The sequence below is a fragment of the Scyliorhinus canicula genome, chromosome 1, assembly GCF_902713615.1.
Source record: "Scyliorhinus canicula chromosome 1, sScyCan1.1, whole genome shotgun sequence".
NCBI lineage: Eukaryota > Metazoa > Chordata > Chondrichthyes > Carcharhiniformes > Scyliorhinidae > Scyliorhinus > Scyliorhinus canicula.
The window spans coordinates 258,332,456-258,620,813 of NC_052146.1; the positions used below are offsets into that span (position 1 = coordinate 258,332,456).

Sequence of the window (288,358 nt, forward strand, 5' to 3'; positions counted from 1 at the left end):
CCAGAAAGTGGGCAAAAGAAGATCCCATTAGGAGGGCAATGAAAGACCATAGAAGAAGGGCAATGAAATACCCCTCAAGAAGGAAAACGAGTGAATTGCAGAATGGACCAAGTCAAAACTTTGCCAGAGACAGGCCTGATCAACAGTGAAGCCTCACATGTTTTGCTGAAGTTAAGACAAGTAGAAATGAAGGTTCCATTTGTGAAATGTATAAGTCCCGCAAGAACAAAATGGATTCTTCTCAGAAGAAATGCAGGAATTAAAAACTTCAAAAAAAGACGGGGAAGTATTTAACGTAAAGAAGAATCAGGTAACAAATAATAGGTCGCTAAAGGAATTAATACTCTCGAGAAGACATTAAAACAACAAAATGAAATGACTGACAGAAAACTTTTTAAAAGTTGCAAAAAATGTACATAATGAAGTAAAAAAGGAGAAATTCATTAGACAATGTAGACAAAGCTGCACTCAATGAAAAAACAACTAGAAAACAAGAACAAGTCCAGTAAAAAATTGAATCAGGAGAATAAGAGCTTGAAGAAGAGACGCTTGGCAATGGGAAATTAACTGAAGAGGTAAAAACATTGAAATTGACAGCAGAATCAGCAGAAAGACACTGAGATTACGTGCCAGAACTAGATTGCTGAAATGTTCACGCCAATGAAAAAGCACAAGAACCAATATGAGAAAATAGTCGATGAAAAAGATGCTGAATTGAAATGTGGGAAAGAGAAGAAACTTTATCACATGCTCTTGAACAGAGTACCAATAAAAAACAATAAGCATACATAACATGACATGGTGTCATAATATGAAAATTTGATAGTGGATCAAGGTACATCTCCAGATTATTGGGCAGGATTCACAGTTCCCGACGCCGATATCGTAGTCGCCGATTGGGCGGAGCTGGGAGCAGCACTGGTTTGACGCCTGTTTCCTATCTTGCACTCGCACTGAAATGCAGCATGACGCCGCGTGCCGCTCAACGTTGTAACGGTGCTGGTGCATCAGCTGAAGGCCCTCCCCGATACTCCACCCCCGATGGGCTGAGTTCCCGACCACGCTGGGGATGTGTGGTTTCAGTGGGCGGGAATCCGGCGTGGAGGCTGCGGACTCTGTCCAGCGCCGCCACAGTTGGCCAGGATCTGTACTGTTGGCTGCGGGGCTTCCGCAAGGGCTTGGGAGACTGGTGGGGGGGGTGACCAAGGGGTGGCCAGGGGGCACTGTTTGACAGGTTGGGTTCGTGCAAGGCCGGTGTCATGTTTTACGGCCTGACCGCTGCAGGTCGTCACCATGCGCATGCGCAACCACGCACCCGGCCATTCTCCAGCCGTTTATATCATGGGAGCCAGGAGTTTTACCCGGCATGGCACTGGTCGTAGGATCGGTGAGGGTTCGGTGCCAATTTTGGCATCGTAAAATGCCACAGTTCCCACGCTGACGTTGGCACTTAGCCTCAAAAACAGTGAATCCAGCCCATTGTCTCTAAGTCCAGACACCTGTCAGACATCGAGGGGTGGATAGTTCGTAAACATGTGGATCATTTGAGATGCAGAGAGATGCTCAAGCAGTCAGTGTTGCCACCAAGAAATGTTTTTGAACCAAAATACCTGATCGACCTGTTATTGACACAACTGATGTCTCCGTGGAAGTAGGTAGTAATGAACTGCCGGTGCCAGAAGAGGTACTCATATTCTCCCCATGGCTGCGTGGGTCCCACCCCCACAACCCAAAGATGTGCAGGGTAGGTGAATTGGCCATGCTAAATTGGCCCTTAATTGGAAAAAAACAGAATTGGGTACTCTAAATTTATTTAAATAAAGGAACACACAAAACCCTCCAGTACTCAATTTATAATTGTCCAGCTCACGTATAAAATGTCATAGAGTCATAGAATTTACAGTGCAGAAGGAGGCCATTCGGCCCATCGAGTCTGCACCAGCTCTTGGAAAGAGCACCCTACCCAAGCCCACACCTCCACCCTACCTCCATAACCCAGTAACCCCACCCAACACTAAGGGCAATTTTGGACACTAAGGGCAATTTAGCATGGCCAATCCACCTAACCTGCACATCTTTGGACTGTGGGAGGAAACCGGAGCACCCGGAGGAAACCCACGCAGACACGGGGAGAACGTGCAGACTCTGCACTGACAGTGACCCAAGCTGGGAATTGAACCTGGGACCCTGGAGCAATTGTGCTAACCACAGTGCTACCGTGCTGCCCAGTTAGAAATTAGGACTGAGTACTTAGTTACTGAAGATTGTATAAAGGAGTTAATGGAAAAGGGATGTGGTGATTTGTGTTGATTGATCCTTTAAGGGGAACACAGCAGAGTAACTGTCACCTGGATTGGCAGACCACTTGGACTGAGAATGGGAAATCACCCAGGGGGTGAAGTCCCCTCTTCAGCAGGAGACATGTTGGGAGTTGGCTGCAGCCGTGTGGCTGCTGGCTGACAAAGAAATCTTCTTATTGATAAATACTCTCGTGTTTTGAATGGAGTCGCTGAAAGTGCATCATTACAATTGCTCATCCTTCATTCACCATAAAAAGGTCATGGTGAGCTTCGTTCTTGAAATGCTATAAGCTGAGTGGTAAAAGTGCTCCCACAATGCTTTTGTTAGGTAGAGAGTTTCATTATTTTGACCTAATCATGATGAGGGAATGTCAATACAAATCCAAATAACATGGTGCATAACTTAGAGGTTGTGGTGTTCCCATCTATCCACTGCCCTTGTCCTTTTAGGTGGAGTCATGAATTTGGGGCCTGCTGCTGAAGAAACTTTGGCAGTCACAGTATGCCGGTATTGGAGGGGGTGAATATTTAAGCCAATGGATGAGGTGTCAATCAAGCCAATTGCTTTGTCTTGGATAGTGTTGAGCTTTTTGAATATTTTTGGAGCTGCACCTATCCAGCTAGATGGACAGTGTTCTATCACGATTAAAACCTGTGCCTTGTAGGTTGTAGACAGACTTGGATAAGTATGGAGGATAGGCACTTAATTCAAAATACCCAACCTCTGACCTATTCTGTGAGTCATGGCATTTTTGTGGTTGATCCAGCTCAATCTCTGATCAATGACGATATTAATGGTGGCTGTCTTGTTGTAATGACAATAAATGGAAAAGGAAGTTTGTTAGGCTCTCTCTTGTTGGAAATAGCTGAAGATAAATAGGCCTACAATGCTGCCCCAAGGGCCTCCAGCTATTACGTTCTGAAGTTGAGATGATTGGCACTCAATCTTCCTTTGTGTCAAGCACAACTCTAGCCACTGGAGAATTTTCCCCGATTCCCATTAACTATAGTTAATTGTGTTTGTTGCACTGATCTCAGTAAAGGAGGAATCTCGGCTGAGCACAGGGATTTCTGGAACATCACTCAAGTAACTGCGAGAGTTCCATTCAACAGGTGTCCATGCCCTTTTCTCCATGGCATTAAATATGGCATGTGTCCCTTGCAGCATAGTGACAGGCCAATCAATTTCCACATGATACCCAGGCAAAGCACTGTCGGTGCTGGGAACATGAAATAAAAACAGAAATTGCTGGAAATACTCAGCAGGTCTGGCAGCGTCTTGTGGAGAGAAACAGATTTAATGTTCCAGGTTGATGAACTTTCATGAGAACTGGAGACACATTTAAAGAAAGTGCCGACAGTGAAAGGAAGGCGGAGGGAAATAAAACCAGAGAGAAGGCCTGTGATCGAGAGTACGGCATGAGTGATTAAATGTCTAAAAGGTTGAATGTACAAGGCAAAAGAAGGTGGTAGGTGGATGAGAAATGTTATATGCTCAGTGCTGTATTGGCTCTTCCGGATGTGGTCTTCACTACACAATTGGATTGGGTGACAGTCTGTGGCACACATCTGTTCATTTTGCAAGCATGTCCATGAGCTTTTGGTCACCTATCATTTTAGCTCTCTGTTGTACTCCCACTTTACAACCTTCAGAACTCAAAATTTAATTCAGTCATTTGAGTACATGACCTCTTCTGTTCCTGCTCGTTCTGCTTTGGTTGCATTGGCATTACAGACTAACATCTGTATTCCAGCAACATGTATATGGTTAACCCCAGACTCTTTTTTTGGGAGGTGGTTTGCTTTTAGATGGCAGACTTCAGTAATTAGATCGAATTTACAGCAAACAAACTGACCAGCCGGCCCAGCTGTATATGCAGGAGTTTCTGCTGCACGGTTGCCTCGTTGCACTTTACTTCAGCTCACCCGATCAAGCCTTCTATTCCCTTCTCCTCCTGTGCTCACCTAATTTCCCCTTAAATCTATCTGTGCTATATGCCTCAACCACACCATGTGGTAACAAATTCCACATTATCATCATTCTCTAAGGAAATAAGTTTCTTCTGAATTCCTTATTGGATTTATGAGCGATCTTCTTATAATTATGGCCTCTAGTTGCTTGCCGGCTCTCCCAAAAGTAGAAACATTTTATTTACATCAAACACCTTCTTGATTTTAATTATGTCTATTAGGTCACCTCTCAGTCTTCCCTTTTCTTTCCTGAATATCTAATTAGGAAAACATGAGAGAAAGTGAACTAACAAAAGGCCTCGTTTTTTGAGGAATGAAGGACTGGCCTTTTGTGCTCTGCACTTGATTCCAAACACTGATACACAGCTCGAGTCCAGACTTTGTGTCTTCCTGATCACATAAAAGCATTTAAATCTCCTGTAGACATATTGGGCAGAATTTAATGAGTGTGATAAGGCCTTGCCAACAGTTCGATAACAGATGTAAGCCCACTGTTGCTCTCTCTGCCCAACACAATTACAGGGTAACCAGGCACTTACCTGGTCAGCATCGAACCTCCAGTCAGATTAAGTCCCAAGTAGGGTGGTAATCCTGCTGCCACTGGCAACTCTCCAGTGCTGGCAGCGCCACTGGAAGCAGTGGTCACTGATAGTATTACACAGAAACCTCCAAGAGGGATCGGCCATGCACCCCGAGATAGGGGAGAGTGTGGGCAGCCTGGAGGTCGGTGGGAAAGGAGTCACCAGAAAAGGGTTGCTTTCAGTAGGGCCCCCTTTCTGCTGCTGTGGCTTCGATCAGGCACACAGTGCCTGTCAATGAGGGTCATCCCCATTACAACTCCCCCACCCTCCAGTAGGCCGCTGGTAATCCCCAAAACGTTTACTGGGCAGCCTCCTTATATGGTGAATCCACTGTCTGCCATTGGTTGAATACCAGCAGAGATAGGTTGAGGATCTTAAGTGGCCCTTAAGTATCCACTTAAGGGCCACAAGTATCCACTTAAGGGCCACTTAAGGACCTCAGCCTATCTGCACCAATCAAACTGGTGGAAATGTGGAGAGTGGCCTCCATTTGCAGAAGTCAGTTGAAGCCCTTGGGTCACAATTTGCACATGGAGGCCACTCTCCGCTCTTCCTTCCTTGGGTTTGATCGGTAGTACACAGGAAGGCAGCAGGGTCTCCACACCACACCAGCCCACGTGATCAAATGGCTCCTGCTGCCTCCAAGCTCGCCTGGTTTTAGGATGGGGGATTAAATTCCGCCCATTTATTTCTTTGCTTGTCCCATTCTCACCCCCTTCTGCCTTGTCCCATCACCCCTTTTGTCTCTCCAATCTTCTACCAAGCGAGACATGTCATATTCAATGAAATTGGATGCCATGGAGAAAAGGGCATTGTAACCTGGTGAATGGAGTTCTCAGAGTTCCTGGAGTGATGTTGTAGAAGTCTCCAATATCTGTTGGGAAGGAAAAGGAGTTGTAGAGATTGAGGGTCATTGTCAACTTCTGGAGGTAGACTGCAGTCTCAGGCTTTCAAAGAGCTTTTTTACAGAGGTGGCCAAATGTTGCTTTGAAGCCCACTGTGCACATGTGCAGGATAGGTAAGAGCTTGTTTATTAACAGTGATAGTGGTGTGTGCTATTAATGCATCATTATTATGGTGTAGCTTTCCAACAAATTCCGATCACTAATCTTTCTCAGACCAAGATCTATAGATTTCAGTGCAAGTGGCCCACACAGCGCTGAACAAGAAGAAGACTTTAAAAAAACAGGTTTATTTGAGAATCTTTTTCCCCCCAAAATTTAAACTTTCACAAAGCAACCAGTTAATTTCAGATTATCACTACTGGCAGACCAGTGTAATAGTTATTGCGATTATATCTTCCTATTAAATCTCACCGGCATATCCACACTGTCTGCTGTGCAAGTCGGTATTGTTGTGCCCTTATTTTTATGTTCAAATTCCAGAAAGAAGGTATCTGTGAAATACCTCCTGTCAATAATTGTCCTGAAAAAGTTGGCATGAATACAAAGCATGAAATTCTATGCAAAAGGTGATTTCTTCAATAATTTACTGGCAGGAATTTCATCACTAGGTATCATGAAAAACAAAAGACCCCTGCAGTAATACTTACTGGGCTAAGCATGTTTACTGAACTTCACGGAGTTACTGTCTCTTTGATATCTCGTTATTTCTATGATGTGGAGATGCCAGCATTGGACTGGGGTGAGCACCGTAAGAAGTCATACAACACCAGGTTAAAGGCCAACAGGTTTGTTCAAAATCACTAGCTTTCGGAGCACAGCTCCTTCCTCAGGTGAATTCACCGGCCGAGTTCCCGATGGCGTGGGTCTCTCGGTGTTACGTGTCGGGAACTTGGCGTAGCGGCTGTGGACTCAGTCTATCGCTGCCACAGTCGAGAGAGGACCAATCGCGGGCAGGGAGGACTTTGGTAGGGGCTGGGAGCACTGATTAGGGGTGGCCTGGGGCTCAGGAGCTGGCCAAAAGGGGGGCAAACATGTCGTGTGGCCGCCGCCAATGGAGGTAAGGAATTCTGTAAATAAAATCCAAAGCTATCGACAGTTATGTAACCTGGAACCAGAATGGAGTGGTCTTACCCTGGGAGGCACTGAAGGCAGTGATCAGGGGGAGATAATTGCTTATACGGCCCTTAGGGATAAGGAGTAAAGGGTGGCTAGGCAGTGACTGATCGACTCCATACTGGAGGTGGATAGGCGGTACACCACAACCTCAACCGTGGAACTGCTAGCGGGGAGGATAAAGCCGCAGATGGAATTTGATCTGCAATCTATTAAATGAAAAATGAAAATGAAAATTGCTTATTGTCACGAGTAGGCTTCAATGAAGTTACTGTGAAAAGCTCCTAGTCGCCACATTCCGGCACCTGTCTGGGGAGGCTGGTACAGGAATTGAACTGTGCTGCTGGCCTGCTTGGTCTGCTTTAAAAGCCAGCTATTTAGCCCAGTGAGCTAAACCAGCCCCTGGAAAGCAGTCCACCACCTCCACCAGTCATGGTGGGGGCTGCCTTTTATGAACATGGAGGCAAGGCCAGCTGGATGGTGGCACAAAAACTAAGGAAGCAGACTGCCGCGAAAGAAATAGTACAGGTCAGGGACAGAGATGGTAAACTGGCTGCGACCTCGAATGAGGTTAACGAGGCCTTTGCAAACTTTTTCCGGGTCCTGTACACCTCTGAGCCCCTGGTGGTGGACAGTTCCTCGATGGACTGGATATACCAGTGGTGTCAGAAGACAAGAAACAGGGGCTGGAAGTACGGCTGGAGCTCGATGAAATCATGGAATGCATTAATTCCATGCAGTCAGGGAAGGCGCTGCCACCAGATGGGTTCCCGATGGACATTTACAAAAAATTTGCAACAACACTGACCTCACACTTGCAGGAGATGTTCAACAATTCACTGTCGAAGGGTGCCCTGCCACCCACGCTGGCACAAAGCTCAATCTCACATGATCCCCCTCTAAAAAAGGCCAAGACCCAATGGAGTGTGGGGCATACAGGCCCATTTCTCTTTTAAATACTGATGTTAAAGTCCTGGCGAAAGCACTGGCAGGGCGTCTGGAGAGTTGCCTGACAGAAGTGATCACGGAAGATCAGACCGGGTTTATCAAGGGCAGACAAGTAAGCGAGAACATCAGATGCCTGCTAAATGTAATAATGACCCCACCCGAGGAGGGGACATCAGAAGTGATCGTCTCCCTGGATGCTGAGAAAACCTTTGATCAAGCAGAACGGAGGTACCTCTGGAGGTGCTTGAATGGTTTGTGTTTGGATCAGGGTTCACCACGCGGGTGAAACGTCTGTGCGGCATTCCCATGGCAAGCATGCAGATGAATGCCACCAGCTCCGAGTACTTTCGGCTCCATAGATGAACGAGGCAGGGGTGCCCGTTATCCCTGCGCCTGTTCACACTGGCAATTGATCCACTGGTCATTGCTGTTCGATCAGCGTAGTGGTGGACGGGCATTCTAAGAGAGGGCAGGGAGCACAAAGTTTCACTCTGTGTGGATGACCTGCCCCGCTGCATGTCAAACCCCGTGGCCAGCATGGGAAACTCCTTAGAGGACCTGCAGGTGGCAGTGTGACAGTAACTATGTGCCAGTGTGCATTGTGAAGGGTCAAGGCCTGAGGGGGGCCATGCCCATGAAAGGAAAGTGGACGGGGGGTTTGAAAGGTGAGGATGTGCAGGGCAGGTAAGTAGGGACCTCTGAGAGTTTGGGGGATGATGTGGGTGTCCGAGTAGGGAGGGGGTACTGTAAGGGGGCTTGGCGGGGGCCTGAAGAGGGGGTCCTTCATGGAACCCCTAGCAGGTTGTAGGGTAGTGCTCATATATGTTGGGGGTGACATTTCCCATGGGTGGGGGATCACAAGCTCACTTAGAGATTGGGGCACCCTTTTAAAATGGTGGTCCGATCTCTGAGCTTAGCCTCCCAGTGCTGCAAAAAATTCTAATTGTGGGCTAAACCAGGGAGAAACTCCCCAGGGCCCAATAAAGTGTCTAAGTGTCATTGAATAGCAGTGGGGAACTCACCGGCAGAGCTGATGGGAAACTCCCTGAAAAACCCACCACAAATGAACATGGAAATATTTCCAGAGAATCGTGGTGTCCATAGGGTGGGATTTTCCACCTTCTCCCCCAAATGCATGTGGTGTAGCGTGTGGCTCGCCGTTGGCTGGCAGCGGGATTATCCGATCCCACTGCTGTCAACGGGGTTTCCTATTGTTCGCTCCCTCTGCCGCTGGGGAGCCAATGGCAGAACCGGATGATCCTGCAAGCAGGATTGACTGGAAAATCTTGCCCATTGTTTTTGTAATAGAAAATTTAGGAAACACTCAGCTGGTCAGGCAGTATCTGTTGGGGGGTGGGGGGGGGGGAAACAGAGTTAACAGCCAGGATATTCCGACCTCCCCGCGGTGGGTTTTCCAGCGGTGGAGGTGGGTCGCCATTGACCACCAGCAGCATCTTCCGGTGCAACCAAAGTCAATGGCCATTTGCATTGCTCACTAGCCACGCTGCTGGGGATCTCACCTTGACGGTGGGGGGGGGGGGGGGGGGGGGGGGGGCAAGGTCACGTTCGGTGTGTCTGGAAGACTCTGCCAACAGGAAGGGCTGTAAAATGTTTCTGTTCAATATTCAGTCAGCAATGCTAAAGATGATGGAGTCATTGGACAGGATTTTCCGTGTAACCCGCCCTGTGTTTTGTAGCGGCGGAGGCGGATCGCCATTTGGCCTCAGCAGGATCCTCTAGTCCCACCAATGTCAGCATGCTTTCCAGTTGAACGTACCCCTCGCATTGGAAAATTCACGGAAGGGTGCGCCATCGGCAAGATCAGAAAATGCCGCCGGTGTGAACAGCCAGAAAATTACAACCATGGAATTTTTACAGCACAAAAGTTGATTCAATTGTTACTTAGTGGCCTTTACTCATAAATGACAGTTTATGGAGGTCAAATGAGAAAAACACTGGGCTCAGCTGTGGCAAATTGTTGACATTGCTAGGCTAACATCTGAAGAAGTGCAGATTGGGCAAGATATCAGTGATCCACTCGTGCTCAATGAACTTCAACAAGAGTCAGTATCTTCAGGAAAGGAAGAAAGAAAGAAAGAAAGAAAGAAAGAAAGAAAGAAAGAAAGAAAGAAAGAAAGAAAGAAAGAAAATCAGAGAGAGAAAGAGTTTGCAAGGCACCCCAACACTTCCCTAAGATCTCTGTCCTCAAATCCAATCTATACTTTCAGCGAATGGGAATAAAAATGAAATGTAAACAGGCTGCCAATTTACTACTACCCATTTTGCATTGTTGCACAATGTCGGGATCTTCTCCAATGTGTTTGTAAATAAGTGTATGATAGGGTTTCATTTATTCAATTTCATTTAAGAAAATGTCAGATGTTACACTACACATTGAAATAGCAGGCAGAATGTTGAAGTGCAGGTTTGCCCCTGTATTTTGCTCATACACTGAATCCTCAATCTTATTCATGTACTTGAGGGCAATAATAAATGAAAATCGCTTATTGTCACGAGTAGGCTTCAATGAAGTTACTGCGAAAAGCCCCTAGTCGCCACATTCCGGCGCCTGTCCGGGGAGGCTGGTACGGGCTGGTACGGTAATAGAGACCAGTCACTCCCTCATTGAGTTTGAACATATCATCAGACATGCCTGGATTGGATCTTCCCTCTCACAGATAGCATGGGAGAGTTAACAGAAAAGAAAGAAGAGAAAAATAAATTATTCCCAAGGAAGGAAAACTCCCCAAACCAATTTAAAATTTATTTTAAAAAGCTTTTGTTTACAATGATGTGATGTTTTAGTACAGCTTAGAAAAGAGGAGCCAAATGTAGCATTTAGAATGGATACACTCGAGCACTTGGCAAAGTACTGAATTAAATTGACATATTTATGTGAACAAAGAGTTTGCTTTTGCAAAGATGGAAATGTAGGTCATGAGTCCATTATTGATACGTACTTTATGTGTAAAGCTATTAAGTAAAACATCACTCAACAAGTTTTATCTAATTGAACAATAGACAATGCTTTTGTCAGGTAACTAACCACTGAAACAGGATACAAAATCAATTGATATGAAGTAGACTGCTGTTATAAATCTAGGTCATAGATCCCAACTTAGGTTCAGTGGCGTCAATCGCTGTCATAAACAGTCTGAGCATCTTACTCGTAGGGGAGTTCACTTACACAGCACAATTCTGTAACCAAGGGTGTAACTTTAATACTCCCTTGTGACTTGAACCAAATATTTATGCCTTTACATTTCTTCTATTACTTGGAAGATGGACCAAGCAAATTCCCAAAGGGAAGAGGCTTGATATGAACTGTTTATTTGCTTTATTGCAAATAGTAATAATCAGACCAATTGTTATAATCCGGTTCATTGGGCGTGATTTTGCGGGTCCGTTAGCCAGGGGTGCAAATTATCGCGAGAGGTCAAAAACAGGATTTACGCCAATGGGATTCCGATTGCGATCTTCCCGTACCCTCCTCAACTACACGATTAGGTTCACGCCCAGGAATGATTTGAATGAATTTTAATGCAGTTTAATTTAATTAGCGAGTTTAAAGTCGAATATTCAGTCCTCATTGAATCTTCCCACCCACCAGCGTGATGTGACATGGGCACAATTACTACTCAAATGGGCACCAAGCGCCATGACCTTGGAGAGGGAGGAAGGAGGTGAGCTGCCCTCTCCACATTATACCAGGGTGTACAAGGGTACAGTATCCACTGGACAGCTCCAGAATGGACTTGGTTCAAGGGCGTTGGGGTGAATGGTGTGATTTGGGGTGAAGGGGGGTTGGGGGTGAAGGGGGGGTTGGAAGTGAGGGGGCTTGGGGCTGCTGTGTGTTGTCCTGAAGCCTGCAGGTTGTGTATTTCTTCATTTTTTTCCCTTTTAAAAACAAATTTCCAATTAAGGGGCAATTTAGCGTGGCCAATCCATGCACTCTGCACTTCTTTGGGCTGTGGGGGTGAGACCCATGCAGACACGGTTAGAATGTGCAAACTCCACATGAACAGTGAACCAAGACTGGGATCGAACACAGGTCCCTGGTGCCGTGAGGCAGCAGCGTTAACCACTACGCCACCAGCCACCCTTGGCTGTGTATTTTTAAAACATTTTCGAGCGCTGTGTCAGTCTGCAGGCTGTGTTGTCAGGAAATGAAAATGAGAGCTGAGTTACTCAGCTGTTTGTGATATGGGGGCTTGGGACATCTGTGGGAGTGGGACTCATGAAGTGGGGGAAGGATGTGATGAGACTGCAGGAACCCTGCCAAAGGGGCTAGTTAGGTGACGAACCTGGGAGGATGGAGGGAGGGGGTTGGGGAGAGTGGTGGGGGGGGAAATGTTGGCAAGTATTTAACATTCATGGAGCGGTTGTTGAGCAGTTTTAAGTATAAAGGCCTAACATCAATGAGATCTCAGGATGGTGCAGCTTCAGTTAGAACGGTGCCTTGTAGTCTTGTCAATCCCTGATTGGTAGAGTAATTGTGCCCTCTAACATTAGTGAGACTCATGCTCGTCAAACTAATTGGCCATCATGAATTAACCCTTAACAATGTTAGCCGCCCACATTCTCAAAGTGAAGATTGCCCACTGAGGAACCTGGCCAACAAATTGGCAGGAGTTTGAGGCCAAGGCCACAGCTCGCTTGAGATACTGGACAGGACTGCTCCGAGTGCTGTCTTATAGGGGCCGAGTTCTGGTCATAAACCAGCTGATTGCATCCATTTTGTGGTACCGGCTGGTCACTTTGACTCCTACCTCTGACTTTATCACAAAATTCCAGAGAATGCTCATACACTTCTTCTGGGTCGCTGCTGAGATCTGAGTCTCCCACTTAGGGGGGGCGCTCAGGCACTGCTGTGACTTAGCACCCCAGTGGCGATCATCCACCTCTGCCTTGAGCCCCGCCCTGGATGGTGTCCCCGCCCTGGATGGTGTCCCCGCCCTGGATGGTGTCCCCGCCCTGGATGGTGTCCCCGCCCTGGATGGTGTCCCCGCCCTGGATGGTGTGCCCGCTCTGGATGGTGTCCCCGCCCTGGATGGTGTCCCCGCCCTGGATGGTGTGCCCGCTCTGGATGGTGTCCCCGCCCTGGATGGTGTCCCCGCCCTGGATGGTGTGCCCGCCCTGGATGGTGTGCCCTGGTGCTGTATTTCTTGTGCTGGTTGCACGGCCTGAAATATGACATGCAGCTCCTTCTATCAGGCTGAGCAGCTATCCTAAGGGAGCCGCTGCTCAGGAACCAGCACTTTTGTGTGGCTGGCAGAGAGACCAGGATCGGCGACATGCTAGGTGGCAGAGGAGTGGGCTGGGTGGCAGAGGAGTGGGCTGGGTGGCAGAGGAGTGGGCTGGATGACACCCCGTGAATTGGCACATCGTGTGACGGTGGGCGTCCAGCTCTTGGTCGATGCCATCCATGACCTCACAGCGGTCGTGCTTGGACCCGATGGCACTCGCAGTCTTGAGGACATGCAGGCGTGCGGTGGACTCCCATCTGAGCAGACCCGTGGTCGGTCAGAATTTCACATTGACCCCAAGCACCGAACCCTCCTTTGGGAGCCGGAGCCCCACCACCCTAGCAGCCTTGCGGAAATGCCCTCGATGCCCTTTCGCACTGCATGGAGCTTTTTCCTATAGAGCTGCTGCTACACCCCTTTCACCTCCTTGCCCTCGCCTGGCACCCGGACCCGTGTCTAGTTGCCCAGTAGTGGAGGTCCCTACTGGGGATTCCTCTATGGAGGAGTCCTACCAGTTAATCTTGGGGACCTTGGTGTTGCACGCAGAAGTCCCATGCAACCGTCATCTGCACCTTTTCATGGACTCCAAGATGCCTGCCTTTTTTGCAGCCTTGTGGAGTCCGTGGACCATGTCTACATCAAATGTTTTAGGCTGCACCTCCTTTTTATTTTCTTAACAGGCGTTTTATTACAATTCTGTTTGCACTTCAATCCCATGCTCCAGATCTATGGGTACTTGGTGCGGAAAGGGGCAGGGAAGGAGGAGGACCTCCTCATGAACCTGCTCCTGGTACTGGTGCAACTTTCCATCAACAGATCCAGACAGTGGGTGACCGAGGGGTCATCTAGCCTAACTGTCTTATCCTCTTCCATGGCCTCATTCGTGGTGGGGTGTCCCTGGAGAGGGAGCATGCACTGTCCACTGGCACCATTGAGGCCTTCCATACGCAGTGGGCACCGCAATGTCTGGGTTCCTTTATGGACCCTTTTAATCACCTTTTGGTTTAAGTTTTCTAAGTTTACTTTGTCCTTTGTTTTTATTTCTGGCAGTTCCCCTTTAAGGAGCGGCTCCTTTTAATGTGTCCCTTATTTGTTTAGTTTAGTTTAATTAGTCAGCACTTTAAAAGAGTTCAAAGTCAAGGATATGGGTGAAACTCATGTTTGATGGATAAAAGGTTGGGTACAGGGGATTGAGAGGGAATGTGCCAGCATTATAACTAGATCCCAGCCCCTGCAATAGAGGATTCATTACCCCTCAAGGTAGTGGTTCAGGATGGCGGTTCACCTCCACTTTCTCAAAGGCTATTAGGGATGGGCAACCAATGTTGGCCCAGCCAGAGACGCTCACAGCCCAAGAAATAACTTTTTATAAACTATTTACACAGCTGTTTTATTTACATAAAGCTATACTTTTTGCATTAGCCTGGAAAGAATGAATAATTACACTTTGTGAAAGAGAAAAATCTGTTTTCTGTTGCAGTCCCAGCAATCTTGTGATTGTTTACCTGAACATGGGTCAATTTAAGCTGTATAGAATGTCATATAGTTATGTGCTTCACTGACAGGGTGGCCAGTGACCAATGAAAATACAAAAATATCTAACATTAAAGCACGTGTGGATAGCACCATCAGTGAGATGGTCACACCGTAGGTGAGGATTGAACAGGCAGGAAAGGAATAAGTAACCACTCGGCAGAGTAGAGGAAAGCATGTAGTGAAGGAGTCTCCTGTGACCCTGTGACCATCCGCCTTTCTAACAGTTATACCGTTTTGGATACTGTTGGAGAACATGACTGCAGGGAAGTTCAGTGGCAGCCAACTTCATGGCACCATGAGTGGGTCTGCTGCACAAGAGGGGAGGAGGAAGAGCATCAGGGCTATAGTGGTAGGTGTTTCAATTGTAAGGGAAATAGACAGGCGTTTCTGTGCCCTCAAGAGACTCTAGGATGGTATGTTGCCTTCCTGGTGCCAGGGTCAGGGCTGTCACTGAACGACTGCAGGGCATACTGCAGGAGAAGGGCAAACAGACAGATTAGTACCAACGATATAGGCAGAAAAAGGGAAGAGGTCCTGAAAGAAGAATTTAGGGTGCTCAGAAGAAGATTTAAAAACAGGACCCAGAAGATAGTCATCTCAGGATTATTTCTGATGCCACATGCCAGTGAGTATAGGAATAAGACGTTAATCCAGATGAATGCATGGCTGGACAAATGACGCAGGAGGGAAGGCTTTAGATTTCTCGGATATTGGGACCATTTTTGGGGATGGTGGGACCTGTACAAGGTGAACAGTTTGCACCTGAACTGAAATGGGACCAGTATCTTTGCAGGGAGGTTTGCAAGTGCTGTTGGGGAGGGTTTAACCTAACTTGGCAGGACCTGGGATCCTGAGAGAAGGTTCCGCAGGGATAAATACACAGCCAACATTAGAGGAAACATCAAGTGAGTCAGGAAGGCATAGAATGTCAAGATTAGTAAAGTCCCAGAGAGATGACAAGATTGGTTAATTTTAATACAAGAAGTCTGACGAACAAGGGCACAAATTGAGGGCACAATTTGAGGGCACAAATTAAAACATGGGAATATGATGTTATTTCTGTCACTGAGACATGGTTGAGGGGCAGGATTGGCAGCTCAATATTCCAGGATTAAGGATCTTCAGGCATGATGAGATGGAGATAAAAGAAGAGGGGGTGTTGCAATTTTGATCAGTGAATCAACCACAGCAGTATGGAGTGATGATATCTTAGAAGGCTCTTAAACTGAAGCCATATGAGTAGAACTTAAAAACCAAAAAGGAGCAATCACATTATTAAGAGTGTTCTGTAGGCCCCTAACTGTGGGAGAGAAATAGAAGAGCAGATATGTAGGCAGATTTCAGAGAAGTGTAAAAGTAATACGGTAGTCATAGTGGGGGATTTCAAATTCCCCATTATTAACTGTGATAACTATTGTGTAAAAGGTTTAGAGGGACACACACACACTCATCTCTCTCACACATGCACACTCATCTCTCTCACACATTCACTCATCCCTCTCACAGACACTCACCTCTCTCTCACACACTCGTCTCTCTCACACACGCACACTCATCTGCACACTCATCTCTCCCTCACACACACTCACTCATTTCTTTGTCATGTACACACTCATCTCTTTCACACACATAGTCATCTCCCACTCATGCACACTCTCTCATGCACACTCACTCATCTCTCTCCACACAGACACACTCATCTCTCTCTCACATAGACACACTCATCTCTCTCCACACAGACACACTCATCTCTCTCTCACACAGACACACTCATCTCTCTCTCACACAGACACACTCATCTCTCTCTCACATAGACACACTCATCTCTCTCTCATACAGACGCACTCATCCCTCTTCACACAGACACACTCATCTCTCTCTCACACAGACACACTCATCTCTCTCTCTCACACAGACACTCATCTCTCTCTCACACAGACACACTCATCTCTCTCTCACACAGACACACTCATCTCTCTCTCACATAGACACACTCATCCCTCTCCACACAGACACACTCATCTCTCTCACACACTGACACACTCATCCCTCTCTCATACAGATACACTCATCTCTCTCTCACACAGACACACTCATCTCTCTCTCACACAGACACACTCATCTCTCTCTCACACAGACACACTCATCTCTCTCCACACAGACACACTCATCTCTCTCTCACACAGACACACTCATCTCTCTCTCACACAGACACACTCATCTCTCTCTCACACAGACACACTCTTCTCTCTCCACATAGACACACTCATCTCTCTCTCACACAGACACACTCATCTCTCTCCACACAGACACACTCATCCCTCTCTCACACAGACACACTCATCTCTCTCCACACAGACACACTCATCCCTCTCTCACACAGACACACTCATCTCTCTCCACACAGACACACTCATCCCTCTCTCACACAGACACACTCATCTCTCTCACACAGACACACTCATCTCTCTCTCACACAGACACTCATCCCTCTCCACACAGACACACTCATCCCTCTCTCACACAGACACACTCATCTCTCTCACACAGACACACTCATCCCTCTCCACACAGACACACTCATCCCTCTCTCCACAGACACACTCATCTCTCTCCTCACAGACACACTCATCTCTCTCTCACACAGACACACTCATCTCTCTCTCACACAGACACACTCATCCCTCTCCACACAGACACACTCATCTCTCTCTCACGCACTCAACTCTCTGTCACGCACTCATCTCTCTGTCACGAACTCATCTCTTTCACACACAGATATTCATCCCTCACATGCACACTCATCCTAACTCAAACACTCATCTTCACCTGACAACACTCATCTCACAGAAACTCATTCTTCTCACACACTCATTTCTCTCACACACACTCACCTCCCTCCAAGGCTTGAATGCCCCCCATCCCTTGCAGACCCTGCTAATACCCTCCGGAGGTTCCACTCTCCCCACCTGCAGGCCACACTCTCACCTTCTCGAAGGTCCCACACTGCACCCTTAACATGTCCTCTTCTCCTCTCCTCGCAAGCCTCATTCTCACCCATCACAAGCCCTTTTCTTCCTCCTTGCAGGCCTAGCTGTCCAGCTGTAGCAGGCCCTGATCTTTACCCTTAGCAGGCCCTGTGCTCTGCCCCTAGCTAGCCCTGCTCTCCACCGCTAGCAGGCCCTGCTCTCTGACCCTAGCATGTCCTGCTCTCTACCCCTAGCAGGCTCTGCTCTCAGCCCTTGCAGGCCCTGCTCTCCACCCATTGCAGGCCCTGCTCTCCCCCTTCACATGAAGCCCCACTCTCGCCCCCTTGCAGGCCCTGCTCTCTGGCACTCGCAGGCCCCACTCTCACCCTCTTGCAGACCTACTCACCACCCTTCACAGAAGCTCCTCTCCACCCCTCACAGGCCCCGCTCTACCTCCTTGCTGGACGTGGTCTCACCCCCTCACAGGCCCCATTCTCACCCCCTCACAAGCCCTGCTCTTCCTCCCTCTCAGGCCCCGCTCGACACCTTTTCAGGCCCTGCTCTCCCCTCTCGCAAGCCTCACTCTCCCTTCCTACAGGCCCCACTCTTCGCCTTGCAAGGCCCGCTCTTACCTCTCATAGGCCCTGCTCACTACGCCTCACAGGCCCCACTCTCACCTTTGCCCCACTGTCCTCGATCACTGTGATTGAGTTTACTGTTGTCTCCAGCTTGTCCAATCAGAGGTTGGATTCTGAAAAGCCAGCCTCCTGCTTGGACTAGCTGGAAACAGCACAAAACTCAATTGTATCAATTTATCTAGCCTGGTGCGGAATCCCTGGGAGACTCCCAAGGAAGCCTGGAGTTCAATGGAACTCTCCTTGGGAATGCCTGACCTATGTCATTAACTATTGGCCCTAAATGTGGCAGCAGTAATTTCATATCTGCCGCACGGTAGCATAGTGGTTAGCACAGTTGCTTCACAGCTCCAGGGTCCCAGGTTCGATTCCCGGCTTGGATCACTGTCTGTGCGGCGTCTGGACGTTCTCCCCGTGTTTGCGTGGGTTTCCTCCGGGTGCTCCGGTTTCCTCCCACAGTCCAAAGATGTGCAGGTTAGGTGGAATGGCCATGCTAATTTGCCCTTAATGTCCAAAAAGGTTAGCTGGGGTTACTGGGTTACGGGGATAGGTTGGAAAGTCTGGGCTTAAGTGCGATGCTCTTTCCAAGGGCCGGTGCAGACTTGATGGGCCGAATGGCCTCCTTCTGCACTGTAAATTCTATGATTCTATGAAACCTTGCCATTCAATATATTTCAATGGTGAGGGAAGCAGCAAAACGACATTTTTGAAAAGCTAACACCTCAATGGCAGAATTCAGACAGCAACTTTTTGAATATTGGAATTTAACTACACATCAAAGCCCCTTGCCTAATATTGATGTTTCACTCAGGCATAAATAATGCTAGGTTTCATTGGACTCACCATTATTTTGTTAGCAAATTGTGCCCCATCAACTTTAATGCTCAAAGCTGTCACTTAAATCAAAAACAGCAGGCAAAATGGAAATGCGGATAATATGGCAACTTATTTTTACCTGGGTGGGGTTCTTCAAAGACAGCATTCAGACCCTCAAGCACCCATCTTATAGACAAAGTTAGTGAATCGAGAATTGCCGCAAAATTACAGAGGGAATCAAAAGCGAGAGCTAATTACACAAATTGACAAAGATTGCTATGTGGTCAGTGAACTGCAATGTGCTGCAAAATGTGATATTCCTTAACTCCTGAGGAATCAGGAGCTCATGCCGTTGCAATTTGATGGGGTGTATGTGCCACTGCTCTCCAATTGCACTGTGCAAAATTGTCCCTGTAGCGTTTGCTTCCCATGATGCACGAGTCTTCCCTTACGTGAGAGCAAATGCAATAACTCTACGTCAGGTCGTGCTATCGGCACAATCACCTTCAAGGTGTGATTTTCTTTGATGCAGTATGTATTTGTCAGAACTCATACTGAGAAACATATGGGACCAGCATGATCTGTAAATGGAAAACAAAGATAAGAAATTAAACGGTGCTAGCTGAAGTGCTGATATGTGAAGACAGAGTGGAACAGCTCTTCATACAGAATGATATTTGACACTTAAAAGTGATTTATATCTGGAATTAAATGAATGGTTTTGGTTTAAATTGAGGTAGACCTCCAGTAGGTTGGAGGTGTTTCTCACGATTTGCATTTGTTTTCTGTGAAGATATTTTTTCTACTGAATATAGACTCATGAATATTTTCCTGTTTCTTTTGTACAATGGCTTACTCCAGCTGATATTAGAATTTGTGAAATATGTTTCTGGCTGTCAATACATTACAAGCAAAGTTTCTTAAATCCTGACAATATGCACAAGCAAATGGATAAGCTAATAAATTAATTGGAAGAATAAATAAACTTTGAATCAACTATTTCAAGATCCATAAACTTACACATGTTTGCATTGCAAATGTTTACAATGTACAAACCTAACATCTGCATTCATTGCTAACAAAACTAAGGGAGTTCAAAATAGCAGTAAGTCAAAATGGAGCTGGACAAATAAACATGAAAATTCGACTTATTTAAAATTAGATAGCAAGAGTTAAAAGAAACAAACAACCTCAGAAATTAGATAACATCGACAAACTGCCTCAGCTTCATTCTCACTGCAGTATTCTAACTTTCCAGTTACAGTATTAACTAGTCTGTAAATCATTGTCAAAATATTGAAGAGCAGAATGCTATTCATTTTAAATAAAATATGTTTTTTTCCAATTTATTGGCTTTCATTTATTCTCATTCAGCTCTGTCTTACTTCCAGTACAGAATTATTCATTATGTCTTCAAATCTAACCATTTTGGACAGTCCCGTTTAACTTACGGGTAAAAATGCGATCAGATTTCATCAAAAGTAAGGGTCATGCAATAGTGAAGAAGGCATGCACAGCATCCTAAATTGGTCTGGATCCAGATTGGTAGGACCAAGGCATGACGATGCCTTATTGCGTTTGAAAATTTGAAAAATATGTGGTACCTTGTTTTTTTTAGTATTTATCCATGGTAGAACAGAGAGCAGCTTGCATGGTTTTGGTTTAGATTAAGGTTGACCTCCAAAACGATGGAAGCATCTCTCACAATTTGTCAATTTTGTGTAAATAAATCTTTTCTACTGAGTATAGACTCATTGTATCCTGTGTTTCTTTTATATAAAGGCTGTTATTAGAATTCCAGAAAGACGTTTCTGGTTGTCAGAACGTTTTGATGGTCATCGTTTAACTCAGGTCAAGAGTAGTGTGAAGAACTAAGACCTCACGCTGTATATTTTTATAAAATACATATTGACATAGCTCATTGCTATTTTTAAAATATTTGAACTGTACAAAGGTCTTTAAATGGCTGAAACTGTGTCTGTCTGTGACTCCAGAACAAAGTAAGTCGTCTCGCAGTTTTTGGAAAACTCAGTCTTCAATGTCTCTGAGGAGCCAAAATCGATCCATCCTGTGGACTCTACAGCTTAACTGCAAAGAGAGCTATACAAAGATAAGCTGCATCTAATTGCCCAGGCTGGCTACATGGAGAAGTGTCATCTGTTAAGACAAAGGCTCCGTAACCTTCCTTTCAATTCCTAATGGCTGAGACATTTAACAGTCCTCAGAACCTCGATGATGGATATTCACCCTTTGGCAAAGGTCAGGTGGAGAAATAAGAGGTCATGTGACATAGGCCTTTGGCTTGTGAGACAAGTAATATTGCCTTGTTCAATGGCATAGGTCAATCTGCTGTCACAGAAAAGGAGCTCTAGCCCAGGTTGGACACCTGGCCCCATCTACACTGTTCCTGCTGGAACTTTTGTATCATCACCTACAAGACAGATTGATCTCTCCATGCTTATCTCACCGTCTGAAGTCAACACCACCAGAAAAGTGAATTATACAGCATTGGTTTTCAACCCACTGATCTCCATGAAGGAAAACCTTATTGAACTTTGATTCTGGACTCTGGAATTCATATGAACCAATGTTTATTTTATCTGTGGCCTCTGTATTATAAATCCTTCTTTTATTATCCCTTTCTTCCAAGCGTGGAGGACGCGTTGTGGCCCTCCTTTTGCATTTGAATATGTGCAATGAACTAACCCTTTTCAGTTCATCCTAAGGTGTTGGGAAATATGCCACCGCTTATCAAGAGAGAAACAAATCAAACACCTTTCAGTTTACAGATGGATGAGCAAGGAGAAATTAGTGCTGTTTAAATTAACCCCCCACCTGTCCATTACAGTCTCAGACATGATGATCAGTAAGTCTATACCATTAACACTGAAAGATAGAATCAAAGAACAAAAGGCAAGTGATAGAGAAGACAAGCATAGTTGCTGCAAATTCAGAATGGTCGGACCTTTGCATGATGATAGCTTATTGCATTTGAAAATTTAAGATATGTATATATTTGAAAAAAATGTATATGAAAAAATACACCATTTTATTTTAGAGTCAATTATCCACGAAGACACTGAAGTTGGAGCACGGGGAACTATCAACAGTTTCCAGAAGGCATGGTTCCCTAGTGCAGATTAATTTATAGTGATCTCCTTACCCACTTTGGATCCAGCAGTAGAAGCTATGCAAAGGGTCAGGTGAAAAATTGTATGCATCAGCTGTCAATCAAGTGCTACCTAGCTACTGAGTGGCTGTGCCTGAGTGAGTGACTGCAACTGAAGAAGGAAGAGGTTTAGAAGTTTGGCTGGATTGGCACTAAGCCATCATGTTCTTCCTTGCTCAAGTCATCTGTGGCCTCCGCCACCAAGACTTTGCAAACTGCTTCCCGATGGTGGCTCAACTGACATGTGTTAACAGCGTCTGTGGTTGTGGGCAGCCTTCTTCTTTGAAAACAGAAAACACAAGTGCTTTCAACATTTGAATGTAATGTGATACAAGGCCAGTGCCTGACCCACTGTGTAAATAGAAGACTACACAGCAGGAGTAATTTTGTCAGTCCATGTTTGTGGCAGGTGAGGCTTCCCACCAGCAACACGCATTCATAAAATAATCCCCACCATCTGCAAGTCATTTGAGGTGGTATTGTGCCTTTAGCATGCAACATGCATGGGGTATCTGTGACATCTGGGGGTTATTTGGAACGATTCCATTTCCAGTATAGAACCCAAGAGCAGGGAAGGGGTTCCTATGTTGTTGCTGTGAGTTTCTGACCCATATTTGTCACAAACAGAACCCTGCAAAATTATTATTTCTCTGGACCAACCAGATCGGAAGCATTAGACTTGGAAGATTGATTACAAGATGCGAGGGACCATGTGATGCATTTGACCCTTTGCTATTCATTCTGAACCCCATTGGATATTATGAACATTTATTTAGTTCGTGTGATCAAGTAATAGGCAACCCTATCTTGGAACTCGTGCTCATGCCAAAGAATTCCTTATTTGCTCCCAAAACTTATAGATAAGGTAAAATGCATTCGCACTATCAACAAACTCTTTTCACACATATTGGGCACGATTTACCAGCCACGTCCCACCGGAATCAGAGTGCAATGTAGACAGTAGATGCCTGGTGTGGCCTCCTCCGGGCTTTTCGACAGCCGTTGCACCTGGTGAGAGCTAACGAGAACTGACCAGGTGTCACAATCTGGGTCCCACCTACAATAGACCTAACCGGCTACTGGAATCTACCGGCCTCTCCAGAGAGATCCCAGCCAGGCGCCGATTAGTACTGATCTACACAAATGTGGACCAGGCAATATGGCACATGGGGGAGCCCTGGATAGTCAGGGACAAGGTAGGCTGGCACCCTAGCTCTCCCCAGTACTCAGGCACCTTGGTACTGCCAGCCTGGCACCTTGGTACTGCTACCGTCACATTGCCAAGGTGCTAGGGTGGCACTGCCAAGATGACAAGAGTACTGCTAGGGTGCCAGGATGGCAGCACCAGGGTGCCTGGGTGCAAGGGTGGCATTGTCAAGAGTCAGGGCTTGAGGGGGGCCATACCATAGAACATAGAACAGTACAGCACAGAACAGGCCCTTCGGCCCTCGATGTTGTGCCGAGCAATGATCACCCTACTTAAACCCACGTAACCCGTATCCCAACAATCCCCCCATTAACCTTACACTACGGGCAATTTAGAATGGCCAATCCACCTAACCCGCACATCTTTGGACTGTGGGAGGAAACCGGAGCACCCGGAGGAAACCCACGCACACACAGGGAGGACGTGCAGACTCCACACATACAGTGACCCAGCCGGGAATCGAACCTGGGACCCTGGAGCTGTGAAGCATTGATGCTAACCACCATGCTACCGTGAGGCCCCAGGCAAATACCATGAAAGGAAAGGAGGGGGAGGGTGGGAATAAAGGGGAAGAGATGAACGGCAGCTATGAAGGGGCCTCCGGAAGGTTGGAGGGGTAAAAGGTGGGGGTCCTTAAGGCGGGACCCAAAAGAAGACATAGAAAGGCCTGAAAAGGGGGACCCGCAGCAACCCCATAGCGAGGTGTCCTCACTTGGGGTGTGCCCATGTGTGTGGGGGGCTGACATTGCCCATGGGTGGGGTTGTGGGGGACTCTCAAGCTCACTTAAGATCGGGACACCCTTTCAAATTGGTGGCTCAATCTCTAAGAGACCAGTCTGGCCAGCGGGTTCAGCTTCCCAGTGATGGAAAATCTTCTAAGTGAGGGTTATCTTGGTGAGAAACTCCTCAGGGCCCGATAAAGTGACTGTGTGGTTAGATAGCGGTGGGAAACCCACCAACGAAGCCGGAGAGAAACTCTCAGCAAACCCGCCGGAAATGACACTTGGAAACATTTCCATTAGATCGCGCCCATTGAATTTAAGTCACGGAGAATGAGTGTTTTCAGCTTCAGATAATAAAATCTTCTGTCAAACTATTTCTAAAAGAATATGAAAAGTCTCTTGATCAAAGAAGGTAGTTGTTCCCCTGGCGCGGTTCTTTTTCCGTAGCATTACTCAGCCACAAAGAACAGCAAAGTCAGAAAAGATGTATTGCCCTCCTCATATCTCACCTATTTTCAGTCATAGTGTTCACAATGTGCAGGGAGCTCATCATTTTTAAAATGCAAAGACTTCATTGAATCTGATAAGATCGCATCACATTCCAAGGCAAGATGCTTCCTGTGCTTGTAGAAAACTCCCTGTTGTTTTGCCATGAATCAGATAATCAGCCCCAAAATCCACTCTTACACTCAGTATACCACAACACAGCATTATCTTCATATTCCACAACATTTATGCTGGCACCTTTGCTGGCTGGAAACATGCAAATTTGGAAATCACACCTCAGTAACTAAAATTTCTAATGTCCAGACTAAGCTTTTCAACAAAATGTAAAAATTAGGGCCAGGATTCTCCGCTATCCGGCGGGGCGGGCCGTAAAGGTACGGAAGAGTGATGTGAAACATTCCGACGTCAGGTCGCCCGGAAGGTGCGGAATCCTCTGCACCTTCAGGAACTAGGCCAGCGCCGGCGAGGTTGGCGCCACGCCAGCCGGTGCCGAAGGTCCTCTGCCGGCCGGCGCGAGTTGGCGCATGCGCGGGAGTACCAGTGTGTTCTGGCGTGATCCCAGCACATGCGCAGGGGGGTTCTTCTCCGCACCAGCCATGGCGGACCGTTACAGCGGCCAGTGCAGAGGGAAAGAGGGCATAAGCCCGCCCGCAGATCGGTGGGCCAGGCCACCGTGGGACCCCCCCCGGGCCAGATCTGCCCGCGCCCCCCCGAGGACTCTGTAGGCTGCCCGCAGAGCCAGGTCCCCCCCGGTAAGGACGTTGTTTGATTTGCGCCGGCGGGACTGGCCGAAAACGAGCGGCCACTCGGCCCATTGCAGAGCAGAGAATTACTGGGAGGGGCCACTGCCAACGGCCCCTGACCGGCGTGACGTGATTCCCGCCCCCGCCGAAAAACTGGCGCAGGAGAATCCAGCAGCCGGCGTCGGGGCGGGATTCACGACGCCACCCGGCGATTCTCTGGCCCAGCTGGGGGGGGGGGGGTCGGAGAAACCCGCCCTAGATGTCCAACCATAGAGGTTCTTGCAGCATTTTAGCATCACCAGGAATGCAGTGGAATGAAATACCTGCTACTCCTCTGCCACACCACTTTTTAAAAAAATCTTTATTGTCACAAGTAGACATACATTAACACTGCAATGAAGTTACTGTGAAAAGCTGCTAGTCACCACATTCCAGCGCCTGTTCATACACAGAGGGAGAATTCACAATGTCCAATTCACCTAACCGCACACTCGGGACTTGTGTGAAGAAACCGGAGCACCCGGAGGAAACCCACGCAGACACAGGGAGAACATGCAGACTCCGCACAGATAGTGACCCAAGCCAGGAATCGAACCCAGGTCCCTGGCGCTGTGAAGCACCAGTGCTAACCACTGTGCTGCCGTGCCGCCTGCTCCTGGGGATGGGCTTTATTAAACTCAAGGTGGTTCCTAATGCTAATAGTGCCACAATACATGTCACTAACCAGGCACTATGCAGGAGATATATATTTTTTTTTAATTTGTTCATAGAACATGGGCTTCAGTGACTCGGCCAGCATTCATTGCCCGTCCCTATTTGCCCTCAAGAAGGCAATGGTGATCTGAATTATTGAACCACTGTAGTCCTTGCGAGTAGCTACACAAACCTTGCTATTCGGGAGCGAGTTCCACGATCTTGACTCAGAGACAATGAAGGAATGGTGATATAGTTCCAAGTTAGGTTGATCTCAGGCCTGGAGGGGAATTTACAGGTGGCGGTGTTCTCATCCATCTGCTGATTTTGCCCTTCCAGTTTGCAGAGGTCAAGCATTTGGAAGGTGCTGTCAAAAGAGCCTTGATGAGTTGGTGTAGTGCAGCTTGCAGATAGTACCCTTTGCTGCCACTGTTGTCAATGGTTGAGGGAATGGATGCTGTAGGTGGTGGATAGAGTGCCAATGAAGTGGGAGCTATGTCTTGGATGGTGCCAAGCATCTTGAGGGTTATTAGATCTGCACTTATCCAGGCAAGCAGAGTGTACTCAAAACACACTCCTGATTTGTTCTTTATAGATGGTGGACAGGCTTTGGGAAGTAAGGAGGTGAGTTGCATGCCACAGAATTCCCAGCCTCGAACCTGCTCTTGCAGCCACAGAATTACATTCTCTTCCATCGGGCAGGAGATACAAAAGTCTGAGAAAACGCACTAACAGAAAACAGCTTCTTCCCCGCTGTTACAGTACCAGACCCCTGAATGACCCTCTTACAGACTGAACTGATCTCTCCACGCACCTTCTCTACTGAGTAACACTACACTCCGTATGCTTCACCTAATGTCTATGTCTATGTATTTACATTGTGTATATATTTCGTGAATCCGCTGATCTGTCTGGACTGTACGTGGACCACTTTTCACTGTACCTCGGTACACGTGACAATAAACCCATATCCAAATATGGCTGGCCCAGTTTAGTTCCTGGTTAATGATATACCCAAGGATGCTGATAGTGAGGAATTCAGTGATGGTATAAATAAATAGGCCAGCAGAGGTATGTGGGCATTGCTTAGCAACAGGAGGGTCTTAGAAGGTTAAAAAAAAATTAAGTTTTAGTTTTAGCTGGATATGTTGCAGTTGGGCATCGGGGAATGAGAAGGAAGTATTCATTGGACAGCAGGACATTGGGATGTTCCGAGGAACAAAGGGACCTTGATGTTTTTGTCCATAGATCACTGATGGCAGAAGGACAAGTTAATAAGGTGGTGAAAAAGGCATATGGAACATTTACCTTTATGAATTGAGGCATAGATTACAAAAGCGGGGAGGTCAAGTTGGAGTTCTATAGAACTTTGGTGAGGCCACATTGGAGTACTGTGTGCAATTCTGGTCGCCACATTATAGGAAGGATGTGATTGCACTGGAGGGATACCAGAATGTTGCCTAGGATGGAACATTAAAGTTACAAAGAGAGGTTGAATACGTTTGGGTTGCTTTTGTTGGAGCAGAGAGAACTGAGGTGGGATCTGATCGAGGTGTACATGATTATGAGTGGCATGGACAGGGTGGATGGGGCATGGCTGCTCCCCTTAGTTGAAGACTCAGTCATGAGGGAACACAAGTTCAAGGTGAGGGGCAGAGGCGTAGGAGGTTTAGGGGGGATATGACGAAACACTTTTTACCTAGGGGGTGGTGATGCTCTCGAATGCATTGTCTTGGAGGGTGGTAGAGGTGGGTTGCCTCAAGTTCTTTTTATGTTTAATAAATGTCTTAAGACGACTAAAGTTAAGAGAACAGAGACCAATGTATTGTTCAGAAGAATTCAAGGAAGAGTAAACAAAGTATTCTGAGTTGAAGAGAAAATGGGCGGGATTCTCTCAGCCCGCGCCGGGTCGGAGAATCGGCGGGCACGAATCGCATGACACCGCCCCGACGCCGGTCCGCCGATTCTCCGGTGAGCGGAGAATCAGCGCCATTGGTACCGACACAGTCGGCGCGGCGGCGGAGCGGCCCCAGTGGCGATTCTCTGCCCGGGATGGGCTGAGTGGCCGCCCCAAAAAGCCGAGTCCTGCCGGCGCCGTTCACATCTGGTCTTACCCGGCAGGGACTCCGGCATCCATTCTGGGGGAAGTGGCCTAGCCTGCGATCAGGCCCCACCGATCGGCAAGCCGGCCTCTCGTGGTTGGGGCCTCTTTTGCTCTGCGCCAGATGCTATAGCCCTATGCCATGTTGCGTTGAGGCTGGCACGAAGAAGGAGGCTATCGTGCCAGTCACTGTGCGCATGTGCTCATTCAGGCTGGTTGCAGCGCGCATGCGCAGACTCATGGCCCCCATTTGACATCGGTATCGGCAGCTGGAGCGGCGTGGGTCGCTCCAGTGCCGTGCTGGCCTCCTGTAGGGCAGAGGATCACTACACATAGCGGTCCGATGACGCCGTCGTTAAACTCTCCAGTTTTTACGGTGGTATTAACACTCTGCCTTCAGATGGGAGAATCCCACCCAATAACAGTAACCAAAGTTGGGCAGTAGACTTCAGAGTTGACTCAAACACCTGATGCCATTTTAATATGAGTTTGGGAATCAAGAGTTTAAGCAATTGTGAATAATTTGCACAGCAGTCAAGACAAAGAAATCCTAAAGTGTGTGGTGTAAAATCCTGGACTGGATTTGTTGTTAAAAGTGGAGTGGAACCTTTGTTTGAAAGTGTCAGTTGTAAAACGTGGACTGGATTTTGGGATACAAACTGCTGATGGAAGACATTATTATGAACAAAGATTTTAAAGCATGTTTTTTGGGAGTGGGGAATTTGGAAACTCTCACATGGCAATCATCTTGGGGAGATTCTGAGGTGAAAACCATAGACACTAACTTGGGTTCAAAGTAGAGTGTGTTCATTTGACTGCAGCCAGTCTGTGTGCTTAAAAGGGACTTTGTGTTAATGGGACCATTATAGCATAAGATGTACATTGTAATCCATGTTAGCCTCAAAATCTGTACGGATTTTTAAAATTGAGGGGGGAAATAAAGAAGTATTATGTCATAATCCAACTTTTTATGTTTAATAAATGTTTTTCTTCTTGTTGTAGTAATCCTGTGACTCTGTTCCTCCACATTTTATTTAAAACGTTCAAATTATGGTCTTTTGAGCCAGGGTTCTATTCAGGGAATTTCCCATTGAGTTGTAACATCAACTGGGATCGTAACTACTCCAGCAACCACAACCATCTCCCTTTCTCCAAGATATGACTCCAAAAAGCAGAGAGTTTTCCTCCTGATTCCCATTGACTCCGCTATTGCTAGGTTTCCTTGATGCCACCCCCTTCCCCCACCCACTCAATCAAATGCTGCCTTGATGTCAAGGGCACTCACTCTCACCTCAGCTCCGGAGTTCAGCTATTTGTCCATGTGGTCAGGACTGAGTGATGCTGGCAGACTCAAACTAAGCATCAGTGAGCAGGTTAGTGCTGAGCAAGTCCCGTCGATTACATTTTCCATCACTTTGCTGATGTTTGAGAGTAGACTGAATGGGTGGTAAATGGTTGGGTTGGATTTGTCCTGCTTTTTGCGGAAAGAATATTCCAGGGCAGTTTTCCGCATTGCCGAGTAGATTCCAGTGTTGCAGCTGTACTGGAACAGCTGGAGTAACAGCGCAGCTATTTCGGGGACACAAGTCTTCAGTGCCAATGTTGGAATGTTGTCAAGACCCATAGCGTTTGCAGTATCCAGTGCCTTCAGCTATTTCTTGATATCATGTGGAGTGAATTGTATTGGCTGAAGACTGACATATGTGATGTTGGACACCTTAAGAGGAGACCGAGATTAATCAGCCACTCATCACTTCTGGCTGAAGCTGGTTGCAAATACTTCAGCCTTCGATTGCACTGAAATGTTGGACTCCCTGATCAGTGGGGATGAGGATATCTATGGCGGCTCCTCCTTTTGTTAATTGTTTAATTGCACACCATCATTGACAACTGGACATGGCAGGACTGCATTGCTTCCATCTGACATATTGGATCGTCTAGCTTTGTCTATTGCATTGATTTCGCTGTTTCGTTTGCGAGTAGCCCTGTATTATTGTTCCAATGGGTTGACGCCTCATTTTTAGATTTGTCTGGTGTTGCTCCTGGAATCTATTTTTTTCCAACAAAGGGGTAATTTAGCCTAGCCAATCCATCTACCCTGCATATTTTTGGGTTATGGGGGTGCGACTCATGCAAACACAGGGAGAATGTACAAATTTCACACAGACAGTAACCCGGGGCTGGGATCGAAACCAGGTCCTCAGCGCTGTGAGGTAGCAGTGCTAACTATTGTTCCACTGTGCCGCCAAGGGCATCATCAATTGTACCCATGTGGCCATCAAGGGATCCAGTGACTGACCAGTCAGACTAATCAAGAAGAAAGACTTCCATCCCCTCAACATTCAGTTGGTCTGCAACCACAAAAAGAACTTTGTCAACATGTGTGTTCACTTTCTTGGCAGCTGTGCTGACCCCTTCATCCTCCAGCATTTCACTCCCCAAAGTCCATGGATAGATCCTGGGGGACAAGGGATATCCCTTGAAGAGTTGGAAGCTCACCTTTCTATGAGAGTCACGACAGAGGCACAGAGGCGCTGCAATCAATGGCATCTGCTCACAAGGACAACTATTGAGAAGGCCAAAGGACGTCCGAAGATGCAGTTCCAGTGCCTGTTCGGTCAGAAGGCACCCTGAAAAATACTTGCAAGAATCCTACTCATTGTGAAGGCTGCACCTCCAGAAATTGGTCCTCTAGAGAGATGTGAATCTTTAGGATTGTGAGGCCTTGAAAGGGGACAGCTCATCTGAGAAAAAGGAAGTGCAGGAGGTGGGACAGGAGGACGAGGAAGAATTTGGGTGTGGGATGAGGAAAATATCAGGGATTATTTCATTCAGAAATGTTTCTGCCATGCCTCTCTGACCCAGGATACAGGGCATGATATGGAATTTGCTCCGAGGTGCCTGTGTAAACACATCCATTGAATATGTAGCCTGGAACATCTAAACTCTCACTACCAACGATGGAAGCACATTTTGGCAGAGGCTTCACCATCCTCATTGGTGAACCATTGTTCTGCTTCACCATTACATACCTCATTTTGTTCCCACCATCAATAAAATACATTTTCCATGCGTGCCTTCAGGTTTTAATCCTTCACGGTACTCAGAAAGGATAACAGTGAACAGTAAAAGCAAGTTAACACCCCAGTGGCCAACGTAGTGCTCCCTTTGGGGCCTCAAAGGAGGTGGAGGCAGCCGAATCTCATCTTGGTTTGAAGCTATTTTGCTGGTGGCAGCCACCGTCATCATGGAGATAACCCTTTGTGTGCATCTCCAAAGGTTGCTGTCCCTGAATCACTCTGTTACTTGGCCTTGCAGCACAGAGGCTCCCACTGTCAGAGGAGTGAAGGAGGCCAAGGATGATGGCCCATGAGAGGTGGCACCTTCATCCTCCACATTGGCATCCTCAACCCTTGCCTGGCACTCCGAATGGCAGGAAGAGATCAATAGCTAGCTCAAAACTGGGATCTCCTTCAGCCATTATCCCCAATGACTGGCCCATGCTAGATAGTGTGGCATAACATCCTGTGGACGTCAGCCTGAGTTTCTTGCAATCACTCCATGGGGGCTGGACGGGACTCTCCACGAGGCTGAGCACTCTCTCAGGTGCACATTCCGACTCCTCCATTCTCTGCCCATGATTCCACACTGCCTCAGAGAAGCCTCACATGTGGGAACACATCTGCTGCTGATGGTCTCGGTAGAACCTTAGGGCGAAATTCTCCGCCCCCCACGACGGGTGGGAGAATAGCGGGAGGGCCTTCCCGACATTTTTGCCGCCCTCCCGCTATTCTCCCACCCCCCCGCCGAAGTCCCGACCCGAATCACTGCCGCCGTTTTTTTACGGCCGGCAGCGATTCTCAGCTGTTAGATGGGCCGAAGTCCCAGCCCTTTCCGCCGTTTTCACGAACGGCAAACACACCTGGTCTTGCCGTTCGTAAAAACGGCGTCACAAACTCGCTTTTTATAACCATGGCACCGATTGGCACGGCAGTACCACGGCCGTGCCAAGGGTGCCATGGGCCCGCGATCGGTGGGCACCGATCGCGGGCAGCGGGCCCGATGCCCGCGCACTACTTGTCCTTCCGCCGCCCCGCAGTATCCATTCGCGGGGCGGCAGAGGGGCAACCCGGCCCACGCATGCGCGGGTTTCGCGCAAAAACGCGATGACGTCATCCGCGCATGCGCGGGTTGGCGTCTTCCAAACTGCGCATGCGCGGCTGACGTTATATGACGCGTCAGCCGGCGCTAACTCCGGTAAGTGGGCTTAACGATTTTCGTTAAGCCCGTCTTGCCGGAGCCTACGGCGTCGGGCTGCTAGCCCCGACCGGGGACCAGAATCGGTCCCCCATCGGGAAGGGGCGCGCTGCCGTAAAACCCGCCCGGGTTTTACGGCAGCTTTACGATTTCTCCCGTTTTGGGAGAATCTCGCCCTTAGTTCCTGTAACTCCAGTTGCCCTGCATCTGTGCCCAACTGAGCAGGATTATGTCTGAGGGGAACTGGCACAGCTGCCTCTGACTCTGGCATCTGGCATTTAGGGGCCTCACGGTAGCATGGTGGTTAGCATCAATGCTTCACAGCTCCAGGGTCCCAGGTTCGATTCCCGGCTGGGTCACTGTCTGTGTGGAGTCTGCACGTCCTCCCCGTGTGTGCGTGGGTTTCCTCCGGGTGCTCCGGTTTCCTCCCACAGTCCAAAGATGTGCGGGTTAGGTGGATTGGCCATGCTAAATTGCCCGTAGTGTAAGGTTAATGGGGGGATTGTTGGGTTACGGGTATGTGGGTTTAAGTGGGGTGATCATTGCTCGGCACAACATCGAGGGCCGAAGGGCCTGTTCTGTGCTGTACTGTTCTATGTTCTATCACCTCCTGCACACCAGTGCTGGACTGCTTACTGGTGCTACATTGTCCAAATGCACATAGGACCCATGGAGGTGGAAGTATCTATGCTGGTGGACTGTAAGATTATAAAGTGTGACAGTATTTTGCATTTCTTTGGTGGCCATTAATGGACAGCAAGAAAGCTTTGTGTGTTGCATCTAGGTGTGAGACACAGGAAGGAACCACGACAGCTAATCTTGGAAAACAGAAGCCTCTGCAGTGCTGCAACCTCACAATAGAACTCAATGTTCAGTATGCTGCTGGACAGGGCGGAATGAAATGCACCCTTTAAAAAAACCACCATGAGTGCCCATTTTACCAATGGCAGCTCTTCCAATTCATTAGAAGCTGTGTGTATCAGGGCTGTCAGCAGGTCCTCAGCAACATTTTGGCTTTGCCAGGCAATGGGGAACATTTTCTCCTGAGAGGATATCAGGCAGACTGACTGCTACGATGCAGCAGATAGATCCATAGATCCAGCAATGCAGCTGGTCCATTTTGAGACCCAAACTGTTTAGTAGAGGGCCAGTAGGTTGCAAAGAGCAAATTTAGTGCCCATCAATTCTTGTCGCCAGGAGGTAAGCCCACCGTGGCAGGGGATCTTCAATCTCAGAAGGAGGTGGGACACCAGACCAGCAGTTGCCCAGGCTTCATGGAGCCAAGGGAAACATGGCATCCAACACAGCCAAATTTAGGGAGGCCTGGACCAAGTTGCTGCTGTTTATACAATTATGTCTGCAGGAGTCTGGCAGTCTGTAGGTGAGACCCACAGCCGAATGTGAAGAAAGACTTTGGCATAGAAGAAGGAAGAGATATGATGGGAGGAGGCAGTAGGAAGGGGCGATGAAAGGGTAGGGTGCCTTGGGAGGGAGAGAATGCTAGAAGCTGAGCTATTGAGGAAGGGATGGGATAGGAACTGTTAACAACCACAACTTCCAACCCAAATATAGTGTGCAGCTTTGGTGGCTGCTTGTACTGCCATAGAAAGGCACCAATCTTGCACAAGGGTAAACATGTTGTGTATTCATTTATGAAGTCTCGGCACAGAGGAACAGATATACATGAACAGAAAGCTTGAAGAAACCAGCATCAGAGCTGACTGCGGGATCCTCTGCTTAATCGTAAACATGAAATTAACACCGGATTGCATGACAGACTTCCTTTTGAGTGATGTCAGGCTGCAATCTGTTAAAGACATCTGACAATGCCAATCACCACTTCTCACTTGAAAGAAAATAAGAAAAAGACACAGGAACAAAAAGGGTTAAAAGGAGTGGAACAGCAGGTCAGAATAAAGAAACAACACAGCTAACAGACACGGACATGGTAACTACCATTTGCAAAGCCATGAGAGGTTGAAATGAAAAAATGAAATGAAAATCGCTTATTGTCACGAGTAGACTTCAATGAAGTTACTGTGAAAAGCCCCTAGTCGCCACATTCCGGCGCCTGTCCGGGGAGGCTGTTACGGGAATCGAACCGTGCTGCTGGCCTGTTTGGTCTGCTTTCAAAGCTAGCGATTTAGCCCAGTGTGCTAAACAGTCCCTGTTATTTGGCTTATAAAATAACATTGTAAATACATTTTCATTAAATATGAGTAAAAATACCAAGGCTATTCAGAATAAATTAATCACCCTGCTGTTATCTACTAAAAAGACATACGTATCTCGATTGTTATTTAAAAATGCACCCTCTCATTCATACTGAGCAATACCTTGGGATATCTACTCTGTTGATATCAAAAGCATGATTCAAAAATATGATCCAAAGAGTATCTCAGGCCAGTAAGTGCCATCCATACATAAATTACTTTTTTGATGATTTGATATTGTAGCTGGCAATGATAGGGTAGCTTTGATGAAATCACCTCGATGACTGAATGGAAGCTATTGTTCAACTCAACTTGGCTGCCTCCTATTGTGAGCGAGAAAAATAGAGAGACGTGTTTGCAAAAACATAACCTCCAACTCACCGTAATGCCACTAAAGAAGTACGAGCACAATATACATTTCAAATGGAATTATTGTCCAACATGCATAGATCCACTGGCTGACTTTATCCCTACTAAGTGCGGTGCCCAGCCACTGGGATAATGTAGTGGGAATTCATAGGTGCACTCCCCAAGATTTTCCGCCCATAATGGAGAGAAATTCAAAGAAACCGTGTCCATTATTTCCCAGTGTACACTCCTGAGAGTACAATTTCATAAACACTCTGATGCCATGTTGAAATTCAATTACTGTACTTTGATTCATTTTTATGACTTCTTTAAGGCTTGGGGCAAAGCCTTGTGAAAATCTATTTGAATCATTAAAGGCACAGCATGAAGTGTTATATAATAATGCAGGAGGGTCATAAAACCGTTTTCCTTCAAGTTTCAGGGACATAAAGCATGATCTGATGCAGAAGCTGGACCTGACTGCTATTATGATGCAAGCAGCTGAACAGCTTGATTCATACCTTTGATGAAGTTATTGCTTCCTGCACTGTTAACTCTCACTCAATAAATAATTCCCTCATAAAAAATGTTAAATAATTTTTTTAAATTATAATTAAGATCAGGGTTTTTCAAAGTGCCAGTCGCAACCCACGATCGGTTGCGCCATTCCCGCGGTGGTCCCAATCGCGGGAGCAGCGCCCAACAGCAGCTACCGGCTTTTACCTTGAGAATGGCAGCTGCTACCCCCTTTTAAGTGAAAATAAATTAGATGGTGTGGCGTCTTCCCGCCAGAAGCGGCAGCGGAGAACAGGCAGCGGAGAACAGGTCACGTGCCCTGCACGCACACGTCAAGCATCCTCACGGTACGTGCTTTTGGTGCCAAATCACAGAGTACTGTTGCTTCCATTTTCCTGCTGCTGGCAAGCAAGGCAACTAAACTGTGAAGGTGAATGGTTTTCTTAAGAGATGGCCAGAGACTCAAATAGGCAGTTTACATAACAGACAGGATACTAACAAAGTAGTATAAAGATAATTTGTCTAGATGTTGTTGTGTCAATTGTGCCAATGCAAATAAGTATACAAAGCCCATGTGTGTTATTTGCAGGGAAGTACTGACAAATGGATGGAGGAGTTTCAGATTTTGAAAGAGAAGTGATGGGTGAAAAATTCCTTTGGAAGTTGAGACCTCAGAGTCAGTTATTAACTTATAGCTGTGTTCAAATTAAGCTGACCTTTAATACACATTAAAAACACGGCAAAAGCCCATGAGGCTGTCAGCATTCCAGTGTAGCATCTCCAGGAGTATCCCAGTGCTGAGTAAAACACACATTTTGTTGCTATTGCCCTTCATGATGACCTACATGTGCAAGATTGGATTTTCTGTTTTCATAAAGGTGAAGTCGGCACAAAGGAATTGGCTGGAGTCTTCAACTGATATCTGCATTGTCCTCTCCTCCTTTGACCCTGATTCAAGTGAGATTGTGAGGATCTGAAGGCTCCTCTTTCACATTAAAGGTAAACAAACATGGCTTGTGTCACGAAGATCGGCCGGCATGGGTCGCAAAGAACTGCCAGAAAGGGTCGCCAAGATCGGCAGGCGTGGATGGCGAAGGACTGTCAGCGTGAGTCATGAAGATCAGCCGGTTGGCAAAACTGGTTCCCGGGAAAAAAGTTTGAAAAACACTGATTAAGATAATGGGTGAGATCTCACGCTAACGGGATCTTCTGGTCCCGCCGAATGTGGACCCCCGCTGCGGGTTTCACAGCGACATAGGGTGGATTTAATGGGAAATCCCATTGATAGCCGTCGGACCAGACGACCCCCCACCTCCGGCCAATGATGGGCCACCTTCCACCACCGAGAAACACGAGATGGGGGGAACATGACTGAAATGTTAGGCATTTTGTGAGTAACCCCTGGAACATACTCATCATTCCAGCCTTTTTGAGTTCATATGCACTTCAGCCCAATGCTACTCAGTCATATATTTTTCTGGTTAACCAAAAAGCACAGGTCATGTCAGCTCTACCATGAAGCTGTGGTTTATGTGAGCTGGTTTCTTCCTGGCAACAACTGCTCCTGGAGCTATTTACAAGCATTGGTTGTTCCAGCACTTAAAATCACCTCATGCCCTGTTAGTTCACCATTATTCAACACTCCTTAATGCTTGGCGGGGGGGGGGGGGGGGGGGATGCTTCCTGCTTTAAAAAGGTGTACTCTGTAGTAAAAAGTAAACTATTCCTTTTAAAAGGTCCTGAAAGATTTCAAAGTCTTGAGACAAATACGTAATGCCAGCAAAAGCCAAATCTGTCACTCATTTAATTTCAGTACTGTAAAATGTCAGATAAAATTTCTAAATAAATCTCAGACCTAACTGTTTACACAAACAATAAATATATATAAAACAATGCGCATGTGTTCTTTTTAAACAAAGGGAAAATCAATTATTAATATTCCAATTATTTTACTCTCATCTATTCCTTTTTTTCACTCCCTGGACCATTTGACTTTGTTTGCATCTGCCTCTGGTGTTTTTGTCCTTCACAAACATTCTGGTACATTTCTGTGCAACCTTCAGGGCAGTGTCAAAGGAATATTGAAAGCCTTGTCTTTTGGGTCAGATGTTTAACCAAGGTTATCATCTGTGCTTTCAGGTAAACGTAAATGATCCCACAACACTTTTGAAGAAGAACAGGGAAGATCTCCTGGTGACCTGGCTGATATTCAGCTTCAATTAACAGCAGGGAAATAGATTAGTAATTCAGCTGATTGCTGTTTGACAAAGCTTGCTGCGTGCAAACTGGTGGTCAGGGTGTGTGCATTTCAGAAGTGCCTCATTGGCCGTGAAGAACTTTGGACATCTTTTTTTTAATAAATTTAGCATACGCAATTAATTTTTTCCAATTAAGGGGCAATTTAGCATGGCCAATCCACCTATCCTGCACATCGTTTTGGGTTGTGGGGGCGAAACCCACACAAACAAGGGGAGAATGTGCAAACTCCACAGGGACAGTGACCCAGAGTCGGGATCGAACCTGGACCTCGGTGTCGTGAGGCAGCAGGGCTAGCCCACTGCGCCACCGTGCTGCCCAAACTTCGGACATCTTGTGATTGAAAAGGAAGTTATGTAATTTTTCGATCATAGAGCATTTCTTCACCATTTCTTTAAAGCGCCTCTTCCCACTGCCTCAGCCTCCACTTCTGCCCTCTGACCACCTACATTATTGATCCTCCATCCTTGATCCAAGCTGCCTTCACATTCCTTTGCCCAACCCTACAAACTAGCTCAAAATATTGGTCTTTTGCTTCACATCTCCAAATCAATAAATTCCACTCAACAATTCAAAGCACAGAAAAAAGCATTGAACATTGTACGTCTTTCACTTATTTAACTGCTTTATTGAAATTGTTATTGTTGCATTCTTGTTGTTATTTAGATACAATTTTTTGGATTGCAATACTTCTATATCCAAATCAATGTTTACACCTGCTTTACTTCAGTTGTTATTTTTTTGAACAACCAAAATGGTCAGTATGAGAATTCTTTTTGACATTCCCAGGTGCTTCCAAATTTCAGGGGCGGCAGAGCAGCACAGTGGTTAGCACTGTTGCTTCACAGCGCCAGGGACCTGAGTTTGATTCCCAGCTTGGGTAACTGTGCGGAGTCTGCATGTCCTCCCTGTGTTTGGGTGGGTTTCCTCCGGGTGCTCCGGTTTCTTCCAAAGATGTGCAGGTTAGGTGGATTGGCCATGCTAAATTGCCCTTAGTGTCCAAAAAGGTTAGGTGGGGTTACTGGGTTACAAGGATAGGGTGGAGGTGTGGGCTTAAGTAGGGTGCTCTTTCCAAGGGCCGGTGCAGACACGCTGGGCCGAATGGCCTCTTTCTGCACTGTAAATTCTATAATTCTATGATTCATCATACTGCTGCTTCACAGCGCCAGGGAGCCGGGTTCGATTTCTGGCTTGGGTCACTGTCTGTGCAGAGTCTGCACTTTCTCCTCATATCTGCATAAGTTTCCTCCAGGTGCTCCAGTTTCCTCTCACAAGTCCAGGACAGCCATGCTTGTCAGCTGAGTTTAACATTCTGAATTCTCCCTCAGTGTACCCGAACAGGCGCCGTAGTGTGGGGATTTTCACCTATACTTCATTGCGGTGTTAATATAAGCCTGCTTGTGATACTAATAAAGATTATTATTATATGCCCACAACCATTCTTCTGGTAAGCTCCGTGTTTACGAATCCAATTGGTTCTTCCTGGACATACCTTCAATTTCACTTGATCCCAAAAGAACTGGTACATGGATAGGTCATCTTTTGGAGACAGGCCTGGCGGAAACTTGTGTTAGTGCGATGGCTCTTGTACACGTGCATTAAACTTTAACACCATTGAATCTTTTCCACGTCATCACCCGTGACAACTGACAAATCCACTGGTTGGTTGCCCTTAGTTTGAATACAACACTGCGCCGTGCTTTTGTCACTCCCTCACCCTTTACCCTTCTTTCCATCCCAATCCACTGAACAGGTTCCAAGGGCCACTTATACTCAAAATATCTTTCTCTATTCCTTCAATCTATAGATGGATAACTGGACAAATGCAAAATTCAACTCTTCCTTTTTGAAAATTGAATCAACATCAAATAGTCTCCTCTCTCTTTCCACTCCTCTCTCTTTCTCTCTCCCTGGTTCTCCCCCTGACCCTCGCTGTACTGTCTCTCTTGCTCTCCTCTTCAACTGAACACACTTTCAAAAGTGTAGAATTACCATGGTCATTTCTTTTTTCATTCGCTCCCTTGAACAAAACAACCATTTGATTTAAAAAAGATCAGTATGAACATCTCAATATCTTGACATTTGTCTTTTAATAATTGTTTGAAGGAATACTCCTGACTAGAAAATCAATCCACCAGTGCAGCTGATTCAACAGTGCTTACGCAAACTGGAAAATCAGAGACATTGGACTGGATTTAATGTTTCTGATGTGGGTCGCACCCATCAATTGAAGAACCGGTGGGGAACCTGCATTGATTCCATGGGGCAATTCCAACAAATTAAGTGTCTCTCTGCACTTAAATGGTCAGCATCTTTTTTTACCATGTGTTTAGGGACCCAGGAGTGAAAATCTGCAGGCCAATCAAAGTCCATCAGCTCTCCATTGCTGGCAATGTGGCTCCTATTTTTGCAAAAAGCAATTTGTATACGTCCAGGGAGCCAATGGCTAGATTGTCTAATCATAGAGTGATACCTTAACAATAAAATAATACCAGGTCTGTGTTACAGCAATGTGTTCTGCATCGATGGTGCTGAGGTGGAGATGGTTGACAGCTCCAAATTCCTAGGCGTGCACATCACCAAAAATCTATCCTGGTCCACCAACATCGATGCCACGGCCAAGAAAGCACAACAGCACCTATACTTCCTCAGGAAACTAAGGAAATTCGGCATGCCACATTGACACTTAACAATTTTTAGAGATGCACCATAGAAAGCATCCTATCTGACTGCATCACAGCTTGGTATAGCAACTGCTCGGCCCAAGACTGTAAGAAACTACAGAGAGTTGTGAACACAGCCCAGTTCATCACGCAAACCTGCCTCCCATCCATTGACTCTGTCTACACTTCCCTCTGCCTTGGGAAAGCAGGCAACATAATCAAAGACCCCTCCCACTTGGGTTATTCTCTCTTCCACCTTCTTCCATCGGGCAGGAGATACCAAAGTCTGAGAACGCATACAAACAGATTCAAAAACAGCTTCTTCCCCACTGTTACCAGACTCCTGTATGGCTCTCTTAGAGGTGAACTGATCTCTTCACACATCTTATCTACTGAGTAGTATTACACTCTGTATGCTCACCCAATGCCTGTGCCTATGTATTTATCTTGTGTATTTATGTATGTCCTGTTTTTTCATTTATGGAACAATCTGTCTGGACTGTGTGCAGAACAATACGTTTCACTGTACAAAGTGACAATAAATCAAATTCAATAAATCTAATTCAATTCAATTCAATACATAGTATGATACCCTTCAAACGGGAATAGTGCCTGGGTCAATGCCGGGTGATCCGTCCGGTTTTGTTCCTTTTTTTTGCTTTCTGCATAGCGGTTGAATACAACTGCATAGCTTGCTGGGCCATTTCAGAGTCAACCACATTTCAGTGGGTTGGGAGTCACATGTAGGACAGACCAGGTCAGGTCAGTAGGCTTCCTTCCCTAAAGGGCATCAGTGAATGGGTGGTGTATGGGTGGGTTTTTGCAATGGTCATGGTCATCATTAGGTTTTTTTATTCCGGCGGCTAGTTTCTCCGGTCCCCCAGCGGCACACGCTTCATGTGTGTTTCTCAGTGGTGCGTCATTTGTTGGCAGCGGGATTTTATCTTCCCGCCGCTGTCAATGAGATTTCCCATTGAAGCCACCCGACGCTGCCAGGAAACCCAGAGACAGAGGTGCACAGCCAATGGGAAAAGTAAATCGTAACAGATGGAGAATTCCAGCCCAGACGTTTTATTGAGCTTTAATTCCTCCATCTGCTGTGGTGGAACTCAAACCCATGTCCCAAGAGCATTGCCCTGGGTCTCTAGTCCAGCGGCAATACCACTGCATCACCGCATTGTAATGAATGTCATTCCAAGAATTGGAAGCCTTGCTTCAAATGAAAGCTGACTACTAAATACAAGCCCTAAAACCCACATTAACAGCGGTAAAATTGACTGGAAAAAATGCCATAACCACATACCATAAGACATACCAGAGGAAATCTTGAAAGGTCCTCGATGTTTCTAACTGTGCAAGCACACGTTACTTCGAGCAGGCATAATAAGTGATTTCTAGATTAATAAATCTGCTATTTTACTTAAAAGAAACACAAGTTTATGAAAAAGAATTTCCAATAATTATACAGTATCTCAAGTAGATACCATGCAAACTCTCAGGTACATTTTAATTGATGTAGCTCTACTTATCATAAAAAAGAAAGAAAAATATTAAAACTGCAGAAATTAAAACATAATAAATGATCTGTTGGCAAAATGTCACATGAAATGAGGCCAGGATAATATTTGTTACAGGCGCATCTTCGAACTCTGGACAGCTGAATTCTCAATCCAAGCAATATTAGAACATGAGAAATAGGAGAAGGAATTAACTGCATGGTCCCTCGGGCCCGCTCCTCCATTCAATATGCTTATGACTGATCGTCTGCTTCAGCTCCATTTTCCCCTGATCCCCTGAGAGACCAAAATCTGTCTACTCAGCCTTAAATATGTTCAATGATGGAGAATCCACACCCCACTGGGATGGAGATGCCAAAGACTCACAGTGAAGACATTTCTCCTCATCTCAGTCCTAAGTGGTTGACCCCCTTGCTGTGTATAGTCCCATATTGTACTATTTCATTAGGCATGGGAAATATTATGTGATGGGTGTGCCTCCTGGCGAGTGTGTCTCCCCTACCCTTCAGCATGATGGCTATAAGAATACTCACTGTGTTCACCAAAGAGGAACATTCCTTGCAGGAATACCATTGAGAAAAATACTCCCATATAACTGATGGGGGTAAAACATCTGAAAGGCACATTGTGTGTCTGAAGCCTAGCTGTGGGCAATGACATCAGCGCCAATCAACACAGGAAACTCCACTTCTAAATGTTGACAATTAATGATAACGACTTCATCCCTAAATATACAATATGGCTCCATGTTTTTAATCATTCGTTCATGGCATGTGGGCTGGGCCAGCATTTATTTCCCATCCCCATATCTGCACCAATGTCAATAAATTCAATGCGTCAGACTATAATTTTATATCGTGTGACCTGCATTAAAATGTATAATGTTGAGGTGTAAAAATCTATAAAATAACCAAAGGACTTATTTTTCTTTTTAATAAGAAAATTTGGTAACAAGGTACCACAGGGTTGAGTTACAACAGCAGCATATTGTGTGGAGTTGGGAGCAAATATGGCCTGGATTACCAGCTCAATGGTGAAGAGGTGGCATTTGCCACTCACTGGACAAAGAAAAAGGAAATTTAGTGGTGCGTGATGCAGAGAGAACTCCCTCTTCCTGCTGCAGTAGGGTTTTGGGGTAAACAGTAAATTCTTCTAGTGTGGAGGGTTGTCAGCAAAGCCAGGCCCCCTCGTGACGTTATGAGTTGCAGACAGGCCACTTGAGGTAGGTGAGTGCTTTTTTATGATTTTGTGAGACCTCCAAGAAATCACCCACCCTTTTTAATTTTTATATCCCGCTTTGTTCAATATTCTATGTTTAATATGTAATTGATTGTTCAGTCTGTCCCTTAAAAAATTAATTTACAACTAAACACCCACATATATGGTTGTATCTATAGAGACCATGGACCAATCCGTGACAAAACACCTATATGATGACAGTGGACCAGTCTGATCCAGATCTGAAGATACTGGGCGAGATTCTGCAGCCTCCCAGCCTCAAATTTCTTGGTGGTGGGAGGCGGTGAGACGTTCGCTGGCAGAGGGATCCTCTGCCTCCGCCGCTGTCATTGGTAATTCCCATTGAAACCACCCCACACTACCGGGAAACCCACGGGAGGGGGTGCACTGCGGCGGGACCAGATAACCCTGCCAGTGTGAACGGCTGGAGAATTCCGGCCACCGTGCTCCGGAGTAGCCATCTTACCTCTCCGTTATGTAACTTCAATCTATATGTATCCTGGTCTTTCTTTTGTTTCAGGAAAATACAACACATTGGGCGGAATCTTACCAAAAAAGGGCCAAATGTCAGTCCCGGCGGAAAAAACGGAATGAGGCATCACATCTGTCAACCACACCTTCCACCAGTGCAGGTACTCAAACCTCGTTGGGGTTGGTTTAGCTCACCAGGCTAAATCGTTGGCTTTTAAAGCAGACCAAGCAGGCCAGCAGCACGGTTCAATTCCCGTACCAGCCTCCCCGGACAGGCGCCGGAATGTGGCGACTAGGGGCTTTTCACAGCAACTTCATTGAAGCCTACTCGTGACAATAAGCGATTTTCATTTCATTTCATTTCTAGTAGGCAGGTTTCTGGGTCACTCGCTGGTGAGCACCTCACAGTTGCGGATCCACAGCAGGTGGAGGTAGGGATGTCCCAGGGATCTGTCACATGGAGGGATGCTGGAGCCCCGCACACAAGCAGCAGCAGTCTCCTTTGTGAGACAGAGTCAATGGCGGCACACAGAGTCCGGCAGCTCCTCGAAGGACAAGTGCCGACAAGTACCTTATGCGGCACCGCCTTCACACCACCTCCTCGGCCTGGTGGACAGCTTGGCACTTGAGCCATACCAGCTGGCCCCTGCTGTTTTGGGCAGGCTCCTGTCATGCAGGGCCTTCTCTGAGCTGGCCCTGGCACTCGTACAACCTTGTATCGCGATGGCAACAGCAGCCAGGTAGATAGCTCCGAATTCCATTTCTCTGCACGGGGAGGGGGAGAGACAGAGACTGTCACCAAGGTGAGTATTCCCTTGAACATTCCAAACCACCAGACTACATGGTCACTCTGAGTTGTACTGCTGCGCCAGCCTCAACATATCGCTAGCACCCCCAACCTCTTCCCTTCATCCACAGTGCATTCCTGTCCCCATCAGTGACTGACACCTAGCCCTTGATGTGGGAAACCTTTCTCATTACCTGGAGTACCGACGGCTGCCACACCAGGTGTTAGCGATGGACTTTGTGGTCCCTGTCCTGTTTCTCCCTGTGGGATCTACTGTGGGTGTCCTCATTGGGTGAGTCTTGTGCCTTTCTGCCAGAACAGTGGCCGCTGGCTGTGTGATGGAGACATTCATACTGGGCAGACACGCAGCTCTGAGCTAAGAGATTGGTGTGTGGGCAGCTCTACAGATGGGGGTTACTGAGGGATGTGTGCATTTTCTGGGAGCTTACCTACTGTAAAATGTGGAGCCAAGGTTTTACACACAGGTTGTGACAGGAAAACTAGTCAGGTTTCCTAGCCGGGTCCGGGATGGATAGGATCATACCGTTTGATAACATTGGGGTGCGCCAGACCGGCAGGGCCTGAAGACATAAAGTGATCCTTAGGAATGGGTTAGCTGATAGTTTCACTTGTGAGGCAGTGACTCTGAGTGCGGCAGTGTACCACGGAGGGTTCCAGTAGCAGCGGTGTATTTTGTTTGTTTGTGATCAGCTCTGCTAATCCTCTGCTTCCTCTGATGTGGAGCTAATGAGTAGTGCCAGCACATGGTGGCCCAGCGATTGATTATGGCCACACCCATCCCATTGATTTTTCCACTGAGATATGAGGGTGTCCAAATGGTCAGCCTGGAGGGCAACCTCAGAGCATTTCCAAGTTAGTGTCAGAAGTCAACAGTCTCAACTTCAGGAGCCTGTAAGTTACATCCGTAGTGTGGGTTTAAATGCTTTTAAGGGCAGCACGGTGGCGCAGAGGGTTAGCCCTGTTGCCTCACGGCGCCGTGGTCCCAGGTTCGATCCCACCTCTGGGTCACTGTCCGTGTGGAGTTTGCACATTCTCCCCGTGTTTGTGTAGGTTTCGCCCCCACAACCCAAAAGATGTGCAGGGTAGGTGGATTGGCCACGCTAAATTGCCCCTTAATTGGAAAAACTGAATTGGGTACTCTAAATTTATATTTAAAAAATATTAAGTGCTTTTAGAGCAGCAATGGGAGATTCAGCAAGGGCACTTGAAGGGAAGGGAAGGGAAGGGGGGGTGGGGGGGGGGAGGTGACACCCTGCGTCCTCACCCCTGACACCAAGTCACAGAGCTTCCATGCCACCGCCCCCACCCCCCACCCCCAGCAAGCCAGAATAATGAGAAAACTTTTCTTACCGCCTTGCTCCCTCTCAAAGGCCATGACTAAGCCCCATTTTTAAAGACTCACATCAAATCATGCCCGCGGACTCCTGGCTGTGAAGGCTGGAGCAAGCAGGGGGTAAGGAGCCCATTAAGTAGATTAAAATTAATTAAAATCGTCTTTTTGCGTGTGCTCACCAGTAACGGGGCTGGTAACATTCTGTGACCAATGGCAGGGGAGCAGAGAATGGCAACAGATTTGAGGCCAAACCCGTTTTTCGGGCGACACTCCATTCTCTGTCCAATCGGGATTCCCAACTTAGCGGCAGGAAAGAGAGATTCCTGGCCTTTATGTTACTGTTATTGGAGGTGAAGGCAAAGTCATTGAATATTTTGAAGGCAGATGTAGACAAATATTTGTTAGGCAAAGGAGTCAAACATTCACGGGGGTATAAAGGAATGTGGCTTTCAGGGCGCAAACAGATCATCCATTATTTTATTGGCTCAAGAGGCCATTTCTGTTCCTATTTTGTATGTTCATATCTATTGAATAATTGCAAGGGGGTTTTGGAGGGGTGGGGGAGAGGGTGATTAGTCAGGGGACCGAAGTGTGGTAGGGTACAGGGCTTGATCTGAGTGTTTAAAATTACTGAAGTTAAAAGTGTTTTTATTTCTTCAAACTCGTTCAGGGTAATTATTGGTATAACACCAGCAGAACCATCCAAAGTTAGCCATTTAAATTGCTTTGTCAGACGGTTCCCAATGCAACTTAATTGTCCGGGGGAAGTTCGCGCTTCTGAACAATTGCCACGGAAACACTTATCTGGGAACCGCCCAGAGGGATTCTGCGGTACATCTTGGGGCATCCCCCAAATCCGACGTTCAGGAGCCAGGCCCATTGTTTTCACAGATATAAGATGGCAGCACAGGAGATTGTGCAGAAGAAGAGAAGTCAGAACTATTTGGATGAAGACATGAACATTCTCCCAGTTGATGTGGAAGCAAGGCACAACCGTATCCTAAGAAGTGAAAAAGTGAATCTGCCAAGGGAGTGCCAGCTGTTGCTGGGAAGGAAGTAGCAAATACAGCACAACCATGACCAGCATCATGCCACACACCGTGGGTCAATACAGGGAAAAATGTCAGGATTTGATGAGCGCTGCCAGGATGTATATAGATATATAAATTAATTTCTGAAACATTAAATCCTACCATTTTAGCTGAAAGTACTGAAAAATTCCAAGATGTGTTGTTTCTGTTTACTAATTTTATGAGTTGTTGTAAAATACAGTTGCCTTGGAGATGACTCTGACTTGGTTTAGCGTCATCTGTAACTTTTGAGTTTTCAATGCAGAAAGGTAGATGGTGAATTTGTTTACTAATTTTATGAGGTGTCGTAAAATGCAGTTGCCTTGGAGATGGCGCTGACTTTTTCATCAGTGTTACTTTGAATCAGAAGTCCCCTTGGGTGCAGGCTTTTAGCTGTCTCCAGCAGCCATAAAATGCATCACAAGATAGTGGAGAAAAATCTGGACTACGATATCTTTTAGAATGTTAATTTCTTCCTTTAGGGAAAGCTAGCCCTTTCTACCAGGTAATGCTCACCGACTAGATGGCAGTGGGGTGGGCTACTGTACATCAAGGACCCGACTCAAGGCAAGTTTGAGTTGACTACTTGGCACTCCAAATCGACGATAACCAGTGATGTATCAGATGTGGCGATGGTCAAAAGTGATGTCATCAGCTTAGTGCTCATACCATCAGGAGGAGAGTTAAATTATGTGACCAAGAAGAAATTGTGAATATTTTCCTCTGACAGATGCATAGGTGGCATTGGACACATCAGATGACAATGTATGTGAGTTTGTTGCAGCGTCTGAGGGTTAGGGCAGAGAAGTGTATATCACCGCAGTTGCAGTGGAGGAGGGAGAGGAGTGTCAAGAGGGTGAGACGTCTGATTTGAAGAGTAGTTTTGGTGACACTTCAATGATAATGTTAAACCTTTGAGGAGGGGATGGTCAATGAAGCTATGGATGCTGTGGTGGAGGGAGGAGGCCCAGAGACTTTGGGAGTGAGGGAACCTGTGGCTTTGGGAGATGAAACTCCGCTGTCTCCATGAGCACATGGGCAATGTCAAGCTCATGCTGGTGGGGATGACTATGATGTGTTGTGCCTTGAACGCTTATGTTCAGGACAGCTTCAAAGGATTGAGAGTTATCAGGTCACTCCTAACATGCTTCAGCAAACATTGAGTGACCTGATAGATGGTAGCCAGCATCTGCAAAGAAACAGGGAGATTATTCCTTGCAGCAGAATGAGGATCATAACCAGCAGAATGAATTTATTAACCACCATAATGAGGATCATTGCCTGCAGAATGAGATTCATTGCTAGCCGAATGAGGTTCATAGCAAACAGAATGAGGTTATTGCCAGCATAATGAGGTTCTTAACCAGCGGAATGAGCTTCACTATCAGCAGAATGAGGTTTATTCCCAGCAGAATGAGGTTTATTCCCAGCAGAATGAGGTACATTGCCACCACAATAAGGTTCATTGTCAGCAGAATGAGGTTCATTACCAGCAGAATGAGGTACATTGCCGCCACAATAAGGTTCATTGCCAGCAGAAGGAGGTTCATTGACAGCAGAATGAGGTACATTGCCACCACAATAAGGTTCATTGTCAGCAGAATGAGGTTCATTACCAGCAGAATGAGGTACATTGCCACCACAATGAGGTTCAGAACCAGCTTAATGAGGTTCAAAGCCACCATAATGAGGTTTATTGGCTGCAGAATGAGGTTCATTGACCGCAGAATGAGTTTTATAACCAGCATAATGAGGTTCACAGCCAGCAGAATGAGGTTCATTACCAGTAGAATGAGGTTCATTACCAGCAGAATGAGGTTCATTGACAGCAGAATGATGTTCACAGCCAGCAGAATGAGATTCACAGCCAGCAGAATGAGGTACACAGCCATCAGAATGAGGTTCATTACCAGCAGAATGAGGTTCACAGCCAGCAGAATGAGGTTCATAACCAATAGAATGAGGTTCACAGCCAGCAGAATGAGGTACACAGCCAGCAGAATGAGGTTCAGAGCCAGCAGAATGAGGTACACAGCCAGCAGAATGAGGTTTACAGCCAGCAGAATGAGGTACACAGCCAGCAGAATGAAGTTCACAGCCAGCAGAATGAGGTTCATAACCAATAGAATGAGGTTCACAGCCAGCAGAATGAGGTTCATAACCAATAGAATGAGGTTCACAGCCAGCAGAATGAGGTTCACAGCCAGCAGAATGAGGTTCATAACCAGCAGAATGAGGTACACAGCCAGCAGAATGAGGTACACAGCCAGCAGAATGAGGTACACAGCCAGCAGAATGAGGTACACAGCCAGCAGAATGAGGTTCACAGCCAGCAGAATGAGGTACACAGCCAGCAGAATGAGGTACACAGCCAGCAGAATGAGGTTCACAGCCAGCAGAATGAGGTACACAGCCAGCAGAATGAGGTTCACAGCCAGCAGAATGAGGTACACAGCCAGCAGAATGAGGTTCACAGCCAGCAGAATGAGGTACACAGCCAGCAGAATGAGGTTCAGAACCAGCAGAATGAGGTTCATAACCAGCAGAATGAGGTTCACAGCCAGCAGAATGAGGTACACAGCCAGCAGAATTAGGTTCACAGCCAGCAGAATGAGGTACACAGCCAGCAGAATGAGGTACACAGCCAGCAGAATGAGGTTCACAGCCAGCAGAATGAGGTTCACAGCCAGCAGAATGAGGTTCATAACCAATAGAATGAGGTTCACAGCCAGCAGAATGAGGTTCATAACCAATAGAATGAGGTTCACAGCCAGCAGAATGAGGTTCACAGCCAGCAGAATGAGGTTCATAACCAGCAGAATGAGGTACACAGCCAGCAGAATGAGGTACACAGCCAGCAGAATGAGGTACACAGCCAGCAGAATGAGGTACACAGCCAGCAGAATGAGGTTCACAGCCAGCAGAATGAGGTACACAGCCAGCAGAATGAGGTACACAGCCAGCAGAATGAGGTTCACAGCCAGCAGAATGAGGTACACAGCCAGCAGAATGAGGTTCACAGCCAGCAGAATGAGGTACACAGCCAGCAGAATGAGGTTCACAGCCAGCAGAATGAGGTACACAGCCAGCAGAATGAGGTTCAGAACCAGCAGAATGAGGTTCATAACCAGCAGAATGAGGTTCACAGCCAGCAGAATGAGGTACACAGCCAGCAGAATTAGGTTCACAGCCAGCAGAATGAGGTACACAGCCAGCAGAATGAGGTACACAGCCAGCAGAATGAGGTTCACAGCCAGCAGAATGAGGTCCACAGCCAGCAGAATGAGGTTCATAACCAGCAGAATGAGGTACACAGCCAGCAGAATGAGGTTCACAGCCAGCAGAATGAGGTACACAGCCAGCAGAATGAGGTACACAGCCAGCAGAATGAGGTTCATAACCAGCAGAATGAGGTTCACAGCCAGCAGAATGAGGTTCACAGCCAGCAGAATGAGGTACACAGCCAGCAGAATGAGGTACACAGCCAACAGAATGAGGTTCACAGCCAGCAGAATGAGGTTCACAGCCAGCAGAATGAGGTTCACAGCCAGCAGAATGAGGTTCACAGCCAGCAGAATGAGGTACACAGCCAGCAGAATGAGGTACACAGCCAGCAGAATGAGGTTCACAGCCAGCAGAATGAGGTTCACAGCCAGCAGAATGAGGTACACAGCCAGCAGAATGAGGTTCACAGCCAGCAGAATGAGGTTCACAGCCAGCAGAATGAGGTACACAGCCAGCAGAATGAGGTACACAGCCAGCAGAATGAGGTACACAGCCAGCAGAATGAGGTACACAGCCAGCAGAATGAGATGCACAGCCAGCAGAATGAGGATCACAGCAAGCAGAATGAGGTTAATAACCAGCAGAATGAGGTACATTGCCAGCAGAATGAGGTTCATCGCCAACATCTGCTGATTTTTCAGCAGCGGAATGAACTGCTTCGTCATGGCCTGTCTCAAATTGTAGTGTCTGCATCCTCTTGGCAGCGATAACCCAGTGCAGAGACAGGTGCTTCTGGGCATGCCTCTAGCATACAAGAGGTCATGCCTCGGGGTTCGGGAGAAGGTATGAGGGTCTTTGTTCCTCTATCTCATTATCCTCCCTCTCTTTTTATAATTAGCATTATTTTTGGTCTTTTCATTGCTTTGTGTTATATTTCTTATTTATTTTTATATTGACCACTATATGTAACTGCACGCTGTTCTGTTAATATAATAATAATCATTTATTATCACAAGTATGGAGTTACTGTGAAAAGCCCCTCGTCGCCACATTCTAGCGCCGGTTCGGGTAAGGTGGTACAGGAATTGAACCCGTGCTGCTGGCCTTGTTCTGCATCACAAACCAGCTGTCCAGCCCACTGAGCTAAACCAGCCATGATGTTTGACTCATTATTTTTTATTTGTGTTATTTATTGGCCATGGCTGGAGCGTGGGCCTCCTCACATCCTGCAAGAGGCATGTTTGCATCTGGCTACACACTGCACTCCTCCAGCTCCTCCATTTCTGGTGCCAAATCATCCTCAAGGTGAAGGTTAGTCCTTCCAGAAGGCAAAGTTCTGCAATGCAATTTTCGAACACTAACAGGTGAGCACTGTAAAATGACTTGTCCAGGCAATGGAAACATGAGAAGAATTTACTGAATGTTAAGCATGTGCACTCACCCTGATTGTCTTTATTTTGATCTCAGCCACATTTCACCCCCACGGCCCCTCATCGTGTTACATAATGCATGATTCACATTGCCATCTTTCACTTTCTATGGGGCTGGGTTACATCCTGTTAATCTATTTGCACACTGGACGCATATGTCTGTGATTTCCTGATGAAAGCAAATTACTGCGGATGCTGGAATCTGAAACAAAAGGGAAAATGCTGGAAAATCTCAGCAAGTCTGGCAGCAGTAAGGAGAGAAAAGAGCTAACGTTTCGAGTCCGATGACTCTTTGTCGACTCTTTGATTTCCTGATGAACTCTGTTCCTTCACCTTCACAGGCACCTTCAGTCATTTTGTAGTTGACATGGTGTGTTTCACTGACTGCATTGGTCTTCAACGTCGCATATATTGCAAACACAATTTTGTAAGGTACCTTCCTGTTTGTTCATGCTTATTCCTTTATTTCCCTTTCCTTTTATTTTTGTTGTTACATTTTTTATCCAAGGATATTTAATGGCCCTGTGACTTTAAGGCAAAGAAGCCTGTACCTTTAGTTCAAACAGAAGGATCCAGAAGGCTGTGCTATTTTAGGCTGGTGATTGAAGACTGGCTGACATTAGTGATGACTCGATTTGATTTATTTAACTGGTGGCCAATGGATTGGCCCAAAGGGCTGTGCTCTGCCCGGTAACAGGTGGTGATTGGATCTCATCCCAGTGGAATGTTTTTAGAGCCATGAGGTTCCAGTTTGGTTTCACTTTTGATTCTGCAGCCTGGATGGAGTAATCAAACAAATTCCAACAAGTTCTATCTAATCCTCTCCATAAGGCCACTACAGAGGGCTAACACTCTCTCCAGCAAGACTGGGTGTCATTCTCTTCAGTATGCAAAGGCTTGAAGTCGAACCATGAGTTGAAACCAAGGTTTGATGTGAAATAAAGTGTCTGTACAGAAAGATAGAGGCCTGAATGTGAACCTTGTGAACCTTGAGCTGAAGGCCCAGTTTTATACTAAATAAAAAATCTCTCCAGAAAGCCTACTACCTGTAATTGCTGTATTGAATGAATGGCTCAGCAAGGAAGAACATTACCAGCTGTAAACCAGATACTTTGATCGACCAGCATGCTGTGAGGAAAGCGTGCTAAAGAACGCTTATCTTTATAAGCAAAGACGCTTATCTTTTGAGCTTCATCCTGATGAATTTTGCCCCTCCCCCCTCTTTGTTTGTCTCTCTTGTGCATGTGGGCAGAGGGTGGGACAGTTAAATTGGGGGGGGGGGGGAGGGAAAGTAGGTTAGCATGTCATTATCCAGTTATGCTCACTACATATTCATCATCATTCTTGTTAGAAATAAACAGCAATTGTCTTTCTACTTACAAACGTGGGGCTGGAATTGAACGTGCACTTACCCAGAGTAACATAACAATTACCAGCCTCATTTGACTTTTGTTCAGTTATCTGTAACATACACAGTAATACCTGCTCTTATATACCGTTTTATTCTACAGCCATTTAATCAGGCTGGGCACAATAGTTTTCGAATCCAAGCCTTTCTGAGTTGCCACCAGTACAGACGTGGTGAACTTATCTGTGGACTCAGGCCAGTGGTCTTATAGTCCTTACGGGTCTTAATTTTACGGAGAGGCCTACTCTGCTCCAAGGGCTATTTCCAGGTGATCCCGTTGAGGGCTGGACATTTTGATTTGATGGTATGATATTCTGATTCCAAATGGGTGTGGCCGGGAAGGGGCTGTGGCAGCTCCATGGCCCACATTTGGATGCTGGGTCTGTGGTAATTGTTGTTGGTATGGACAGTTTGCTGGTAGCCATTGCATCCAACAGTACACGATGCATGTGGGAATATTGTTTTTCTCCATACAACTTCAATTGATTTAGGTGATACCATCCTGCTTCTATGTGGCCAATAGTACCTTTTGCATGGAGAGGCTAGCTTTTTCTGCTATGGGATAAGGGCCCGTTTACCTGGGTGACAGGAATCTCCCCAGCTGATAGACACTATTCATAACCTTATTGCTGAACTTATATTCTGTAAGTTTTACCTTCCCGTCGAAATATGCCTTACTCCTTTGTTGCTTCATTCCTGTCTTAACAGTGGCAGCCTTCTGGGCAGCGTGTGCATTCTCTCACAACTGCTGAACAGCTTTCTCATGGGATGCAGCCACCACCTCAGGTTCAGACAGGCCCAGTCCCAACAGGGCTTCAATTCCCCTCAAGGGACGTCCTGTCATGAGAATATGCGGGATGAATCCTGTGAGGTAGCAACAGTGTTTCGTCCTGAGGGCAAAAGGTCACATCTGGTTCCAGGTGGAGTTATTCTACTAGACTGTTTTTCCGATCACGTTTAGAGTTTGGTTCATTCTCTCTACCGTACCGCTGGAATGGGGGTGATAAACTGTGTGGAATTTTTCAGTAATTCCCAATAAGGCCATTGTTTGTTGCATTATCTGGGCTACAAAGTGATCTGATTCAATACTCCTTGGGAGTCTCCAGCAGGTAAACAGGTGTTGCAGTAGAATTTTGACCGGGAATCAACCTATTTACTAAAGGTGTGAATTACGATCAAAATATATTTTTTCCACCCCCCCCCCCCCCATTACAAGTGGCGGAGGGCTGATGTAATCAATTTGAAGGTTGATCCAAGGTCCCTCTACAGGCTTGTGTGTCTGAGCTCCCTCTTATTGATTTATCAATCAGGATTATTCTGTGCAAAGACGAGGCAAGTGTCCACACCAGGTTTCACACTGTTCGCTACATTCGGCCACCAACGCGTATTCTTGATTCATTCTGTGCTGTTACCTGTTACTCCTGCAAGTCGATTTATTTACGGGTAATTTTAGAATGCTTTATAAAAGCGGAACTTGTTATAAAATGCTGCAGATCTCCTTATCACATATATCAAATTTATTTCTGAAAAAGCTTTAACATTGCATTAAAGACACTCTTAAAATTTGAATACAGCATGCTGCATCAACAAAGCCCTTTTAAAATGTATTGTTAGTCTCCGAGCTGTATAAAAATGTTGCATACTTTCTGCCTCTCCCCGCTAGTCTTAGATTATCAATAAATAAGTCTAAAGGAATCCCAGTAAATACCCTTGTATTTTCTAGGCATCCAGCTGAAGTCTGCGCTGCTGTATTCTTTTAAATAGCTGTGATTAAAAAGGTCGGAGACAATCGGGCAATTTAAAACTGATTGGAAGTTCAAAACTTGCGCACATCTGTGCATGTCCGTGTGTCTGGACTTTAGTGTATGCCACTGGAGCTAGGATTTTCAAATCGGAAGATCGGGGCCACTGTTTATTCAACATTCTGAGTTTAATATGTAATTAATATGTAATTTGTTGCAAATATAGTTTCTGTTAGCTTAAAAGTCAAATGACAACGAAACACCTCCTGAGAGACAGTAGACCATGCTACTCAGGAGCAGGAAGTACTGTGCCAGTACTTATTTTACCACTCACTCCTTTTATGCTACCTAAGCCGTTCTTTCTCCCATTCTTTCTCCCATTCTTTCTTTACTTATAGGCAAATACAACACATCATCAGCCTCCGCCCTCCTCTCCCCCCGCCACCATCAATCACCAGGCCAGGCAGTGGCAACAACTTTAAATATTTTATGACATCTTTTAAAACTGTTCAATACTTTTAAATACTGGGACAGAATGAGAAGTTGAAAGTACTGGAGAGGGAGATGTGGTGAAATGCATCACTGTAGATACACAAGGGGTTAATGTAAGTACACGTAGACTGATTAGACATTAGAGGGAGCACCAGACACATGACACACAGACACTCAACCAATAGGTCAGTAAGATAGGACACGACCAATGGGCATTCACGATGCACACAGAGGTGACACTACCACAGGGGGGCATTACACCAACCCATATGTAAAGGACACAGCACACATGATCTTCTTTCCAATGGAGACACTCAGTGTGTACATAGGGTTGATTCAACACATCACACCCACCACCTGGATTGTAGCAGACTGGTTCGTCAGTCTGAGTGGCTATAGCAGGATTAACGGGAGAGTCGAATCCAAGTAGGAGAATTGTTAACAGTTTAAATAAACGTGTTGAAGTTCTCCACGTCTGAACCCTCCTTTGTCAGAGTGAACATCAAGGAAGCAGCTTATGCTACGCCAAGAGCATAACAAGACATGGTACCAGTTGAGTGACTGTTTCAATCCATATAGTTACAACTCAGCAAGCAGTGACAACCAGCAACAACAGCCAGGCAAGATGATGTTTGGGATTCCGGTTCCACAGCAGCTCAGGTACCAAGGCAAACTCAGTGAAAACTGGCGTTGGTTCAGGCAGAGATTTGAGATCTACCTAGTAGCCTAGATGGCGTGGCAGATGCAGAGAAAATAAAGCTTCTGCTCACCATCGCGGGTCCAGAAGCAGCTGAAATCTTCCAGACCTTCAAATACTCAAAGGGGCAAAACAAGAGCGATTTCCAGGCAGTCCTGGAAAAATTCCAAGAATTCTGCGAGCAGAATATAAGAAAAAATGGTAAAAGAAGCACCAAAACTCACCGCGAGGTAGGCTTGCAGCAGAAATTTGCAGGTTTGAATTGCAGCCATCTTGGTAAAGGTGCTGCACATGCGCAGTTGAGAAAAAGGCCACAAGTAAAGGAACATCGATCTGAGCATGCCCAATCGCTTCCTACGACCTACGTCACACACTTCATGACGTCAGAGGCCCCGGACCACACCCACTTAAATTGGAAATGTCCCAAAACACGGAAAAAAAATTTAAAGCCGTAAAACCAGATTCTGTCACCTGGAATGACAGCACAATGCCTGAAATTCGACCAGCAGCTGAAAGTAACCGCCGCAGAACCCTGCAACAAGCAGTTAGCACTGCTCAAAGAGATGGTACAGTCATTGAATACTACGACTCCGACCTTGATTTCTTCTTTGGACATCACGAGCCCAATGCCAGCTCCGACACAAAAAGTGATGATATGGTCCGAGAAGACTACGACTCAGACGAAGGTTTCATCATTCGAGATGGCGATCCCAGTACCAAATCTGAACTGCAACGAGATGTATTCTACAGTGAAGAATCCAACACAGACGCGGATGTGTTCTTCGGATTTGAGGATCTTCAGCCCAGCACATATGACATCCCGACTCATGAGTGCAGGATTATGCTGCGGCCTAACACCAAGAGACAGAGAGTGGTACAAGGCCACAGAGAGCGGCCTGCTGCCACACAGAGAGTGGTCCATGCACCACAAAGGGTCCCAGCCTCTACGCATAAAGTGATGAAAGACTCAACAGCGAGACAACTGCATGTCTCCACACAAGAAGTGACTCGAGTGACACAAGCCTCCACAGCGAGCTCGTGGACAGCCTCCACGATAGAAGCAACGCAAGACTCCAAAGCACAGGCCTTGCATGAACAAGACCATGAGGGTCTAGCAACCTCCTTTGGGCAACCAGCAGCAGATGATGCAAGTCTGCCATGCTTGAGTGAACAACAGAAAGACTATGACAGTCTGCCATGCTCAAGTGAACAACAGAAAGACTATGACAGTCTACCAAGCTCCAGTGAACAGCAAGAAGACTCTGACAGTCTATCACGCTCCAGTGAACAACAAAGCAACTATGACAGTCCACCCACATTGTTTGAGCCACCAGAAGAAGTCTCTGACAGTCTATCCAGCTCAAGTGAACAACAAGAAGCTACTGAGGCTCTACCCACTGTATGTGAGACAAGTGACGATAGCATCCCACTTCCCATACAAGATGTACAATGTGACAGATCTCAGCTAGTGTGTACAGAGGCACTCGACAATCACATTGAGACCACTGGTGACTCCGGTCACACCACGTTACTTCAAACCTCATTCGCTCGAGCCACTCCACAAGCAAATGCATTCCTGAATGTTTCGACTCCTGACATGGAGCATCAAGAAACCTCAGAAGATGCAAGTGAACCTGAAATGACTCCGGACGGGGAGCAACGACAAACCAAAACTGACTCAGGTGACACAGACCAGACTCCAGATGGGGAGCATCGACAAACCAACACTGATTCAGGTGAAACAGACCAGACTCCAGACGGGGAGAATCGACAAGCCAAAGCTGATTCAAGTAAGCCGGACATGACTCCAGACGGGGAGCGCCGCAAACTCAGTGACGGCACGCTCAAGAAAACAGCAGATGCCACAAAGCACGCTGACACAAAAAACTGTGTGAAGGACTCGTATTATCCACAGAGTGTAGTCCTTAAGCGCAGCAAACACGGCAACAAAACCAACCGACACAACAACACAACCTATGAAAACGATATCAAAGACAACGACACGACGCGTACCAAAGACAACATCGTCGGCAGCAAGCACGACAAAGACTATACCAATGGAACTACGAATGGTACGACATGGTACAACTCTGCCCATGAGGGACACTGTTACTGCTCAGCTCAGTACAATGACATACCATGGCAGGACGATGCATCTTCCCAATTCACGTGTGGTGCACTACCAACAGGCAACATGGCTTTCAGGATAGATGCCAACATCGCTATCACAAGCATCGGAAGAAAAAAAGACTCCAAATCAGACAACAAAGTGATTTGACCACTTCTTGGTTCCTTATGCACAGGGACACTGATGGCGTTCACAAGGACATGCCACCATCAAAATCACCAACTCACCAACCCAACAAGAAAGATATTCGACCATGATAATTGATGAGTTTTGGACTCATTGTTTAATGACTGTTATCATAACTTGTACATAGCATCGCTTATCTACCTGTTTTTTGTTCAATTTTCTTTAACAGTGTACAGAAAATATGTAACACGTATAAAGAGGGGATGTGGTGATATGCATCACTGTGGATACACAAGGGGTTAATGTAAGTGCACGTAGACTAGCTAGACACTAGAGGGAGCACCAGGGACATGACACACAGACACTCAACCAATAGGTCAGTAAGATAGGACACGACCAATGGGCATTCACGATACACACAGAGGTGACACTACCACAGGGGGGCATTACACCAACCCATATATAAAGGACACAGCACACATGATCTTCCTCTTTCCAGTGGAGACACTCAGTGAATACACAGGGTTGATTGTAACACATCATACCCACCACCTGGATTGTAGCAGACTGGTTCGTCAGTCTGAGTAGCTGTAGCAGGATTAACGGGAGAGTCGAATCCAAGTAGGAGAATTGTTAACAGTTTAAATAAATGTGTTAAAGCTATCTCCACTTCTGAACCTTCCTTTGTCAGAGTGCACATCAAGGAAGCAGCTTGTGCTACGCCATGAGCATAACAAGACAGGAGATACAGGGGGACAAAGAGGGAGACACAGAGATTGAGAGAAGGCTATATTTCCTTGTTGCCGCAAATGGAAAAAGTATGGCAGTCCTCACACTCTGGATTATCATTAAACACGATGCGAGGTTTACTAAGGCTGCTCATACAATCAAGATGCTGATCTGCTCCAAGCCCACATCACATGACACAGAACCAGCAAGAATGTATTCCCAAATAAATAACACTCCACCCTCTTTCCTTCGTTAGTGCTACAACAACAATTAACACTTATACAACAGATCCCCAGATATTTTACTTTAATACGTACATCCAGTTCATGTGTGGACATCTATTCATTTATGGTAGAATTTGGCATTCTTGAACTTGGCTACTTGCGACCTCAGAAGTGTCCTCATTCCTTTCTGCAGATAATACGTCTTGAGCAGTTATTTCAGTATCTGTCAAATATGCATTGAAAAGTCCTCACAAAAAGAATCTGAATTAGTCATTGTTTCTGGTCTCCATTCCAAAGTATGACTCTCCAGATCTTCTCAAGGTAGAACCTCTTGACAAGTTGCTGCAAACTCACTTTGTGCAGCAAGTAACTGATCAATATGACATTTCCAAACTCTTTCATCATATGTCTGTGCATGTATGATATTGAACCTGTCTTTGCTAGGATCATAGCTGGTACCCATTTCTCGATGGTGGTGTAACTCATAGCTAACAGTCTCTCTCCCTGATTGAATACTCTTTCAGAGATTTTTTCCCTCCGAGCAATTTCTGGTTGGCGTTGTCATTTGACAATCTCTGAAGTATCAGGTGGAGGTAACAAATCAAACTATATTCTAAATTTCTACTTGAATAACAGCATTGCTGGTGAATTTTGTGTGGTAGTGTGTACAGAGTTCCAGGAAGATATTAGAAATTTGTTTACTCTTCTTGATTTTATTCACTGGTCCTTTGATGCTTCTGATATAATGCTTTAATGATTGCACAAACTTTCAGCCAATCCATTCGTTGTTGGATGATATCGAACTGACTTGATTGGGTGTATAATCTTCATGTAGTCCTCAAACTCTTTCAAAGTAAACTGTGTACCATTATCACTGACAATCTGCTCCACTGTTATGAATCTTGTGAATATTTCATTTAGTTTCTCAATGGTCTGCTCAGTCATCGTCGACTTCGTTATCGCGACTTCTGGCCATTTAGAGTGCACATCCACAAGAACATGGGCGCCATTCAACAGATGGAGGTTAATCTGCTGTAGGGTGTGTTTAGCAGCGTGTTTCTCAGTAGTTACAGCGCCGAGAAACATCCCACTATCGAACTGCCGTTTCTTTAGGCCGAAGGGAGTTTCTCTCCGTTGAGGCTGCTCTTAGAATGATTTCCTGCTGCAAAGGAAAGGGAGGAAAGGCTGCTCGTGGATTTTGCCTTCCCTCATGGCTGACCTTGGAGAGGTCCCCAGAACCTCCCCTCACCTCCCCTCTACTTGGCAAGGCCCCTGAAGGCCCAACGCCTGCCAGTGCACCCTGGCACTGCCCACCTGGCACCCTCACAGTACTCCAAGTACCCTGGGAGTATCTGGGTGGCACTGCCATGATGCAAGGCTAGCAATGCCAAAGTGTCCAGGTGCCAGGGGAAGTGCCAGGGTTCCACTCTACCCTATCCCCTAACCTCGGGGTCTTCAATGACCTTGGAGACCCTCTCAGGCACCGTTACACCTGGTCCATGTTTGTGTGGACCAGTACTCAACGATGCCCTGGCACAATCTCCCAGGCAGTCAGTGAGTAGTGGGTACCGGATGAATTCGGTGTCCGGGTATTTAAATGAGCCGACTAAATATCAAGATCACTGGCAATCAGCCCATCCCCCGGCGTGATGCCCGATCTGGGGCTTGCACGCGATTCAGTTGCTGCACTCGGCTCTGCGCCGGGCGCAATGGGGTCACTGAATCGTACCCCATTTATGCCTCCAATGGACCAGCATAATCGATGTGCATTCGCTGCCATCGTTTAATCGGTCATTCTCATTGATGTAATGGTGGAGTATTCCTTAGTTTTGGACAAGATTAGCATTGCCCAGCTCTCTCTTCAATTTGAAACCTGGCCACCAAAAATAACTGCTTGCCAATTTCTTCATCCTCACCACACCAGGATGTCCCTCATGCAGTTGGTCAAGGACGCTACTATTTAAGCATGAAGAATAATTTCACGGACTGCCCACAATAGATTGCTCATTCTGTACTGTCAACTCCAGTCTTCATGTGATGCAGGACATGAGGTCTGGATTTTTCATATGAATGTCTGCCAGTGTTCCTTTTTGGATCATGTGCATCACCTTTCCCATCACTGCATCAGTTTTTGTATACCTTTGAACCTGAACCTGAACATACTTTTGAGTGATTTTGAGCTTCATCCACTAATTTGCAGACACAATTAGATTGTTTACTTGTATTGTTCCTCTTGCACCTTCTTGGTGTAGAAGTAGTTTCCTGAGCCCAACACACTTTGGCAATGTGGTCCTTCTTATCACAGTTCCTGGATGTATGCAGCACTCCCCCACTGAGTATCCAACCCGTGTTCAAAGGTGACACAGTCGCACTTTTGCAGTCTGTTCCTTGAGGAATCTATTTTGTGGATCTTCGCTCCAGCCCCTTTCTGCTTCTCTCGTACCAAGCTCCATAGATACAGCAACTTCCACAACAGCTTTCAGAGTTAAATCATTTACAATAAGCAGCTTCCTCTGAATTCTGGGAATTCTGGGCCACATTATGGCAGCACATAAGCCACTAAGCAGCAATGTAGCATGGATGAAGCTAACTGAGCTAGTTCATGTTCATCCTCCAGTGTGAAGGTGCCCATGTTCATCATCATTGGGGCAGCAGGGTAGCATGGTGGTTAGCATAAATGCTTCACAGCTCCAGGGTCCCAGATTCGATTCCCGGCTGGGTCACTGTCTGTGCGGAGTCTGCACGTCCTCCCCGTGTGTGCGTGGGTTTCCTCCGGGTGCTCCGGTTTCCTCCCACAGTCCAAAAATGTGCAGGTTAGGTGGATTGGCCATGCTAAATTGCCCGTAGTGTCCTAAAAAAGTAAGGTTAAGGGGGGGTTGTTGAGTTACGGGTATAGGGTGGATACGTGGGTTTGAGTAGGGTGATTATTGCTCGGCACAACATTGAGGGCTGAAGGGCCTGTTCTGTGCTGTACTGTTCTATGTTTTATGTTCTATCTATGGTGTCTGGCAGGGTTCTGGTGGCCACATAGGTTACTGCCAAGACTGATTTGCAGCCTGCTGAAAATAGGACAGGATATCGCAGGGTGATTTGATTTAACATAAGAACATAAGAACATAAGAACTAGGAGCAGGAGTAGGCCATCTGGCCCCTCGAGCCTGCTCCGCCATTCAATTAGATCATGGCTGATCTTTTGTGGACTCAGCTCCACTTTCCGGCCCGAACACCATAACCCTTAATCCCTTTATTCTTCAAAAAACTATCTATCTTTATCTTAAAAACATTTAATGAAGGAGCCTCAACTGCTTCACTGGGCAAGGAATTCCATAGATTCACAACCCTTTGGGTGAAGAAGTTCCTCCTAAACTCAGTCCTAAATCTACTTCCCCTTATTTTGAGGCTATGCCCCCTAGTTCTGCTGTCACCCGCCAGTGGAAACAACCTGCCCGCATCTATCCTATCTATTCCCTTCATAATTTTAAATGTTTCTATAAGATCCCCCCTCATCCATCTAAATTCCAACGAGTACAGTCCCAGTCTACTCAACCTCTCCTCATAATCCAACCCCTTCAGCTCTGGGATTAACCTAGTGAATCTCCTCTGCACACCCTCCAGCACCAGTACGTCCTTTCTCAAGTAAGGAGACCAAAACTGAACACAATACTCCAGGTGTGGCCGCACTAACACCTTATACAATTGCAACATAACCTCCCTAGTCTTAAACTCCATCCCTCTAGCAATGAAGGACAAAATTCCATTTGCCTTCTTAATCACCTGTTGCACTTGTAAACCAACCTTCTGTGACTCATGCACTAGCACACCCAAGTCTCTCTGAACAGCGGCATGCTTTAATATTTTATCGTTTAAATAATAATCCCGTTTGCTGTTATTCCTACCAAAATGGATAACCTCACATTTGTCAACATTGTATTCCATCTGCCAGACCCGAGCCCATTCACTTAACCTATCCAAATCCCTCTGCAGACTTCCAGTATCCTCTGCACTTTTCGCTTTACCACTCATCTTAGTGTCATCTGCAAACTTGGACACATTGCCCTTGGTCCCCAACTCCAAATCATCAATGTAAATTGTGAACAATTGTGGGCCCAACACGGATCCCTGAGGGACACCACTAGCTACTGATTGCCAACCAGAGAAACACCCATTTATCCCAACTCTTTGCTTTCTAGGGGAGTTGGTGGCCAGGCATTTCCCCTGCTTGCAATTCCCTCTGCTTCTGATAAGCATTTACTTTCGAATGAGGCTGGGCCATTTTCTATTTGGTTCTGTAAGGTGCAGCAATCATGGGTGAGTTTCTCCCAGAAACATGGGGCGTAGGAGCAGGAATAGGCCATTCAGCCTTTCCAGCCTGCTCTGTCATTTGATAAGTCTATGGTGGACCTAATTGTGAACTCTCCTCCACTTTTCTGTCTGTCTCCGTATAACCATCAACTTCTTTGTCTGTCAAAAATATTATCTAACTCGGCCTTAAATAAATTCAATGGTCCAACCTCTACTGCTTTCTGGGGACAGGAACTCCACAGACTAACAACACTCTGAGAAAAAGGGATTTCTCCACATCACCATCTTAAAATGGAGATCCCTTAGTTTTAAACTGTGTTTCCTAGCTCTAGTCTCCCCTACAAGAGGGAACATCACCTGGTTATCCATTCTGTAAGTCCCCTCAACATTATTCTTTAAAACTCCAATGGGTATAGGCCTAACCTATTCAACCTTACTTCACTATACCACCCTTTCATCCCAGGAATGAGTCCAGTAAACTCTGAATTTCTTTAAAAGTAATTATATCTATTTTTAAATAAGGAGACCAAAGCTGTACACAATACTCCAGAGGTGGGGGGGATTTTACGCATGTTTTTTGGGGGTGGGAGGCAGTCCACCATTGGCTGGTGGCAGGATCTTCTGGAGGTCCCGCTGGTGAGAAGGGCCAGAAAACTAGCCCTGTGGCCTCAATAAAGCCCTGTACAGCTATGGGGCGCGTTTCAGCAGACAAAAGCTAAAGACCGTTTTTGGGCACATTTGGCGGGTGCTTCTTGGCAGCTGCAGTGCAGAGAATCACCCCGCTATTCACCGGCCATTTTCTTTGGCCTCGGGAATTCCTCTCTGCCATTGTTACACTTTAGTTGATATCCTGCTGGCGAGCTGACCTAGCCATCAGAAGAGGCTCCTCGGAGATTAGGCTGCCATTTTGAATGGCAACCCTGATTACATCCCCCCCACACTTTACTGAACCATTTTTCACCATCCCTCCCAACCTTATTGAGGACCCTGGGAACCCTCTCTCCCCCCCCCCCCCCCCCACCCTTCCTCCAATGAGAAAGGCACCCCCCCAGGCCCCAAACCCCAGCAGTGTCAATGTGGCACACAGGGACTGGCAGTGCCACCCAAAGCAGGAGGTGGAAGGGTGGCACTGCCAGGGTGCAAGACTGGCAGTGCCAAGTTGCCCAGCTGCCAGGTGTAGCCATGCTGGCCACGCAAAATGGACACTGAGCCAAACTAAAATGGAAGGCAGCAGGGAAAGCCTGTTTAGTAAGAACAGACAGCCTGCTCTCAACTAATTAGCATTTTGCAAACAGCAAACCAGTTTCTGGCCAGGTGCAGATCTCCAGCCAAAGGTGTTAATGGCAAAGCGCTTAACATCCTGATGAGGCAGCCCAGATCCAGACACAAACAATGGCAACATTTCCATCTCAATGTAGCAGTTAATTGGTGGAGTAGACAGGATGGCACCAGAGTAACAAATATCGAAACCACCCCCCCCCAACATCGAGGAAAGCCCCGCATTGGAGGATTTCGAAGGTAGCCGTTTGGAAAACGTTCCAATCGGTACCGAAAGGTAGAGCCCGCCTAGAAGGGGGCAAGGACTTTAGAGAGGGGTATAAAAGCAAATCCCCCACAGAGCCCCGGTCTGTTAAACCCGTGCTCCGGCTCTGACTGACATCTTGCATCCTGACTCCAGCCGTTGAGCACCAGCCGCCGAAACCGTAAGTTCAACGCTCGCTACGCGATCCAAGCCCACTAGACTCCCAAGTACCAGAACGCTTGCTGAAGGCTGCAGTGCCAGACCAGGACGAAGGCCTCGTTCTCTGACCTTGCCTGTTCCTGTTAGATAAGTATTCTGTTCGCTTAAGTTTAGTTATAGCTTAGTCTCTTAGTGTGTGCATGAGTATTTATTATAACTGTATAATAAATATTGATCGTTTGAACTTTACTAATCGGTGTATCGTCTTTATTACTTTGAACTTGACCTTGGAATACTTGTGACGTTGCCTATACGGCAACTGGCGACTCCAGAGCTAAATAATTACATAGAACAGAGCCTAGTAGTGTTAAGCACACGTCGAACTCGGAGGCGTGTTAATACACTCCAATAAACGCGTTTTACGCCCATAGTAAAACGTGCAACATTTAGTGGCGACATCCGCCGGGACCCTGTTGTAAGTGGAAACACCACAGTGTCCAGGACCCTGAAATTTGAATTAGAACTGCAGAGAAAGAAAGAGATCACAAGTATTCAAGGTGTTCAAAATAATAAGCGTAATTCGGGAAGTGTGTTTAGTGCATGCGTACTAACAGGGCTGTAAGGTAAAACTGAAAGCTTTTTGTTGCGACAAACTTTCGGTAGTTTTGTGATCGGAAAATAGCGTAAGCCGTACCCTTTTTTCGAAACACCACCCCAGCAACCCCCTGTTCCAAATTATACAAAGAGAGTCAGAGGAAATGGCCATGCAGGCAATGGAACGTCTGATGGATCCAGCAAAGTTTGTGGTCGCAGCGACCAGCAGCAGTAGCAGAGTAGGCCAGTGTCCCACGTGGGAGCTGGAACTCCGCAAATATCTGCAGGGAAAGGGATGGCCCCTTTGGAAAGAGTTTTGTGCAAATGAGGAGACAGGTCCCGGGAGTATAGGTCATACTTGGTGGGAGAACCTCTCTCAAATACACAAAAAGAGTTTAGGTAAAGCACGCAAGCCGATGGCGATCGTGTCCTGCTTGGCACAGTTGCGAGGCGCAGAGGAGGTCATCAGGACGCTCCGGGCAGATTTAGAGGAAAGGAACCGAATGAGTAAGGTCGATGTCAGGGACATCGAGAAAGAAAACCTGGAATTAAAAGGGAAGTTGGCAGAGAAGGATAGAGAGGTGGATGATGCCAAGAGGGCTCACCAGTCTTGTCTAGCTCATCTGAACAGTTCCCAGACCCAGTATGAGAAAGCCTATCAGGACGTGCAACGTGCCGTTCTGATAAGACAGGAATCGGAAAAGCAGGTGGAGGCATTGCAGAGGCAATGTTCCGATCTCAAAGCAGCTTTGAGAGCACTCCATGCTGCAACGACCGAACAAAGACAAAGCACAGTTGACCACGCGAAATGCAGGAAACAGATTGCGGAACTGCAATCTCTGCTTTCGGTGCAGAATGGCTTCCAAAGCACCTTTGGAGCACAGTTAGATGGAGAAAACGCCCCAGATTGGCAGGAATTAAGCGAGACAGCGCAGCGTTATGTTCAGGGAACATGTGCGCCCGCAGCTCAGCAGAAACGACAGGCACCCCAACCCCCCACAGCTCAGATCATAACCGCACCCATGAATCCCGTAACCACACAGAGGAAAGCCGAATCAGAAGGCGCCCCAGACATAACTTACACCACCCCTTTAACAGTAACCCAGCTAAGGGACGCTTGTGAAAAGATCACTCCGTTCCTCCCCACCGCAGACCCCCACCAGTTTTTCGCTAAAGTAAAACAGCAGGCTACCATGTACGGCCTGGATGAGAGAGAGCAGGTTAAGCTCACCGTGCTGAGCTTAGACCAGAGTGTAGTAGCAGCCCTCCCCGACCCACAGAACGTGGCAGGAGGCAGCCTAGAGGAGATGCACACTGCCATTTTAGATGCCATCGGGTACAATAGAGGTGACCCCGTAGAAGGATTGAATAAGTGCAGGCAGAAGAGATCCGAACACCCCACAGCATTCGCAGGAAGGCTGTGGATTCATTTCAGCGCAGTTTTCGGACAGTTAGATAGAGCGCATTTAACCCGTGAAAACATGGTTAAGTGGACGCGCACAATTATCTCACACGCAACAGAAGCAGGACAGAGCGCTTGCAATAGCTACGACCCCTCAGAAGAGGCCCATAACGAAAAATGGGTCCTGAAAAGATTGTCCCGCGCTTGGGAGCAATCGCTTCAGGCAAAAGGAAAAGTTAGATCCCCAGAAGAGGCTCAGGCTGCTGCAGATATCCAAGCAGTCAGAGAGCACCAGAAGCCCGCATGGGTAAATGAAGGCAAGAACAGCCCTCAACAGAAAGGACAGGAATGCTATAACTGTGGACAGTTAGGGCATTGGGCAAAAGAGTGTAATGCACCCCAGCGATCTCAGAGAGGCCAGCAGACAGGCACTCTGAACCGCAACAAAGCAAAACCCATCCACAATGTAGTAGTACAGTCAGGACCCACCAATGTGGACGAGACGAACTGACGGTGTTCGGGCTCCCCCACTTGGGTCTGTGACACACTATGGGACTCATCAGGGAGGCCCGTAGTCACGGCGAAAGTCAAAGGGAAGCCCATAGAGTTACTGTGGGACACAGGAGGATCCCGCACCACCATTAACTCCACAACCACGGCACACTCAGACACGTGGCCGACCACCTCCACCATCACACTTAGCGGGTTCACCGGACACTCGCAGCAGGGACATATCACAGCACCCGTAGCAATTCAGCTAGGGAACATTAGCACAAGGCACCCCGTAGTTCTAGTAAATCTTCCCCGGACAGCAGAGCACATCCTGGGGATAGATTTTATGAACGCTCATAGCTTGTCGTTCGACCCAGTGAACCAGTGTGTCTGGCGAATGGCTAGATCAGACAGAGCCCCAGCCACCCTCACAGTAGGAGACTACGCTAATCGGATTAGCGCAGTGGGAGAGTACTCATTCGACCTGACTACACTCCACACCGACCGACAAATTAAGGCCCTACTAAACAAACACAGGACAGCATTTGCAAGTCACCGTCATGACTGTGGCAGAATGACTGGACAAGTTCATGTTACCGGACAGGACCCCCGACCGCAAAAGCAATATAGATTTCCCCTCGAGGCAGAGGTGGAAATAGAAAAGGTTATAGGTAGCTTGTTGGACCAAGGTGTACTGAGAACGGTAGCCTCCACCAACAATGCCCCTATTTGGCCAGTGAGGAAGCCCGATGGATCATGGCGCCTGACCATCGATTATCGGGAACTCAACAAAGTAACCCCCGCAGTAGCCCCAACGGTAGCTACTAGTCCCGAGACCATGCTCAAGCAGGGTCTCAACGCCAAGTACTTCACGGTATTGGACATCAGTAATGGATTCTGGTCAATACCATTGGCAAAAGCGTGCCAATACAAATTCGCATTCACTTTTAAAACTCAGCAGTACACGTGGACATGCCTCCCACAAGGATTCCACAATTCACCCTCCATTTTCCACCGACAGCTGGCAAGTGGATTAGAAAAATTTTCCCGACCCGAATGTCTGGTACAGTATGTAGACGCCCTACTACTGCAGACAGACACAAAGGCAGAGCACATTTCGCTTCTGGCCGAACTCCTGGAACTCTTAACTGAAATTGGCTGTAAAGTTAACCCGAAAAAGGCCCAAATATTGGAAAGCAAAGTGATGTATTTGGGAACAGTCATCACGCACGGCAAACGCGAGATCGAATTCAAAAGAATTGATTCGATTGTCAAATTGCCCCTTCCCCAGAATGTTTCAGCCCTCCGGTCGTTTTTAGGACTGGTTGGCTATTGTCGGAACCACATAGACGGATTCGCGACAAAAGCCGCCCCACTTTCAGACCTCCTTAAGAAAGGAGCCCCCTGGGAATGGCTTCCGCAGCATACAGGCGCTGTGGAAGAGTTGAAACGAGCCCTTAGTGCAGCACCCGCGCTGCTAGTCCCCGACCAACTTTCCCCGTACGCAATCGAGGTAGCTAGCACAGATCTAACCCTCTCGGCCGTGTTGCTTCAGGAACGGCACGAGCAGCTAAGACCAGTGGCTTATGCCTCCCGACTGTTAGACCCGGTAGAACAAGGATTTTCAGCCTGTGAGAGGCACCTCCTTGCTGTCTTCTGGGCAGTGCAGTATTTCTCATACATCACCGGACTCAACCCCATCACCATTCTAACCGAACATACACCCACACAGCTACTACTAGACGGTCGACTGAAGGACGGTTCAGTTAGCCAGATTAGGGCAGCTAGGTGGACCCTACCTTTACAAGGACGGGACATTACAGTAAAACGGACACGCACACACACATACTTAGCAGACAACCTCCAATACCCCGGACAGCCCCATGACTGTGAAATTGTAGCTCCCCTGCATAACACAGGACCCTTTTTAGCAAAAACACCCCCCAGGAAGATAGGGAACCCGAAACAAAGCCCCCAGCCCACAGACACGTGTGGACCCTTGAGGATTTATGTAGACGGTTCCTCCACAGTTTTAAATGGTGAGCGTATCACAGGATGCGGCATCTATGTAGAGGACGCGCAGGGGCGCGCTCTCGAAGAGATAGCTCTTAAGTTACCAGGTCACTTAGGCGCGCAGGCAGCAGAGCTAGCAGCCATAGCGTATATAGTGGACCACCCCGATTCTTTCCCCAGCCCAGCAGACATATATTCAGACAGCTTATATGTCTGCAATAGCCTAACAGATTTTCTGCCCCTGTGGAGGACACGAGGTTTTGTCTCCGCAGACGGAAAACCCCTTCCATCAGCCCCTTTACTCCAGCATATCCTAGAGAAAGCGAAGGACAGGACCTTCGGCATAATAAAAGTAAGAAGCCACCATAGGTCATCACCCCCTGGGAATGTAAAGGCCGACGCATTGGCTAAGGCAGGTTCCAGGAGAGGACACTTATGGACCCCCCCAGCTAGCGCACCAGCTAGCGCCCCTGTGAGCGCAGTCCAAGTCTCACAGACTGATATTAAAGATCTCGTGGCAGCACAGAAACAGGACGGAGACCTCAGGGAGGTTTTCAAGGGAAACTTTGTGCCTGCGTACGAGCACTTTAAACACACACTGACCACACATGAGGGTGTGATCATTAAGGACCAACTTTATGTGGTCCCACAGCAGGACAGGAATCAGATGATTGCCTTGTTCCATGACGGACACGGGCATCAGGGAATTGATGCAACAACGAGGCACCTCAGGCAACTCTGTTGGTGGCCTAATCTCAGGACTGATGTCACACATTACATAGAGAATTGCCTGATTTGTGCTCAGAATAACCCGGAGCGGTATTCTAAGAAAGCACAACTTCGGCATACTCGCCCAGTTAACGGCCCTTGGACAAACCTCCAGATCGACTTTATAGGTCCATTGCCCCCTTGTAGGAATGGCTATAAATACGTTCTGGTGGTGATAGATACCTTTACCAAATGGGTAGAGGCATTTCCCTCACGAACAAACACAGCTAAGACAGCTGCAAAGATCCTGACTCACCACATCTTCACGAGATGGGGTTTACCCCGAAGTATCGATTCGGACCAGGGATCTCACTTTACAGGACGGGTCATGAGGAACGTCCTGACAATATTCGGAATCAAACAGAACTTCCATATTGCGTATCATCCACAGTCCAGCGGGATTGTGGAGCGCATGAATCGGACCCTAAAAACTACCCTTAGGAAAATGGTTCAAGAGAATAATTCCACATGGGATTCAGTGCTCCCCTTTGCACTTATGTTCATAAGGAACACTGTCTCCACATCTACAGGATACACCCCACACACACTCATGACCGGACGCCCTATGAAAGGTACAGAATTCCTTTTAGGACTGGACATGACAAGCCCCGAAGTGACGGCCCTCACACATGAAAAGGCAGTTAAAGATCTAGTTGAGACTGTGAGGTCTGCACAGCTCGCAGCCGCAGTCCAGCTAGGGAAACGCCGACAGCAACGTACTGCCTGTTTCAATAAGACCGTCCACACCACAGAATTCCAGGTGGGCCAACAGGTAATGTTATCTGTTTATAACCCCAGCAGTTTTTTGGCTCCAAAATATTCCGGTCCCTACTCAATTTCGGACAAAATTAGCCCCTCCGTTTACAGGATAAAGTATCCTAATGGGAAGACCGCGTGGTTCCATATAAACCAGTTAAAGGCATATGGAACACAGGCCAACCATGCTCACCATGTCCTGCTAGATGCAGCAGAACACTTCACCCCGCCCACCAGAGACACTTTTCCACCATCCCCCTCACAGACCAGTTCATCCACGGACTCGCCCACGACTCCGCCCACAGACCACTACAGACCACGCCCCGACACGCCCACAAGCTGCCACAGCAGAGACAGCAGGACTGACACTGACTCTGAAGACAGCGACAGCACACAGCCATACAGCCCACACTGCACCAACTACGACCCCGACTCCAGTGACCCCATGGAAGTCACCTACCTCAAATATCCAGAACCACCACCCGACCCCGACTACCCCGACAACACACTCGACACTACACAATGGCACAGGGACAATTCCTACAGACTTGTCCGCAATGACGAGAGTGACCCCCGGTCACACAATTCCAAAGTTGCATGCCTGATCCACACAAGGATGTGGGATCCGGGAGAGCAGGACGACACGGTGTCTGACTCCCGACACGGCAACCCCTTTGTGACCCTGTTCACAGAGGCAGAATCAAAGTGAGGTGTCCAGATGATGTAAGATAGGAATCGTTTGAGGGAAACGATGTCCTTTCTGATGGAACCTGCACGTATGTTTGTCTTCGTTTTATGTTTGTTTGTCTCAGGATTGTACATTGTTCAGTTGGAGGATGGACATCTTCTTTTCAGCTGAAAAGATTGTGACCACCTCACATACACGTTAGTTTGTCCGCAGATACTTTTGAGAACTTCGGTTCCAAAAACTCGGTTTGATTGGAGATCTTTTCCAAAGTTGTAAGGCCACACGCCAAATAGCTTGTCCGCAGATATCTCTGAGAACTTCAGTGATGTCCTCAGTTGGAGCATCTTGGCTCCCTTGGTTTTTTAGGTGCCCCTCTATTCGGCGAAATAGAGGCTGCAAGTCATGGTCAACACATTCGTACCCGTTTCTTTCCAGGTTACTCAGGCAGTGGACAAACGGCACTGAGGACCCGCCCTGTCTGAGAACCAACCCTTGGTCAGCCAAGCTCGGGTATGGCACAGCACGCCCTACCCGGGGATCCCATCCAACTCGTACCCGTCGCGGCCCATACGCAACTCATTCGGATGTTTATTTCCAAGTTTGTTTTCATTTTACGTTAGGTAGCCCTTCGGCCGCCATCCCACATGCTATTTACATCCGGAAACATTCGGATGGGAAATCAGCAAAGCCTGCGAGACGGCTCGCAGAAGGAAGGATTGTTAGGTGTATGCTGGTCTTTAAATTCGCTTTTTGAAAAAAAAAAAATGAGGGGAGTCACAGGGTGTGACTTAGCCAGTCATTTTAAAGGGTCAATTGGGTTTTGAAAGACAGATGCACTAACAAGTAAAGGTCTTAAACTTTGTATTGACAGATACTGTGCTTGATCCCAAAGGTTTCAAAGGACGAGACAGAGGTCGAAGCCAGGATTGTCAATACCGGAGGAAGAAGGAAGAGAAAGAAGAAGAACAACAAAAAATGATGGAAGCCCACTTATTACTGTTTAATGTCATATGTATATGTGTGGAAACAAGACACGTTTCCCCCACAACCCCCACCGTAAATGCTTCAATTACAGCAAACCCCCAGTGCTCAGCTCTGATCAGCGAGGTTCAGACCTGGTGTACTAAATTCATGACGTGGTACTCCATGTCCTACATAATCGAATCACTGTTGGTGATCGCGATCCTCATCATCCTAGTGCAGACCCTCAGGTTGAGGAAATGGAAGAGGAGAGCCTCTCGTTCCAGCACCTCACCCATCTATAGAGTTCAATCCCCCATCTTCGGATTCCACCAAACCCCTCAACCCCTCACTGATTACAACACTCTGTAAATAAAATTCAGCCATGTATTATATTGTTCCATACTCGACTGCCGAGTTGGGAAGTGTGATGTTGTGGTGTGAATGGTTAAGATTTTAGAGTGATTAAATGTTTAAGTTAAGGTTAAGGTTAATAGTGATAGGTAGAGGTTCCCAGTTGTAGTAATGCATGTCCCTTTGACATAGGGCTAAGTAGAAATGTTAGTTAAATTTTTTTTTCTCTTCTTCCCATAGTTTAGAACAGAGTAGAACAGGAACTGGCAAGAGGTCAGAACACAAGGAAGGCAAAGTACATAGGTGATCCTTCACAATAGTATGATTGTGAGGATCACAAGGAGGGAATGTAGCCATGCTGGCCACGCAAAATGGACACTGAGCCAAACTAAAATGGAAGGCAGCAGGGAAAGCCTGTTTAGTAAGAACAGACAGCCTGCTCTCAACTAATTAGCATTTTGCAAACAGCAAACCAGTTTCTGGCCAGGTGCAGATCTCCAGCCAAAGGTGTTAATGGCAAAGCGCTTAACATCCTGATGAGGCAGCCCAGATCCAGACACAAACAATGGCAACATTTCCATCTCAATGTAGCAGTTAATTGGTGGAGTAGACAGGATGGCACCAGAGTAACAAATATCGAAACCACCCCCCCCAACATCGAGGAAAGCCCCGCATTGGAGGATTTCGAAGGTAGCCGTTTGGAAAACGTTCCAATCGGTACCGAAAGGTAGAGCCCGCCTAGAAGGGGGCAAGGACTTTAGAGAGGGGTATAAAAGCAAATCCCCCACAGAGCCCCGGTCTGTTAAACCCGTGCTCCGGCTCTGACTGACATCTTGCATCCTGACTCCAGCCGTTGAGCACCAGCCGCCGAAACCGTAAGTTCAACGCTCGCTACGCGATCCAAGCCCACTAGACTCCCAAGTACCAGAACGCTTGCTGAAGGCTGCAGTGCCAGACCAGGACGAAGGCCTCGTTCTCTGACCTTGCCTGTTCCTGTTAGATAAGTATTCTGTTCGCTTAAGTTTAGTTATAGCTTAGTCTCTTAGTGTGTGCATGAGTATTTATTATAACTGTATAATAAATATTGATCGTTTGAACTTTACTAATCGGTGTATCGTCTTTATTACTTTGAACTTGACCTTGGAATACTTGTGACGTTGCCTATACGGCAACTGGCGACTCCAGAGCTAAATAATTACATAGAACAGAGCCTAGCAGTGTTAAGCACACGTCGAACTCGGAGGCGTGTTAATACACTCCAATAAACGCGTTTTACGCCCATAGTAAAACGTGCAACACAGGGAAAGTGCCAGGGTACCAACCTGCCACCCTGGCCCCAACCACCTTGGGCCTCTATTGCCTTACAAGACCCCCCCCCCCCGTTACGCTTAGTCCAAGATTGTGGAAACCAGTACTAAACGGCGCCCTGGTGATGTCTTGCAGGCACAGCCGTTGACTTTGGGTGGCAAGTGCATGCGGCATTGGAGTATTTAAATGAATGTATTGGTGCATTTAAATATGCAGATCTGGTCCAGCAAGAGCGAAATCCATATTGCGCCGAGCAGAGTGATTTGGGTGACTCGCAATAAGCCTGGCGCTCATTGCACAGCCTGACTTGGGGGTCTTGCGCGATTTACCCATTGTGCCCAGATCTGCACTGGGCACAATGTGGTTGCGAATCGCACCCATGGTAAAACCTCCCTACTTTTATATTACATTCCTCTTGCAACAAATGCTAATTTTTCACTAGCATTCCTAATTGTTTGCCTTATCTGAAAACTAACTAACTTTATATGATTCACACACCAGCACACCTTGATTTCTCCACACCATCAAGTTCTGCAATCTTTCGCTATTTAAACAATGTACTGTTTTCCCATTCTTCCTGCTAAAGTGAACATTCTCACAGGGTAGCACAGTGGGTAGCACTGTTGTCCCACAGCGCCAGGGACCCGGGTTCGATTCCCGGCTTTGGACACTCTCGGTCCAGAGTCTGCACGTTCTCCTGGTGTCTGCGTGGGTTTCCTCCGGGTGCTCCGGTTTCCTCCCACAAGTCCCTAAAGACGTGCTGTTGGGAGAATTGGACATTCTGAATTCTCCTTCAGTGTACCTGAACAGGCGTCGGAGTGTGGCGACTAGAGGATTATCACAGTAACTTCATTGCAGTGTTAATGTAAGCCTACTTGTGAACTATTAAAGATTATATTATACATTTACGCCAATTTTGTGCCCACCTGCTTAACCTGTCTATATCCATTTGCAGACTTGCTATCTCTTCTTCAGAACTTACATTCCAATCTTTCCTAATAGCAAAATATTTAGCTATCATACATTTGGTCCCTTCATTCAAGTCATTGATACAGATTGTAAATAATTGAGGCCCTGCACTGATCCCTGTGGCACTAGTTACAGCTTGTCAATCTGAATAAGACCAATTTATCCCTATTCTCTGCTTCCAGTTAGTAACCAACACTTTATCCATGATAATATGGGCGGCACAGTGGTTAGCACTGCTGCCTCACAGCTCCAGGGTCCCGTGTTCAATTCCAACCTCGGGTGATAGTCTGTGTGGAGTTTGCACTTGCTCCCCATGTCTGCGTGGGTTTCCTCCTTGTGCTCCGGTTTCCTCCCACAGTCCAAAGATGTGCAAGTTGGGTGGATTGGCTAAATTTCCCCTTCGTGTCCAAAAGGCAAGGTGAGGTTACTGGGTTACGGGGATAGGGTGGAGGCACGGGCTTAAGTCGGGTACTCTTTCCAAGAGCTGGTGTAGACTCGATGGGCCGAATGGCCTCCTTCTGCTCCGTAAATTCTATGATTTTAATATGTTGTCCCCTAGACTATGTGCTTTAATCCTGAGAGGAACCTTTCATGCAGTACCTTATCAAATGCCTTTTGAAAATCCAAGTAAACCACATCCCCGTATCCACCTTGAATGTTACTTCACCAGAAATCCTGATCAGATTAGTTGAACATGATTTTCTTTTCACAAAGCCACCAACCGTGCTTTTCTAAGCATCCTGCTGTAACCTTCTCAATAAAGGATTCTGGCATTTTTCCTGTGACTGATGTTAGACTAAATGGCCCTCAGCTTCCTGATTTCTGAAACTCCCATTTCTTGAATAAAGGTGTTACATTACCTTGTTTCCAATTTGCTGGAACCTTTCCAGAATCTAAGGAATTTTGGAAGATTATAACCAATGCATCTGCTATCAGTGCCACCACTTTTTTAAGAACCTAGGATGCAGGCCATCTGGTCCTGGGATCTTGGCAACCTGTAGGTCTTATTGTTTTCCGAGCACTCTTGCGCTGGTGGTGGTAATTATATTACGTTCATCCCTCCCTATCATCTCTTGATTTTCAAGATTCTTTTAAAATAAATTTAGAGTACCCAATTCACTTTTTCCAATTAAGGGGCAATTTAGTGTGGCCAATCCACCCAGCTTGCACATCTTTGGGTTGTGGGGGCAAAACCCGCGCAAACACGGGGAGAATGTGCAAACTCCACACAGACAGTGACCCTGAGCCGGGATTGAACCTGGGACCTCAGCGCTGTAAGGCCGCAGGGCTAACCCACTGCTCCACCGTGCTGCCCGATTTTCAAGAATCTTTGACAAGTTTTCTCAGTCCTCTACCATGAAGACGGACACAAAATAACTGTTCAGCATCTCCACCATTTCTTTGTTTTCCCTGATCAATTCCCTAGACTTACAAAACTAGTTTTAGTTACTCCTTTTCCTATTCAAATATTTGTAGAAACATTTGCTCTCTGTTTTTCTCTTCCTAACTAACTTTTTCACATAGTCTGAGGTCTGGCTCTTTATCTTCTTAGCCATTCTTTGTTGGTTCCTAAAATCTGTCCAATCCGCTGGCCGGGTACTAACCTCTGCAGATTTGTACAGTGTTCATTTAAGGTAATACTGTCCTTAACTTATTTAGCCACAGATGATGCTTCTCAAGGAGCCTTTATTTCTTACTGGGATAAATTTTATCTGAGCATTTTTACATATCTCCTCAAAGGTTTGCCACTGCAAATCTACAGTGCTACCTTTTAACCTAGTTTTCCAGTTTAATTTAGCCAGCTCAGCCTTTATACCCTCATGGTTATGTTTACTTCTGTTTATTTAATTTGGTGTGGAGGTCTACGGTTTGTTGTTGAAATTTCTCCCGAGCTGTCTAACTACAAACAGCATATCAGCGGTTCCTTGAAATGTTCTGAAACTGAGCTGATTCTGGCAGCAGATCATGGCCGAGATGTTGCACTAAACAGTCCAGAAGCATTCTGCCAAAGACTTTGCCAGTGATGGAGCGAAGTGAGACCCCTCTATGATTGGTGAATTCCTTTCTGCTTATACAGGTGGACAAATTAAGGCATCTTTGCATTCTTGCAAGATGATTCCTTGCTCCTACATAGACTGAAAGAGTTTATTGAGCATGTTGACCAGACATTGACCTCCACCCTTGTAGATTTCAGCTGGGATAGCATAAATTCCTGCAGTTTCCTTTAAACAGGTGTCTGATTTTGTTTGTCATTTCTAACAGCATAGGAGGACCATCAAGAGATGACAATCTGTGGCAGCCTGTTGATTTCTTCTTCATTGATGGATGGATGCCAATTGGTGGGCGGCAAGGTAACACAGTGTTTAGCATCCGTCGCTTCACACCGTCAGGGACCTGGGTTCTCCCGGCTTAGGTCACTGTCTGTGTGGAGTCCTCACGTTGTCAGTGTGGGTCTCCTGCAGGTTTCCTCCCCCAAGTCCCGAAATACGTGCTTGTTAGGTGAATTGGGCATTCAGAATTCTCCCTCAATGTGTACAAACAGGCGCCATAGTGTGGCGACTAGGGGTTTTCGCAGTAATTTCATTGCAGTGTTAATGTATAACACTAATAAAGATTCTTATTATTCTTATTATTAAGGTTGTGGTTAAAGTGTTCTGTCCATCTTTCTAAAATTTGGATTTTTTTCTGTGAGCATTGTTGACCCGTTGGCACCGAGGATTGATGAACTATTAGAATGGGTCCCATTGACAGATTTCAGAGCATTGTGGAATCTCTCTGCAGTCTTTGTGGTCTGCATATGCCAGTTCTACAGATGACCCTTTATTCAGGCACCCAGCCAATAAACAATGCAGTTAGTTCTGGTGGGATGCTGAAATCATTTTAAAGAGCAGGCTACACAAAGATTGGTGTGCTGCAAAAGACACAGGTTAATCCTGCATCACAATCCTGCACCTTTGTTCTGTGGTTGCCAAATTTAGCCCCTGCTTGCTTCAATGAGGCTTTTTCAGTCTTAACAGTTGATCTTTTTGGGTAATGCTCACAGATGTCACAGATTTCCCATATAGGGTGGCACACCGAATCGGCCATCCCATGACAGCTTGTCCCTGTTCAAAAGCCTCCTAGATTCCCGGCTTGGTTCACTGTCTGTGCGGAGTCTGCACATTCTCCCCGTGCCTGCGCAGGTTTCCTCCGGGTGCTCCGGTTTCCTCCCACAGTCCAAAGATGTGCGGGTTAGGTGGATTTGCCACGCTAAATTGCCCTTAGGTGAGGTGGGGTCACTGGGTTATGGGGATAGGGTGGGGGCGTGGGCTTTAGTGGGGTGCTCGTTCCACGAGCCGGTGCAGACTTGATGGGCCGAATGGCCTCCATCTGCACTGTAAATTCTATGAAATCTATGAAACTCTGTGCGCATCCAATGTAACAATGTAATGATCAGCAAGTGCCGTTCCTTCACTGCTGACCACAAAATCTGAGCCATCCTGTTTTAATTAATGACAAAGTATCTGATCCCTGAGAGAAAATACGGAAACAGATTTGTCACTAAAACATTTGTAACATATGATCATAATAATCATTGTTATGACAACAAGTTGTTCCCTGTTTTCAATTTGATTCTAATACATACGACCCAAACGATTTACATTCAAGTATGGAATTTTATTTCAACCACATGTGTTTTGTCAGAAAGATTTGCCAAAATTGCTAAATTATTTACAAACTATAAGAAACTTGATACTTATTCTATGCAGTTAATATGCACAATGGTTTTCTGGTATCACTTACTAATGCCATTTTTGTAAACATATAAAAAGACAAAAATAGGATGTGTTTATTTATGAACCCAATAAACTGCATTTACCCACTAAACTTCATTTAAAAGGGACACTGTGTAAGTTAAAATGCAAGTGGGTTTCATTCTAGGTCATTACGCAAAATATTTTTTTGAAAAATGGAAGTCTTTTTATTGGAATTTTCAATTTTTATAAAGTCACCTCAAAACAAACAAAAGAAGAGAAAAGGAAGTCATAGGTATCAATGTATAACAGATACAGTGTAAAACAGTAGTCATCTCAAGAATGGGAACAAATAAGACTGGATAAATCAGGGACAAAATCCCCAACATATTCCCTTCATGGATTTAGGATCCATCTACACCAAAACAGGGTACAAACTACATCACAGATCGACATCATGCCCATAACTTCAAAACAAAATGACAGAGGAAGAAAACAATATCCCAAGAACCCCAGAGCTGAGGAGTAAATCGACCAACACTCAGAGCATAAATTACACTCTTCCCCAGGCCCTGGTCAGAACAGATAGCTGTAATATAACTACTGAATGACATGGAGAGGACCAGGCCTCACCAAGCATCAACTTTAGCCAAACAAATCCCAGTTCTCAACAGCATAACACACTACCTACCTGGGCCTAAAAAACGAAAGGCACTAAATTAAAAGCAAAAGAGATTAGTTCTCACTGGGGGGAACCTTGCTCGTACATAGCAAGGACAAAACTAATACCACCAACCCAAACCATCAACCCTTCTCCATCTCTGCTCGTATCTCCCCACCCCCCAGGATACATTAGGATAAAGGCACTTTGTATAAATCACAAATTCAACATTCTGCTCAACATGATATAAACATTAAATCAGGATAACCAGCAGTGCAGGACATCACATCTGAATTATTCACTTTCCTGCAAGCAAGTAAATTTACAACACTAACAGACAACAACATAATCATCAAGGAGCGAAGTCCTGGAAACAACTGAGGAGCAAGGCAGTTGGCAGAATGGAAACTTCTCCACTGGCGCATGAAGAAAGCAGAAATTAAGGATCAAAGATGGATGCCAACGATCGAAACATGAGACTTTACTGCATCCAACATGTCGCCTCAACCAAACCTAGGTGATCAGGAACCCAGGCTCCAGCAGAGGAGGAAGACCCAGCAGGTTCAGCCATCCTTAACCCCTCTCAACCAACATCGGGAACAAGACAACATAGGGCCAGGGTTCGGAGGGCCAACCCAACCTCAGGCCCCAGAGACAGGATTAAATGTGCTCCCTCAATCCACCAAGGGCAGTGCTTTCTCTGTCACCAGAACTTCCTCTTACGCCTCCAATGTCTCCATAAAAATGCCTCACAACTCTATAAATTGGGCTTTGCCGACATGGCATCGCTGAGCCAAGACATTCGGATGGAGCACTATATCACTGGCAGCCACCATCTGTCAGAACTCACTTCACCGTCAGAAGCAGCTGCACCACAAATGAGAAGGCCCCATCCCAACTCCTTCCGGCCGCCACGAATCAACGAGGATATCAGCATTTTGTCTCAAATCAATCGTGCTGAAATATTGATCAATAAATCTCGAGACATAGTAAAATCTATGTACTCCAAGAAAAGACATAAAAGAAATGTGTAAATGGATAAAAAAAAGGAATTAAAAGATGAGCAGAGCCGAAGCTCGTGAAATCATAGTCACTCCTGCACTCACATCACATTATACTCCCGCAAAACATTAATTAATGATCTACTGTTTGGGAATGATTTAAGAACATAGAATATACAGTACAGAAGAAGACCATTCGGCAGCACGGTAGCATTGTGGATAGCACAATCGCTTCACAGCTCCAGGGTCCCAGGTTCGATTCTGGCTTGGGTCACTGTCTGTGCGGAGTCTGCACATCCTCCCCGTGTGTGCGTGGGTTTCCTCCTGGTGCTCCAGTTTCCTCCCACAGTCAGAAAGATGTGCAGGTTAGGTGGATTGGCCATGATAAATTGCCCTTAGTGTCCAAAATTGCTCTTACTGTTGGGTGGGGTTACTGGGTTATGGGGATAGGGTGGAGGTGTTGACCTTGGGTAGGGTGCTCTTTCCAAGAGCCGGTGCAGACTCGATGGGCCGAATGGCCTCCTTCTGCACTGTAAATTATATATATATGATAGAGTCTGCACCGACCCACTTAAGCCCTCACTTCTACCCCATCCCCGTAACCAATAACCCCTCCTAACCATTTTATTTGGATACTGAGGGCAATTTAACATGTCCAATCCACCTAACCTGCATGTCTTTGGACTGTGGGAGGAAACCGGAGCACCCGGAGGAAACCCACCCAGACTCGGGGAGAATGTGCAGTCTCCGCACAGACAGTGACCCAGCGAGGAATCGAACCTGGGACCCTGGTGCTGTGAAGTCACAGTGCTAACCACTGTGCTACCATGCTGCCCTAAAGGTGGCACAGTGGCCTTTAAGGTGGGCTTTTGCACTGAAAAAATGGTACATTACCTACATATTTGTTGGAAAGGTATTCCTTATTTTTAAAACAAATTTCCCCAGAAAAATTAATTTGTATGATTGCATATTTTAATATAAAAAAGTCAAAGCTTCAAAGAAAGCGGGCACGAATTCTCCCAAAAGGGAAAAAAGGGCAGGATTCTCTGGCCGCATCCGCCTGAATCCCGCCCGAGGTCAATGAACTTCTCCATTGTCCGCGTCTCGCCCGTGGCGTTCTTGCGCATATCCAGCCCAAACTCCCTCACTAGTGCATTTAGCCGCGTGTTTCCCGGCAGTCACAATGCCGAGAAACACATCGCTATTCAATGTGACTCATGTTGAATAAAAGTCTGAACGGGTAACGCGCGGCTATGGCTGCACACATCCCCGTTCTGTAAAGTGAGGAGCTCCGCTCGCCGGAACTCCCGATTGTAGCGAGAGTTTGGGACACCATTTAAAAATCTCTGCCTCCCCCTCCCCCAAGCTGAACAGAATATGGGTGCATCCAGGCAGCACTGCCAAGTGGCACCAGTAGTGCCAGGGCACTAGATTGTCCAAAAGGCATGTAGCTGGGGGCATCCGAACTCCTTGAAGATCCCCACGAGTGCTGTTCCATCTAGGGACCAGTGCTAAATAGTACTCGTGTGAAGGCTCTTCAGAGAGGGGGTTGAATCCCAAAGCCTCAGGTACCTCAGGAATCTGCACATTAGAGTGAGGCTTACTGCCTTGCTCTAATATGCAGATTTGCTAAAAAGTGATCGCACACATTGTGGGAGGGATTCACATCACAACATCTCGCGAGCTTGCTTTGAATCTTGCGAGGCATTGCGAACTGGGTAGATCCTGGGAGTAGGGTCTCCTGTTTTCAATGACCATGCTGTGCTGCGGCGTGCTGACTTTCCGGCACAGCGTGGCCTTTAGATCGCACCCAGGATTTTCAATTGTATGCTTCTGTTCATATAATTTCCACACTACTTCACTGAACTGACATATAGATAATAGACCCAAATCCTAGCTTGAGACTTGAACCCACAATCTTCTGACTCAGTGCTGAGCACACCATTACTGAGCAAAGCTCGCACTTACTTACGATGAAAAACAATGAATGATCGTGGCTCAACTTTTTACTCATTACAGTTTTGTACCAGTAAAGATTGGTAAGATTGTATATACCTTACAAATTCTTAATTTAAAATTGCAGACTCACTTAATTAATTTAAAATAAACTTCAACAGTCTACTAAGAAATTGATGTGTAATAACAACTGAATAATTTCTCCTCAATCTTGCTCGACTATTGAAGAATTGTGCACTATTTTACAAGATTTCTAATTACCTTTCAGGTTTGAATATCTACTTGTCAAAATCCTTTTACGTTACTGTAATTATAAATATTGTAAAACCGTAACTAATCGGTGTCTTTGAAATAAAAATTATGATTCTCTATTTTACATTCTGTGAAACTCTGATCAAAGTGAAAATTGTAGGATCTGTCAAATTCAACTAATTCTTGAATGCTTCCTCAGCGCCCACCAAAATCTAGCATAGCTCACGATTTGAAACTAACTCGCATGGCACCATCTTAAGTGAGAAACAGTTTGGGGAGCCTAAAAGGTAGCGTAGTTGAAATAACAATGTCAATAGCAATAAACCCTGTACTTCAATATTATTTCTGTTCTGTGGGGCAGCTGGGAAGATAATTACTTAGCTTCCAAAAGATAGCTCACTCCTGTAGCTCAGTGTCCTGCATAGCATCTCACTGAACAGTGTATGAAGTAACACAACAAAGTGCTTAGCATGATGCCCACACCAGCAAATCTATTAAAAATATATTCTGATACTTTAAGACAGTTTACAAAAGTTTGTAGTAATGGTGGCATTAACATATTTCAGTTTGTAATTTAACTTCAACCCCTTAGAGGAAAGAAACAAAAACAGATGGTTCCCTTCAATGTGGTTGCACAGCACACCAGTAAACATTAACAAAACAGAACAGATGCCAGGGGCCACACAGCTATGAGCTGTAAATTCACAGTCCAGTGTAGATCATGTCCAGAGGCACATTATAGTAGGGAGAATAAATGATTCACAATTTCAGATTAACTATCTGAGTGCCAGTTTCTTGTGTGGTTTTCAGCCATAGGCTAATTTATCTTCATTGTGCATTTTATCACAATATTGATCAGCGAGAAAAGGTAAAAGTGGACAATTTGGTTATATCTAATAGTGTAAAGGTTATGTATGATTTTAACAATTTCTCTGCTATAAACTGTCTATTAAGTTGTATACTGACAGATAGACATGTTAAATATCTCAGTATAAACTGTCAAGAAAATTGCTAATACTAAATGTGCCCAACAACCTCAATAGTTACAAGTTACATGTTCTAAATATCCGTTTTCGTGAATTGCAATGAAAAACGTTAAGTAAGTAACATGCTTTCTCCACTATTACACAAAAGCTCATGACCATTGTCACAAAATAGCCAAACCTGCTTTTTTTCCATTGTCATCATTTGAAATCCTAAATTGAAAGATGTTTTTTTCTGTTGCCCACATAATAAGTCAACTTTACTCCGTAGTTGTAACATATAACATCTGTGTCTTATGGAGGACTGGGTGATTTGTATGCTGATCAACAGGACAGGGATTAACACCTGAATTTAGAAAGCTAAATTTTGAAGACAATTGGATCCTTCACGAGTCGTAGAACACTTACAAGCTTTGAACAGGATTAAGTATTTTTAATTTGGAAATATTTGATTTTGAGCCTCTACTACTAAAGTTCACGTTCATTTTTTTCACATTTTCAAACTTCACTCATGCAGAACTATTTCTGAAACATTCCAAAATTGAAGTAGTCCATTGGAAATCAGGAATGCATACTTGTCTCGCTTCTTGATGATCAGAAGTTTAATCGTCCAAAGCAAAATCAGAAACCAAAGAAACTTTGGGGCTGAAGCTTATCCTTCAGTCAAGGCAAGAGGATATCAGGCAGTGTGTAAAATGGGCTGCCAATTCACGAGTGTCCATTTTACACCATTGCCCAAGGCCAATTGCACTGCCTAAATACTCATTTACCGATGCAGTTGCATGTTAAGCATCAGATTAATTTGTGGTAGCCTAATAAAATGGAGGTATGCAACCATGTTCATAATCCATCCACTTGATCCCTATCAGTTTGGTAGTAATGAGTACAGATAGGTGGCCTCAGACTCAGAACTGTAGAAACAGCACAAAAGAATGCCAGAACGGCTGCACAGGGTCTTTGAAAGAGCAGTCATGCTTAGTCCCACATGCCCACTTTTTATCCATACCTGTGTGAGAACCTCATGCTCAAGTACTCGCCAAACTCTTTTTAAAAATTATTTATGGATCAGCATCCAATACCTTTTCAGGTAGAGTGTTCCTGCTCAAAATAAGCCTGAGTGAAAGCGCTTGCCCGCGTCTCTCCTCCAGATCTTTTGCCAATGATTTTAAAATTACTATTCATCAACTCGGCAGAGGGAAGAGTTTTTCTTTATCTACTTTATCAGTGCCTCTCATCATCTTGAAAATCTCGAACAGTTCACCTCTTAACTTTTTCAGTTTCAAGGAAAACAGTCCTAACCTTTCCAACCTTGTGTCATAATGATGCATCCCTGGTAACATGCTGGTAAGACTCCTCCGCACCCTTTATCTCTTTTCTGAAGTTTCCACAATACTTCAGCTGAGGCCAAAGTAGTGAATGATAATGATCTAGTTTGATCTCTTTATTTTTATATTTTATGCCTTTATTTCTAAATCTATGTAACCCATATTCTTTATTAATCAATGGGCAGCACGGTAGCATAGTGGTGAGCACTGTTGCTTCACAGCTCCAGGGTCCCAGGTTCAAATCCCGGCTTGGGTCACTGTCTGGTGCGGAGTGTGCACTTTCTCCCCGTGTGTGCGTGGGTTTCCTCCAGGTGCTCCAGTTTTCTCCCACAGTCCAAAGATGTATAGGTTAGTTGGATTGGCCATGATAAATTGCCGTTAGTGGCTAAAAAGGTTAGGTGGGGTTACAGGGTTACGGGAATAGGGTGGAGGCATGGGCTTAAGGGGGGCTGCTCTTTCCAAGGGCCGGTGCAGACTTGATGGGCTGCATGGCCTCCTTCTGTACTGTAAATGCTATGATCTTGCCGGCTAATCCTGTTACCGTTAAGCATTTGTGTATATAAACAGAAAAATCTATCTGTTTACATACAATTTGCAAAATCAGGTCATTTATTATCTACAATCTTTCCATATTAATGTTCACAAAATGCATTAATTGACACTTCTCCACTTAGATTTCCATCTGCCGTACTTCTTCCCATGTCATCTAAGTCATTTTGAAGTCTATAGCCATTGATATCACTATCCATCACTTTGTCAAGTTGTGTATCATCTGCAAACTTTATAATATTGCTCCCTACATTCAAACTTGGGTCATTACTGTCATGTGAGAGTACCTTTAAGAAATGGATGTTTAAAAATGGGTATGTATATAAATATCTGTAGTGAGAGTACCTTTAAGAAATGTGTGTTTATTACTGCAGTGATATCAGAGAGTGGGTGGAGCTGGGCTGTCTGTCAGCTTTTTACTTTCGTTTTAGGCTGTTTGCTGCAGGGTGTGTTTTAGTTTTGTTTTCAGAGCTGGATAGCTGCAGTCACAGCCAGAAGGTATATGAATATATCTCTGTAATCTAAAGACTGTAAATCGATCCTGGTGATTTAAAACAGTAACAGTAATGACTTTAACCTCTTGTGCTTCTGGTAAAAGGTGTTTCAAGTCTTAAGGATGTCAAAAGGAAAGCTTAAACGTTTACTTAGTGTTGTAGTCTTTGGTGTTGTATTTGAATTAATGGTTGCTAAGATGTTCATTGTATGTTTTAAAAAGTTTAACTTGAGTTCATAGAATAAACATTGTTTTGCTTTAAAAAAATATTTTCCATTTCTGCTCTACCACACCTATAGAGTGGGCCGTGTGCTCCCCATACCACAATCTATTAAAAGTTGTGGGTCAGGTGAACTCCATGTTATACTTTGGGGTTCTCTAAACCCTGGCCCATAGCATTACTAAAAATTGAAAAGAGTAGTCGACCCAAAATTGACCCTTGGAGAACATGGCAGAAAGCATCTTCCCAGTTGGAAAAATATCCACCCACCATCAGCCTTTACTTCCTGTCACAAAGTCAATTTTGTATGCGTATCATCTTCCATAATAAGCTTTCTGTCTGGCACTTTGTCAAATCCTTTCTGAAAATCTGAATATACATCTACTGCAGGACCTTAACCAACTTTCTGTCTTTCCTCAACAAAAAGTTAAATCAAGTTAGTTAGGCTCTCCTTGATCAGCCTATGCTTTTCCAGACAGAAGTTATTTTGTTCTCAATAATAGGTTTTGAAAGATTACGATGAATACTTCTTCCAGCAACATAGGATATGTTCCATCTGGGACAGGGAACATACCAGCTCTAGGTAATGCTGTCTTTTTAACATGTCTTCACTATTTATTCCTATTCGTAAATTTACTCTCCTCTTTCAGTGTAAATCTGTCCAAAACCAAGAACAGACTTATATGCCAAGGATAGAGTGGACCACTGGCATAAGTGTGGGTGGTCACCACCTTTGTCATTCTGGTATGAAATTAGTTTTTTTGTCTGAAAACAAACTTCTAAATAATGTAAAGTAGATCATCAATTGATCATGTCAAAGGAAGTAGTGCATTAATTTGTTGCATAATTCTGAGCATAACACTGAGGAAAGTAATCACATGGTTGCTCAATGGCTTCGTGAATTTAATCAGTGAGCTGCTAGATTCAATCCCCAATCTGTACTGAATTAACTGATCTTAGTTGAAGTTGCAAGGGGAGTATCACGATCAGCTTCAGTGCTTTCGAGGTAGAGAGGCACCATTGGCCAGGAATTCTGTTCCAGATCACGAGCTACTGATGACGGTGTTCCTGGAACTTTTCATGTGTCCATGTCAGGTGAATATAGAATTGGCCTTTTTCGATGTCCATTGACAATTAAACAGCCTATCACCATTCACCAACAAGACACATGAGACAATTAACAATCAGGTAACTGAAACATTAAGCCACCAATGTCATGTAAGAGTTCATAAAATATGTTAAAAATAAATCATCCTCAACTGCCTCTACAGTAGCAAACGCTGTGTTAAGAATTATTCTCAAATTGGCTGGCAGATTTGCACCAACATTAGGTAAGATTAGGATTTTCTAATAATTCCAGGAATCACGGAGTGAAAGGCTAAACTAGTTTATTTTAAACTGAAAATAAAGCTTCTACCACAGCACACAATATGAACGTCCCAGCCCAGAACCGTTGTGAACTGCCGGTCAAGGGCGGCTGAGGAGCATGACAGCCCGCGCATGCGCGGGTTTGACGTATATGCGTGATGACGTCATCCGCGCATGCGCGGGTTGGAGCCGTCCAATCCGCGCATGCGCGGCTGACGTCATCGTGCGCGTCAGCCGCCGTGACCCTTGGCGTGCGGGCTTAGCGACGGTCGCTAAGCCTGTGATGCTGTGCTTCGCGGGGTCGCGCTGCTAGCCCCACCCGGGGGGGAGAATCGGGTCCCGGGAGGGGGCGCGGAGGCTGCCGTGAAACACGGCCAGTTTCACGGCAGCCTTTACGACTCTCCGCATTTGCGGAGAATCGCGCCCAGGATGTTTGCTGATTACTGCACAATGTTCAATAATATTCACACTCCTCAGATACTGAAGCAGTTCATGTCCAAATGCAACAGTAATCACACTTTAGGAAAGGCTATAAATTAACAAATAATAGGAGCATGTAAAAAAAACAATTATGGGTGATTTTAATCTTCATGTTAATTGGATTAATTCAGTTGGAAAGGTTTGCTCTGACAAGTTCACAGAGTGCATTAGGGATAGTTTCTTAGAGCAATATGCCCTGGAGCACACTAGGGAACAGGCTATCTTGGATCTGATAATGGGTAATGAGGCAGGTTTAATAAATGAAATGAAATGAAAATCGCTTATTGTCACGAGTAGGCTTCAATGAAGTTACTGTGAAAAGCCCCTAGTCGCCACATTCCGGCGCCTGTCCGGGAGGCTGGTACGGGAATCGAACCATGCTGCTGGCTTGCTTGGTCTGCTTTAAAAGCCAGCGATTTAGCTCAGTGAGCTAAACCAGCCCCTCAGAGTAAAAGCTCCCATCGGAAGCAGTGATCATAACATGACAGAATTTAAAATTCAGTTCGAGAGTGAGAAATCTGGGTCGGAAATAACTGTGTTTAACTTAAATCAAGGAAATCACAATGAAATGAGGATAGAGTTATTTCAAGTGGACTGGATGTGTAGTTAGCAGGAAAGGCAGAAAACAAGTAGTTGCAGACATTTAAGGAGGCAATTCATGACTCTCAGCAAAAAAAAAAAATCCCAGGAAGGAGTAAAGATTCCAAAAGAGGGATAAATCAACTATGGCTAACCAAGGAAGTTCAGGAGAGTATTAAGTTGAAAGAAAAAGCATATGGAGGCAACAATCAATGATAACCCCAAAGACTGGAATAAATTCAGAATCAAGCAAAGGAAGGCTGAAAGGATAATAAAGAGAAATAAATTGTAATATGAAAGCAAACTACCAAGGAATATAAAAACTCTCAATGAGAGCTTCATTAAATACCTAAGAAGGAAGAGAAAGGTCAAAGAGAACATAGAACATAGAACAGTACAGCACAGAACAGGCCCTTCGGCCCTCGATGTTGTGCCGAGCAATGATCACCCTACTCAAACCCACGTATCCACCCTATACCCGTAACCCAACAACACCCCCCTTAACCTTACTTTTTAGTACACTACGGGCAATTTAGCATGGCCAATCCACCTAACCCGCACATCTTTGGACTGTGGGAGGAAACCGGAGAACCCGGAGGAAACCCACGCACACACGGGGAGGATGTGCAGACTCCGCACAGACAGTGACCCAGCCGGGAATCGAACCTGGGACCCTGGAGATGTGAAGCATTTATGCTAACCACCATGCTACCGTGCTGCCCCTGAGGTTCCTGAGAAAGTGAATCTGGGGAAATAGCAAAGGGGTTGAACAGATATTTTGCATCAGTTTTTATGGTGGAAGATACTTTGAACGTCCCATTAATACAAAATAATACGAGGTAGCAATTAAATACTATCACGAGCACTAGAGAAGATGTATGAGACAAACTAATGGGGCTAATGGCAGATATGCCCCCTGGCCCTGATGGCTTGCAGCCTAGTATCCTAAAAGACGTAGCTACAGAGATAGTGGATGCATTGGTTTTAATTTTCCAAAGATCCTTAGAGTCTGAAGAAGTACCTGAGAATTGGAAATAGAGGAGATATGTGAGAAAATATGAAGTTGTTTATTTTGGAAGGGAGAACAAAAACACGGTGTTATTTAATTGGGGAAAAACTGCAGAAAGCTGCAAAACAAAGGGAATTGGGGAACCTGTACACGAAACACAGAAAGCCAGCACACAGGTACAGCAGGAAATCAGGAAGATTAATGGAATGTTGGCCCTTATTTCAAGTATAAGAGTAGGGAAGTCTTGCTACAACTGGTACTGTTGAGACCGTCGTCTGGAGTACTGTGAGCAATTTTGGCCTGCTTATTTAAGGAAATATATTACTTTGTTGAAGGCGCTTCAGAGAAGGTTCACTAGGATGATCCCTGGTATGGAGGGATTGTCGAATAAGCAAAGGTGAAAGAGGTTGAGACTCTGTTCATTGAAATTTAGAAGAATGAGAGGTGATTTCACTGAAACATATTGAACTCTTAAGGGGATTGACATGGTAAAAGTCCAAAGGATGTTTCCCCTCATGGGAGAGTCTCGGACCAGAAGGCATAGTCTCAGAATAAAGGGGTGCCCACTCAAGACTGAGTTGAGGAGGAATTTCTTCTCTGAGGTTTGTGAGTGTTTAGAACACCTTGCTACTGAGAGCTGTGGGAGCAGAGGTCTTGTGTATATTTAAAGCTGAAATAGATTCTTGATCAGTAAGGGAATCAAGGGTTATGGGGAGAGGGAAGGAAAGTGGATGTGAAGAATTTCGGATCAGCCATAATCCCATTGAATGGTGGAGCAGGCTCGATGGGCCAAATGGCCTACTCCTGTTCTTATTTATTCTGGTCTTTGGAGTATGATGCAGCTCCAACGACACTCAAGTAACTCAACACCATCCAGGACAAAGTAGCCAGCTTGATTGGCACCCCATCCACAAACATTGACTTGCTCCTCCAACGACGTACAGTTGTAGCAGTGTATACCATCTACAAGGTACACGGCAAGAACTCACCAAGCTTCCTTACACAGCACCTTCCAAACCCATGGTCACTACTACCTAGAAGGACAAATGCAGCAGATGCATGGGAGCTCTACCACTTGCAAGTACACCTCCAAGCCACACACCATTCTGACTTGGAAACATATCACCGTTCCTTGACTGTCACGTGCTCAAAATCCTGGAACACCCTCCCTAAAGGCACTGTAGATATGCCTACACCACATTGGCTGCAGCCGTTCAAGGTGGCAGCACACCACCACCTTTTCATGGGCAATTATGTATGGGCAATGTATGACGTACGCATCCGATAAATTTTTAAAAAATGATTACTGTTATCAGCCTTAAAATTTTCAGCAGATTTAAGTATTTCTGAGAAGTTATTTTAACTAATTTAGACATCTAATCAGTTCAACTATTTGGAAATCAGGTACCTGATTCATATCAGCCACAACATTAATCTGAATATGAATGAGCACTGCAATACACATTTCTATTGTTTTGGGGAAGGGGCAGCTGCTCCGTATACTCAAACTGGAAATTAAATAGGAAAGACATCAGACAGAGTGGGAGTGAACAATTGATTTTTCTGGGCACAGATAATCGATGTGTATTTATACAGCATTCTAAAAACAATCTGCTGCTGTTCCTTTAACGTCTACTGGTTAATCTTTATTTGTTACCACTGGGCAGACTTGCATGATGTACATTGTGCACGTTGGTACTTGAAAGTTATGCTGGTGTCATTCATTCAACATACTGTGGGCAGCACGGTACCACAAGTGGCTAGCATGGTGGCTTCACAGCACCAGGGTCCTAGGTTCAATTCCCCACTGGGTATCTGTGTGGAGTCTGCACGTTCTCCACATGTCTGTGTGGGTTTGCTCCGGTTTCCTCCCACAGTCCAAAGACGTGCAGGTTAGGTGGATTGGCCATGATAAATTGCCCCTTAGTGACCAAAAAAGGTTAGGAGGGGCTATTGGGTTACGGGGATAGGGTGGAAGTGAGGGCTTAAGTGGGTCGGTGCAGACTCGATGGGCCGAATGGCCTCCTTCTGCACTGTATGTTCTATGTTCTATAAGACCCTAATTTAAATATTTAGACAAGACTGCTGCTCATTTTGAATGGGGGTGCTGCCATTAGAACCGCCAGTGGTTGGTAGGGGTAAAACATAATCTACCTATTGCCACATTTTTCCTTCTGAACCGATCAGTAGGCAAGCAAAAATCAATCCCCTGCCCCATCCTTTGAATAGTAGCTTTTATGCTTTTAACAAATATCAAAGCCAAATCCAGTATGAAAGAAAGACTCTGGGGGAAAGCCGCATCATCCATTGTCCTGAGGGGGTCCTGGCCAGGTTCCCAACCATGTTTCAGGAAGGGTTAGGCACAATCTGCCTAACTGAGATATTTCCGCTCCGGCCTGTCCCGTATGCATTACAGTCGAAAGTGGATGTAGAGTTGAACTGTCTCGAAGGCCTGAAGATAATACCTCCTGACCAATTCTTCGACTGGGCAGCACCATTCATGCCAGTGATGAAGCCCGTGGCTCCGTCCGCCTCTGTAGGGAGTACAAAGTACAAGATGACAGTCAACTGCGTCTCCCGTCTGGATCATTACCCTGTCCCTCGTATTGAGGACCTGTATGCCAAGCTCGCCGGTGGCCGCACATTTTCCAAATTAGACATGAGCCATGCGCACCTCCAACTTCCTTTGGCCCCAGACTCCATGCAGTTCATGACTATCAACACACACCACTGGCTATATGAGTATACTTGGCTACCTTTCGGGGTGTCTTCCGCTTGTGCTATCTTCCAACGGGTGATTAAAAATATCCTGCATGGACTCCAGAGAGTGGCAGTATACTGGACGATGTCCTGGCCACTGGATCGTCTGACCGGGAGCATTTGGACAACCTGGCCTATGTTCTACGCAGGGAAAAATTAATTTTCAATGCAACCCAGGTCACCTACCTGTTTTATCGTGTGGATCGCCATGGGTTGCACCCCATGAAGGAAAAAGTTCAAGCCATCCGTCAGGCTCTGGTACCAATTGGACTGATGGAACTACGCTCGTTTTAGGCCCAGCAAATTAATATGGCAAGTTTATTTCAAACCTAGCCATGGTCCATAATAATAATCTTTATTAGTGTCACAAGTAGGCTTACATTAACATTGCAATGAAGTTACTGTGAAAATCATCTCGTCACCACACACTCCGGGGCCTGTTCGGGTACACGGAGGGAGATTTCAGAATGTCCAATTCACCTAACAAGCATGTCTTTCAGGACTTGTGGGAGGAAACCGCAGCACCCGGAGGAAACCCACGCAGATACGGGGAGAACGTGCAGACTCCGCACAGTGATCCAAGCCGGGGATCGAACCCGGGTCCCTGGTGCTGTGAAGCAGCAGTGCTAACCATTGTGCTACTGCGCCTCTATTGGCTGGGGACAATTGGTTACCCCACTATCCTTGGGGAATATGAGCTCCCCAATGAAGGGGGATGGGGGACGGGGGGGGCAGGGCAATAATTAGCAGTGCAGCTGTATAGAGCCGGCTAGTGTGATACCAGCCAGAGAGGGAACCAGTAACGAACTGCTGGTACTTTGTACATATTGTTGTAAATAAAGTTACTTTCTGTTTGACTCTACAAACTCAGGCTGGATTCTTCGTGGCCCTCACAAAACCCAGTAATGAGGGAGCGGGCCTTCCCCTTAACAGGGGATTGGGTCACTCGTGACAAAAACCACGACTTGGCCCCTGCTTGGTCAATGCATGCTACTTTAGCGGATTGTGCAATATGTAAAACTTAAATGTATCTCTTAATCTTTTTATAATTGGTAGCATATCCTCAAGCACAAAGTAAGCAAAGCTGTAAATGCTACTATTTATATTGGCAATAATAGAACCCACACCTGTGAGTATTCAAACTCGTTCTAACATCATGGTGTGCAATTTGATGAAAATGACCATAAGATGACATTCTCCTGTTTTGTTAACGTCTTTGATGTGGTGGTTCTATCCAATCAAAGCATTACAGCAAAACAGATGCTGCAACTAGCACATGGCTCTGCGATACCTATTGAGGCACACGTTTTTTCAATTGTTGAACCAACATGTCATCATTGTGTGCTGGATTTTGCAGTAAAAGTAACATTGTGGTCAACAGCACTAGAATTTATGTGCACATCGGACTACAACTTACAGTGACTGCAACTTATGAAATCCAAAAGTTGCTGTCGAAGATGCTCAGCTCTTCCAAAAGCTACACAAAATCGCACCTTGTCATCCGACTCACCTTTGAAATGTTTTGTACGGCTTGAAGACTTTCCTCAGAGATTTGGACTAAATTTGGTGAAATAAGGTTAGGCCATGTCCATTCCGTCCCAAGCACTTTTTTAATGGTTCGATAAGTCTTAATTATTGGCAAACAATATCGCTGGCACTGAAAATTAACTTTTACAAATGGGCATGTAACTTCCTCTACTTTAAGTTATGGGAATTATTTTTTACTTTGTCTTTTTTACATGTCTCTTAACCTAACCTTTATTTTGCTTTCTGTACCTGTTTGTACATTAAGTTCACTATACTAACTTGAGCTTCCCACTTCAGAATCTGCTGCATGCTAATGATTCCACAATCTGATTGGTTAAGGAAATAGAGCGTTACGCATACAGCATAGTTACCTGCACTTTTTGAATGATTGGAAGATACAACTTGCCTTGCGAAGGCCCAATGATAATCTGGGCAAGTGCAAGTCTAACACATGGCTGGTAGCACTCGCTAGCCACTTATGGCAAAACTGGGGCCAATGTGTAGAGAGAATCATTATTGTGTATTAGCATACAGCAATGTCACATTACTTAATAGTCAATAGTCACCACTCAAGCCCTATTTGCAACAATTAACAGGAGCCCCTGTAGCCACCTAGGATGGACACTGGGCTACAAAAATGGAGAACTGCTAAGGCTGCAGGGAGAAAACAGTCTTAGCAAGGACAAGCAGTTTGCAGAAGGCTAATTAGCATTCTGCACGTACAGAAACCAGTTTATGGCCAGGTGCAGGATCTCAGCTAAAGGTGTAAATGGCAACAACGATTTGCATAGTAATGAGGTGATCCAGATCTAGGCCCACACAATAGAAACATTTGGGTTTGAATGGATACTTTGAGTGGACGCCCAGATGAAACGGCACCATAAGTATCCATCACAAAGCACCATAGAGACCGCCCCACCCATCGAGAAGCGACCCTCAGATTGGGGGGTTTGGAAAATATCGATTGGGAGAAGACCCAATCGATATACAGCAGGTAGAGACCGCCCCGAAGAGGCACGGTCTTTGGGGGGGACCTATAAAAGTAGACCCCGCACATGGTCCGTTCTGTTGTTTGGCTCCGGCTCTCTGCTGTCTTCATCGCTTTGCTGATACATCGCATCCTGACTCCAGTTCCATCACCAGCCGTTGAGCCACCAGCCATCGAACTGTAAGTTTCACCACGACGCTCGCTACGTGAACCAGACTTGCTAGACCCTGACGACCTCTAACTTTCTGAGAGTTGCAGACCAAGAACGGGACGAAGGCCTCGCTCCCTGACCTTGCTTGTTCCTGTTTTAGATAAGTATTTTAGTCGTTTAGTTTAGAAGTAACTTAGTCTTTAGCGTATGCATGTGTATTTATTATATTTGTTATAATAAATATCAATCGTTTGAACTTACTAATCGGTGTACAGTTTTATTATTTTGAACCTGACCTTGATATACTTGTGAGGTGTCTAAATACGGCACCTGGCGACTCCGAGCAGAATTACATACACAGAGCTGTAGTAGTGTTAAGCACACGGCCTTTAAACGGAGGCGTGTTAATACACTCCAAAAAACACGTAATACACTCAAGTAAAACGTGCAACATTTAGTGGCGACATCCTGACGGGACGCGGTTACAAGTGGCACCCCCACTCCGTCGAGGACCCTGAAATTTGAATTAGAAATCTGAGTAAAGGAAAAGAAAAGAAATCACAAGTAATCAAGGTGTTCAAACGAATAAACGTAATTCGGAAGTGTGTTTTGTGCATGCGTACTAACAGGGTTGTAAGGAAAACCTGAAAGCATTTTTGTTGCGACAAACTTTCGGGAGTTTTGTGAACGGAACATAGCGTAAGCCTTACCCGTTTCGTGAAACATAACCTCAACACCCCCTGTTCCAAATTTAAGTGAGTCAGAGAAAATGGCCATGCAGGCAATGGAACGCCTCATGAACCCAGAATGGTTTGTGGTCGCAGCGACCAGCAGTAGCCGAGTAGGTCAGTGTCCCGTGTGGGAGCTGGATCTCCGCAAGTATCTGCAAGGAAAGGGATGGCCCCTTTGGAAAGAGTTCTGTATGAATGAGGAGACAGGTCCCGTAAGTACAGGACATACTTGGTGGGAGAACCTCTCTCAAATTCATAAGAAAAACCTTAGTAAAGCACGCAAGCCGATGGCAATCGTGTCCTGTTTGGCACAATTGCGAGGCACAGAGGAGGTCGTTCAGACGCTCCGGGCAGAATTACAAGAGAGAAATCGGATGAGTAAAGTGGATGTCAGGGACATCGAGAAAGAGAATATGGAACTTAGAGGGAAGCTGGCAGAGAAAGGTAGAGAGGTGGATGATGCCAAGAGGGAACATCAGTCTTGTCTAGCCCATCTCAACAGTTCCCAGACCCAGTACGAAAAGGCCTATCAGGACGTCCAACGTGCCGTCCTGATAAGAGAAGAATCAGAGAAGCAGGTAGAGGCTTTGCAGAGGCAATGCTCTGACCTAAAGGCAGCTTTAAGAGCACTCCATGCTGCCACCACAGAACAAAGACAAAGTACAGTGGATCATGCGAAGTATAGAAAGCAGATTGCGGAACTGCAATCTCTGCTTTCAGTGCAGAATGGGTTTCAAAGTACCTTTGGAACAAAGCTAGATGAGGAGAATGCCCCAGACTGGCAGGAATTAAGCGAGACAGCGCAGCGCTATGTTCAGGGAACATGTGCGCCAGCAGCGCAGCAGAAAAGACAAGCTCCCCAACCCCCCACAGATCAGATAGTTACCGCACCAATGAATCCAGTCACCACCCAAAGGAAAGCGACCACAGAAGGCGCACCCGATATCACCTACACCACCCCCTTAACTGTAACCCAACTCAGGGACGCGTGTGAGAAGATCACTCCGTTTCTCCCCACCGCAGACCCCCACCAATTTTTCACGAAAGTGAAGCAACAGGCAACCATGTACGGCCTGGACGAGAGAGAGCAGGTTAAGCTCACGGTTCTGAGCTTAGACCAATCGGTAGTAGCAGCCCTCCCCGACCCACAGAACGTTGGCGGAGGCACCCTAGAGGAAATGCACACCTCCATTTTAGATGCCATAGGGTATAACCGAGGTGACCCAGTCGAAGGACTTAACAAGTGCCGACAAAAGAAAACCGAGCACCCCACAGCATTTGCAGGAAGGCTGTGGATCCATTTTAACGCAGTTTTCTGCGATTTAAATAGAGCCCATTTGAACCGTGAAAACATGGTTAAATGGACGCGCACCATAATTTCCCATGCCACAGATGCAGGACAGAGTGCTTGCAACAGTTATGACCCCTCAGAAGAGGCCCACAATGAGAAATGGGTCCTGAAAAGATTGTCCCCCGCTTGGGAGCAATCAGTTCAGGGCAGAAGCAAAGTAAAGTCCCCAGAAGAAGCTCAGGCTGCAGCGGACATTCAGGCAGTGAGAGCGCACCAAAACCCCACATGGGTAAATGAAGGAAAGAACAGCCCTCCACAGAAGTCGCAGGAATACTACAACTGTGGCCAGTTAGGACATTGGGCTAAGGAATGCAATGTACCCCAGAGATCACAGAGAGGCCAGCAGACAGGCACTCTGAATAGAAATAAAGCAAAACCGATCCATAGCATAGGGATACAGTCAGGACAGACCAATGTGGACGGGACGGACTGACGGTGTCCGGGCTCCCCCACTTGGGTCTGTGACACTCTTTGGGATCAATCCGGAAGACCGGTAGTCATAGCTAAGGTTCGAGGGAAGCCCATAGAGTTACTTTGGGACACAGGAGGGTCCCGCACCACGATTAATTCCACCACCACGGCACAGGCAGACACGTGGCCGACCACCTCCACCATCACACTTAGCGGTTTCACAGGACACTCGAAGCAGGGACACATTACAGCACCCGTAGCAATCCAGCTAGGGAACATTTCCACCAAACAGCCCGTCGTTCTAGTAAATCTTCCCTGGACAGCAGAACACATACTGGGGATAGATTTTATGAATGCCCATAGCCTGTCGTTCGACCCAGTTAACCAGTGTGTCTGGCGAATGGCGAGATCAGACAGCGCACCCGCTACTCTCACAGTAGGAGAGTACGCTAATCGGATTAGCGCAGTAGGCGACTATTCATTTGACCTGACTACACTAAACACGGACAGACAAGTAAAGGCAGTATTACACAAACACAGGACAGCATTTGCCAGTCACCGGCACGACTGCGGCAGAATGACTGGACAAATACACGTTACCGGACCCGACCCCCGACCACAGAAACAATACAGATTTCCCCTAGAAGCAGAGGGAGAAATAGAGAAGGTAATAGGTAGCTTATTGGAGCAAGGGGTACTTAGAACAGTAGCCTCCACCAATAATGCCCCTATTTGGCCAGTGAGAAAGCCCGACGGATTATGGCGTCTGACCATCGATTATCGGGAGCTCAATAAAGTAACCCCAGCAGTAGCCCCCACGGTAGCAACAAGTCCCGAGACCATGCTCAAACAGGGACTCAACTCCAAATTTTTCACGGTATTGGACATTAGCAACGGCTTCTGGTCAATCCCATTGGCAAAAGCGTGCCAGTACAAATTTGCCTTCACATTCAAAGCACAACAGTATACGTGGACATGCCTTCCACAAGGATTCCAAAATTCCCCCTCCATTTTCCACCGACAGCTGGCGAATGGTTTAGAAAACTTTTCCCGCCCCGAATGTCTGGTACAGTATGTGGACGACCTACTACTGCAGACAGACACAAAGGCAGAGCATATTACGCTTCTGGCCGAGCTCCTGGAACTTTTAACCGAGATTGGATGTAAAGTTAACCCAAGAAAGGCCCAGATTTTGGAAAATAAAGTGATGTATTTGGGTACAGTCATCACACACGGCAAACGCGAGATCGAATTCAAAAGAATTGATTCGATTATCAAATTGCCCCTTCCCCAAAATGTTTCAGCCCTCCGGTAGTTCTTAAGACTGGTTGGTTATTGTCGGAACCACATCGACGGATTCGCGACAAAGGCAGCCCCACTCTCAGACCTCCTTAAGAAAGGAGCCCCCTGGGAATGGCTTCCGCAGCATACAGAGGCTGTGGAGGAGTTAAAGAAAGCCCTTAGCGCAGCACCCGCGCTGCAAGTCCCAGACCAACTTTCCCCCTATGCAATAGAGGTAGCGAGCACAGTTCTGACCCTCTCAGCTGTGTTACTTCAGGAACGGCACGAGCAGCTAAGACCAGTGGCTTATGCCTCCCGACTTTTAGACCCAGTAGAACAAGGATTTTCAGCCTGCGAGAGGCACCTCCTTGCAGTTTTCTGGGCAGTGCAATACTTCTCCTACATCACCGGACTCAACCCCATCACTATTTTGACCGAGCACACCCCCACACAGTTACTCCTAGACGGTCGACTGAAGGACGGTTCAGTTAGCCAGATTAGGGCAGCTAGTTGGACACTACTTTTACAAGAACGCGACATTATGGTGAAACGGACCCGGACACACACATTTTTAGCCGACAACCTCCAATATCCAGGACAGCCCCATGAATGTGAAATTGTAGCACCCCTACACAACACAGGACCCTTCATAGCGAAGACACCCCCCAGGAAGATAGGGAACCCAAGACAAAGCCCCCATCACACAGACACGTGTGGCCCACTACGGATATACGTGGACGGTTCATCCACGGTTTTAGATGGTGAGCGTATCACTGGATGCGGCATCTATGTCGAGGACGCACAGGGTCACGCACTCGAAGAAATAGCTTTAAAATTGCCAGGTCACTTAGGCGCGCAGGCAGCAGAGCTCGCGGCCATAGCTTATATAGTGGACCACCCCGATTCTTTCTCCAGCCCGGCGGACATATATTCGGACAGTCTATATGTCTGCAACAGTCTGACAGATTTTCTACCCCTGTGGAGGACACGAGGTTTTGTCTCCGCAGACGGGAAACCCCTTCCATCAGCCCCTTTACTCTGCCACATCCTAGACAAAGCAAAGGATAGGACTTTTGGCATTATAAAAGTTAGAAGCCACCATAGGTCATCCCCCCCTGGGAATGTAAAAGCCGACGCACTGGCTAAAGCAGGTTCCAGGCGAGGACACTTGTGGACACCCCCAGCTAGCGCACCAGCTAGCGCCCCTGTGAGCGCAGTTCAAGTCTCACAGACTGACATTAAGGATTTAACAGAAGCACAGAAACAGGATGATGATCTCAGGGAGATTTTTAAAGGTAACTTTGTGCCTCAGTATGATAAGTTTAGACACGCTCTGACCACACATGAGGGTGTGATCATCAAGGACCAGCTTTATGTGGTCCCGCAGCAGGACAGAAACCAAATGATTGCCTTGTTCCATGACGGACACGGACATCAAGGAATCGACACGACCACGAGGCACCTCAGGCAGCTCTGTTGGTGGCCTAACCTAAGGACCGATGTAACCCATTACATTGAGAATTGCCTTATTTGCGCTCAGAATAACCCGGAGAGGTATTCCAAAAAGGCACAGCTTCGGCATACTCGACCAGTTAATGGTCCCTGGACAAACCTCCAGATCGACTTTATAGGACCATTGCTCCCTTGTAGGAATGGCTATAAATACGTGCTGGTGGTAATTGATACCTTTACCAAATGGGTAGAGGCATTCCCCTCAAGAACAAATACAGCTAAGACAGCTGCATAGATCCTGACCCACCACATCTTCACGAGATGGGGTTTACCTAGAAGTATAGATTTGGACCAGGGATCTCACTTCACAGGACGTGTCATGAAGAACGTCCTGACCATATTCGGCATCAAACAAAATTTTCATATTGCGTATCACCCACAGTCCAGCGGGATTGTAGAGCGCATGAATCGGACACTAAAATTGACCCTTAGGAAAATGGTTCAAGAGAACAATTCTACATGGGATTCAGTACTCCCATTTGCACTCATGTTTATCCGAAATACGGTTTCCACATCTACAGGTTTCACCCCACACACACTCATGACCGGACGCCCTATGAAAGGTACAGAATTCCTTTTAGGACTGGACATGACTAGCCCCGAAGTGACGGCCCTCACCCATGAGAAAGCTGTTAAAGACCTAGTTGAGACTGTGAGGTCTGCACAGATCGCAGCCGCAGTTCAACTAGGGAAACGGCGCAGACAAAGCACAGCCTGCTTTAATAAGACCGTACACCCCACAGAATTCCAGGTTGGGCAACAGGTAATGCTATCTGTATATAACCCCAGCAGTTTTTTGGCACCAAAATATTCCGGCCCGTATTCAATTTCGGACAAAATTAGCCCCTCAGTTTACAGGATAAAATACCCCAATGGAAAGACCGCGTGGTTCCATATTAACCAGCTAAAGGCATATGGAACACAGTCTAACCATGCACACCATGTCCTGCTAGACGCAGCAGAACACCTCGCCCCGCCCACTAGAGACACGTTTCCACCATCCCCCTCACAGACCAGTTCTTCATCGGACTCGCCCACGACTCCGCCCACTGACCACAACAGACCACGCCCCGAAACGCCCACAAGCTGCCGCAGCAGAGACAGCGATACAGACACTGACCCTGAGGACAGCCACAGCACACAACCCTACAGCCCACACTGCAGCGACTATGACCCCGACTCCAGTGACCCCATGGAAGTCACCTATATCAAATATCCAGACCCACCACCCGACCCCGACTACCCCGACAATGCCCATTCAAGTTTAGACCCAACACTTTGGCACAGGGACAATTCGTACAGACTTGCCCGGAATGACAAAAGTGACCCCCGGTCACACAATTACAAAATTGCATGCCTGATCCACACAAGGGTGTGGGATCCGGGAGAGCAGGACGACACGGTGTCTGAATCCCGATACAGCAACCCCTTTGTGACCCTCTTCACATAGGCAGAGAAAAAGTGAGGTGTCCAGATGATGTAAAATAGGAACCGCTTGAGGGAAGCGATATCCTTTCTGATGGAACCTGCACGTATGTTTTGTTTGTGAGTTTAGGTTTGTTTGTTTTAATGTTATTAGTTCAGTTGGAGGTTGGACACCTTCTTTTCAGCTGAAAAGATTGTGACCACCTCGCACGCACTTTAGCTTGTCTGCCGATACCTTTGCGAACTTCGGTTCCCAACCCAATGGTTTTGATTGGAGATCTTTTCAGCTGTAAGGCTTGTGACCGCCTTACACGCACACTAAGTTTCTCCGCTGAAACCTCTGAGAACTCTAGTTTACTGTTTTCAGATGTTGGAGCATCTTGGCTCCTCCCTTGTTTTTTAGGTGCCCCTCTATTCGGTGAATAGAGGCTGCAAACCCACGGTAAACACATTCTTGCCTGTTTATTCCAGGTTACTCAGGCAGTGGACAAACGGCACTGAGGACCCGCCCTGTCTGAGAACCCACTTTGGTCAGCCAAGCTCGGGTACGGCACAGCACGCCTTACCCGGGGATCCCATTCAAATCTTACCCGTAGCGGCCCATACGCAACCCATGTGTGGAAGCAAGGCACGTTTTCCCCACAACCCCCGCCGTCAATGTTTCCCTCACACCAACTTCCCCGTGCTCAGATCTGATCAGTGAAGTTCAAACCTGGTGCACAAAATTTATGACATGGTACTCCATGTCATACGTGATTGAATCACTGCTAGTGATTGCAATCCTCTGCATAATTGTACAGACCCTCAGGTTGAGGAAGTGGAAAAGGAGAGCCTCCCGTTCCTGCCCCTCAACCGTTTATGGAGTTCGATCCCCTATTTTTCGGTTTCATCAATCCCCCTTGCCCCTTGATGAATAAAGCACTATGTTAATAAAGGATACCCATGTATTATATTGTCCTGAACTCGACTGCCGAGTCAGGAAGTGATATGTAATGTGGTGTGAATGGATAAGGTTTTTAGACTGTAATAAAATGTTTAGGGATAAGGATAATAGTTGTGATAGGTAGAGGTTCCCGGTTTTGGTAATGCATGTCCCCTTTGACATAGCGCCAAGTAGAGATGTCAGATAAAAAATTTTCTTCCCATAGTCAAGGACAGAGTAGACGCCCAGGAACTTGCTGAGGTCAGGGAACCCAAAGAGGGCACCCAGAAGCACTCGAAGCAACGTGCATAGGTGATCCTTCACAATTTTATTGTGAGGATCACAAGGAGGGAATGTAGCCACCTAGGATGGACACTGGGCTACAAAAATGGAGAACTGCTAAGGCTGCAGGGAGAAAACAGTCTTAGCAAGGACAAGCAGTTTGCAGAAGGCTAATTAGCATTCTGCACGTACAGAAACCAGTTTATGGCCAGGTGCAGGATCTCAGCTAAAGGTGTAAATGGCAACAACGATTTGCATAGTAATGAGGTGATCCAGATCTAGGCCCACACAATAGAAACATTTGGGTTTGAATGGATACTTTGAGTGGACGCCCAGATGAAACGGCACCATAAGTATCCATCACAAAGCACCATAGAGACCGCCCCACCCATCAAGAAGCGACCCTCAGATTGGGGGGTTTGGAAAATATCGATTGGGAGAAGACCCAATCGATATACAGCAGGTAGAGACCGCCCCGAAGAGGCACGGACTTTGGGGGGGACCTATAAAAGTAGACCCCGCACATGGTCCGTTCTGTTGTTTGGCTCCGGCTCTCTGCTGTCTTCATCGCTTTGCTGATACATCGCATCCTGACTCCAGTTCCATCACCAGCCGTTGAGCCACCAGCCATCGAACTGTAAGTTTCACCACGACGCTCGCTACGTGAACCAGACTTGCTAGACCCTGACGACCTCTAACTTTCTGAGAGTTGCAGACCAAGAACGGGACGAAGGCCTCGCTCCCTGACCTTGCTTGTTCCTGTTTTAGATAAGTATTTTAGTCGTTTAGTTTAGAAGTAACTTAGTCTTTAGCGTATGCATGTGTATTTATTATATTTGTTATAATAAATATCAATCGTTTGAACTTACTAATCGGTGTACAGTTTTATTACTTTGAACCTGACCTTGATATACTTGTGAGGTGTCTAAATACGGCACCTGGCGACTCCGAGCAGAATTACATACACAGAGCTGTAGTAGTGTTAAGCACACGGCCTTTAAACGGAGGCGTGTTAATACACTCCAATAAACGCGTAATACACTCAAGTAAAACGTCCAACACCCCCCCCCCCTCCCATATCCAACAGCCTCCCGTGAACCAGCGGCCTCCCCAGCAAGTGGTCACGCTGGCGGTGATTTTAGTACTTCTTCTGAAAAACGTGAAGCTGGCAGAAGGGCCTCTGCGGGGATCCGAGGAGGTGAGTAGCCATCTTCGCTCACAGGGCCTGGGAGCATTGGGATTGCTGCCCCAGTGCTCGATGCTCGGGAGGAGGTAGGGAGGCACCCTCGGTTGGAGTGGGCCGCCATAGGGGTGGGATCGACATTGGTGAGGGATAGAGAGTGGTCCGCGGGGGTGCCAACTGCGCATACAATGCCAAAACCTGCATCGTGTGTACCCGTTCCGGAAGCAATCCTTGCCCATGCCCATCAGCCCCATCGACCACCCATACCCTCACTGCCTGCTGAGACCTCTGGCCATGCTGAAGCCTATTGCTGAACTGGCTATCGTGGTTAAATGAACACTTCATATAACCCAAGTGGATTCCTGTGGGTGGGCCGGTCATGTAGCATGTGGGAGTCATTGCCTAACATCCCAGTCAGACCGTGATGCCTGAACACTGTGCCTGAACACTGCAGGAGGCAACACCACACACTCAGCAGTCGAGATCCGAACAGCCAGGGGACTGGCCCTAGCCCCGGAGACATGACCCCGGCCAAGGCTGGGTGAGTGCAACGGGGACGGACCAGGTAATGCTATGTGCAGGTGCCGGGGTACAGGTTCCGGAGTCTGGTAAAGGGGCCCGCTGCAGCCTTCTGTGAGTGGGCAGGGTGTTCCAAGTGTGGAGGAGGAGGAGGAGGGGGGGAGTTCAATGGGGAATGGAAAGCCCCAGGGTGGGAGCCACCGCTGTTTGTCAATCTCCAAATTCCTTACAGATATTGAACGGTATGGACAGTATGTTGGACCCCGCAGAACAGGCTCTAATGGTGCTGTTGGTACGCCAGGTGGCCAGGCACCAGAGACAGCAGCAGCAGCAACAGCAGCATCTACAGAGGGTGGAGGTGGCGGCCCATATGCCGGACCCCGCTCCACAGCCTGAGGCAAGGCCGGCTCAAGGCACCGGCAACTCGGGCAGTCGCCCGGGGCGCCATGTGCTAGGGGGTGCCAGAGACTCGGGTCCCGCGCATGCGCAGTTGGGCCGGTGCCAACCAGCACATGCGCGGTGGCCGCCCTCCCCCGCTGTCCGCCTCCGCCCCCTCGGTCCCCCCCCCCGCGGGTCCGCCCCGCCTCGGGTCCCCCGCCCGCCCCGCCCCCCCTCGGCCCCGCCCCTGTGCCGGCGCTGGGAGCAGATTTCAGATAGAAATGATTGATATGAAATGGAAGGTTGCCGGTTTCTCACTGACAGGCGCTGTACCCAGCATCTCCCTCACTCTGTAATAAAACACAGGGATGTCCGGGCCCCATTGCAACTGGGGATATGTCCGGCTGCTCTCTCAGTTTCTGCTCGTTTCCTTTTCACAGATTCAGGGGGAACAGTGTGTGAGACAGGAACCCGGGCGGAGAAAGCCCGCCTCACAACTCAAAGCCCAACACATGAGTTTGTCTCGTTCAGCTGGAGTAAGGTGTTAGGAAATTGACCAACCGTCTGGGAGGGGAGGTGTGTGGGGATGGAGCAGAAACTGGGATTGAAGTGGGAGCAGACAGGCTGACTGGCTCTGGAAAGGACTGGATTTCGGCGGGAATATGACTAAATGTTAATTGTACCAGCTCAGCATTGAAAAGCTGCGGGTTTCTGACCCAGTTGAATATGAGGCTCCAATCTGTAAACTTGGTGCCGAGTGTTGTATTCACTTCCATTGTGGAGAATTCAACAATGTGGGTTGGAGCAGGCAGGAGGAGGTCCCCCCCCCCCCCCCCCCCCCCCGCGTGGGTCCCCCCCCCCCCCTCTCGGGTCCCCCCTCCCCTCGGGTCCCCCCCCCCCTCCCCTCGGGTTCCCCCCCCCTCCCCCTCGGGTCCCCCCCCCCTCAGGTCCCCCCCCCTCCCCTCGGGTCCCCCCCCCTCCCCTCGGGTCCCCCCCCCCCTCCCATCGGGTCCCCCCCCCTCCCCTCGGGTCCCCCCCCCCCCCCTCGGGTCACCCCCCCTCCCCTCGGGTCCCCCCCCTCCCCTCGGGTCCCCCCCCTCTCCTTGGGTCCCCCCCCTCCCCTCGGGTCCCCCCCGGCCCCCCCCCCCCGGCCCCCCCCGCCCCCCCCCCCGCCCCCGCCCCCCCCCCCACCCCACCCCACCCCCGCCCCCCCCCACCCCGCCCCCCCCCCCCGCCCCGCCCCCCCCCCCCCGCCCCGCCCCCCCCCAAGGGCGCCGAAGTTCAGCTTGCCCGGGGCGCCAGCAACCCTAGGGCCAGCGCTGGCCTGAGGACCCAGTTGCCTATCAGGCCAAGGTGAGACCCAGGGGAGGGGGGGGGGGGGGGGGGGGGGGGGGGGGGGGGGGGGGCACGATGGACCAAAGTGTACAAGTGACGGTGGTCGTTTGAGCAGATGACAGACAGCGCGTGCCGCAGGAGACTCCGCCTCAACAAGGAGATGGTGCAGCATCTATCTCATGTCCTCGCGGACTTGGCATCATGTGGAGCAGGAGGACACCCACGCTCTGTGGCCATCAAGGTCACCACGGCCCTGAACTTTTACGCCTCGTGATCCTTGCAGGGCTGGAGCGGGGACCAGTGTGGAATCTAGCAGGCTACAGCCCACAGGTGCATCCAACAGGTCACGGATGCCCTGTTTGATCGAGTGGTAATCTATATCAACTTTGACATGGACCAAGCCCAACAAGATGCCTGGGCAGCAGGTCTCCACCATTGCCGGGATGCCCCAGGTCAAAAGGCTGGTAGACTGCATGCATGTCGCCTTGCACATACCAGGCTAGCTGCTAGTGCCCTAAATTAGCAGGAAGGGGTTCCACTCCCTGAATACCCAGCTAATGTGTGACCACCCATGCAGATCATGCACTTGTGTGCACGCTTCCCAGGGAGTGTGCACGACAGCTACATCCTGGGGTAGTCAGACATCCCAGGGTGGCCGGCAGGCTCCTGGAGTATAAGGGTCCCACTGAGGACCTGGCTAATGACACCAGTATGGAGGCCAGAGACCAAATGTGGAGACCCGACACAACGAGGCCCTTGTGTCCACCCAGGCTGCCATTGAGCGGTGCATCAGATTGCTCAAAATGTGGTTCTGATGCCTCAACCGCTCTGGTGGTGCCCTGCAGTACATCCCCCAGAGGGTCACTCGCTTTGTGGTGGTCTGCTCTGTCCTCCACAACCTGGCACAGTAGCGAGGCAATGTGCTGGGAGTGGGGATGAGGAACATGTGGCCACCTCCAAGGAAGAGGAGGAGGAGGACAAGGATGATGAAGAGACGCCGGACAAGCAGGGCTGGAGGGCAATCCCGGGCAGGAACCGAGGCAATTCCCGCTCGCTACAACACTTACAAATCTTTCCAAAGAATCGCAACAAAGGATAATCTAGCCATTTGAATGTGACCTTGAAAACATTGTGATTGGTTGCATTCGGATTTGAAGTACCTCTTTCAATTCAGTTTCTCATTAACAAAGGATGATAGTCAGTATATGTTATATTATTCCCCTTTGCTGCTCAACAGGGGAACAAAACATTACGGGCGAGATTCTCCGGACTCACGACGGGTCGGAGAATAGCGGGCGTCGGAAATTTTTACGGCGACGCTGTTCCGACGCCCTCCCGCTATTCTCCGAACCCCGCAAAATGTCGGAGTCGCCATTCCCGACAAACGCCTCCTTCCCGCCCCTGACACGACCAGAATCGCCACTGATAGCCCCCCCCCGCTATTCACCGGCCCGAATGGGCCGAAGTCCCGACGTCATGGCGCCCTATTTGCACGTCGTGAAACACACCTGCTTTTTAAATTCGTCAACCAGTCGGCCTGGCTGACGACAGCTTGGAGGAGGTCAGGGCACCACTCAGCGCACCGCTCAGCGCACCGCTCGAGTCTGGCCACAACGGGGAAGGCATCCCTGAGAACGGGAGGGGGTCCAGAGCGGGGGGAGTGTGGGGCGACGGGGGAGGCAGTGGGGGGCGACGGGGGAGGCAGTGGGGGAGACGGGGGAGGCAGTGGGGGGAGACGGGGGAGGCAGTGGGGGGCGACGGGGGAGGCAGTGGGGGAGACGGGGGAGGCAGTGGGGGGCGACGGAGGGGGGGGGTTAGGTAGAGAGTGAGCCGTCCAACCCCATAACAATATGTCTGCCAGCATGCCATGGTGTGCCGGTGACGAGGACACGGCCGCTGGTTCCCCTGTGGCTTTCGGACACAGGCCACTGACGCACCCATGAGGAGGCCATAGTTTACTGGCCGTTGGATGCAGAAAGTGACCAGGGGTTAGGCTGACCGCGTGTCAGCAGCGCGACCAGGCCACCGGGACACACTGGTATCCCATGGCTGGCGGCTGCCGAGGTGTCGACTAACCTCCGTCTAACATGTCCCGTTTCTCTGTCTCCCACCACCCTTCTGTAGGTTAGCACGATGTATGGGAACAGAACGGCGATGTTCTGCGCAGTGGTTGGGGCCGCTTTACTGGATTTGGAGATGCAGCAGCATCCACACCCACAACCCGCAGTGGCTGCAGGGCCAGCTGCAGCAGCAGAGGGAAGGGCCGAGGAGTTGCCAGTCGTCGAGCAGCATGGGGGGGAGGAGGAGGAGGAAGAGGAAGAGGAGAGAGTGAGGGTGCAGCCACGGCGCCAGAGGCGACGACCAAAGCCGAGGGTGTACCGTGTCCGGGTCTCTTTCCTAACAATGCCGGACATCACCTGCAGGAGAAGACTCCGGCTGAGTAGGCAGACGGTGATACATATCTGCCAACTCCTGCCGCACCTCGCCCCACGTGGAACGGGGGGAGGACACGCGATCCCGGTTGCCATCAAGGTGACGGTCGCTCTGAACTTCTATGCTACCGGCTCCTTCCAGTCTCCGAGCGGGGACGTCTCCGGGTTCTCCCAGTCATCGGTGCACAGGTGCATCCGGGATGTGACCGACGCCCTCTATGCCATCGCGGACCGCTACATCACCTTTCCTGAGGACCAAGCAAGTCAAGACTCACGAGCCCGTGGATTTGCCAGTGTGGCCGGGATACCGAGGGTTCAGGGGTCAATCGACTGTGTTCACGTCCCCATGCGCCCGCCTGCTGTGGACAAGGAAGTGTTCACAAACAGGAGGGGGACATACTCCATTAATGTCCAGGTGGTATGCGACCCCCACATGAGGATCATGAACGTCTGTGCAAGGTTCCCAGGGAGTGTGCATGACTCCTACATACTAGCGCAGTCGTTCATCCCTGCGATGTTTGAGGGACGTCCCCCCCGGCTGAGGGGCTGGTTGCTAGGCGACAGGGGTTATCCGCTGAGGTCTTGGCTGATGACGCCTATACGGAGGCCTCAGACCAATGCGGAAACCCGATACAACGAGGCCCATGCAGCAACCAGGGGTTGGTGGAGCACTGCCTTGGCCTCCTGAAGATGAGATTCAGGTGCCTGGACCGCTCCGGAGGGGCCCTGCAGTACCAGGCCGACAGGGTCGCTCGCATTGTAGTGGTCTGCTGTGCGCTGCACAACATTGCGATGCAGAGGGGAGATGACCTGTTGCAGGAGGAGGAGGGAGAAGCTAGTGGCAATGGTGCCAGCACAGAGGAGGAGGAGGAGGAGGAGGAGGAGGCGAGGGAGGAGGAGGAGGAGGAGGAGGAGGAGGAGGAGGAGGAGGAGGCTGGCGGAGTGGCGGGCGCAGAACGCAGACACGACCCAGGTGCTGGTGATGTCCAGGAGGCGGCACGACAGACCCGGCAAGGACGGCGGGCACGCGACGCCCTGGTGGCAGCACGGTTCACGCATCGCATGTGACGTCCCCGATGAACACCAAACCACCACCTGCATCGCTAGTCATGCAGAGGGTCACCACACAACTGCCACCACCACAACCCCCCCCCCCCCCCCCCCCCTCAGTGTACACTGCTCCACTTCGACATGACGCTTATCACTGGGTGCTGACGGAATGGCACAACATTGATGGCTGTGTCAGCGGGTGTGATCAGTGCCATGTGGAATGATGACAGCCCGCTCTGCGAAGAGCTGTGAGCTCAGAATCGTTAGAGAGAGTCTGACCCATGGCAATAGCTGAACCATCCACCTTGGTGGCCGCTGAGTTCGTCACTGACACTCCATCACGTGCCCGCGTGGGCTAGCTGTGGGAGGGGGTAGGGGCAGGGACTGCACACCCGGCACCGAGGTTTCACCACCCGTCACCCCCAGCGACACTCGGTCACCATCACGATTCCTGTGGCTGTGGAACAATCACACGGTGTTACAAGTAAGGTGGAACAGTGCGTTTAATATTAACAATTATTTACAGGTGCCCTAGCCCCTACAACTAAACTGTGCCCTTCACCCGTGCCAACTTACTCAGTGTCTATCTTAGTTGCCTTACGGGCCCTACCACTACGTCTAAGTGACTCCCCAGATGATACAGCAGGAGTGGAGGAGGATTGCTGCGAATCGCCCCCCTCGACTCGTTTCTCCTTGGCTAAGCGTTTCCTGGGGCGACCAGGCCTTGATGGGCCAGGCTGCTCTGCGGGCGTCTCGGGTGACATTGTGCCACCCTGCTCTGCCTGCTGCCCACCCGATGCACCAGGGATGGGACGGGGGGAGGCCGAGAATTCCGGGACGTCCCGTGATGGAGTTAATGGGACGGGCCCCGAAACCTCCTCCTCCCTCGGGGAGCCCGGTGGCCCCCGGGCCTCACTTTGGGATAGAGGTGCGAGCGGGGAGGTGCCCCGTCACACCACCGACACCTGGCGCTGCCAGTCCTGGAGGCCTGCAACGGTATCCACCAGGATCCGAAGGTTTGCAGAGACAGAGTCCAGGGAGTTAGACATTCCTGCCAGGGACTGTGCGATCTCAACCTGTGTGTGCACGACGCCATCCAGCACATGTGTCAGGCGGTTGATGGTCTCCGCGACCGACTGCTGCGACTGGGCCATGACCTGCTGAGACTCGGCCGTGGCCCGCAGGGCGCCGGCAATGTCGTTTTGGCTCTGGCACATTGCCTGTGAGAGGGCAACCCTGTCCAGGGCCGAGGATGACGTGTGCACATTAACCCCAACGTCTTGCATAACCTGACCCATTGCCTCCACCGCGGATGCCACCCGTGCGGTGTCGGACTGGGTCTCTGCCATGAGCGGCACCACTCCCTGCTCTTGGACGCGGTTCGACTCCTCTAACAGTGTCTGCAGAGCCAGGAAGGCTGCCCTCCTCCCGCCATTGTTTCCCTGGGTTTCCTGAGGCATCGGCTGTGCGGGTGGGTTGGTAAACTCCAGGAACTCAGAAAACGTCTGGGAGCCAGCTGCATCCTGGGCCTGGTCTGGCCTCCGCGAGTCCGGGCCCTCTGTTGCTCCGACCTCCACCTGCTGTACCTGCTCAGCTGTGATGTGCCAACCAGACTGTGCCCCAGGAGACTCATCACTAAATAGGCCCGCCGGGGTGTGTGTCTCTGGGATGATGGATGTGGTGGGAGAAAGCAGTGCCGCAAGCCCGACGCTCTCAATGTTTAGGGCCTCCTCCAGGGTGTGGGGCTGCTCAGCGACAGGAGGGTTGTCCCTGGCCATTTCTGGTGGTGGTGGTGGACTTCGAACCCTCTGTGCGTCCTGGTCCGCAGATTGGGTTGGGGCGGATAGGGCTGCCCGCTGATCGGGCACCCTCTGTTGTGAGGCCCCGGGTGAGGTGGCGGCAGATTCCTGTCTCCGTCTGGAGGCAGACGGCCCTGGTCGTTCGGCATCACGTCCTAGGGAAGAGAATGAGACGGGTTATTTCGATTTGCTCGGCAGGCCGCTGGACGGTCCCAGTGGGCAGGGTTTGTGAAAGGACAGAGGATGGGGGAGGTGTCCCAGTGGGCAGGGTTTGTGAAGGGACAGAGGATGGGGGAGTTGTCCCAGTGGGCAGGGTGTGTGAAGGGACAGAGGATGGGGGAGGGGTGAGGGTTTGTCAGGGAGGGTTGTCTCACTTGCTGCAGTTCCGCCAACCTCGCATTGCGCGATATCGCGGGTGGCAGACCCCCCAACAAGGTCCAGGGCCCTCTGTTCAAAGGTGCTGAGGGGGTGCAGGTTGGGCGAACCCCCTCCAGTCTTGTGCCGCTCACGGTGGTTATGAGCGGCCTTGGCCTGTTGGGGGAGGGAACATAAGTAGATCATTACAAAACGGTAGGTATCAGCAGTCCGTTCAGATACTGGCACAGTTTGGGGGGGGCAATTTGTCATAAGACGATTGCATCTCTCCTCGGGGCCAGAGCGCTGGGTCTGTGACAACTTTGTGAACCACCATCAAAAAACTCTGCCCCAATCTCTCTCCCCCCCCCCCCTCCTGCGCCGGGGGGGGGGGGGGGGGGGGGGGGGTGTGCTTAAGTTAAGGGGGAGGGATGGTTGTGACTAGGGGGCACCCTCATGGCACTTACCCTGGCAGACCTGGTGAGGTCGTGTAGCTTCTTCCTACATTGCTCTGCTGAGCGAGGGGTCTGCCCCACAGCACTGACGGCAGCAGCCACGTCACGCCAGGCCTGGCGTACCGTGCTGGCAGGTTGGCGATGCCCTCTCCGCGGGCGGATGATGCCCCTCCTCTGCTCCACGGCATCGAGCAGCGCCTCGACGTCAGCATCTACAAAGCGAGGAGCAGCTTTCCTCGGCTCCCACATCCTGCCCGACAGATTCTGTGGTCGCCCGCGCCTTTTTACGGCGTCGGGCGGCGTCACGTGGGCGTGATCGTGTCGTCGTCACGTTCCGGCGTCATCACGCACGTAATTGACGCGGCCGCGCTACTAGCCCATTTCCAGGAAGCGAATCCGTCGGGAAATGAAGCCTTCGCGACCGTCGTAAAACGCTCCCGATTTTTATGACGGTTTTACGACTTTCCGCGGGTGCGGAGAATTTCGCCCAACATTTCAGACATGTAAGTAAGCTATAGACTACCCACATCACCCCACCATAGTTTATCAGCAGCGAAAAGCTGATTTTACCTCCTGAGCTTTCAATGTTGTGACTGACCACCTGAAAAGCTGTCATAACAACAAGAACAAAGAAAATTACAGCACAGGAACAGGCCCTTTGGCCCTCCCAGCCTGCGCCGATCCAGATCCTTTATCTAAACCTGTTGCCTATTTTCCAAGGATCTACCTCCCTCTGTTCCCTGCCCGTTCATATATCTGTCCAGATGCATCTTAAATGATGCCATCGTGCCCACCTCTACCACCTCCGCTGGCAAAGCGTTCCAGGCACCCACCACCCTCTGCGTAAAAAACTTTCCACGCATATCTCCCTTAAACTTTCCCGCTCTCACCTTGAAATCATGACCCCATTGTAATTGACACCCCCACTCTTGGAAAAAGCTTGTTGCTATCCACCCTGTCCATACCTCTCATAATTTTGTAGACCTCAATCAGGTCCCCCCTCAATCTCCGTCTTTCCAATGAAAACAATCTTAATCTACTCAACCTTTCTTCATAGCTAGCACCCTCCATACCAGGCAACATCCTGGTGAACCTCCTCTGCACCTTCTCTAAAGCATCCACATCCTTCTGGTAATGAAATGAAATGAAAATCGCTTATTGTCACAAGTAGGCTTCAATGAAGTTACTGTGAAAAGCCCCTAGTCGCCACATTCCGGCGACCAGAACTGCACGCAGTATTCCAAATGTGGCCTAAGCAAAGTCCGATACAACTGTAACATGACCTGCCGACTCTTGTACTCAATACCCCGTCCGATGAAGGAAAGCATGCCATATGCCTTCTTGACCACTCTATCGACCTGCATTGCCACCTTCAGGGTACAATGGACCTGAACTCCCAGATCTCTCTGTACATCAATTTTCCCCAGGACTCTTCCATTGACCATATAGTCCGCTCTTGAATTAGATCTTCATGATTTGCTTATGCTGTCCAATTTAGAATTATAATATATGTCTCAAAGAGTGAGGTTACATTGTGTGTGCAGCTCTTTTGGAATCAGAGTGTTCACGCTTAACTGATGATCCTTGCAGATAATATCCCATTTGTATTGCAGCTGGGCATTAAAATCCTGGGTACCCCCAATCTCAGTGATCAACCAAAAGTAGAGTTAAGATATAATGAAGGCCGACATGCTTCTTCATGTGTGATTGAGTATTCCTTTGACGTTCTGAAAATAAGGCTTTGTTTTGTGCAATGATCAGAAAAGAAACTAAACTGAAGATCAGTGATGCTACCTGGGGGCATTGTGACACAGTGGTAGCGCCCCTACAGCTGGACCAGAAGCTTCTGATTCTAGTCCAATGCCAGGGCTTGTTGGCAAAGGCAGGAGCTTTCATGACGTGCATCAGCGGGCTGATACTCAGCTTGGGAATCTTTCCACTACTTCCACCACTATTCCCCAAAGGATAAAAATCAGTGTGGGCGTGAAGATACACTAAATAAACGTGATATTCCCGATCAAAGATTGCAGCACAGAGGAATATCAACCAGGTGTTCTATACCCAGACCTGAATAATTTTGATATTTATAACCACAATGTTCAACTACAACTCAGCCCGAGTTCACAAAATGAACTGATTAATTCATATTATTCATAAACCCCTCCAACCCACTAAAAAAGTACCCTTTAGCACACGGTGAAGTAAATATTGTAGCTATTAAAAATACATTCAGGGCTAAGTGTTAAAAATGAAAATCAGGAATTTATATTGAATTGCATAGTCATGAGACATGGAAGTTGACATAACAGGAAAATCTTTTTCCAAATCTGACCCTTCTAAAGGCTTAAATAAAATTGCCTATTTTCCATCTAATGATCCAATGTGCTGTGGAAAATTTCCACCACTGCATCCCTAGTTCCACATTAATTTCTTGAGTACATTCAGCTTCACTCCATATGGTCCTAATATTTGAATAATATTCATATATTTAACTTAATTAATACTCAGTTTTTGTGGACATTTACTTTCTCCATGAACGGAATCCATTCTCTATCTAACCAGCTGTTGAGCTGGGTATACGGCCAATATTAGCTACGGTAAAACAGTTGTGAAAATTTCTTTGAATGTTCCACTATTCTGCTTACGTGCTGCATTATCTGGACCAGTTATCTTAGAAGCCTCAGTGATTACTTCAAATGGTATAAAAATGTTTAATGCCTTAGTTGATACATGCAAGTCTCCTGTGAGCTAATGTGAACTATCTCTCCAACAAGCATTGCAGCAAATCAATCACCCACCCCTAAAAGTGTACTGCCAATGACATCCCGAAATGATGTCAGAGGAAATGTGTGCCAGGACACTGCACTTCAGCAGCTGCTGCTTTTGGACATTGAGCTTGTTTATTCACAATTGCTTTGTCAAAACCCTCCCCTTCCCCCGCCTCTTCCCTCCCCCCCTCCCTCCCTCCACTTCCCGCTGTTCCCACTTGCTCTTTTACAAATAGATAGAACCATTGTGATAAAGTGAGAAAATATATTTTATTGCACAAAATTTGTAAAAGTTGAGGTCATTTTATATCATTTTCGGCTGATAAAGTTAAACTTTAACTTAAATGTTAACTGGTTTCAAAGTTTTACATTTATAAAATTATTTTTATTAATTTTTGTTAATAAATGTTTTACATTCAATTTTACAAGCTTCTACAAATGTCTTACTGAAAAATCAACACACATTTGATTGTGAGATAATTATAAATGAATAAGATAATTGAAGCAAAAAAGGCAGAATGATAATTAACACTGGTAACACGGTGATGCACTAGCTAGCACTGCATCCTCCAGAGACCGTTGTTCAATTCGGACCTTGGGTGACTGGGTGGTGTTTGTACATGCACCCCATTTCTGCATGGGTTTCCTAGAACCATATAATCCCTACAGTGCAGAATGAGGCTATTCAGCCCATCAAGTCTGCACCGACCCTCAGAAAGAGTACCCTACCTGGGTGCTCTCCCCCGTCCTATCCCTGGAACTCAATCTATATATCTCTGGACACGAAAGGGCAAATTAACATGGCCAATTCACCTGACCTGTACATCTTTAGACTTTGGACTTTGGGAGGAAACCAGAGCTCCCGGAGGTAACCCACGCACAGATGGTCCATACACACAGTCACCCAAGGCCAGAATTGAACCCGGGTCTGTGCTAACTATTGTGCCACTGTGCCACCGTGCTGCCATCGTTTCCTCCGGGTGCTTCGGTTTCCTCCCACAGTCCAAAGATGCGCAGGTTTAGTGGATCAGCCTTGCTAAATTGCCCCTTAGTGTCCAAAGATTAGGTGGGGTTATGGGGATAGGACGTGGGCCTGGGTAAGGTATTCTTTCGGAGTGTCAGTGGAGAGTTTATGGGTTGAATGGCTTCCTCCCGCACTGCAGTGATTCTATAAATATTATTTTTTTAAATATCAGATGTTACAAGGACAGTGACAGCAATAAGCCCTGGGGCACTTTTAAAATCTTATGACCATAATTTAAATTAAAACATATGAACATTTTTAAGCATGCCATAATAATATAGATTTAAATAGTTTCACAGATTTACAACAAATAAGCAAACCTATATTCACTTATAAATAATCACCTTTAATCATAAAAAAAACTAAAAATTACTTTAAAAGATTCAAAAGTCCAGTTGTAATGCCCGTTTAAAAGAAAGAGCAATAAAACCTGTTAAATTAATGTCCACACACCTTTAAAACACTTGCCAAAAAGTTGCCTGTTGTTTTCTATCTAAATCTATTGTTTAAATGCCTGCCCTCAATGGGCGTTCCCAAGCTGGCCGTGTCATAAGGGGGCGGAGCTGCACACCTCCTGTGCCGCGCTGGAGCCTGCGCAGACCGGGACGCTGGAGGCCCCGGCTGCAGAAGAAAAAGGAAAGTTCCTTGAAACATCAGAGCGCAGGTAAGTGCACACATTTCTCTTTCAAAATCAATGGCTCATGGCTTCTCGGTAGCCGGATGTTATGAGCCAATAAATGCATTTCCACACTAGCCAAGGTCATTGTGCAGCAATTCAGCACAAGTGGGACCTTGCAGGGAATCGCTCGATGCCTGTTCGGTGGCCTTACACATATTTGTAGTGTCTTCAATCGACAACACCGGTCTTCTTACTTTTTTCTCGCGCACCCGTTCACAATTTATTCCGAACACAACTTTATCTCGCAGCATAGACTCGGAGACTGAGGTAAAATTACCAGACTGCGCTCGCAGCTTAAGAGCTGTGATGTCTTAATCTACAGTTTCTTCTCTGGGGCGAAATTCTCCGACCCCCAGCAGGGTCAGAGAATCGCCTGGGGCCGCCGAATATCCCTCCCCCGCCGTGGCAGAGATTCTCCGCCACCCAGGAAGTGACGGCGGCAAGAATCTCGCCACTCCGATCAGAGAGGCCCCTGCGGTGAATATCCGGCCCGGATGGGCCGAAGTCCCGCCGCTGGGAGGCCTCTCCCGCCGCCAAGGTTTTAACCACCTCTGGAACAGCGGGTTCTGCGGCGCGAGCGGGCCCCCGGGGTCCTGGGGGGGATGGGGGGCGATCGAACCCGGGGGGGTGCCCCCACGGTGGCCTGGCCCGCGATCGGGGCCCCCCCCGCTCAGACTCCGGGCCAGTGCCCTGGGTGCACTATTTTCTTCCACGTCCGCCACGGCCTCCGCCATGGCGGAAGCGGAAGAGAACCCCACATCGCGCAAGCACTGACCGGCGAAAGCCTTTCGGCCAGCCCCGCTGCCGGGGCGCTGGTTTTTTGCGCCAGTCTTCTGGTGCAAACCGCTCCAGCGCGGGGCTGGCCCCCAAAGGTGGGGAGAATTCCCCACCTTTGGAGAGGCCCGACTCCTGAGTGGTTGCCGCTACTCCCCTACGCCGGCACCCTCCGTCACGCCGGGTAGGGAAGAATCCCGTCCCTGAATTGCAGCCATTTGTTGACCATTTGTTGATCATAGAATTTTATTCATGATCAGACATCTCAGTAGCACCATGCTGTATTTATTTTTATCCTCATCTGTACTGAATTCAAATGAATTCAATAGCTCCAATGCTTGCGATCCAGCCAAATTTAGTAGGAGAGCTATTTTATGAAGGTCTGATGCATTTTCTAGCGTGGAGGCAGAAATAAAGACTTCAAACTGTCGCTTAAAGAAAGTCCAGTTCTGGCATAGTTTACCGTGGTCAGGCTTCTTGAGACCTTCCATCTTCTGATCAGTCTTTACTGTAGATTGTTTCTGAGTTGTAGCTTCTGGATTGGTTTTTTCAATCTCCAATGCTATTCTAATCGAATCTAATTGCTGTTTCATTCAAGAAATAGACTCCTGGTACCATGAGATGTTTTTTGTGTTGCTTGTTTAAGATGGTTAACGTAGTGTTCCACAAAGATCACAATGTAGCTTTTACTTAAACAAAACTATGATTTTATTTACACTACTAAACTGGGTTTTGATACTTAGTCCTTTAGAATACAGAATTGATCAATAACATCTAACTACACTCATCTGTTGCTAATCCCACTACTGGTATAAACTATAATCTAACCTTCTCACACTAACTGCTCTTCTGACCTTCACTAACTGACTCCTAGGTATACTCCTTCCCTAAGGTCTAGCATCACTGGCTGATTGGGGCTATTCATGTTATTCATGTTACATTAACCCTTGTAATGCTGATAATTATGATAATACCAAAGTTTGGTCAAAGGATCTGAATCTGTTGCACTGGCAGAACCCAAACTGAGCACTGGTAAGTCGGTGAGTAGGTTGTACGCTGACATCTCTCTCCTTGGCCTACTGCAGTATTCTAATGAATCTGAGCACACGTTCAAGGAACAGCGGCTTATCTCTTGATTAAGCACCTAACAGCCTTCTAGACTCAACATTGAGGTTAACAGTTTTTAGGTGTGTCACAATATACACCAGTATATCATGGTGCAGACACACTCACTGATGGACATACAGTGGGACCAATCAACAATGCATAACACCGCAGGCGATCACCAGTTAGAGCACACTCATTATAAAGAAAGAGGGCATCAGTATTCCCGCTCATTCGGGATGCAGCCTTTCAGAAGTACAGAGCTTACAGTTTGCAGCACAGGTCTTCACCATGTGCTGAGTGATTCGACTGGTTAGGATAGGCATAGGTCTTTAGTTAATCTAACATCGTGTTAACCCACAGTAATAGTATGTTCAACAGTTTATAGTTTAATAAAATTGTGTTGTACTATTTTAAGTGTTGGTGGCCTGTATGTTTTCCACGAATCCAGAGCACCCAACACATCAAGGTGGTAATTTTGTTTTCTTTGCATGCCGAGCAATGATCATTGATCATTGATCATTGCTCGGCACAACATCGAGGGCCGAAGGGCCTGTTCTGTGCTGTACTGTTCTATGTTCTATGTGTCAGTCTTAACCTTGTTTTTCTACTTTTTGCTTTCAGATGGCAGTTTTTAATTATTCTGCCATTCACACCTCCTGTGGACTCAGTTTTTGTTTCTCTGCTTATCCCATTGCTACTCTCTTTGGCTCTGCCCCGCAAACTATTTTGTCATTCATTTTTTTTCATTTTTCACTTTTTCACAGACCTTCCCTTTTGTTGTATTCCACCTTCCCTCATTTCACCTACATAAAAGTTATTGGGCAGGATTCTCTGTCTCGCCGCACCCGTTTTCTGGTGTGTCCCGCCCCCATCAGCAGCGGGATGTTCCGTCCCGACAGCCAGCCAATGGGGCTTCTCATTGTGGGCACCCCCATGCCGTCGGGAAATCCGCGGGCGTGAGTGCACTGTCGGCAAAATAGAGGATCCTGACGATTGAGAATCCAGTCTATTACATTTCCAACTTTGTCCAGTTCTGATAAAAGGTCATGACTTGAAACATTAACCCTGCTTCGTTCTCCACCGATTCTGTCAGACCTGCTGAGTATTTGCAGTATTTTCTGTTTTTATAATGGTGAGCAGGTTATTGACGAGCAGGCACTAGTTAATAGCACTGTCGATGAACCCTGATCATTGAGAGGAACAGTAATTGGCTACATTGGATTGGTCTTGCTTTTTGAGGGCAGGATGTACCTGAGCAATTTTTCTCTTTGTGGGGCAGATACCAGAGTGGTGACTGTACTGGAGCAACTTGGCTAGAGGGGGAGCTGGTTCCGGACAACACAAGTCTTCAGTACTACAGGAAGGATGTCGGGGAAGCCCATTGCCTCTGCAGCATCCTGTGCACTCGGCCATTTCTTTCAAAACACATGAAATGATTGTAATTGGCTTCTGTGATGGCGGGGATCTCAGGTGGAGGCCAAGTTGCACTTCTGCCTGAGGACCTTCCACCATTCTCTGTTGCATTCACATGCTGGGCTCTGCCATCATTCAGGATGAGGATGTTGAGAGAACCACCTCTCCTATTCCTTTAAAGAAAAAATACCATTAGCATTCATGACTAGATATTGCAGGTCTGCTGAGCTTTGATCTGGTCTGTATGTTGTGAAAGCATTTAGCTCTGCCTATGGCCCACAGAACCTCATAAATGTTCAGTTTTGAACTGCTAGATCTGTTCTGAATATATCCAATTCAGCACAATTTTAATTACACCACACATGATGGAGGCTGTCTTTACCCGTGCAAGGCCTGTTCCAACCAACATTATCATGGACATATGCATCGGTAAAAGGTAGATTAGTGAGGCTAAGGCCAAGAAGGTTCTCCCCTTAGTGTTGATTCTCTTACCACAGGCGTAGCCTGGCAGCTATGGGCTCAGGAATCACACAGCAGTGGTCCTACCACTGTACTGCCACCTTACGTGAACAGGACGTCCCAGGGTGGATGATCAATGGTTCAGGAGTCTGAAATATTGGCTGAAATGTATGATTTTGTATCACTGCATCAGGCTGTTGTTTGAATAACCTATAGGATAACGTTCCCAATTTTGGCACAATCCCCCAAAGTTAGTGAGGATGACTCTGCAGGGTTAACTTGATGGGCCTTTGGCCTATCTGAATCTAACATCGAGTGATCCGTCCGAATCCAAAGTCGAGTGATCCATCTGGTTTTATTCTTATACTCTCTCATAGCAATTTGGTACCCCTGAGATATCCTAGCTATCCTATTTCAAAGGGCAGGTAAGAGTCAACCACATTGATGTGAATCTTGCAACACATACAGGATAGCAATTATTCCCTGAAGGACATTTGTGAACCAGATGCATTTTTATAAGAATCTGGTAGTTTCATGGTCACTGTTACTGATAGTAGCTTTTTAATTCCAGATTTATTCAATTAACTGAATTTAAAGTTCCCAGCTGCTGTGGCGGGATTTGAATTTATATCTGCAGATCATTAGTCCAGGCCTCTGGATTGCTTGTCCAGTAACATTAACACTCTGCTACTCTAAACGTTTGCTTTTCCAGCATCCCTGTTAGGACATCCTTTAGTTATTCTAGTACTAAATGGCATTTCCACTGTAGCTTTATCATCCAGAACATCTTGACCCCTAGCCTGAATTTATAGAATTTTTACAGTGCAGAAGGAGGCCATTCGGCCCATCGAGTCTGCACCGGCTCCTGGAAAGAGCACCCTACCCAAGGTCAACACCTCCACCTTATCCCCATAACCCAGTAACCCCACCCAACACTAAGGGCAATTTTGGACACGAAGGGCAATTTAGCATGGCCAATCCACCTAACCTGCACATCTTTGGACTGTGGGAGGAAACCGGAGCACCCGGAGGAAACCCACGCACACACGGGGAGGATGTGCAGACTCCGCACAGACAGTGACCCAAGCCGGAATCGAACCTGGGACCCTGGAGCTGTGAAGCCATTGTGCTATCCACAATGCTACCATGCCGCCCTGTTTGCCTTACTATTCAATGATCCACTGTCCTGAAATATGGCACATGATTTTTATTTTATTATATCTCATTCTGAAATGTTCAGCTACAATGAAACTGATATGATTGCTAATACTCAAAGATGTTCATCATCAGAGCTCACTACAATCTATTACAGACTATAAATACCTGCATGTGCTTATCTTAAAGAACGAGTTAACATATTAAACAAATGGCACAATATCTAATGGTACACATGACGGGCTCTAGGAGTAAACATTTGTACATCGTAAGCTGTTAATAAGAATGCATTATATGTTTGACCTGCTATCACTTTCACTGAAAACAGTTCATTTCATAGTATTCACCCACTATTGATTATATTGTGACAATGTATACACAGATTTTATTTGGAGTTCAGATATTAGATTTCTATTTGGATTTGCAAATATATTAGCTTGCCAATAGGTCCTAGGGGTCATTTTCATTGGATACTTTAGACATTAAAGAGTCTGAAAAGTGGCCAAGGTGTGGTCTTCAGTGGAAATGTCAGTTTAGGCAAGACGCTATCTTGGTAAATAAGCTGAAGTGCACTTGGAATGGCATCTTCTGTCCAATGGGTTATAGCTAACATATCGTCCCATCTCGTCTTGAAAAATGAGGGCTGATTGTCCATTCTCCTTTAGGATAATTTAGAACCAGATGCTTTTGGTCATGTCACCTAATGTATCATCTTATTGTCCCGATTTTGAATTTCCAACATCTGGAACCACAGGTTTGTCATGTGCAACAACCTATTCCTGGGTTGAACGCAAGTTTTTCCTTTGCTGATTCTAGCAGAGGGTGCAGAAGCCATGGCCTGAGATCAACCAGAGGGTCATCAAAGTGCTAATTGCCACTTATTGCCTGTTAATACGCATTTGAAAAAAAAACCTGTACAACATTTAGGTGTAGAGTGCTTTGATCTGATAGAGTCATAGAGACATCGAGGTTTACAGCATAGAAAGAGGCCCTTCAGTCCAACTTGTCCATGCACCCAGTTTTGACCATGAGGTTAGTCCCAATTGCCCATATTTGGCCCATATCCCTCTATACCCATCTTACCCATATAACTGTCAAAATGCTTTTTAAAAGACAAATTTGTGCCCACCTCTACTATTGCCTTCGTCAGCTCGTTCCAGAAACTCACCACCCGCTGTGTGAAAAAATTACCCCTCTGGACCTTTTTGCACCTCTCCCCTCTCACCTTAAACCTATGCCCTCTAATTTTAGACTCCCCTACCTTTGGGATAAAGATGTTGACTCTCTGCCTTCTCTATTCCCCTCATTATTTTATAGACCTCTATAAGAATACCCCAAGCCCCTACGCTCCAGGGGAAAATATCCCAGCCTCTCGTTATAACTCAAACCATCAAGTCCCAGCAGCACCCTAGTAAATCTTTTCTGCCCTCTCCTTACACCAATGAGTTGGTCGGAAACAAGCAAATCATTGCTCACATTTATACTTGGGTCTTACAGCCCCTGAAGTTAATGTCCAAGGAAAAGTTAAAGAGATGGGTTAAAAGAGGTTGAACGTTAAGTGATTGTAAAAGCAAAGCACAAAGTAGAAACGCTTAACCGTTGCCTAGTGACACTGATCCAGTGGCACAGACATGGGAAAGGCAGGAGTTGAGAGGGGGAGAGTTCAGTGTGTGTCAGAGAAAAGACAGATGTTGTAAGCTCCCTGAGAAAAAAGCTGCAACTCTAGTGGTACAGTAGTTAACTGAATAATTAGTTATGGCATTCAGTAAAGTGATCAGTTTAGCAGAGGTGCTGCTGAAAGACAGTTGAAGAAACAGTGAGAAACAGAGCAGTTTTGGGATATCTAGCGGAAAAATACAGTTTGGTTCCCTTATCTAAGGGAAAATACATTGGCATTGGAGGCATCCAGAGAAGGTTCACTAGGTTGATGCCACGTTTGGAGGGATTTTTTTTATGAGGAGAGGTTGAGTACATAAGAACATAAGAACTAAGAGCAGGAGTAGGCCATCTGGCCCTTCGAGCCTGCTCCGCCATTCAATGAGATCATGATTGATCTTTTGTGGACTCAGCTCCACGTTCTGGCCCGAACACCATAACCCTTTATCCTTCAAAGAACTATCCATCTTTATCTTGAAGACATTTCATGAAGGAGCCTCAACTTCTTCACTCGGCAGGGAATTCCATTGATTCAAAACCCTTTGGGTGAAGAGGTTCCTCAAAAGCTCAGTCCTAAATCTACTTCCCCTTTTTCTGAGGCTATGCCCCCTAGTTCTGCTTTCACCCGCCAGTGGAAACAACCTCCCCGCATCTATCCTATCTATTCTCTGTATAATTTTATATGTTTCTGTAAGATGCATCCTTCTAAATTCCAATGAGGACAGTCCCAGTCCCAGTCTACTCAACCTCTCCTCGTAATCCAACCCGCTCAACTCTGGGATTAACCTTGTGAATCTCCTCTGCACACCCTCCAGAGCCAGTACGTCCTTTCTCATGTAAGGAGACTAAAACTGAACACAATAATCCAGGTGTGGCCTCTCTAACACCTTATATAGTTGCAGCATAACCTCCCTAGTCTTAAACTCCATCCCTCTAGCAATGAAGGACAAAACTCCATTCTTCTTAATCACCTGTTGCACCTGTGAACCAACTTTTTGCAACTCATGCACTGGCACACCCAGGTCCCTCTGCACAGCAGCATGTTTTAATATTTTATCATTTAAATAATAATCCCTTTTGCTGTTATTCCTACCAAATGGATAACCTCATATTTGTCAGTATTATATTCCATCTGCCAGACCCTAGCCCATTCACTTAAACTATCCAAATCCCTTTGCAGACTTCCAGTATCCTCTGCACTTTATGCTTTACCACTCATCTTAGTGTCGTCTGCAAACTTGAACACATTGCACTTGGTCCCCAACTCCAAATCATCTATATAAATTGTGAACAATTGTGGGCCCAACACTGATCCCTGAGGGATACTTCTAGCTACTGATTGCCAAGCAGAGAAACACCCATTAATCCCCACTCTTTGCTTTCTATTGATGAACCAATCCTCCATCCATTCTACTACTTTACCCTTAACACCATGCATCATTATCTTATGCAGCAACCTTTTGTGTGGTACCTTGTCAAAAGCTTTCTGGAAATCCAGATATAATACATCCATTGGCTTCCCGTTATCTACTGGACTGGTAATGTCCTCAAAGAATTCCAATAAATTAGTTAGGCATGACCTGCCCTTTATGAATCCATGCTGCGTCTGCCAATGGGACAATTTCCATCCAGATGCCTCGCTATTTCTTCCTTGATGATAGATTCCAGCATCTTCCCTACCACTGAAGTTAAGCTAACTGGCCTATAATTACCCGCTTTCTGCCGACCTCCTTTTTTAAACTGGTGTCACGTTTGCTAATTTCCAATCCACTAAGACCAGACTCTAGTGAATTTTGGTAAATTGTCACGAGTGCATTTGCAATTTCCCTAGCCTTCTCTTTTAGTACCCTGGGATGCATTCCATCAGGGCCAGGAGACTTTAGCCCCATTAGCTTGTCCATCACCACTCCTTAGTGATAACAATTGTCTCAAGGTCCTCACCTGTCATAGCCTCATTTCCATCAGTCACTGGCATGTTATTTGTGCCTTCCACTGTGAAGACCAACACAAAAAACTGTTCGGTTCCTCAGCTCACTTCTGCTTCTACATGGCTTATGGGCTTGAATATGAGTTGGGTGTGTGATGAATGTAGGAATTTCAGCTATACTGTATTATAGGTATTTGGTGAAGTAAGAGTTAAAAGCCTGGATTAGAGTGTGTTTGACTGCTGCAGTCATGTTTTTAAATAAATCCTGGTTTGAAAAGCATGCATATTTTAGCAGTTGGGGTACAATTGGGCATCGTACAAATCTTGGGTTAATGCAGTTTTGTTTTGATTAAGGGGATTCCCTGGGGAGTTAATTAGTTTGCAGCTTGGTGAAATTATGTCATTGCTGGGGGGAGCTAAGGCATCAAGATTTTTGAGGAAGTATTTTCACTTCAGTTCTGACTTGGCTGAAGCTGTATGCCCAACAAAACAGTTCTGTTCTCACTGTGAGTTTAAAGAGATTGAAAGTCTTTAAAGCTGTGCAAATTTGTCTGAAGACAAGGGGAAGCTGAAACAAGCCAGTTGCAACAGCTTTTGAAGACAAACAGCCAGAATATCTGTCAGGAGTCAAAGTTTTTCTGTAAAGCAGTGTCAAGAGATCGCTTTCCCAAACAATAACTTTGTAATGCAATCATTCCTCTGTGCCATTGGTATTTAAGGTGGATTGAGAGCTGGGATGATTGTTTTCTTGTTGTTTAAGTGGGAATAAAGACAGCAATTAAGCGTATTGTATTCACTGTATTGAGTAGTATTGTTTAAGGGGTAATTGTAAGCTATTTTCTGGTATGGTGTGAAAGATTTTAATTCTGTATCAGTGTATTAGTGTGTAACAAGTAGGCTTGCATTAACACTGCAATGAAGGTGCCTGTTCGGGTATACTGAGGGAGATGTCAGAATGTCCAACTTACATAACAAGCACGTCTTTTGGTACTTTGTGGGAGGAAACTGGAGCACCCGGAGGAAACCCACACAGACACGGGGTGAACGTGCAGACTTCACACAGACAGCAACCCAAGCCGGGAATTGAACCCGGGCCCCTGGCGCTGTGAAGCAACTGTGATAACCACTGTGCTACCATGCTGCCCATTGTTAGTAATAAAGCTTGTTTTAACATACTATATCCTTATATCTCTGTGCAATAACTCCTGGTTCAAAGCATCCTTTCCTGACAGTCTTACAAAATTAGAATAAAATATTGGGGTTTCTGTCCAGTATCCCAGCCACTGTCGGGGTCTGGTCTGGGATCGTAACAGATGAGAAGCATCAAGTAAATGCTCAGGAGTTCACCGGTAGAAAACCACTGCAGCTGTACCAGTCCCAAGCTAGAAACCTTTGTGTCAAGTTAGTGGTAACTCTTTATTGGCTTATGTGTCTGTAAAGACATGGCTGGGGTAAAGGAATAGTGGGAATTAGAATTGTGTTTGTATTGAGATCTTTCCAAACTTTACCTGTCTGGTATAATATGGTTCATTTTTCTTGTTTTAATAAATATTTTATTCCATGTATTAAACGTTCATCAGCAGACTCCTGTGAATTTGTACAGTAACTTTCCTCCATAGTTTCGAAAAAAAGCTTGTATCAATCAAGCCAGGTTTCACTTGGAGATCTGACTTGTCCAGTATGACAGAACAAAGAACAAAGAAAGGTACAGCACAGGAACAGGCCCTTCAGCCCTCCAAGCCTACACCGACCATGCTGCCCACCTGAACTAAAATCTTCTGGGGTCCGTAGCCCTCTATTACCATCCTATTCATGTATTTGTCAAGATGCCCCTTAAACGTCACTATCATCCCTGCTTCCACCACCTCCTCTAGCAGAGAGTTCCAGGCACCCACTATCCTCTGTGTAAAAACACCTGCCTCGTACATCTCGTCTAAACCTTGCCCCATCCACCTTAAACCTATGCCCCCTAGTAATTGACCCCTCTACCCTGGGAAAAAGTATCTGATTGTCCACTCTGTCTATTCCCCTCATAATTTTGAAGACCTCTATCAGGTCGCCCCTCAACCTCCTTTGTTCCAGTGAGAACAAACCAAGTTTATTCAATCTCTCCTCATAGCTAATGCCCTCCATACCAGGCAACATCCTGGTAAATCTCTTCTGCACCCTCTCTAAAGCCTCCTGATACTGTGGTGACCAGAATTGAACACTGTACTCTGTGGCCTAACTAAGGTTCTATACGTTAATGATTTCTGCTGGATTTAAAGTGCCATCAGTTGGGTGCTGCACTTGAACTTTCTGTCTGAGCTCAGGTTGAGTGATTCATTGTTGAGATGTCATGGATGTTTTGATTATTCAAACTCTCATGAGTTTGATTATTCTCTTGGCTAGATCGCCTGCCGTGAAGTTGCAATCACACCCTAGTCTCTGCAACTATTTATGAATTGGTCAGCGGTCTGTGGTTGTTGCCTAATGGACATGACTTACAGATTGTGTATTCTGAAGTTGAGCTTCACTTGAATTGATCTTCAATTGTTCGCCATATTTTATCTAGATTTTCAGTCATCGTTGGGCAGATCTGATGTGTTCAATATGTGGAGGCCTTCTTTACCTATAGCAATTTTAATAATTTTTATGGCTTTTATGTTCATCTAGTTCGGAAATATTAAGGCCCAGAAAACATAGCTCAATGCATTGTCGGAACAAAGTAAATTCAGTTGGGAGATATGTTGTCTTCCAATCGAGTGTTGGGAATGTTGTGGTTATCTGTTAGCTTTTTTGCAGGATCTTTGTATGCTATTTGGAGTTTTTGACAACTATGCAAGTTTCTGCCAACTCTTTTAGAATTAAGTTAGTACTGAGGTGTAATACTTTAGTGGCTACTGCATCAGCTGGTCATAGATAATTGCCTGAATACAATGGTGACACTGTTGAGCTCTTTTTGATCTTTCCAGGATTTACTTCAGCTCTGCTTATGATGCAGTGATTTAGGTGGGAACACTGCTTCAGGACTTCAAAATTGAAAGCCATTAGTGACAAAAGCTTATTCAAGCTTCTTTTAGCTGTTGAGAGCTCTTACTGGACAGATTCTTCTTCTCATCCCAGCCTACAGTGTTTAACTTCAGCAGGAATGAATTTGCCTGACTGAGAATTCTGCTTAAAGTGAGATGCCCTGGAGTCTGCTGTGTAATTTCTGCTCCTGCTTAAAATTTGCAGCTGGTAAACTTATACGGCATTGCAGACTTTGAACAGGCTTGCTGCCTGGATTGAGGTGCAGTTCCAGATTGGGGTGACATAATGTGTAGAATTTCTATCGCATTGCAGAATCACTTGTACGCGTGGCTGAAATTTTCCAGCCCTTCCTGCCAGCGGGATCGGAAAATCATCAGGTCAAAGGGAGTGCTGAGTCATCAACTTGCTAGGACTCCTCCTTAGCCTGCAGGAGGAATGCGGGGAGGACATGGGGACAGGTAGAGTAGCACCAACTACTGCAAGAGGTGGAGTTCTTCCTCCCTGCGAGTATAGGACAGCCATCCTCCTCCAGACCTCCTCCACTCGGACATCCAGTACTGTGTCTGAGAACCTTTGTGCCCTCTCTCTCGATCCTTGACTATCCTGAAAATATGCCATTATGTGTCAGCACATTCCATACTTTCAGTGGAAGAGGCAAACTGAATCCACTTATACTGTTCCATGGAAGTTGCATTGTCCATAGAATCGTCCATCAAGTATGCACTGAACTGAATTTGATTATTGTCACATGTACCGAGGTACAGTGAAAAGTATTGTTCTGCATACAGTCCAGGCAGATCGTCCCATACATAAAAACCATAGGACATGCATAAATGCAGAATGGATATACATAAAAGGTCAGCACGGTTATAAGAGATGTAGGAAGAGGATCTGTGTGAGATAGCTTGCAGAGATTCGCCATGCTCCAGCACCATCTTGAGATCATCATTATGTAATGAACCTGCATAAGAGCTCTCCACCTAGGTCCACTTCCCCTTCCCACCCAATCCCTGCAACCCCACATAACCTGCACATGTCTGAACACTGAGGGGCAATTCAGCTCCACCTATCCTGCACATCTTTGGGCTGGGGAAACCGGAGCACCCAGAAGAAACCCACACAGACATGAGGAGAACATGGAAACTCCACACAGTCACCCAAAGCTGGAATTGAACCCAGGTCTCTGGCACTGTGAGGTAGTAGTACTAACCACTTTGCCACCGTGCCACCCACACATGTATATAGTGCCTGATCAGTGTTTGAATCTGATCAGTGTGTGAATACTAAACGTACAGCTGTCTTTTTTATAACAACTCCAGGCAAATTCAAATTATGATGATCAATAATTCAGACTGTAATTGCATGCAAAAACTTTCAAACAGTCATTTCTTATAAACACATCATTTAGTATCTGCGTTCATTCTTTTATCAAAATGAAAGAAAAACGTGGGCTACAAGAAATGGATGTGTTTAAAATAAATAATAATGTGATTGGCTGTTCAGCTATCAAATATGGCTCGGAGATAGCATTCTTGCCTCTTGAGTCAAAAGATTGGGGGTTCAAGTCTTAACCAGAGACTTGAGCATAAGATCTCGGCTGCCACATCAGTGCGGTACTGAGAGAGCAACACAGCATCAATGATGCTGCGTTTTGGATGAGATGCAAAGCCAAGACCATGCCTGCACTTTCAGGTGGGTGCAGAAAATGCCAAGGGGTGTTTTGAAAAAACAGCAGGGGCGTTGTCCCCTAATTTCCTGGCCAAATTTATTCCTCGCCCAACGTGACTAAAGCAGATTATCTGGTTATTATCAGAATGCTGTCTGTTGGACCTTGCTGTGTGAAAATTGGTTGCTGTGGTTTCTACAATCATGTACCTCATTGGCTGTAAAGTATATTGGGTTATTTTCAGATTGTGAAAGGCACCATGTAAATGTATTTACAAGTGGACTAAACAACCACTAATATAGTTTGTTGAGTAAGCAAGAACACATAATCCCAGCACTATATTTCTGACTAGTCATCCATCAATGTATTAGTTGGCAATCCTCTGCATGAGGAAAATATATCTAAATTCGATGTCTTAAGCGGATTTTATTATCTGATGACACTTAAAGCTGTCAGGTGCTTACATTATCAATTCTGCTCTAAGTAGAAGTTTCACCGAACAGTCAATTAATGTTAGTTTAATATGGAAGGTTGAGAATGTTATTCAGTTTCGTTTTACATTTCATAATTGCTATTACTTGGATTAAAATGAAAATCTCAGCAGTTAGTGAACAGTGATTGAATACATTTGTTGGTAATATAAAAAAAATACAGGGAAAGCTCCTGAGAGTTAAAAATAATAATTGGCACCCAAAAAATTATTCCAATGCTTTTCCAAAATCAACTGTGATTTATTTTTAAAAAGAGGGCTCTGATGATAAGTAGGTGTAACATTCTCGGATGGTTAATCACAGTAATGTCTCCTAGTTTGTCAGATTTGGTAGTTATATCCTTGCCCCTGGGTCAAAAATTGTGAATTCAAGCTCTGGTTCAAGCATGTAATTCAGGTTGACAGCCCAATACATTACTGAGGGAGAAATGTTCGGCTAAAGTGACATAAAGGGGTGAATTTTAACTTGCAGGAGTATGTGGGTTTGGAAGTGTATGGAGGTTTGAAGTGCGGAAATTGACAGTGCATCAAGGAGCTGGCTCCAACCTACCGGCTTCCAACATTAACTGTCAAACTTTAGGCTGCGTGCAACAACTGCCTTGGGGGCGGCAAGTTGTCAAATTCAACACATTAATCCCTCAATTCGAGCAACGTGGTTCTTGGAATTTAACTGTGGTTGCACAGGTATCCCGGAGTTCTTGGAACTTGCCAGTGAAAGTAAGATGAAAACACAGCGGCAACCTAATGTGGCTGAAGACATGGCAGGGAAATACACCCAGATGTACTGATGTACTTTAATATCATCGCTGATTTCTTACCTGATTATGTCACCTTAGCAACTTTGGAGGTTTGTACATCTGCCTCCACTTTAGAGTTGTGATCTACCAGATCAGCATGGGTGCTCTTTGTGCTGTTTTTACTCTGGACCTCAGATGAAAATCTCTGTGATCAGCAGCACCAGAATCAGCAACAGGAGTATCAGCAGCAGGAGAACTGCAGGCAGGAACTGGAATAGCCTGCTCCTCACAGATGTGTAGGAGAGGGTGGGAGGCGCGGGGGGGGGGGGGGGGGGGGGGGGGGGGGGGGGGGGGGGGGGGGGAGGGGGGGGGGGGGGGGGGGGGTTGAGCAGAACGGTGCTGCTTTGTAGAAGGCTATAACTGCAACATGGGATTTTACAGGCAGATGATAGGCTTCTTCAAGAGTCCAGAAGATCAGCATCTCAGGAAGCTCAAAGTTCTGTATCAGATGGTGGCAGAAATTTGCAGCCTGCTGCAACAAGACTTGCCACCAATGATGCCAGTCAGGGTAAGTGGACATTGAAGTTTACACCTCAGATTAGGTTCCCCCAGGTGCAGGGCATCATTGACTGCATACAAGTGGCGATTTAAGGCACCCCAGATCACCCATGATTGTTTATCAAAAGCAAGGACTTTCAGACCATCAATGTGCAGTTGATGTGTTATGACAAAAAAAAGCTGTAAGATTCCCAGACAGCTACCGTGACGCTTTCATCCTGTGCCAGTCGAGCCCCCATGATCTTTTCATAACTAGAAACAAAATAACCAGCTGGTTGCTCAGAGACAAGGGATACTTACTTTAAAAAGTCATTGAGGACACCCATGTCGGACCAGTCCAGAGGGTGAGGAATGATCATGAAAGCCAAGTGATAGTCAGATGCGTCACCGAGCAAGCCAGCGGTATGCTGAAGATTCTCTTCAGATGCTGGAATCGATCAGCAGGTGCCCTTGAACATGCACCAGCCAGAGTCTCCAAAATAGCTGTGATGTATCATGCCCTGAACAACTTTGTACAGCATCGAGGTTTGGGCCTGAAGGAGGAACAAGGCTCAGAGTAACAAGCTCTTCAGATGACTCCAAGGTGGAGGAGGAGGTGGAATGTAATGCAGTCAAGGCATCAGCTGTGGTGCCCAGTGCTGTCCAGGATCCCTGGAATGCCTTCAGTATTGCAAAGCTCATTTAGGTTTCATCCAGCTGACAACCACAAATGTTAAACCACTTTCCCTCCCCCCTGCAGCTTCTCCAACACAAATTAGTCCTGAAAAAGATCACAGCCCCCAGTACTTGGAGTTAAATTGTGTCATTCATTCATCACAAGTGAAAAGGTCACTTACCAGGCTGCAACCAAAAATGGGCAACATAGGATAATCTGTGGAAATGCATAATATTTAGGCGACTCAAAATTCAAAGAGCAACTAACATTATATAACACCTCCATGTGTATAACCTTGTACAACTATAAATCTTCATTTTTTCTCTTCCCAGAATTTCTGTGAGGTACAATTCCTGTGGCTTCAGTGCCAGTAGAGGCTGGTTGCTTAGAACATCGTTCTGCCTGCAGAGATGCTCTTGGCTGATGTCCTAAGGGTTTTGAAGCCAATGAGAATTCCCCAAAGATTGACCTCCTCTGCGGGAGCAGATGCACAGGCTAAATACTGACAAAGCAATCGCAATGTGGGCTTGATTATGCAAGCTCCTGCCAGGTGTATTTTCAGGGGGTGGGGGGCATGTAAAATAAGTTGTGTGTCTAGCCCACCACCCACCCCGAGTTGACCAGTTGAGCAGGTGCCAAAACCGGGAGCCCGCCCATCATAAATAAATAATTGTAGGCTTGTAGGCTTGATAGCAGGCCTACTCACCTGGATAATACGTTGCCCATGCCATACTGTGGCTGGCGTAGGCAGGTGAGCAGGAATAGGTTGGTTATTCTTTATGGCCGACATGAGAAAAGGATGGGGAAGGAGGGGGGCACCTCATTCAGGGGGTGCGCTCCATGCATTTGGGGCAATCACCCGAAGTTGTCACCTTTATATTCTATGCTGTTTGTCGTCCAAAGTCCAGCTCTCCACTCTCTGGTCCCCGGAATCCCTCCCTGCCCCCTTTCACCACTACCCCTCGCATGGTCCACCCAAACTTCACTCTTAGTAATATGCCGGAGCACATTTAACTGCAGATCAGCGATGAAAAGTTAAGGCTGAGACTTCATGAATCCTATTTACTGTGGCATTTAGCAAGGATTGTTCAGGGCCTGCATGCTCTCATTTGATTGCTACACTTGATGCAGGTGATCACACTTTTCATGGACAAAGACATTAACGCAAAGGCCTGCAACATCATGTCCCTCATGCTTGAGATAGCCTTTTCCAATTCTTAGCAAGAGTATACAGTACAGCTTGAAAAACTGCCAATAAGTCACACATTCTGTGCTGTAGTTCCAGTAATATTCTTTTCCCTGGAGTTCACCAGCTGAGCACAGCCTGGCACAATCAGCAGCTCTGATGCAGTCTCCCCACTGCTGTCCCTGTCTCCACCATCTGCTCTTGAAATATCTGTATTACCAGGTAAAAACCCAATTATCTTCCATACTGGTGCCATGGAAGTATTTGCAGCAGTCTTGTGATGGTGCACGTTCAGAATGAGTAACTTCTTTAAGCTGTAATCCTCATTCTCCCAAGGGACCTTTAAAGGCACGATGGGATATAAAAGGCACAAATTAAATCTGTCAAGATTGGAACATGATCATACTACACTTGTTGCATGGCACAACGGCACAGCGGTTAGCACTGCTGTCTCACAGCGCCAGTGACCCAGGTTCAATTCTGGGTTCAGGTAACTGTCTGTGTTGAGTTTGCACCTCATCCCCGTGTCTGTGTGGGTCTCCTTCGGGTGCTCCAGTTTCCCCCCACAGTCCAAAGATGTGCAGGGTAGGTAGATTGGCCATGCTAAATTGCCCCTTAGTGTCCAAAAGGTTAGGTGAGGTGACTGGGTTACGGGGATAGGGTGGAGGTGTGGGCTAAAGTAGGCTGCTCTTTCCAAGGGCCGGTGCAGACTCAATGGGCCAAATGACCTCCCTCTGCCTTGTACATTCTACGATTCTATGCTGCTGGCATCAATTTGACATGAGTGTGTGTCTAATGCAAGATAGTTCCCTGAGATTTAATTCTGCCACCAGGTAGTGGGCGGCCTCTATCTCTGACAGCAAGATACCCCATAATCTCCTTTCCTGCAGCTATCGGTTGCAAGATGGCTGAAGGATGGCCAGCTCTGGTTCACTGACTTCCCCTTGTGTTCTGTGCTCTCTTTCACAGCAAGGAGGAAAAGAGCAGGCAAACTTATGAAAGTAATGTCATGTGTTGAATGGATGGCTGGAGAGCATTTGCTGAGTGTGACTATACCATGAAGGGAGAGGTGAAAAATTACATGGGGGTGAAGGTGAATATTAATAGCCACTGTCAGGCAGTACACAGGCAATGAAGGGTGGGTGTAGGTTACAATATGAGTTGGTGTGATGAGTGACATGCTGGAGTAGGCTTGACAAGACAGAGGGGGTTGGGTGATACACACTTTGCGCTGCTCAGGTCATTAATCACTTTTGCCATTCAATTTAAAAGTGTTGTGTCATACTCTGGCCTCCACCTCCTGCCACGTCTTCTCCGTTTGACTGGCAGGCCTCTTCCTGTGGGAGCGGAATTGCCTTGCATAGTGCCACGACAACCCTCGGTCTGCCCCACCACCATACTCTTCCTGAAGGCATTTTCTATTCTTTTCTCCACTCATGCCCAGTTTAACTTCAACCAAAAGTAGTGTTTTAAAGTTTCTTAAAGTCAGTATGTTTCTTCACCAGGGCTTTAATTCATGCTCCTTGCATGAATTAAGTAAAGTCCTTGCATTAATATAATCAATCTTCCGTGCCCCAAGGACATCCCAAAATGCTTTACAGCCCCAATAAAGTACTTTCGAACTATGGATGGGATTTCCCAGCCTTGTCATGCCTGACGTGGTGATGCAATGAGGCAGTTGAATCTCGCGAGAGGCCTCTCGTGAGATTCGTGACGCTTGATACATCTCACAAGGATTCAACTGAACCTCGCAAGACGTCACGTTCTGGATTTTGACCTCAGGGTGTGCACGAGTGATTGGGGCTCTGGGCAGGGTGGTACCCTGGCACTGCTGCTGGCACCTGAACACCTTGGCACTGCCAGCTTGGCAGGGTCATTGCTAGAGTGCTAGGCTGGCAAAGCCAGGGTGCCTGGCTGCCAAGTTGCCCGTGCCTGGATTCGAGTCTGGGGTGCCTTACATTTAAGAGGTGGGGTGTGGAGGGCTCGAGCACCTCAGATGAAATATGTTGGGTGAATTGGAGGGTCCACAGGTCGCAGTGGGGTCACTGAGGGGGATGGAAAGATCGGGCATGCCTTTCGAAATGGCCCCCGGAAACCCAAGTAGTCTTCCTGTGTTGGTCAGCTGAGCTTGTCAGTACAGGAAATGACTAAAGCGCAGTCTCAACACGGCGTTTTTCGTCGAGGTTATAAAAAACGGCAAAGTGCAGTTGAATAGTGGGATGTTTCTCGGCGCTATAGATGCCAAGAAACACTCCGCTAAAAGCGCCCAAAAGCAGACTCTGTATTTTTCCCGTTGAATTGTGCCCATAGTCATTGGTGTTTTGTTGGCAAATGCAGCATCAAATTTATACACGGCATGGTCTTACAAAAAGCAAAGAGATAAATGGCCAGCCGATCTCATCCAGTGAAGTTGGAGAAGGATAAGTGATGATCAGTGCATTCAGAGAACTAGCCCACTGCTTTTCTTGTGAATATAGAACATAGAACATACAGTGAAGAAGGAGGCCATTCAGCCCATCGAGTCTGCACCGACCCACTTAAGCCCTCACTTCCTGCATGTCTGTGCCAGGTATGTGCAGCTGATGGTAGCGATGGATGCGGAGAAGGCTTTTGATTGGGTGGAGTGGGATTACCTGTGGGAGGTGCTGGGAAGGATTGGGTTTGGTGAGGGCTTCAGCACCAGTAGTGAGTGTGGGTACAAACCGACTGAGGTTGAGGTATTTTAAACTACACCGAGGGATGAAGCAAGGGTGCCCCCTCTCCCTGTTACTGTTTGCTCTGGCCATACAGCCATTGGCCATGGCGTTAAGAACCTCTAGGAACTAGAAAGGGCTGGTTCAGGGTGGGGTAGAGCACCGGGTTTCCCTTTACTTAGGTGACCTGCTCTTGTATATTTCGGACCTTTTGGAGGGGATGGGGGAAGTTATGCGGAGCCTCGGGGAATTTGGTAATTTTTCGGGGTATAAATTGAACATGGGGGAAAAGCGAGATGTTCGCGATCCAGGCAAGAGGGCAGGAGAAGAGACTGGGAGAGCTGCCATTTAGAATGGTAGGGAAGAGCTTTTGATATCTGGGAATCCAGGTGGCCCGGGAATGGGAGGCACTGCACAAGTTAAACCTATCCCGGCTCGTAGAACAAATAAAAGAGGACTTTAAGAGATGGGACATGCTCCCGCTATCACTGGCGGGGAGGGTACAGACTGTGAAAATGATGGTCCTCCCCAGATTTCTGTTTGCCTTTCAGTGCCTCCCCATCTTCATCCCTAAGGCCTTTTTCAAGCGGGTGAATAAGGTTATTTTCGGCTTTGTGTGAGCGAGCAAAACCCCGCGGGTGAAGAAAGTGTTGCTGGAGCGCAGTCGGGGGGAGGGTGGGTTGGCGCTGCCGAACGTTTGCAATTAGCGGGCGGCTAATATAGCCATGATTAGGAAGTGGGTAGTGGGGGAGGGGTCAGTGTGGGAGCGGATGGAGGCAGCGTAATAGAAAGACACAAATTTGGGAGCACTGATATCGACACTTCTTCCGCTCTCGCCGGCCCGATACTCCACAAGTCCAGTGGTGGTGGCGGCTCTGAGAATCTGAGGGCAATGGAAAAGATGTAAGAGAGTGGAGGGAGCATCGGTTTAGACCCCAATTTATAATAATCATCGGTTTGTACCGGGTAGGTTGGATGGTGGGTTCTGGAGATGGCTAAGAGCAGGAATTAGGAGGGTGGATGATCTATTTATAGACAGGAGCACCCCTAGGTTGAAAGCCGTGGAGGATAAATTTGAATTGCCAGCAGGGAATGGGTTTAGGTATTTGCAGGTGCGAGATGTCTTGAGAAGGCAGGTTCCGGCCTTCCCGCTGCTGCCACCACGGGGGATACAGGACAGACTGGTCTCCAGTACCTCGGTGGGAGAGGGGAAGGTATCAGATATTTACCAGGAACTTTTGGATGCGGAGGAAACTCCGGTGGAGGGACTTAAGGGCAAGTGGGAGGACGAGCTAGGAGGAAAGAGAGGCGGGTCTATGGGCGGATGCCCTAAGCAGGGTTAATACATCCTCATCATGTGCCAGGCTTAGACTGATATAATTCAAGGTAGTCCACTGGGCACACATGACGGTGGCCCGGATGAGCAAGTTTTTTGGGGTACAGGACAGGTGTGTGAGGTGCACAGGAACTGATGTCCACATGTTTTGGGCATGCCCAAAACCTAGAGGATTTTGGCAGGGTTTCATTAAGGTAATATCCACGGTACTCAAAACACGGGTGGTGCCGAGTCCGGAGGTGGCGATCTTTGGAGTGTCAGAAGAGCCGGGAGTTCAGGGGGTGAAAGAGGCCGACGTCTTGGCCTTTGCCTCTCTGGTAGCCCGGAGACGGATCTTATTAATGTGGAGGGACTCAAAGCCCCGAGTGCAGAGACCTGGGTTAGTGACATGGCTGGGTTTCTCAGTCACGAGAAAATAAAGTTCGCCTGAAGAGGGTCAAAGATAGGGTTCACCCGGAGGTGGCAGCCGTTCGTCGACTTTCTCGGGGAAAATTAAAATGTCAGCAGAAGCAGTATTCCAAAGGTGGGGTGGGAGAGGGCCATGTTGTTTTATGGTTGCGGTGTGTGAAGATTGTGATGGGGGTGGGAATGTTTATTGTACTATGTTTATGTCGCTGTTATTGTTATCATAAAAACTTGCAAATACCCTGATAAAAATATATTTTTAAAAAATGTTCTGGCATGGGGCCTGCACCCACAGATATCGAGAGGGGAGGGGTGGCAAAAGATTTTTACCCAAAGGGTGGTTGCAATCTGGAACTCACTGTATGAAAGGGTGGTAGTGGCGGAAACCCTCACAACATTTAAGAACAGTAAGAAGTCTTACAACACCAGGTTAAAGTCCAACAGGTTTGTTTCAAATACTAGCTTTCGGAGCACTGCTCCTTCCTCAGGTAAATCAGGAGCAGTGCTCCGAAAGCTAGTGTTTGAAACAAACCTGTTGGACTTTAACTTGGTGTTGTAAGACGTCTTACTGTGCTTACCCCAGTCCAACGCCGGCATCTCCACATCATGGCTAACATTTAGGAAGTATTTGGATGAGCACTTGAAATGCCATAGCATATAAGGCTACGGGCCATGAGCTTGGAAATGGAATTAGAATAGGTGTTTGATGGCGAGCGTGGACATGATGGGTCAAAGGGCCTCTTTCCATGCTGTAAAAACTCTATGTGGCCAATTTAACGCCCAAGTCCCATTTTGGGCAAGTATCGCAGTGTTCAGCACCAAGAATGATCCCGCTGTCTAACGGGACTCTGCCAGGTTTTTGGCCTCGGCGAGGAACGCCCCGCCATGGTCGGCCTTACCTCACTTCCTGCACAAGAGTATTTAAGGATTTGGGTGCCATTTCTAAATGCTGCCCGATCTTTCGACTCCCTTTGCTCCCCACCATGGCCTCCAGCCCCCCCCCCCCCCCCCCCCCCCCTGCCCCCGCCCCACTGCTCCAACTTACCTCTTAGGGGGTCCTCGAGCTCCCTCTCTCACCCCACCTTTTAAGGACAGGGCATCCCCGGGCCCGATTCCTGGCATGGCCAACCTGGCACCTTGGCACTGCCAGCCTGGCACCATGACAGTGCCCTTCCAGCTCAGCCATTCTATCCAGACACCCTGGCAGTGTCCAATATTATACACAGCATGATCATACAAATGGTCTTACTGCCAATATTCGCAGGTGGCTTCATCAAGGTGCCAGGTTGGCAGTGCCAAGAGGTCTGGGTGCCAGCGGGAGTGCCAGGGTACCACCTGCACAGAGCCCGACCACCCGGGAGTCTCAAATGGCCTGGGAGACCCCCCAGATGCCGTCACTTCTGCTCTATGTTTGTGTGGACCAGTACTAAACAGTCCCAAGGTGAGGTCTCTCAGGCGAGGCTATTAGTTCCCGGGCCTCGGGAAAATATGGCGCAAACATATTTAAATGAGCGAATGGCTCACTTAAGTATGTTAATCTGGATCACGCCAAGTGAGGGCTCGATCCAGATCACAACGTCTCGCAAGATTTCGTTAAATCACAACAGAGATACTTGAAAGCACAAGTTACTTACATCTCTTCCATTGAGAACAGGCACATTCTACATTTTCATAATATGATTACCAATGTTCGTTAGCATCCGCTTACTGATTAGAAAGTTACTCAAATTCTTGCAATAAATTCCTTCAGATTGAATTCTCACACAATACCATTGATCCAACTCACTTTAACCATCAACCATTCAATTTCTTTATATTTCTATCTCCCTTAATATGTTGAAACGTGCCCCAAATGACAGGTCAACTCTTACTGAGGTTGGATTCAAATTACAGACAGCATTGATGGATGCGCATAGGGCCATATCATGTTGTACAAATGCAGTAATTGAATTACATGCAAAGATCAAATTTGCAGACTCTTGACAAGTGGAATTGTCAGCTGCTATTTTTACTTAAAATAACTTTGGATATTTCAAATATCCTTCTGCATGCTATACACCAATTAATTGTGAGTTCATAGAATTTTGATTTGCCTACACATAACACCAAAGTCGATAAACATGCAGCCAACCATTCTGCTGTTTTGAATATGCCAGCAGGATCTGCAAGAAATATTGAATAGTGATAGTAGTGGGGAGACTTCAATTATCCTAATATAGTCTGCGGTAGTAACAGTTTAAAGGGCAAAGAGTGGGGAGAGTTTCTGAAGTATGTTCAGGAGAAGTTTTTTTGATTTGTATGCTTCTAGCCCAATAAGGAAGGAGGCATTGCTGGATCTGCTTCTGGAGAATCAGGTGGGTCAAATTAAGAAAGTGTTACAGGGACACATTGAAGGGATAGGACTAATAATGCCATAAGGTTTAGAATAGCTATAGAAAAGGAGTGTTGGTGGAGCTTCACTCATACAGACAAGTGGAGAGTATTCCATTACACTCCTGACTTGTGCATTGTAGATGGTAGACAGGTTTTGGGGGGGTCAGGTGGTGAGTTACTCGCCTTAGGATTCCTAGCCTTTGAACTGCCCTGGTAGTCACAGTATTAATATGGCTAGACCAGTTCAGTTTTTGATCAATGGCGTGATCGTTAGTTATGACCACCCTGAGCTAGTGCACGGTCAATTTCAGCCCCAGAGACCCAACACAAGTGAATTAACCAATAATTCATATAAAGTTTGCAGAACCTTTGACCCTTTGGCTGCTCAAAACGTTATCGTCACAAGTTGAACATAATAGCTGATTATTTATTACAGGACCAAAGTTGAAATATGCAATAATTATAACAGGATAATGGACAGTTAATCTATTACTCCCTCCCTTTACGGTCCTCCAATACCCAAACACACACAATACAGACACACAGAGAGAGAGGGAGGATTAAGGAAAAAAATAATACGAATTAAAATGAAATTAAAGATGAGTGTCCTTGGTTCTGATGTTGATGTCGTTGCAACAGGCTGCCCTCCCAGGATGCTTAGGGTGAAGCCACCAGTGTATGGTTAGAGGTGATCTTCTGGCAATAGCATTCAGCCAGTATACCCAGCCAATAGGTATTCCTCTGGAGAGGCACTTTAACTTTTACCAGACTGGGCCTTCACTCAAAGGAACAGCCCAGGCCTGTTTAATTCTTATTTGTTTCCAACTCCACCAGAATGACCAACAGCCTTACTAGATAAGAATAGAGTTCCCACACGAGATTTTAAGAAGGTTTTTAAACAACTGACCTTGCCTTCAGCTGATGGCGGAAATGGATTTCCTTGCAGTTCAGTCTGGCTGTAGCGAGAGAGAGAGAGAGAGGTCTTTACTTTGCGTCTTCAGAAAAATATATTTGGTGAGAGAGAGATCACAGCTGTGACCTTCCAGCTTCTGACATCAAAACGAAAGTGAAAGAGAAAACACAGTCACACACAGGTAGGAACGTTCCAGAGAAAACCCCGACAAATTGGCTGGGGCACTTGACCAGGCCTGGCACTTCAAAACAGTCCATTGGCCGACAGCCAAGTCCATCATGATGTGTCAGCACTTATCTCCCTTGAATCCAAAATATAAACAGCACTTGACAACCTGCTTTACCTGAGGTCATAAGTCAGTCCTCAGTTTACCAGCCACTCAAATTAAAGGTGAAGTCGATCTTAAAGGCATAGGCACATTGATTGTCCATGTTCAAAAGTTGAAATAGCCAAATAACAGAAATTAAAAGGGAAAAACAAGGGGCAATCAGGAGGGTCCTTGCAGGTTATATACTCTCTTGTATGATATGGTCATTGTCTGGCACTTGTGTGACACAAATGCAACTTTCATTTGTCCGCCCAAGCCTGGATATTATCCAGGTCTTGCTGCATTTGGACATGGACTGGTTCATTTTCTGAGGAGTCATGAATGGTGCTGAACATTGTGTAGTCATCTGCGAACATCCCCACTTCTGACCTTATGATGGAAGGGAGGTCATTGATGCAGCAACTTAAGATGGTTCAGCCTAGGACACTACCTGAGGAACTCTTGCAGTATGCCTTGGGGCTAAGATAATTGACCACCACAACTATCTTCCTTTGTGCCAGGTATGACTCCAACCAGAAGAGAGTTTTTACCCTGGTTCCCATTAATTCCAGATTAGCTAAGGCTCCTTGATGCCATACTCTGTCAAATGCTGCCTTGATGTCAAAGGCAGTCACTCCGACCTCACCTTTGCATTCAACTCATGTTTGAACCAAGGTTGTAATAAGGTCAGGAGCTGAGTGACCCTGGCAGAACCCAACTGAGCATCCATGAGCAGGTTATTGCTGAGTACGCGCCATTTGATAGCACTGTTGATGACCCCTTCAATCACTTTGCTGATGATTGAGAGTAGACTGATAGGGCGGTAATAGGCTGTGTTGGATTTGTCCTGTTCCTTGCATACAGGGCACACCTGGGAAATTTTCCACATTGCCGGGTGGATACCAGTGTTGTAGCTGTATTGGAGCTGCTTAGCTAAGGGTGCGGCAAGTTCAGCAGCAGAAGTCTTCAATACTATTGCTGGAATATTTTCAGGGCCCACAGCCTTTTCAGTATCCAGTGCCTTCAGCTGTTTCTTGATATCACGTGGAGTGAATCGTATTGGCTGAAGACTGACATCTGTGATGCTGGGGATCTCCGGAGGAGACTGCGGTGGATCATCCACACGGCATTTCTTGCTGAAGATTGTTGAGAATGCTTCAGCATTGTCTTTTGCATGTATGTGCTGGGCTCCTACATCATTGGGAATGGGGATATTTGTGGAGCCTCCTTCCCCAGTGAGTTGTCCAATTATCGACTACCATTCATGCTGGATGTGGCAGAACTGCAGAACTTCGATCTGATACATTCATTGTGGAATTACTTAGCTTTGTCTATTATTTGCTGCTTATGCTGTTTGGCACACAAGTTAACCTATGTTATAGTTTCATCAGGTTGACACCTCATTTTTAAATATGCCTAGTGTTGCTGCTGGCATGCTCTCCTGCACTCTTCATTGAACCAGAGTTGAACCCCTGGCTTGGTGGTAATGGTAAAGTATGGGATATGCTGGGCCATGAGGTTACAGATTGTGGTTGAATACAATTCTGCTGCTGCTGATGGCCCACAGTGCCTCATTGACGCCCAGTCTTGAGTTCCCAGATCTGTTTGAACAGTGGTAGTTCGATACAACACGATGGACGGAATCCTCAATGTGAAGACACAACTTTTTCTCCACAAGGTATTGTGCAGTGGTCACTTCTATCGATACTGTCATGGATAGATGCATCTACAGTGGGAAGGTTGGTGAATGTCATATCCACACGGGATCTACTGGTGGGAATGCTTGTCTTTCCCGTGCTTCTCGTGGAGTCTGAGCCCCCCCACTGAGGGTGGGGGGATCTCGTTAATCATTGTATAAAAGATCGACCAGTAAGGCACCAACCAGAGGAGAACCCGATAGAGATCTACCGGGTAGTTTAAACATCGTTCTTGTAAATAAACGTTGTTTCTTATCGTACTCGGTGTGGACTCCCCATGTTCTTATTGAAGTGATGATGAGTTCAAGTATGTTTTTCCCTCTTGTTGGTTCCCTTACCATCTGCTGCAGTCCCAGTCTAGCAGCTATGTTCTTTAGGACCTGGCCAGCTCAGTCTGTGGTGGCCTGAGAGCCAGCAAGGGCTGAATGGGCTCCTTCTGTGCTACAGCAATTCTCTGATTCACTATGAGCATGCTGCAATACAGAAGATGGTTGAATTGGTCACAGCGAGCACCAATTTACAGAGTGAAAGATATTTGGAATCATTAGGCTTCATATTGCTGCCTGATTCTGATATTTTTATAAGTTATGGCATGGTTATGCTACCCGTGTTTTGCAGCAAGAAGCTAAATGCATCACACCATTGAATATCCAAACCGTCCCCAGTGATATCCACCAGAGCAGATTGCCTGACACTGGTTGAACACTCCACTCGCTTGCAGAAGTCAGATGCAGAGCAGAGCAGAGCAGGCGGCAGGGTCGGCTCAACTCTGGATGGTTTAATAACCACTGTGGCCTCAGCAGCTGCCGCCAACAAAAAGTCTCTTCTTTATTTTAATTATTTTACAACATTGCTATGGAAACCACAAGAGCATTCTGCTCTCCTGACTGCGCACTATCCCAACAGACACCACCGACCCCTTCCATTGCCACTCCCATCCCGAGATTTCCGTTTGGCCCACTAGCAGTGAGGCAAGCTGCTCAATATTCATATTCTACAGGTGATGGCAGCATTGCCCAATTAGTATTAATGAGGCTTGAGGCCCGATTTCGGGGTGGCTCCGGTCTCCTGTCAATGAAATGAAAATCGCTTATTGTCACGGGTAGGCTTCAATGAAGTTACTGTGAAAAGCCCCTTGTCGCCACATTCCGGCGCCTGTCCGGGGAGGCTGGTACGGGAATCGAACCGTGCTGCTGGCCTGCTTGTTCTGCTTTAAAAGCCAGCGATTTAGCCCAGTGAGCTAACCAGCCCAGATTTCAATGTACGTGTCTCAAACTGTTGCCAACAATTTTCTGCCTTTTTTACCTTTACTCATTTTGTAAGTCTCTCATTACTTCTGATATTTATTTATTTTGTATGTTTCCCAATGTTTCTCACAAATATCACATACATGTCTTTACGTGTGCTCAATTTCTACGTCTTATCATTGTTAAAAACCTGTTCATATACAGCAGTTTAATGTGAGTCGGTATGTGTAGGTCCAAAAATGTGTCACCAGGTAATTAACAGAGAAACTGTTGGAGCTATAATAAGGGGAAGTCTGTGGCCTGCAGCGAGGGCCAGGTATGGGGGCAAAGGTATGAGAAACTCTCACCAACAGTAACATTTAGAAGCCTCCTCCAACTCCAGAAAGTTTTCCAAGGTCAGCAACAATGGGGAGGAGTGTATTTGAGCTAATCTACGATGTATGCTGAGCAGATAGAAACTTGTGACTTGTTGGTCTGGAAATTTCTGTGGCCCACACGGCTCGACTAACATGTGTGCAGCAGAATGTGCTACCCCCAGCTAATCTTGGGCAAGATTGGAGACCCTGCCCCAATTTTCAGGACAAGTATATTTGCATATGTGGAATGAGACTCCTGCACATACGAGGGCACACCCTTGGCAGGCACACCTGCATAGAAATCGGTGGTTTGTCCAGATTAATGCATGGCTGGAGAGATGGTGTAAGAGGGAGGGCTGTTTTGGGGGATGGTGGCGTCTATACAAGGTGGACGGTTTGCACCTGAACCGAAATGGGACCAGTGTCCTTGCAGGTGTGTCCTTGTGGAGGGTTTAAACTAACTTGGCAGAGGGCTGGGATCCTGAGAGAAGGTTGAGCAGGGATAGATGCACATTAGAGGAGACATCAAGTGAATCAGGAAGGCATAGAATGTCAAGACCAGTTCAGTAACCAGGGAGTTTGGCAAGATTGAATGGTATTTAGTTTAATGCGAGGAGTCTGACGAACAAGGCAGGTGTATTGAGGGCACAAATTAAAACATTGGCAGGATTGGCAGCTCAATATTCCAGGATACAGATTCTTCAGACAAGATAGGGAAAGAGGTAAAAGAGGAGGGGGTGACATCATTTTGATCAGTGAATCAATTACAGCAGTAAGGAGTGATGATATCTTAGAAGGCTTTTGAACTGAGGCTATATGAGTAGAACTTAAAAACCAAAAAGGAGCAATAACATTGCTGAGAGTGTTCTATTGGTCCCCAAACAGTCCAAGAGAAATAGCAGATATGTAGGCAGATTTCAGAGAAGTGTAAAAGTATAGGGTGGTGATAGTGGGGGATTTCAACTTCTCCAATATTAACTGGGGAAGCCAAAGTGTGAAAGGTTTAGAGGGAGTGGAGTTCTTAAAATACATCCAGGAGAACTTTTTAACCCAGTATAGAAGGACCTAAGCCCTGGACTTAATTTTCGGTAACGAAGCTGGGCAGATGGTTGAAGTATCAGTGGGGGAGCATTTTGCAGACAGTGATAATAACTCCGTTAGATTCAAGATAGTTACGGAAAAGGACAAGGATGGGCCTGAGATCAAATTCTAAACTGGGGGCAGGCCGATTTAATAAGATCAGATATGATTTGGCCAGAGTGGACTGGGATTAGACACTTTTAGGTAAATCTGTGACAGAACAATGGGATGAATTCAAGAAGGAAATAGGGAGAGTTACAGCCCCAACAGTTCCAATCAAGAAAAAGGCCAGGACCAACAAATCCAGTGAACCCTGGATATCGAGGGATATACAGCATTGGATCAGGAGAAAAAGGGAGGCTATGGCAGATATCGAAGGCTCAAAACAGCAGAAGCTCTGGAGGTATATAGAATGCGCAAGAGGGAACTTAAAAAGGAAATTAGGAGAACAAAAAGGGGATATGAAAGGATACTGACAGGTAAAAGAAAGGAAAATCCTAAGTTGTCTTAATAATAATAATAATAATCGCTTATTGTCACAAGTAGGCTTCAATAAAGTTACTGTGAAAAGCCCCTAGTCGCCACATTCCGGTGCCTGTTCAGGGAGGCCGGTATGGGAATTGAACCCGCGCTGCTGGCATTGTTTGGCATTAGAAGTCAGATGTTTAGCCCACTGTGCTAAACCTTACAAGTGCATTAAGGGTAAAAGGATAACTAGAAAAAGAGTAGGACCCATTAAGGACCACAGTGGTAATTTATGTGCGGAGCCGGAGGATGTAGGTATGTGTCTAAATTAGTACTGTGTGTCAGTGTTCACTTGTGAGAGGGACAGTGTGAGCAGAGAAATCAAGGAAAAGGACTGAAATAAAATTAAAGAGATTAACAGAGACAGAGAGGAGGTTCTGAGTGGTCTGGCAGGCTTAATGGTAGTCAAATCTCCAAGGGACAGATGAAATGTATGCCAGGCTGCTGAGTGAGGCAAGGGAGGATACAGCAGGTGTGCTGGCAATAATTTTCAATTCACATCTGGTGACAGGAGAGGTGCCAGAAAATAGCCACTTTGGTACCATTATTCAAGAAGGGAGGAAGGGATAAACCAAGAAACTACAGGCCACTCAGTCTCACCTCTGTGTGGGGAAATTATTGGAAACAATTCTGAGAGTCAGAATTAATCTGCATGTGGAGACAGTAGGCATGGTTTTGTTAAGAGGAGGTCATGTCTGACCAACTTGATTGAGTTTTTGGAAGAGGTGGCCCGGAGTGGAGATGAGGATAATGTATTTGACGTAGTCTACTTGGCTTCAGCAAGGCTTTTGATAAGGTCCTTCATGGGAGACTGATAGTGGAGGTAAGAGCCCATGGGATCCAAAGAAATTTGGCCAATTGAATCCAAAATTGCCTGAGTGGCAGGAAGCAGAGGGTGATTTTCTGATTGGAAATCTGTGTCCCGTGGGGTTCCACAGCGAGCAGTGTGGGGTCCTTGCTGTTTGTGGTTTATATAAATTATTTCGTTATGAATGTCGGAGAGTGATCAAAAAGTTTGCAGATGATATCAAAATTGTTGGGGTGGTAAATAGCGAGGAGGATAGCCTTCGATTATGGGAGGATATAGGCGGGCTGCTCAGATGAGCTGATCAGTGGCAAATGGAATTCAATCCAGATAAGTGTGAGGTGATGCACTTAGGTAGACCAACAAGGCAAGGGAATACATGATAAACGGCAGGACCCTGGGAAGCACCGAGGATCAGAGGGATCTTGGTGTGCATGTACACCAGTCCCTTAAGGTTGCAGAGCAGGTGAATACAGTGGTTAAGAAGACATGTGGTATACTTGCCTTTATTAGCGAAGGCATAGTGTCTAAGAGCAGGGAGGAGGTGGTTCTGGGAGTTTGGAAATTGCTGCCTGAAAGGGTGGTGGAGGCAGAGACCTCGTAACATTTAAGAAGTATTAAGATGTGCACTTGTGATCCCAGGGCGTACAATGCTATGGGTCAAATGCTGAAAAATGGGATTAGAATAGCGGTGGTTGTTTTTGATTGATGCAAATGCGATGGGCCAAAGGCTCTTCCAAGAATCACGCAATCAGGTATTGAAGAGCTTATTCATTTTCCAACTATTGCCGGAAGGTGTGTTCCACAAGTGAGTTTGATGGCCAATGATGGGAGTTCTGAGATGGAGCTGTTGAATGGAGAAGTGCATATGATGTAACCTCCAGGAATACATTCAACCAGAAGCATCCCATGGCAAAATAAGGAATCTGGAAGACACATCCTGGAATAGTTAGGAGCAAGGCAACATTGGCGAGGAGTAGGGTTAAAATCTCCCTCACGGATTTAGAACTGCCAGGAATAACTTTGTTCTGAAAACCTGTGCACAGAATTACTCTTTCTGGTGCAGTACAATCTTATATACTTCGTAAATAATTACATAACCAACCAATGTCGTGAAATAGAAAACTTTTTAAAATGGAAAAAGAAAGTTGCGTTGCAAGGCTTCCTTAAAACACAACACCCTTTAATATTGTCACAAAACATTGTATGCTGCATGCGGTGTATATTACGGGTGATTAACCACAGGACATAAACCAAATGTTGTAGATTTTCAATGGAACCATGTTTGACAATATCTGTAATCGTGTCCTCGAAAGAGCACTTGGACTCATATTCAGCATACCTTTTCCCTTTCCCAAATTACAACTGGAATTCCTACTAGGCAGAAGCCATCCCAATACACACAACACTTATGTCATTTACAAATAGCGTAACGCATGAATGCAAATGCAAACCCTTTTTCTCTGTTGAAGTAATACGTCCCTCAGGATGTTTTATGAAAAGTCCATACATTATTTTGAACTAACATCATCTTGTTCAGTACAAGAGCCTGTAATCAAATCTGCAAAAAATAGATGTATTAAAAAGAAATCTTGCATTTATATGGCATCTTTTAAGACTACCAGACATTTCAAGGTACTTGCAGACAATTCAGTGCTTTTGAAGTATAGTAACTGTTGTCACATAGAAAATGCAGTAGCCAATCTGCATATAGCAAGCTCCCATAAACACTAATGCCAGATTACCTGTTCTTCCATTGTGTTGATTCAAGTAAAAACATTGGCCAGGACATCTGGGGAAACTCCTCTGCTCTTCTTCAAATCAGTACCATGAGATTTTTGTATTTCAAAAGGATAGGAAGAAAGGAAAAGGAAGTGGGCTTGCTCTGTTAATAAAGGATAAAGTCAGTACAGTAATGAGAAGTGATCTTGGCTCAGTGGATAAAGATGTAGAATCAATTTGGATGGAGATAAACAACAAAGGAAAGAAGCCGCTGGTGAGAATCATTTAGAGGTCCACAAACTGGAGCTACTCTTGTGTGTTACTGAAAAAAGAGGCACATGGTCTTGCACTCAGCCTGACACTTCGTAAGAATACCAATAGAAGAAGAAAATAACGTTTTATATTGTATGAGAAGAGATATAATTGGATGGATGACAAGGGAACTCTGATTGGTACAGATGTTGCCATGGAGAATGCACCAATTGATAGTGATTGACAGTCAACACACATTGTTGAAATTTAAACTAGGCAGGTTGACATGATTGGTCAGAGCATTGCCCTGAGAAATGAGCCAACGAATGGCAGTCACGTATTTTGTTGAACTGAAACAGACACAATGGGCGGGATTCTCTGACCCCCCGCCGGGTCGGAGAATCGCTGGGGGCCGGCGTGAATCCCGTCCCCGCCGCCTCCCGAAGTCTCCGGGAACCGGTTAAAAAGTCGGCGAGGCGTCAATTCCGCCGCCCGCCTTGGAGAATGGCGGGGGCCGGCGGGAGGCTATGGAACCCGGTGCTGCCCGTATTCTCCTGGCCGGATGGGCCGAAGTCCCGCCGACGTGATCACGGGTCTGCGTGGCAGAGAGGCGGCTCAGGCTGCCGCAGAGGAGCATGCCGCAGAGGGGCAGGCGGCAGGCGCCCAGGCTGGAGGGCCACCCGCCCAACAGGAGGAGGAGGAGGAGGGGGAGCATGAAGAGTAGGAGGAGCACGAGGGTAGAGGACGTCGTAGCGCCACGGCGACGGAGACGCCCGAGGAGGCCCCGTGTGTACCGGCCCCGTTCGTCGCACCAGGACCTCATGGACCGGGAATACAGGAGGAGACTCCGGATGAGCCGGGAAACCGTGGCACACATCTGCCACCTGCTGGCACACCTGGCACTGCGTGGCACTGGGTGAGGACACCCTCTCCCTGTGTCCGTCAAGGTTACAGTGGCCCTGAACTTTTATGCCACGGAGTGTCCTGGTTAGGGCTGTCCTGGCTCGGCTGCGATGGGGGCCTGTGGCTCCTCCCCTCGTCGCTGGGTGTCACACGCCTGCATCACCGCACCCGCATGAGACGGGGGCGTCGTCTCCGTGTTGCTCCGGGTCTTTCCCTCTCTCGTGGCCGCCCTGCAGGACGATGGAGGATTGAGGCAGGTTGCAATTTTGGTGCAAAAGGTGCTAATTGTGATCATTTACATTACTGTGCCCTGACCCCTACCTCACATCGATGTGCCGCACCCGTGTGAACTTAACTGGTGTCTACCTTCCTTAGCTTACGTGATCTACTGCTCCTCTAGGTGTGACCCCAGACAGCACTTCAAATGTGGAGGCAACTTGCTAAGTATCTCATCCTCTGACCTATGCTGCATTTGGAAGCCGTTCTCTGAAGGGTCTGAACCTAGATGGGCCTAGGTGCCACCCTGTTCTGAATGCTGCTCATCAAATGCACTAGTGTCAGGTGGGTCAGAAGCATGGAGGTGCTCCAGCAGCTACTCAACGGGAGGCATGGTATGAGCTCCATTACTTCCCCCTTCGTTTGGATGCTCAATGGCCCCTGGGCTACTCCATGGGGCGAAGTTGAGGCCAGAGTGAGTTCCGGTGGCTCCACCGTCACTGGCGCTTCCAGTCCTGGAGGCTTGTTCTCATCTCAACCAGGAGTTAATGCCCTCAACCTGGAGCACAGAGAAAGGGACGTCCCTCTGCGCCACGGTCACGTCCCTCTGTGACTGGCGTAGGTCAGTCAACAGCCGGCCAATGGTCTCGACACCCTCAGCCATGACCCTTTGTGACTGGGCCAAGCTCTGGAGTGCCATGTCCATGTGGGCCCAGTACATGTCTGCCTGTGAGTGGGTTCCACAATCCTGAGCCTCGGCCATCAACCACACAGTGTGCCCGAAGTCTTCGACGTCTTGACCCATGTGTGTATATATATATCACATATGAGGTGTATTATGGTAAGGCTCCTGTACTACAGGTACGGGGGTAGATCCCTGCCTGCTGGCTCCGCCCAGTAGGCGGAGTATAAATGTGTGGGCTCTCCGAGCTGCAGCCATTTCGGCAGCAGCTGTGGGAGGCTACACATCTCTGCGTAATAAAGCCTCGATTGCACTCTACTCTCGTCTCATCGTAATTGATAGCGCATCACCATGGCTGTGACTTTTCCACCGTGGACGCCACGCATTCGGTGTTGGCCTGGATGCCATGCATTGTCAGCGCCATTTCCTGCACCTCAAGGACGTTGGACTCCTCCAGCTGCACCTGCTGGCTCTGGAAGGTTGCTGACACCCCTCCTGTACATCCTGGCTCTGTGTTTGCATCTCCACCAGTGATGGGATTGTTCTTTCAAGAAGCGCGATACCAATCTGGACTACAGCTGGTTCCTGGGATTGGACAGCCCTCCAACTGTCCGCTCCCTCGGGAGTTCCTACCGCCACCTGATGTGCTGCAGCATTTGCGACATGCTCACTGGGTGGTGAACCAGGCACCTCTTCACTAATATGAGCCACCGAGGTTATAGTTTCGGGGTTGGTGGAGGGTGCAGGTGATTACAGTGCTGAGAAGTCGATGTCGACCCCGGAATGGTCTGCCGGCTTCGTCCAATGGTAATCCTGCGAGACTGAAGACAAGACACATGGAAGGAGTGGTGTGGGGGAGTGGGGTGACTCACTTGCTATCAGGACATCACTTTGCATTAAGGGCTCACTTGGTTGTCCCATGTTGACCTCCACCTGGGAGATAGCCCACCCTTCCACCTCCCCAGTTAGCTCCATCGCCCTCTGAACAGCGGCGGTGAGAGCCCTGAGTTCTGGCGGGTCCCTTTCAGTCTTCTCCTGCTCCCAGCGATTATGGGCCATCTTTCCCTAGGGAACGGGTAAAATACATGGTGAAACACATGGACGCGAGTTACACAGGGGGGCGTCTGTAGTTGGTGGTCTGTGTGTGCAAAGCACTTACCCAAAGAGGACAATACAGGTTTTGGAGTTTGGTAGACGGTGGGATGTAAGGAGGATGCAAGCAGATGGGTTTTTAAGAGCCTCTAAGGTAATGGTGGGGTGAAGGGGAGGAGTGAGGGATGGGAGTGTTGCAGGGCACAGAGGTGGTGGCTCCACCCGAGCTGACCTAAGGAGGTTGTTCATCTTTGTCCTGCATGCCGGTCCGGTTGGTGAGGCCCACAGCACTTTCCGCCTCTGCCACCTCTGTCCAGGCCCAGTTTACATCCGCGGGTGGTAGTCTCCTGCCCACCCTGGGGAAGAGTAGCCCGTCTCTCCTCCACTTCATCCAGTATTATGTCCAGTTCTGCATCCGCTAATGCTCTTCACAGGGCCATCGTATTGGCTGGAATAAGAGTGTGTGGGGATTGGAGAGCTTATAAGCAGCTCCAGCTTGTCAAGCTCTCCAGTGCCAATGTTGGTACAGAATGGCACTGCATGGTTGGCATAGGCTATTACTGTCAGGTTGGCATAGCCTGCACTTCAAGATTGACACAGGCTGGCATTGCCAGGTTGACGCAGGCTGGCACTGCCAGAGCAGCATTGCACAGGCATGTTCTATCCCCGCCTGGTTAAACCTACCTTGGTGCGTCCGGCGGTGGGGTCCCCACAACTGTTTCTCATCTTCAGAAAGCTGCTGTGAACCTCGCTGAAGTGACGTCACGTCGCAACGTTTGAATATTCAGTGAAGGGCGGGGGGGAGCATCATGTGATGGATAGGCCCGTTAATAATATGCAGATTCAACATCAGTGAAGGGCGGGATAAATCGGGAAATAAGATCGCGCCAGATAGAATCCCATTTCCCAACTCTTGCAAGATTTCTTTCCCCATTTTGCCGTTTACGCTCATGGCGAATGTGGGCACAGAACCTCCTCCATTGTCCTCTCTGCTGACCACATTTGCTGCAACCTTTTGTATGAGAAACCTCTCTCATTCTATCTAAAGTTCATCCACAGATAGCCCAGCTGCTCTTGCCTTTGTTTCATTTACGACCATTTCACACCTTGCTTTCAGTGAGTCTTCTCCTGGTCCCCCTTTCCCCATAGTAACCAGGCCACCCTGTCTGTCCTGGCCCTACTCATAATAAATCGCATGGCTCTCTTCATTATCCCATTTTACCTTAAATTAAAGACACAGTTTAAAACATAGGGTGGGATTCTCCGGCCTCCCTGGTTTCCCGGCAGTGGGTGGCGGCGCACTGTCGGCTAGCAGCGGGATTCTCTGTTCCCGGCGCTGTCCGTGGGAATTTCCATTGTAGTCACCCCATGCCACTGGGAAATCTACAGGTGGTGGTGCGCTGCAGTTTGGATCAGACAATCCCGCCGGCATGGAGCGGAACGTTGGCAAAGTAGTTAGCACAGCTGCTTCACAGTGTCAGAACCCAGGTTCAATTCTGGCCTCAGATGACTGTGTGGAATTTGTAGGTTCTCCTAGTGTCTATGTAGGTTTCCTTCGGGTGCTCTGGTTTTCTCCCACAGTCCAAAGATGTGCAGGTTCAGTATGTTGGTCATGCCCGTAGTTTTCAAAGGTTACATGGGGTTATGGGGCTACAGGGATAGGGTGGGGGATTGGGACTAGTTAGGGTGCCCTTTCAGAGGGTAGGTGTCAACTCAATTGGCCTCCTTTTGCACTGTAGAGTTTCTATGATTCTTTTAACGGCTGGAGAATTCCGGCGATAAGAATCTTAAAAACTTTGCATTCATACAACCTCTCTCTAAAATAAATAATAACTTTTTCACATGACTAAATATAACTTTTCTAACTACCTTTTCAACTAACATACTTCATACAGCACAAGTAACATTCTCCCCTCTTGTGTCATACTTCACCATTAATCAGTCCGTTTGGCAGCATTATAAAGCTCAACTCTTCACACCCAGTCTCATGTGACCATTAGGATTTAAAGTTTAGTTTATAGGATTTCTCAGAATTCCAATTTTCTTCCAAACAGAAATTTATTTTACTTCTGGTGCTTCAATTTCCGTCATCCATCTTCGTAATTCTGCTTTTTCATTCGGAGTAGATTGTACATCTTTCCCGTGTCCTGGGTTAGAAAATAATAGACTGGATTTGGTCTGGTTAACTTTGTCAAGAACGATATCGTCATTTAGCACACTGGGCTAAATAGCTGGCTTGTAATGCAGACTAAGGCAGTAGTTCAATTCAATTCCTGTACCAGCCTCCCCGAACAGGTGCCGGAATGTGGCGACTAGGGGCTTTTCACAGAAACTTCATTGAAGCTAACTTGTGACAATAAGCAATTATTATTATTAGGGTATTGGTCTTGTGCTCAGTCTTTGAACAGCTCTGTTCAGGTTTTAATTCCGCATCTCTATTCTTTTGCAAGGCTGCAGGTTTTTTCAGATCCAAGTCTGTGAAGAAAGTCCCAGTTGGCCAGATCGCTTAATTGTCCTCTCTCTGAAATATAGGGTTATTTTTATTTTTAAGTTCATTACCTTGATTTAAATTTTCAGTATTTTTCTCTGGAAGAAATAGGTTTAGCGTGCATCCATAGTTTCTTTTTTCGAAATCTATTAATTGCCATTTTTGACATTATGTACAATGCGTTCATGTTTATTTATTGTACAGTGTAAAGAAAAAAAGGATTTTTGTCTTACGTCGCATTATTTACAGATTGCTGCTGTCTGGTTCAGCATGTCCTCCACTCCCCCCCCCCCTCAGACCCCGTTTCCCTGACCCCTCCTGGTCCCCCCCAGCCCACCTCTTTTCTATCCCTCCTGGTCAATCAGGGGTGTGCTCCCCCTTCTCCTTGCTCCACCCCTTTCCCACCCCCCCTTTTTCTTCTCCCTTCATCGGCTTCGCCGTGTTCTTTTTGTGGATGGGTTCCCCCCCTCCCCGTGTTGTCCCTCTTCGTCCGTCTCGGACTCTGCCTTCTTTCCTATTCACCCTCCCCCCCTGGGTTATGCGTACGATTGTTCCTCCTTGTGTTTTGCTTTTTTCCTCTCTAATCTTTCCAGTTCCCGCTCTACTGGTTGTTGTTGTCCTCGACAAGGTTTTGGAACAGGCCGACAAATTGCCCCCATGCAGTAAGGAAGCCTTTTTCCAACCCTCGGATAGCGTATTTGATCTTCTCCAGGTGGTGAAAATCCGAAAAGACAGCAAGCCAGTCTGCAGCTGTGGGTGGTGCTGCTGATCGCCAGCCGAGCAGGATTCTCCGGCGTGAGATTTGGGAAGTGAAACCTAGGGCGTCGGCCCTCTTCCCCATGTGTAGCTCTGGCTGCTCTGATATCCTGAAGATTGCCACATTTGGGCATGGCTTCACCCTCACCCCTACAACCTGGGACATTGCCTCAGAGAAGGCTGTCCAGATCCCAGCAAGTTTGGGACAAGCCCAGAACATGTGGGTGTGGTTGGCCGGGCCTCTCTGGCCTTGTTCACATTTGTCCTCCACCTCCGGGAAGAACCTGCTCATTTGGGTTCTGGTTAGGTGCGCTCTGTGCACCACTTTGAACTGCATGAAGCTGAGCCTTGCGCAGGAGGAGGAGTTGGAGTTGGCCCTGCTCAGTGCTTCGCTCCAGAGTCCCCACCCCACTTCTGTCCCCAGTTCGTCCTCCCATTTCTGTCTGGTCTCATCCAGTGGTGTTTGGGCTCTGTCGAGTAGCTGTCCATATATTTTCCCACAGAGTCTCTCTCCTTATTGTCCATGGTCATCAGGTCCTATAATAGTATGGTCTCTGGGGCCCTGGGGTATCCTGCTGTCTCTTTGCAGAGGAAATGTTTTATTTGTAAGTGTCTCATTTCCTGTCCTGTCGGCAATCCCCATTCCTCTGTCAGTTCGTTCAGCGTTGCTAATCTGTGCTCTACGTAGAAGTCCCTTACTGTCAGCGTTCCGCTGTCCTGTCTCCATTTTTTGAACAACGATCCATAGTTTCTTTAAGAATCTTGTCAAGGTCACATCGCTGATCAGTCAATAAATCTTGATACACTTTTTAAATTCCCTTTTAATTCTTATTTTTTGTTTTTGAACACAGCATAAAATTTTGCCAATTCTTTTCTTATAAGAATGAAAAAATGAAATGAAAAATGAAAATCGCTTATTGTCACGAGTAGGCTTTAATGAAGTTACTGTGAAAAGCCCCTAGTCGCCATATTCCGGCACCTGTCCAGGGAGGCTGGTACGGGTATTGACCCGTGCTGCTGGTCTGCTTGGTCTGCTTTAAAAGCCAGCGGTTTAGCCCAGTGAGCTAAACCAGCCCCTAAAACCAGAGAAGTCGCTCCATCATTTTTAAGTTTTAATTTTCATTCAAGAACACATATCCTTCTTCGTTGCTCCATGGCGTCAGCACAAGTTACAGTAGAGTCATTTGGTTTTAGAACTGTGCTTTCCTTTATCAGTTTTGAGTGCTTCTCTTATCTGCTTTGACATTTCTTGCAGAGGGTCTACTTTTTCTTTTTGAGTTCTCTTCCCAAAGCAGGTCCAACTCACAGTGCCAGAGATGAGGCAAGGAGACATGTCCCAAATCCACCTCAGCCAGAACAGGGACTGAACTCCATGCTGTTGACACCAATAGGATCCACACCAGCCATCCAGCCAACTGAGCCAACTGGCCCCCCACTCCTTTCCTCCACCTCCCAGCTGTGCCAAAAGTGAACTTTCCAGATTTCTGAGATATAAGGCTATGTTTCTTCAACCAGAAACCATCTAACCCTCCACATTCTGCCTGGTATTCTATAGAAAAGCCATGTTCCCCTCTTTGCTGACCACACTAGCTGCAGCCTTTAATCTGAGAGATCTCTCTACCTCTTTCTGTCCATGACAGAAAGTCTATTCACTGTCAGCCCATCCTTTGTTTCAGATTACATAGATTACATAGAATTTACAGTGCAGAAGGAGGCCATTCAGCCCATCGAGTCTGCACCAGCTCTTGGAAAGAGCACCCTACCCAAGGTCAACACCTTCACCCTATCCCCATAACTCAGTAACCCCACCCAACACTAAGGGCAAGTTTGGACACTAAGGGAAATTTATCATGGCCAATCCACCTAACCCGCACATCTTTGGACTGTGGGAGGAAACCGGAGCACCCGGAGGAAACCCACGCACACACGGGGAGGATGTGCAGACTCCGCACAGACAGTGACCCAAGGTGGAATCAAACCTGGGACCCTGGAGCTGTGAAGCGATTGTGCTATCCACAATGCTACCGTGCTGCCCCGGTCCCCATCATAACCAAGCCACCTGGACGGTTGCTCAGTAGAACTCATAACAGATTACATGACACACTTTATTACCCTATTTTACCTTAAATTCTACACAGTAAATGTGTTATCCAGCACTATGCCAACCGGAATGTTCTACTGACCGGGATTTCTGATATTCCCCAATGCAATTTATCACTTTACCAATCGGATGCCGTTCAGAAGTTATCTGGAGCGTGACAATTTCCCAGCACTGCCAGGTCACTGCTGTATGTCTGGCTAAGCTTCCAGTAAAGGTGGCAGTAGTGCTTCTTGTTGAATTGTACTTGTGTTGTACATTATCGTGAATCATAACCCCATCCTGCCATTATGGCATCCATTAAACCAGAAAAAAAGCCACGGTGAGAAGCACAACAGAATTGTGTGGACACTAAAATAAAAAATGGACATTTACAAACTTATTGAAAAAGAGAAAGATCAAAACATCTTGATGTAAAAATATAATGTTGGGTCATCGACAGTATCAAAGATCCAAAGGAACAATTCCTTTTTGTTAGTTCTGAAATAAATAACGCTGTTTATAGACACCGTACTCTACATGTGTCTAAATTAGAGCAGCTAGACCGGGGATTATATGAATGATTTTCACTGAAATGTTCGAAGGGTGCCCCCCACCTCTGACCCAATGCTCACTGAATGAGGCAAGAAAGCATTTATTCTGAAATGATATTGACTGAACCATGTGTATTTTCTGATGAAAGGCTATGGTGTTTTAAATGACAGTAGAAAGTTTGATGTATCCAGTGAACAGAAATCGGCTAAAAATACTGTGCATTTATTAAGAAGTTATTTGCTAAACATAATCTATCCCTTGACCAAATTTATAATGCAGGTGAAACTGCCTTATGCTGGCGATGTTGTCCAAGTTCTACCCAAGCAGGTGTGCAAGAATCTGGGCTGGGATTCTCCCCTACCTGGCGGGGCGGGGGGTCCCGGCGTGTTGGAGTGGCATGAACCACTCCGGCGCGAGCCGCCCCAAAGGTGCGGAAGTCTCCGCACCTTTAGGGGCCAAGCACTCACATTGAGGGGCTAGGCCCACGCCAGAGTGGTAACCACTCCACCGGCTGGCGTGAACGGCCTTTGGCGCCATGCCAGCGGGGGCCGAAAGGACGTCACCAGCGGGCGTAAGTCCGTGCATGCGCCGGAGTGTCAGCGACTGCTGACATCATCCCGGCGCATGCGCAGGGGAGGGTGAAGACCATGGCGAAGGCGGAAGAAAAAGAGTGCCCCCACGGCACAGGCCCGCCCACTAAGCGGTGGGCTCTGATCGCGGGCCAGGCCACCGTAGGGGCACCACCTGGGGTCAGATCGCCCCGCGACCCCCCCCCTCCCAGGACCCCCGCGCCCGCCCGCGCCACCAATCCCGCCGGTAAGACAGGTGGTTTAATCCACGCCGGCGGGAGAGGCTTGTCAGTGGCGGGACTTCGGCCCATCGCAGGCCGGAGAATCGCCGTGGGGGGCCCGCTGACCGGAGCGCGCGATTCCCGCCCATGCCAAATCTCGGGTGGCGGAGAATTCGGGACATGGCGGGGGCGGGATTGACGCTGGCCCCGGGCGATTCTGCAACCCGGCAGGGGGGTTGGAAATTTCCGCCCCTGGTTCTGCTCTGTTTTTAAACAGAATAAAGATTGGAAATATAATGGGCGCGATTCTCCGCAAATGCGGAGAGTCGTAAAGGCTGCCGTGAAACTGACCGTGTTTCACGGCAGCCTCCGCGTCCCCTCCCGGGACCCGATTCTCCCCCCCGGGCGGGGCTAGCAGCGCGGCCCCGCGAAGCACGGCATCGCGGGCTTAGCGACCGTCGCTAAGCCCGCGCGCCAAGCGTCACGGTGGCTGACGTGCACGATGACGTCAGCCGCGCATGCGCGGATTGGACGGCTCCAACCCGCGCATGCGCGGATGACGTCATCACGCATATGCGTCAAACTTGCGCATGCGCGGGCCGTCATGCCCCTCAGCCGCCCCACGGACTGATCCTGTGGGGCGGCGGAGGAACAAAGAGTGCGCGGGTATCGGACCCGCTGCCCGCGATCGGTGCCCACCGATCGCAAGCCCATACCATCCTTGGCACGGCCGTGGTGCGGCCGTACCAATTGGTGCCATGGTTGTCCGGAACGGCACTTTGCAGCCGTTTTCACGAACGGTGAGAGCAGGTGTGTTTGCGTTCGTGAAAACGGCCGTAAAGGCCTGGGAACTCGGCCCATCGGCCTGGGGATAATCGCTGTTCGCCGTAAAAAACGGCGAGCAGCGATTCATGTCGTGGGGCGGCTGTGGGGGGGGGGGGGGGGGGAGAATAGCGGGAGGTCGGGAAAAATGTCGGGAAGGCCCTCCCGCTATTCTCCGACCCGTCGTGGGCAGCGGAGAATCGCGCCCAATGTTTCCGTCTGGAAATGCTGCATAAAGTAAATCTTTTGGTGGTTGGAAAATGTAAGCATTCTATGGAATTTAAAGGTGATGCGCATAGTATTCTGGGCTTTATTAATAAGGACGTACAAGAGCAAGGAGGTTATGCTGAACTTACATAAGACACTAGTTAGACCTTGGCTGGAATATTGTGTCCAGCTCTGGGCACCACGCCATAGGGAGGATGTGTGCGCATTGGAGAGAGTGCGGAAGAGGTTTACAAGAATGGTTCCAGTGATGAGAAACTTCAGAGATGCTGATAGATTGGAGAGGTTGGGACTGTTGTCCTTGGAGAGAAGAAGGCGATGAGGAGATTTGATAGAGATTTTCAAAATCATGAGGGGGCTGGGCAAAGTAGATAGGGAGAAACTGTTCCCACTCATAAAAGGATCAAGAACAAGAGGGCAAAGAGTTGAAGTGATTTGCAAAATAAGCAAATGTAATGTAAGAAAAAACTTCTTCACATGAGTAGTTTGGGTCTGGAATTCACTGCCTGGAAGTGTGGTGGAAGCAGGTTCTATCGAGGCATTGAAGAGGAGGTTAGATGATCACTTGAATAGAAACAATGTGCAGGGGTGCGGGGAAAAGGCAGAGGAATAGCACTAATTCACAATCCTCATTTGGAGAGTTGCTGCAGAATCATAACCATTCTGTGATCCCAGGATCCCTGTAGTTTACACTGCGCAGAATAATGCATGGATGAAACATTTCAAGAATGGTTGCACGGGGTGAATTCTCCGCCTCCCCAACCGTGTGTCTCTTGGTGGTGCGCCATTGCTGGCACCAGGTTCTCCATTCCTGCCACTGGCCAATGGGATTTCCCATTGTGGCCATCCCACACCACCGGGAAACCCGCAGGCAGTGTGCGCTGCTGGCTGAACGGAGTATCCCGCCAGCGGAGAATTCACCCCATCATGTTTTTTCACTGGCAGAGAAGGAATAAATAAATCTGAAGGTGGTGAAGCTATTCTATTGTCAGACAATTGTCAAGCCCACCCACATGAATCTAAGTTAGTGAATGATCAAATTTTTAACAATATCCTTCTTCCCGATGTTACCTCACTGATTCAACCTATAGACTAGGGTGTCATCCAGAATATGAAACGTCATAAGACCATAAGACATCGAAGCAAAATTAGGCCACTTGGCCCATCGAGTCTGCTTCGCCATTCAATCATGGCTGATATTTTTTTCATCCCCATTCTCCTACCTTCTCCCAAGACATAGACAAAATATATCAACCCAAATTATTATTTTTAAAAAATTTTCCAATTAAAATTATTTTTTAAATTTTTTTTCCAATTATGGGCAAATTAGCGTGGCCTACCCTGCACATCTTTGGGTTGTGGGGATGAGACCTACGCAGACATGGGGAGAATGTGCAAACTCCACATGGACAGGGACCCGAGGCAGGGATTGAACCCCGGTCCTTGGCGCAATGAGGCAGCAGTGCAAACCACTGTGCCACCATGCTGCCAAATGTCACCCAAATTATTGAAATTGTGAATGATACACCTTCTACATATCCAATCAACAAACTTCGTGAAATTGAGATAGAAGAGTTGATTGAAGCTGACAAGGAAGACAAAATGACACATATGGCTAGTGATGTAGAAATAATGGAGAGTGTTGTGAATCCTCAAAAAACCAAGGACACCGAAAACGATTGTGAAAAAGAAGATTTCAGTGAAGAGGAGAAAATAACTTGGGCTAATTCTGCTCCAGCTTTTAATATATTGATTAAATTTGCTGAAATGCAGATTTGTTACTCCGCTCAAGAATTTCTGTAAATTCACATCTGCATTCTCTACTTTCATGCAGAAAGGGCAGGAGGCAAATAGGCAAGCCGACATCAGGGATTTATTCAAGAAAGCCTCCAGGGCTTGTACTTGGGCTCAATCTCCTGCGCCATCTACATCTACAGGGACAGTTTTAAAAGATGTTGAGGGCCCTGAGGCTCTGTCAGATCCCCAAAGAAGAATTAGAGTATAGAGACTGCTGTACTTTACATTGGTGAGTGCCTGTACATTATTTTTTACTTCATATGTTTTAATGGACTATACTTTAATTCTTTAAAAAATTATGCTGCAAATATTGCATTGTATCTCATCAGTCAATGTAACTCCCCATTAAATGGCATTTTTGATTCACCATCACCACGCACTCCCGGAGCATGATGAATAACGTTATTTTTTCTGTAGATGGTTGAAGCAATCACAGTGCTGTAAGCTTCACATTCGTAGCCCAAGGAAATGCAGAGACTTTGCACAAGTTTGTATCTGCCTTCACGTTACGAGACGCTAAAAGTTTTCCAATTATAGTAGAAATTTAATAGGTAGAACAATCCTCTTAATGGGAAGAAAAATGCTAGCAAAGCCGCATGGGACTAAAGACTGCCATGTGCTCTGGACCTGGTGGCCTACATCCAAGGCTCTTAAATTAAGTGGCTATAGAGATGGCGGATGCATTATCTGTAATCTTCCAAATTTCCTTAAATTGTGGAACTGCGCTGTTCAAGAAAAGAGGGAGACGGAAAGCAGGAAACTGGTCAGATAGTTATCCTAATAGTAGTCAAGGAGGAGTCTGGAAAGGACAGTCAAAAAAGGTTTATTTCCAACCCTTGCTGGACTAAAAGTATAAGCAACTGTCCAAGGCCCAGCTGGAACTATTCTGGAACTCCGGCTCCTACCTGGGCCGGGTTTTATCCTGTGGAATTAGCAAGCCCACTGAGGGGCTCGTACGTCATGGGGCTCGTGGGGAGATTAATTGGGTTGTCCTTGTGGGTCAAATGGGGGTTATAGCACCTAACATCTGTCACTGGGAACATGCAAGAATCCACTATTAAGGAGGTAGTAGCAGGATATTTAGAAAACCATAATGCAATATAGCATGGTCTTGTTAAAGGGAAATAGTGCTTGACAAATTAACTAGAGTTCTTTGATGATATAACAAGCAGGGTAGATAAAGCAGAATCAAGTAGATGTAGAACATAGAACATAGAACAGTACAGCACAGAACAGGCCCTTCGGCCCTCAATGTTGTGCCGAGCCATGATCACCCTACTCAAGCCCACGTATCTACCCTATACCCGTAACCCAACAACCCCCCCTTAACCTTACTTTTATTAGGACACTACGGGCAATTTAGCATGGCCAATCCACCTAACCCGCACATCTTTGGACTGTGGGAGGAAACCGGAGCACCCGGAGGAAACCCACGCACACAGGGGGAGGACGTGCAGACTCCACACAGACAGTGACCCAGCCGGGAATCGAACCTGGGACCCTGGAGCTGTGAAGCATTTATGCTAACCACCATGCTACCCTGCTGCAAAATACATGTGATGTATTTTGATTTCCAAAAGGCATTTAATAAGGTACCACATAAAATGTTACTACACACGAATAAGAGCTCATGGTGCTGAGTGCACTATATTAGCATGGGTTATCAACACTGTCTGGATAATGAATAATTTTCAGGCTGGAAAACATTAGTGGAGTTTCACAGAGATCAGTGCCGGGGCCTCAACTATTTACAATCTATATTAAAGGCTTACATGAAGTGACAGAAAGCACTGTAGCCAAATTTACTAACAATACAAAAATATATGGGAAAGCAAGTTGCGAGGAGGACACAAACAATCAACAATTATAGATAGATTAAGTTGATGAGCAAAAATTTAGCAGATGGAGCATAATTGGGAAATGTGAGATTATTTGCATTTGGTGGTAGAAAACAGAATATTATTCAAATCGAGAGAGACTACAGAATGCTGTAGTTCGGAGGAATCTGGGTGCCCTCGCACATTAACAACTGTACAGCATGTTGGTGCGAGCACACCTAGAGTACTGGTTACAGTTTTGGTCTCCTTATTTCGGAGAGATATACTTGCATTGGAAGCAGTTTAGAGAAGGTTCACTAGGTTGATTCCTGAGATTGTCTTATTGGATTGTCTTATTTGGAAAAGTTGCATTTAGAAGAACGAGAGTTGATTTTACTGAAACATATAAGTTTCAGAGGGGGGCTTTTCAGGGTAGATGCATATGGTCTGGCCATGCAGAGAGAACAATGCAGCAGGCTCAAGAGACTGAACAAATTATCCATGTTTCTATATTCCTAAAAAGCAAAATACTCTGTCTGTATTCCCAATCTCCCGTTAATATTTTCCAGCAACTGCCGTCCCAAACCTCAGAAATTTATCTTCAACTGCGAAACAGATGCTGGCCTTTGGGGTGGTAGAATGATGTACACAGGGCAGGATTGTAACATACTGGCCACCATATGTTTTCCAATAGATGATGTTAGTTGTCAAGCCATTGATTGTGAGATAAAAGTAATTTATCTCAACTCCGTTCTTCTCCCACTAACAAACTATTATGGCAAATAATCAGGTGGAAAAGCACATTAGAGTAGAGCAGGCACAGGAGGAAGAAAAGGAATTTGTGATCCCCTTCCCTACTGACCCAGGTGAATCTGGTCAGTGGCTTTGAAATGGGAGGCAAAAAGGAAAATGGGGAGTGCTCGTCCAAAAAAGGAACATGCTTATTTTTAACATTTAGCAGCATGACCTAAGTGGGTGTACTGTCACATTAATCCTGGCACCGCCGTGCTTCTCATCCATTTTCCAGCCTTGTCTCTTGCTGCAGTTATCAGTATGTACTGCGTGGAACCTTTTCATTCTAATTCCATTTGACTGAGAAAGCTCAACTGCTTTTCATCAAGCCTAATAAAATATTTAGAATGCAATGCTTACCATTAAGACTGATCCTGGATGATATCTCCAATAAAGTAAAAAAAACACTGCTGGCATTTAGTCAGAGGCCCAGACATTCCATTGAATCAGTCACCATAAGAAATGATCTGTGCTCTTTCAGTTAATAATATTGGACATCTGCCTATAAGGCAGCATACTATAAAGCCATATGCATATTCTTCTTTGGCATGTAATCTAAACATGCAAAATAAGGTGTGCAATACAACATTTTGCAGAATGTTTTCATATTTTAGTCAGTCTTCAGGGCTGAGGTTAATTCCTTTCACTTGGCAGAATCGAAGCAGAGTGAAAATTGTAGTTTTGGAATTACCACCTCGCCTCTCATTTGCTACGAAATTCACTTCCATGCTTTAAAAGGCAGCTGAGATGTCCGCCTGAGTCATGGCCCATACAAATTGGGGAGTCAGGGCTGGCCAATATTGGGATGTCCATTGATGAGGATGCGGCCAGTGGTAGGCTGAAAGGAATGAAGGTTACTGTAATAACTTGCCTGCTTACCATTGGATGGGGACTAATGACAATCCCACAACCCTATGGGAGTATGAGCTTCCCCAATAAGGGGGGCGGAGAAATCATTAGCAGACTCCCTGCATAAATAGAGCTGGCCAGTTTGGAACCAGCAGAGAGAGACAGGAGTGGCTGCAAGGAAAGTTGCTGCTGTTGTATATATATGTTATTGTAAATAAATGTTATTTCTTTGTATCCTGAAAACTCGTGCTGGATTCTTCGTGGCCCTCACAAAACTGGCGACGAGGGCTAAAGTGAATAGCTGTCTACACTGCTGAAGCCACCTCCCTTGATTTTTGTTGCATACAGGTTGGAAGTTGTTTTCTATTACACCATGCCTCTGTATGGGCGTTTGGATGTTTTTGATGCTGCGCTGGAAAGCTGGAACCAGTACGCACAATGGATGCGTTACTATTTCCGGGCAAACAATATCACCGAAAATGAGCAGCAGGTGGTCATAATGGTCACCGCCTGCGGTCCACATACGTTTGGGGTGATTAGGAGCCTTACGTACCCAGCTGTGCCAGACACCAAAACGTTTGATGAACTTGTGAACTTAGTGGGGCAACATTTTAACCCAACCCCATCCACGATAGTCCAACGTTACCGGTTTAATACCGCTGAAAGGACCCCAGGAGAATCCCTTGCCAACTTTCTATCCAGGCTGTGCAGAATTGCGGAGTACTGTGAATATGGTGAAACCTTATCAGAGATGTTACGCGACCGTTTGGTTTGAGGTATTAACAGTGCGGCCACCCAGAGAAAGGTGTTAGCTGAGCCAACATTGACTTTTCAGCAGGCCATTCAAATAGTATTGTCCCAAGAGAGCGCAGAATGAGGACTGCAGGTGCTACAGGGAATGGAGGTGCACGCTTTGGGACGCAACCCCTTCCATCCGAAAGCGTTCCCCTGCACCCCTGCGGTACCTTGGGTGAGGCGACGTCCGGATCGACGCCAGTGACCGTCGGACATTCCTCCCCAAAGGGAGCCTTCTCCAGAACCAATGGATGAGGAGTCATGTCCGTGTCAGACTTGTAGGCGCCGACCCCGTCGCGGACGCCGGTCCTGGGGGCGCCAGAGGCGCTGTCGTTCCGACCGAAACTGGGGCCAACCCAGGGGCCGCACCTTTCATTTGGATGAACCTGCGGCGACTACTCCCGAGGACGTGGAGATGGAGGACGACTGCCTGCAGCTGCATTGTGTGGCAGCTCCCCGTGTGGCCCCCATTAAAGTGACAGTACGGGTCAATGGTCACCCGCTTGAGATGGAGTTGGACACTGGCGCAGCGGTCTCCGTGATCACCCAGAGGACATTCGACCGCATCAAGCAGGGTATACAGACCCTTACATTAACCGACACACAGGCCAGGTTGGCCACCTACACGGGGGAACCATTGGACATTGCAGGAACTACGTTGACCCCTGTTGTTTATGGATGCCAGGAGGGGCGTTTCCCACTTATTGTGGTGCGCGGCCATGGGCCCAGCCTGTTGGGTCGGGACAGGTTACGGCATTTGCAGTTGCAGTGGCAGCACATCCTCCAAACAGTTTCTGGAGGGTTGACTGAGGTGCTAGGAGGATACCCAGATGTATTCCAGCCCAGTTTGGGGAAAATAAAAGGGGATGTAGCCCGTATCCAAGTCGAACCAGGAGCCACGCCGCACTATTTCCGGGCGCACCCGGTGCCTTACGCCTTGCTCGAGAAGGTAGAAGGGGAGCTCACTCATTTGGAGACTTTGGGTATCATCAGGACCGTCCGTTTCGCCGACTGGGCAGCACCAATTGTACCTGTAATGAAGCCAGATGCCACAGTTCGCTTGTGCGGCGACTATAAACTTACAGTGAATACGGCTTCCCGACTCGACCGATACCCAATGCCTCACATAGAGGATCTCTACGCGAAGCTTACAGGCGGACTCTCGTTCACAAAATTAGATATGAGTCACGCCTACCTGCAGTTGGAGCCGGACCCTGCCTCCCGGCCATATGTAACGATTAATACGCCTGTATGAATCTACATGTTTGCCCTTTGGAGTATCCTCTGCCTGCGCTATTTTCCAACGCGTTATGGATGTCATTTTGAGAGGTTACCGCGTGTTGCTGTTGACTTGGATGACGTTTTGATCAATGGGACGTCGGAGCAGGAACATCTGGAAAATTTGGAGGCTGTCTTTAGACGCTTTTTGGAAGCTGGAATCCGTTTACGTCGCACAAAGTGCGTTTTTCAGGCGAAGGAAGTAGTCTACCTGGGTTATTGGGTGGACCGCGAAGGTTTGCACCCCGTCGCAGAGAAGGTGCGCGCGATTCAACAGACCCCCGCCCCCGACTGACACTTTGCATCTTCTTTCGTTTCTCGGCCTCGTAATCTATTACGGAAAGTTCCTCCGCAATCTGGCAACTACGCTGGCCCTGTTGCACCTTCTGCTAAAGAACAATCACACCTGGGTTTGGGGTCAGCCGCAAGAAACCGCTTTCCGGCGGGTAAAACAACAATTGTCGTCCTCTGGGTTACTAACCCACTATGATCCTAGAAAGCCTTTGCTCGTCACATGTGATGCATCCCCGTATGGTATTGGGTCTGTCCTGTCCCACAAGATGGAGAACGGGGCCGAGCGGCCGATAGCTTTCGCCTCCCGCACACTGACTGCAGCGGAAAAAATGTACGTGCAGATCGAGCAGGAGGGCCTGGCAGTGACCTTTGCGGTGAAACGTTTCCACCAGCACGTATATGGCCGCCACTTCACTATCGTGACTGATCATAGGCCTCTGCTGGGACTTTTCAGAGAGGATAAACCAATACCACCCATTGCTTCCGCACGGTTCCAGCGCTGGGCTTTGTTGCTCGCTGCATATGAGTATTCTCTGGAACACAAACCAGGAACCCAGATAGGGAATGCCGACGCACTGAGCCGATTGCCTTTATCGACCGGCCCCATGTCGACCCCCACGACCGGTGAGGTGGTTGCAGCCCTAAATTTTATGGACACCTTGCCTGTCACGGCATCACAGATCTGTGAGTGGACCCAGGCGTAGCCAGTCCTGTCAAAGGTTCGGCACATAGTCCTGTATGGAGGGCAGCATAGACAGCTCCCAGGCGAGTTGCGGGCATTTTCCTCCAAGCTGTTCGAATTCAGCGTGGAAGACGGCATCCTTTTGTGGGCGACGCGTGTGATTGTCCCGGGAAAAGGACAGGAGCTGATACTGAGAGACTTGCACAATGAGCATCCAGGTGTGACCAAAATGAAAATGTTGGCCCGGAGTTATGTCTGGTGGCCAGGCCTCGACACCGACATTAAGAAGGTGGCCCAAAACTGCTCCATTTGCCAGGAGCATCAGAAGCTTCCGCCGGCCGCGCCCCTACATCACTGGGAATGGTCAGGGCGGTCTTGGGTGCGCTTGCATGCGGATTTCGCTGGCCCTTTTCAATCGATGCCCAGTCTAAATGGCTAGAGATGCATAAGATGGGAGGCACAACGTCCTGCGCAACAATCGAGAAGATGCGTTTGTCTTTCAGTGCGCATGGCCTCCCCGAGGTGCTGGTCATGGACAACAGCACTCCGTTCACAAGTGAGGAGTTTGCGAGGTTCATGAAGATGAACGGCATACGCCACATCCTCACTGCCCCTTACCACCCGGCTTCAAATGGGTTGGCGGAGCGTGCAGTGCAGACATTCAAACGAGGCCTCAAGAAGCAGTCTTCCGGGTCGATGGACACGAGACTGGCTCGGTATTTGTTTTCGTATAGGACCACCCCATATGCGGTGACTGGGGTAGCTCCCGCAGAACTCCTAATGGGCCGGAGACTTCGCACCCGCCTTAGCATGGTTTTCCCGGACATTGGAGCAAAAGTGCGCTGCACACAAGAACGGCAGGGAGATGGTTTTTCTCGGCATCGGCCAATTCGGCAGTTTACGCCCGGTGACCCAGTGTTCGTTTAGCATTTTGCCCAGTGGGTCCCTGGTGTAATCTTTCGCCAAACGGGCCGTATCTCTTACCAGGTGCAAGCCCAGGGTCATCTCCAGCGCAAACATGTAGACCATGTTCGGTCCAGAAGACTATCACTTCCAAAGATTGCCCGCCCCAGGAGCTCATTCCATTCAGCCACAGAGACCAGACACAATGGAAAGTATTCCTCACAATCTTCCTCTGGTGCCTCACTCAAAGCCTGCGCAGGACGTGACAGAACCTGGAGATAGAGACGCCGAGATGACAGAGGCAGCAGACTCTGACTCCGAGATGGAGACACAAGACACCTCAGAGGGGGAATCCTTGGGCCGACGGGCCGTGGACGTACAACCGTTACGTCGTTCATCACGGAAGCGCCGGTCTCCATCTCGTTACACGCCGTCTGATCCAGCGCCTTGTGCAAATGGGGCCCGGCCTGCGGCAAAATGAGTCCGACGCCCTCCTTCGCCAGGGTCTTCGGTGGATTCCTTGGACTTTGGGGGGGAGGGATGTTATAACCTGCCTGCTTACCATTGGCTGGGGACTAATGACAATCCCACAATCCTGTGGGAGTATGAGCTTCCCCAATGAGGGGGGCGGAGAAATCATTAGCAGACTCCCTGCATAAATAGAGCTGGCCAGTTTGGAACCAGCAGAGAGAGACAGGAGTGAGCTGCAAGAGAAGTTGCTGTTGTTGTATATATATGTCATTGTAAATAAATGTTATTTCTTTTGTATCCTGAAGACTCGTGCTGGATTCTTTGTGGCCCTCCCAAAAGTTACAGTATCATTATACGTAACCCTCCTTCTCATAATCCACCTCCACAGTATTCCACACAAGCTGCAGATAGTGTCCAGCATGCATGTCATACTGTCTCACCATTCCTCGCACCTTGATATTACCCTTGTGCCTTTCTTCTTTCAGAAGTGTAACCTGGGCAGACAATGAATGAACATGCACTGGCCTGAAATCTCCACTTTGCGACGCCGGAAACGCGCCTCACGATCGGCTCGAGAATCGATGGCAATCAAAAAGTCGAGGTTAGTGCCCGGTGTGAATTCCGACACCATGCATCCGGTCTCTCGCTGGCAGCGATATCCGTGTTTGCACCTGTCATTTGTATGGATTTCAATATCATCAGCACTTCGACACAATATGCTCCAACCTTCCACAATACGTCACCGCTCGTAGGTGGATGTCTTGTGGGCGTGAATTAGTATTTACAAGCAGGGCCTGCGGAAGGGGAGCGCGTGGCAAAAAAACACTGAATAACCTTTGAAAATTGTCGGGCTTGCTGGGGTTGGCTTCCCAAGCCGGGGGGCAGTTAGGGGGATCGAATTAATGCCAAATCCATGGACCCGGGGCGTTCCTCTTCCGATCGGGGTGGCCTGGCTCAGACTGTCATTGCTGGAGTCTGTTTTTTAAATGTATCCCTTTGGTGCCACTTACAGGCTCCTGGCTATTCATTCTGCTGAGTGCTGCTTGTGTACTTTAAATGCTCAGGAGGCCTCTGTGAACCCACCGAGACTGCCCCTCATACCCCAGCTGTTTCATCAAGGGGTTGGACGTGGCCAGGCGCACCAGGCTCTGGCACTCCTTAGAAGTGCTATTTATGCAGGGAAAACAGGTGACCAGCAGAACTCACCCCAACGAGAGGAGACCTGCACCGTGGCCTTTGGAATCCTTCCTGGTTCTCTGCTCCTCTCAGGGCAGGGTTCTCACCAGTGACCCCCACCCCTCTGAATCACCAGCTGTCTCCTGTTGAGGCTGACAGTGCAGTTGACGTCTGCCACCACCTCCCAGGTGCTGTTCAAGGGCAGGCTTGAGTCTGCGGCCCACCATGGGGAAGAGGGTTTCCCTCCGCTCCTCACAGGCATGGAGTTGTGGACCCATCTCAGAGCCTCAAACTCGGGGAGGCAGGTCTTCTGTGAGCCATTTTCGTAGCTGCAGTGAGTGTGCAGTAAGTGGAGCGCCTAAAAACAGCTCCGGCTGTCAGGTTCTTTTGTGCTAACTCTGTCTCAGCGGCTACAATACCCACTCAGCTGGGAATATCTCTGAATTCACGCCAGCAGAGTGCGGGTCCATTTGCATGTCTTGATTCACTCACCGAATAGCACCCCCAACGGGTCACACGCTACTCAGTCCCAGCGGGAACATTAGTCTCCCAGAGAATTCAGGCCACTGTCACACTTGCAGCCACCAATGCAGATACAGACACTATGTGCAATTTAGAGTACAGCAAAGAAGCATAATCTGCATATTGCGAGACACCAAGCTTGAGTGAGGAGCAGCCAGGGCAAGGGGAAAGTGTCATGCGTGTGTCCCTTTAAGAAAGGTTAGGTCTTACCACATGACTTGTAGCATGGCTTCAATTATGTCATTTGTGGGAGAAGCAGTGTTTCCCTTTTTCATTTTTAAAAGCTGTTCCAGGGAACTGAAAGCACATTGGGTGAGGCAAACTGCCTTGATAACATTAAAGATGGAGTTGCGTTCCGGAAGGAGTTTTGAATCTGCTAGTTGAAGGCTGGATCAGAATCTCAGGGAAAGGACCAGTCCCATTCAAGTGAGATTACAGTGTGCTGGGCCACGGTCTTGAGAAGGGTTTTGATTTATTGGATTTTGTATTGAATTGGAACAGTTACTTAGGGGGATTCATTAAGAGTTATATACATAGATTACTGTAGCTATTGTGGTTTCTTTATGCTTGTAACTGAGAACAAACTTTTGCCGTGTTTTATATATAAACTACATTCTTATAATAAACTTTGTTTTGATAAAAGCGCCTTGGAAGTCTGATGAATCACACCTGAAGTGAAGGTTCTTGTGCTCATCCGAACCAATTTCAACATAAAAGTTAAGGTCAGGTGAACTTCATAATACACTTTGGAGTTTCTAAGCCCTGGTCCATAACAACAGGACAGTGCAGGTACCAGTTTGCCAAATGGTGAGATCAGACATGGGTTCTGCTGTGGAGAGGACAGATGAACAATTTGATGGGACAGTCTACAGAGGAATGCTGATGGATATGCCGAACAAAATGTTTAGTGCACTCAGAATCCTGCCAGAAAGCCTACAGCTGAAAGGAGCATGAAGGAGTCCAACACAAAAGTGGCACAGGGTTTTGTGCAGATCTTGATTCTCATCTTTCTGAGCCTGTAGCTGTTGACCAGCTTCATTCACTGATGTGGATCAATCCATAATGCAGCATCTGACAGTCAATGTCACAGCTTCCACTGCAGCATGAGCAGCAGCCCTAACCCTAAGCTGCCTGCTGCATCTGATGGACATAAAATAACTCATAACACTAATTCGAAAAAGAGCATGTCTTGGCCAATATTTATCCTTTAAAGAAACATCACTTCCCACTTGTTGTTTGTGGAATAGTCTGTGTGCAAAATGGCTGCCACATTTCCAATAGTGACTGCACTTGTTGGCTGTAAAGTGCTTTTGGTCATCCCATGGTCATGAAAGATGCTATATAAATGTAAGGCCTTTTTTTCTTTATTGGACTGCTGAAATACTGTCCCAGGAGAGTGGCAGTGACTCCTTGGAGCACAAACCTGCTGTCCTCTCTCAAGAAGGCAGCTTTCATCCTCCCACTCTGCTACTTTACCAGTGCTCTTGCTAATGCCTATCAGTCAATCAAGCCGGACTGCTTGACATGCCAATGCCAAAATGGTGCAGTCTGTAAGCAGGCCTTCTGGGCCCAGAACTGCTTGGGATTGTCCTCCAAGGCCTTCTGTTGTTATGTGACAGTGCAGCTTCTAATTCAGACTTAAAAGAGAGTACAGTTATAAATAAGGAGTGATAAGATTAAATGTAGGAATTCTCCTATATAGTAGGAATTAAAAATTAAAAGCAGAGATCATGTGCTAGACACACCTGGGTATATTTATGTGCTCAAGGGCATCACTGTCCTGTGGAATAGAATATGGCATATCACCTAATAGAAGTCAGTTTTGAAAAAAAACAGGAACTGACCTATTCATCACCTTAGTAAGGTGTTGATTGATATCACAATCTAACAGTGGATAACCTTAAGGATAACCCAAAATAACTTGGACACTGAATCTTGGAAACTGACTGCAATGACCATTATCTGCATCTCACCACATCCTGTTTGCTTGAAGGATGTTGACTAAAATGGGTGGCATGGTGGCACAGTGGTTAGCACTGCTGCCACATTGTGCCAGGGACCCAAGTTCAACTCCATGGGCGCAATTCTCCCCCCCCCCCCCCCCATGCCGGGGGGGAGAATCGCTGAGGCGCCGGGCGTGTCTCGCCACGCCACCCCGGCACCCGCACGCGATTCTCCCACCCCCCCAAACCAGCGCGGCGAGATTTACGGCTGGCTGCTCAGAGAATCGCCACTCGCCATTTGTAATAGCCGAGCGGCGATTCTCCCAGATGGGCCGAGCGGCCTGCCCAATACGACGGCTTCCTGCCGGCGCCATCCACACCTGGTCACTGTCGGCGGGAACAGCGCGGGAACGCTGGCGGTTGCGGCCTGTGGGGGGGGGGGGAGAGGGAATCCAGCATCGGGGGGGGGCTCAAAAGGGGTCTGGCCCGCGATCGGTGCCCACCAATCGGCGGGCCGGCCTCTCCGAAGGAGACCTCCTTTCCTCCGCCGCCCCGCAAGATCAATCTGGCATTTCTTGCGGACTGCCCGCGGAGATGACGGCAACCGCGCATGCGTGGGTTGGCGCAGGCCAACCTACGCATGCGCGGGTGACATCATTTACACAGCGGCAGCCGCGTGATTTACACGGCGCCGCTTTTACGCGGCGCCAAGGCCCGGTGCGCGTAAATGACGCGGCGCCGCTCCTAGCCCCCCGGGGGTGGGAGAATAGGTGGTGAGGAGCAGCCTCCGACGCCGGAGTGAAACACTCCGGTATTCACTCCGGCGTCGGGATTTAGTCTCCCGATGGGAGAATCTCGCCCCATATTTGGGTGACTGTGTGGAGTTTGCACTTTCTTCCCATGTCTGCATGGGTTTCCTCCGAGTGTTCAGGTTTACTCCAACAGTCCAAAGATGTGCAACTCAGGTGCGGTTACAGGGTTATGGCAGGAGAGTGGGCCTAGGTAGCGTGCTCTTTCAGAGGGCCGGTACCGGCTTGATGGGCCAAATGGCCTTCTCCTGCATTGTAGGAAGGCTTTGATTCTAAAATGAAGCATGTTGACGAAAACAAAGGATGTTATCCAGCACGAGTGCTCAATATGCTTCATACTGGTGTAGCTACTTTATGGTATAAATATTGTACCTACACAGTAGCATTTTAAAAAATTTATTTGATTCACTCCAGCATCTCTCAAAGTAAAGGCATAACTGCTGTAGTGTAGTGATAATTGTTCTCTCCTTAATTGGGATGGAGGTATCTTGCGAGGGTCAATAGCTTACCACTGTGGGATTTAAAGTAAATACTACTTTAAATAATGATGGATATTTCACACATCTCTCTCCAGCATTAATAAGACTCGGATCATCTATTAGAAAACAAGATTATACTTTCTCCTGTTAGAACTATTAATGGTGCAATTACCATCAAAAATTAATTGCACGTTAGGTTCTTTGGTAAACTTTTATATCATTTAGGAAGTATGTTATCCTATACAACCCTCTGTATCGAAACTCGAAAATCCATCTCCGAAAAGTCTTTCAGTAGAAAGTTACATTGTTGAGAGATGCTCAGACCCTTATAATATTTGGGTTGTTAAAATATTGCAAAAATATGTTAAAAAAGGCTATCTGGAGGACAGTAATAATTCCCTGGTGTTTCCTTCCATTTGAAGAAAGTTAGATCAATTTAAGTGTCTGTGAGACCTCTCTTTCTCAATCTTAAGTGAGAGTGATCACACGAGGAGTATACCTGATCCGAAATAGTCCCAAAAAGGGGCTAGTATTATAAGAAATTTCAGTTGGCACCCAACATGAGGCTGGGTGTTAACTAAAATTAGTTGTATCTAAAATGTATCCTTTGTATTACAAAGTAGCGAAGGAGTGTTTTACTGACAGCGGTACTAAGACCCAGATTTAAGTCTCTAGAGGCAACAAGTCCCTGATCAAGCTCTTTTAGAACTTAAATCTGAACTCCCTTGATTGTGCATTAAGTTTAGAAGTGTCTTATAAAGTTCAGTTTAAATCCTAGCTGAGGTTAGGTCCTGACAAAATGGCAGACACGATCAGAATTGGCTGAGTCTTTGCAATAGGAAACTCAAACAATTGCTTAATTCGAGCTCATAATCCCATCCCAATACCTCCACACAAGATTGGGTGATCTTTTATACCAACCTTTGCCCAGCTCTCATCACCCGTGTGCCAGAATGGGCAAGGTAGCAGAAGGTCCATTCATTTTTTTCACCAGATCATTACTTAAAACTGCAGCAATTATGCCGTAACATACAGAAGACCATAGACCTAGAATGAAGGGACTTACAAGATTCCCCCCCCCCCAATAGTCACATCAGGACATCACCTAAAGTGATGGGTTCTGTTTTCATTATATTGAGAATCACTCATTGTCTGTTCAGTTCCATTCTTAATTTTTTCAATGTTGAGAGAAGATACATTTAAAAACAATCATGACTATGGTATTTCAATGCCTCATTAAGGCATTACCCCTTCAAGGTCTGATCTGTATAGTTTGCAACTTTTGTAAAAGAGAATGTGAAGTTAAGCTCGATGACAGAAAGAATGAGTTAACTGAAACCCTGACTCATCATCAGTTTGGAGAACATTAGCAATAGGACAATCCCATTAGTTAACTGAATTATGAATCACTTATCAGTTCAATGGAAGTAGCAATGACATTGGAACAATGCTATGAGCTAAGCGTCCATCACCGTGAGGGAAATCATCTTATCTGCTGTTGTGTAAACAGCAGGGAAGGAGATAAGGAATTGTTTTTGACCTTGCAGTTTGCATATATTTCAGGAGTTTGAAAGGCCAATACACAGAGACTAGGTAATCCTGCTGGCTGTTCACTGAATCTACACCTGAGTCCCAGGTATGTGACAGTGTAACTGGAACATATTAAAAAAAGAACAACAGTGTAGAGACTACAGTCAGACAAAGAAGGACAGAGACCGGTCATCTCCAGATCCAGGCCTATAATCAACACCAGTAACCACGCCAGCCGCGTGGTTGATTGTGACTTTCAGGCAAATCATAAAGGGTTTTTTTAAATCATAAGGTATTTGGGCTTTGTTGGTTTAATAAACTAACGAGTTGAAGCTTGAGCCAAAACCTGTTTGTCACGTGTTTTTTGTTCTTGTAGTTCTGGGGTTCAAGAATCACTGTAAGGAGGAAGGGAATGGAACCCTTTACAGATATAACCAGGGCTTAGTGATCTGGGAAATGGTAATTGTGGGAGAACAATCTCCATTTGAGGACAAAAAAGCAAAATTGTCAGGTTATTCCTCTAAATGGGCAAGCTACTAGCACAGTACACTCAAAAGGAAACATTCTTGCAGACGAACAGTAAAACATTCGGTCTACATGATATCCCCTTATGAGAGGTCTGCCAAAGTTATTGTTTTCACTAGGGCAGAAAGGGTAGCTACTCAGGAGGCGGAACTGATTCGGCTTTTGAACCCAACAAAGAGAATCCACCTGGATATCCATCTTGGAAACCCTTACTAGTATTGTACTAGATACATTGCCCAAGGGAAATTGAGAAGTTCCCCTGAGTCACAAATGAGAACAACTCTGAAAAGAAGTTCAAAAGGGCATAGGTCGAGCAAGAATGGTGGTGCAAGAATAATGTTCTGCAAATTAATTCCTCTTTATTCATGGTTAGGTATGCTTAAAGCATGTAAACCATATGTGGCTAATTGGGAGCCATGCTCATTTAATTGATTAGTCATAATGTATTAAACCAACACCATTGGCTCCAATAAAGCCGACTCACTGAATGCAGAGATGTTTTGATGATTTCATTGGACCTCTTCCCCAATCATTGGAATAAAACATGTTCTCATTTGTATTGATGGATGCATTTCCTTCCGTTGGCTGGTTCGCAACAGTTCACTTAAAAACTCTTTTGGAAAATGCACTTATTACTGATATTACTGCCATCATTACTAGTGCACTCAAGATCCTACACAATGATCAAGGTGGAGCCTTTATTTCCAAGGTCTTCAAAGATTATTGAAAACTAGGGGGCAATGGTTTAGAGTACAGCATGTCACATTATCCACAATCTGTGGGACTGATGGAACGCAAAAACCAGGAGAAGTTATTGTCCAAACTGTTGAGTGTCGGTGGAATGAGTGGACTACCGTTATTGCTTAATAATGTGCCCTCATCTACATCTACATCATCGAGAAGGTTCCCTCAAACTATGTATTGTTTAATGCACAGGATTCATGTGCATACACAAACCACCAGTCCCTCAGCTGTGGAGACATATCTGTAATGTGTTTTCCAGAACATGATCTCTGAGCTGAAGGAGGGTGCAGGTGAGTGCTGTGGCGAGTCTTCTTCCAATGGCTTCTCAACCTCCACATCTGAGGTTGAGCCTTGGGGCTCAGGTTTATGTTGGCTCTGTAGCTTTGTCTGGACCTTCGAGCGCCTGTAAGAGAGAGAAAATAGATTTAGTTCATGAACAGTTTGAATACTACATTGCATGTCACTCTCTGAGAATGCTCATCCATACTGGCTTGCTGGGAGAGGGCAATGCCACCTTCCCCACCGCCAGGGGTGGTCTCTGCCCTTGCCCACCAACTTCGCAGCATCCTCCTCAAATTTGCTCAGCTCCAGGATGTTGGCCCTCCCTCCTTCAGTCTGGGATCTCTTCCTCTTGTTGTGGCAGGCTTGGTCTGCATGAAGACAAATGGATGGAAAATTATGAGAAGAGAAGGACGAGAGGTTTGGAAGCATGTATACCTGCTGTGTGTTGAACCTTCCCCAGTAAGGACGGAGGATCGAGTTTGTGCAGCATGATAGGTGAAATGCTGGTGATGTTATTGTTCCATGAGACAATCAGTGGTAATGTATCCCCCTCTAATATTGTGTGTGATCCCTGGGCAGTGTAACTGTTTGAATGCATGAATCGATATGGGAGTGTGAGGTTAGAGAGAGCTAAAGGTGCCTTATGTTATGATCCAGCAGATGGTAATTGCCATGCAATCCAAATCCCAGAGGGAAACTTGGCCCACATATCACACTTTTTCTTTTGTATTTTGATAATGAGAAGATACATTTTGCTGAATTCAGAAACAAAAATTCCAGTCACACTTTTGGGATTTTAAATATTAAATTAAAACATTTATTAACAAAAGAGAAGAAAACTGAAATTCACAATATTACATTTACACATTTGAAATTAGTTTTACAGAAGATTCTCCCAAAAAGACTTCCTACTTGGTTAGACTCACAAATAAAAACCCTTTTAGGCAACAATCCCTTTTGCTTAGCTTCAATAATTCCTGTAATATTGCCATAAGGCAACCCCACCATTGCTATAGAGAAGGTATGTCACAGGGATTCTCATGCTGCCATTCTGCTGTGGAAATTCAAGAAATGTTTTAAAACAAAACCTTGCTTTCTGAAAAAGGGACACTTCTCTGGGTTGGTTGGAAAGCTGCCTCACTTTGCCTTTACACAGCTTTTTTTGTCAGCATAGGGCAGCAACAAGGACATCCCACAGGACCACCCCAAACCTGAAATATTCTTTTTGTTCTGCCATCTTGACTCCATTGTCTTTAGCTCTTCTTTGAAACTTAGCTTTCCCAGAATATAAATGGGTGGGATTTTCTGCAGTGTGTTCTGTGGCAGTGGAGGCAGCCCGCCATTGGCCGGCGGCAGGATTTTCGGTTCCGCCACTGACAATGGGGTTTCCGTTTATTCGCACCCTCCTCCGGTGGAGAACCCACAACGGGGTTGGGGGTGGGTGTTCATTGTCGGCGGGACCGGCAGATCCCACTGGTGGGAACAAGCGGAAAATCCCACCCATAGCCATGGTTAGCTTCTGCTATTAAATCTGCAATTGTCTCAGGAGCATTTGGAAGTACTTTTAGTGTCTTTCATACATCCTTCCTGTACTCACTGTGTTTGAAATTGTGATCCTTATTTTGCTATAAAGTAGTAATATGCTATGTTGTAACCTTTTGCAGAGCTTATATATGAACATATGAATTAGGAGCAGTAGTAGGCCACTCAGTTGTTGGGGCCTGCTCTGCCATTCAATAAGTTCATGGCTGATCTGATTGTAACCTCAACCCCACATTCCTGTCTATCCCCAATAACCTTTCACCCCTTTGTTAATCAAGAATCTATCTAGCTCTGCCTTAAAAATATTCAAATATTCAACTTCCACTGCCTTTTGAGGAAGAATGCTCCAGAGACTCAAACCGTCTGAGAGAAAAAGGTTCTCTTCATCTCCGTCTTAAATGAGCAACATTTTATCTTTAAACAGTGAGCCCTATTTCTAGATTCTCCAACAAGAGGAAACACCCTCTCCACATCTAGCCTGTAAAGACCCCCCAGGATTTTAAAGGTTTTGACCAAGTCGCCTTTTACTCTTCTAAACTTTAAGGATACAAACCAAATGGGCTGGATTCTCTGATTTCCAGGCTATATCCGGAGGATCCGTGGCATTTTGCGTCAAAAAAATTGGCGGCGCCCTAGCACTGATCCTCAGACCGGTGAGGGGCTCGCAGACGGGCCACGTACAAATGCCTGGCCTCTACGACAAAAACGGGCAGAGAACTGCCCGGTCCGTGGCCACGCATGTGCAAGGTGACGACCTGGCGCCATCCGCACGCAGACCCGACCTGCCAGATAGTTCCCCCCCTGGATGCCCCCTCGTCAACACCCAGCAACCCCCCACCTGTTCCCTTCCCCTCACCAAAGCTTCCCTGGCGAGCATCACGGCTCCTACCCGACTGTGGCAGCGCTGGACACAGACGAGAGCCGCCACACTGGGTTCCTGAACACTGAGACTACACGTCCCCTGCACTGTCGGGACCTCGGCCTATCAAGGACAGAGCATTGGGGGAGGGCCTGAGACCGTCCCAACGGAGTGCGGCGTGTTCCTCGATGATGCCGTTTTGGAGGTGGTGGAGGATCTGAAAACAGGCACCGCCACAAATTCCATCGTAAAAAGGGATTGTCCACCCAATCGGTGATTACGAAATCGGCGTCGGAGAACCGAGATCCCCGCCCAATGTCTCCAACCTTTCCTCATAAAACAACCCACCCATTCCTGGTGTTAGTTTAGTAAATCTTCGCTGAAGTGCTACTAGCACATTTACATCTTTCCTTAAATAAGGAAACGAATACTGTACACTCTACTCCAGATGTGATCTCACCAATGCCCTGTACAACTGAAGCGTATCTTCCCTACTTTTGGAATCAATTCCCCTCACAATAACAATTTGATTTCCTAATTACTTGCTGTACTTGTCTGCTAGTCTTTTGTGATTCATGCACTAAGATACCCAGATCACTTTGCACCTCAGAGCTCTGCAATTTCTCACCATTTAGATAATAAGCTTTTTTATTCTTTCTGCCAAAATGGACAATTTCACATTTGCCCAATGTGGTAGTATGGCTAGAGAGATCATATTACCTGAGAACTAAGCTGCCATTGGTACAGCAGCCTCGCTGCCCATTGGCCCAGGCAAGTCATGTGCCTCTCTGCCAATTGGTTGTGGCTGGTCACGTGACTCCCCGCCGATTGGCTGAGAGGTTGGTAGCTCCGCCTACAAGGCGGGGTATAAGAGCTCGTACCGGCTGGCAGTCGGCCTTTCTCTGTAAGACCACTGCCGGGCTCACATCTAGCGTATTAAAGCCTGTTGTTTGGAACTTCACTACGACTCGAGTCCAATTGATGGTGCATCAATTTAATACGCTAGACTTTGAAAATGGAACTATGGATCAAGCCAGAATGCCTCCGAATCAGCCCGCATGCTGCAAAAGCGTCAGCAACTTTTAAACATTGGCTGGCGTGTTTCAACAGTTACCTCACTACTGCAGAAAATCGCCCAACGAAGGAGCAGAAACTCCACATCCTCCACTCGTGCGTGGGCACCTCCGTTTACTCTATGATAGAGGACGAACTGGACTATGATGTCGCTATGGATCTACTAAAAGGACACTTCATCAGGCCAGTAAACCAGGTCTACGCGCGGCACCTCCTGGCAACAAGGCATCAATTCCCCGGTGAGTCTCTCGACGAATTCTATCGGGCCCTCATTGTCCTGGGCAGAAATTGCGTCTGCCCACAGGTCACTGCTGCGGAGTACACTGAAGTCTTGATCAGGGACGCCTTTGTGGCAGGCATGCAGTCACCCCAAATACGACAGAGACTTTTAGAAAAGGACACGCTTGTTTGGAACTTCACTACGACTCGAGTCCAATTGATGGTGCATCACCCACATTATACTACATTTGCCAGATTTTTGCCCAGTCACTTAACCTTTCTGTCTCCTTCTGTAGCCTCCTTACATCCTCTTCACAATTTCCTTACCAACCAATTTGTGTTTTCAGCACATTTAGCAACCATACCTGCAGTCCCTTCATCCAAGTCATTTATATAAATTGTAAAACGTGAAGGCCTTAGAACTGATTCCAATGGCACACCCTTCCAACTTGAAAAAGATTCTAACAGGACTAGACAGGGTGAGTGTTGGAAGGATGTCCCCAATGGTGGGACACAGTCTGAGGATATGGGGTAGACCATTTAGGACAGAGATGAGGAGAAATGTCTTCACCCAGAGTGGTTGACCTGTGGAATTCATTACCACAGGAAGTAGTTGAGGCCAAAACATTGTATGTTTTCAAGAAGTAGTTAGATATAGCACTTAGGACGAAGGGGATCAAAGGATATGGGGGGAAAGCGAGATTATGTTATTGAGTTTGATAATCAGCCATGATCACAATGAATGGTGGAGCAGGCTTGAAGGGTGGAATGGCCTCTTCCAGCTCTTATTTTCCATGTTTCTATGGTTCTATGATCCATCGATGCTAATTCTGTTTCCCGTTAGCTAGCCAATCTTCAATTGATGCTAACACGTTACCTCCTGCACCATGCGCTTTTATTTTCCGCAATAACCTTTGATGTGGCACCTTATCAAAGCTTTGATGGTCAGTGACAGAGGAATGGAAGGTGCGGAATGTTTGTAAATCGGGATTTGGAGTTGTGGTTATTTATGTCACACTCTGATAGGCTCTTACATAGCCCAGGCAGAAAGTACCTGTAGAGCTTTTCTCCTCATGTTTCCCGCTCTTCAGCTGCTCATCATCTAGCACATGGCAAGGACTGTCCCTCATGTTGGTGAGGTGCAGCATGCAGGAGACCACCACAAACCTTGACACCTGCTCTGCCAGGTACTTTGCAGGACCCTTCAGAGTGGTCCAGGCAGTGGAAACATCAATGGTCTGCCATATTACACTCTGAATGGCAGCATGGTTTTATAATATATTTTGTGCATGTATGCATGGATTGCACTCTCAATCTCATCAATTATTTCATTAGGTGACAGAACTTGTCCCTCAACAGCCACAGAATGATTACTGCTGGCAGGATACCAAACAATTACTTGCACGATACACTACCTGTGGTAGCACACCAACTGGATGCTGATGGAGTAGAATCCCTTCAGTTCAGGGATAGTGCAGCACTAAAAAAACAAAGTATGCAGTTAATGGCACCCTGCCCCACAGGGAAGTCTGCAATCTTGTGAAGTTATGTGTTCACTCCACCTACCTCTCTCTGGCAACAGAAAGTGAACGGTAGTTAGCTTTCATTTGGTAAAAAGTCTCAATGACTTCCCTTAGACAAGAATGGATGGCAAATTCAGAGCTGTTTCAAATATCTCCAGCTTCATCCTCAGAGGAACCAGGATCATAAATATCTTCATAGCTTCAGGCAATGCAGCCTGGTAATGCTCTCAGTTTGCAACAGGGAGAAAATTTCAGTGAGAATGCCCTTACTGTAGCAGAGGTCTCACAATTTGTTTCTCACTGAGCTTGAGGTAGGGGAACTGTTTTTAAAAATACATTCTGGGCATTTATGGCCTCTTGCTGAGAGCCTCATCTCCCTCCTCGCTCTTCTAGCAGTTTGCCCTGCTCTGTCTGACCTCTGTTCAATCTCCAAGAAATACTGTATTGAAAGGGGAATGCCTACTAGTGCATTTGTTTCATGGAGCAACTGGTTTGTGCACAGCCTTAAAGTCATCAAACGGTCCTTCAACACCTGCCACACCTCCTGTAGAATTTTGCATCTTGAAACATCTCCAGAAAGTATCACAAATCTATAGAACCCTAGCAACAGTCAGAAGAAATCAACCAGCAACTAATCTGTGAGTAATTGATGATCCATTTAAAATAGCACTGGTGGGGGTTCCTACACACTGCTGATTATGTGTCCGACTGGGCAAGGTTAATAACGGGCATTAATAGAGTCGAACTCCAATAAGGCACCACTGGTGTTAAATCAGTGTTGCACAGAGGGCTGGTTTAGCTCAGTGGGCTTCACAGCTGGTTTGTAATGCAGAACAAGGCCAGCAGCGCAGGTTCAATTCCTGTACTGACTGAGAATTCTGAATTCTCCCTCTGTGTACCCGAACAAGTGCCGGAATGTGGCGACTAGGGGCTTTTCACAGTAACTTTATTGCAGTGTTAATATAAGCCTACTTGTGACAACAAGAAGATTATATTATATTATATTATACATTGATTACTGTCATGATCCGCTTATTCTGCATACCTCCAGTGTTAATTCATTGCATACTCATTGACACCCATCTCCAAAACGACATCCTCTGCAATTTGCTCCATAGCAGATGCCAGTAGTTTCACGGGTCTGCATAGAGCCCAGAAAATGGGTACAAACAGTCCCAATTTATTGCTTACTAAATACCTTGTAAGATTTTGGATAGTAGGTACTCTAGTATTCTAAAATCTCAAATTAGATTAAATCTAGTGGAAGGGAGTGGAGTTGCACTGTTCTATTAAATCTGTGATGTGGAGATGCCGGCGTTGGACTGGGGTGAGCACAGTAAGAAGTCTTACAACACCAGGTTAAAGTCCAACAGGTTTGTTTCAAACACGAGCTTTCGGAGCACGGCTCCTTCTTCAGGTGAAGAAGGAGCCGTGCTCCGAAAGCTCGTGTTTGAAACAAACCTGTTGGACTTTAACCTGGTGTTGTAAGACTTCTTACTGTGCTATTAAATCTGGGCTCTGGAACAGAATCTAGTCCAGACTGATAAGAGTGTAAATTTCCTTTCCCTGATGGGCATTAGAGACTTGCATTGATGGAGTTTGGGCAGTCTCAACTAAAGTTCCCAGAGGTACACTGAAACTTAGTGTGACACTCCACTGAGTGTGAAGAGAAAAATAGCAGACTTGCTAATGTTTGTAACAAGTCTCGCATTCCAAAATTGCCCTTTTAATATTGGTATAAGTCAGCAATAGGTGCTTTCTGGCAGTGGAGTAATGTAAATTGAGCCAACTATTGGGGCCATTTGATGTTTTAAGGGTGAATTATTTTAGCGGTACCACCAGTGATTGTCAACCCCAAGCTAAAAATAACCTTGATTATACTGCCTGCCTGTAATTCATGCTCTCAGAAGTCATTAACTTGAGGGCACAATTATTCAGAAGATTTGAATAAACCCTGAATATGTTTACAAAATGCTATCAGGAAATACTTGGAGGACAAAAACCTTTATGTCTAGAGCTCCTGTTTGAAGCAGGCAAGAACCTCATAAATACATTCAAATAGGGGAGAAGGGATGTAGTTATAATGTTGATACAGTTTGCAGGCCTTTTCTAATTCTTTCATGGAATGTGAGCATTGCTGGCAAGGCCAACATTTGTTGCCCATCCCCAATTGTCCTTGAGAAGGTAGTGATGAAATACCTTCTTGAACCACTGCATTCCATCTGGTGCAGGTACACCACATTGTTGTTGCGAAGGGAGTACAATGTTCAAGAGATAATTTTGAACGCTATTTTAAAGGATCCTCAATTGCCCTCAACTAAAGCTGTTTGGAACTTTTGGAGACCTTTTACTTCTTATTTTTAGCTTATATCTTTTGATTTTAAGAGATTTGTAATCCGTATCCCATTGTGAATTACACATTTGATTGTTCCTTGTTTACTTTTTTACATTTGTTTATGAGAGAAAATACATTAATTATTTTCCCCATTAACACCCTGAAGCAATGATAGGCCTCTGAGATGCACACAGATTTTGGGATTATACCAGCAAATGATGAGCAGGTCATGCAGTTTTTCCACTCAAAAAGAGAAGACAGAAGAGTGGACTAATTAATACAGGTGTCATAATCCACAGGAGGCCCGTCACCACACCAATATTTATTGCCAATAACTAGATACAAGAGCAGCTCCAAACAGTGCTGCTAGCATTCCAGTCAACTTAAGGCTCTTCACAAAGCCTACACAGGTGCTTATATGGGCCCCCCTCAATGAGCTATCATTGAGGGAGCTCATACTCCAATTGGCCAACCAATAATGCTAATTGGAGGTCATGACACCCCCCCCCCCCCAAGGTCTGAGGAATTCCTGCTAGCTGGCATTCCTCTGAGCTTCTTCCTGCTCCTCATGTCCGGGTCTGTCACCTCGGTGTCGTCCGCCGGGTCATTCTCAGACGTGGGTGGGATGTACCTTATAGGTGCCCGTCTTTTTCTTGACGACCTCCTTGGAAGTTGTTCTTCCTCCTCCTCGGGGAGAGGTGTCGCGGTGGCCTCGTCGCAGGTGTCCATCTCCGACTCTGACGACTGGATGACGGGGTCTGGAGAAATTGCTCGGGGCTGGGGTGTGGGTATCCTTTCCGTCTGGGCTATCCCAGCTTGAGGCGGTCCTGCTTCACCTGCCTCCAGGTGTGGTTCCGCTGCCCTTATTTGGTCTAGGTGTTTCTTCAGCACCTTACCTCCTATCGAAACTTCATAGGATATGGGCCCTGTTTGGGACTCTACCGTGCCTTTGACCCACGTTGGTCCATTCCCATAATTCTTGACCCAAACCGGTGCCCCCACCTGGAAATGTCTCTGCTGCCGACTATTATCATACCCCCTGCGTTGGGCCTCCTGTTGTTTCTCCACTTTCCCCGTTAAATTTGGGAAAAGGAGACTCAGCCTCGTTCGCAGCCGCCTTCCCATTAAGAGTTCAGCTGACGGTATGCCCGTTGTGGAATGCGGTGTGGTCCTGTAATCAAACAGCCAGCGGGAGAGCTTTGTGTCCATTGACACTGCCGGCTGCTTCTTGAGGCCCGCTTTTAGTGTCTGGACCGCTCTCTGCCAGGCCGTTGGACGCTGGATGGTAAGGGCCATCTTGATGTGGCGGACTCAGTTTTCTTTTAGGAATTTTCCAAATTCCCCACTTGTGAATGCCGTTCCGTTGTCCGATACCAATACCTCCAGCAGTCCACGTGTTGCAAACGAGGCCCTGAGCTTTTCGATTGTCGATGCTGTGCTTAGCGTGTTTACCCGGTGGACGTCCAACCATTTTGAGTAGGCGTCCACTATCACCAAAGATATTGAGCCCATGAAAGGGCCGGCGTGGTCAATATGCAGGCGGGTCCACGGTCTGCCTGGCCATTCCCACGGGTGCAATGGCGCAGCTGGTGGCACTCTTTGCCCCGGTTGGCACTCCTGGCACCGACGTACCAAGGCTGCTATGTCTGTGTCCAATCCTGGCCACCAAACGTAGCTTCGAGCTAGCATCTTCATTTTAGACACCCCTGGGTGTCCGTGATGTAACTCGGTTAAGATTGCCCGATGGCCCTGAGCTGGGACTATTACCCGGGCTCTCCATAATAGGATACCGTCTTCTACGGTTATTTGGTCCCTTATGCTCCAGTATGGGTGCATCTGGGGCTCCACTGGTCTTTCCAGTTCCCCTGTTAGCAGTAAATGCTTCATCTTGGCTAAAACTGGGTCTTTTTGCGTCCACAACCGAATATGTTGTGCGTCCACTGGTAGGGTGTCCAAAAAATGTAGAGTCATTACTGTCTCCTCTACTTTCGATATTAGCGGCGGGGTGTCCGGGAGGGGAAGTCTGCTCAAAGCATCTGCATTTGCTACTCGCGTTCCCGGTCTGTGCTCCAGAATGTATCTATACGCCGGCAGTAGCAACGCCCAGCGTTGGATTCTAGCTGATGCAATCAGGGATATTGACTTGTCTTCTTTTAACAACCCTAATAACAGCTTATGGTCCATCACTATGGTGGATTTCCGCCCGTACAGATACTGGTGAAATTTTTTCACTGCAAATATCACCTTCCTTCTCGATTTGGGCGTACTTCCTCTCAGCCATCGTAAGGTCCTCGAAGCATAGGCTATTGGCTGTTCTTCACCATTCCTTCCTCTATGGGCTAAGACGGCTCCTACCCCGTAAGGGGATGCGTCACAAGTGACCACCAACTCCTTCCTTGGGTCATAATGCTCTAAGACATTTTCGGATGACAGCTGTTCCTTAATGTCCCTAAATGCTCGGTTTTGGTGGGCGGACCATTTCCATTCTTGCCCCTTTTTTAGTAGCTGGTGGAGGGGTTCTAGGATGGAGGCCCTATTTTCAATAAATTTGCCATAATAGGTTACCAACCCTAGAAATGATCGTAGCTCCTGGACCGTGGTGGGAGCTGGGGCTTCTTTTATTGCCCTTACTCTGTCTTCCAATGGGTGTAAGCCCGACTCGTCTACTTTATATCCCAGGTACGTCACTTGTGGGGCCAGAAAAACAAACTTTTCTCTTTTAAGCCGTACGCCTGCCTTTGCAAAACGCCTGAGCACTTCCTCCAGGTTCCTTAAGCGTTCCCTGTTTGTCCTATCCGTGATTAAGACATCGTCCAAATAAATCGCCACCTGCAGTAGTCCCTGCATAATATTTTCCATCGTACGCTGGAATATAGTGCAGGCTGATGACACTCCGAAAGGTAGCCTAGTATAACGAAAAAAAGCCCTTCAGGGTGTTGATCGTAGCGAACTTCTGGGAGTCCTTGTCCAGTTTTAACTGCAGGTAGGCGTGGCTCATGTCCAGTTTCGTGAACAAAAGCCCACCTGCCAATTTGGCATATAGGTCGTCTATTTTCGGGATTGGGTATTTGTCCAGCAGTGCGTATTTGTTTACCGTCTGTTTGAAATCTCCACAGAGACGTATCGAGCCGTCTGGCTTCAAAATTGGTACCACCGACGCCGCCCATTCCGAGAACTGTACTGGTCTGATAATGCCGTCGCGCCGTAACCTTTCTATTTCGACCTCTACTTTCTTCCTTAACGCGAAAGGTACCGCCCTGGCCTTACAAATTTTCGGGTCCACGTGCAAAGTTGCTTTGGTGCCTATGATTTCCCCCAAACCTTCTTGGAAGACCTCCGGGTATTTTTTAGAGTACTCCACTCAACTACCCGCTTCCACTCTGGAAAATTTTCATCCAATCTAATTTTAGGTCTTTCAGCCAGTTCCGTCCAATTAAGCTCGGTCCGGAGCCCTCTACTATCGTCAATGGTAATCTGAGCAATTGTTTCTCATATTCCACGGGTACATGAGTCGTGTCTAGAACTTCCAAGGGTTCCCCCGTGTAGGTTTTAAGTTTCGTCGATGTTTTTGTTAGGGTTAGTGGCTGGAGTCCATCTTTGATTTTTTTAAAAATGCTGCCACTCCCATTACTGATACGGCCACCCCTGTGTCTATTTCCATTATTGTCGGCCGACCGTTCACCCGTGGGGTAATCTTAATAGGTTCTGCTTTCTTCATCGCAATATTATATAATTGTTCCCCTTCGGAGGAGGATGGGGCGTCTATGTTGTATACTTCCCTGCGTCCCCACCTGCTATTCCTCTTTTGCCACCTCCTTTTAGGGTTTCTGTCGCTGTTACCCCACTCTGTCTGGTGCCAAAAATGGTCCTTCTCTGTTGGGGGAGCCTCAGCCGGTACTTCCCTCTGTCTCCAGTTAGTCCTAGCAGACTTGGGGGCAGTTCTGGGGTTTTCCTTTGCCCTCTATTCCTCAGGCTTTTCCTGAGAGCGGCTATCTGGTAGCAGGACCCGTTGTGGTAGTCCCTCTCACAGGTATCTACCTCCATTGGCGTGCCCTGTAGTTCCTGCACCCCACTTGCTGCCTTTTCTAGGGACAGTGCGAGCTGTAACGCCTGCCTGCAATCTAGCTGCGTTTCCGCCAACAGGCGCTTCTGTATTGTGAGGTTGTTTATGCCACACACTAACCAGTCCCGAAGCATTTCATTTAGCGTTGGGCCGAACTCACATTTTTCCACCAGCCTTCTCAGGCGGGTCAAGAAATTTGTGACTGACTCCCTGTCTTCCCGCTTCGCTGTGTAGAATCTGTACCTACGCAAAATGAGGGGTGGTTTTGGGTCGTAGTGCTCTTTCACCAATTCCGTTAATTCTTGGAAAGAATTTGTGTCCGGCGCATCGGGATAAGTTAGACTACATATAATGGCGAAAGCTGAGGGTCCGCATGCCGACAGCAGGATAACCCATCTCCTTTTGTCCGTAATTATATCATTGGCCCGGAAGAAGTAACACATTCTCTCCACGTACTGGGACCAGTCCTCAATAATCGGGTCGAATGCATCTAACCTCCCAAAAAACGGCATTTTTGAAATAGCAAGGTTTACCCTCCGAGTGCGGCAGCTGGTCTCCGCAAAGTTCTTTGTTTACCTTGTCGCCACTGTAATAATCCACAGGAGGCAGGAGTCCCGTCACCACACCAATATTTATTGCCAATAACTAGATACAAGAGCATCTCCAAACAGTGCTGCTAGCATTCCAGTCAACTTAAGATTCTTCACAAAGCCTACACAGGTGCTTATATGGGCCCCCTCAATGAGCTATCATTGAGGGAGCTCATACTCCAATTGGCCAACCAATAATGCTAATTGGAGGTCATTACAACAGGTGTTTAAGATTATGACAGGTTTTGATAGAGCAGACATAGAGAAAGTGTTTCACTTAACGGAAGAGCAAAACCAAAGCCCCGCTAATATAAGATAGTCAACAAGAAATCAATTATAAAATTCAGAAGAAACTTCTTGATCTAGAGAGTGGTAAGAAGGTGGAACATCAGGGAGTTGCTGAGGTGAATAGTATGGATGCACTTAAGGAGAAGTTAGATAAGCATATGAGACAGTAGGGGATGGGAGGAGGTTCAGTTGGAACACCAGATTCGGTTGAGGCGAATCACCTGTTACTATGGCTTATATTTCATGGAATTCTATGTCATCTATGTAAAAGTAGCCTCTCGAGGTCATAAGGCTGAAAAAAGAGCTAGCTGGATTCTAGCTATGTCTCAAGAGGAATAGAATATACAAGCTACCAGCTAATTACGAGTCTATATAAAACATTAATAAGCCCTCAAGTACAGTATTGTGTGCAGTACTGGGCTCCACTCAGTGATAAGGATAATGAAGCTTTAGAATGGAACAGTACAGATTCACGAGGTTGCTGCCTGGTATGCAAAAATAAAAGACTTGAAAAATTATTATTAGAACAATGCAGATTACAAGGTGTCATAATAGTGTTTAAAATTGCAGAAGGATGGTAGATAGAATTAGATTATTTTCAGTAGCTGAGGTGACCAAACAGGGAACAGAATCTAGTGTAAGAGATTTAGAACACCAGGCAAAAGAAACTTATTCAGAGTAATTAGGCGATGGAAATTATTTCTGGGGTTAGTGTTTGAGGTGGAAACTATGGGCACGATTTACAGCCACGCTGCACACAAAAAGCAGCTCGCCACGGTGCAGCATGACCAATAGAAGCCGGGTTACCCCACTCCCGAGATCTATCGACGCCTCGCGAGATCTAATGTGGTCTCGCAAGGCATTGCGATGTAAATCCCACCCATTGTGGGCAGGGTCACTTTTTTGGCAAATCTGCATGTCAGAGCGAGACAGTTCGACTCACTGTAATATACCTGAAGCGTTGGGATCTATACCCTACACCTCGGAGATGTGAGGCGAGCGCAGTTCAGTACTGGTCTCCACAAAAAGTGACCAGATGAAACGGTACTTGTGAGGGTCTCCAAGAGGATCGGAGGCCTCTAGGTGCATACCCTTTGGGCAGGGCTTGTGCCACCTGGGCACCCTATCATTGCCAAGATGGCATTTTTTGGCAACCGGGCAAGATGTGCCCTGTCAGGATATTCATCGAATAGAATTTACAGTGCAGAAGGAGGCCATTCGGCCCATCGTGTCTGCACCGGCCCTTACAAAGATCAACCTACTCAAGCCCACGTATCTACCCTATCCCTGTAACCCAGCAACCCCCACTTAACCTTTTAGGATACTAAGGGCAATTTAGCATGGCCACTCCACTTAACCCGCACATCTTTGGACTGTGGGAGGAAACTGGAGCACCCGGAAGAAACCCACGCAGACACAGGGAGAACGTGCAGACTCCGCACAGACAGTGACCCAGCCGGGAATGGAACCTGGTACCCTGGAGCTGTGAAGCAATTGTGCTAACCACTATGCTACCGTGCTGCCCTGTGAACGGTGCAGGGAGGTCTTGGTAACCCACCCCCATCATGTGTTGGGGCTTGGGGGGGGTTAGGTTTCGAGGGTCACTTCAGGGGCTCCAGAGATCGGCACAGCATTTCTCTCGCTATAATGAGGAGTTCCGGCGAGTGGAGCTCCTCAGTGCAAAAAATGGGCCGATGTGAGGCCTTGGCTGCGCATTCCCCACTGAGGTCCCTTATCTAACACGAGTGCCGTTTTATAGATTTGTGTTTCTGGAGGCTGCAAGAGCCCGCTAAACGCCCTCGGTATGGGACTTTGTTCCCATTTAGTTAAATCCTGCCCTATGTTAACATTAGGGGGATGAAGAAAAAATGATTGAAGGGATATGAGTACAGTTTAGGCACATGTAACTAGAACTTCTGCTTTCGTGGATGGTGAAAGCCAATATACACTGAACCAAATGTTCTGATTTATGTTTAATTACTAACTTTTCTATTGGCCTTTGAAGTGGTAGGAAAGTTAGTATTCATCACATTCTGGCCCCCTGCCAGGTCAAACCAAGATGACATAGTCTATTAGATCATTTTATCACATTTCAAGAGTTGTTAATGATCAATTTATGTGGTTCTGCTTACTTTATGGTTTTCAACACACAGAAAAACCAGAACATTGCTGTTTGCTTAGTTCCTCAAGGTTAATGAAATATTTGGACACCAGAAACTGACAACATGCTTGTGGGTTCACTTTCAAGCTACTGCAACAATAAAACTCTCTGCAACATCTTAATAAAACTTATTTTAAGGAACAGCTGAATGAAGAAAAGAAGTTGCACATTGATTTGTGGAGTGTGCCTCATGTATCAAGAACTTGGATAAGTACTGTCAGCAAACATATTTTTATATTTGTTACTGGCATTTTTGTATATTCGCATTCTGCAAAAGCCAAAATACAACTGTTTCAAGATAATCTTTTCAAAAAAAATGTATTCACCCAAGACCCACCACAAAGCCAACTAGATTCTCAGGAGTTTCTTCAGAAGTTCGTGCCAGAGAGTTTGTCCTGTAACATGTTCACACCCAAGATATTTGGCAACTATCAGTTATTCAGAGCTGTGATTAAATAACTTGGCTCTAACGTTACTTTTTAAAAGAAAACTTAAATCATTAAAATAAGCAATTTTATCTAGGCGGCCTACTATTAATTATGACAAGTCTACTTCAGTGGCTTTTATATCCAGCTTATGCGCCCTTGAAACAAATTGAATTGATGCAAAGAATATGCCTTATCTGTGTCTTCCTATAAAAAAAGTGACTCTCAAAGGAACAGTAAATTCTCAAAAGTAGGCACAGATACACTAATCAGTTTGTTCCATATCTTCTGTCTGAATTATCACCCAAAAGAGCTAATTTCTTTCCTTGTGAATAAAACTAGGCAGATGCTATGTTGGTATAGCTGGAATCTTAGGTTCTTGACACCATTAATTGAAATCAAGAATAAAATACAATAAATCTTGAGAGTGAGCACATCTGGTAAATGTTTTTAATGAATGATAATGCTGAAGCATAACTCAAAATAGAAGAAAATTAATGTTAATGACAATTCTTTCAGTGCATTTGGGATATATTTTCCTGCGTACACTAATTTCAGTCGACAGGACTATAATTGATGCGCATAGCTTAAAACATCTTAAAAGACGTAAAAAAACTGTGATCAACCCATTTGCTCTCCCTCCCACCTCTTCCTCTTCTCATCCTTACCAGCCTCCCCGGACAGGTGCCGGAATGTTGCAACTAGGGGCTTTTCACAGTAACTTCATTGAAGCCTACTCGTCACAATAAGCGATTTTCATTCTCATTTCATTTTCATTCCTCTGCTTGTCTTTTCTTCTCCTTTCCTCTCCCATTTCTCTATCCTTACCCACTTTCCCTCCCTCTCTCAAATCTCTTTTCCATCTTCTACCTTACCCTGCATCTTTATTTGTCGTACCTCTCCTTAGTCTCTCTCCCATCACCGTGTCACCCCCCCCCCCCACACACACACACACTGCTGCCTCTTTCTATTCCTGCTCTGCCCCTTCTCTCTCCCTAAGTTTATCTTCTTTACATGCCCATCTTCCATCCTCCCATCTGCTTTCTTCATCTTTCTTGATCTAATTCAATTACCCACCATCTGTTAAGATGGCTTGGCCTCAATACTGCCCTTGATCTTGACCCCCAGATACAATGCCAAAGGAGATCAACGAGCCACCTATTAAAATCAATGAGTGGTTTCAAAATTTTAAAGATGGTTCTGTGAAGATAACGAAACATGACTAATAAAGTGCAATGAGGCAGAAGATAACATTACTTGACAGCACTAAACTGAACTCTTGCCTGCACATAGGTCTTTTCTAAAAATAAATGTGATTATAGCCTCCTCGAAATTAGTAAACTGGACAGACAATATTGTACAATTGGGTCTTAATTTGATGGCCATACAGTAAAACTGTAATGTGTAAAAGTAAATGCAGCCTTATCAGAGGTCAAGTGGCAATTTTGAAAGGCACCACAGCTAACAAATATTAAAAACTTGGAAAGGGTGACAAAAACATTGGAGAAAAAAACAATAAGAGATACTCAGCAGTCACTGTCACATAAGGCACCATATTTGACTTTTACTGTGATAGGAGAGGAAACCTGATTGGAGAAATTCAAATGTGGAGTTCCAGGAAAGATGGACACGGATCTGGCAGATGACAACATGTTAAGGGATCTTGAATAGGAAAGGCAGGTTGAAGATTATTTGCAAGGACAGAGGGATCAATGATTTATTTTTGAGGAGAAGAATAATGACAGAAGATTTGGAAGACTGGGACAATACTTGTGGAAAGTTAACGGTTAACAGTGTCAGCTAACACAGGAGTCAGGAAGGTAAGTTGTATGATCGGTAATTTAGAGTCAATGGAGCAGGAGGTGTGTCTCATGGACAAGAGATCACAACGTGCATGAGAGAAGATCGGAATTAAAAAATAGAAAGATGTGAGTGCATGGATGGGCAGGTGTAACTTTAGAGAAAATGTCCAGTGGGCTGGTGGAAGGGAGAGAAGTGGTAGAGACAACTGAATAGATGATCTCAATCTTAATGACAAAGCTGTCTGGTCACGGCGCCTGAAATGAAATGAAATGAAATGAAAATGAAATGTGAAAGAGAGAGTCATGAGTTTCTTGACCTGTTGTACCCGAGGATGAGGAGACGGGGAGAGGAGTTTAAGAAGACAGCTTCCAGAAGAGAAAATAAGTAAGGGATTATCTTTCCATTCCAAGATGACCCTGGAATAATAATCAGTTTTGGTAGAGGAGAGTTGGATCCAATATTGTTTTATGTGGTTTAGTCAGATCTGGTGATGATTTTTTACAACAGTTGTCCGCCACATTTATTCAAGCATTTGATTCATGCACGTAAAGGAGAAGTGATGAGGGCCATACAGGGGCAATGACCAAGCTGAAGTGAATAATGATTTTACTTGATTCAAGGATGACATTTAATCTGGGTCACAAGTTTCTGCATGGGTCTTCGTGTAGCTGAACAGGCCAATTTTCGACCCGCAAATCATTGGGCACATGGGGCAGGATGTTCCACAAGGTACTGGAATCTTGAGTACAGGGTTTGCTTACTTTTCTTCCATTCTCTGCTGTCATTCTGCTTCATCACTCGATTGTTCATTGGTGTAATCTTTTTCCTAGAAAGATCACTCACTGCCTTGGATCTCCACGTCTGTCTGTCCTATAATGCCCTTACACACAGGTCAATTGCATTCAGTCCATTTTCCGTCATTTTTTCCATCCAATAATTGGTTCTGTCGACTCTAATGATGTGACCAAATTATTATCTCTCTTTGATGTTATGCACTAATTCTTCTTTTCTCCAGCCATTTCTGTCTGTGTAGATGTAGAGCATCCTGCCATATGTCCACATCTCAAACACATCCAGTTTATCAATAGTATCTTTATTGTCGATGTCTAAGAGGTATACAACATCAGATGTTGTAACTCAAAGCGTCAATTTACCTGCACTGATTTACCCCACTCTCTACCCATCCATTGTGGGCAGCACGGTAGCATTGTGGATAGCACAATCGCTTCACAGCTCCAGGGTCCCTGGTTCAATTCCGGCTTGGGTCAATGTCTGTGTGGAGTCTGTACATCCTCCCTGTGTGTGCGTGGGTTTCCTCTGGGTGCTCCGGTTTCCTCCCACAGTCCAAAGATATGCAGGTTAGGTGGATTGGCCATGATAAATTGCCCTCAGTGTCCAAAATTGCCCTTAGTGTTGGGTGGGGTTACTGGGTTATGGGGATAGGGTGGAGGTGTTGACCTTGGGTAGGGTGCTCTTTACAAGAGCCGGTGCAGACTCGATGGGCTGAATGGCCTCCTTCTGCACTGTAAATTCTATGTAAAATCTATGTAAAAATAAAGAACGGGGGTTTTTATGTTCTGATTTCCCCCCTTTATAAGTGGTGGCATATTTTCCCCAATGCTTAAATTTGGAAATGTTCCAATCCTCTAGTAATCACTTGCACAGCAAACATGTGGTACGGTGAAAATAAAAGGATTAATTTACTTTTACACACGCTCTTACCTAGAGTTAGATTCATTTTGCTGGTCAAACAGGAACTGCTTGAGTTAAGCTCCAACAAACATTATCACAATGTGGCTTGATGGGGGCCGGAGGTTATGTGACACCTCCTCAACATTGGATCCGAGGATGTATATTCCAACAGATGGAATCAAGTTGTTTAATTAGAACCGGGACACCTTCTATTTTTGGAGATACTGGTGACAAGTTAACTAACTGCTGCTCCTTTTGTTGAACCCAGGTGCGAGATCTAATGTTTTGACCACTAGCACTATGAGCGATTACTTTTTGTGAAGGTTTTCCTTTGTGCAGAGGTAGCTGGTCCAGACTCCTTGTCGTGGTGGCTATTCTCAACTTGACATTTCTTCAAGGCAACATGGGACTGGCTGAACTATTTGTTAGTTCAGCACTTCTCCATTTTTGACAGCACAGAAAATATATATTATAAAAATAATTATAAAATGAAGCAAAAAAACTTTTCTATCTGGCTGTAATTGAGAGTGCTATCCTTTTTGGATATCTTGTTTTGTATTCTCAGGAAATCTGGCTCTTTAAGGGTGCAGGCATGGCAACTCAAACTAATGTATTACAAAGAGGTGATTTTTAAAGTAAAATTAAGCCTCACTTGCATTCTTACAACAGAATTTCTCAGAACGTTTCATAGGCATTCTTGTAGACGCACCTTTTGTAGGATATTCTATTTCTTCCCTGGATGGATCATGTGACCAGGTGCAAATGAACATTTGTGGATGAAGCTTTGACAAAGAGTCATCGGGCTCGAAACGTTAGCTCTTTTCTCTCCCTACAGATGCTGCCAGATTTGCTGAGATTTCCCAGCATTTTCCTCCTCTTACCTCGTAATACCAGCTCCAGCACACTCAGCCAAGTTTGGGCAAAGTTTAGAGCCTCACCTGGCATAGCCTAATGGACAATAAACTTCACGGTGAGGCTCAAGGTTCTGGAGTGAAAACTGGTCTGTGCAGCTGGAGAACTCCACGCCTGTTATCAGTCAAACACTTTGAACAAATTTGGTAAGATTTCACCCATGGTGTATTGCTGCTACCTGCTTTTTCACCATCAATTGGAGGCCAAACGTTTGCTCGACTCCCCATAAAAGCAACAGGAGATTCACTTAGCTATATATAACAGCATATTTGTACAGTGCCTTTAATCAAATGATGTCCCAAGGCGCTTTCCAGGAACATTGTAGAACAGAATATGAGCCAGAGAAGGCGATATTAGATGAAATGACCAAAAGTCCTGCGATATTATGGTCATGGTGCAAACATAAAGCAAGTTTTCAAGAGAAAAAAATGACTTTAACAGGCTGGTAAATTCCGTGGGTACTTTCCACCTGGGGGCGGCAGGGCGAGTTCACACATGCGCGTATTTTCCTTCGCAACAGCGTGGACCTTTGCGTCTTTCGTCATCGCGCCTCGTTACGTCAGACGCAGGTTCCCAGGAAGAGTCAAGGAGCGCGCGGTCAGCTGACCTTTCGCTGCTGGCCGGAGGAGGTGTGAACATGGCGGTGCATTTACAGAGAAACATCGTTGCGCAAACTAAGAAGCACACTGCGAGTGTGATTTTCCTTCATGGCTCAGGTTAGACCTCAGTGATTTCTGTCATCAGCGAGTGCAGTGGGTCTGGACACGGGGGTGAGCTCTCCTCCAGTGCTCAGCCCTTCACACGGAGGGGCGTCTGAGTGACCCATCGTACTTTAAATGTGAAGGAAAGTGTCTGATCAGCCAGAGCTACCAAACAGGAAACATTCACTATTGAATTGTGCCACTTCCCCATCATCTTGATATGTGTCCAATATGTCCAAAAATGGGCAGGTTAGGTGGTGCAAACATAAAGCAACAGTTTTCAGCAGGAACAAAATGACTGTGATAGACTGGTAACTTCCACTAGATGGATTGGCCATGTTAAATTGTCCCTTAGTGTCCAAAGGTGGTCAGGTTGGGTTATGGGGATAGTGTGGGGGAGTGGGCCTAGTTGGTGGCTTTTTCAGAGGGTCTGTGCAAACTCGATGGGCTGAATGGCCTCCTTTGGCACTGTAGGGATTCTATAGCATTAAAATATCTAGACATTTGGATACTTGTGTTTCTCCCCATGAGCCTCCCTCCTGGCCTTTTATAAAAGCAAAATAATAATCTTTATTAGTGTCATAAGTAGGCTTACATTAACACTGCAATGAAGTTACTGTGAAAAGCCCCTAGTCGCCACACACAAAGTGCCTGTTTGGTTACATTGAGGAAGAATTCAGAGTGTCCAATTCGCCTAACAAGCATGTCTTTCAGGACTTGTGGGACGAAACCGGTACTCTCGGAGGAAAGCCACGCAGACACAGGGAGAACGTGCAGACTCCGCACAGACAGTGACCCGAGCCAGGAATCGAACTTGCGTTCTTGGTGCTGTGAAGCAACAGTGCCAGCCACTGCTCACATGCCCTCTCCACAGATGCTGGAAATCAGAAATAAAAACAGAAATGCTGGATAAGGTCAGCAGTTCTGGCAGCATCTGTCGGGAGAGAAACATAGTTCCTGCTGTTGTTGGGTTTCCTCTCATACCTCACCCTAGCAACAGATATTTTTAACACTTGAGGCTAGGTTGTTAACCATCAGTGAGCTATTTTATTATCCTCACCATTACATCCAGAGCTCCTGCGTGTGTTAACAAATTGTCCCCATCTGAATTGTAGAAAATTGCAACACTGGTGAGAACTGTTGATAGGTTTATTAAAATTGCTTTCCAACAGATATTTTGTATTTTTCAAAAAGCATATATATATCACATTTTTAAAAAGGCATCATCTTGGGAATATCATTCAACTGTCATGCCTTGGTTGGACAATAAAATGTAATTGGTTCAATTACTTTTCTATTAAGTTAACAGTGACTCAATGAATAGTTTCTTTGGCCATCTGGATGTTATTGATGGTGAATACCCAAAGTCCTGTATCAGTGCACATCTCCTTGTTGGGAGGCACCCAACGTCCTGAAACATAGGAGTTTGGAAATGGGTTAATGAACACCAATGTGCAGTCATTTAACTCACTTAAAACATGCAGCCGACGAGTGCAATGAACTGGTAATCTACCTGTTGCTTGTTCGTCGCTTCATTAAAATTTAAGTCATCAGAAAGGAAGACTTGCATTTATGTACAGGAAATCTTAACATCGTCCTGCACAGTCACTCTCCAGATTACATTGCATGTAATGTCGCCATATGTGTGGAAATTCCCATATTGAGCTTCTAAGGTAAGATGGGGAGCAGGCAATCTTAGGAGCCTCAGACAGACTGTTACAATGTTATACAAAGTGACATTTTATTTTCCAGGAACCAATTAACCACATTAAGTAAGGCCTTCCTGTATTGCTTTTCAGGACTACTGTATAGAATCTTAGTTAGGCCACACTTGGAATAGAGTGTTCAATTCTGGTCGCCACACTACCAGAAGGCTGTGGAGACTTTGGAGAGGGTACAGAAGAGGTTTACCAGGATGTTGCCTGGTGTGGAAGGCATTAGCTATATGGGGAGGTTGGATAAACTTGGTTTGTTTTCACTGGAACGACAGAGGTTGAGGGGCAACTTGACAGTGTTGCACAAAATTATGAGGGACATGGACAGAGTGGATAGTCAGAAGCTTTGTCCCAGGATAGAAGAGTCAATTACTAGGGGACATAGGTTTAAGGTGCGAGGGGCAAAGTTTAGAGGAGATGTGTGATGGGGTAGTGGGTGCCTTGTACTCGCTGCTGGAGGAGGTGGTGGAAGTAGGTACGAAAGTGACGTTTAAGGGGCATCTGAATAAATACATGAATAGGATGGGAATAGAGGGATATGTTCCATGGAAGTGTAGAAGATTTTAGATTAGACTGGCAGCATGTTCGGCGCAGGCTTGGAGGGCCGAAGGGCCTGTTCCTCTGCTGTACTTTTCTTTGTTCTTTGGACCTTACAGCTGAATGATTGTTGTAATGTAGGAAACACGACAATCAATTTTGTGCACAGCATGCGCCTACACACAGCAATGTGGTAATGATAAGAAACTTCTTTTTTTAGATAAATATTGGCCAGGACCTCGGGTATAACTTGCTTTTGTTTAATATAGTGCCATGGGATATTTTACATCCATTAGAGAAGGCAGTTGGGGCCTCAGTTATGTGTGGAAATGCCCACATAACTCCCATATTGAGCTTCTAAGGTAAGATGGGGAGCAGGCAATCTTAGGAGCCTCAGACAGACTGTTACAATGTTATATAAAGTGACATCTTGAAAGTGGCACCTTAAAATACTCCTTCAGTACTGGGATGTATTATGTGCCTGCAAGATCTCCTCACTCCGCAGCAGTGAGACACAGTAAATATAACATGGTGTGCAGTGCTGGTTTCGGCAGTCATGACCAATGGCAATAGTACCATGATGATCAGCGGTGGTGAGGAAGGTAGCAGCTAAGTGCATGAACCCAAATCAGCATCCCAAGATATGAAAGACTAAAAGAAGCTGAAGTCTAACTAGAGAGATGCGAAGCTAAGAAGAAGAAAGTTAAAAGCACAGTTGAAGCAGATTCACCATAGACTTTGTAGTTGAGGAATCTACCAGGGTGAGTGGAAGTCCATTGCAAGACTGCTGAGTGAGAGAACACAAGACAGGTGAATGAAACCACAGAAAATTACTTAAGTGATAGACTATAAGACGAGTGAGCAAAATACAAAATGAAGTTGTACTTGCATTTTAGAATAGGTGGTGGTCCCAAGACTCGGCTTACAGAGGGCAGCTGAATGACATCTGGAGTAACAAAATGGGCTGGCAGAGTTACATATAGGAACTGGCAGTGTACAATAATACAAAATAAGAAAAGCCTGCAGAGTTCAGAAAACAAGAATTGCTGCTCTTGAAGATTTGAAAAAAAGTAAACTTTATTTTTTTTTAAATGCACGTGCACCAGAACTCGCAAAGGGGGACTGCATCTCTCAGAAACAAACTGCTGGGTTAGTCCTGCTCCCTCAGGGCGCGAGGTCCCAGGTTCGATCCCGGCTCTGGGTCACTGTCCGTGTGGAGTTTGCACATTCTCCCTGTGCTTGCATGGGTTTCACCCCCACAACCCAAAGATGTGCAGGGCAGGTGGATTGGCCATGCTAAATTGCCCCTTAATTGGAAAAAATGAATTGGGTACTCTAAATTTAAAAAAATAAACAAACTGCTGCAAGTTTTGGGTGTCTCTGTTCAGGGTCTGATGGGGGGGCTGGGCGTGAGGTGGGCTGGATTTGCATTGTGGGGGAGGGATGCCCTCCGATGGACTTTCGGGGCATCTACATTACGTACTTACCCCTGTTGCTCTTTTATAACCACTGTGTGTTTAACACATATACAGTGGACGAATGATCACAAGTTTGTTTCGTACTACGATAGTTTATTTGACATACACAAGATTGTTTACTTAATTACACCCACGTTCATGCACATTGGACTACAAACTAATACATTTAAACAACCTTGGCTTAACTTCCAGGTGACTGGCAGATAAAGAGTAGATAAGGTCTTATCTGGATTCTAGTAGTCTGGCAGGGCTGCAGTTCTGGTAGGTAGTCTGTGTTCTCTGTTGTCGTCCTTCTGTGGATGGCGTCGGCTCTTGTTCTTGGCTGGTGATGAGTTCACTGTTGTTGGTAGCTGTTGATGCTGCAGTTGAGAGAGTGAGTGATGGCCTGCGCAGTGCCTTTTATCCTCCAATCTTTTGCGCCCTTTTGTGCGGTCCCAGGTGAAGGTCCAATGGATCAATAGGGTCTCAATCACCCTGATTAATCCTGATCAATTAGGGGCGGACACCTTGCTGGCTGGGCGGGTCCGGTCAGCTATGGCCATTAGTGTCCATCCCAGATAAGGAAAGCAGGCGCCGCTGAGTCTGCCACTTGTTAGTTTCTACCTGGAGACCATTGTTCTGGGAAGACCTTTTAGTTTCTGCATAAAGTCTGGGCTGCAGTTGTATATTTGCAGGCTGCAGCCTGTCTGTGTACCAGTTTGGTCAAATTTCCCATCACACTTTGGGGGTGGCCATTTTAGTTGGCCACACCCCCTTGACCTACTGCAGGATTCACCGTGTCAATGCTTGAAAATACTTGCACCAATCCACGCCTGTGAGAATCCCAGTCGAGAGAGCTGGAGCATCACAGGGGCATGGGAATCACTCTTCCATCCCGTTAATCGGATGCAAATGGGTTAAAATGGTCCATTTGCATCCTCCTGCTGCCACTGTCAGCGGGTATCTCGGAGCATCAGAAGGGGATGTAACCCTGCTACTAATGGCGGGTGGCAGAGAATTCACGCCACAGTCTCAGGATAATGGGTCAGCCATTTAGGACTGAGATTGGAAATCTCTTCACTCTGTGGGTTGTGAATCCTCGGAATTCTCTACCCTAGAGGATTGTAGGAACACAGGTGATCAATATATTCAAGATTGAGATTGATAGATCTCAATAAAGAGGAATTGAGGAATGTGGAACAGAACAGGAAAGTCAAATTGATGTTGACGTTCAGCTATGTTTTAAAACAGAAAACACTGGAAATACTGGTCAGGCAGCATCTGTGAAGAAGGAAATAAAGTTTCAAATCACTTACCTTTCATCTAAACTGGGGAAAATTTACAAAGTGAATAAAATATGATTTTATTGAATGGCGGAGTAGACTCGATGGCTGTATTGGCCTACTGCCCCTATTCCCAATGTTTGGATGCCAGGAATTGTCTGATTATCTGTGGCCACTTTACTGTGTGTATGAATAGCTTTTATAATTATAAACATAGATATTTTACTCAGTTCCCACTGCATATTTCCAACAAAAATGTCGATGAGTTCAGTTGCTTCTTTGCCTCTGGCACTGCTGATCTCTAACTAGTTGTTGATGCGAGTGCATCAGGTTAGTTCACTTTTTTGAGTTTTCTTCAGTATGAAGAAAGTAGTTCCAGCTGGTGCTTCAGCAGTGAAACCAGGCTAAGAATTCAATTATGGGGAAATGCAGGCATGATCAGCTGCAGTGTGGTACATTAGCATGTTAAGGTTGTTTCAGTGTCCCTGCTGTGACACTAAATTGAGTATCTAAGAAATCTTTGGGTGTTGTATTAGAAAGTGTAATATCCCACAAGAGACCTACAGGGTGGGAATGCTGGTCTTCCCTATGCTCCTTGCGGAATACGAGCTCCCCTGCGAGGAGCGGGGTATTTCAATCAATACGCTGAACAAATGCTTAATTTCTTAAGAGCCAATGTTTTGGAGCACCACCCTTCACGTGGTTTCCCCGCGCTTTGGAACGGACGCTGCTGCAACTCTCGGCCTCTGGATGAAGAGCTGGCTGCCGAGACATGGGACATCCCTGGACTCAGCTGAAGGTGATTCTGGCTCTTGTGCGACGTGTGGAGGCTGGTCTAAACGTACCTGCAGGCAACAAGAGGGCCAGAGCTCCAGGCGCTCAAGTAGAGTAGGTGTCAGGCCCGGACTGGGCCTTGCATCTGGATGGGGTCAGGGATGAACTAGCTGGATGGATTCAAAACTGGCTTGGCCATAGAAGTCAAAAGGGTAGCAGTGGAAGAGTGTTTTTCTGAATGGAGGTCTGTAACTAGTGGTCTTCTTTAGGGATCTAAATCGCTGTCTTTGAAAGCAGACCCAGGCAGGCCAGCATCATGGTTCAATTCCCATACCAGCCTCCCCGAACAGGCGCCGGAATGTGGCGACCATGGGCTTTTCACAGTAACTTCATTTGAAGCCTACTTGTGACAATAAGCGATTTTCATTTCATTTCAAACTGGGACCTCTGCTGTTTGTAATATATATATAAATGACTTGGAAGAAAACGTAGTGGGTCTGATTAGCAAGTTTGCGGATTATATTAAGATTGCAAGAGTTGAGGATAGTGATGAAGATTGCAGTAAGAAGTCTTACAACACCAGGTTAAAGTCCAACATGTTTGGTCTGACCGGAGGAAGGAGCAGTGCTCCTAAAGCTAGTGTTTGAAACAAACCTGTCGGACTTTAACCTGGTGTTGTAAGACTTCTTACTGTGCTCACCCCAGTCCAACGGTGGCATCTCCACATCAGTGATGAAGATTGTCAGAGAATATAGCAGGATACAGATAGGCTGCAAAATTGGGTGGAAAAATGGCAGATGGAATTTAACCTGGACAAATGCGAGGTGATGCATTTTGGTAGATCCAATTCGGGTGGTAGCTTAAAATAAATGACAGAACCATCAGGAGCATACAGAACAGAGAGGTCTAGCGTGCAGGTCCACAGATCCTTAAAAGTGGCAGCACAGGTGGAAATGGTAGTGAAAGAAAGCATATGGCATGCTTGACTTCATAGGACGGGGTATCGAGTATAAAAGTTCACAAATTATGTTACAGTTATATAGAACATTGAAACCAAAGAGAAAATGATGGAAAATCTCAGCAGGTCTGGCAGTATCTGTAGGGTGAGAAAGGAGCTAACGTTTCAAGTCCAGATGACCCTTTGTCAAAGCTGGGGAACGTTGGTTAGGCCACATTTGGAATACTGTGTCCGATTCTGGACACCACACTACCAGAAGGATGTGGAGGCTTTGGAGAGAGTACAGAAAACGTTTACCAGGATATTGCCTGGTATGGAGGGTATTAGCTATGAGGAGAGATTGAATAAACTGGGATTGTTCTCCCGAGAGAGATGGAGGCTGAGGGGCGACCTGATGGAAGTTTATAAAATTATTTGGGGGTATAGATAGGGTGAACAGTTGGAGGCTTTTCCCAGGGCGGAATTGAAAATCACAACGGGACACAATTTCAAGGTGTGGGGAGATGTTTTTTACGCAGAGGATGATAGTGGCCTGGAATACACTGCCAAGTGGGGTAGTTGAGGCAGATACGTTAGCGACCTTTATCTGGACAGGCACATGAACAGACTGGGTATAGAGGGATACAGGCGGTTGATCTAGATAGGACTCGTGATTGCCGCAGGTTTGGAGGGCCAAAGGGCCTGTTCCTGTGCTGTACTGTTCTTTGTTCCTTGTTTGGGTGGGAAGAATGTAATATCCCGCATGGGACCTAAAGGGTGGGAATGCTCGTCTTTCCTGTGCTCCTTGCAGAGTACAAGCCCCTGCTGTAGGGCTGGGGTATCACAATTATCCTCTGGATATAAGGTCGGCCAGGAAGGCACCAACCAGAGAGGAACCCGGTCGGGATCTGGCGGGTAGTGTATATAGTTCGTGTAAATAAAACTTTGTTCTTCCTTTACTTGGTGTGGACTCCCCCTGTCCTTATTACAGAAAAGCTTGTCAAAATATTGCTTCAATAATGATAATGGGTCACTTGTGTGTTCTACCTGACAATTTGCTGCTTTACAAATCCAAGTCCAAGTTGAATGATGGGTCATAGAATTGTGTTTGCTGGATTGTCTTGAACTCTGCAGCAAACCTTTGTCGGCCACATTTATTCACAATGTGGTAAACAGTCCGATCCAGGTGACCACAGTCATATGCTGGACTGTCATTGAAATTCCATTTGTGGAGAGTGGACCCTGTTCAGTTTAGGGTGTTTGTTTTCAGGAGAGGTCAGACCCTGGAGGTATGCTAGACAACTCACCGCATCTTTGAAGACATTCATGCCATTTGTGCTTCCTCTCAAAACCTACACCGCTGTAATTATTTGCTGAGCTCCAGAAAGGTTTGCCTGATTTGAGCTGCATATTTGGGAAATTCTGAAGATCTTCACGGATTGACTGATCTGGTTGATGGTAGTGGCCTAACATGCATAACATTCTGTACGGTATTAATTTTTTCTGTCTTTTAGGTGATACTGGGCAAGGTATTAGAGCATGGATAAAAGATGCACTGAAACAAGAACTGAATTTTCAGAACATACGTATAATTTATCCAACAGCACCTTTAAGGTATCACTTAAGTATCAGAAAATAAATGTTCAATGCTAGTATATCCAAGCCCAGTAAATTCTATATTCCCTCAGCCAGAGTTAGAAATGAACTAAATAACTTTTTGTTTATAAGTGAGAAGAGTTATAAATACTGTATTTCATTTTTCCTGAATCGCTCAATTCTAATAATCTTGTGAAATTACTGTTCTTTGACCTCTGCAGTTAACAATGTAATTTTGAATATAAATATTTAATTAGATAAAGCATTAAAATATTCAACTTTTTGGCATCTTCTGAAATATGCTATGGATATATCTATTTGGACATACTAGTGGATTTTGCATGTACTTTTCACAGTGAGTTGCAGGATATGTTCTAATTTCTATGTGTCTCTATACTTTTCTATTTACCTTTTTCTTTCCCTTTTCTTTTTCTACTGATTCTTTCCACTTCTCTCCTTTTCTAGCTAGGTTTCCTTTGCTTGAACTTTTGGCTTTCCTTTCTATGCATCTCTTTTAGCCTTTCTATTTCATCTACCTTTTTCCCAACAACATGTTGTTTGCTTTAAAAATTCAACTGAAGAAATGTTGGAATAAGTACAACGAACTTGTGAACCTACTGCCACTATCTGTAACACTCATTTTTCCCTGACCCTCTTATAGCCTCCCGTACTCTTTGTATCTCATTTCCCTGGCTGACCCCTTGCCGTTCACTCTGGTTACTTTCTCAATCCGGCTGCTTTCAGTCCACTCGCTCATTCTGACAATCACCTATCGTTGCACTCGCCCTCTACTCTCATACTCTCACACCCTCGCACCGCACACCACGCTGTACTGTTCTCGCTCACCACTCTTTCTCCACCCTTGCTCGTTCCTCCCCACTCTTATACCTCTCCTTGCACCAGTTTCCGCATTTGCTGCTTCAACTCCTCGCTTGCAGATCTCCTCTCTTCGCTTAATCCTTCCTCTCCTCACTCCTTCCACCCCCCCTCGCTCCTTTCCCCCGTGCTCCTTCGCCACTGCCATCGTTTCAATCACCCTCCTCCCATTTCCCATTTGTCACCCCCTCCCACGGTGGCACCACTCCACTCGCCTGCCCCATCCCCTGGCTCTGTTCTTTCCTTTTCCAGTCCCAGTCTCTCTCTTTTGTACAATATTTTGCAGTTGGACAAAAAAAAATGGGAGATGGGAACAAACACCATTGTAGGCAAGTTTCGAACACAAGTAATTTAATTGGCTTCCAGGTTAATGTTTTTGTACACAGTCAAAGTAAACAACATAAAAGTCAGCTTTTTAATTATATAAATCTGGGTCATTGTGCAAACATTTCAAATTTAGCTTGTTTACCTTTATGTTGTTTTACAATATTTTTAATAATTGCTTTTTGTTATTACTTTTTCAGACCATATATACCTATGAAGGGAACTCTATCAAACGTGTGGTTTGACAGGTACAGCATTTCAAATAATTGCCCGGAACATCTTGAATCACTGGATTCTATGTGCCATATACTGGGAAATTTGGTGGATGAAGAGGTCAAAACTGGAGTTGCAAAGGACAGATTGATCTTAGGTAAAATATGTTATCAGTTTTCCTAACATTTTAAACAAATCACAAAGTAATCTAAGAATCTACCTGTTTCCTGTCTGCTATCCTTCCTTCGAGCATGTTTATCCTGGCACAGTCACTGGATTGTATCACAGATTCACTGAATAGAAATAAAGATGCATGCGGTTGATCATATCCTTTTGCACTTACAATTTGGTCATATCATTTAGTTTATGAAGTCAATCATTTTTTGACTCCTGGGCAAAAGAGGATTGTTTTACTTAGAAAGTATGTGTACCTGTCTAATCAGTTTCCTTCTGACATGATTTCTTTACTTGATACTGGGGAAACCTGATACCATTATTTCAACTGTGGCCGGAGAAAATGCACATTTGTAGTGGATTATTAAATCTGGTACCACTATAACTTCAATCATTTAACTACTCAAAAGAATCTGGTGTTTTTTAGCATTCATAGTAAATGGTAAATTAAATCAAGGGCAATATACTTCTGATTTTGTATTTTAGTTTGCTTTTAGAAAGACCAAAAACAATTACCAGTTATATTTCCAGCATAATGCTAAAATTTATTTTGACAATTGTGTATTCTTTCTTGTTATACACACTGACAAACATATATGATGTTAAGTGGTATATTTACAGTTTGTAGCTGTTGCACAGTTATAGCTGTCATTTGGAAAAGTATTAGTAAATTGACCCAATTGAACCAAGAATAAAGAGGTAGATAGCTCACCCATCCTGTAATTGGCGTAGATAGCATTTGCCAGCAGCAAGGATATCTGTTTTATGAGAGAATTTTTAGCAGCATTATTGGCATCAGAGTTAAAAACACAGCCTCAAGTTACCCAATTTGTAATTGTCTGGGACTGGAAACACATCAAACTCATAATATAGCTTTCTTTGTTCCCTTTGAGCACAGGATTGTGCTATAATTTGCTAACTTTGAGTCAGTACAAATTCAAAATGGCCAGGTTTAGTGAGGTCGGAGACAAATTAGTTATCAGCTGTACATTTTTGCTGCAGTTAACACTGCAAAATTTAAAAACACATTTGGAAAACCTTCAGCTTTGTACCACAGTCATTGGAAATATTAAATTACGAGCTGTGTGGAACTGAAAACGCGTCCCAGTATTTATGTTTTGTTAATCTCTTATTCAGACATAATACAACAATGTAAAGCAGGAAAGATTAAATGCTCACTCAAATTTCAAAATAGGTGACATTAGTGTCCGACATTCTTAATAACCAGTGGGCCACTTTAGATAGTTCATTGTGATGTCTGTTGGTATATGACTTCAATTTTCTCTATCTTTCTTTTCGTAAATCTCTTTTACCTGTGCCCCATCTCCAGTACGTCTCCCAGTTTCACTGTTTTTCTGTTGTATATGTTAATTTATTAATATAGTGATTCTCTATCCATTTACTCTTTGGAAGCGGCATGTGAATGCAGAATGATCATCAACTTACTGTGGGTTGGAAGTTAGTTGGATTGCTAGGACGCGGCTGCCAAGTGCAATAGTGAGGAAACTAGGGCACAAGGGTCAGACGGGAGGGAGGAATACTCAACTGGTCAGTGCAGGTATCACATAATTAAGGTACTAGACAATTATCTCATGCTTTAAAAAGTTACATTAAAAGCACAGAGTTCCACTTGTTGCACTGTGTACGTGTTTTTCTTTTCTTGAATGTTTAATTATTGTTGCTAATGACTCATGCATTGCAAAATGGAACTAACGGCAAATGTTTAATGTCACTAATTAATATAATTAATGTAATAATTAAGTCCAGAAATATTTTTTCTGTTAATAAATAAACTAAGTTGATAGATGGTAGTTGAAATCCTACCGGTGTACATTAGCAATCATTGATGATTAAGCATATTTATGGAGTACCAGGAAATAAGATTAATTACAGTGACATTTAATATTGAATAACAAACTCAAAATATTTTTGAAATAATAAAAACATTCAATGTTAAGATTAGCAACAAGATGTCTTCCAAAATTATACAAAGGGGATTTCTGTAATAGAACAATCTTCTGCTCCTATGGTTCTAACCATAACACTGGTAATGAATCAGTCAGACCATTATGTTTTTGTAATATTTTGGATTATCTAACAGTGAAGTAGAGTACATTCCCCTTGAAAAGCCTGTGCATTTTGATATACCATTCTGCATGTTACTGATTGAAGACAGAAATGAACCCTCTCAAGGAAACAAAGCAGGGTTTACAGTTCTGTGGAGAAGCTTTATTGAATCTCTGATAAAATCTACTTACTGTCACCATTAGGAAAATGCCTTTGCAAGTTGCTAACGGATATTCAATATCGCTAGACTAGCGATGTTGGTGTTGAAAGGTTTTTTGTGTTTTATGTTTGAAGAAGCTGATGACAAACTTCAGAAATTTGAGATTTCAATAATTAAAACTGTGCTAGCTATGGAGTAAAATAAAATTAATGGGATAAAATTGGACTCAACTGAAATATTATCCAGGTTCTCAGATAAGAATAGTTTGTCATCAAACATTGGCTGAAATCAGCAAGGGTATTACAGTTACAGTTACTCACTGGAAGGCATTCTTGTACTGACAGACAAATTGCAGGATTTTTCCATAGAAAAGTAAATCAGAGACCAAACCTTTTTGTATATTGTCATGTCAAAGGGAAAATCAATTGTTCAACCGCATAAAATATGTAATTACATAGTCATTCAAATCTCATGGTGCTTATATACATAAAAGACGCCATAATGACTAACTGCAGGCAATGTTGCCAGTCTGTGACTAAATAGGTGCAGTAATTTACCTTATAATGAGTTATTTAAAATAATGAGTTATTTAAAAGACTGTTACTGGAATTGTATTGCTTTGTGTGGGAACTTTACTTTCATATCTTTATTGCTTTTCAAAAATAATGCAATTAATAAATAAAGCTCATTGTGTTTTGACGTGTTTCTATGATGTGCTTATGCTATTGGAAGTTACTGTTAGTAGAGAATTATGGCAAGAATATTTGGGAACTGCAACATTTCAAAAGGACCACTATTTTTTTCCTTGTGGAAGAAAAACCACCAAAGGGAAAATGTAATTTTAACTATACTTTCAACAGATTAGTTATCTCATTACAACATCTACTTAGGAATGTGAGAAAAGTAGGGGGCGGCATGTAGCGCGGTGGTTAGCACTGGGACTGCAGCGCTGAGGACCCGGGTTCGAATCCCAGCCCTGGGTCACTGTCCATGTGGAGTTTGCACATTCTCCCCATGTCTGCGTGAGTTTCACCCCCACAACCCAAAGGTGTGCTGGTTAGGTGGATTGGCCATGTTAAATTGCCCCTTAATTTGAAAAGAAAAGTAATTGCCTACACTAAATTTATTTAAAAAAAGAATGAGAAAAGTTAAAAGTTAAATCCTTGATTTTTTTTCTGGAGTTCCCCTTGTGGGAGAGTCTATGCCCAGAGAGCATAAACTCTGGGTAAGAGGTCGACCAATAAAGACAGAGATGAGGAAACTTTTGTGCTTTCAGAGGATGGTAAATCTGTGGAATTCTTCAGACGTTGGGTCGTTAAGTATGTCCAAGGCTAAGGTAGACTGATTTCTAATCCATAAGGGAATCCAAAGATTATGGGAATAAAGTGAAGTTGAGGATTATCAGATTGATCAGTCATTATCTCATTGAATGGTGGAGCAAACCCGATGGGCCTAATGACCTTTCTGCTCCTGTGTCTTGTGGTCTTTTAATTGTGATATTTGGTAAATTAAAACTCTTGAGTTATAGCGTAATGCCTCCATTCCATTAAAGTTAATGGGTAATGCTGTGACGGTAACTCATTCTACTAATTTAATGGTGGTGCTCTTACTTAAAAACAAAACATGATATTAGAATATCTGTGGTCCTTTTTCAAAGGCACTACTTTACAACAGCTAGGATATGACATGATGGCCTCCTATGAGAAAAGTCATTTTGATATTTAGAAGTGTCTTTGTGCATTGTAAAATGTTTGTATATGACAATAATTATTCAATGGAAAAGGGTTTTTAATTCCTTTGCTTTGCCCCTAATAATAGCTCTACCTCTCACCTAACTCTCCCAATCCTCTGAATTTAACCTCGCTCTACAGCACGGTAGCACTGTGGTTAGCACGGTTGCTTCACAGCTCCAGGGTCCCAGGATCGATTCCCGGCTTGGGTCACTGTCTGTGCGGAGACTACACGTTCTCCCCATGTCAGCGTGGGTTTCCTCAGAGTGCTCCGGTATCCTCCCACAGTCCAAAGATGTGCAGGTTAGGTGGATTGACCATGCTAAATTTCCCTTAGTGTCCAAAAAGGTTGGGTGGGGTTACGGGGATAGGGTGGAGTCGTGGGCTTAAGTGGGGTGCCCTTTTCAAGGGCCGGTGCAGACTCGATGGGCCAAATGGCCTCCTTCTGCACTGTAAATTCTATGATTCTTCAGACCTCCAGACAGCTTATTTCTCATGTTGGATTCATTTATCCTGTGCTATCTATTCTGCTTCACCTGAAGACTACATTTGTTTCTCACAGTCCTCATTTATGACACCTGGTTGATCAACTAGTACCCTGTAAATTTCAGAAGTTGATTTTAACTGAGAGAAAAGATAACCAGACACTTAAAGTATATCTTACCTCATAGTTGGGTACAATTTAACGGAAACATTTCTAAGTGTCATTTTGAGCACGATGGGGTGTTTCTCGACAGCCGCGTTGGCGAAATCACGGTTTCTAATTAACGCACTTAGTGCCAGAAATGAGCGTCCACGAGATTCTCACCATAACTGGCTTTCTTGCCGCCTGATTTGCCAGACTTGCGGCACATCGTCTCACTGTTAACAAGGAAGAGCTGCTTCTAAACACTCCCTCATCACTCACTCCAATCAGCACACAGGCATGGCAGCGTGCAGATCTGCTCCTTGCTTTGGGTATGCCAACCTGGCCAGGCTTCTCGACACTGTGGATGCGAGACGGGACATCCTGTTCCCCTGAGGGAATTGGTGGACCATTAGCCGGTTCACTAATACCGCCTATTAGTAGGCAGTGGCAGCAGTTATCAGTGTGAGCAGCATAACCAGGAGAACCAGCGTCCACTGTAGGAAGAAGACCCTTAGTGTCCAACGGTTAGGCGAGGTTACAGGAATGGGGTGGGGGAGTGGGCTGAGGCGGGGTGCTTTTTCAGAGGGTCGGTGCAGACTCGATGGGCTAAATGGTCTCCTTCTGTATTGTAGGGATTCTATGACCTCCACCAAGCTGCATGGGTAAATTATCACCTTACTCCTGGCATCAGTTCTGCCTGACAACCCTCAAACCCCCCTCCACCCCCAGAAAAATCACCGGCTGACACCTCGCACCCTCCCAACACCTGATCTTTGGGCTTGCTCCTTACAACCCCCTGGCACCCACCAGCACAACCCCTTCATGTCCGGGTGCGGTGGCTGCACATGCCACCTGCTATAGACCCCCACAACCCATCATGCTTGCAGCTCACAATGCCCTCTCTTTTTTGTCCCCACAGGAGAAGATAGACCATAATAAAGCAGGAAAGGGCTAAGACTGGGGCACAGTATCAGAGATTTGAGTCCTCACCCCCTATGAGGAACTGGCCCTGGAGATTTCGGGTTTGACCGAGGAGAGAACAGTCACCGATAGCACTGCACGTTCACTTAGATGGCCTATCTCAAGTGAGTTCTTAATGTCAGACAAAGTGAGTCTTCCTTCTCACTGACCAAATGTCCATTGTCTCGCAGGATCTCTGTCTGATGAGGTCGGACCACCCGGAGTCATTCCCATGCCCGCCACCCAAGTAAACACCTTGGAGGTAAGTTCCGAGGAGACCACCATCGGAACATCCCAGCTATCATCCCCACCTTCCACCAACACAGAAGACACACACCTCCTTGGGCAACCTTAGTGGACAGGCTTCTGGGGCACAGTGTGGTGTGTACCACACAGTTGCTGATGCACATCAGGTGGTGACAGGAATATCCAAGGGATTCAGCAGTTGGAGGTCTGTTGGATCCCAGGACACAGCTGAGCCCCAGGCAGATGCTGAGTCTCTGGACAAGGTTATCCCAGAGCTGATGCAGATGATAGGACACAGCTGTGAGATCCAGGAAGGGATGTCTGTGATATTCCAGCAAGTGCTTTGTGAATTGGAGGAGCCCCAAAAGCTACAGGCACAGGAGTTGATGCCGGCAATGTGTGACACCATGGCCAACACTGCTATGGTGACGACCAGGACAGCCTGGAGCACAATGTCAGCGTCTTGAGTCGTGGTTCCCAAGGCATGGCTCAATTTGTGTCAACCATGGCGGAGGGCCTCGATATATGGCACTGGTAAGTTGGCTGAGGGCCTCCTGCTCCAGGCCATACAGAGAATGGCTATCAAAGGCCACAAGGCGCATAAAACAGCAGAGTGCCTCCACCCAAGATGTGCATCCTGGGGAAACCTAGACATAACAGTAGACCAGTAAGATCAAGAAGAGAGAGGATCACTGAGTGGACACTGGGGGCACGGGGGAAGCACTATCTGTAGCTAGGGGGAAAAGAAATGTCAAATGTTCACAATTAAAATATGTTACAGCTGATGCATGTGAAGCCTCTTGAAAATGAAAATCGCTTATTGTCACGAGTAGGCTTCAAATGAAGTTACTGTGAAAAGCCCCTAGTCGCCACATTCCGGCGCCTGTTCGGGGAGGCTGTTCGCGTTAATCTTCACACTGGGCCTGTCTGCTTCCTCCTATCCCCCCTCCCCCCGCCCACCGTTTCCCTGCAAAGTATCATCCTACCGAGGCCCACAGCGTCTTCTTGCTTCAAACCAGATTGCCTTCTGGACTTGTGCGTCCCCCTGAGCCCGGTGTTCCAGGATGCAGGTATCCTAGAAAAAATTGTCCTTCTTTCTGGCTAAGTAAAGGAAGAAACTGCAACAGGAGCAAGCAACAAACACAACCTGCAGCTGTGAAGTGCTATAACAACTAACAAGGCCAGTTCCTCATTAACAATAGCCTTCAGCTGTGAAAATAGAGGCTGCTCACACTCAAAGGGAGTTAAAGTAACCTTCGTCAGCATAGAAAAGAGCAGGGCTCTGTCCTTTGGTAGGACAGACAGCAGCTGTAGTTGCCGCTATATGGGCATCCATAATATTTAAAGATGACATGAAGACTTCACAGACGAAAATCCCCTTATTCCCCCTCCCCCCCCCCCCTCCCCGGGGCGGGCTCAGGGGTACCCTAACCCAGGCCAAGCCTGGAGCTGCATGCTGGAAAATGGAAATGGCTACTCACCACCTCCTTTCCCCCCAGCAGCAATTGCGCCAGCTTCATGTTTTTAAAAAGGAATTAAACCTTTCATTTGACATTTGAAGCTGTTATTTATGAAGCCCAATGCCAATTTTTTTCTTTAACTTTACCAATATATCTCATCTCTCAAAGGGACCGCCATGCCTCTCTCTACTATTTCCTCTCCTTACACTTTGGAGTACTTTGTATGTGTCTTCATAAGGCCGCAGATGGTATGAAGATTACATTAGAAGAACAGAGGAAATTATGATCGGATGGTAGCATAGAGCTAACAAGATTAGCATTAATGAAGTTGCCAAGCCAATGATATGTACCCTGGATTGCTCAAAGAGGCAAAGGTAGCAATAGCAGACATACTGGTTGCAATCTCGCAATCCTCTTTTAGTCAGAGTACTAGATGATTGCCGGTGTTATACTGGTACTCAGGAAAAAGGAAATGGATAATCAGTACGTCAACTGATCATCGGTAGTAAGGAAGTTATTGGAAATTATTATCAGTGCAAATATAAACTTTCATTTGAAAAGGCAGAGCCTAATCAAGAAAAGTCTGCATGGAATTATTGAAGGGAAATGGTGTCTTATTATCTTGATGAACATGTTTATGAGGTAACAGAAAAGGTTGATCAAGGTAATGTATTGGATGTATATATGGACTTTTGGAAGGCATCAACAAAATGTCACACAGGAGGCTTGTTAAGAAGATAAAGTCCTGGAAATAAGAGGCAACATGGATATGGAATTAGTTCAATGACGAGAAGCAGAGGGTGGCCTTTAGACAGATGTTTTTCAGACTGGGCAGTGGTTTGCACTACTGTTCCAAAGGGTCAATTTGTGGTCTATTGCTCTTCAATCTTTATAAACCACCTGGAGTAGAACGTAAGGAGCAAAATTATAAATTTGCAATTAATATGAAACTTGATGAGGATGTTTGGAGACTTCTTGGTGGCAGAGGCAAGATTGTGAAATTGGCGGAAGCATGTCAGATGGTGTTCAATGCGGAGAAGTGTATGACACAATTTAGGCAGACTAATATGGAAAAAATGGTACACTTAAAGTGTAGATAAGCAAAGAGCTCTTTAGACCCGGTATATAAATCCTTATCGGTGGCAGGGTAGGTTGAGAGAATAGTTCAAAAAGCATTGTGGGTTACTTGGGTTTAGAAATAGTCATAGAATTTAAAAGCAAATTGAACAGTGCTGGAATGTTCTAAACCACTGGTTCGGCCTCAGCGGGAGTATAGTGGACAATTTTAGTTACCACTAAAAAACTTTTGAAAACTGTTTTCCTGGCAACAGGGGTTAAAGAGGTGACCAATTAGAGGTTTCAAGATGATGAGAGTTTTGATAAACTAAAACTGCCTCTTTTGGTAAATAGGCTAATATCCAAAGGCCACGAATGTAAAATCATTGGCAAAAGACCCAGAGGGGAGATGAAAAGAATTTTTTCATTCCAATTTGTCAGGATCTGGAATCTACCTGAAAAATGGGTGGGAGCTTATTCTATAAAGGAGCTGGACACTACTTGAGGATAAGGAACATCAAAGGTTACAAATCAAAAGTGGGAATGTGCAACCAGTACTTCTCTTTGAAAGAGCCAGCCAAGGCATAATATCCAAAAGGTTTCCCACTGAACCCTACGTTTCCATGAACTATTAAACAAAATTAGCATATAAGTAAACTTTTAGAATTAATAATTTGTAGCAGTTTGACAAAATAATGTGAAATGTGACTCAAACTGAAATTAAGAGATGGAAATGATTTAACTGGTTGATTAAGTAGTAGATTAGTATGCTACCCAGTTTCTTCAGTATTGAAAAACTGGAATTAAGGTGACTGCTACAATAATTAAAATAATTAAATTGTCCATGCCACTAATGAGACAAATTCCAGTTTTTGTAGAATGAAATTCTTAAAGCTCTTTTGACTTCACATCAATCTACAGAATTATATTAAATTTGATTTGTATTCTACAAAACTGTTGATTTAGATCTATATTTGACTTTGCAGGAGGATTTTCAATGGGAGGAACAATGGCTATGCACTTAGCCTACAGATTTCATCAACAAGTAGCAGGAGTGTTTGCTCTATCCAGTTTCTTGAATAAGGATTCTGTTGTCTACGAGGTAAGCAGAAGGATGTTTTGACGAAGTGCCAAAAGGACTCGAAATGTGAACTCTGTTTATAGATGCTGCCAGACCTGCTGAGTTTTTCCAACACCCTTTATTCTTGTTTCAGATTCCAGCGTCCACAATATTGTGCTTATTTTTATGCTGTTGAAGCAGAATAATGGAACTTGTGTATTACTTACACCACACCTTTCACAACCTTGGGATGTTCCAATAACTTCATAGCCAATGAATGCCTTAAGAGTAACTATTTTATGGTCAAATGTGGTAGTGGATTTGCACAAAAGTCATGAACAACACTGTCATCGTACTGGTTGACGGAACAATGTTGACTAAACAGGTAGAGAATTCAGCTGTTTTGATCCTTTTTGCCCAGTTTCACAGGCATTTGGAAGCATAGTTTAATGTCTCATTTGAAAGACAGCTTCTCTGACAATGCAGCAATTCTTTAATAATTGTGAAAGAATAGAAATTAATTGCAAATGTCATATTCATAACATTTGTCTGATATATGTTTTTTGTCTCCAGGCTGTCCAGAGTACGAAAACCTCAATGCCTGAATTGTTTCAGTGTCATGGAAAGAATGACCAACTAGTTTTGTATGAGTGGGGTAAAGAGAGCTGTTTGCATTTACAGTCACTGGGAGTGAAAACCACTTTTAATACTTTTCCTAATCTGAATCATGAACTTTGCAAATCAGAGTTGGAACAGCTGAAGTCATGGATTTCACATAAACTACCTAATGGTGAACAGTAATGCTATTCACTCTGAATAAAATAGTATTTTATGTATATTTAACATACTTTGTAATTCATTTATTGGCTAATATTGTCAAGAATGGAAATATATCACGGATGAATCCATAAATAGCTTTACATAAAATAAGCACAAAGTGTTTTAGAATCACAATGATAGAGTGTAGTATTATGGATACTACTTTTCTTAAAATGCACTATTGATTTATATTGTTGTATGAATATACATTGCATTAATTAGTTTACTTTGATCATTATGTTTTTAAAATAACTTCCTGATTGATGCATGGCAATCTGGTTGCATATTCCAGACTGCTTGTGTGTATGTTGTGTTCAAATTCTCTTGCTTTAAGACAATATTGCAATTCACAAACTTTACAATATTTTCAACCTATTGTTACCCTCAACAATTGTTAACTCCAGACTCCTCAATTATCATCAACTGAAAGTAACATTTGTTGCAAAATAGGGCAGAATGTGGGACCTCTCATTTAGAAGATAACCAAGTCTAATTCCTATTGTCTCTGGCAGTCCCTCATTGCAATTCATTAAACTCCAAAATTGACCATTCTCTTCACCTACCTGGTTTTGTATGTAAAAGCTGGAACTAATCTAAAGTTCTGTAAAGCTGCCTATATTTGAATGTACCCAAACTTGTGGTCCAACATCCACCTATTTTGCAAAAAGTAGATTGACCACCATGTTCTTGGTCAAAGTACATTGAAAAAGCCCATCTCAACTGATCCTTGTAAAGTTGCCATAGCCCCAGATGACCATAAGCTACTTTTCCCTTTGATAAGGAGATTTAACTTGAGGATTAACACACCTCAGGCCAGGGGCAAGGTTGAGAATGTATGCCTTCATGAATAACTTCAGCTGGTACAGGAATTGAACCCGTGCTTTTGGCCTCGCTCTGCATCACGAAGCAGCTTTCCAGCTAACTGAGTTAAATCGGCCCAGACTTGCCAGTAGCAGAGTTCCCATTACGGCAGAGAATCCATCAGGGAAAAAACTGTATTGGCACCTGGCTGATATGGGGCCTCTTTATTTAGGGGGTCTCTGGAGATGGGGAGGGTCTCTTTAATTAGGGGCTTTTGTGGGAGTTCTCTTTAATTAGCGGGTCTCTGGAGGGCGGGGGGTGCAGAATTGCGTTGGGGGGACCACCGCGGGGCCTCGCTATCGGGCCGCCAACTCAAAATGGTGGCCTGAGAGTAGGATGCCCTCTCAAATCCCTCAATCCTCTCCATGCAAAAATTTACAAGGCTAAGGATTGGGATTTGCTTCCTGATTTGCGATCCCAGCATGAGCGCAAGTCAGGTGCAATTCTGCTCCAGCAGGGGAACGTAGTCTCCCAAACACACAGTCTTGCCCATCGACTTTGATCATAGAATCCCTACTGTGCAGAAGGAGATCGTCCGACCCATCGGGTCTGCACTGACTCTTCAAATGAGCGCTCAACCCATGCCCACTCCCCCTATCCCTATAACCTGACCGAATCCCTGAATACTAAGGGGCAACTTAGCATGGCCAATCCAGCTAACCTGCACATCTTTGGACAGTGGGTAGAAACCAGAGCGCCCGGTGGAAACGCACAGACAAAGGGAGAACATAGAAACTCGACACAGAAAGTGACCAAAGCCGGAATTCAGCCCGGATCCCTGGTGCTGTGGGGAAGCACTGCTAACCACTATGCCACCCTTACACTGGACCTTTAGAATCACAAGGCTTTTGCCCAGAAAAATAATCTGACTTCCCATTTTAAAAGTGTGTTATTTTGAAGAATAGTCATATTATTCTGGCATAGACCTGTTGGACCAAATTACATATTGGTAGTGTAAATTCTGTGTTGATTATGAAAAGCGTAAACTTTGTATTCTGAATAGTACTGCTGAACATGATGCATATTTTCTATCTTGCTAAAATATTTGAGGGAACCAGTTACCTTTCACTGATGCCGACAATTCTTTTGAGTCCAATCCAAGTAGCACCTTTAGTAGTAATTTAGTCACCTTGGCTCAAGATACAGCCTGAATTTTCAATGTTTGTGTAGTCTGGTAAGTTGAAACGTTGTCTTGTGAGTGAACCTCATCAGGTAATTCCAATTTTCTAAGGTTGTGCCAATCCCAATGCGATATCCTGCATGAAATTAACTGCAGCAAGGCAGAAGCATTCTGTACAGATCATCTGAGTATGTGCGGCACAATAGCACAGTGGTTAGCACTGTTGCTTCACAGCGCCAGGGTCCCAGGTGCAATTCATGACTTGGGTCACTGTGAGGAGTTTGCATGTTCGCCCGTGTCTGCATGGGTTTCCTCCAGGTGCTCCGGTTTCCTCCCACAGTCCACAGATGTGTAGGTTAGGTGGATTGGCTGTTCTAAATTGCCCTTAATGTCCAAAATGGTTAGATGGGGTTACAGGGATAGGGTAGAGGTGTGTGCTTGGGTGGGTGCTCTTTCCAAGGGTCGGTGCAGTCTAAATGGGTTGAATGGCCTCCATCTGCAGTGTAAATCTATGTATTTCAGTAAAACAACAACTAATTATATCCTAAACTAGTTAATTCCAGAAGAGATTAAGGGCAGCACGGTAGCACAAGTGGATAGCACTGTGGCTTCACAGCGCCACGGTCCCAGCTTCGATTCCCCGCTGGGGCACTGCCTGTGCGGAGTCTGCACGTTCTCCCCGTGTCTGCGTGGGCTTCCTCCAGGTGCTCCGGTTTCCTCCCACAGTCAAAGATGTGCAGGTTAGGTGGATTGGCTATGTTAAATTGCCCTTAGTGTCCAAAAAGGTTAGGTGGGTTACTGGGTTACAGGGATAGGGTGGAAGTGAGGGGTTAAATGGGTCGGTGTAAACTCGATGGGCCGAATGGCCTTCTGCACTATGTTTTATGTCTATGTATTAACCGAAAACCATTTCTGTCAATTCTGCATTGCAGTAAATACTAATGAAAACTAGCAAATCTAGATATCCAGTCATTGAGTGTTAGGCTGAGTTTCACAAGCTCACAGTGGATACTGGATGAGTTCGCATGGAGTGTATGAGGGTCGATGGGAGGTGGGTGAGCCTTAGAGGGCCTAACAGTTTTGAAAACAATTAGGACGAAGTTCCAGAGACCCAAAGTGGGCCTTCTAACCAGTCAGCCTCAGCACATAGCCATCCCTGTAGATCACAGCAAATCTGAATAAACCATACAGGTCAACAATCATATGACTCACTTGAGAAGAACACCAAAGCTTTTTAAGAAGTCAGGCTGAAATAAAAAGGTGAAAGTCAGAAGCTACCAAGGGAGTGACGTACTTGGAGATGGAGACCTGGAATTTCCTACATACTTACAGACTGATGGGCATCAATCTGGGTGTAGTCAACCATATGATTGAAAAAATTAAAGAATATTGGACATGATTTGTGGGCATATCTATTATGTGGCCAAATCGTCTTGAAATTTTATGATCTTTTATTGATAACACTGTCAAACACATTTCCATCCAAATAATTTGCCCCCACTCTCAATTTACAGACTCTTGTATTAGTGTGCCCTGTAACTTAATTTGGTTAGAGGCGCTTTTCAAATTACGGCTAGATTTTCAGGCACAACAAAAAATAAGTCGCTTTTTCAATGTGTTTTATTGATATTCTTTAAGCATTTGAAAGGAAATTACCATCAGACACCTGCATTCTATTTTCAGTTCCTTGAACAGATTATAAATCACGTTTAAAATTTAGAAAAAACACCCCCAAATGGAGGTTCTTAACATGTTATATTGTACCTGATGTTCATAAATGGTGGTTGAATGAGTTGAAACTTTAATTTTCATGTTTGACAGAATGAACTCATGCTGAATTCAGCAGTTTCCTTGGGCCCCGATTGTTTACACTGATTTATGCTCATTTGATATTCAGGTGTATTCTCATAAGATTCAAGGGAAATTTGAAATTATAAGATCAGCCATATTGGTCTACTTTTGGGTATAATTTCCCTATAGTGTCCATGGAGGAAATTCCAGGCCATTGTTCCATAGTTTAGCAATGAGGTGCCGGTTTAGACTGTATGACCTGCTTCATCTAGCTCATCTTTTTTTAGCCATTAATTACAGAACAGACTGCCCACCCATATAAATATGCTGAGAGTGCTAATATCAGGCAGTTACATCACTAGACCATCAAAATAGAATTGGCTTACTTTATTGACAACCCAACTGAAGTCCTAGGGGCAGCACGTTAGCACAGTTGCTTCACAGCTCCAGGGCCCCAGGTTGGATTCCCGGCTTGGGTCACTGCCTGTGCGGAATCTGCATGTTCTCAACGTGTCTGCATGGGTTTCCTCTGGGTGCTCTGGTTTTCTCCCACAGTCCAAAAATGTGCAAGTTAGGTAGATTGGCCATGATTATTGCCCTTGGTGTCCAAAAATGTTAGCTGGGTTTACTGGGTTACAGGGATAGGTTGGAAGCTTGGGCATAAGTAAGGGTGCTCTTTCAAAGAGCCGGTGCAGACTCGATGGGCCGAATGGCCTCCTTCTCCACTGTAAATTTTTTTTTAAATTCTAGAACTTAAGCATTACCACTCAAATTGTGTAATCAGGTGATTGAAACTGAGAATTCGCCATTAGGTGAAGCATTTTTAACGCGTGTTCAAGAACTGTACCGTGTGGTTTTATGATCCATTTTTAGCTTTTTTTTAAAGCGCGGATTTCAATCTATTCTGAGGTTGTTTTTTAATAATGGAGAAATGTACTTTTCATTATGGCATTGTGATCTCTTAAAATTTACTGCCTGTGACTTTTACACTTTACAGTTAAAACACCAGTTACTAAAAGTGAACTTTTAAAATAGTTTTCCCTCATTGTTTTGTCAAGCAGCCAGAACAGTAGTGCCAATAATGATTTCAGTGTTTGAAGCACATCACACATCTTCGATGTCATGCTATTTCAACATTTTGACATTTGCTTTTGGGCCTGGGTCAAATTGGATTACTGGTGGTGCTTTTTTTTAACGATACCCTATTATTTTTTTCATCATCACCTAAAAATCCCCAACACCAATTTATCATTGTATTCACTGTATCATCAAGCAACAGCTTACTGCCCCCACATTTACCACCAAAGATCAGGGTTGTCCTGAAATGAGTGCAAAATTGAGTAATTGCTCATACTACTTCAGAACGTAAAAGACTGTTTGAAAATTTGATCTCTCTTTGAAACATTTTGATGTGGTTGAGCTAATACTTCATATTAAAGTGCTTGTGTAGCGACACATATGTCTGTGTACCAGCAACTTTCATTATATTTAAGTTTTTGTACGCACTGTTTCACTTTGCGTTCTCAGACTTGTGTGTTGCACATGGTGATCAATTTTGTCATCAGATCTGTGCAGCAACTGTTTTTCCAGTGTTCTCTTTGAAGAGCACAGAGGTTTTTATAAGCTCTTTAGCTCACCAGTGAGTCCATTAGTTTGCGTTTTAAATATCAAATGTTCCTGATTTTAACAATTCCAGACACCTCTCCAGATGAGTGGAATTATTGTTACATAAATTAGATATAGATGGGACAGAAACGTTAAACGATGCCTTAAAATTGGTATCTTGGGGGAAGTGAAATACAACAATAAGGAGAGCTCAGACAGGTATTACCTTAATTTCATATCACATTTTTGAGCTTCCACCTAAAGTTTCACCCTTGGGGGGTTTTTAGATAAAAGAGACTTTCTGGTGCCATGTTGAATAGTAGCTTTCTTATTGAGATATGATTTTAAACCTCTTCCCAAAATTGCCATAAGAGGTTTAGGTAATTGGAAATTGATCCAGATCCGAGATACTGAAATTCAGAAGCTATTTAAATATTCCACATAGGAAAAAAGTATTGGGCCTGAATTTCCACACACTGCATCAGATTGCCACTCTGTCCCCAATGACTTACTGTGCCAGGGGTAGTGCCAACCTGTGCCAGGGCTGACCATAGTGGGAGACTCATTGGCCGGGGGGGGGGGGGTTTGCAATGATGTGTGATGGGCCAGGGGAAGAGAGGACATTTATGGCGGGCAGGGAGGGGGCTGGCCCTACTTATGTGGTCTTAAGGAGAGGGGGTGGGGTGGGGGAGTTGCAAATGCCGGTGGGGACTTTCAACGGGAGGTGCCAGCGATCAATATCAAGGGGGATTTGCTGGTGAGGATTGTCAGGGGTGGAGGAAGTGCCCCCGAAATCTCCATGATGGGGGCTGGGAGCCATTAGGCTGCATTGCTGATTGGAGCGCCCTTTAAAGACGGCGCCCTGATCTCTTTGGAGCCGGTTCCTAGTTCAATGGGGCCCCGCCAGAGTGATGGCATAAACTACGCACACTGATTTCTTTTTGACAAAGAGGCTCAAGATTCAGTGAGAAAACTGGCCTGCGCAACTGGAGAATTCCATGCCAGTTTTCTGTCTGAACCTGGCATTTTGCCAAATTCTAGGAAGATTCCACCCATCAAATAACATCAAGTTCCCAAGTGGGGGTAAAACAGACACCACAAAGGTGTAGCTGAACAAACCAAACAGAAAATATTAAATTCAAAAATTATCTAAATACAACTTACAAAAGACAGTCTGAAGACAACCAAAACCAGGTATTTCCAAAGTGAGAATTGTTCATTTTATGGCTAAAATGATTAAAATATGCATATTTATGCATTGAGGGCTAACAAGAAGATTTTAAAGTTTACATTCATGAAATTTACTTGTAAGCTTACTTAACTGTAAGCAGAAATTCAAGGTGGAGGCTGGCCTGACACGCTCAGAAAGCTGTTTCATAATCACCCATTGGGTGCAATAAGCATGAAAAGTTAAACGGGTGTTTTCCAAAAAAAATAATGTTCACGTTTATAACGGAAAAAGTGACCAAAAAGTGGGGCAAAACATATGGTTGAATGGTGCAGTCAGAAAAAGTTCACCATGATGCAAGATGTATGATTTAGATGTACTATTGAGCTGTTTTTTAAAAATCTGTCAAAGCATAAATATGTTTTTTTGTCTAGTTGCCATGTCTAATTAAAAGGTGCTCTATAAAATTTGAACACTATGTGCAGGTTTTATTTTTAAACCAAATGGAAACACTTCTGTGTGTGACATTAAGCAAAAATATTGTTAATAATATGAGAGGTTATATGTTAGTGTTGGTGTAAAGGTTAAGTTAGAAAACCTGGTGAGATAATTCATGGTCTTCATACCTTATAATTTTCAAAATTATTACAAAAAATGACAGGCTTCTTTTACTTCCAAACACTTTTGATCTAACTCCCAGGAGATTAATTGATGGTATTTCTTTCCGCAATAAATAAATGTATTTTCACATACGCATCACAGTTAAGCTGCCCCAAAATCAAGAACATTCAAGATATTCATTAAGGATGCTGTTAGCTTTAGGGGTTGCTTTACTAAGTAGTGTACAGGGTCATTCATATCATCTCACTTGCCCTTTCATCGGTCGTTGCTTTTATTTCTTATTTATATCTTCGTACAAGATTTCCTTTATCTCAGTCATAATGGTCCACATTTTGCAGTCAACGGCGGTGACAAGTCACTTTTGACTTCTAAGAAAGCTGCCCACAAAGATCTAGCAATCTCTGTGGTGTGGGTTTTACCTTTCCCAGAATTTGTTTCATTCCTGTGCCAGTTCAAGGGAACTCCAGGCATGCAGTCATAAATATGTCAGCAAGCAGGCCAAGTAGCTACTCACATTGCTGAATTCTCACAGACAGCAAATCAGGAAGTAAACATTTTTAAAAAATCATTTGCAGACAGTAAAGATTTGGACATACATGTGGTATTAAAGTGGAAGCTGAAATATCATAAATTTGAAAGTATATATTATTCAAAAGGTATATGGCTTTGAGTTTCATACACCTCGCTGGGGGTGGTTTTATGCAGCAGGGTGTCAAGTGAAATGGAAGGAACAGGTTTCCACCTGCCTTGACCTTGCAACAACTTTAAGCAGGGGTGAGCAAAGCCTCTGATGGGCCATCCACCATTTTCTCCAGTTGAGGCCTGCAAGGGCCATTTACCCCACAGCCTCAATTTTTAGGTTGCCAGGAGAATTTACCTAGCATGGGGGAAGCTCAAAAATGAATGGGCTCAGATCATGGGTGGGAAAGGGAGTGGGGGGAGTGGCCCTTTGTCTTCAGATGCCCCCTTCCCTAAGGTCCGGTTGCCGCTGGGCTTCCCTTCTACTCACCCTCTCCTCACCGAAATCACAAGCACCCAATTTACAACCTCTCCCAACACTTTCCCTGTCCTTCCCACCCTGGGAGCCCCAAGACCTACCTTGCCATCCGGTCCCAGAATTTATATTCTGGCATGTTGATGTACTTCCACTTCTGCCCACTGCAGGGACTAGAGAGCTGCTGGTGAATCAGATTGGCCAGCAACTCTCTAAGGCAGGACTTCCTTACATAGAACAGTACAGCACAGAACAGGCCCTTCGGCCCTCGATGTTGTGCCGAGCAATGATCACCCTACTCAAACCCACGTATCCACACTATACCCGTAGCCCAACAACACCCCCCTTAACCTTACTTTTTTTAGGACACTACGGTCAATTTAGCATGGCCAATCCACCTAACCCGCGCATCTTTGGACTGTGGGAGGAAACCGGAGAACCCGGAGGAAACCCACGCACACACGGGGAGGACATGCAGACTCCACCCAGACAGTGACCCAGCCGGGAATCGAACCTGGGACCCTGGAGCTGTGAAGCATTTATGCTAACCACTATGCTACCGTGCTGCCCTTACGGTAAGGGACGGAAAGTCCCACCGGCAACCAATTAACCCTAATTCGAGCTTGAAATGATCCCCACCGACTCCATAGAATCTATCATCATGGAGAAATTTGACAGTCTGCAAATATAAAATTATTTTTTCATGTTCAGAAAGATTGTTCACAATTATAATCAATTTATTATGACATTAAAAACCCAGTTACACCTCATTCAAGAAAGTGGAACTTTTTAAGGATTTTCACAGTGAACTTAATTTCTTAACATTCTGCAGTTTGATTTTTTAAAATATAATTTATTTTCAATTTCATGAAGAATCAAGTACCACTACAGATTTTGAAGCCCAGCTTTGAATCTAGGTAAACTTAACTGCGCACTGAAATTATAAGTGGATCCAAGCTTTTAATGCTGCCTTTATGTGCTAAAAATAGGTTTTATTTTTATGATATGTATGATTTTCTGCACCACTAATGATTTTAATTGTTTTTTTAAATAATTGTAACACAATATATTACTTTCATCTCAACAGCCAATAACGGGATATGTTGGAACCAAATTCTATCCTATCTGAGTGCAGCAGTCTCAAAAGCAATATGGAGCTAGTAGTTCTGATCATAATGCCAGCCATCTATGTGTTCTTTAAAATCCATTTTGGAGTTTAAGTGCATTCCAGATTAAAAAGGGAATGCATTTCATGAGAAATATATTTTCAAGATTGCTGGAAAATTTAGCTCCTCAGTGTCTAGTCTGTAAGCGATTAAGCAACCTTCACACACATGTGTAAATCTTCAAATGCACAAAAACAAATAATGGAATAGCCGTTTTGATTTTCCCCATATCTGCCAATTTTTAACATCTATAATAATCCTGATAGTAATTTAACTTTCTACATGTTGCACAAATAAACTGTTCTGTTTAAGTACAACCTCTTCTCTGATTATTCTTTCATGTGTGATATTGAACAAATACACATGACAATTATGACTGTAATCCAGTACAGGTATTTTCATTATTAACATTTTATAACAACATCCCTCAGAGCCAAAGTTACAGGTAAAGTTTGCATAATTACTTGACAGATAATTACAGCATTTATGTATTTTAAAATCAAAATAGTCTGCTACCGTGCCTGTTAACCGCAGAAACTGGTTTTCAGACTCAGACATAAAAACAGGAATATGTCACCAAAATTGCACTGCATTTGGGCATTTCTTTTACAACACATCAATGTGTATTTAACACTTTGGTTTCATCAATTACTGCTAACAACTATTGCTAACAACTATTAACTGATCAAAATGTTCCATAATCCTTACTTCTTTTGTTACCAGACCACTAAATTACCGTACATGTCACAAAGCTAAACATGATACAGTAGCATAAGCCTTAAATTGCATGCATCCGTTTGAAAATATATTAACTTGATCCACTATTATGTGGTTAAGCAGCCTCTGAATACATTCTTCTGTGACATGGAAAAAAGTTTGTAAGGCATTGCTTCAGGAAATTACAGAACATTCATCCCACATCTGCTAAATTATTCTTCACTGTTTTAGGTTTGAGAACCTGTATGTACCTCATTATTCTGTGTTAAATGAGAACTGGAAAGGAAATAACTCTTTTGTAAACTTCTCTTTTATACAAATGTACAAATCAGAATGCAGTCGGGTGCCAGGTGGCTCCAAATAACTAGACACAACATGAAATCATTCATTGTCTTTGGTCTTTTAAAAGACCATGATTCATTTACTTTGGGGAATAGGTTTCAGCAAAATGGTTAAATAATCCAGATTGGTCCATGGTTCAAATGTGTATGCCCTTTCTCTTTTATTGCATCCTGGTTAATAATATTGTTTAGGAGATGTGTATATAGAATATTAACTTAAAGTCATCGGCTGTTATATGGGACTTTTTGAAAAGAGTACTTTTGTTAAGCAAAGGGCACTGGCCTACAACAGGACATAGACTGGAATTATCCAGCCACCGCCACTCCCCTTCTACTCTCATGCACAGGGCCGGAGAGTCATTGAAATCTCCATTAACATCAAGTGGGAATGGAAGATTCTGCCAGTGTGAAGGGCTGGAAAATTATGACCATAAAGTCCACGGAGGTCTTAAAGACAGTGGCTAAGAAAAGCCCAGATTGAAACTAGAAAGAGATGTTACCCGGTTCTTGGATGTAAAATACACAGGGCGCGGTTTAATGGCCACGCGGCTCTCAATGCAGCTTGCCGTGGTGCAGCGTAGCTGATAGAAGGCGGGACACCCCACACCCGGGATCTACCCAGCTCACAATGCCTCGCAAGATCTAATGCGATCTCATGAGATGTTGCGATGTGAATCCTGCCCATTGTGGGCAGGATCACATTTTAGCAAATCTACATATTAAAGTGAGAGCTCCTCTCACTTTAATGTGAAGATTCCCGAGGGGTAGAATCAATCTCCCTCAACTCGGAGACCTTGTGAAAGCACCATTCAGTACTGGGCTCCACAAACGGGGACCAGGCGAAACGGCACTTGTGTGGGTCTTCCAGGGGATCGGAGGGCCCCAGGTGCATGCCCTTTGGGAAGGGTGGTACACTGGCATAGCTGGTGCCACTGGACAACCTGGCTCTGCCAGCATGGAACCCTTGCAGTGTCCGCCTGGCACCTTGGTGGTGTCACCTGAGTGCTAGCCTGGCACTGACACGGTGCAGGAGGGACTGGGGACCCTCCCATTGTGCATCGGGACTTACGAGGGGGCCTCAGAGATCAGGACGCCATTTAATAATGACATCCTGCTCGCTCGTTACACTGAGGAGTTCCGGCGAGCAGAGCTCCTCGGTGTACAAAACGGGGCTGTGTGTGGTCTCAGCCACACGTTCCCCATTGAGGCCCCTTACCAAACATGAGTCGCATTTTATAGCCTTGTGTTTCTCGACACTGTGAGCGTAGGGAAACACAAGGCTAAATGCACTCACTTTGGGACTTTGTTCACATTTAGTTAAATTGCACTCACTGGATTTGAACTAGCAATCAGAGAAACTGCCACAGGGATGGAAGGGGAAACAGCCTCACCCCCTTTCTGAAACCTCTCTTAACAAATCTGAGCTGTTTGTAGTTTTAAAATCCACCAGAAGATCTCATTGCTGCAAACTGAGATTTCTTGGAGGATTCCAAATCAATAACTCAGCCTCCACGACAAAAGAGAATTATTCAGCCATGACTGCAAAGTGACTGCCCCAATGGAAACTCTTCCCCCTTCCCCCCCTCCCCCTCCAGTACCAGCAGCTACTGTGGAAAGCGACCTTTCACCAAAAACAAGTATCTGGACAATTGTAAATAATTTTTTGACTTTGGCAGTACCATAGTAGTATTGTCACTGGCTTAGTAATCTAGAGACCCAGTTGCTCTGGGGACCTGGGTTTGAATCCCACCACGGCAGATGGTGGAATTTTAATTTAACAAAAATTGGAATTAAAAGTCTAATGACAACAATGAAATCATTGTCGATTGCCATAAAAACTCACCTGGTTCAGTAACGTCCCTCTAGGGAAGGAAATCTGCCATCCTTACCTGGTCTGGCCTACATGTGATTCCAGATCCACAGCAATGTGGTTGACTATCAGTTTAATCACTCAGTTCAAGGGCAATTAGGGATAGGCAATAAATGTTGGTTCAGTCAACAAAGCCCACATCCCATGAAAAAATAAAAAATAAATAATTTCTGCATCTTTAGCTCAGTGAGGTTTTACAATTAACCTGGCTGGCTTATTTTTTGCACTGAGATGTACAGTTTTTTAAAATTAAGGGCCAATTTAGTGTATCCAATCCACCTACCTTGCACATCTTTGAGTTGTGGGGGCGAAACCCACGCAAACACGGGGAGAATGTGCAAACTCCACACGGACAGTGACCCAGAGCCGGGATCGAACCTGGAACCTCGGCGCCGTCGTGCTGCCAAGATATCAGTGTGTACTGAACTCACAATATCACCTTCCTTTTAAATTATTACTGATTCAGGTGTGGGCCAAAGAGAGGAGTCAGTTCACTCCTCCTAAATTGAGTATTCAATTAGAAGAATAATGAAGTTTCTAACCAATTGTGTGATACATCAAAAATATGTGGAGATACTCTTCAAACAGAAATTTCCCTATGATAGAATGCCTGGAAGAGTCACAGGACTCTTGGAAACACCATATTGGGACAAGGTTGCATCGAAGCTGCTGAAACTGTGATTGCTCTCCTTAGAGCAGAGAAGATTAAGGTGATATTTAATGGAGGCTTCAAAATTATGAGGAATTTTGGTAGAAATTTCTTGACGAAGTGGGTTCATTCTGCTGTCAGGAACCCAAAATTGAGGCCTGTTCCAGGCTTCCACCTCACATGATACGTTGCAAAAACACTCGCACTTTTGAAAAGGCCAGGCCAATTGATAGCAGGGAGCGAGCTTGCCACCCTGTTAAGCATAGTGGACCAGTTGTGGAGGCTAGCAGGCTAATGGGAGGTCCTCCAGCAGTGGCACATCAGAAGCCCCAATGGCTGAAATGGGAGCTGCAAATTTCTGATGGAGAGAGGGCTTCAACATAGAGGCGACTTCTGAAGAAAAAATCAGCGTAAGTTTCATATTTAGAAATGCCACAGCTGCCTAGATGTGATCATGTAGGGACAACTGTTCTACAGGGTGGCCATTGGCTGCAGTTCTGTCCTGAGGGAAAGTCTGTTGTGCGTTGGGAGGGGCCCTTTATGTGATGAAGCGCAGCAGCTCCATTTCCCGATGTGAGCCCACCGTGGTCGCCTGGCCCTGGTACAGATCGGTGTCTCTCACCCACAGTGCCAACTAGAAATCCCAGTCAATGTGGAAACAAATTGGCCTTAATTTCCTTTAATTGACTGCCCGCCATTTGTGGGTGGGTAGTTTGCAACCAGCCCTGACCTCTCCATAAACGGCTCAGCATCAGGATCGTAGCACCAATCTGGCACTGCAGCTGGCAGCATGAAATTGTGCGCTAGCCTGCCTCTGATCCTGACCCCGGCCTGCTTTTAAAAGCCAGCTCACTTTTTCCACTGGCAGAACGGTTAGTAACCAGAGAAGATGTGTTGAAGATAATTGGCAATAAAAGGCAGAAGGAAATGAGAATTTATTTTCCTCAGCAAGTTGTTGGGCATACCTTGAGAAGGTGGTGGAAATAGATTCGAAAGCAACTTCTGGAAGGAAATGAGACAACAAACTGAGACGACACATAACAGCAGAGGTTTCAACTTTCCTCTTCTTCCAGTCTCCTAAACTACACCATTTTGTGTTTATTTTTGTGCTTGCTGACCTGCATTGGTTCCAGGGTCAATTGATGCCTCCAATGTAAGGCTTTGGTCCTCTTATTAAATCAGCCTCACCTCTTTCTATCTCGGTCACCTCCACTAGTCTTATAACCTCCGAGAACTCGGTGTTCTTTCAACCCTAGTCTCTTATACATCCCCACACCATTCGACCTTCTCATCTTCAGATGTTCAGGCACTATAGTCTGGAATTTCCCACCTAAATCTTTCTGCCTTTCCATCTCTCTCTTCTTCTTTGGCAATCCCTTAAAAGCTACCTCTTGAGATATTCTTCATAATTATTTTTTGCAACTACTTACCGGATAAGTTCGAATATTTATGTTTGTAATTGTGGTACATGCTACAGCACCAGGTTTTATAAATCATAGAATTTACAGTGCAGAAGGAGGCCATTCAGCCCATCGAGCCTGCACCAGCCCTTGGAAAGCGCACCCTACCCAAGCCCACACCTCCATCCTATCCCCATAACCCCACCTAACCTTTTTTGACATTAAGTGCAATTTAGCACAGCCAATCCACAGAACTTGCACATGTTTGGAACTGTATGAGGAAACCAGAGCGCCTGGAGGAAACACAAGCAAACAGTCGGAGAGCGTGCACACTCCGCACAGACAATGACCCAAGCCGGGAATCCAACTGGGACCCTGGAGCTGTGAAGCAACTGTGCTACCATGCTGCCCAAAGTAGTGTTTTGTGTGATTGGGTTAATTTTTAATACAATTCTTAAATATATTTTTATAGAGAAGTAATTGGTAGCCTGAATGACATTGTGTCATATGATGATGCCCACATATTACAGATAGAAATTAATACCTCCACCACTCCGTGACTGAAAGCAGGCTGGGAGGCAGGCAGTGTCAGAATATGGCAAGAAGGCAGAAGAGTGGAGAGGCTGTTCCTTCCCAATTTCTCCCAATTAAGTCCAAGGTGAGAAGGTTCACAGCTGGTCTTACTACACAGAGGCCATCTGAGACCCTGAAGGGTTACAAGTGCCTTTGCCCATTACCGCTGGTTGAAACAGAGGAAAGAGGGGTCATGCCTGGTGAGAAAGCTATGGAGATTCCTGTGGCCTGATGAGGAGGGTCCCTCCTGATCGGGCCCCCTATCTCCAACCGAGGGGGGGGGGTGAGTGGAGAAACTGCCAACAGCTAAAATTGTACCCATCAGTTGACCCCCCCTCCCCCCCACGTCCTTTACACTAACCCCACCAAGCCACACCCCACCATCACCAGTGCCTGCCTGATTGGCACTGGCGAGAATACCTCACTCAGCCGTCTTCTGGGGTTCCGGCAACGATTTTTTTCTCCCAGGATTCCTGAAGTACCAGCAGAGCCAACCACACCCACCTGCCACTCCATACTGGTACTGATTGGCCTTCAGCTCTCGGAGGTGGGATATCCACCATGCAGGATCCAGGAATCCCAGACTGTGGCCAGCAGACTGCCTGACTGGTATATAATCCCACCGAGGCCCCTGGTATGTCCAGAGGCAGGACTATCACCTGTGGACTGGTCCGCCGTCACAACGATTCATTCCCACGTGTACAGATGCTGGTGAAGGACTTGGCTAGCAGCTTTTTTTGTGGCACTTTTCCCTTGAATAATCTTTCCAAAGGGCACCACAAAACAAGTTTGGACCTGAACAGAAATCATTCTAAGTCTACAATCTCAAAATGGTTTTCTAGCGTACCATGAGCTATTATATAATATCATTACTTTTTTCTAATTTTATGCTATTAGAGAACCAAGATGAAACACTACCATACAACATTATTGTAGATAACAACATGAGGTGCAAAGATGCAAGTGGAATGAGGTTTTTTAATATTATTTTCATTATTGATTAATATTTCCGCTATCTAGATTTTTTTTTAAATTTTTATGCTCCGTGCCATTACAAGAGTTCCAGATGTATTTTAACAGTACTGCTATTGTCTAAGGTTTTTATTGCTGTAGCTACTGCTTGCAGGGAATGTATGTGGTGCACCACAGTGCATTTTTACTTGAGGACACTTCAAAACACACCAGACAGCCTCTGAAAATAATTGGCTTCTGAACTCCATAACCATTTTCGCCAGCACTTGTGTGTAAAACTAAACACTTGAAAGTAAAAAGACCTGAAATCTGTAAAAAAAAAAAAAAATTCAAGTAACAGCCAATTGCATATGTTCCAGAATGAAAAGAGCCGTTAACTGCTGTACAGGGGAGGATCTTTAGCAGGTTTTAGTTAAAAGGATACATTTCACTAACAGCGCTTCTTTTCAAAAGAAAATTTATTAAATGTTTAATGTGGTCAGGCAAAATGTGTTGGAAAGCATTTCAATATATTCATTTAAAGACAGAATGATAAAACTAACACGGTAATGTAATTATACTATTCTGGATGTAAATTTTGCCTGACGAGTATTTTCAGAACAAGTTGGTTTTTGTACTGGAGGCTCTGAATCTACTTTTTTCCACAAGCACATTTTTGACAAAGTCCAGTGACTTCCTGAGCTTCAGAATCTTGACTTGAAAATCTTTTCCAGCACCTCTAAATCACTCCATTTCCTCGACCATCTCCTTTAGCCACACGTGTCCAAACTTCACTCCCCCTAGATTGGTTAGTTTTTGTCGGCTGCTTCTTCAGCTTCTATGACCCCACCCCATTGGAATTTTCCCTATTTGCACCCCCTTTCACCTTCCTCCATACTTTCAAAAGATTCCCAGAGAAGTATCCCACTAATTGTGCTTTTTCCCATCCTTCCAATCTTTCCACACCTATTGTTTCCCCTTATTCCTTTCTATGCAATATGCATGCTTTGTCCATAGCCCTGTAAACCAATCTGAAACATCTCACTGTAGTTGAGCGTAATAGAAATTATTCCAATTGAGGAATCTATGTGAAAAAGCATGGCCCATAGTGTAGGATCCCAACTATTTATATCAATTTTAAAGTAAGCATACATTAACACTGCAATTAAGTTACTGTGAAAAGCCCCTAGTCGCCACATTCTGGCGCCTACTTGGGTAGACAGAGGGAGAATTCTGAATGTCCAATTCACCTAACAGCACGTCTTTCGGGACTTGTGGGAAGAAACCGGAGCACCCGGAGGAAATCCATGCAGACAGGGAGAACGTGCAGATTCCACACAGACAGTGACCCAAGCTGGGCTGGTTTGTAAATTGAACTATCTGTCCTCGCCTGTTCCTTTTTGGAAGCTGAAATGGGTAAAGATCAGTACTGACAGATTGCTAATAAGTGATCCAAGTCAGGAATCGAACCGGGGACCTTGGCGCTTTGAAGCAAAGTGCTAACAACTGTGCTACCGTGCCACCCATGAGAAATAACAAAACCCTTTATGTTGGACCGATTTTGGTCCTGTCACTGTTCTTGACTGAACAGTCAGGCATCAAGCAGAAATGGCAGACGACTAAAAAACAAGTCTAATTTTTTGCAATACAGTGACAGTTGAGCTAAATAGGCCCTTGGGAAGAGGCTTCCAAAGCCACATTGCATCAAAATTAATCAGTTTAAATCCAGAGAGATGATACATGAAAGTTGGAAAAGAACACATTCATTATTTTCATGTTTTCAGGGGGTTCGGTGGGGTGGATGCATTGCATTACATTTCTCCCAAGGCATCAATAAATAGAGTGGAGATAGGGAAAAGCCCATCAGCGGGGTTCTCCATAGGCCAACGGCAAAATTGGGAAAGGTAATTGGGTGGAGAATGAGTTTTGACACCGAAATCGTGGCGGATACCGGGTTCACGCCAAATCGCAATTCTCCAGCGCCTCAACAGCGGCGCCAATGTGTTCCACTCCACACATACACTGCTTTGCATATCATTAGCGGGCCTGACCTGGTATTCTCAGGGCCTCCGTGATTCTCTGCCTCACCGGGGGATTTCCCAAAGGCGAGGTTCACTTGTGCTTTGAAAAATTAGGAAATAGGTGCCGTGGCTGCTGAAGGGGAGAGGGGTTTTCGGAAAGTGTCCAATATCGCCATAGTGGGCTGACAGTTGTGTCGCTGGCTGGGAGGCTCCTGCCAGGGCCGTGGGTTGCCAGGGGTCAGGGTGGATGGCATGGAACACCATTGCCACAGCTATGCAGCTGCACACGGCACCAATTTCCCACTGTGAACCTAGTGCCATGGGTTGTATGGGTGTCCCCCCATGCCACCCCCGGAGATGGCCTCTGGCCCCAGCCGGCCCATCAGTGCAACCAGTACCATCTTGTTGGCTGGGATGAGTATGTCTGGGGAGTAAAGTGTACATATGCGGCTGCAGCTTGTCAGCCTCCTCAGTGTCAATCACGGGCCCGGTGAATCCGGCACCGTTTTCCATTGGAATTGATTGTGTTCCAAATGACGCCGGTGCTAGCCACTCAAAGGTCACTGAATCAGTCCAGGTGCAGTGCCATTTTTGCCATCGTAGAAGTCCAGTGATCCTGCCCCGGCATCAACACTTAGGGCGTGATTCTCTGGCGGTGTTGTGCACTCGCTTAAGCACAACACGGCTGGAGAATCTCGGGAAAGCCCTCCAGCGAGCCTCTTGACAGCCTCTGTGCCTGCCAGGATTTACCGGAGTCCCGCAAGACGTCTGAGTCAGAACCCTGCTCCAAATGGGCTAGCGGAAGTAGGACATATATCTACTTATGACCTACTCACGTGGGATACAGTGGCCTCCCTCGATTCTTCAGACTCCCCAGAGAGACTACGGGCGCCGATCAGTGCTGGTCCACACAAACGTGGACCAGGTTGAACAGCACCCAGGGAGTCTCCCGGGACACTGGAGACCGCAGTTGGTCAGGGTAACTGCAGGGTGGCTCCCTGGCCCTTCCCTGGAACATGGGCGCCTTGACACTATCCAGCTGGCACCTTGGCACTGCACCCTGGCACTGCCAAGGTGCCTCAATGGCACTGCCCAGCCAGCAGGAGCGCTGCCTGGGTGCCAGGATACCAGGGTGGCATTGCCAAGGACCAGAGGCCGATGGGGCCATGCCCATGAAATGAAGGTGCAGGGGGGGTTTGAAGGGTGGATGAGTGCAGGGCAGGTAAGTAGGGGTTTCTGGGAGGTTGGATGTGTGAAAGGTGGGGATCCGAGAAGGGCAGGGGTGCTGTAAGGGGACATGGAGGGGGGGGGCTGAAGAGAGGGGAACCCCTAGGGACCACTTAGCGGGGTGTGGGGTAGTGTTTGTGTGTGTGTGGGGGGTGACATTAACCATGTGTGGGGACCCACCAGCTCACATAGAGATTGGGGCACCCTTTCAAAATAGTGGCCCAATCTCTGAGTCAGCACCCAGTGCCAAAAAAAAAGTCTTGGGGGCTAAACCGCCGAGAAACTCCCCAGGGGCCAAAAGAGTGACTAAGTGTCCTTGAATAGCGATGGGGAACTCAAACTACCTAAAAAAGTTAATTTCAAAATTTTGGGGGAGAATCGCGCCCACAGTCTCAGTAACGGAGATTCCTGCCCCAGAGATTAGCAGGGATTCCCCATGTGTATAGATTATCATCCTGGGGGAGACATCCAACAGAAATTCTGAACATTAATGAGTCCATTTAGAACAAAGAGCAAAGAAAATTACAGCACAGGAACAGTCCCTTCGGCCCTCCAAGCCTGCACTGACCATGCTGCCCATCTGATCTAAAACCCCTTACCCTTCTGGGGACCACATACCTCTATTACCATCCTATTAATATATTTGTCAAGGTGCCCTTAAAAGTCATTATCGTATCTGCTCGCAAATTTACAGTTACATTTTCCTCCAGATCATTTATATTTATTACAAACAATAAGAGTCCCAGCACTGAGGGGCTGGTTTAGCATAGTTTGCTGAACAGCTGGCTTGTAATGCAGAACAAGGCAGCAGGGCGCGTTCAATTCCCGTACTGGCATCCCCGAACAGGTGCCGGAATGTGGCAACTAGGGGCTTTTCACAGTAACTTCACTGAAGCCTACTTGTGACAATAAGCTCGTATTATATTATGTCACTAGTCACAGCCCTCCATTCAGAAACGCACCCTTCCACTGCTACTCTCTGTCTTCTATGACCGAGCCAGTTTGGTAGCCATCTTTCCAGCTCACCACTGATCCCATGCAACTTCACCTTCTGTACCATTCTGCCATGAGGGATCTTGTCAAAGACCTTACTGAAGTCCATGTAGACAACATCCACCACCCTACCCTCAACAATCAACTTCGTTACTTCCACAAAAAACCCGATCATATTAGTGAGACAAGACCACCCCTTCACAAAACCACGTTGCCTCTCGCTAATACATTTTATTTCCAAATAGGTGTAAGTCCTGTCTCGAAGAATCCTCTCCAATAATTTCCCTACCACTGATGGAAGGCTCACAGGCCTGTAATTACATGGATTATCCTTGGTACCCTTCTTAAACAAAGGAACGACATTGGCTATTCTCCAATCCTCTGGGACCTCCCATGTCGCCAGTGAGGATACAACAATTTATCTCAAGGCCCCAGCAAATTCCTCCCTTGGAGTATTCTGGGATATATCCCACCAGGCCCTGGGGACTTATCTAACTTAATGTTTTTCAAAACCCCCAATACCCCTTCCTTTTTGATCTCCACATGACTCAAACTATCGACACACCCTTCCCCAGACTCATCATCCACCAAGTCCTTCTGTTATGGGCAAAGGTTTACAGAACCCCAAAGTGTATCATGGAGTTCACCTGACCCACAACATTTAATAGATTGGTTTTGGGGAGCACACGGCCCACTCTACAGGTGTGGTTCAGCAGAAATGGAAAAGTATTTTTTAGAGCAAAACAATGTTTATTCGATGAACTCAATTTAACCTTTTTAAAACATATAGTGAACATCTTAGCAACCATTAATTCAAATACAACCCCCAAGGAATACAACACTAAGTAATCCTTAACTTCCCAAACACCGCCCAGAAGCTAAAAGAAATACCTTTTAACAGAAGCACATCAGGTTTACAATCACTACTGAAAATATTTATAATTCTGAATTCACCAAATGATCAAGAGATAGTCTTTTCATTGCAGAGAGAACAGCAGTACACCTGCTTTGTCTGGCTTCAGCTCCAACACTGAAAAAACGAAACCAAAAAAACACAGACACACCCAAGGTTTTCTCAAAGTGAAACTAAAAAGCAGAGCCAGAGCTCAGCTCCACCCAGACTCTGACATCACTGCAGTAACATGAGCAGACAGATATTTCTTAAAGTGATATTCTCATGACACCTCCCCTCAAGAAAAAAAAATAAACCATCAACTTGAAGATGGGTTCATTTTTTACCTTCTCACTATCCTTCAAGAAATGCACACAGTAAATATACTTTCTTGTTTCAAAAAAAAACAACACATGCAAACAGGGATAATAATACAGTCCATTTTTTTTGTTCTTCTTCCTCCAACTGAAATCCTTCTTGATTGACAGTCTCTTTGAAGAAGAAGGTCTCTGCACGATCCGTTCATTTCTCACACCTCGGCATTTCTCTTTAAGTCAGATACTTTAGTTCAATCTGATCACAGAGTCCCTGACAATTCTCCAACACATGAGCATTGATTATCACAGCTTTCAGGCAGTCACATGCTTGTTGAAACTCCGCTGTCCATTGAAATTTTTGATGTTTCTTCAGCAAGTCCATCAGTGGAGCAATCACACCACAAAACATTTGCACAAATGTTCGATCAAATCCACTCATGCCAAGAAATCGCATAATTTCCCTTCGTCTTGAGGGTATCGGAAACTCCTCAACAACTGTTGGTTTCACATCCCGTGTGACCATTTGACCCTGTCCGATTGTATGGCCAAGGAAAGTGACTTGGGCTTTTCAAAATTCAATTTTGGCTAGGTTTAGCACCAATCCCGCCTCTTGAAGTCGATCTAATAACTCCATCAGATGTTTTAAATGTTCTATCCATGTCTGGCTGAAAATTACCAGATCGTCGATGTATACCGCACAATTGGGTAATCCTGAAACAACTTTGTTAGTTCACCGTTGAAATATGGCTGGGGCGTTTTGCATGCCAAATGGCATAACTTTGAATTGGTATATACCACCTAGAGTCACAAAAGCTGAAATCTCCTTTGCCCTTCGGATAAAGGTACCTGCCAGTAACCTTTAAGTCAATCCAGTTTGGAAATAAAAGCTGATTGTCCCACTTTCTCAATGCAATCCTCCAAACATGGGATAGGATAAGAGTCCGTCCTTGTAACTGCATTAACCTTTCTATAGTCCACACACAACCGTTGGGTACCGTCTGGTTTAGGTACCATCACTCTCGGTGAGCTCCATTGGCTGCAACCCACTTCAATTATGCCATTTTTAACTCTCAATCTCTTCGTTAACCTGTGCCAATTTTGAAGGGTTAAGTCTATATGGATGTTTGATTGGAACAGCATTTCCCACATCTACATCATGTATAGCCATTTTAGTACTTCCCAATGTATCTCTACAAACTTGTCCACGTGATATCAATAACTCCTTCAGGTCAGTCCATTTTTCCTCTGGAAGGTAACTCAACAATTTATCCCAATTTTTAAGAACATCCTCATTTTCCAATTTAATTTGAGGTATGTCAAATTCACAGTCATCTGGATTTGGTTCGTCACTTTGAGTTAGAATCATTAAAACCTCCTCCTTTTTCACCCCTTCCCTTTCAAAGCATATTCACATGACACACTCGGTGAGTCTTCCTTCTATCTGGTGTTTTTACCACAAAATTCACCTCATTTAATTTTCTTTCAATCTGATAAGGTCCACAAAACCTTGCGGTTAAAGGTTCATCTACCACTGGTAACAATACTAAAATATTATCTCCACAGGAAAAACTAGAAACTTTGGATTTCTTGTCTGCTACCCATTTCATCACATGCTGTGCACCTTTTAAATGTTGTCTAGCCAATTCACCTGCTCTATTTAATCATTCCCTAAAATTTGACATGTAATCCAATAATGTAAGTTCTGATTTCTCACCCACCAATTTTTCCTTCATCAATTTAAGTGGTCCTGTTACCTCATGACCAAAAATGTGTTCAGAAGGACTGAATTTGGTTGACTCATTAGGTGCATCCCTAATTGCAAACAGTACGAATGGAATTCCTTTATCACAATCCTCTGGATAATCATGACAATAAGCCCTCAACATTGTCTTTAATGTCTGATGCCACCTTTCTAACGCTCCCTGCGATTCTGGATGGTACGCAGTTGATTTAAATTGTTTTATTCCTAAGCTATCCATAACTTCTTTGAATAACCTTATGGTAAAATTCAATCCTTGATCCGATTGTATTTCTGTGGGTAGTCCATATCTAGTAAAAAATTTAAGTAACTCCTCCACAATCTTTTTAGCTGTAATATTACATACTGGAATGGCCTCTGGAAACCTAGTAGACACATCCATTATAATCAAAAGGTATTGATTCCCACTTTTCATTTTAGGAAGCGGTCCTATGCACTCAATTAGGACCCTTGTAAAAGGTTCCTCAAATTCTGGCATTGGTTTTTATCACCGCTTGAGGTTTCCCCATCACTTGACATGTGTGAAATGATTGACAAAATTTAACTACATTTTATGTAGTCCAGGCCAGTAAAAATGTTTTTGTATTTCAGCTTGTGTTTTCCTTATTCCCAAATGACCTCCCACTGGTAACACATGTGCAATTCGCAACACCTCTTTTCTGTACCCTACCGGCAATACTACTTGATGAACTTCTGCCCACTTTTCATCCGCCTGCATATGTAAAGGTCTCCATTTTCTCATCAAGACATCACTTTTACGGTAATAACACTCTGATATACACTCAGATTTCTCTTCACTATATGCTTTCTGATATATAGAATATTTCTATATCTTTCTGTTGTAACTCCGCCAATTTTCCTGAACTAAAAATATACGCCTCAGTCTCCACCATCTGATCAAAAATCGTTTCTGATAATTGTACTTCAACTTCGTCTTCACTCTTTGATTTCTCCTCTTGTCTTAACCTGTGACTTTGCGACCTTGTTACTACACAATCCGGAAAAATCCCAGGATATTCGTCCTTCAATACTTCAGTTGTTTCATTTTCCACTGGTTTATCAACCACAGTAGGCATCACTCCCACCTGCAATCCAGCTATATCAATATCCAAGATAAACTGTTTCCTGGACAAGGTAGTTTCTCTATTACTCCTACTACCACTTCACCACTCTTTACTGGACTTCCAACCTTATCTTACATAATTGAACACTACTCCTCTCACCCTGAATTCCACGTATTACCACCTTTTCTGGCAACATTCTTCCCAAACTACATAACTCCTCATATCTTCCCATTAAATATTGACTAGCTCCCGTATCTCTTAAAATTATGACTTCTTTACCTGCTCCTCCTGATACATGTGAGTAAACTTTACCCACACAAGTAAATTCTTTAAAGACATTTGGCACCTTCTTATCAATCACCTCTTGATCAGGCTGTACAATCTTTTGCACCTCCTTCATTTCACTTGGGCTTTCCTTTACCATTTTAACAAACCCCACTGTCTTATCCTATTTTACCACATCAGCCTTCCCAGTGCTTTTCTTCGACCACCAACACTGTGACTTTACATGGCCTAGTTTATTACAGTGAAAATATTTGATATTTTTTCATTTCTTTTCCACCGTCCTGGATTTCTTATTTAGTCTGAGGTACACTCTCTTTTTTATCTCCCATTAGATCACCTTTACCGTTACACTTGAGTATTTCTCATGTCCCCAGTTTCTACCCCTCACAGGCTGAAACTGATGTCGGAAACCAAGCTTTGATTTATGAACTAATTCATAATCATCTGACATTTCTGCAGCTAATCTCGCAGTTTTAACCCTCTGCTCTTCCACATGAATTCTCACTACATCAGGAATTTAATTTTTAATTTTTAAACTCCTCCAAAAATATAATTTCTCTGAGAGCTTCATACGTTTGATCTATTTTCAAAGCCCTTATCCACCTGTCAAAATTACTCTGTTTGAGCCTTTCAAACTCCATGTATGTTTGACTAAATTCTTTCCTCAAATTTCTAAACCTTTGTCTGTAGGCTTCAGGCACTAGTTCATATGCAGCTAAGATGGATGTTTTCACTTCCTCATACATCCCAGATACCTTCTCTGCTAGTGATGCAAATACTTCATTAGCCCTACCTATCAGCTTTGTTTGAATCAGTAATACCCACATGTCCTGTGGCCATTTCATTTGTTTAGCTACCTTCTCAAATGAAATGAAAAAGGCTTCCACCTCCTTCTCATCAAACCTTGGCGATGCTTGGACATATTTAAATAGATCCCAACCATGCCTTCAACTATGATGCTCTTTCTCACTATTCTCATCACTATCATCCAACTGTACGTTTCCCTTTACGTCTGCCAATTTTAACTGACTGTCATGTTTCATGGACATTTTCTGAAGTTCAATCTCTCTCTCTCTTTATCTTTTTCCCTGATCTGTATCTCCCTTTTTCTTTCTTTTTGTTCTGCTAGGGCTATTCTTTCTTTTCTTCTCTCTATCTTTCGTATTCAAGCCGCTACAATTCTTTCTCATGTTCCACTTGTTTAGGTTGTAACTGATTTTTTGCTATTTCCAATGGCAAACTTTTTTGCCATTTCCAGTCAAACTGTATCTCAGGCAACTTTAAATGCTTAGCCACCGCCATAATTACCCCATCTTTTCACATTTTGTCAGGTAATGTTAACTGCAATGTTTTTGCCAAAACTAACAGTCTGCTTTCAGTCTCTGAAGGTACTGCGTGTGACCGTCTCCACCCCCAAAAACTTCTCAGCCTCTGAAAGAGCCATTGTCCTCAACACACTCCCTACTTCAACTAAAATACCACACCTGAAAAGCAACCACAATATGCTCACCCCTTACATAAGTTAACTAAACCAATCCAATAGATAGACCTTTCTCCCCCTCGAGCCCCTAATTTGTTATGGACCAGGGTTTAGAGAACCCCAAAGTGTATCATGGAGTTCACCTGACCCACAACTTTTAATAGATGTTGGTATGGGGAGCACACGGCCCACTCTACAGGTGTGGTACAGCAGAAATGGAAAAGTATTTTTTAAAGCAAAACAATGTTTATTCTTTGAACTCAAGTTAACCTTTTTAATACATAGTGAACATCTTAGCAACCATTAATTCAAATACAACCCCCAAAGAATACAACACCAAGTAATCCTTAATAACTTCCCAAACAACATCCAGAAGACAAAAGAAACACCTTTTAACAGAAGCACATCAGGTTTACATTCACTACTGAAAACAATTATAATTCTGAATTCACCAAATGATCAGGAGATAGTATTCTCATGGCCGAGAGAACAGCAGTATACATGCTTTGTCTGGCTTTAGCTCCAACACTGAAAAAAATGAAACCAAAAAAATACAGGCACACCCAAGCTTTTCTCAAAGTGAAGCTAAAAAGCAGAGCCAGAGCTCAGCTCCACCCACATTTTGACATCACTGCAGTAACACGAGCAGACAGACATTCCTGAAAGTGACATTCTCATGACACTTCTCTTTGGTGAATACTGACGCAAAGTACTCATTACTTAATTACTCAATACCTCACCCATTTCCTCTGGCCCCACGCATGGATTCCCACCCCTGTCCCTGAATGAGCCATACTTTCTTTGTATTCCAATACACTTGCTTCATGTATTCCCAGCCTCCTTGCCTTGACAAATGCTTCCTTTTTCTTTTTGACTGGGCTCACAATATCTCCCGTTATCCAAGGTTCCCGAAACTTGCCATACTTATCCCTCAACTTGCCAAACTTATCCTTCAACTTGCCCGACTTATCCTTCACCAAGTTAAAACTATCAGTCCGTTTCAAAATTCTGTAATTTTAAGATTATTACTGGTTAGATTTTTAACTCAAAAAGAAAGAAATGGCAGCTAAAACTATTTTTAAAATCGGAATCACTCGATTGTTCCATTTTATGGTAAGTGCTAAATGGAAACATTAAAAACAGAACGATTGACTTTTTTCCCGTTTATTAAACGATCCAACATTGTTCATCTTAAATTATTGAAATAAAGTATTTGCCAAAAGCAACACATTTTTTAAAGACATCAGATATGTTTCAGGAACTTTGTCAGTGTAGTATGAACATCTTGTAGCACAAAACGTAGTATCTCTACCTCTGGGCCAGAAAATCCAAGTTCAAGTCCCACTCCATGGCTTGCTGGCTAAGGAAGGTGTGCTCATAACGTGACCAAAACAGGTTCGTTATCAGCCTGTAAATTCTTCCAAAATGTAAGGCATTAATCGCGTGAGAGTTTCCTGGTTAGCTATACTGCAGAAGGTGGTGGCAAATTACTGCAGTACTTTGCAAAGCATAATCATAGGCCAATGGAAGCCCATGGTTTGCAACACCCTCTTAGGGCATTGTACCAAAGCAGGAGAGGGTCAATATATACAAAAATTTCAAAAAAAGTTCCAACAGTGTGTGGTGATTGTCCGACCATTTTTCTCCTGCCTATCTTTGGCCCATTAACCTATCCAACCTTCATACATTCAAAAGCTCCATTTCATAGAATTTACAGTGCAGAAGGAGGCCATTCGGCCCATTGAAAGACCACCCAACCTAACCGGCCCCTGAAAGACCACCCAACCTAAGCCCACAACTCCACCCTAACCTGTAACCCAGCAACCCCACCTAACATTTGGACACTAAGGGCAATTTAGCGTGACCAATCCACCAACCCTGCACATCTTTGGAACTGTCAGAGGAAACCGGAGCACCCGAAGGAAACCCACGCAGACTAGGGGAGAACGTGCAGACTCCGCACAGTGACCCAAGCCGGGAATTGAACCCGGGTCCCTGGCGCTGTGAAGCAACAGTGCTATCCCCACTGTTTCTCCACATCTCTCTCTCACCTTAAGTGTGACCCAAAAACCTGTCTCCTTCATCAAACCTTTAATCACCGAGCATAATACTACAATTGTTTTTTGTCTTGAGTGTCAATTTTGTTTACATCTCTGTGAAGCATTTTTAGGATGGTATCCTATTTAATCTCCTCTTTTCAACATTGTTGATGAAGGAACAGAAGGTGTGGTTACCAAGTTAGCTGATGATACAAAGATAGGTAGGAAAGTAAGTTGTGAAGAGGACATAAGGTGACTGCAAAGGGACATAGGTACGTTAAGTGAGAGGACAAAGATTTGGTAAATGGAATATAATATGGAAAAATGTGCATTTTTGGCAGGAATAATAAAAAGAAACTTATTGTCTAAATGGTGAGGGATTTCAGGGCTCTGACGTGCAGAGGTGTCTGTGTCCTAAATCATGAATTGCAAACGCTGGTATGCAGGTACTGCAGGTAATTGAGAACGCTAACAGGATATTATTTTTTGTTATGAGAGGGATTAAATATAAAAGTAGAGAGGTTATGCTTCAGTTGTACAGAACACTAGTGATACCACATCTGGAATACTGTGCACAGTATTGGTCACCTTATTTAATTATGTAAATGCATTCAAAGCAATTCAAAGAAGGTTTACTGGACTAATACGAGAAATTGAGCGAGTTGTCTTACGAGGAAGGATTGGGCAGGCTAGATTTGTATCCGCTGGAGTTTAAAACCTTAAGATCGTGAGTGATATTGAGAGGGGGGGGGGATGTGGGGCTCTACGCAGCCCCCCGGCAATTCTCCGCCCGGGATGGGCTGAGCGGCTGCAAAACAAATCCGAGTCCCGCTGGCGCTGTCCACGTGTGGTCTTACCTGGCGGGACCTCGGCGTTCAGCCTTTCTGGGCCGCCTCCAACCCCGGGGGAGCCTCCGCTGTGGCCTGACCCACGATCGGTGGGCCAGCCTCTCGGGCTGGGGGCCTCTTTTGCTCTGCGCCAGCCCCTGTAGCCCTACGCCATGTTGCATTGGGGCCGGCGCATACAAGGGAGCCAGCGCACATGCGCGCAACCGCGCCGGTCGCAATGCGCGTGCGCAGACCCGCACCGCACATTTGATGCCGGTATCAGCAGCTGGAGCGACTTGGGTCGCTGCAGTGTCGTGCTGGCCTACTGAAGGGCTCAGAATCGCTGCTCCTGGGGGCCTGTTGACGCTGTCGTAGAAGGCGACGGCGTTTATGACGGCGTCAATACTTAGTCTCAGGATCAGAGAACCCCGCCCAGGATCTGGAGTCAGCCAGTCGGCCCTTCAAACCTGCTCTGCCGTTCAAGAAGATCATTCCAATTTACTACCTTATTCTTATGTTCTTCGGTCCCTTCGCATCTTTTGGTGTCTGTCTTGAATATACTTAGTGACTGAGCATCCACAGCTCTCTGGGGCGCAGAATTCCAAATATTTACAATCTTTTGAAAGAAGGAATTCATTTTGACCAATCCCTTATTCTGATCCGTTGATTTAATAATAATGTTTATTGTCACAAGTAGGCTGACATTAACACTGTAATGCAGTTACTGTGAAAAGCCCCTAGTCGCCACATTTCGGCGCTTGTTCAGGTACACAGAGGGAGAATTCAGAATGTCCAATTCACCCAACAGCAGCCTTTCGGGACTTGTGGGAGGAAACCGGAGCACCCGGAGGAAACCCACACAGATATGGGGAGAACATGCAAACTCCACACAGAAGACAGTGACCCAAGCCGGGAATTGAACATGGGGCCCTGGAGCTGTGAAGCAACAATGCTAACCATTGTGCTACCGTGCTGCCCAATTCATTAGTGTTTACTGTTCCATTAGATCTCTGGGGCGGAATTCTCCGACCCCCCGCAGGGTCGGGGAATCGCCCGGGGCTGGCATAAATCCCGCCCCTGCCAGTCGGCGGGCCCCCCGCGCCGATTCTCTGGCCCGCAATGGGCCGAAGTCCTGCCGCTGTCAGGCCTCTCCCGCCGCCGTGGTTTAAACCACCTCTGTGCCGGTGGGATTGGTGGTGCGAGCGGGCCCCCGGGGTCCTGGGGGGGGGCGCGGGTCATCGGACCCCGGGGGGTGCCTGTGCCATGGGGGCACTCATTTTCTTCTTCCGCCGCCACGGCCTCCACCATGGCGGAGGCGGAAGAGACCCCCTCCACAGCGCATGCGCCGGTGGTGATGTTAGCGGCCGCTGACGCTCCGGCGCATGTGCGGACTCACGCCGACCGGCGAAGGCCTTTCGACCAGCCCCCCCGCACCTTTGGGGAGGCCAAACGGCGGAGTGGTCGGCGCCACTCCGCTATGCTGGGACCCTCCCGCCCCGCTGGGTAGGGGAGAATTTCGCCCCTGATGTCCTTTGTGCATTAATCTATTGAATTGTTATTTGCTTAATGTTCGTTGAGTTTATTTTTTCACTGGTAGTCACTTTTCCATTTTCTATTGGCGTGTCCAGTGGTTTTTTAATTTATTAAACTAATAATTCTTGTTTATTGATTAGTTTATTGATTTGTTGCTGTTCCCTCTACTGCTAATTCTCTAGCACCTGCTATCCTAACAATTTATTGACCTATTTCTTATGCCACTTCTGGATTTGGTGACATGTTAGTTATTCGATTTTGTTTTACTCTTAATGAGGTGTGAGCGCCTTTGGAAAGTCCCTCATTTGTTTCCCATGCAATTTCCTACTTGCTCGAGAAGGTTGTGGTGCACTGTCTTTTTGAACCTCTGCTGCCCATCTAGTGTAGGTACACCCACAGTGCTGGTGGAAAGGGAATTTTGACACAATGACAGTGAAAGAACAGCAATACAGTTGCAAGTCATGATGGTGAATGACTTGGGGGGGGGGGGAGATCTTGCAGGGGGCTTGCCAAATTTCTGCACGCAATGCATCTTGTACTCACTCTTCCCACTGTGCACTAATGGGTGTGTGCTTCAGATGGTGGTTGGGGTGCCGATTAAGTGGCTGCTTTGTCATAGATGGCGTTGGACTTTGTATAGAGCCACACTCATACAGGCAAGTGATGGAGAGTATTCCATCACTTTCCTGACTTGTATCTTGTAGCTGGTGGATAGGCTGAGAGGAGTGAGGGAGGTAATTTACTCACCGCAGAGTTGCCGGCCTTTGACCCATATCAAGCCCAGTGAAGGCATGGCCTTTATATTACTTTAAACATGGACTACATCTGAGTACCAGATATGTGGGAGCCATGAGGATGGAATATCAGATAAGGTCATCCAGTGAGCTAATGGTAGCTGGTATGTTGATGGGACATCACTCATTTCACCACTGTGTATCAATCACTCTGGCTTCTGCCCATTATGTAATCAATGGAATGTATTGAAACGTTCCATCATGTAACAAAATCAGTTGGAGATGGCAAATCTATTATCCCAAGGACCTAAGAGCACCTGGCAGTCTGCAAAGAATGCACACTGCAGAACATCAGCTGCAGAACAAGGCAACAATACTGCTACATTTGAAAAGTCCCTCAGCCTGATTCCTATTCCAAGTCCACCCATAAAGAAACTTGACCTCCTTGGGAAAAAAAGCTACAAGTGACTAACTTTGCAGCCTGCTGAACATATACCTCTTTCAGGGAATCCGGCAATAATCCTGACATATGACTTTCACCATCGAACCTGCCTAAGCTACCCTTTCGGGGTGAAAATGCAATTTTTAAAAGGCCAACAGTGACTGGTGTTCCTATGATGAGCTAACTATACTTTTGTTTGCAACTTGCAAATGTGTACTGTATCTTTAACTGTATCTTTCTCGAGTGCGTTTGCCTGAGTGATGTAACGTTTGGACTTTCGGGTTAATGCTCTTTATTTAAACCCACAAAACCTTGCTGCTGATTATTTACATATTGGCAACACACTCAGGGGTTGGGAAACATATTGACCTTCCTTTCCAAAAATGAATTAATTACAGACAGTAAGAAAAGGGATGCTAAGGTTTCAGATCCCTCCAGACCCTGTCCATAATACCTGCTTTTGTATATGGCTGGCCCAGTTACATTTCTGAACAATAGTTACCCCCAGGATAAGGATAAGGATATTGATAGTGGAGCTTTCAGATATGTTATTGTATTTGAACATCAAAGGAAGATGGTTAGATTTTCTCTAGTTGAAGGTGGCCATTGCCTGGCACTTGTGCGGCATGAATATTAATTATCACTGATCAGCGTAAGCCTGAGCCAAGTCTTACTGCATGAGGCACAGACCGTTTCATTATCTGACGGATTGGCAATGGCCCTGAAATAGTTCAATAGTATTAGTAGTACTACTACTAGTAGTAGCAATAACACCGAAGACTCATGCCCCAGAACTAGCCATGCCCCAATTCAAGCTGTTTCAATACAGCTACAGCAGTGGCATCTACCTTGGGGATGTAGATCGGTAGGGGTCTGAACAGGAAGAGGAACCTGGGCAGTATATTCATCTTGATTGTCTGCATCCTCCCTGCCAGTGAGAGTGGGAGTGTGTCCCACCTCTGCAGGTCCCTTTTTACTTCCTCCACCAGACTCGTCAGTTTCCATTTGTGGATCTGTGTTCAGTCGCAGGCAATTTTGATCCCCAGGTAGCGGAATTTGTTTTGGGCTTGTTTGTACGGTAATCCTTCCAGCCCTGCCCATCTTTCTCACGGATTCACTGGGAAGATTTTGCTTTGGCTCAAGTTGAGTTTGAAGCCCTAGTAGGTTCCATACTCCTTCAAGAGCTTTGTGACCCTTCCATACTGGCTAGGGGTTCCAAGATGTAGTGGAGCAGGTCATCCATATAGTGAGACTCCATGCTCTCTGCCTTCTTTCTGGATACCTCTCCAGCCTTTCACATTCTGAGGGCGATCGTCAATGGCTTGATTGCCAGAGCGAACAACAGCGGGTCAGCATCCCTGCCTTGTGCCACTGTGCAGCTGGAAGTATTTAGAGCTGATGGTGTTAGTCTGCATGCTCACCATGGGAGAGTTGTACAAATGTTTCACCCTGGCAGTGAACCCCGATGCAAGCCCAAACTGCTCCAGTATCTCTAGGAGATATTTCCACTCGTCTCTCTCGAAGGCCATTGAGACAACATTTAACGGAGTGTGGCAAGAATGGAAATCAGGAAAATCTCTCCACTAGTGGGACTCATACCTAGTGTGATAAATGGGTAATGGACCTTTAAGATCATGCATGTAATGTCCCTTTAAGACCGGGTTTGGAACCCTGGGGAACTCCGCCTCCGGCTCCACCTCCCAGGGGCCGGATATAAGGTGATGTCCTGTGGGCGGTGCTCAGCGAGCACTCATCTCCCCGGCTGGCGAAGTTCTCTGTTTATTAAAGCCTTCATTTTATGAGTACACTCTCTCGTGTCATAATTGAGGGTATATCAATTTAATAAACAGATTACGATAGGATGGATAGCGGCCTCAAGCCAGAAAAGCTCGACCTGGACGCACGTACGTCGGAAGCCAAAGAAATTTTTGAACACTGGCTTTGGTGTTTTGAGGCCTACCTGGACTCTTCGCCAGTTCCCGTCGTCGAGCCCCGCAAGCTGCGCCTACTCCACGCCTGGGTGAGCCACAGAACCACCAGCCTGATCGAGAAGGCGGCCAGCTACAGTGCGGCGATCGAGATTCTGAGGAAGCGTTTCGTAAAACCCATCAATGAGGTACATGCACAGCATGTACCTAGGGGCTGTTTAGCACAGGGCTAAATCACTGGCTTTTAAAGCAGACCAAGGCAGGCCAGCAGCACGGTTCAATTCCCGTACCAGCCTCCCGGAACAGGCGCCGGAATGTGGCGACTAGGGGCTTTTCACAGTAACTTCATTTGAAGCCTACTTGTGACAATAAGCGATTTTCATTTCATTTCATCTGCTCTCTACTCGCCGGCAGAAGCTCAGGGGAATCGCTGGACGAATACTTGGAAAAGCTCACCATGCTCGCTAGAAACTGTAACCATCGTGATGTGACTGCGGAGGTCCATATGAACCTTCACATGCGCGACGCCTGTGTGTCTGGAATCAGATCGAACTATATTTGGCAGCGACTCCTAGAAAATGGGGCAAAAGATCTGCAGGAAATGGTAACGCTTGCTACCTCCCTGGAGGTGGCCTACCAGAACCTCAGCACATATCCCGCGGACTCTGCGAGCCCCTCTCGGCCTTCCCCAGACGCGGCCACGTCACGGGCCTGCGCTGCATGGTGACCTGCCCAGACCGGGGGCACACCGTGCTTTTTCTGTGGGCAGGGCCAGCATCCATGACAGCCCTGCCCGGCCCGTTCCGTGACCTGTAGCGACTGCGGAAAGAAGGGGCATTTTGCGAGGGTCTGCCTGACGAGAGCCAAAGGCACAGAAACAAAAAGCCCAACAGGCCCGAAAATTGAGCTCACAGGCCCGCAGGCTCCGCAACGCAGCTGCGCGCTGGCCGGACACGCCCCTTCCTGACGCGTCATCGGCCTCGTGCAAGTCATGGGGGCGGCCATCTTCTCAACCTGAAACTTGCGACCGACGGGGGCAGCCATTTTGTGACTCCGACTTGGCAGAAGACTCAGACTACCCACAGCTGGGAGCAATCACACTCGACCAGTCGTGGCCAAAGCACCTGTGGAACTCCATGATGCTCATCCAGATCAACGGGCGCGACACTCCCTGCCTTTTCGACTCCGGGAGCACGGAGAGTTTTGTGCACCCAAAAACGGTAAGGCGCTGCTCCCTGCGCACCTATCCCGCATCCCAAACTATCGCCCTCGCCTCTGGGTCCCATTCAGTCCAAATCAAGGGGTACTGTACTGAGAATCTCGCAATCCAGGGCGCCGAATACACCCATTTTATGCTGTACATCCTCCCTCACCTCTGCACCCCCCTACTGCTCGGCCTGGATTTCCAATGTAGCCACCGAAGCCTGACCCTGAAGTTCGGCGGACCCTTGCCCCCACCTCACGGTATGGAGCCTCGCAACACTGAAAGTTGCACCCCCCTCACTATTCGCAAACCTCACCCCCGACTGTAAGCCTGTCGCCACCAGGAGCCGGCAGTACAGTGCCCAAGATATGATTTTCATCAAGTCAGAGGTCCAGCGTTTACTGAAAGAGGGGGTCATCGAGGCGAGCAACAGCCCCTGGAGGGCACAAGTGGTGGTAGTGCAGTCCAGGGAAAATAAATGGATGGTCGTGGATTACAGCCAGACCATAAACTGCTTCACGCAGCTCGATGCGTACCCCCTCCCCTACATAACAGAGATGGTCAACCGGATCGCGCAATACCGGGTGTTCTCCACGGTCGCCCTGAAATCTGACTACCACCAACTCCCTACCGCACGGAATACCGCCTCTATACTGCTTTTGAAGCAGCTGGCCGGCTTTTCCACCTCCTCAGGGTCCCCTTCGGTGTTACTAATGGGGTCTCTGTCTTCCAGAGGACGATGGACCAAATGGTGAACCAGTACGGGCTGCGGGCTACTTACCCGTACTTGGACAATATTACGGTCTGCGGCCATGATCAGCAGGACCATGACGCAAACCTTGAAAATTTTCTCCAGACCACCCGGGCCCTCAACCTGACCTACAAAGAAAAATGCGTTTTCCACACAACCTGACTAGCCATCCTCGGCTACGTCATGGAAAACGGGGTCCTGGGGTCCTAGGGTCCGACCACGACTGCATGCGCCCCCTCAAGGAACTCCCCCTACCCCATAGTCCCAAGGCCCTTAAACGGTGCTTTTCTCCTATTATGCCCAGTGGGTCCCCAAATATGCGGACAAAGCCCACCCACTCATAAAGACCACGATTTTTCCCCTCACGGCTGAGGCCCGATCGGCCTTCAGCCGTATCAAGGCCGACATCATCAAGGCCGCTATGCACGTGGTGGACGAAACCATCCCTTTTCAGGTCAAGAGCGATGAGTCAGACGTCGCCTTGGCTGCTACCCTCAACCAGGCAGGCAGGCCAGTACAGTAGCATTCTTTTCCCGAACCCTCAACGCCTCCGAGATCCAGCACTCTGCAATCGAGAAGGAGGCGCAAGCTATTATGAAGGCCGTGCGGCACTGGAGGCACTACCTAGCTGGTAGGAGGTTCACCCTCGTCACTGACCAACGGTCAGTCGCCTTCATGTTCGATAACGCGCAGCGGGGCAAGGTCAAAAATGACAAGATCTTGAAGTGGAGAATCGAGCTGTCCACCTACAAGCCCCCAGATGCCCTGTCCTGGCCAACGCTCAAGAGGATCACCTGCGGGCTATCCACAATGACCTCTGTCACCCGGCTCGCCCATTTTTTTAAGTCCCGCAACCTACCCAACTCCAGCGAGGAGGTCAGGGCCGTGACCAAGGCCTGCCAAATCTGCGCAGAGTGCAAACTGCACTTCTACCGACCAGGCAAGGCTCGCCTGGAAAAGACCTCTGGGCCCTTTGAGCGAGTAAGCATGGACTTCAAAGGGCCCCTCCCGTCCACCAACCGCAATACCTATTTTTTAACCATCATCGATGAGTTCTCCCACTTCCCATTCGCTGTCCCCTGCCCCAACATGGCGTTGGCCACCGTTATAAAGGCACTGCACAGCATCTTCACCCTGTTTGGTTTCCCCACTTATATCCACAGCGACCAGGGTACATCATTCATGACCGATGAGCTGCGTCAGTACCTGCTCAGCAAGGGCATCGCCTCGAACAGAATGACCAGCTGCAACCCGCGGGGAAACGGGCAGGTGGAGAGCGAGAACTCGACAGTTTGGAGGGCTGTCCTTTTGGCCCCATGGTCGAGAGGTCTCCCAATCACCTGCTGGCAGGAGGTCCTACCCGACGCGCTCCACTACATCAGGTCGCTCCTCTGTACGGCCACGAGCGAGACCACTCACAATCGTTTGTTTGTCTTCCCCAGGAAGTCCACCTCCGGGGGCTCGCTTCCACCTTGGCTGACGACTCTGGGACCTGTCCTTCTCCGGAGGCACGTGAGGAGCCATAAGACGGATCCTCTGGTCGAGAGGGTCCAGCTGCTACATGCAAACCCCCAGTACGCCTACGTCGTGCACTCGGACCGATGGCAAGATACGGTTTCCCTGCGGGATCTGGCACCCGCTGGTTCCCCTACTGACGCTCCCCCCCTCGCCAATGTTACCCCTTGCACCCTCACACCGCTTGTCGCAACCAACCGCGCCACCCCCTCGCGCCTTCTCCTTCCTCCATGCCGGCAATGTGACCGCCACCCCAAACTACCCTCCCTGCTCCCCAACCCCCTACCCCACACCACACAAAAGCTCCGACCACCGTGCTCCCGGATGTACCCTCATCAAAGACGTCCGTGTCCGCCGCACCACTGCCCAAGCTGAGAAGGTCGACAAGGACAATCAGGCCTCCAAAGAGAATGGACTTGTGATCCCACTTCACCCCCGATGGACTCTGTGTTTTTCTTAAACAGGGGGTGAATGTGATGAATAGGTAATGTGCCTTTAAGATCATGTATATAATGTCCCTTTAAGACCAGGTTTGGAACCCTGGGAGACTCCGTCTCCAGCTCCACCTCCCAGGGGCCGGATACAAGGTGACGTCCTGTGGGCGGCACTCAGTGAGCACTCATCTCCCCGGCTGGCGAAGTTCTCTGTTTATTAAAGCCTTCGTTTTACGAGTCCACTCTCTCGTGTCATTATTGAGGGTATATCACCTAGCATGCAGGAAGATGGTTGTGGTTGTTGGAGGACAATCACAGTTCCAGGATATTATTGCAGGAGTTCCTCAGGGGTGGCGCAGTGTGGTTAGTACCACTGCCTCACAGCACCAGGGACTCGGGTTTGATTCCAACCTCAGGAAACTGTGTGGAGTTTGCATATTCTCCCCATGACTGCATAGGTTTCCGCTGAGTGATCCGGTTTCCTCCCACAGTCCAAAGACATGCAGGTTAGGTGGATTGGCCATGCTAAATTGCCCTTAGAGTGGGGTTACAGGGCAATGGATTGGGCCCAGGTACGGGTGTCTTTCGAAGTGTCGTTGCAAACCCAAAAGGGCTGAATAGCCTCTTTCTGCACTGTAGGGATTCTGTGTGATAGCGTTCTACGCCCATCCATTTTCAGCTGCTTTGCCAATAACCTTCTCTCCATCATAAGATCAGAAGTGGGGATTTCTGTTGCTGATTTGCTTTGCTTTATGTAGATAGGACATATCGGGTCACTGGTCAAGTTTCCACATTGTTGGGTAGATACTAGTGTTGTAGCTGTACGAAATGTTTTACTAGGAATTTAGCTAGTTCTAGAGTACAAGTCTTCAGTAATATTGCCAGGATGTTGTCAGGCTTTTGCTGTATCCAGTGCCTTCAGCCATTTCTTTATGTCAGGTGCAGTGAATTGAATTGGCTAAAAGCTGGTATCTGTGACAGTGGGGATCTCAGGGGGAGCAGAGATAAACCATCCGCTCAGCATTTCTGGCTGAAGGTGGTTGCACGTTCTTCAGCCTTGGTGGATTGAGGTTCTTCATCATTGACGATGGATACATTTGTGAAGGCTCTTCCTCTGGTCAGTTCCACCATTCACAACTGGCTGTGGCAGAAGTGCAAAGCTTTGATCTGATCAGTTGGTTGTGGGATCACTTTAACTCTGTATATCACATGCTGCTTCTGCTGTTTGACATGCCTGGACCCCTGTATTGTAGTTTCACCAGGTTAACATCCCATTTTAAGGCACGCTTACATCTGCAATTTGCACGCTGTCCTGCACATTCAGTGAACGAGGGTGGGTTGATTCCCTAGCTTGTTATAACAATAGCATGGAGGTTATGCTGAGCTTTAAGGTCAAAGGTTGGGGTTGAATACGATTCTGCTGCTGTCCCAGTGCCTTATTAAATTGCTACTGTCCATTTGGTTTGGCTCCAGTGTAACAGTGTTTCAGTAACCTTCGGTTAGGAAGGAGTGGTCAGGGGCAGCACTGCTAACTACTAATCCTGGCCCTGGGTCACTGTCTGTTTGCACATTGATGAGACCATCAATTCATGTGACACGTGGTTAGAAGTGAACAGTGGTTTTAATCGTCTTACAACAGAGCCTGCCTGTGACTCCAGATGAACTGCAGGCAGGCTCTCAGCATCAACCTTTATACTTCCGGTTAGGGGGAGGAGCCGTGGGTGGAGCCAAGGGTGGATCCCAGTACAAACTCCCGTACACTCCCAGTGCATCTCCCCCTAGTGGCAGAGCAGCGCAACTGCTCGTGTGCCGAGCTTACAGAGACATAGTAATACAGTGTGAATTACACTACTGTGATTCACCACATTCACCCCCTGTAAAAAAAATCAAGTCCGGCGGGGGTGGTGGCTTACAGATTGAGTCTGTCCGGTGGCCGAGTTGTCCGCTAAGATCGGCGGAGCACCGGGGTTGCAGCCCCTTCTGGTGCCTGGATGAGCACCGTCGGTTGGGGTACGATGGCGGACTCCAGGGGCGATTCCGCCCGAGCTTCGTACCCGTCTGGTTCGACTGTGGACTGGGGGCGCTAGGAGCTAGCTGGCACGGGCGCGCAAAAAAAATGTAGCGAACTGGTAGGTGCGGGGGGGGCGAGTTGGGTGGGATGTAGTGTGAGGGGTACCTCGGCGGTGGTAGTGGGGGGGGTTGGATCCTGCAGGTGCTAGGTCCCGGAGGGATACAGTGTCCTGACGGCCGTCAGGGAACTCTACGAATGCATCCTGGGGGTTTGAATGCAGTAGGAGCACTTTCTCTACGAGTGGGTCTGTTTTGTGCGCCCTGACGTGCTTCCGGAGGAGTACTGGGCCCGGTGTTTTCAACCATGCCGGGAGCGAAACCCCCGTGGTAGTGCCCCTGGAAAAAATAAAGAGCCGCTCGTGAGTGGTCTGGTTGGTTGCGGTACATAAGAGTGACCTACTAGCGTGAAGCGCGTCGGGGAGGACTTCTTGCCAATGGGAGATCGGGAGATTCCTGGACCGGAGGGTCAGTAGGACGGTCTTCCAGACCGTCGCATTCTCCCTCTCCATTTGCCTGTTCCCCCTGGGGTTATAGCTGGTAGTCCTGCTCGAGGCGATGCCCTTGCCGAGCAGGTACTGACGCAGCTCGTCGCTCATAAAGGACGAACCCCGGTCGCTGTGTACATAGCTGGGGAAACCAAACAGGGTGAAGATACTATGCAGGGCCCTAACGACTGTGTGGGAGGTCATATCGGGGCACGGGATAGCAAAGGGAAAACGGGAGAACTCGTCTATGACGTTCAGGAAGTACACATTCCTGTTAGTTGAGGGGAGTGCCCTTTGAAATCGATAGCGAGGCGTTCAAAGGGCCTAGAAGCCTTGACCAGGTGGGCACTGTCTGGTCTGTAGAAGTGCGGTTTCCGCAGATCGGGCAGTCCCTGGTGATGGCTTTTATCTCTCGGTGGAGAAAGGCTTTAATGTAGTGGGCGAGCCGGGTGACAGAGGTCATTGTGGATGGCTTTTAAGCGGTCGCTCTGTGCGCTGGCACACGTCCCGCGGGACAGGGCATCTGGGGGCTCATTGAGCTTCCCCGGTCGATACATAATATCGTAATTGTAGGTGGAGAGTTCGATCCTCCACCTCAGAATTTTGTCATTTTTAATTTTGCCCCTTTGCGAGTTGTCAAACATGAAGGCAACCGATCTTTGGTCGGTGATGAGGGTGAACCATCTACCTGCGAGGTAGTACCTCCAGTGACGAATAGCCTCCACAATGGCTTGTGCCTCCTTTTCGACTGAGGAGTGTCGAAGTTCCGAAGCGGAGAGGGTTCGGGAGAAAAATGCGACTGGTCTCCCTGCCTGATTTAGTGTGGCTGCAAGAGTGACCTCTGAGGCATCGCTCTCAACCTGGAAAGGGACGGATTCATCCACCGCCCGCGTGGCAGCCTTGGCGATGTCCTCCTTGATGCAGTTGAAGGCCTGGCGAGCCTCAGCTGACAGGGGAAAAAGTGTGGCCTTAAAGAGAGGGCGGGCTTTGTCCGCATATTGAGGGACCCACCGGGCATAATACGAAAGGAATCCCAAGGACAGTGAGGGAGAAGGAGTTCTAAGAGTTCATGTCAAACATACGGTCCGGGTCGGGACCCAGGACTCCGTTTTCCACGACATAGCCGAGGATGGCTAGTCTGGTTGTGCGGAAAACGCATTTCTCCTTGTTGTATGTGAGGTTAAGCTTCTGGGCCATCTGGAGAAATCGGTTGAGGTTGGCATTGTGGTCCTGCTGGTCATACCCACAGATGGTGACGTTATCCAAGTACGGAAACGTGGCCCGCAGCCCGTACTGGTCCACCATTCGGTCCATTGCTCGTTGGAATACTGAAACCCCATTCGTGACGCCAAAGGGGACCTGGAGGAAGTGGAAGAGGCGGCCATCGGCCTCAAACGCCGTGAAGTGGCGGTCCTCCGGGCGGATTGAGAGTTGGTGGTATGCAGACTTCAGATCCACCGTGGAAAAAAATCCGATACTGGGCGATCTGATTCACCATGTCTACAATCCTGGGGAGGGGGTACGCGTCGAGGAGCGTAAACCGATTAATAGTCTGACTATAGTCTATGACCATCGGAATTTTTCCCCGGTCTTGATGACCACCACCTGAGCTCTCCAGGGACTGTTACTGGCCTCTATGATCCCCTCACGTAAAAGCCTCCGGACCTCGGATCGAATGAACACCCTGTCCTGTAGGCTGTACCGCCTGCTGCGAGTGGCTATGGATTTACAGTCCAGAGTGAGGTTGGCAAAGAGAGGAGGGGAGGGGGGGGGGAGATTTGCAGCGTGGCTAGGCTGCAGATAGTGAGTGGGGGTAGGGGTCCGTTGAAGCAGAGGGCGAGACTCTTGAGATTGCATTGAAAGTCGAGTCCCAATAAGAGTGGGGCGCAGAGTTCGGGTAGGACGTATAGTTGGAATTTAGAATAGCTAGCGCCTTGGATTGTTAGAGTTCCGACGGTGCGCCCTGGGATATGGACAGAGTGGGAACCCGAAGCGAGGGAGATAGTTTGCCGTGCAGGGAAAACGGGGAGCGAACAGCGTCTTACCAGATCTGGGTGTACGAAGCTCTCAGTGCTCCCGGAGTCGAAAAGGCTCGGTGTACTGTACCCATTGATTTTGACCGTTGTCATAGAGTTGTTGAGATGCTTTGGGCGCGATTGGTCCAGTGTGACAGCGTCGAGTTGCGGGTAGTCGGCGGCTCGGTCGGCTGCGCTGGGATGGCCCCGCGATGAGTGCCCGCTGAGGTCGCGGTCTTCAATCGAGTTTTCTGAGTGTTGAGAGGATGGGGCCCAAGATGGCCGCCCCCGTGGATCGCACGTGGTGGGCGGCAAGGAAGATGGCGTCCAAGATGGCGGCCCCCATGAGTCGCCCGTGGTGGACCGCGTGGTGGGGGTCCACCAAGATGGCGGCCCCCATGGATCGCACGTGGCGGGTGGGGGCGGAGTCGGGGAATAGGCCGCTGCGTTCCGGGGCCTGCGATTGCAGAGAGCGATTACTCTGTGCCGCTGGAGTTTTAGGGGCATGGGCCTTCCTTGCCAGGCACACTCTGGCGTAGTGGCCTTTTCGCCCGCAGCTGCTGCAGGTCGCGTTGCGGGCCGGGCAGTGCTGCCATGGGTGCTGGGGCTGGCCACAAAAGTGGCAGGCTGGGGCAGCATGGTGGCTGGGTGGCCACGCGGTGCAGGCCTGGGGGAGTCGCTGGTCGGGGGCCCATGACGGGGTCGTGCAGTCGGCAGGAAACGAGGGGAGGCTGCGAAATGAGACCTCCATGGTTGTAGCGAGTTCAACAGTATCTTCTAAATTTAGGGCCCTATTCTCCAGCAGTCGCTGGCGCACATAATTCGATCTAAGGCCTGCAACAAAGGCACCGCGGACAGCAAGTTCTCTATGCTCTGTAGCATTTACAGCCTGATAATTACAGTCCCGGGATAAGGCTTTTAAGTCTCTGAGGAATTCTTCTAGCGTTTCTTCAGGGCGCTGGCGGCGAGTAGTAAAAACATGGGGCACGTAGACCTCATTGATAGGCCTCACGTACATTCTATCGAGTAGGACTAGGGCCTCTGTATATGAGCCGGTACAGTTTAGCTGAGTAGATATACGATGGCTCACCCTCGAGTGCAGTAGGTTGAGTTTCTGCTCCTCTGTCGTTTCTGGGGTGCTTGCTTCAGCCAGGTAGGCCTTAAAACATCGGAGCCAATGCAAAAAGATTTATTTCGCCTCTGCATCCTGCGGGACGTGTTCCAGTCGGTTAGGCTTGAGGGCTGATTCCATGGTCATTCCTTACTGTTTCGTAAGATGATTAAATTGAAGAGACCATCAATTCACGCGACACGTGGTTAGAAGTGAACAGTGGTTTTAATCGTCTTACAACAGAGCCTGCCTGTGACACGATGAACTCCAGATGAACTGCAGGCAGGCTCTCAGCATCAACCTTTATACTTTCAGTTAGGGGGAGGAGCCGTGGGTGGAGCCAAGGATGGAGCCCAGTACAAACTCCCGTACACTCCCAGTGCATCCCCCCTAGTGGCAGAGCAGCGCAACTGCTCGTGTGCCGAGCTTACAGAGACATAGTAATACAGTGTGAACTACGCTACTGTGATTCACCACACACATTCTCCCCGTATTTGCATGGATCTCATCCCCACAACCCAAAGGTGTGCAGGGTAGGTGGATTGGCCATATCTTTTTATTAAAACAGTATAAAATATATACAAGGCCAAACGGTACAAAGACTAATTTTGTGTTGGAGAAACAAGATATCCTCCCCTCAGTACCAATGTATGGGGAGGGGAGGTTGGATACTCTGATTATTAAAACAGCTCACAACATGTTTCTACAAAAAAACAAGCACTAAACTTTGTGCTGGAGAGACCAGATACCCTTGCCTCTGTACCAACAGAAGGGAAAGGAAGGGAGGGGTGGGGAGAGAGGGGAAAGGAGGGTGGTGGGGAGGGAGGAAGTTGGAGTGTTGGTGAAGGGGCGGCCCAATAGGGCACTGCCTGAACTATCTACAGAGGCAGAATAACAAAAGAACCTTCAATTATGATGTGCCAGATTCTGGGAGTTCCCCAGAGGGGGTGAGGGGCAACACAGTGTCAGGCACAAGTGAGCCCTGCACCCTGCTACAGAGCATCTCGTGCACCCTGCGCTCCCGACACCAGGTGGCTGACAGACTTCAGACAGTCGCCCTCCGGGTCCAAATCCTCCACCACACTGAGTGCGGCGGGCGACGTGGGCCCACCAAACAACTCAGGAGCTGCCTTGATCCTGCCACCGGGATCATCGACAGGCGGGATCCCCTCAGGCTCCTCCTGCACCGCCCCTGCCGCCTGGTCACTGGAAGGCCCTGAAAATAACTCCGTAAACAGGTTTATGATGGTGGCAGAGGTGCCCAACGACAGCGGTTGGGACAGAGGGTCTTCCAAACCATAACCCGCGAAGAACCTAAGAAGCAGGGGGTTATCGCTGACCCCCTCCCCAGAGAAATTGTACAAGTCCGGGGTGCTAAATTGTACTGGGTGGAACGGGCCCTCTCGGGTCCCGTCCGACCCCGAAGACCCCAGCTCGGGGGACAGCGGCAGCTGCTGGGATTTCCACACTATCCCCCCACCTCTTTTCTTTCAGGGACAGGACGTGACATCGATGGAAAAGAACCTGGATTGACACCGTTTGTGGGGGAAAAGGGTCACATACCGGGGAGACCTCTATCTCTGGAGGCCCCTCCCGGCTTACTCCTTTACCCTCAATACTTCTCTCCAGAATTTGTGGCTGGGACAGAGCACCCTCTGGTTTGAGGTCACACACCTCACCACCGCCATTCAGAGGGGCCCGCGCAGAAGTGGCGCTGGGCCCGGCATTCAATGGCGAAATGTCACCGGGTTGAGGGTGTTGCTGAGTGATGGTGGGGTGAGGCGTAACGGCTGCACCCGGGTCAGTAGCCAGGGGCACTGGGTCAGTCAGGGTCAGAAAGATCCAAACCTGACCACTGGCGAATCACCCTGTTGGTCTTCCTCTCAGCCTTCCGGCCACGTGGGTGTCCCTTCTCCTCCACGCCAGTGGAAGTAGAGGGGGCAAAGGCACCATCAGTGGCAGTGTTAGAGGTGGGGCAATTTTTTCTAATATGTCCCACCATCTTGCAGGCGTGGCACCACACGCCACCCGCAGACTAGAAGATGTGATAGGTTTTGTCCCCAAAAGGGATCTCAAAAGTCCCATCCAGGACCTCCTCCCGGGCCAGGCAAACAAAGACCTGGCGCCGGAATGAGAAAATATGCTTGAGGGTGAGATCTTTGAGGCCGAGTGGGAGCGGTATCACCCCTGACCGTACCTGCCCCAGTTGATGGAGGTGGGTGAGGAGAAGCTCCGTGGGAATAAAAGGCGGGACACTCGAGAGAATAACTCTCTCGGCAGTGGCCTCCAGCAGGTCCCCCGCCAGGTAGATCCCGCCCACCGTAAGCCCTTTTTCCAGGGCGAAGTGGACTGCCCGCTCAGCTCTCAAAAAGAAGACAGCTTTGCCATACACCTCCGAGGCTGCAACTATGGCCAAAGGGCCAGCAACCCTGGCCATAGCACAGACACAGGCCTCGATTGACATGGCAGAGTGGGCGTAGCACTTCACTCCACGCTTTCGGGTCATGAGTTGGGCAGACGCAGCATGGGTTCGTAAAAGGCAGGTCGTGCCTAACTAATTTAGTGGAATTTTTTGAGGACATTACCAGTGCAGTAGATAACGGGGAGCCGATGGATGTGGTATATCTGGATTTCCAGAAAGCCTTTGACAAGGTGCCACACAAAAGGTTGCTGCATAAGATAAAGATGCATGGCATTAAGGGTAAAGTAGTAGCATGGATAGAGGATTGGTTAATTAATAGAAAGCAAAGAGTTGGGATAAATGGGTGTTTCTCTGGTTGGCAATCAGTAGCTAGTGGTGTCCCTCAGGGATCCGTGTTGGGCCCACAATTGTTCACAATTTACATTGATGATTTGGAGTTGGGGACCAAGGGCAATGTGTCCAAGTTTGCAGATGACACTAAGATGAGTGGTAAAGCGAAAAGTGCAGAGGATACTGGAAGTCTGCAGAGGGATTTGGATAGGTTAAGTGAATGGGCTCGGGTATGGCAGATGGAATACAATGTTGACAAATGTGAGGTTATCCATTTTGGTAGGAATAACAGCAAACGGGATTATTATTTAAACGATAAAATATTAAAGCATGCCGCTGTTCAGAGAGACTTGGGTGTGCTAGTGCATGAGTCACAGAAGGTTGGTTTACAAGTGCAACAGGTGATTAAGAAGGCAAATGGAATTTTGTCCTTCATTGCTAGAGGGATGGAGTTTAAGACTAGGGAGGTTATGTTGCAATTGTATAAGGTGTTAGTGCGGCCACACCTGGAGTATTGTGTTCAGTTTTGGTCTCCTTACTTGAGAAAGGACGTACTGGCGCTGGAGGGTGTGCAGAGGAGATTCACTAGGTTAATCCCAGAGCTGAAGGGGTTGGATTATGAGGAGAGGTTGAGTAGACTGGGACTGTACTCGTTGGAATTTAGAAGGATGAGGGGGGATCTTATAGAAACATTTAAAATTATGAAGGTAATAGATAGGATAGATGCGGGCAGGTTGTTTCCACTGGCGGGTGACAGCAGAACTAGGGGGCATAGCCTCAAAATAAGGGGAAGTAGATTTAGAACTGAGTTTAGGAGGAACTTCTTCACCCAAAGGGTTGTGAATCTATGGAATTCCTTGCCCAGTGAAGCAGTTGAGGCTCCTTCATTACATGTTTTTAAGGTAAAGATAGATAGTTTTTTGAAGAATAAAGGGATTAAGGGTTATGGTGTTCGGGCCGGAAAGTGGAGCTGAGTCCACAAAAGATCAGCCATGATCTCATTGAATGGTGGAGCAGGCTCGAGGGGCCAGATGGCCTACTCCTGCTCCTAGTTCTTATGTTCTTATGTTCTTATGAGGCAAAACGGTGACTTAAACCCCAGGAACAGTGGGTAGGGTGGAGGCCACCACTCCCGCATAGGTGGCTGTAGAGGACCCCATCACTGGTGTAGGCAGCATTGTTGCCATCCCGGTCAGTGGTGGCTGATAGGGAAGGGAGAGAGTAACTGAAGCGGGAGGGGGGGGGAAAGGCACAGGAAGATGGGGCACAGGGGGACGGACTGCAGTGTGCCCCCAGTACAAGGGAGGGAAGGGGAGGGAGGAGCAGGAAGTTAAGGCACAAAAGGACAGGTCGGTGCTGAAGAACGTCTTGCGGGCTGGTCCCCCAAAAGGTCTTCGATCCAGCAGCGGGTGGGTGGGGGACAGGGTCTTCAGCCCAACAAAATAGTCCACGGATATTATCCCATCTCGGCGTTATCGGCAGAAGAAAACAAGATATAATCCAGTTGCACCAACCTTCTTCTCCTCTTCGTCCCCTTCCAAGTGTTGCAGCAGCCTCCTGTTTGCTGGGAGGTCTTAGGCCCGAGGGCTCTGTAGGTGAAACAGGCAGCAAACTGCAAACAGTCCCAGCTCCAAGGTAGGTGGAACAGACAGCAAGCAGTCCCGGCCCCTCCTCCTCTCCTTCTACTGCAGGCTCTGCAAATGCAGGGAGGCAGGCAGGCAGTGTTTCAATCCAGTCCCAGGCTGGAACTCTATCCAGTCCAGGCCAGGCCAAACCTTCACCTGTGAAGACTGTTTCGCCTCTCTTGCAGCTCCCTGTAAAATCCGGTGAGCTTCAGATAAACCAGGCAGCAACAAACGTCATCCTCCCTCTCTCCTTTCTCCTTCATCCAAGCAATTCAGCAACCACCAGCTCTGGACATAGCAGCAAACAGAGAGAGCAGCTGCAGCCACTGAAGGTGGATTGGCCACGCTAAGTTGCAACTTAATTGGGGAAATCTTTTAAAAAGGAGTGGTCACATAAATGATTGGTCATTGCTCAATTAACTCTTGCTATATTGAGGCTCTCCATTTCCTCAATTTCTTGATCTATTGATGCCCCCACAGTATATGAATTGAGTGATTTGTTGCTACTGCTTTTCTATCAATTCACTGATGCGTGCTGTTGTATTAACTTATTAATTTGTTGCTGTATCCACGGCAATAAAAATTTACCTGCCACTCTCATTGGCGGAATTTAATGGGATAGAATGCCTGTTCTACGAATGGAGCCCATGAGACTGAAGAGCTGCTGACCCTCCTTAAAGAGGTAGGAGTTCTGAAGTCAGATCGTTAATGGCTTGATGGATATAGAATCAAGTCAGAGCTTCTGGCAGGCGTTGTCCTTGTCTTTCTGGCCTGCTGTCAGGGGCCCTGTCACCCTGAAACATTTCAGCCTTATGAATTTATTCATTTGTAAATGGCTAGCGTTCAATAATTTATTCATCATCGGCCCTGTTTAGTTGTGCTCCAATACTAATTGCAGGTCTTAGTTGGGCAGCACGGTAGCATTGTGGATAGCACAATCGCTTCACAGCTCCAGGGTCCCAGGTTCGATTCCAACTTGGGTCACTGTCGTGCGGAGTCTGCTCGTGCTCCCCATGTGTGCGTGGGTTTCCTCCGGGTGCTCCGGTTTCCTCCCACAGTCCAAAGATGTGCAGGTTACGTGGATTGGCCATGATAAATTGCCCTTAGTGTCCAAAATTGCCCTTAGTGTTGGGTGGGGTTACTGGGTTATGGCGATAGGGTGGAGGTGTTGACCTTGGGTAGGGTGCTCTTTCCAAGAGCCGGTGCAGACTCGATGGGCCGAATGGCCTCCTTCTGTACTGTAAATTCTATGAAATTCTATGAAGATGCATCTAGTTCTTGTTGTGTTTTTAGACTGAAAGAATTGACTGGCTTGCATTTATATATCACCTTTTGTGGCAAGGCAAGGTGCATAATATTAATTGGTGGTGGTAGCAGCGTATTCTCCTTTACAGTGGATCTTTTACATCTATCTCAGAGGGCAGATGGGGCTTTGGTTAACATTTCATTGAGAGACAGATGCTCTTAAGTGTCAGCCTAGAATTTGACTTGAACCTACTATCTCAAAGGCACAAATGCTATCAACCGAGACACTGCTGACAAAGATTGGGTTTTCCTGTGACAATTATGTTGTGTCAAGAAAAAAGAAACACATTTTTTTTCATCTAAACTCTCTAGTTTATTTTGTTGTCTTTTCAATATATTCCATACCACAACTTGGTTTTCTGTTTTATCATGCTCCATCATCATTTTCTGAGAGAATATTGATATAAAACCTATCAACTCTAATCCGATCTTGACTTTCCATATGCAAAACTATAAGGGATCAACCGATATGTTCTTTGTGAATGACTGTCACGTTCCAGACATGAAACTTCAAAATATGAAAAGAATATTTTAAAAAAGCAAGGTACACTATTCCTGACCTGAGCGGATGTCTACAAGCAGCTGAGAATTTTCAACTTCCCTCTTCCAACAACGGTTAAACTCTGAGAGAGCTTGAGATCCATTTAGCTCATATCCCCACAGAATATCTCAGCAATGATCTTAAAGGGACAGACCAGCTTAGCAGCTAAACAGCAACATCTGTGCTGCAGATTTCAGACAACCTGGAAACAAAGCCACGGAGATCCAAGTACCTATGAAGAAGTAAGGATGACTTTGATATCTGACAACTTATTTTCGAACTGGTGGGCAGGGGTTACTGAGCATAACTGCAGTAACATCTATACGAGACATCATCCCAGGGTGTTTTGTTCATTTTTGCAATTTCAATATTGTTTATAGATTCAGCTCCCTCAAACAGTGGGATTCAGCATCTTCGCAAAATTATTTTCCAATGATGTCTATCGGTATTAATAGTTGAAACAAAAAATATTCAAGATTCCAACAAAAGTCGACATAAAAACCACAAGGTTGTCACAGTAAATCAGAGTTCTTTAAGTTTTTTAAAGGCATAGTCATAGGGGGAATACCTCTTTATCTGCGCACATGTACATAACTCTGACAGCCTCAGCAGTTTTGAGTAAAATTCCATTCTCTGTAGTTTCCCCTCAGTTTTGGTGCACATAATGCATTGACTCGCTTACTAACTTTCTGCACAGGCTTATGGGCTGCTCGCCAAAATGATGTAATGTTCTGCACAAAACAATCAATAAGACCTATGCTTTGGTGTTTGACTGAGGATCTCCACATGGGCTGCTTCGGAGTTCAATCCAACCACAGCAATATTAATAAATGAAGACAACAAAAATCTGTAGGATCAATAATAATTCCTTGAAAACTACACAAAAAATACCACAATCAAGATCAACAATGCCCTGATGTTGCAATTAGATTTTTTTTAAATCATGGAATGAACAACTCCTCTTTGAAATGTTGATAATTCAGTTTTTAGGTTTCTATCACCAGCACTGTAAATTTGCTTGCAATTAAAATTAAAGGGAAATGCTTCCAGCTTTCTGCCAGGTATGAGGGGGACTTCAATATCTAGTACAGAAGCCAACTGTTTTTTAAAGGGATAGTCATAGGGGGAATACCTCTTTATCTGCGCACCCTCCTCAGAGAATTAAATCCAATGAAACAACTTGTGTGGTGCCTCGAATATGATGTCCAAAGTTTCTTTACAGGAAAATAATGAGTGGCCGAGACTTGATACATGCTGGACATGGCTTCAGCTATTCTGCATATTCCCATGATGGAAGCGCTGATGATTTGATATCATCTGGGTAGAATGAGCATTGTTCAGATGTTGGGAGATGTGTTAAAGGGATAAAGCCAGGCATCAGAGTTCTTGGAATGGTGGGAGACTACCCAAACATTATCCACCGTTGCCTTGAATGGGATGGGGAAAAGATTCTTCCTCTACCTTCTCTTTCAGCGAATGGCCCGTCCGTAAATATGTAATGGAATTTCGATGGACTGGATTCCAACACCCACCAAATCAATACACTCGGTTTCTACCCAGGTCGCGATTGGAATCTCAAGCCTAGTAACTGAAAGTGGCAATACCTCTGGTCATCCTGTCTATCCTTACCCCACAAGCATCATCTGATTCTGTCACCGCCGGCTGTCAATCTTTACTTTTTAATGGTGTAATTTTAAGAACTGCAACATTATTTATCTGAGTAAAATTCCTTCTCCAGATGTGTGTTCAAAATCAGTTCTGAAATAAACTAGGAATTGTGGACTGATTGAAATCCTCACATTTCCACAGGCCTACAACATTGTTTCAGTTCCCCTCAAAGAATTGTTTGATACAGCCCATTTCTGATTCCTGGTTTAGGCGTAATGGCATTAAGGGACTGAATTCAGTTTGAATCGACATAATTCAATGCAACATAAGAAAAGTTTTCATCACAAAGGAATTCTCAAATGACCGATTAAAATGACTCGTCTATTTTGTTTTGACTAGTCTATGCTTAATTCAAATTACCTGATGAGTTCAAATATTTCAGAAACAGATTCCTACTCCACTCTGTTATTTATATTGCTTAATTTGAATCCTTCAGCTACTTAAATTAAGTCAATTTTATTGGAAAAACACCACTTAGAAGGAGTAAATAGTTATTGTGTTTTTCTCATAAATTGAGGGATTAAAAGGTTTTGTTTAAATGAGAGGTTCTGTGGATTGTGTGCGTGTCTCTCTGGCTGAATGGCTTTCCCACCCTCTTCAGTGTGAAATGCAGAATTATCATTGCGGAATGCGATATGGGAAGTATCATCATCAGCTGAAGAGGTAATGCACAGGCAGTGAGTGCTTTGTTAAGCGGTTAGGTCAATAACGTTACATTCTTTCACACATAACTGGAAGCCATCAAAGAAAACTTTTTTATAAAAAAAGTGCAGCCTTTGTTTATTTTGGACCAACTCCCTGTTCAGCTTTTGATGGTGACCGAGGCATTAGCTCACAATTGGAAGCTGAACTGTTTTCTGTTTCCACTCTTAAAAGTATTACCTTCCTTGTAAAAACTCCAGCACAGAATGAATGGCACTGCACCAGAAAGATGACTCAAAATATTGTTAATACTCCATGTATGTGTCTCTATGTGTGTGAGTGTCGATGCTGGGCGAGAGTTTGTCAGCAAAAGATTCAAATGACTTGAAATGTGGACACTACTTAATGTGTTTAAATACACGCATATTCTTTGCTTTTTATTGTACTGATTTTGGTTCGGCAAAGTGATAATCTCTTGAAATGCACTCCTAAGGTGGAAGGAATTTCACTCTGGAAGAGCAATATAAATTAGTTTTGACTGCCAGTTTCCAGTGATCATTAGTTTCCAAGAAGAATTCCTACAAATGCTTAAAGCCTGACCTGACCTTTGGCGTGAAATTCAATGTCCCGTTCTCGCCCCCCCCCCCGTACTCTTCCCCAACACCCCTGCATTGACAAAGCCTCCATCGCCACAAGTGAATGCACTAGACTTTCCAGCCTCACTATAATTTTAACTTTATGGCATTCAAATGAATTGTAGGGATCACATTATAATGCAACATGAGATCATTTCATCAGCCTTACTTACCGCTCGATATTCTTGCTAAATTCCAAACTAAATCTGGCACACTCATCAAATAATGCCTGCACTTTTGTCACTATTAAATTAAACAGCATTAAGTTTTTGACCACTATTGTGATTATCCCTATTGTTTAATGATGAAGCACATTGTGATATGAAGCAATAATTCCTTCCAATTAATTGCATGCATGCTTTTTAACTTTTGTTTATAATGGGTACCTTTTGTGGACAAACTACATTAATCAGGAAAAAACATATTTAACTCCAAGTACATTATTTGTAATCTTAAATTCAATGGCATTAAGCTTTTCTTCCTCGCCCGTTTATTTTATTTTAACAATCCTCATTATATTCAGGTGTGGAAATTATTTTTCTTAAATCAGACTATCTTCTCCACTGCTTGGCACCAATGATTTGATTTTACAATAAGAAGTCTTACAACACCAGGTTAAAGTCCAACAGGTTTGTTTCGAATCACTAGCTTTCGGAGAGCATTCACCTGAGGAAGGAGCTGTGCTCTGAAAGTTAGTGATTCGAAACAAACCTGTTGGACTTTAACCTGGTGTTGTAAGACTTCTTACAGTCTTACATCCCAGTCCAATGCCGACATCTCCACATCTTCATTTTACAAGTAACAGCAGTTTTCTTTCTTAATATTAAGGTGTAAAATGGGTTCTGATTTTGTGATGTTCTTCTGGTGTGTTTCAGGTTTATGATAATAAACGACCAAATGGGTGAGGGGAAACTAACATGAAGTCACTTTATTCTTTATTTATGCAGCAATGGAAAGTGGCTTTTTACGATTTTAGGCCTCTCCTACTGGAAACGATATTGTTGAGCACACAAAAACCACTGTCAAAAACTAGTTAAGGATTTGTATACTGATCTGGAATAAATGGAATTACCATGATTCACACAATTTTACTGCTCTTTTTTTGAAATACTTATTTCTCTTAATAAAGCTGTAAGGTCTGTTAAGTTGCTCTTTTTGTAATTGCCACATTAGCCACCTTTATCAGTTGCACCAATCCATAAGTCACTCTTTCATATTTCATGGGCCCAAAACATCCATTAGAATTAATAGTATTAGTTGACCATACAAATCGCTTTATACTGCCTTACAGAACTTCATCAGCCTGGTTGAATCTTTTGTGTATCCCTCGTCTTCATTCATTTCACATTCATTACTGTATGCATTGGGATTCTGACATGTTTACTGACTTGCCAATCTCACAGCGCCCAATGGGCCCAGAGGAAGGCCAGAGGCTGCGCGGCTGCTGAGGTTCCCCATGCACCAGCAAAGACAACAGGAATTACCAATCATGAAAGGATCCACAAAAGACGATGAAGTCACTTACAGCTTGGACGTGCTTGAATAACGATGAGTCTACCGCCACTTCCATGATGATACCTGGCCTAAATAAGCACAACCTCCACCTTGTTAATGTGCAGACTGGGAGGAGTGAATGATTGATGAAAAGGTTATACATCTGCAGCATTGTGTCAATATATGCGTGGGTGTGTGTATAATTAGAGTTTGAAAAGACAAAGTGTAGTATAAGGATTCCTAAACCACAAAAACATGAAACTATTTTTACTTTTCATTCTTTCAGATTTTCTGAAATTAAATTTAGTGAAATATCTCAGTGGCTAAATATGTCCTCCAGGGATATTTTCAGCCATGCAAGTTATTAAAAATCATCTTTAATTGGCCTTGCCATAGCTGACTTTATCTATCATGAACTTAACCCCTACTTGGGCAAAAGGGTGCCTTCAGTTTATCCCAGTTCCTCTGTCTTGGGGAGGAGACAAATCAGCCAGGGTCCGCATTTGGGCCATTCTCCAGCGACTCCTGTTGAAAACTCAGCCCAACATTTTCAATTCCCAAAGAGAGCTGAAACAAGAGCTAATTTTGAAAATAGGGCTCCTGCGTGGCATTTCAGTGACCCATTGTCTCCAGGCTGCGCTGAGATTTTCAAAATGAGGACCGATGAGAGGGAGCGAGGAACCTGCTTACCTCCAATTAACAGCTTGTTTCTGTAGAAGGGTCATATGTACTCGAAACATTAACTGCGTTTCCTTCATCACAGATGCTGCCAGACCTGCTGAATTTATCCAGCATTTTCTGTTTCTATGAGCCAGGGAGGGCAGGAAATTCAATTTGCAATTTGCTGAATCCAAACAGTCTGATGGATGTTAATGTACAGCTGTCGGATTTAACGCAGGGAGAATTTGAAGTTTTTTTTATGCTGAAACAATTTGGGACCTGGGGAATGTTATGCCAACTGATCGACGCACAACCTTTTCCATTTGGCTTTTTCTGACCATTAGTGTGCATAGAGAGGCTGCTGGAATTCCCAGGTGCTGCCATCTTTCTTCTACGTGGCTACCATTCTCCTTTGCGCTCCCACCACCTGGTAATGCTCAGTGCCACTAATTTGGGGCCAAGCTCATCTCCTGCCCATTAAGAGCACTTACATTATAAGATAGTGGCGCGTGATGTAGCGTGGGGTGAGGACCCAGAAATTACCTGGGCATGGGTTTCTATCCCCGATTTGAAAATCAAGCCCATTTGTGTGAATGTTGAGGGAAGACTACCTGTGGACTTGCCCGTGATTGTTAAATAGTCTCTTGATACTGTTTCACTCAGGCATGACGGGTGAGTCACTTTGGCGCCTTTTTAACCCCATCAATAATCAGCATGCTCAGGAGAGGGCAGCTGATAAGGTTATATAACATGAATTTTGCTGAAGAAGCAGTGTTCAATCTATTTGCAAAATAAACAATTTCCCCTAATTTTTATTGGGATTTTATACAGAGGGACGTATTGTGCACACTTTCATCCCCAGATGGAAAGTCAGTGTCGCTCCAATTGATGCTCAACAAGGCCGCCCTGCAGCAACAGCGTGCTGCCATTGGCGTGAACAAAGTGAGAGTAAGACTTGGCGCCCCCCCCCCTCCCCCCCACCCAGCCAGAGGAAGTCCCATCCTCGAGAGCTGCCAGCAAATCTGATTGTCTGTCAGCTCCAACTGGGCCAGCAACGCCAGCACTCAGGCATGGACACTCCAGGACTGCAGATAGATCCCAAGTTAAGGAAGGCATGGATCCTGGAATGAGGTAAGTCATGGATATTGGACTGGAAGTGAATCGGGAGCCCAGAGAGGTGTGGTCGAGGAAAGTGGGGATGGGGGAGTGGATTGGAGGTGAGGCAAGCAGAAATGAACATATCAGGGGGTGGGGGCAGGGGAGTTTCCCTCAATGCACATTGGACATGCCCCAAGCACATCTCTTGGATTTCAAGAAAGCATTTGATAAGGTGCCACATTAAAGGCTATTTCAAAAAATATAAGCTCATGATGTAGGGGGTAACATATTAGCCTGGTTTGAATATTGGCTGGTTGGAAGAAAACAGAGAGTATGCATAAATGGGTCTTTTCCTGTTTGGCAGGATGTGACAAGTGACGTCCAGCAGGAGTCTGTGCTGGGGCTTCAAATATTTACAATTTATATCAATAACTTAAATGAGGGGAGTGAAGGCATGTTAGCTAAATTTGCAAATGACACAAAGATAGGTAGGAAAATATGTTGTGAAGAGGACATACCGAGTTTGCAAATGGATATAGGTTAAGAGAGTGAGTAACATTCTGGCAGGTGGAGTATAATGTGGGAAAATGTGAAGTTTTTCAATTTGACAGGAAGAATAAAAAAATCAGAGTAATACTTAACCAGAGACCAGCTGCAGAATTCTGAGTTTGCAGAGGAATCTAGGTGTCCTAGTGCATGAGTCACAAAATGCAGGTATAGCAAGTAATTAAGAAGGCTACTGGAATGTCATCCTTTATTATGAGGAATTGAATGGAAAAGAAGGACTTTATGCTTCAGTTATGGTGAGACAAATTCTCAAATACCGTGTGCAGTTTTGGTCTCCTTATTTAAGGAAGGGTGTAACCCCATTGGAGGTGGTTCGAAGAAGGTTTACTAGATTGATGCGGGGAATGAGTGGGTTGTCTTGTAAGGAAAGGTTGGAGAACTGAGCTTGTTTCTGCTGGAGTTCAGAAAAGTGAGGGGTAGTGATTGAAGTATATAAGATCTTAAATGGTGTCCACAAGGTGGATGTGGAAAGGATGTTCCTTCTTGTGGGTGAGTCCATAACTATGGGGCACTGTTTGAAAATTAGGGGTCACACTTATAGGACAGAGATGAGGAGAACTCTTTTTCCTCAAAGGGTTGTGCAACTTTGGAATTCTTTGCCCCAGAAGACGGCTGAGGCAGGGTTACGGAATATTTTTAAGGCAGTAATAGATAGATTCTTGTTATGCAAGGGAATCGAATGTTAGCGCGGGTGGATGGGAATGTGAAATTCCAAACACAATAAGGCCATGACCTTATTGAAGGCAGAGCTGGCTTGAGGGACAGAATGACTTACTTCTGCTCTGATTTTTTAATGTTCCTATACCTTTCCTTCTTGTCTTTCAAGCAGTCTGTTTAAAAATATCACCGACGATCCTTATCCACCTGCCCATGCCAATCGCACACAGCTAAATCACTGGCTTTGAAAGCAGACCAAGCAGGCCAGCAGCACGGTTCGATTCCCGTAACAGCCTCCCCGAACAGGCGCCGGAATGTGGCGACTAGGGGCTTTTCACAGTAACTTCATTTGAAGCCTACTTGTGACAATAAACGATTTTCATTTCATTTCATTTCGGAATGGACAGCATCATATTCAGGTCAATTGGGTTGGTAACTCGCTCAATTTTCCATTAATTATTTATTTAAACATGGTGGTGGGCTGCCTTTTTTGGCACCTTCCCACCTACTGTATTATGGGGACTGGGTCAGACATGAGTGGAAAAGCAGTGGGCAAGCCACCTATCATATTTTACTTGCACTCTCCCCCCCCCCCCCCCCCCCCCCCACCCCATGCCAAAAACACACCCACCAGTGTCTGTAAAACCCAGCTCATTGAGTCCATCACATTTAGAGCTATTACCACACAAAACAATGACACGCAGAAAGATAGTAAATACGAACAGGAGTAGGCTATTCGGCCCCTCAAACCAGCTCCACCATTGAACTAGATCTTCTACCTCAATGCTTTTTCCCTCATTAAGCCCATATCTCTTGATGCCTTTAAAATGTCGCTGTGCATCCTGAATATTCTCAATGATTGATTCTCCACAGCCCTCTGTATTAGATAATTCCAAAGGTCCTCCGAATGAATACATTTTCCTCATCTCAGTCCCAAATGGTCTACCTCTTGTTCTGAGGTCATGTCCCCTGGTCTAGATGCCCCGCCACTCAGGGGAAGCATTCCTCATCAGACAATCCTGCCATCCCAAGAATCAGTCTAGTGAACCTCCATTGCACTCCCTCAATGGCACGTCTATCCTTTCTTAGGTAAGGGCACAAAAACTGTACACAATACTCCAGGTGCAGCTTCAACAAGTCTCTATACAATTACAGAAAGACATTTTTGCTGTACCAGATGTTACTTTCAGGGCTTATAACTAACAATCAAATAAACACAAGTGTTTAGCTGCTCAGCTACATTAATATTTGAACCATTTTTATGATCCCCATAGACACAGGTAATTTAAAAAAAAAAAAATTGAACTTTCAGTTGAGGGCTGAAAGGATGACATGACAAGATTTCATGTTTTATGACTTGAACTGTAACAAACAAACTAAAAGTTCTATTGACAAAACATTATTGTTGTAGGAAACATACTTTAAACTCCAGAACCCAACTTTCCCCTTTTATTTTAAAAACAGGAAAAACCACTTCACAGGTTACTAGATATACTTTACAGTTTCCCTTAAGTAATTATTTGATTTTCCCAGATCCAGTCTAAAGTGATTCTTAGTTCTAGGGGTTCGCTTCTGTTCATTTCCTTTCCTAGCTCAATAACTTTTAACCCTGAAACTGTTTATCACAGTGTGGATTTTTCCTGGCAATTCTTCTTCTAGCACAGGCAAATCTTCTATCTCTGCTTAAAATCCTCACGAATTTTGTCTTTATCAATCTGAGCACAAGCTCCAAACCACATTACTGTGCAGTGAACAATAGAAACCTATAGCTTCCAGCTGCTATCACTCTCTCTCCTGGATCCTGCAGATTGCCTGTGACTGCGAGTTTCAGTGATATCTTTGAACACCTTCCCCTCTCAAAGTCCACCTCTATGGCAATGTGAATTACATGGGTCTTCTATCCAGGTAGAAATGCTGATTAACTATTCTCGAGACTTTAGCTCTCGATCTTAGAGGTAAATGGACAATTTAGCCTACCTGTTTACAAACCAACATTCTCAGCACCACCCTTGGACTTTGGAGACCAGCTGTCTGAGCATTGTTTGCACAGATTCTTCTGTCATTGTCTCCCAGTGTGAACACCTTACTTGTTATTCCAGCAGAACAACCCAGTCCTCCCTTTAACAGCCAAGTCATCCAGGCCTGTTTTTAGGCAGACTTCAGAACAGGTTACCCTTAATCTTTATCCTAAATTAAAGGCACATTCCTAAAACACAACAATTTTACAAACTTTATAATTGTAGCACGATTAATTTATATAAGTGACATTGAGAGCCAAAATGTGCCCTGTAGTAATGGCAACAGCATTTTAATTACATTAGTAGTAGCTGTACCAGGGAATAATGAGAAAACAGCAAAGCACAGAAATATAAACTTCTGAAAGATACAGTATTGAAAAAAGGATAACAATGCAAAAAGTATGGAAAATATAAATAAGCATTTGTTCAATGTGTTTCTGAGTTGCCAATTTAGGACGTAGAGGCCAGAATTCTCTGACCTCACCTGCAGCTGGGATTCTCCGGTCTTGCTGCAGTGAATGGAGTTTTGGCTGAGCGCCAAATTCTCCGCTCTCGCTGGCAATGATGGCAGGATGAACACGAATCGGAGAATTCCGGCCAGTGTTGTTCTTTGAATGAGAACCTTCACATTAACACATGTGAGGTGACATGACAGTGCAACCAATGACTAATGTGCATACTTTGGAACTTTCCAGTCATTAAAAGCGGTATATAATTGCCATTTATGGGCAGCGCGGTGGCGCAGTGGGTTAGCCCTGCAGCCTCACGGCGCCGAGGTCCTAGGTTCAATCCCAGCTCTGGGTCACTGTCTGCGTGGAGTTTGCACATTCTCCTCGTGTTTGCGTGGGTTTCGCCCCCACAACCCAAAGATGTGCAGGCTAGGTGGATTGGCCACGCTAAATTGTCCCTTAGTTGGAAAGTTGAATTGGGTACTCTAAATTTATATATTTTTTTAAATTCCATTTATTTTTTTTCCATAGCTGAAAAATTATTGTCTGAGGTTTGAATTTCTGTTTTTTCTCCAACTAAAGGAGCTATGAACATGCTTTTTTATGTTTGATTTTTTTCCAAAATAAAAAAATTTGCTAATCTTTCTGCTCAGCTATTGCTGTTTGTGTGTCTATTTTGACTGGTTCCTCCAACTATGTATCTTCAGATTGTTCCTGAGCAATAGTGGAGGAATCAGAACACGTTCCCTGATTGTCAACTGTCTTTCCGTAGGGTTTGAAGGAAAATGTGGCCAGGGCTTCATGACACCACGGATGCCAACCTCTACTGGTGAACCTTATGTAAATTGTGGGTAGTTTCTCATGGCTTTCGCTGATCTGACCGGGGAGATGAAAATATATCTCTTGTGATGCACTGCAATTCTATTCCTTTTGCAAACCTAACTCCAAATATCAGCCTTATATATGACCATGCAAAACAGGAGCAAAAGTAGGTCATTTGGCCCCTTGAACATGCTCCACCAGTCAATAAGATCATGGCTGATCTGTTTGTGTTGAGTTCCACATTCCCCAACTATCCCTGAGAACATTTGATTCCCTTGCAAATAAGAATCTATCTACCGCTGCCTTAAAAATATTCAGTGGTCCCACTTCTGAGGCAGCGAGTTCTGATGTCACAACCCTCTGAGAGTAAATAAAATCTCTCCTCAACGATTATGATAAACATAACAGTTAGATTATTGGACAACAATGGCATGTACTGCTCAGTCCCTATTTCAAATCATTTCCTTTTCAATTAAGTCATGCGACAAAATATCATGGCTGGGATTCACCAATATCGTGGCCAAGTGTTGAAACCCGTGTCAAAACCGGCGCGAGCATCGCCGGTGTCAAAGGGCCTCCAGGCCCAGTAATTCTCCTGTTCTTCGGGGGCTAGAATGGCGCCGGAGTGCTGTGCATAGCTCCAGCGCCGAAAGCTGGCCCTACACAGCCGGCACGGGTCCGCGCATGCATGCCACGGCCGTCTCCGCGCCGGCGCATGCACGTGGTTGCCATCTCCGCACCGACACGGAACACCATGTCGGTGACCGAACAGCGAGCCCACGCCGAAGGAGGTAGGCCCTCTCCAGATCGCTGCTGCCCGCTGATCGGAAGCCCGCGATCATGGGCCTGGACGCCGTGGAGGCCCCGCTCGGAGTCAAATGCCCCCCTCCCACTAGGACATCCACATCAGCCACAGGTCCGGGCTCCGACCGGGTGGTACCAGGTCTGAACTACGCCGGCGGGACTTGGCGGGAGTTCGGCCCGTCCCGCGCGGAGAATCGCCGCGGGGGCCTATTTCAGCGGCTCCCAACCGGTGCCACGGCGACCATGCGGCGGTGATTGGCGCCGATCCTCCGGTCGCCGGAGAATCAGTGGCCTGGCATCGGGGGGCTGTGGTGGGATTCACGCACCCCCCCCCCCACCCCCCGCCGGTGATTCTCCTACCCGGCGTGGGCTCGGAGAATCCTGGCCCATGGATGTCAGAAACAGAGGTACTCCATCTGGGATGAAAATATTGAATTTAGAAATGAATGTTTCCATTGTTTCTGCCATGTTGCGGCAGAGTTTTTGTGAACATGATGCTTACCTCAGTTAGATAAAGGCTCTGCTGAGATTCTAGGGCCTCTGTGTCTTTTCATTGGTCTGTCTGAAATATTTTCAAGTGGTGGAGGTGTTTCTATCACTGTTACTTTCTAGGAGTGTTCCAGTAGTGGTGATTTAGATTGTGATGGTGCAGATGGGTCTGTTCTTATGCTAAATGCCTCCTTAATTGACAATAATTTTATGAGTGTTTCCTAGTGCAGTGTGTAATATCTCTGGAGTCTGGATGCTGCTTATTCTCTGAGAAAACACAAGGCTGGCTAACTTCACAGGTTTAGTGTCAATGCATGTCCACTGTACAGCAACAATGTTCTTCACAAAGCCAGTCAACTCCTGCCGATCAACATGATAAATGTTTTCCGAACAATGCAGAATCATCTTCAAACAAAAGAATGCTGATCCACATTTGGAGCATTGGATGCATCAAGACAGCAGGAATACTGGATAAAAGAGAGTGGCAGAATAAAGCAGGTGCGAAAGCAGAGGAAGGACACGTCAACTCATTAAGAAGGCAAAAGAAAAGATTTCACATGCACGTTGGAAAGGATTCTCTGTTGGCCGACGCCGGAGGCGCGAAATGCGACTGGGCGGAGAATTGGTTTTCACGGTGAAATCGTGGCGGCCGCCGGGTTTACACCAAATCACAATTTTCCGGTTCCTCGACAGTGGCGTCCACTCCGCATTTTTTCTTTAATAATCTTTATTGTCACAAGTAGGCTTACATTAACACTGCAATGAAGTTACTGTGAAAGCTCTATGAAAAGCATGTACGCTAACGTCATTGGCATATCATTAGCAGGCCTAACCCGGTATTCTCCACGGTCTCCGTGATCCTCCGCCTCCACTGGGGAGAATTCCCAATGGCGAGGTTCACTTGTGCTTTTAAAAATCGTGAAACGGGCGCCGTGTCTGATGCGGGGGAGAGAGTTGGGACGGAAAGTGTCCAACATCACCATAGTGTGCTGACAGTTGTGCTGCTGGCGAGAGGGAGTAGCAGAGGGTGGCTAGGTGGTGGGCTGTGGGGTCAGGATGGACGGGCACGGAACACCATTGCCGCAGCGGCAAGGCAGCCATGTGGCTGCGCCACCGCTGACTGCCAACTGTGAACTTAGTGCCATGGGTTGTATGGGTCCCGTCCCCCCCCCCCCCCCCCCCCCCCCCCCACCCCCGGCCACCCCTCTAGGTACCCTCTGGTCCCAGCCGACCAATTAATGGGATGGGCACGCTCTAGTGCAACCAGCGCCTAGAGTCTGCTATATTAGATAAAGAAAAGTCTGCTATATTAGATAAAATTAAAAGGGCTTCCCTGCATGTGATAGAATGCAAGGAGAACTATGCTGTTGTACATACTCTTTGCACCTAAGTGTTGTCTGGTAGCAGCGACTGGAATCCACTGTGACCAATCAGGATTCAAGGTCACTTTTTGTCGATTAAAAAATCTGGCAGGCAATATTATTCTGCAATTTTGGCGATAATACAATAAGGATTTCAGCCCGGACACCCAGAATGAAATATAATGGTGCCATTGGTTGATGCCAAACTTAATGCAAAGAGCTGAATCTGGCTATCAGTAAAGGTGTGTGGATTTTGTTTTAATTCTCCCTCAAATGCACAAAACCTATGGGGAAAAAAAACTAGCTCTGACTGAACCTGTGGCTACATTAGGTACAAGGTGCCATAATGGGAGAAAACAATCTTTTTACATATAGCAGTATTAGGTTCAAACACAGCTCAGAACTTGAGGACAAAAGCATCCTTTCTGTGCCAGTAGTAAAGAGCCTGAGGGAATTTGGCCTGGGCATTCTCAATCCAGTCATTACTGAACATTAGGTCACAGCCAATAATTGCTGATAATTTCCATAAAATTGGCAAGTGTCACTCAGAAAGAGGCCAGGGGTGGCTGATCTGGGAAATAGAAACATCACATTCCAACCGGTCAGGGGTGCTATTCTGAGGCTGGGATTAAATCGCAGCATATTGTTGGCCCAGAATAGAGGGAGCTTTACTCTACAGCAAGCCTGCAACATATCTAGCTCCTGGAATGCTTGATGCTGACAATGAAAACAAGAAAGACAGAAACAACAAAAACAGCAACAAGAACGACAACGAAAACAAGAAAGACAGAAACGACAGAAACAACAACAATGAAACAACAACCTGTACAAAATGGTACAACTCTGCACATGAAGGACAATGCCACAGCACACTGCAAAACAATGACAAGACTACAAACATGCCATGGCATGACAGCGAATCTCACAAATTCACATCTGCTCCAGACCAAGCAAGCTCACCAGCTTTCAAGGCAGATGACACACTAAATCGATACCACAAGCACAGAAAAAAGTCCATGTCAGTCAACAACAGTGGTTCGACCATTCAAACACCTCGGGATGACTTATTGGTCACTTAAAAAAAAAACAAGAACACCGACAACATTCACAACGGAGCTGCAATATCAATATCACCACGTCAACAACGAAAAAGAAAAAAACTCAATGAACAAATTCATCAAGATTAGACTCATAAATGTTTTTATTAAGATTGGACTCATAAATATAAATTGGCTTTGTAAAATATCTAATATCATCATCACTTGTATAGATACACATATCATAAGTAATCTAACTGTTTTGTACAATTTTCTTTAACAATGTACAGAAAATATGTAAAGAAAAAAGGGGGGATGTGGTGATTGTATATCTGTGTAGATGCAATACAACTGAGCAAGCACTAGAGGGAGTACGGGAGAGATATAAATACACACAAACAGGAAGTCAGCACACACTTCACAGGAACGGGAGCTGGTAGCAAGACAGACTGGCAGCACGGATGTAACTTTAAGTTAAGCACTGAAGAGAGAACAAACTCACAATAAAGCAACTTTAAGACTATGAGCTTTATTAGGACACGAGGAACAACACAGGAGGGGTCTTTGATTATGCTGCCTACTTTCCCAAGGCAGCGGGAGATGTAGGCAGACGCAATGGATGGGAGGCAGTTTTGTGTGATGGACTGGGCTGTGTTCACAATTCCCTGTAGTTTCTTATGGTCTTGGGCCGAGCAGTTGCCATACTGGGCTGTGATGCATCCAGATAGGGTGCTTTCTATGGTGCATCTATAAAAATTGGCAAGAGTCAATGTGGACATACTAAATTTCCTTAGTTTGCTGAGAAAGGATAGGCGCTATTATGCTTTCTTGGTCGTTACGTCGACGTAGGTGGACCAGGACCAGGACAGATTGTTGGTGATGTGCACACCTAGGAATTTGAAGTTGTCAACCATCTCCACCTCTGCACCAATGATGCAGACAGGGGTGTGACGATACTTTACTTCCTGAAGTCAATGACCAGCTCTTTAGTTTTACTGACATTGAGGGAAAATCTGTTGTCATTACACTATGCAACTAGGTTCTCTATCTCCCTTCTGTACTCTGACTCATCGTTGTTCGAGATCCAACCCACTACAGTCATGTCATCAGCAAAAGGGGCAGCATAGTGGCACATGGTAGCATTGCTGCCTCACGGCTGAGGTCCCAGGTTCAATCCCGGCTCTGGGTCACTGTCCATATGGAGTTTGCACATTCTTCCCGTGTTTGTGTGGATTTCGTCCCACAACCTAAAGATGTGCAGATTAGGTGGATTGGCCACGCTACATTGCCCTTAATTGGAAAAAAAGAATTGTGAGGTACAATAAATTCGTAAAATAAAATGTCATCAGCAAACTTGTAGATGGAGTTAGAGCCATATTTTGCCATACACTCAATTGTGTATAGGGAGTATAGTAGGGGATTAAATGCGCAGCCTAGTGGGGACCCGGTACTGAGGACTATCATGGAGGAGGTGTTGTTGTTTATCCTTACTAATTGTAAAGATGAAGGCAGAAATCTCTGTGCCCACTAGCCCGACGTAGGAATTGTAATGATTCATTGAATTGGGCACAAGGGCAAAAACAGGATTCCCAACGGGTGCCAAACCTGTTGCGTGGCTCCCGGCCCACCCCGCCAGTCCTAACAAGGTTCTCATTCCAATATCATTATCGGACAGGAAGCCTGATTCACCGGCCTTCTGAAGTGTTCCAGCTACCCCCTCCAGGCGTTCCGCTGGTGTGAATTGGTACAAGTCCTAACAAACAGGACATGGCACCTTGCATTCCAAGGGAGGGGGGGGGGGTGGGGGGAAGTGGGTGAGTACCCTCGCTACACTTGTCCCCAGGGTGCCGAAGGGAGTCCTTCAGGTTAGGCAGGGATCAGAGGGACTTGGGATGAGCTGGAGGGGCTCAGGTCGCGGGTCATTCCCTCAATGGGCATTGTGCACCAGGTGCTCTGTCTGAGTGAATCCCATCCACCTGCTCTTCCTATCCACTTTACAAAAGCTCTGGTTTGAAAGAAGAAATAATCAAAGGACAAAGCATTTCAGACTTAATGGACCCCTGCAGAGGTATAAAAACAAATGACAGTATCCCTCCTTTGAAATTGCCTGGAGCTGTCAGTCAAGAATTGGATGGCACAGTAGCACAGTGGTTAACAGTTGCTTCACAGTTCCAGAGTCCTAGGTTTGATTCCCGGCTTGGGTCACTCTCTCTGTGCGGAGCCTGCACGTTCTCCCCGTGTCTGCGTGGGTTTCCTCCGGGTGCTCCAGTTTCCTCCCACAGTCCAAAGATGTGCGGGTTAAGTGGATTGGCGACACTAAATTGTCCTTAGATTAGGTGGGGTTACTGGGTTACAGGGACAGGGTGGAGATGTGGGCTTAAGTAGGGTGCTCTTTGCAAGAGCTGGTGCAGACTCCATGGGCCAAATGGCCTCCTTCTGCACTGTAAATTCTATGATTCTTTGATAAGAAGTTTGTAAAAGGTAACGGACCATGAAATTGAATGTAAACAATGTAGCTCAATTGAGGAAGGGGTGGGATAGCCAAGTGTTCCACTCTGGACTGGACTTAAAGACCAGTGGGGTAGCGATCTTGATCAGCAAACTATTGGCATTCGAGGCTGGGAGAATTGTGTCAGACAAGGGGGTAGGTACATAATGGTGAGTGGGAAACTGGAGGGGGTGCGAGTGGTACTTGTGAACATGTATGCTCCAAATTGGGACGACATGGAATTTATGAGGCGGGTGTTAGGTAAGATCCCAGACTTAGAGGCACATAACCTGATCACGGGAGGGGACTTCAACACAGTCATTGATCCGGAATTGGACCGGTCCAAATCCAGGACAGGAGGAGGCCAGCTGCACCAAAGGAATTGAAGGGTTTTATAGAACAGAAGGGGGGTTGTAGACCCATGGAGGCTTGCACGGCCGAGGACGAAGGAGGTTTCCTTTTTTTCTCATGTCTACAAGGTATACTCTCACATCGACTTTTTTGTTCTGAGCAGGGCGCTAATATCAAAGGTGGTGGATACTGAGTATTTAGCTATTGTAGTGTTGGATCATGCCCCGCACTGGGTGGATCTATGGGTTAGTGTGGAGAGAGGGCAACGCCCGCTGTGGAGACTGGATGTGAGGTTGCTAGCGGACGAGGCGGTTTGTGGGCAGGTTAACAAGTCCATCCAGAACTACCTGGAAACAAATGATACGGGGGAGGCCTCTGCAGCGACGGTCTGGGAAGCTTTGAAGGCAGTAGTCAGAGGGGAATTAATCTCGATACGGGCCCACAGAGAAAAGGTGGAACGGGCTGAGAGGGATAGGTTAGTGGAGGAGATACTCCAGGTGGACAGGAGATACTCGGAGGCCCCGGACGCGGGGCTCTTGAGGGAGCGGTGGAGGCTTCAGGTGGAGTTTGGGCTGTTGACCACAGGGAAAGCAGTGGAACAGTTGAGGAAGGCAAGGGGGGCGATCTATGAGTACGGGGAAAAGGCAAGCAGAATGTTGGCACACCAGCTCAGGAAAAGAGAGGCGGCCAGGGAGATAGGTAGGGTAAAGAGTAGAGACGGTAATACGGTCCTGGACTCAGCGGGGGTGAACAAGGTGTTTTAAGGATTTTTATTGTAAACTGTATGAGTCGGAACCCCCAGCTGGCGTGGAGGTGATGAGGCAATTTCTGGATCAGTTGAGGTTCCCAAGGGTGGAGGAGGACCTGGTGGAGGGGCTGGGGGCCCCAATTGAGATTGAAGACATAATGGACAACAATTCAGTCGAAACGCTGAGTAGTAGTGAACCAATGCTTTAATAGACTAAAAGTGTGCCAACCTGTAGCTTCTCCCGCACTGCAAGACTGCCCCAGATCGACGGGCTTTATACCTCCTCAGAGGGGCGGAGCCACAGGCGGAGCCAACAGCAGCACCAATAACAGCATTCCAACAGTACAACAGCAACAACCAATAACAGAACAGCAATAACAGTAAGTATATACAACAGTGGAGATAATGATAGTACTAGAACAGTAGAACAATAGTGAACATAACAGCCTTACGTAGCCATACGTGGCTTACCACAGGAAATAATCAAAGGGCTGGAGGGCATTCAGTCGGGCAAGGCCCTGGGTCCTGACGGCTACCTGGTGGAATTCTATAAGAAGTTTTCAGAGATATTGAGGCCACTGCTGTTGAAGACATTTAACGAAGCAAGAGAGAAGGGAGTCCTCCCCCAACAATGTTGCAGGCCTCGATTTCATTGATCCTGAAACGGGAGAAGGATCCGGAGCAATTCGGGTCATACAGGCCGATTTCTCTACTGAATGTGGATGCCAAACTGCTGGCTATGATACTGGCCACAAGGTTAGATGACTGTGTCCCGGGAGTGATAGGGGAAGACCAGACAGGTTTTGTTAAGGGCAGGCAATTTAAGGCCAACGTTCGAAGGCTTCTAAATGTTATTATGATGCCCTTAGAAGGAGGAGAGGCAGAGGTGGTGGTAGCGATGGATGCGGAGAAGGCTTTTGATCGGGTGGAGTGGGATTATCTGTGGGAGGCGCTGGGAAGGTTTGGGTTTGGTAAGGGCTTTATCGACTGGGTGCGGTTGCTCTATCAGACACCAGTAGCGAGAGTGCGTACAAACCGGCTGAGGTCGGGGTATTTTGAATTACACCGAGGGATGAGGCACGATGCCCCCTCTCCCCGTTACTGTTTGCTCTGGCCATAGAGCCATTGGCCATAGTGTTAAGAGCCTCTAGGAACTGGAAAGGGATGGGTCAGGCGGGGTGGAGCACCGGGCCTCGCCCTACGCAGATGACCTGCTCTTGTACATTTTGGACCCGTTGGAGGGGATGGGGGAAGCAATGCGAATCTTGGGGGAATTTGGCAGTTTTTCGGGGTATAAATTGAACGTGGGGAAAAGCGAGATGTTTGCGATCCAGGCAAGAGGGCAAGAAAAGAGACTGGGAGAGCTGCCGCTTAGAATGGTAGGAAGGAGCTTTCAGTATCTGTGAATACAGGTGGCCCAGAAATGGGAGGCACTGCACGAGTTAAACCTATCCTGGTTGGTAGATCAAATGAAAGAGACTAAGAGATGGGACATGCTCCCGCTATCACTGATGGGGAGGGTACAGACTGTGAAAATGACGGTCCTTCCCAGATTTCTGTTTGCCTTTCAATGCTTCCCATCTTCATCCCTAAGGCCCTTTTCAAGCAGGTGAATAAGATTATTTTGGGCTTTGTGTGGGCGAGTAAAACCCCACGGGTGAAGAAAGTGTTGCTAGAGCGCAGTCGGAGGGAGGGTGGGTTGGCGCTGCCGAACTTCTGCAATTACTACTGGGCGGCTAATATAGCCATGATTAGGAAGTGGGTAGTTGGGGAGGAGTCGGCATGGGAGCAGATGGAGGCGGCGTCAAGTAAAGACACCAGTCTGGGAGCACTGGTAAGGGCACGTCTGCTGTTCTCGCCGGCCCGATACTCCACAAGTCCGCTGGTAGTGGCGGCTCTAAGGGTCTAGGGGCAATGGAGGAGATGTAAGAGAGTGGAGGGAGCATTGATTTGGACCCTGATTTATAACAACCACAGGTTTGTACCGGGTAGGCTAGATGGCGAGTTCCGGAGTTGGCAGGGGGCAGGAATCAGAAGGATCGGGGATCTATTTATAGATGGGAGCTTACCCAGCTTGAAAGCTTTGGAGGATAAATTTAAATTCCCACCAGGGAATGGTTTTAGGTATTTGTAGGTGAGAGACTTCCTGAGAAAGCAGGTGCCGGTCTTTCCGCTGCTGCCGCCACGGGGGATACAGGATAGAGTAGTTTCCAGTACCTGGGTGGGGGAGGGGAAAGTATCAGATATTTATCAGGAGCTTTCGGTGCCGGAGAAAACTCCGGTGGAGGAGCTAAGAGCAAGTGGGAGGACGAGCTAGGAGGGATAGAGGTGGGTCTATGGACAGATGCCCTAATCAGGGTTAATACCTCCTCATCGTGCGCCAGGCTTAGCCTGATACAATTTAAGGTAGTCCACCGGGCACACATGACAGTGGCTGGGATGAGCAAGTTTTTCGGGGTAGAGGATAGGTGTGCGAGATGTGTGGGAAGCCCAGCAAATCATGTCCACATGTTTTGGGCATGCCCGAAGCTTAGAGGGTTTGGCTTAAGCAATGTCCACGGTGCTAAAAACACGGGTGGTGCCGAGTCCAGAGGTAGCGATCTTTGGAGTGTCGGATGACCCAGGAGTTCAGGGGGCGAAAGAGGCTGATGTCTTGGCCTTTGCCTCCCTGGTAGCCCGTAGACGGATCTTGTTAATGTGGAGGGACTTGAAGTCCCCGAGTGTAGAGACCTGGATTAGTGACATGGCTGGGTTTCTCAGTCTCGAGAAAATAAAGTTTGCCTTAAGAGGGTCAATGTTAGGGTTCACCCGGAGGTGGCAGCCGTTCGTCGACTTTCTCGGGGAAAATTAAAATGTCAGCAGATGCA

At 46.3% G+C, this 288,358-nt stretch overlaps 1 protein-coding gene and 2 long non-coding RNA genes across 3 annotated transcripts; 1 reads left to right on the top strand and 2 right to left on the bottom strand.

Annotated features, from left to right (window-relative positions):
* Positions 1–19,049: 19,049 nt before the first annotated feature.
* On the bottom strand, positions 19,050–141,862 carry LOC119978013. Its single transcript, XR_005463347.1, has 2 exons — positions 141,778–141,862; positions 19,050–19,601 (listed from the first exon to the last, which is right to left on the bottom strand). It is a non-coding gene; the product is annotated as an uncharacterized LOC119978013 (long non-coding RNA).
* A 56,252-nt stretch (positions 141,863–198,114) lies between these two features.
* lyplal1 (lysophospholipase like 1) lies at positions 198,115–218,562 on the top strand. The gene is made up of 5 exons (XM_038811937.1): positions 198,115–198,270; positions 206,473–206,572; positions 207,955–208,124; positions 217,435–217,550; positions 218,082–218,562. The coding sequence occupies exons 1-5, from the start codon at positions 198,192–198,194 to the stop codon at positions 218,307–218,309; spliced, it is 693 nt and encodes a 230-aa protein (XP_038667865.1). The 5' UTR covers positions 198,115–198,191; the 3' UTR covers positions 218,310–218,562.
* LOC119973587 lies at positions 203,013–208,901 on the bottom strand. Its single transcript, XR_005462355.1, has 3 exons — positions 208,854–208,901; positions 208,188–208,260; positions 203,013–203,245 (listed from the first exon to the last, which is right to left on the bottom strand). It is a non-coding gene; the product is annotated as an uncharacterized LOC119973587 (long non-coding RNA).
* Positions 218,563–288,358: the final 69,796 nt, after the last annotated feature.

What these genes read in the sequence shown, in the direction of transcription:
- lyplal1 (XM_038811937.1), top strand. Translation starts at nt 198,192, where the DNA reads ATGGCGGTGCATTTACAGAGAAACATCGTTGCGCAAACTAAGAAGCAC. An exon ending in GATTTTCCTTCATGGCTCAG is followed by an intron (nt 198,271 to 206,472) that starts GTTAGACCTCAG and finishes TCTGTCTTTTAG; the next exon opens with GTGATACTGGGCAAGGTATT. An exon ending in AAAGGACAGATTGATCTTAG is followed by an intron (nt 208,125 to 217,434) that starts GTAAAATATGTT and finishes TTGACTTTGCAG; the next exon opens with GAGGATTTTCAATGGGAGGA.